General features: G+C 39.7%; 2 protein-coding genes, 3 long non-coding RNA genes and 1 pseudogene across 11 annotated transcripts; 4 read left to right on the forward strand and 2 right to left on the reverse strand.

The window, feature by feature from the left end:
- Positions 1-92,926: 92,926 nt before the first annotated feature.
- Positions 92,927-93,375, reverse strand: LOC128931790 (putative uncharacterized protein ERCC6L2-AS1). Its single transcript, XM_054254216.2, is given in 2 exon segments — positions 92,927-93,280; positions 93,283-93,375. Coding segments are annotated over 2 exon segments (423 nt in total). The 5' UTR covers positions 93,352-93,375.
- ERCC6L2 (ERCC excision repair 6 like 2) lies at positions 93,024-237,391 on the forward strand. 7 transcript variants are annotated; one of them, XM_008993723.5, is made up of 19 exons: positions 93,024-93,481; positions 97,799-98,223; positions 114,607-114,726; positions 126,601-126,794; positions 137,628-137,789; positions 138,189-138,396; positions 145,597-145,737; positions 146,722-146,835; positions 147,704-147,823; positions 152,724-152,795; positions 153,673-153,818; positions 163,487-163,582; positions 178,776-178,875; positions 190,878-191,030; positions 194,787-194,867; positions 196,163-197,321; positions 201,173-201,327; positions 227,971-228,152; positions 232,229-237,391. In XM_008993723.5, exons 1-19 carry the CDS (start codon positions 93,436-93,438, stop codon positions 232,314-232,316), a joined length of 3,762 nt encoding a protein of 1,253 aa, XP_008991971.4. In that variant the 5' UTR covers positions 93,024-93,435; the 3' UTR covers positions 232,317-237,391. The 7 variants fall into 7 exon arrangements, with proteins under 7 accessions (XP_008991971.4, XP_008991964.4, XP_078204552.1 ...); XM_008993716.5 differs by having other exon boundaries at positions 235,090-237,391; XM_078348426.1 differs by having other exon boundaries at positions 137,628-137,774; positions 235,090-237,391.
- Positions 138,933-140,998, forward strand: LOC103792166 (Parkinson disease protein 7 homolog pseudogene; annotated as a pseudogene).
- A 7,663-nt stretch (positions 237,392-245,054) lies between the features above and the next one.
- On the reverse strand, positions 245,055-255,257 carry LOC144579167 (uncharacterized). Its single transcript, XR_013526106.1, has 3 exons — positions 255,016-255,257; positions 248,859-249,061; positions 245,055-247,669 (listed from the first exon to the last, which is right to left on the reverse strand). It is a non-coding gene; the product is annotated as an uncharacterized LOC144579167 (long non-coding RNA).
- On the forward strand, positions 248,659-261,475 carry LOC144579168 (uncharacterized). The gene is made up of 3 exons (XR_013526110.1): positions 248,659-248,700; positions 259,804-259,987; positions 261,341-261,475. It is a non-coding gene; the product is annotated as an uncharacterized LOC144579168 (long non-coding RNA).
- LOC144579171 (uncharacterized) lies at positions 255,323-256,822 on the forward strand. The gene is made up of 3 exons (XR_013526112.1): positions 255,323-255,418; positions 256,439-256,537; positions 256,693-256,822. It is a non-coding gene; the product is annotated as an uncharacterized LOC144579171 (long non-coding RNA).
- Positions 261,476-264,491: the final 3,016 nt, after the last annotated feature.

A 264,491-nucleotide genomic window follows, 5' to 3' on the forward strand; every position in this document is an offset into this window, starting at 1 on the left:
GGAAAATATTTAGTATGTGGCCTTGGTGCAGTGTTTTCTGCCTAATATTTCCAAACTGTCATTTCTGTAGAATTCAGCAAGAAGTGGAGAGGAGAGAAAATAAGGGGGGAAAGGGCAAAACAAAGCCAACTCCTTGGCTGAACAACAAAAAGGTCTGCAGTTTCCTGCGCTAGCAGTTCCTGGCGGGAACAACATGTCTTGAATTATTCACATTGTCTTGACTTTCTGGGTTATAACAGTAAAGTTTGTCAATAATGATGGGAAGGTCGCTGAACACATCTGTCCTGGCCGTGTGGCCTAAGTGACACTACTGGCCTCTTTATGCTCTTGAAAATATGTTATTATCAGATGCACTTAGTGTGAATCAGGATAGATCAATTGCCCTGCTATTTCTTTGCAATGTCTTTGTAGTAGAAGGCTAAATTAATAAATAACAATAATAATCATTCAAGGGCCTCTTCCCGGGGCTTCCTCAAGACTCATCAGTTTGGGAGCGCTGAGGGGCTCACCCACTCCTCGTTCCCTGAGTAAGGAGCTGTTGGTGGCCCTCCCTGTTAATGCCTTCCCTACCAACTGCAGGACATATGAGAAGGAGCCTCTCTAAATGCATGCAGGTGGCTTCTTGCCTCGGGTAACGAGCCTCATTGTCCCTTTGTGTCCTCACATTCAGTTAGTCTCTGGCAAAGCAATAAGTGACACTATAGAAAAGGCAGGAGGGCAAATAGGGATCCCTAAACAAAGAAGGTAGTTTGGGAAGAAGAAAAAAAAAGGAAGAAAGAAAATCCCTTGAAACATCTTAAAAGCAGCTAACCCTGAGCATGGCCATATGAAAGAGACATTCTCTTTTATTTCACCATGTCGACTTGAATTTACTCCTGTTTTTTTTTTTTTTTTTTCCTTTAAGAGATTTTGTGGCACAGACAAAGTTTCTCCAGAAGTCAAGACAATGGGCATTTTAAATGATCCATTGAAAGGGATCTTTTAATTTAAGCTGACATTTCAGACTATATTTTAATAATACAGCCTGTATAACGAAAGGAAAAAGAGTAATAGTCAAACAGTGCTTGGGGCAGAATGGCACCTTTCTCAAAGGCACTCACAGTGACTTATAAGCATTGTTAATTCACAAGGCAAGCACCTCATCACCTGAACAAGCAGGCAGTGATGACTCCAATGACTGCCGCCCTTTTCAGATGAGCAACCAAGGAAGCAAGTGACCCTTCAGAGCTTCTGGCGTCTTGGCCTGAGTGTACAGAAATGTTCCAGGCCAGGCTAGGCCGATCCCGCTCAGTCTTGGCCCCCAAGCTGAAGGGGCCACAGCATCACTGTTCAGACCTCATGTCTTAGCCCTTTTCCGCTGGCCAGTGCCTCAGAGAGGCTACCGTGCCTGGTAGGAGAAGGTGGCGGCTTTAACTACTGTGGTCAGTTCAAATCTAGGCTGGAACTCTTCTGTCTGAATCACCTTTTGTTTTCCAACTCCACCATATTTATCGTCAAATCTAGCTTTGTGACGTCAGCTTACTTGATTAACTTCTTGAAACTGTGGTTTCCTGATTTATTAAATTGGATCGATGACACTCACATTTCAGGATGGTTGCAAGAACTTGGAAAACAATAAGTAGAGCACATAGCACTATGTCTCCCATTTAGGAGATGTTCAAAACACATTGGATGTACATATTTTTATTTTTTTAATAAGTGGGAGTGTGCTCTCCTACTTTGCAAACATCAGACAAGATTGCTTTTAATGTACCTTTTAAGCTGATTTTACTCAACAGGGGAAAAATGTCATTCTCGCCCCTCCTCTCCTCTACCACCCACACACGTGCACACACACATGCACACACTCATGCACACCCCAAATCTTCCCAGGGAGAGCTTGGTTACAATTTTTGCAATTTGTGTCAAGTCTAGACTTTAAAAAATGTTCTATACAGGGCTGGGTGTGGTGGCTCACACCTGTAATCCCAGCACTTTAAGAGGCTGAGGTGGGTGGATCACGAGGTTAAGAGATCAACATGACCATCCTGATCAACATGGTGAAACCCCGTCTCTACTAAAAAGACAAAAAATTAGCTGGGCATGGTGGCACATGCCTGTAATCCCAACTACTCAGGAGGCTGAGGCAGGAGAATTGCCTGAACCCAGGAGACAGAGGCTGCGGTGAACCGAGATCGCGCCATTGCACTCCAGCCTGGGTAACAAGAGCGAAACTCCATCTCAAAAAAAAAAAAAAAAAAAAATGTTCTATACAACAATGAGCAAATTTTACTAGTTACATGGTTACGACTTCATAAAGGTAGCTGGTGCACCCAGGTTCATTTTCTAAAAAGAAAGGTTTCACACCAGATTTCCCCCAGAAATTGGCAGATAGTCTTACAATGAGCTAGTGTTGGGAATGTAGGCTTCAGAATCAGACCAGCCTGTGTTTGCCTCCTGTGTTTTACTCTGTTCTCATTTGTAAAATTGGAGACGATAGATGATAGGAATGCCTGTCTCTCAGCTTCATGAAAGAATGGATATAATAAGAATGGATATAATGCAGGCGAGATGCTTGTTTGCACAGCTGCTGGACACTGCTCTGGATGTGGTAACTGCAGTAGCTCAGAATTATCACGCAGAGAATAAGAACATTTTGCAAATTCAGTGCAAACCTAAGTTTTCCTTTAATCCTGAGCTACAGAACTTGTAGCAACTATTTTTGAGTGTACACCATCTTCAGGATCCTGAAGCTTAAACATCTAATTAGTTAGAGAGAAAACACAGAAACACACAGAACCTCCTTTAAGAGTGAACATTGTATTCCTGGGTGGATGATTGTTAAAACATTTTAGAACAGCTCCTGGAATTTAGGTTTTGGGACTTCATCTTGTGTATGTGTTTTTTTTAAACCTTTGAAGAGTTTTGTAGGGACTGAAAATATTTGAGGATAAATGTCTAAATGCAAGGCTTTTGGCTGAGACAGAAAAATTGTCATTCAGGATCCAGGTTTGACTTGGACAGGGAGTGACTTCAAAAAACAAGAAGACAGACATTATGGAAATTGTATTTACTCAAGGCTGAAGAGAAGGTTTCTGTATAGCCTAAAAGTGATGTTGCTCAACTTAAGAAGGGAAACGCTGAGAGGACGTGCTGGGCAGTGTTTCCCAAAGTGTGTTCACAGGACACAAGTCCCAGGAGACGCTTGGTGACTGAGGATTCTGTGGTCAGCTGAGTTTGGGAAGCCGTACGTGAACTTTTCACTTCTTGAGATGGACAGTGCTCATGCACATGGACAGGCACTCAGAAGTTTGGAAGTGAAAAAGTCTCTCGTGGCAGACCCCTTTGGTATCTTCCGAATAGCTGTTACTCCTTTTTTGCCACCAGAATTATGATTTTGTTCAAGAAACACAGGGCTGGCCACAGCGGCTCACACCTGTAATCCTAGCACTCATCCGCCTCCCCCACCCTTCCTCGTGCGTGTCCTTGGACAGGATTTCTCTGTCTTTTTGAGCCTCAGTGTTTACATCTCTAAGGAGCAGGTAGTAAAACTGGCTTCTTGGATTTTTAGGATAACTGAGCAAAAGCTAGGGGAATGAGTCTCTGCTCACGGTTCTTGCATCCCTGTTCTCCCACCCTCCGCTCATACACATGGGTCAGGAAATCTTCCGAAAAGAAAACCGGGAGTCATTTCGTTGCTGTTCCTTTCTGGAGTGGGACAGAGTTGCTGTGACGGCGAAGAGGATCTGTTTGCAGGAAACCCGGAGACACAATCTCGACCTCATGGGACTGCTGGGGGCGCAGCTAATAAATGAAACTCCGCTTAGCTGTTGAAGGAGAGCGCTGAAGGAGGGGCCTCCCCTGTTCGGGGTCGGCCGTGTGGAGTCTGGGGCTGCCGGAACCCGGGGGTGCTATCGAGTTATGTGGCTGCATAATGAGGTTTTCACACAGGCCTCGTAACCAGCGACCTGGAACCAGCTGAACCGGTGCCCTCCCACCCTGTCCACCCGCAACCCCGCAGGGGTGGCGCAGCTGCACTTCCTCCAGGCCCGTGCGGTGACTGTGCCCCCACTCCTGCTGGGTGCCCCAGCTTCCAGGTCCCTGGTGGACCCCAACAAGGAAGGGTGGGGGAGGAGGATGAGGGCAAGGCAAGCTTTAAATACGTATGTATAATAGTAGTTGAAGCCCAAGAAGACGTCCAGTCAGTGCTGCTGTCCTTTAAACCTTAGGAGGGCAGAGACTCAGTTCAGTGGCAGGCCGGGCAGGTGGGTGGCAGCTGCCGGACCCAACTGGGGCTTGGAGCGCAGGGTCTTGGGCGCAGATGCTGAACTCCGAGGACTGGCCGGGAAGGAAGAGGGGTTGTGGGTCAACCCCTTTTTCCAGACGTGAAATCAAGGCACAGTTGCTGCGTTCGCTGGGGAGTGGGCCTGGGAGCCCACTGTCCTGCCTCTCTTCCTTCACCTTCCCACCAGCCTTTCCCAAACCGTGCTCCACAAAACACACGCTTCTTGGGAGCCAGGGTGAGAGAGGTTCTGCAAAAACGGACTCTGATCGGCCGAGCACAGCGGCTCACGCCACCGCGTTACCCCAGGTATGCTGTTCCCTCTCCCAGTCTCACTCAAAGACAAAGGCAGCAGGCTCGGAGGCAGCTCTCCCTGTGTTTCCCTCTGTAATTTACCAGCACTTTGGGAGGCTGAGGCAGGCGAATCACCTGAGGTCAGGAGTTCAAGAACAGTCTGGCCAACATGGTGATAACTCATCTCTGCTAAAAATACAAAAATTAGCCAGGCGTGGTTGCGAGCACCTGTAATTCCAGCTACTCAGGAGGCTGAGGGGGGAGAATCGCTTGAACCTGGGAGGTGGAGATCTCAGTGACCTGAGATCACGCCTTTGCACTCCAGCCTGGGTGACAGTGTGAGACTCTGTCTAAAAAAAAGAAAAAAGACTCTGATCAAGTAGCTGAAACTGGGAAGGAAAGGTCGCCTCCCACAGGCTGCCTATCTTCCCCGGTCTCAAGGTCTGGGGACCTGTGCTGGAGGTAAGGGGAAGCGCAGAGGCGCGAGCTAAGCTCTGGGCTCCTGAGTGTCAGGGCCACTTGGGACAGCACTGGCCTCTGTTCTCGGTGCCCCACCTTCCCATCACAGGAGGGCAGCCACCGCTCCAACACTCCAGGTATCCTGTTTCCTCACCCAATCTCATCAGCAGGCCCGAGGCAGCTCTCCCTGCGTTTCTCTGTATTTCCCCAAACTCCCAAAACCCTTCTCCCCTCAAGTCTCATTGGCCAGAGGCTGAGTCACATGCTCACCCTGTACTGATGACTGACAAAGGGGGCGAAAGTGCCTATGATTGCCATAGAAATAGCATGATTCATCCACCAGGGCTGGGCCAGGTCTCCTTCCCTCCCTCCCTCCTTCCCTCCTTTCCTTCCTTCCTTTTTTTTTTTTCTTCTTTTTTTTTTTTTTAAATTTTTGTGAGATCATGTCTTGCTCTGTCCCCCGGAGTGCAGTGGCACAATCTCTGTCACTGCAACCTCTGCCTCCCGGATTCAAACTATTCTCCTGCCTCAGCATCTCCAGTAGCTGGGATTACAGATGCCCACCACCCCACACAGCTAATTTTTCTATTTTTAGTAGAGATGGGGTTTCACCATATTGGCCAGGCTGGTCTCAAACTCCTCACCTCAGGTGATCCACCCACCTCAGGCTCCCAAAGTGCTGGTATTTTCATACTCACTCCTTTTAACCCAGCAACAAGCAAGCCTTTTATTCCCCTTTCCTCCCACCTTGTCCCTAGGCATCAGAAAGCACACAGGCTCTCCTTCCAGGCTTTCAACTGGTTCCAGAACCCTAAGTAACACCACTGTTTTTAAGACACCTTGCAGCAGCCAAAGTTTAGCCTTCCCAGTGTGGGCTTTCCTTAGCTCTCAGTGTGGTTGATTCAAACTCTGTCATCTGACCCCAAAGCCGCGCCCTTGACTGTCTCAGGAGGCTTCTGCCCTGGGGACAGGCCCGTTTGGCTGGGAAATTCTCCCAGAGCTTGTACTAGATTTGTGTGTAGCTTTTAGAGTTATGGAAGGGCCAGGAGATTTATAAAAGTTTTCTTTTATTTTTTTAAATTGTATTTTAGGTTTTGGGGTACATGTGAAGAATATGCAAGATTGTTGCATAGGTACACACGTGGCAGTGTGATTTGCTGCCTTCCTCCCCTTCACCTATATCTGGCATTTCTCCCCATGCTATCTCTCCCCAACTCCCCACCCCGCGCTGTCCCTCCCCTATTGCCTCCAACAGACCCCAGTGTGTGATGCTCCCCTCCCTGTGTGACCATCATTCTCAGCAAACTAACACAAGAACAGAAAATGAAATACTGCATGTTCTCACTCATAGGTGGGTGTTGAACAACGAGAACACATATAAAGGTTTTCAAATTAATATGCTCAAGAATATGACAAGGTGGGTTGTACAAGGACTGCAAGACTGCAGATTTCAATAGAGAGGGTAGGTGAGGAAGGGAATGAGAGAAACCAACCATGGAATATCCACAATGTAGTCAGGCCAAGGTCTTAGGCCCAGTAGAATCTGACTCCCTTGGAATGAGGTGTTTCTGTGAAGGCATCTTTGGGCGAGGTGGCTTCCCACACTGTGACACAGCAACCTTGTGCAGCCTCCAGCCTGGCGGTCTCGGGCAGTAAACAGATGACCTCATTGTCTGAGGCCATCCATCTGGGCTTCTCAAGAACTCGGGGATAATTTTAAAAGGTGTCTGGGCAAAGACGAGAGTGAGAGAGGACTCCCTTTAGGGTTCCTGTGTTGACAGCCCTTTATGACCTCCAAGAGGGGAACTGGCTTCTGCAGAAATTGCATTTTTAATATTTAAGTAAGAATCGGCATGCTTAGGGGAGCCTAACTGAAAGTCAACAAAAGGTTGTGTATCTTGTTCTAATCCCTTCACTTATTCCACCAAATGGTTGTCAGATGTTCAGCCACACTGAGAGCTAAGGAAAGCCCACACTGGGAAGGCTAAACTTCGGCTGCTGCAAGGTGTCTTAAAAACAGTGGTGTTTCTTAGGGTTCTGGAACCAGTTGAAAGCCTGGAAGGAGAGCCTGTGTGCTTTCTGATGCCTAGGGACAAGGTGGGAGGAAAGGGGAATAAAAGGCTTGCTTGTTGCTGAGTTAAAAGGAGTGAGTATGAAAATCCAGATTGCCTTAAGCACAGCTCTGAGTTCCACAGGCTTTGTTCTGCATTGTAGGAGCACTGGTATCTTGCGGAATGAGCCTTGGAACTTCTGCTACACCAGTACTACCTTCTTTTTTTTTTTTTTTTTTTTTTTTTAAGACAGAGTCTCACTCTGTCGCCAGGCACCAGGCTAGAGTGCAGTGGCATGATCTCGGCTCACTCCAACCTCTGCCTCCTGGGTTCAAGCAATTCTCCTGCCTCAGCCTCCCCAATAGCTGAAACTACAGGCGCACACCACCACGCCCAGCTAATTTTTGTATTTTTAGTAGAGACGGGGTTTTACCATGTTGGCCGGGATGGTCTCAATCTCTTGACCTCATGATCCGCCTGCCTCGGCCTCCCAAAGTGCTGGGATTACACGCATGAGCCACTGCGCCCGGCCAGTACTACCTTCTAATAAGAAATGAAGGAAGGATCTTGATTCCTGACATTCGTCAAACTGCTGTTTGCAAATAGTTTCCATGTATTTCCCGGCTCTGATCACTTGGTAGTGGTTTCATGGACCATGTGTTGAGAAGGCTTCTGAGGCCTTAATGTGGTTTGAGAGGAGGAGAGTGTGACAATCAATCGGTGACCCAGCTATGGGTCTCAATAGGGGAAAGAGGCAGGACGTAGGCCAGGTATGTGCCGCCCCCTATGGAACAGAACTGCAATGACCTGTAGGGGTTTAGAGTGACGTTGCTTGTGACTTCTGTAGGCCTTACACTGTGGAGCTTAAATTTACATATGCTATTTCAGAGGGGCGGAAAAAGGTATCGTCTCTTTATTTTCTAAAGGTATCTAATCTTCCCTGCAAACCTCACCTTGCTGGGTAGCAGGAAAGGATTGCTTTCAGGAAGAGGAGGGAGGTGGTTGAAACTCCTTTAATTTACCGGTTTTGGGGGTTAGGTTCCTTCTTGTTGAAGCAGTCTCTGGGGAGGGGGTGGAGTGGGCAATGCAGCCTTTTGTGTTTTCTGTTCTTCAGCTAGCTGTTCCCAAGAGGGCACCTAGGTCTATGGAAATGGGGAAGGGGTAGTGGTGACCTTGTGGCCTAGGGGAGAAGCCTCAGGCTGGCAGTGGCCCTGGGATCCTGGTTGCTGCCATCTGCTTTAGGCAGTGTCATCTGGCCCCTGAGGTCCTCTGCTCCTGGGCCTGGGTTCTGCCAGGTAACCTGGGGTTTGTTCTCCTGGTTTGTGACTGTTCTCCTCCTTGACTGGTCTCATGTCATCTCTCCCTGACACCTCAGGCCCTTCTGAACCTCAGCAGTGTCTTCCTTCGGGCCCCTGGCCAGGATGCCTGGCATGCCAACTCCAAGAGAAGGTCACCGGCAATTAGGATTTTGGTGCTTCAAGTAACAATACAAAAAAAAAAAAAACAAAAAAAACCCTGATTTCAATTCACACTGTGTGAAGCAATGGGAAGACGTATTATCTTTTTTTTTTTTAATTTTTTATTGCATTTTAGGTTTGGGGGTACATGTGCAGAACATGCAAGACAGTTGCATAGGTACACACATGGCAGTGTGTTTTGCTTCCTTTCTCCCCTTCACCCACATTTGGCATTTCTCCCCAGGCTATCCCTCCCCAGCTCCCCCCCCCACCGGCCCTCCCCTTTTCCCCCCAATAGACCCCAGTGTGTAGTACTCCCCTCCCTGTGTCCATGTGTTCTCATTTTTCATCACCCGCCTATAAGTGAGAATATGCGGTATTTCATTTTCTGTTCTTGTGTCAGTTTGCTGAGAATGATGTTCTCCAGATTCATCCATTTCCCTACAAACGACACGAACTCATCATTTCTGATTGCTGCATAATATTCCATGGTGTATATGTGCCACATTTTCCCAATCCAGTCTATCGTGGATGGGCATTTGGGTTGGTTCCAGGTCTTTGCTATTGTAAACAGTGCTGCAATGAACATTCGTGTGCATGTGTCCTTATAGTAGAACGATTTATAGTCCTTTGGATATATACCCAGTAATGGGATTGCGGGGTCAAATGGAATTTCTATTTCTAAAGCCTTGAGGAATCGCCACACTGTCTTCCACAATGGTTGAACTAATTTACACTCCCACCAACAGTGTAAAAGTGTTTCTTTTTCTCCACATCCTCTCCAGCATCTGTTGTCTCTAGATTTTATAATGATCGCCATTCTAACTGGCATGAGATGGTATCTCAATGTGGTTTTGATTTGCATCTCTCTGATGACCAGTGAAGATGAGCATTTTTTCATATGATTGTTGGCCTCATATATGTCTTCTTTTGTAAAGTGTCTGTTCATATTCTTTGCCCATTTTTGAATGGGCTTGTTTGTTTTTTTCCTGTAAATCTGTTTGAGTTCTTAGTAAATTCTGGATATCAGCCCTTTGTCAGATGGGTAATCTGCAAAAATGTTTTCCCATTCTGTTGGTTGCTGATTCACTCTATTGACTGTTTCTTTTGCCATGCAGAAGCTGTGGAGTTTGATTAGGTCCCATTTGTCTATTTTGGCTTTTGTTGCCAATGCTTTTGGTGTTTTGTTCATGAAGTCCTTGCCTACTCCTATGTCCTGGATGGTTTTGCCTAGATTTTCTTCTAAGGTTTTTATGGTGCCAGGTCTTATGTTTAAGTCTTTAATCCATCTGGAGTTAATTTTAGTGTAAGGTGTCGGGAAGGGGTCCAGTTTCTGCTTTCTGCACATGGCTAGCCAGTTTTCCCAACACCATTTATTAAACAGGGAATCCTTTCCCCATTGCTTGTTTTTGTTAGGTTTATCGAAGATTGTATGGTTGTAGATATGTTGTGTTGCCTCCGATGCCTCTGTTCTGTTCCATTGGTCTATATCTCTGTTTTGGTACCAGTACCACGCTGTTTTGATTACTGTAGCCTTGTAGTAAAAGACGTATTATCTTATATCATGTGAAGTCTAGAGGCAGGCTGGCCTTCAGGAACACTGTGGTCACCAAGAATAGGGTTTTTCTTCCCCTCTGCTTTCTTATCCTGAAGCTGCTCTGCCCCCTAAACCCTGCCACAACATGATTGTCAGTGAAAACCGACATGGTTTACCTTCCTGTTAACAGCCCTCAGAAGAGAACAAAAACCTGTCCTCACACAAAGATGGTTAAGCTCCACGCCTTCATGGTGATCAGCTTTCTTCTGTTGTCTGGATGGAGGTCTGACATTGCATGTTTTACTTCCTTAGGGTGCGGAGGAGTGGTCTTCTCTGCATGGTGGAAGAGCCCTGCACATAGTCTGTTAGGCTTGCCCTCAGTGTTGGAGCCATGAGTCCACTGCTTTATCATCTCCCCTATGTTATTACGCCTCATCTGTAAACTGAGGATGACAGAGTATCTAATTCACAACATTGTTACCAGGCTAAGCTGAGATAATTGTGTAACATTATTTTGTATAGCTTCTGACACATAAAAGTGATCAATAAATGTTACCATGTTTTTTCAGCTCTCCTAGGAAATGTTCACTTTTTTCTTTTGGCAAAAATCAACATCAACATTCTGAAACTATTTTCAGAAAGATGATGTTAGGACAGGAAGTTTTGTCTGCTTAGTTCATTGCCAGCACCTAGAAGTTAAGAGCTGGCACCAAATTCATGCTTAACTTAATGTAAGGCATCTTCTAGAGTAGAACCAGTCTTTACATTGTAGAGAATGCTTCAGGTAAAAGCGCTGAGTCCCATGGATATATCACTTATGGAGCGTCGTGGGTGATGACACCCAATCAGAACTCTACTGCCCTCCAGCCTCTCTGCCACACCCCTCAACCCTCTAGTGGACGTTCCATGCCTTTAGATCCCGCCTCCTCTCCTTGCTCTTGGCAAAGAATGGCTGAAGCCCTGGGGAGGGAGAGTCAAATTGGCTATAACACACTTAAAAGATGTAAAGTGAAGATGGATTTAAGATCTTTGTGGTGTTGGTGACACCAGGGAATCCTCCTGACAAGGGCCTAGATTTTTAGATCACAAAGTACTCATGAACAGAATATTGTTTATATAATTCCTGGACAATTGATTCTCATAGAGAACCAAAAGGAGTAAAAACATAATCATAGGACCAAGCCAAGACAGTGTATGGCTTTCAGTGTGCATGGAATAAATACAGCATCCCTGCCTGAGATTCCAGAGCCAGAGCCTCCTTCAGTGGGTAGAGTTCTGCCAAGCTCCAACTGCTGCCATGATTTAGCTGGAGCCAAAAATGACTCAGAAAAAGACTTTTTGTAGAGAGATAGGTGGACAGTTATGCTCTGGCTGGTGTGCCCACTTTGCCTCTGCTGCTGAACAAAAGGTCCTCATGCAAGGTTAATGCGTAATGAGCCACAGTTCAGTTGGAAATACATTTTCAATGGTTTGCATCTCTCTGTAGAACAAAGGGGAAGCCCAATTCAGGTCAGCACTTTATAGCATCCTTATTTGCTGAGAAAGATCATTTTTTTCATTGACTGCCGGCACAGTCTCCCTGCTCATGGAAAGAAGTATCTTTGATCCCCTTGGCGCAGGTGGTGAGGTCGAGTTCCATTACCCCTGATGCAGGGCTCTGTGGGCATCTCTGCTTAGAGATTTGCTGCATATTATCATATGCAGTGCATGCAAATAGACCTCCGTTTCTCTCTGGCCCCTCCTCTCCTTTTTCCTCTAGTCCTGTGGAAGTATTTGAAAACCTATACCTTTCAGAACGAGGAAGCATATACATTATTAACAATAATATCTTTTATTTGACTTGATTTTATTTGACTTGATTTCTTTATACTTAACTTGTACAACTTGAGATTTTGATATACACATACGTTGTGGAAAATCATTACAATCGAGCTAATTAACATATCTGTCACCTCACATTGTTACCACTTTTCTTCTTTTTTTTTCTGGTGAGAACACAAGATCTACCCTCTTAGCAGATTTCAAGTGTACAACACTGTATTGTGACTAGATTCACATTGCTGTACATTAGATCTTCAGAAGTTACTTACCTTGCGTAACTGAAACTTCGTAACCTTTGACCAACATCTCCCATTGCTCCCTCCTCCAGCCACTGGCGACCACCATTCCACTCTGTCTCCATGAGCTCCACTTTTCTGGATTTCACAAATAAGTGACTTCCTGCAGAATTTGTCTTTCCATGTCTGGCTTATTTCACTTAGCACTGTGTCCTCTGATTCATCCATATTGTCACAAATGTCAGGATTTCCTTCTTTTTAAAGGCTGAATAATATTCTGTTGTGCAGATATCACATTTTCTTTATACATTCATCCAAACTGACGGGCACATAGGTTGATTTTACATCTTGGCTATGGTGAATAATGCAGCAATGAACAAGCGAATGCAGGTATTTCTTTGAAATACTGATTTCATTTCCTTTGGATAAATAACAAGAAGTAGGATTGCTGAATTAAAAGGTGGCCTTATTTTTAACTTTGTGGGAAAACTCTGTACCTTTCACCACAATGGCTGTACCCTTTGCATTCCCATCAACAGTGTATGAGGGTTTCCTTTACTCCACATCCTCACCAGCACTTGTTATCTTTTGCCTTTTTAATAATCCAACAGGTGTGAGGTGGATATCTTACTGTGATTGTGATTTGCAAGAGGGAGAATACTTTTGATTATGAAACATTCTGATTTAGTGCTGCGCAATATGGTAGTCACTAGCCATATTGTAACTATTTGAATTTGAATTAATTAAAATGAAAAAGAAAATAGCCAGATCCTCAGTTTCAGCAGCCACATTTCAAGTGCTCAGTAGCCACATGTGCTACCATATTGGAGAGTGCAGATTATAGAACATTCCCATCAGCACAGAAAGTTCCATAGAACAGCACTGCTCCAGATCCTTGCTATTTATTTATTTATATTTATCGATTTACTTTCGAGATGGGGTTTCTCTGTCACACAGGCTAGAATGCATTAGCATGATCATGGCAGTAGCCTCGAACTCTTAGCCTCAAGCAATCCTTTCTCCTCATCCTCCCAAGTGGCTGGAACTACACGTGCATGCCACCATGCCTGGCTAACTTATTTTTTTGTAGAGATGGAGTCTCACTTTGTTTCCCAGGATGGTCTTGAACTCCTGACCTCAAGCAATCCTCCAACCTCAGCCTCCCAAGTAGCTGAAACTACAGGTTCATGCCACCATTCTCAGCTTTCAGATTTTTTTTTGTAGAGATGGGGTCTCACTATATGCTTCCCAGGCTGGTCTTGAACTCCTGGCCTCAAGCAATTCTCCTGCCTCAACCTCCCAAAGTGCTGGGATTATAGTCATGAGTGGCCACACCTGCCTACATTCTTGCTACTTATAGTTTGGTCTATGGTCCAACAGCATCAGCTTCATGTTTTAATTTGAAGTTATTAAAATGAATGTCAATACAAGGTTCCTTCCTTATTTTATTTACCGTCAAAAAAAGCAAGACCTAGGCTAGGCGTGGTGGCTCACGTCTGTAATCCAAGCACTTTGGAGGCCAAGGTGGGCAGATCACCTGAGGTCAGTTCAAGACCAGCCTGACCAACATGGTGAAACCCCATCTTTAAAAAAAAAAAAAAAAAAAAAAGCAAGACCTTAACTTTATATTTTGAGTGCATAGAATTAAAATAAAAATTTCATATCAGAGTTGGAAATATTTATTTTTAATTCCTTTTTGGTAAATACATTATGCCATATTCATAAAAATGGAATACCTGTAGTCATTAAAATGATATTGTAGAAGGTTGTTTATGGCACGGTAGGATTCCACAATGTATTGATTTCTATTTTTATTGTTTAATTTATTTACAGTGTTATCCTGCCTGACCCAATGTATTGCTCAGGAGGAAAACCCCACATTACAAGAGCAAAGACAGTATTATTACACACACACAAGCACAGACTCCCAGGAAAAGAAGGGATGTTTATTCAGATGTTAACCAAGGTTAATCCTGCAGACTGTTAGCTATGGATAATGGTGATTGCCTCTCCTGTGTCCATCCCCCTACTTTCTTTTACAGTAACTTGCCGCTTTGGGCTCAGTATCTCTCCAAGCCTTGTGTGTGTCTCAGGAGCAGCTGAGTGCCTTCGCCGCTCTTTCTGATTGCTCAGAAAGGAATCCCACCCTCTTGTAAGTGTTGGTTAAGGAGTGGGTGTGTTACCCCGTTCTGACCAATAGAATTTGAGGAGGAGAAGTCTATTAGAAATCTCTTACAAGAAAATGTCTCACTTGTAAAAGAGATGAAGAAGTCTCTTTTTTTTCCTCTCAATGTGGCTATGTCTTGATGTAACACCTTGAACTACTGTTGTCACCATTCTACCACAGGCTGGTGATAAAACCACACTGAAGATGGCAGATCAGAGAGATGAAATAGATCTGGATTTTTAATGATATCAGTGAAAAGCTGAAAAAATTAGCCCTGAAACCAACCCACCTGGCCCTGGGCTCCTTGTTACATAGTAGTCTGTGTTGCTTAAGCCAGGGTTTCTTTCTTCTGGAGCTGAAGCAGACAAACAGATATGGTGCATAATTTTAATTTCTTCATTTGGCTCATTTGAGTTTTCTAAGTCCTTTGTATGAGAACATATTCCTTTTGTAATATTAAATAAAACCCTAAGCTTATTTCTTTAATACAAGGGGAAAATAAGCAAAATATGATAACCTTTTGTCTTCCCACCAGTGAGGTACCCCTTTCCATTAAGTAAAAAGTTAGCTGAATTATTTTCATTTTATTGCTACCAAAAATGGAAAAAAACAAACAAATGTCTTTTAGTTTATAAGACTCACATATGAACGCTTAGTGAGTTTGACCCGCCCAGTGCTTAAGCTACCACAGAGGACCAAGGTGGGGCTATGGGGTTATTTATGGCAATCTTGTTCCATGATACTCTCATAAGATCTAGGTCCACATAAAGCACAGACATGCAGAAGCCACCTTGTTAGGGACACTTCGATTCGGAGATGACACACAGAGGATGTGGCAGGCAGAGTGCTACTCTCACATGTATTTACAAAGTTAAGTTTCTTAGAAGATTGTGTAACCTCATCAGCTCCAGTTCATGCCCTTCCATTCATTTTTGAACTCACTGTGATCTGGAGTCTTCGGAGGGCTATGGATGATCTTATTACCAAGTTCAATGGTACTCTTCAACAACTGTCTCACTTGTGTCTGGGGCATTCTTGTTTCCTTACTGTCTTTTGAAACTCTTTTCTCCCTTGACTTCTGATGATCCTGGTTTCCCCCTTCCTTTCTTTGTGCTCCTAAATCTTCAGGCTTCTGTCATTCTGCTCACCTTTTACAGGTTGAAACAGCCAAGAATTTTTTTTCTGTATTCTCTTTTCAGCAACCCAAATCCTCTTATTTGTGGGATTGGGTCTCACACTGTCACCCAGGCCAGAGTGCAGTTGCACAATCATAGCTCACTGCAGCCTCCCTCTCTTGGGATCAAATGATCCTCCTGCTTCGGCCTCCCAAAGCACTGGGGTTACAGGCATGAGCCACTATGGCCCCAGATCGTTTTGATTGGTACTATTCAATAGAAATTTCTGCAGTGATGAAAATGTTCTGTATCTGTTTTGTCCAGCAAGGTAACCACTAGCCTCACTTATGTAAGTAGGACTTGAAATGTGGGTAGTGCAACTGATTGTCTAACCAAGAACATCATTTCCTCTACTTTTAGGATATGTTAGGAAAAAATAATATTAGGGCGTCTGTTTTGTTGAGGCTTCAAGTCTCTGCTGGATGAGTCTGCAAAGAGCTAGGTAGTAAGATATAAGGCTCATCGAGTATTCTAGCTAATATTGTACGTTCCACATTGTAATAAATTTACACTCTTTCCCCTTGAAACTTACATATAATGAGATGTCCTATATCTAAGCCCCGCCAATGTGTTACTCATCTTGAACTTGTTGAGAAGGATAGCAAAATACCTCCCCTGCTGCCACTCTTTCACTCTATCCCTTGCCTTTATTTGAGCTAAACTTCCTCTCCTAAGGCTGGTTTATATGCAGAATTTCACTGCTGGTTTCCTTATTGCCTGTTAAATATCTGGCCATCCTTTGGTCATTCAACTTTAACTCCAGCGATTGCTTCTTCTCTGCTTTTTTCATCCATTTCTGGTGAGTTACTCCAGCTCAGATCGAACAGGAATGTTTTGCAGTGTGGAGATGGGGAAGACCAACCACCAAGAACTTTAAGGATCAGCTCTGGACTGTAGTGTGAAAAACACCAGAAAAAATAGTGGTGGAGTCAGCATTACTAAATTTCAGTGATTATAACTTTCGAAGCTCACTAAAAAAAAAAAAAGGAAAAAAGTGTTATGCAAATGTACCTCTCTCTTTTCTTTATTTCCTTTTCCCAGTGAAAACATTGTAAATTGCTCAAAGTCTTCTGGTGACTTGTCATATTTGGCACGAGTTTAATTGGTTTTGGCAATTGTATTTTAGTGACTCATGAGAGAATACTTTTCGATTTTTTACTAGCAGATGTAGCAGTGCCTGTGCTAAAAGCAATGACAACAATGTCATAAGGTTATAAAATTGCAGGAATTTGCTGCTGGTGATCCAATAAAAACAAACTAGTATGAAGAGAGAGCCATGAGAAGATAAGATGTAACATATACAGTGTTATAAATGTTTAGTCATAAAAGATCTGATCCTCAGTCATTTATTTAAACAACATATGTTGAAATTGGGAATCTGTACATGACATCCTAGGAACCACTGCATCTTGAATTCAGTGTGTTTCTAATCATATTTCATTTGCACCTTTGCTCTCATTTCTTTTTTGAGGACATGACTCTAACAGCACTAGAACATTCAGATGATGTCCCACTTATACTTTGTTTTCTTTAAGAAACGTCTTTTTGAAAACTGTGTTATATTTCAGAGTCTTTCAAATGGTTATCATTTCCCCTAGCATCATCTGATTGGATGGCCATTACAACTACAGGAGGCACTTTCATTTGAAACATGAAATATTTATGCAGCCAATGTTTGAGTGCCCATGTGTCTGCCATGGACTCTGCCAGATTGGAGAAACAGCTCTGGACAAGTCCCTGGCCTCCAGGAGTTTAACATCCAGAGGGAGAAGAAGCAAGAAGACACTTCTGCTGCTTATGAATAGCTGTGGTAGGAGAACTGCACACCATGGCAACATCATAAAGGCAAAGTTCGTTCATGTGGGATATTTTCCAGCCTCCTTTCTAGCCCAGACCAAAGCAGCATTCTGCTTTGCCTCTGACTCAGTCCTCTGGGGAGATTCTGTCTTTGCCAGTATTGCTGGAGGATTGTTGTGTTTTCTAATGAAGAGGATGGGGAGAGACAGATTGAAAAGGTGTAGAGAAAGGGGGAACAATCATTTTTTCCCCCTGGGAAAAAATTATGGAAAGAAAATCCTCACAGTGGGCAAAATAGAAAAAAAAAAAAACTTAAAAAGAAGCTGAGGCTGGATGGAGTGGCTCACACCCATAATCCCAACACTTGGGGAGGAGCACTTGAGACCAGGAGTCTGAGACCAGTCTGGGCAACATAGCATTACCCTGTGTCTACAAGAAATACAAAGAAAGAAATCAGCCAGGTGTAATGGCTAGCCTGTAGCCCTACCTACCTGGGAGATGGAAGTGGAGGATGGCTTGTGCCCAGGAGTTTGAGATTGCAGTGAGCTGTGATCGCACCACTGTGCTCCAGCCTGGACAACAGAGAGAGACCTTGCCTCGCAAAAAGAAAACAGAAAAAAAAGAAGAAGAAGTTGTTGAGGGGGCTAAGTCATAACACATAAAAACAGATGAACAGACTGCAGAGGCCAGTGTACCTCCAATCAAAAGGCACAGCCCTGACCAGTTCCCCCCAACTGGGTCAAGGCCCAGGCTCTCAATCCCAGAGACAGAAGAGGGTATGCCCCTATTCATCCAGGCTCTTGCTAGTTTGTGGCCCATGCAGGCAGTCACAGCCAACCATGGCACATTTGCAGTAGTTTGGAGCATCAATGTGCTCCATCGCCAGGTACAGGCACTGGCACAATGCTCCCGGGTGTGCTGTAAGAGGCCCAGCCCAGCTCCCGTTCAACAAGAGCGGAGCATATGTGTGCAGAGGACCAGACACATGCACACATGCATGTGCGCACACACACACACACTCACACACCTCCCAGGAAGCACAAAACTTAATTCAAATTTAGGAGAAAAATACCCTCTAAATTTGCAAGAGTATAGTACTACTCAAAATTACATCACAATGAATAAAACCAAACAACAAACTCTCAAAATGAAAGACCCAAATTAAGATTAGCTATGATTAAGATTAGATTTCCCTAAGATTAATGAGTGGTCACTTGTTTTATCCATGTTTTCAAGGTATAAAAACCTTGAAATGAGTGCAGTATCTGAATAGGTATTTTTCCAGAGAAATATACAAATGGCCAAGCATGTGACAGCATTGTCAGCATCATTCGCCGCTGGGAAAATGCAAATTGAAATCATAGGAAGACCCCACTTTATATCCACAAAGATGTCTGAAATCAAAAGTCAAATAATAACGTGTGCTGGTGAGGATGTGGAGAAATCGGAATCCTCACGCACTGCCACTGGGAATGTAGAATGCTGTAGCCACTTTGAAAAACAGCTTGGCAGTTCCTCAAAAATTTAAATACAGTGTTATCATTTAACACTGCAAATTCATTCTTTGTTATTATGTACCTAAGAGAAGTGAAAGCACATGTTTTCACAAAAGCTTTTGCATGAATGTTCATAGCGCTACTGTTATGATCAAAGTGTAGAAATAGCCCAAGTGTGCATGAGCTGATGATTGGATAAGCAAGAGTGGCATATGTACACAATAAAATATTATTCAGCAACAAGGTAATGAAATACCGATACATGGCATAACATGAAAGAAACTTAAAAATCATTTGCTAAGGGAATGAAGACTATCACAAAAGACCACATATTATATAACTCTATGTGAAATGTACAGACTAACTGGCAACTCTATAGAGACAGAAAGTAGATTAGTGGCTGCCTGCACTAGGTATGAGGAGGAGGGTGGCTGGGAGGGAGGATAACTAGAGGATCTGAGGTTTCGTTATGGAATGATAAAACTGTTCTAAAATTGTGGTGATGGGTGCCCATCTCTGGGAATATATGAAAATCCATTGAATTTACACATTATATAAGTTAATTATATCATATGTGAATTATATATTGATAAAGCTATTATATCTTTTTTTTCTTTTTTCTTTGAGACGGAGTTTCGCTCTTGTTACCCAGGCTGGAGTGCAATGGCGCGATCTCGGCTCACCGCAACCTCCGCCTTCTGGGTTCAGGCAATTCTCCTGCCTCAGCCTCCTGAGTAGCTGGGATTACAGGCACGCGCCACCATGCCCAGCTAATTTTTTGTATTTTTAGTAGAGACGGGGTTTCACCATGTTGACCAAGATGGTCTCGATCTCTTGACCTCGTGATCCACCCGCCTCGGCCTCCCAAAGTGCCGGGATTACAGGCTTGAGCTACCGCGCCCAGCCACAATTATATCTTTTTAATGTTTTACTTAGATGGATATTCAGTTCAGTGAATATTTTTAAGTGACATTATTTTTTTTTAAATGACTAGTGTCCTCCTAGGAAACTGTACCCACTGACATTTCCCCATCAAATGAGGATGCCTGTTCCCCAGACTGATGTTCCGCTGGCAGGTGCTGACACGGGATACTGGCATTTTATGACTGGTGCCTGTTCTGAGTAGTGGGTGTGTATGTTACACTAGTGTCAAAATATTTTTAATTTCTCTCCCACCTGCCAGCCACATCCTGGCCTACCTTGGGTATCATCAAATTTTTCATATTTTTGTAAAATTAACTAATTAGAAGTGAGTTGATAGAATTCCTTTGCTGATGAGTGAGATTTAGTATGATTTCTTTTTTTCACCATTGAAACTTCCTTTTCATCAAAGTAGTAAACATCTGGCTTGAACACTTAATTAGATCATAAAAATTTAAAATGAAGGACAGTTTCTAGCCCCATCTCAGTCCCTGTCTCAGTTCCCCAGAGGCATCCATGCTACTCTTGTAATATTTTCTGATTTTAGTTTATGTGATTCACATCTTCAACTTTACTCAATACCTCTAAATGATATGTATAAACCCCTGTTTTTTTGTTTATCCCTTTAAGAAGATATCTCTTGACTTCCTGCCACTGTAAGTAAGGATTTAGCTCACTCCTCTCCTATCTTCCACATACTCATCACTGCTTTACCTTCATCGGTTGCTTTCCTTTATTTCTTTTTCTGTCAATTGCTAACAAAAGGACACTAGGGCACATTTTCCCTTTTTACTTCCCATGCTGTGTTTTGCATTGTACCTGACAGGTTCAACTTTGTCAAGGCGGACGTTACTTCTGCTCCGAAATGGCAAATTCATCTGAATTTGCTGTGTTAATGCTTTGATTCCAGAGACCCCAAACTCAAAGTGTTTATGTGACTATGACCATGTAGACAGCACTCACGGCAGATCCAAGAAATGTGCTCGTTTCTATTTCCTTTCCTTGTTCCTCCTGGAGCTTCTAATTGCTTGTTTTTCTGGAATTGTTGGCTCTACTGCATCTTTAAGTTTTTTCCATTTTCCGAAGAATACTATCAAATGTATGGAATCTCCTTTTACAAGATATTTCCTTCCTGGACACCTAGCTCTCTGAGATTGATCGTTTCCTGGATTTGCTGCACAGCTGCATCCAGGAACTTCCCTTTGTCATTCTCCTGGGTTCAACTCACTGTTTCAGATCCTGCTATTGCTCATCCTTAAGTATGCCTGAGAAAGGTTGTATGAGAGCTACACCTGGTCTGAAAATATGTTATTTTTTTCCCACTTTATTTATAATTAGGCTGCATATTTTCAGATGCTGATATCAGAATGTTTTAATTGCAAGTATTAAAACTTGGTTTTAAAAAAGGAGGGATAAATGGTTTCTGGCTGAAATAACCAAGAAGTCCAAAATTTTACTGACTTCAGGTACTGCTTGATCCAGAGGTTCAGAGTTATATGGGCCTTGGTTCCTTTTATTTATTTTTAGTTTTTAGATATTTTCTCCCTCTCTCTGCATGGTGGTCAGAGAACATGATTTGCATTAAAAAATAATTTTTGATATTTAATGAGGCCTATGCACCAAATATATACTTAATTTTATAAATGTTTCTCAGATTTGGGAAAAATGTATTCTTATAACAAAGAAGTCATTTTTTTCAGATTCTATAAACACTTACTTTTCTACTACATTTTAAAAACTGAACTTGGATTATTTGTCTTAGCATTTATCTGGTATGGCTTTGCCCTGTATTTGCTCTGTCCTCTTAGCCCACTGGTGGACTCCAGTTGCTGCAATAAAGCCACTTTAAATTCAAACCATCATCTGAAGTATTTATGTGTAAAATCTTTCTATTCCTCTATCTGGAAGAGTCTGGTGCATGGATGCTTAAAAATAGTTTTTAAAAGGATGAATGAATGAAATGGGAAAGCACATATAATCAAAGCAGTTCAATCTATGTTGCTTCATATGTATCTCCATTTATTTCTGCAATTTTCCATTTGTTTTCTTAAAATTCCCATTAGTTATTCAAGGTCAGTATCTAATTTTCAGTGGAGAATTTTTAGGAGCAGAAATATATTATTGGCTGCACTTTCTGCCTACTCTTTTAATGTACCCAAGGTCTGACTATTAATTTACGAATACAGTACACCTATGGAATAATATTTCCTATTCTGTGATTGAATTCAAGGATCTTGAGGAGTGTTAGTTTTCTCAAACTCCCAGAGAAAAAAATCCTAAAAGCAGTTGCCTATGGGAGTGCAGTTGTGCTCACAAGCAGCCCGGAGCAGCCTCAGTGGGTGTGGGGCCTTTCCTCCTTGGACCACGTGTGGGTACAGAGCATGGGGGGCAGGGAGATGGCAAAGGTAAAGTGGGCTTTGTGGCCTGCCTCTCTTAGGAATGTCGCCAAAGGATCTGGCTTTGTGGAAAATTGTCTTGCCTGATTAATGGGGCAAATCTAGCTTTGCCTGGAGTTTCTCTTTTCCCTAAAATTAAATTTCTATTCAGACTTATATCAGCGATTTTGTTCTTTTTAAGGACACAGTCCCCTTCAATCTCTCCCCAACCCTAGTCACTTAAGGCATAATTTGAATCTGTCATGCCATGCTGATATACAGAAGGTTTGGTCTGGCCGTTAATACTGGCAAAGGAATTGAGTTTTCCCCGATAGGATGAACATTCTGTATTTAATGAAAGCAAGATTCTAAAAATTGGCTTCTATTCTACAACTTGTAGGTCTTGTAAAATTATACATGACTTAGGGATCACTTAGATGCTATACAGGGGTGAGTTATTCTCTCCCAGGAAATCTACTTCCGTGATGACAGTTGAGGTCCAGGTCCAACGGCTTCATATAAACTTTCCTTTAGAGAAACTGGAAGTGGGTACTGCCTTCAACGGACACCCGCATGTTCAGCGTGACTGAGAATACTCTTGATGGTGTGACTTAATCACAAAGACTTGATCAGGTGTCAATCATTTTTAAATGGCATGTTTCTTAATGAATTCTCTCCATGGCTCACTGCATGGGAGGTGCTACCTAGTAGACAGCTCATTTTGCATTATTCTGAGGTGAGAAGAACATTGCTATGGACCTCATACTTAAGTGTACCTTCAAGATGAACACTTCCACACTGGAATGTGAAATTAATCAAAGCAGCTGGGCCAGCATGAGGAGTGTCACTGATGTTTTCCAGGTTTCTTTTCCTTCTTAACCTGAAAAAAATTTGGAAGCTTCTTTACCTTCTAAATTGTAGGCAATAGAAAAGGTTAGAATAAATTAGAAAACTTAGTTTTTAAAAAAAATTCCACTTTTAGATCACACCTGTAGTCCAAGCTACTTGGAAGGCTGAGGGTGGAGGGTCACTTGAGCCCAGAAGTACAAGGCCAGCCGGCACAACTTAGCAAGACCCCTTCTCTAAAAAATAAAGAACAGATGCCAAATTCCACTTTTAGTAATTTAATTGACTAATAAACTTACTTTAAAAAGGTCAAGCTATAAAAGGATTTTACATGCCTATTTACAAAGAGCTGTTGAGATATACTGTAGACTATATTGGATATATTTAGCATCTGACAGAATTGGATGTTTTGTTCCTGTGTATCCTTGTATGCAGCTGTTAAAAAGAATGAAATTGGTCTATTGGTGCTAACGCAGGAAGTTCTTCAAGACATCTTATATGAAAATGAGCCAAATGAGGCACTATAGGTATTGATTGTATGATCTGCTCTATTAAAAAATTGAAAATATGTACGTATATGTGTGCATGCATGTAATATATATTGTGGTATATAAGAAAAATGTTTCCTGAAAGAGCTCTAAAAAACTGCTAATAATCAGAGTGACAATGGCCAGCTGAGTATGAGGAAGTAGAATATTAATTTTCATTCTACAACTTTCTGTACCTCTTAAATTTTTTGTCATACAAGGGAGTACATTTTGTAAACTATGTTATCAAAGTTATCTAGGTAGTGGGAGTATGAGACATTAGCATGTTTTTTATAGCTTCATGCATGAAGAAACACTAGCAAATGTTATTTTTGCAAGATGCAGTTATGGAATATAGTCCTAACAAAAACAAGGGGGTTAAATTTCAAAATTTAATTGTTTCTTTGAAATAATTTGTAAATTGTAAATTGCAAGCTCTTCTAGTCTAACAGAAATGACACTCACGCAAGGAATCTTTCCGTTTGATATGGGAAATAGGCTGGCTCTGCAATCCAGTGGAGTTTGGGTATAGAAAGTTGTTTCAAAGTGTGATAAACTAGAATTCGGGCTTGACAAAGGCTAATAGAATTTTCAAAAAATGTTAATGCATAATGATTTCAAGAGAAAACACATAAAATAAATGTGTATAAACTATAGACGAAATTTATTTCCAAATGTTTTTCTTTGATTGTACATATATTTTTCAGAAATTTTTGTTAAGTTTAAAGATTTACTCAGAGATATCATGCTTTGCCTTATTTGTCAAGAAATACCACCTGAAGAGACATTTAAAGATGCTGAATTACAAATGCACACTGGATGTTTTCCTTTCATAAAGTAGTTGTTCAAGTCATTCTACATTTCCTGCCCTCTACCTGATCATTTCAACTCAATGGTTAAAATTACTTGGACATTGAAGCAATACACAGTGACATTTTGTTCTCCCGTAACCTCAGGCAGCACTGCACATAACGCAAAGCATATATGCTCCACTTAGACTTGCTGATTAACTGATTGCTTATAGAGAGTAGGCTAGAAGCTCATTCTGGTGTATATCGCTTCCATAAAACTTAATGATCATCTCAAACTGATTCTCGTCTGCATTCAACAGGGCTAGGCAGTAATTCTCACTCAATTTGAGGTTTTTAGCTGATTAAAAACTAGACTTTTCTGTCTTCTTGAAGATGAATTTCAAAGACAAGTGTCTGCAGTTGCTTTGTAAGAAGGAAGCCAGTCAGATTTGCATTTGTGACTTAGAACTTTTGTGCCTGATGGTGTGTGTTGGACAGGGACGATGGGCTTGCATGAGGCCAAGGGTTCTGTAAGTTTTCCAAGAATTCTAGGAGATTTGAAAGCATTTTCTTCTTAGCAAATGATGCCTCCGAGGGGTGCCAAGTCTCATCATATTTATTCAGACTACTTGATGTGAGTCACTTTGGGAGACAACTTCCAGGAAGAATATTTTAACAATTTTTTTTGTGAAAGTTGACTTTTGCCACAATTGCATTTCAGTTAAATACACCCAAATATTTGCTGAGGAAATACCCGGTCAGGTCATAGTTGAGAGTCTATGTATTTAACACTGACTCCATTATTTGTCATATTACTGAAGTTCTCTCCATTACGTCAGAATGGCGACTCATTAACTTTTATGAATTTTCTGAAAAAGGTTTTCCTCTCTCTGGGTTCTTATGAGTCTCTTTGGAAACTTGCTCCTGAATTTTAACCCTCTCTTCAATACTAGCTTAGTTTTAACACCAGTTCAGACCTGTTTGAAGTGTGTTTTCGGCTTTAACCCTCATTGCCTATTTTGGTTGTGATAAACTTAATACTTCTGTTTGAACCAGCTCTTGCCCCAGTCCTGTTTCCATCTGCTGTGAGATGTTGTCGATCAACATTCAAAGTGAGAATTTGTTTGGCGTGATTGTGCTTGTTAAAAGCCCTAAAAGTTGGTGTGTTTATTGTCTTTTGACTTTGGAGACTCCAGGCTCAAGTACCTCCCATGACCTTTCATTCCTGTGTATCCTTGTATGTAAACAGCTTTGCAGCACCACAACTCCAGCTCTCTGTGTCTTTGGCAGCAGGGCAGTGAGCAGTGGTTTCCAGAGGAAAGTCTCTGTCTGAATACATTTTTCTCCACATCTCCGTGTCCTTAAACGGTTGCTGTTAGCACCAGACATGTAATTTCTACTCCACATGATCTTATTTTTAGACAAGCACCTTCAAAAGAGCAAGCGGGAAGATAGACAAGCATCTTCAAAAGAGCAAGCTAGAAGATCATTTGCATTCATCTTTCCATCATCTTTCATTTCTTGTTTTCACCAAGTATAAAAACTTCTATTTTCTCATGTTTTGGGGGGTATGTCTCTATGTTTAGCCTCCTTTCAGAGGAAAGATATTTCTACCTTATTCAGATGGCTTTTGACTTAGATCTTTCTATCTTCCCAAATCCCAACATCCTCATCCTGAATCCTTAGGAAAGGTGCACAAGTTGGTTTCTACCTCCAAATAGCGAAAAGTTCCCTTGATTTCTACCCATTGCCTGCCTGCCCTCCAGCTCCCAGCCCGACAGCTGCCAGGCAGACCGTGTCTGAGCAGAGACCTGGCAGGGACCCCAGGAGGGGAAAGAGCTTGTGCTTGGGGTTAGGGCAAGACCCAGAGGACATCTACCTTTCTGAGCAACATAGCCCCTTCAGTAGGATGCCTTTGCAGTCTGAACGTAGCTTCCTTTAAATGGGAACTAGTTAAAACCTTTGCCTTGGGTCATTCTGGCCATTTGCCCAGAAACAAATGTGGATTAAGGGAAGAAGTCCATAATGAAGCAAATAATACTTCAGTATGATCCTATTTACACAATTTACGCATTTGTTTTCCCAGTGTTGGATTGTTCATTAATCATGTCTAACCATGAACAGATGAGGATTGTACATGTTCCCACAGGACTACAAGGTCTTCCCCAGTAAATGTTCATGGGACTTAAAATCTCAGGAAGAAAAACGGAAATACACAAGTGGCAAAGTTAAGACAGTTTACACCAAGGGGTCAACACTGGCCGACAGGATTGGGGAAGGCATTTTGTATGTGAGGATGGGATAGCTGAAGGGTGGTGAGAGTTTGTGAATACAGAAGGGCATCCTAGGTTTTAAGAGCCAAGGTGTCGTTTGGTGGACAAGACCTTGGGGACAGGAAGAGCAAAGCCTGGCCTGAGTGGTTTGTGTGAGGGAACACTGGAAAATCATGTCTAACTCCAAAATTGTCAGATTGCCATCATATTGATCATGGTTTCTATTCTCTCCTTTTAATTCTCTTGCATTTAATATTGAGATGGGATAATTTTTGTCTGACTGCATTTCCCAAACCGCCCCACTTCCAACCACATAAATCAAGGCAAGATTAGATTTTGAATTTACTTGTCTGTATGTTCTGCCATTAGAATCTTCTAGATTAACTCTTTAACATAAGCGTTAAGCCCAGGGATTGTCCACAGCCATGCCACAGATCATCAGGTACATGAAAGACTATTCTAGACCCTGAGCCTGCCCAAAGCCAAGTCCAGTAGCAGACACTATGTAAATGACAAGTGAATATCTAGAATAATCAAGTTAGGGTTGCCTTGATGTCATTGTCATGTATCATGTTCCTAATTTCTACAGCTGGGTCATTTATGTTTTTATGATCAAACACTGCACTAAACCAATGTGTTGATTATTATAATTTTTCAGGTATCTTTACTTTTCAGATAATTGGAACATTTAACCAGCAATAATATGAGGCACCATTCGCTTTCTTGACCTCTGAGCTTATTAAGCTATTCTCAACTATCAGCCTCTTTTAAAAATATTGGTAGCCTCTAGCAATTAGAAGGAGGTGAAGGTCTAGGTCCTTTCTCTCCCACTACCTCACCAGGACTTGCATTTAAATGAAAGCAAGTCTCAGACCAAATCCTGCCTCATCCCACAAACATTTATTGGTAGATAAGTACAAAAACAGTCATGTAACCTCTTCCTCTCGTTCTCTTGTCTTTCAGGCACTTCAAAAACACCTCACAGGAAATACTTACATTGTTGTGCTCACATCGAAATTTTAACATCAGAACAGATGACAGAGACGACATAGGCTGCTCTCCATTAGGTGGGGACCATTGGATAGAATTCTATGCATAGAGAGAAATTCTATTACTCCAAACGTGGACAGCTGCTGAGTTTGCCAGATCAAGGGAGGAGGTGCCAGTGCAAGTCTCTTCAGCCAACCACACGCTTAGCATCACTCAGTTCTCCATAGAAAATTTCCTTCTAAGGACTCCTGTGATAACAAATAAACCCTCTAGGGCAGATGGAGAAGGACTATTTAAAACCTTTGCCTTGGGTCATTCTGGAGCCTACATGTAAGATGAGGGTCAGTGAGTGAAATACTCAAACTCACACAGTTTTTCCTCTGCTCTCATGTAAAAAAAAATGCACACAGAAGACTTTGGTGACCAAATGTAGGGGGTTTCCCCAGACACCAAGCAGTGGACACAAGCTGGGTGTCTAAGTCAATTCAATTGTGAGTTAATTCTGAGTGTTGACTTTTGCCACAAATGCATTTCAATTAAATATACCCAAGTATTTGCTGAGGAAATACCCAGTCAGGTCATACTTGAGAGTCTATGCATTTCACACTTTGTGAGACCGAGGCGCAGGGGATTGCTTGAGGCCGGGAGTGTGAGACCAGCTAGCCAACATGGAGAAACTTCACCTCTACTAAAAAATACAAAACTTAGCCAGGTGTGATGGCACGCACCTGTAATTCCAACTAGTCAGGAAGCTGAGGCAGGAGAATCACTTGAACCTGGAAGGCAGAGGTTGCAGTGAGCCGAGATTGTGCCACTGCACTCCAGCTTGGATGAAAGAGTAAAACTCTGTCTCAAAAAAAAAAAAAAAAAGGAAAAAAATTTTGAGGCTGTCTATCTGGAGCTTGTCTCAGATACCACAGCTTAAGGGCTCAGTCCCCTAAACTGATCCCCACTTCAGATGACAGTCACAAGTCGGGACCCTGGAACGTCTGCCCAACTGGTTTCAAATTGGGGTTCCCATGATTTCCTCTTTGGGTTTGAATAATCTGCTAGAATGGCTCACAGAATTCAGGGAAACTTAAGTTTACTGGTTTATTATCAAGGGTCTTACAAAGGAAATAGGTGAAGAGATGCCTAGGGTCGGGTATGGGGTGGGGGCAGGGAGCTTCCATGCCCTCCCCAAGGTGCGCCACCCCCTAGGAATCTCCATGTGTTCAGCTGTCCAGAAGCTCTCTAAACCCGGTCCTTTCGGGCATTTATGGAGGCTTCATTCTGTAGGGAGGATTGATTACATCATTGGCCATTGGTGGTCAACAACCTTCCCACACTCTCTGGTCCCTGGAGATGGGAGTAATGGGCTTAGAGCCCCAAACCTCTAAGGCTGCCTTGGTCTTTCCTGCCCTGAAGCTACCTAGAGGCTGCCAGCCACCAGTCAACTCATAAGCAAAAAAGACACTATCACTTTGGAGATTCTAAGGATTTTAGGAGTTGTATGTCAGGAAATGCGGTCAAAGACCAAATATATATTTGATAAAATCACAGCATCGTTAACCAACAAATGCTGACTAATCACCCTGAGGCACTGATGAAAGCAGGGTAGTTATCACCCAGTTTGCTTATATTTTAGGTCTTTCTCCCTTTAATCTTCAAAAGCTGTCCTAAGCCACCCTGCGTAAAAACCAAGCCAGTTCCACAGTATGCTGCTGCTCTCCTGCAGCTTCCCTGCAGGTCCCCCAGCAGCTCCCAGCTCCTCTATCATTCTGATGACAGCACCATTATCGGATTTCTCCTAAAAAGAAACGTTAAAGCCACCACGATAGAATCCAAATTCAAATGACTGATTTCCCAGAGACCCCGAGGCAGCTCCTTGGATCCACACATGGTAGATTCTGTGATGCAACATCTCAAGAATGAAAAATGTGTTCCCAAGATGACAGAAGTTCTGCTGGGGCAGGCCTCACTCGTCAGGCATCTCCAGAATTGCCCAGGCTGAAGACAGCAACTTCACCTCAGATTACACCCCCAGGTTGTGAGCTTCTGGAGCAGTCACATTGAAAGACAGACCAATACTCGGTGCCCTTGTCGCAACACCTCTGAAGGTCCATCGCAGCTCCAGAGCTCCCACCTTCTTCCCTGCCCAATCCTGCTTCTTTCCCATTGCTCACAGGTGTTGATCCCAACAGTACTCCCCAGCAAACCTCCTAGGCACTAACCCCCATCTCCAGGTCTGCACTCGAGGCACGGCACCAAGCTGGTGTGGACCCTCTGGACTCTGCACCGCCTCTTCTGGGGATGCTTGCATTCTGCTTCAGGACCCTGATGTCTGGGTTTTGATTACATCCTCAGTTGTTCAAAAGATCTTCAAGAACCATGCCTTATATTTAGCTTTCATTTGTATTGAAGTGGTACATGCCCCTAGTTGAAAGAATCAAATAATTCTGCAAAGCTGATGGGACAGATACTGCTGGTTGAGCACTGGCATCAGTTCTCACCTTCTTTAACATCAGGGCTCCGGTGTCTTAGCTGAGCACACGGCTAACAGCTAGACTCAATGCTTCCCAGCCTCCCTTGCAGCTGGGGCTCGTGTGCCTACATCCCAACCAACGGATATGTGGTCCCTCTGGGGTATGTTCCTATCAATTATGCACATGTGCTCTCCTCACCCAGTCCTTCTTCCTTCTGGCTGGGAAGACAAAAACTAGAATGGCTGCCTCAGTCCCACACATGGAAGCTACCTTTCGAAGATCATAAAGATGACCTTACAACCTGGATTGCTTCACTTGAGACCGTATCAAACCAGAAAAACTTATACCTATCTCATTTAAGCTTCTGTATTTTGGTGTCTTTTTGCTAAAGCAGCTTAGCCTGTGATTTCATCCATATTGCTTGTTTAAACAAACATACAAATAGTCCCCACCATCCTCTTTTCTTTTCTTCCAGAAACACTACTATATGTTTAAATAATATAATTCTATTTGATATTTCACGTTTAGGCATTACCTATTGAGTTTCCAATTTGGAAGATGAATATTTCACTCTCTCCTTCTCTCCCACCTTCACCTCAGCCTCTCCTCTCCCACGCACACTCAGCTCCCATTCCTCCATCTTCCAAAAATACTTACGTTGTAATTTTGGATACATCAATAGATATTTAGTATTTATACAATTACGACACTGCCAGTGGTATATAAAACAGTGTATGATGGATGCTTTTACTTTCTTGAATAACATTTTGTTTTCCCTTTGAGCTTTGATTCTTTACATTTGCTGAGCATCGCATTGGCTTACCATTATTTCAACCCTAAACAGTGTCCCTGTTGTGTGATCTTCTCTCAGTATGTTCAGACACACCAGGAATATCATTAGTTTCATCTGTTTGAAGAACTCTTCCTAGGGCTTTCTGACAATGATTCTGTCTGGATTGGCTGCTCACTAAGCCTGGTGTGTGTGTCCCATCTGCCATCTGTAACTGGACATCAGTCTTAGTTCTGTGTCTTCTGATTACCATGCAAGTCTTGCTGCCTTCAACAGCTGCAAAGGCTGCTGTGGCTACATGACAGAGCATGTTTCCTTAGTCTAAATGGAGAGGACTCTACCTGGAAGTATTCTCCTGGTGAAGGCCTTGTCCTGAGAGCATTAGCAACCTTCTGCACAACCAAGGACTGGAAGTCTCCAAGCTGGATGAATTTCTTCATGTTTGGATTTAAAACTTCAAACTCTTCCTGGTAGGCAGAAAAATGTACACCAATTAACAGCCTTTTCAAAAAGATGAATTCAACATATTACTGTTTAATTGCTTCAATTCAATATTCTCTTGGCTACATCGTTGCACATGGACACTAGCCAATCCTCTATTTAACAGAATCCCCAAATACCTTGGGTATGGTACTGATGCATAATCTTTTGGTCCTTGTCGAAGTCCAGGTTTAGGTATAACTTATCAAGAACACCTAGAATCTAAACAGTCAAGTTTAGAGCTTAAACAGAGCCCCTTCCTTTACTGCCAGCATAGCCAGAGCACCCCCCCAGCTGCCAGAGGGCTCTGGGAAGACAACTTTCTTTGGCATATTTTATTACAGGCTAAACAACACCCCTAAACAGCAACAGAAACCCTCTGAGGTTTCCCAGTGCCTTCAGGTGGCCCTGGGAAGGCACTGGAAGGTTCTGGATGAAATTACAGGCTAAGCTGCTTTAGCAGAAAGTCACACAAAATACAGAAGATTAAACTATGCAGAGAGTCTGGGGGAAAAGTTAAAGAGAGGAAACTGGTCAACAATTATCAGGCTTATCTTCTCTTCAATTATCTTTTCTAAATTCCAGTACGATTTTTGTTGCCTGAGCAATCAGTGTGGTCTGATGAAGAGCTTATCAGCTGAGAGTAGCAGAAGAAAGAAGTGAAGATAATTATTTCCCACCTGGAACTGAATAAAGTGAAGCTAAACCACTAAATGCAGCTCCCTAAACACACACACACACACACACACACACACACAGAGCAATACACAAGCTCAAAGCTTGACAATTTCAGTCTGGCTATAGATATTCCCAAATTTCATGGGAGGAAATTGTTATGAGTTGAATTCCAGTTGGCTTCAAAGGCATTTCTAAATGGAAATGCCTTTGAAATGTGTGCTCTTATTCGTGCAGTCATCACCACATGTTTCTGAACATCTTCTACAGAGCCTAGGCAGGCGCTGCTGGCTGCATGCACAGGTGACTAATGACAAAGCAAGGTGGGATACATTAAATAGCCAACGGGATGGGAGAGGAGGAGATGGGACTTTATCCACATTCCTTTTTTTCTTTTTTTTGAAATGGAATTTCACTCTTGTTGCCCAGGCTGTAGTGCAATGGCCTGATTTAGGCTCACTGCAAATTTTGCCTTCTGGGCTCAAGCGATTCTTCTGCCTCAGCCTCCCGAGTAGTTGGGATTACAGGCACACACCCCCACACCTGGTTAATTTTGTATTTTTTAGTAGAGACAGGGTTTCTCCATGTTGGTCAGGCTGATCTCAAACTCCCGACCTCAGATTATCTGCTCTCCTTGGCCTCCCAAAGTGCTGGGATTACAGGTGTGAGCCACTGTGGCCGGCCTTTATCTATATTTCAAAGAAAAGATACAATGCCAAGGAGGGGCAAGCAGTCCGTGCAAGGGGAGCAGCATGAACATGGAAAGCAGGGGTAGAGATGAGGCTGGCAGGAATCTGGCATACTCAGAGAGCAACGAGTTTGCGTAAGCGCAGTGGATTCAGATATAGGAGTAATAACGGCCACTGTGAGGGGGTACATGGACTCTAAATTTTGGTGGAGCTTCAATGCCAATTAAAGGATTTGCACATCATGAAGGCATTGGGAAACCTCGGAGGCTTTCTGCTTAGGGGTGTGGTATGGTTGTGGAGGGAAGGAAATGTGATATATGCAAGACTGCTTTGGCATGAGTCATCTGATCGTGATGTATGACAGATCAGAATGGAGAGAGAGTGAGAGTCTTCTGATTGCTGCGGAGGCAGCGTGAGGAGCTGAGAGTCTGCGCTAAGGCTACCCATGACCGCCTGCAAGCTGTGTAAGCTACACCATCCCTATCTTGTCTCAGTTCATCTTCACCGTGCCCTGTGAAGTCTGTATCCAGCTCCATCTACAGATCAAGAACCTAAGACCAGGCAACGTCCAAGGCCATACAACTGGTAAATGCACAGGTGGGACTGGAACTCATTTTGTTTCTGACTTCGAAGTCCATGTTCTTTCTACCATGACACATCAGACTCTTGTTTTAAAAAATGGTTAGTAATAGCAGTGACAGACGACACGGGAGGGTCCCTATTTAGAACTGAGTTATCTATCCTCACAGCCTCAGAGTCCTTACATTGTGCCACGATAGCATGAGTAAGTCCACATCCTGTTACTTCCCACTTGGGACTTAGGGAGTAAAAGCCATTCGGTGCTGTAAAGAGTCTCCCGAGTGCTAAGTCTTGTGATCGCGGTGAGATGGAAAGTGAGTAGCCAAACATGTTTCAGGTTTGTGGGAAATTGCAAAGGACAAGACAGAAATCATAAAGACGCAATTGAATTACACCGTGTCGTGACCCCTGGGATAACAGCTGTTTTCCAGGTCTACAATCGTTCTCATTAGGAAATTAAAAACTCGAAACTCCCCATCCATGGCCTTGCGCTGCTGGGCCACGTGGTGACAGGAAGCCCTGTGTTTGTACAGGTGGGGGAGCAAGCAGGCTTGCAAAGTGGGTGGCTGGAAGCTCTGCCCGGAGCACAGGTGGGGTAACCGAGTAAAAGCAGACCCCGGCAGAGGCCTGTGTGTTCCAGTGCTGTCAACTCCCCTCTGCAGAGGGTGGTGTGGAAGGCGGCCCTCCTCACACCACTGGGTCAGCTCGGGGCCAGATTCAGGGAATGGTCGCTGGGCTTTCTCTCCACCAAGGGATGCAGAAGGATTTGGTCCCGTAAGAGGTCAGTTCCTCCTTCTGAGCAAGTCCCAAAAGATTATCTACAACATGATACCTCTGCACGCAGCTAAAAGAAATCCAAACTAAACGACATGCCTTTTGAGAACACAGGGAGGAATGTCATCTATTTCAAAAAAGACGTGTTTAAAAGCAAAGGGAAAAAGCATCACGAGACCCAGGAAAGGGACTCCCTCCAGTTCCAGGTTTGGGGAGGTAGCAGCCAGGATAGGGGCACCTTGCCAATGGAGGCAACAACCGAGTTGTTGGCATTCTAGTTTCCAGGTTGCCTGGTGAGTCCATGGGAGTTGATATAATTATTAAAAAGCAAACAAATCTCCATAGAAACCATAGAGGGAGTGCGTGGACCAACAGGGAGAATATGTCAAGAACCAAAGATTATTATTAATCCGTTTCTGTTCACCAGGTGCAAAAAGAGAGACTGGAGGGAGATGTATGCCAGGACCCTTGCACTACCTCTTAGCTTGCTGGAGGGCCTCAGTGCAGCCCATGGACCCGGCCTCCATTGTCTGCTGCCTTCTTGGCTGTGGAGCCACGGATGCCCATGTGTAGAACACACAGACCCAGAGAGAAAGACTGTGAAATGAACAATGCTAGAAAAAAATCACTTGAAATGAACATGGAGAATGGTAACAAATATCTGACCCCATCAAATATGTAGATTTCAATGATCATTTCTTCTTATTAAAGGACATATAATATCTAAGAGAAGGTCAGAAAACTGAAATTTGGGAGCCTGATCTACAACGAAACAGCTTTGTCATCTCAAGAAATTAATTTTCTCCCCCGGAGGCAGAATCATCCAGGTATACCATTTACAGTTTCTTTTCCCTTCCTTTCTTCCCTTTATCTTCCACTTCCCTCCCATCCACCATCTTTTTCTCCTTTTCTTTCCTCTCCTCTCTGTTCCATTTTGTTTTGCTTTACTTTCTTTTCTAACCTGACCCATCATTTCCACTCTGAAAGAACAGAAAATGTTTAGAGTTTAAGCTAGATGACCTCAGAGACACCTTTGGCACTAACACTGGGGCCGTGGGACCTGCAGTCAGGACACCAGGCAGCTGCTGCCCACTCCAGCTGCAACTGTCAGTTTAGAGCAATCTGGGGCGTTATTGGGATATTTTCCGTGCCTTATCTTGTTTCTCTCTTTTTCCTTTTTTCTTTCCTTCTCTTTTCTGTATCTTCGAAGAGAGAAACAGGCATGAGCCTCCATGCATGACTTGTTTCTCTCTTTGAAGTTAAAAAAAATTCTCAACTTTTCCACACCTTGAAGTGCTCAAAACACAGAACTAGAGCCATAGGAAACCAGATGAAGAGAAAGAGGAAAAAAAAAAAGGCAAAGAGATTAAGATGAATGTGAATTCATGATAGTCTGAGAAAAGCCAGTTGACCACAATTAAAATAAAACAATGTATCTTTAAATGCGTCCTCTGAACCTCTCTCACAGCCAAATTCATAGGATTAAAATGTGCTTCTGGTGAGATGTCACCATTCACGGTATGGCTGGGAGGTAAAAATTCACTCAATGAAAACATACTGAGGAACAACTATGTGCTTGTGTTTCCCCCCCAGAACAAAGAAATAAACAAATCAGAGCATGTCCCTGCCTTCAAGGACCTTACATTGGGAAAAGCAGAACTAACTGCATATGAATAACTATAGAACATCAAGCCAGGCAGACAGGTCGGACTTAACAAAGAGATGGCCCTGGGGGCTGAGTGGCACAGACGTGAAGGAGTGGTCAGAGGAGTTTCCTCTTTTGTCGAGACATTGGGTTTTCTGTTCGTTTGTTTTTGTTTTCTGTTTTGTTTTTGAGACAGGGTCTTGCTCTGTCGCCCAGGCTGGAGTGCTGTGACCCAGTCATGGTTCACTGTCGACTCAACCTCCTGGACTCAAGTGATCCTCCCAATTCAGCCTCAATTAATGCAGCTGGGATGACAGGACTGTGCCACCACACTCCACTACTTAAAAAAAAATTTTTTTTTTTAGAGTTGGGGTCTCACTATGTTGCTCAGGCTGGTCTTGAACTCCTTGGCTCAAGAGATCCTTCCTTGGCTTCTCAAAGTCTGGGATTACAGGCATGATCTGTGGCTCCCAGCTGCTGGGAAGACCTGAACCTTGAGTGAATGAGAGAAGCAGCCAGGTGTACATCCCCTGAATGAGCTTCCTTGGCAGAGGGAAGGGGCCGCTGCTGCCTGACCCCTGCGGCAGCTGAAATGTGCCTGGCCTGACTGAGGATCAGTGGAGATCCATGTGGCTGGAGTCGCTGTATGATTTGCAAGGCCCAGTGCAAAATGAAAATGCAGGGTCCCATGTTCAAAAAGTATTTAAACCTTCAGAAAGGCAACAGAAGAACACTGAACCGAGTGTGAGGCCCCTCCAAGTTGAGGCCCTGGGTGACCACGCGTGCCCCTGGTGGCTCTAATGGAAGCAAGGCAGATGATGAGGTTCGTCTGAGGACTTCAGGCTTGATTGGATGGCTTGATCAGCCATTGCAGGGACCTTCGATTTTCTTCCAAGTGCAACAGGAAGCCATTGGCAGGTTCTGAGTGGGAAGTGGGTGGCACAACATGCTTCTAGGAGAATCTCTGACTCTGGTGTGGAGGTGAGGTGGGGAGATTAAGGTCACAGAAGGGACGCCAGCGAGGAGCTTCAGCAGGAGGCTGGAGAATCGCCAACAACTACAAGAGACAAAGAAGGACGCAGTGGGTGCAGTGGCTCATGTCTGTAATCCCAGAACTTTGGGAGGCCGAGGCAGGCTGATTACCTGAGGTCAGGAGTTCAAGACCAGCCTGGCCAACATGGCGAAACCCTATCTCTACTAAAAATATAGAGGTGTGTGGTAGCACAGACCTGTAATCTCAATTACTTGGGAGGCTGAGGCAGGAGAATTTCTTGAACCCAGGAGGTGGAGGTTGCAGTGAGCTGAGAAGGCAAAGAGCCTTCACTCTAGCCTGGGTGACAGAGCAAAACTCCATCTCAAAAAACTTTTTCAAAAGGGAAAGAAGGACACCTACTCCCACCATAACTGGATGCAACGCTGCCCTCACCACCCCCAGCATTTGGAGCTTTCTGTGTATTCTTTGGCTCCGGCCATGAGCGAAGCTGCTCTTGGGCTGGAGTAGATATGGGTCCCCTGCTGAAATGTGTGTGGTAGAAAGAAAAGCCAGGGCTACAGGCACCCTTTCCCTTCCAGAACGCATGTACCTCTGCTGCTGTGATGCCTCTGAGGACAGGAAACAGAAAGAACAGAAAAGCATCCTGCAGAAAAATCCTCTCCTGTAGGGCCCTTACTTGGATTCCATTTCACTTTCTGTAAAGGAAAAGGAGATTTCTGAGGGCTTAAAGGATGTCTGTCAATGCCTCCCTCAGGTGTCACAAGAGGGGAGGTTCGCTAGTTGAGCTGAGCCGAGAGGAAGGGCCAGGCTTGAGAAGTGACCTAGTGCATGGCCTCTGTAGGGTGCAACTGCATGCCCCTCCACCATGGAGGGACTCAGGAGACGCCGGCTTCTGAACAGTGCTGTGAGGACAGACTTGGGTGGCACTATGGGAAGGAGATCGAGAATGCTCCTGCCTGAAAAAGGAGGCAAAAGTGACTAAAGAAACATAAAAGGAAGAGGAAAGAACAATGAATGAATGAAAATGACTTGATATATCAATACAACAGAATTGTTCAACGCTAGAAAGAATTACAGATGAACAATACCCACAACATGGAGAATCTGAACTAATGTATGCTGAGTGAGGAAGTCAGACAGAAGGAGTGCTGCTGCGTGACTCCACTCACGCAACACTTCAGAAGATGCAAGCCGGGCCTTGTAACAGGAGGCAGATGAGTCGGTGGTTGCCAGGGATGGGGAGAGGAAGGAGGAGCGAGGAGAGACGATGTGAAGAGAGAGGGTGGGACTTTTGGGGGTGCTAGATATTTTCATTGCCTTCTTTGTGCTGAGGGTTTCATGCATATAATTCATACATTGAAATTTATCAAATCATACAGCTTAAATATGTGTACTTCATTGCATTAATTGTATTTTGATGAAACCATACTTTAAAAAAAAAAAAAAGTAGTAGGACCAGACCAGCATTAGCCAGCCATTTATGAAGCACAGACGCACTTCAACACGGATTTGTGTCGGTTCACAGCGACATCCTGCTTACTACCTACATCTGTGCAGGAAGGAAGAGGTCAAGCAGTGTGCCTAAGGTCACCCGTTTAGAAACAGAGGAACTTGACTTCAAAGCCAAGCTCATGTTTTTTCCATTTTGCCAAAACCATGATAGTGGCTTTTCTTTTTAATGGCCACATATGACTCCCCCCTCATTCACTTCTCCCCTTCAGTCTGTCTGGGCTTACAACGGCTTCAGCCAACAAGCACGAGGAAAGTGACTATGTAACTTCCACTGCTAGGTCAGAGAACGCTACACCGCTCCTACCTCTTCCCGTCTCTTGGGACGCTTGCTCTTGAAATACTTGCTCTTAGAACATTTCCTCTTAGAACCTATCAGCCGTGCTATGAGAAGCCCAACCCATGTGGAGAGGCCATGTACTTTTAAGTGCTTTGGTCAACAGTCCTGGTAAGCCGGGCTTGGAGCAGCGTAGCTAGGCATAGGAGAGAAGACAACATCTCGAAAGTCGATCCTCCAGCCTGAGTTTTTCCTGCCTTCCCAGCTGAGGCCCCAGACACCACGGAGCAGAGACAAGCCATCTCTACTGTGTCTTTTCCAAATTCTCAGTCCACAGAATCTGTACGCACACTGTAAAGGCTATTGTTTTATGCCATTAAATATGGGGCAGTGGGTTATGCTAGACAACTAGAGTGATAATTTTGTCTTGGTTGGCTTGTTTGTTTGTTTGTTTTTTTGAGACGGAGTTTCGCTCTTGTTACCCAGGCTGGAGTGCAATGGCGTGATCTTGGCTCATGGCAACCTCCGCCTCCTGGGTTCAGGCAATTCTCCTGCCTCAGCCTCCTGAGTAGCTGGGATTACAGGCATGCGCCACTGTGCCCAGCTAGTTTTTTGTATTTTTAGTAGAGACAGGGTTTCACCATGTTGACCAGGATGGTCTCGATCTCTTGATCCACCCGCATTGGCCTCCCAAGGTGCTGGCATTACAGGCTTGAGCCACTGCGCCTGGCCCTTGATGGTATAAATGGATCTAAGCAATCTAGCCCTGGTTTGGGACTATATTAACTAAAAAATAAGAAATTAATCCTTCATCTGTAGCCCAGTTTTATAGAAATGTCATGTAGTCTTTTACATGCTGTCATTCAAATAAGACATTCTTGGGCCAAACAACAAATACATCTTCCTATGTATGTAAGTTTAAATAAAGTCTTTCTGACTTACATAATATCATTAAAGTTTCCTTTTGACATGATAATCTCATGCTCTAATCTGTAAAATCATTTGAAATTACATGGCAAGTGACATTTATAAAGCAACAGCTAGCTGGTGGAAGCAACATTAAATCAGAGCGTTTCAATAACTTTGATTTTTGTCAAAAGTGGTATGTTTTAGGCTGTATTTCTTAAACCAGAGGGCTTCGTTGAGTTTGTGTTTATTCAGATACCCAAACCATGTCCAGATTACATTTGAACATTTCTTTGAGGGCTATGTGTCCCATTTAATTGCTTTTGACAAGCGTGATGCCCTCAAAACCTAAATAATGTGCTTTCCCTGCAAACCCCCTCGGCTAAAAACTCATTGTACTGCAAAGAAAATGGTTGCATCATCTAAATTCAGTTATCTGTAGCATTTTGTAAAAGGCCACGAACATAAGAACGCACCTTTGTTCTTGATCTCAGGGTATCTGAAACAAGACTTGTACATGAAGCCATGAGGGTGCTGCCCAGGAGCTGGGGTCCAGCTGCCTGCCCAGGTCTTGATCTCCAGGCTCTCAGCTCACCAAGGTGGGACACAGCAACTTGTCACTTCTTGGGGGAAAATAATTCTTGAGGAATAATTTCAAGGAGTAAACTGGTGATTTTTTTGGATAGAGTTTGGGAAAATATCTGGGGCAGAACTGGAAGAAGGGGGAATATGTAAGAGCTAAAAGGAGGCAACAGGCAGGAGCTGAGAATGAAGAAGGAGAGGAGAGTGACCTCAGAGCAGTGGAGGGTTGTGAAAAAAACACCAAGAACTCCAAAAACCCACTGTCTTCACAGATCCCAACAGAAAAGGCTGCATGACTCTCTTGGTATCCCTTGTGCCTCGAGGGCCTTTGGCCCTAACAAAACCCATGGTCATGCTGCTGTGTCGGACCCATGAGCTGCAAATTCCTTTAGTGAGTGTGTGCAGAGGACTGTGTCAGAAACTTGGGTGCTGCAGTGATCCATCGTCTGGGAAGATTAAGTGGCGCTGGTGGCTTCCATGCTGCCATCTGACTGTGGTCATCTTGAAAGTCAGCTCTTCACTTGTTTTTATCAGTGAGGCTAGCATTGCTTGTGTTCTTAGATTAAAAATAAAACAGGAAAAACCCACTCCACCACTGCAAAGCTTAGGGCCTGAATGTTGGTTTTATGAGCTTGTTAGAAATGAATCATCAAGCTATTTGAAGCCAGAGACTCCAGGGAATCTAAACATTTGATAATGCTTGTTTTCGCTTAATTTAGTGAAGCAAAGCCAAAGGGTCTACCTGCTGCTGTGCATGAGGTAGGCAGGTTTTTATAAAAACAGAAGGTTTGTCCTCAAGATTCCCAACACCTGTGTAATCAGGCTCTGTCTACATCTATTGAAAGCTCATCCTCCTGTGAGAAGCACAGATGCAATTCCAGCTACATTCGCCTGGGTTGGGGGTTGTTACTGCACCTCGTAAAGGTGTGTGTCCCTCAGAGTAAGCATGAGGTGAGGGTGGAGTGGGAGGTGTTACTAAGGAAGTGTGCCCAGGAAGACTGGTCATGAGTGAGGGAAGTGGGATGGTGAGAGGGAGACTCTCAGGCTGTGACCTATGGGGTGGCACAAGACTGATTCTGCAGGAACCTCGAGAAGGTAAGGCACCTATCATGAGCTTTCCTATTCTCCAGACCTGAAGCCCCTAAGAAATATGACCAATATTTTCTCCTGTGGAAATATAATTTAAGTAGGGATCAAGATTTGGAAAATGATGTGTGAGCTGATTGTTTTGCCACCTGCCACACAGGTGTTCAAACATGGCAGAACGCGAGCGAGCTTCTCCACTCCTGGTAGGGATCAGTTGAGTTCTGAATGCTGAGTTCCTCCCACATTGCTGCTCCTCAGGGAGGGAGCCTCATGGCCCTGGAGTTCTCCATTCAACTAGGCTGACAAAGCGGGCATGTCTTAACTATCCAAGAAAACCATGCTCTTTACATATTTAGCTATTATGACTGCTTTCCACCACAGTGATCCTCCCCTCTATGGTACAAAGAAATCAGAAAAAAAATAAATTGGATCCAATCTATAATGAATGGCTAAGTTTTCATTAATTCAGTTACCTATGCCACACATATCTACCATGTGCCTCTGTGTTCCAGGCATGATGCTCAGGTTTTGGAGACAGAGCAACAAAATATATAATTTACAAATGAGTAGACATTCTTGAAGCAAAGGCTGGGAGGGAGGGAGGAGGCGTGAGCCTCCGTCATGGTGAAAACTGTGCTAATGACCACGCATTTTCACTGCTCATATCTTGAGGGGGCTCTATGCTTCTTAAAATGTTATCAGTGCCCTAATTTTCTTCCACCGCATCCTAGGAGAACCAAAGGCCACAAGATGAAAACATATTCGGACACACCTTCTCCAACTCCAAATCACAATTTTCACATCAAGCTCTCCTCAAGGGTGCTTCTCGAGGGCTATTGCCCACTTTTCTTGGCCTTTTTCTTTTTCTTTTTTTTTTTTTTTTTTGAGATGGAGTTTCGTTCTTGTTACCCAGGCTGGAATGCAATGGTATGATCTCGGCTCACGGCAACCTCTGCCTCCTGGGCTCAGGCAATTCTCCTGCCTCAGCCTCCTGAGTAGCTGGGATTACAGGCATGTGCCACCATGCCCAGCTAATTTTTTGTATTTTTAGTAGAGACGGGGTTTCACCATGTTGACCAGGATGGTCTTGATCTCTTGACCTCGTGCAAAGTGCTGGGATTACAGGCTTGAGCTACCGCACCCGGCCTTCTTGGCCTTTTTCTAAATTCTTTTATCTTTTGGGAACATGACACTCACACAAAATAATAAAGGGTTGGGTTATCTTCTTAAATCAGCAATATTTTAGCAATATTTACCTCCTAACTTCAGTTACTGTGTGCAAGCTTTTATTATTGGCATGGCATTTTAAAGGTTCCTAATTGGTCACATATTGGGGTTCAGTTTTTGATGTGCAGTATTTTGTAATCCTAAGAGTACAGTCCATAAAAGGAGAGAGAAATGCTCTAAGAATAGTGCCCCAGTTCATAATCTCCACTTGGGTTCCGCACTGTAGAACTGTAAATTCTTTCAGCCAGCCTGTCTGGGATTTGAATTGTCTGACTGAGGTAATGTTGATTCCTTTTTTTGGTGGATTTAAATTTTCTGGTTTAGACTAACACCCACCAGATCTCCAAGCTGGTGGCACAACCTAGCCATGTTTCATCACCACACCAAGTTCAGGATGTGCTCCCATGGCCTGCAGGCTTTAATCTGGAACTCGTTCTTCCCTGGCGAGGCACGGGCACATCGGTGTGCTCAGATATTTTCAGAGCACTGTCCCCTAAGGGCCCTACATGGAGGAGCGGACTCGGCCCCTTGGATGGTGTTGGGGAAGGATCACAAACAGGCATCAAGCAAAAGTGCAATGAAAAGAATGAGCAACAGTCCAGGCTCATCACACCCAGACACAGAATGTAGTGCTAGTTCCACGGTCTAAGAAAAATCACCAACCATTCCATGAGACTCTATCAATAAGTTACACTCTTTAAAAAAAACTCAAAGCTGAAGTATTTTATGTCACCACTTAAGAATTTGTAACCTCAAATTGAAATAGTTAGATTTGTGTCTCTCTTCCACAATTTATGGACTCTATGACTCTGAGCAAGTCATTTAATCTCTGTTACGTAAAGTGTAAATAATATGCAAAGTGAGAATAATTATAACAATGTTATGGATATAATTTTGTTCTCCAAAAGACATGCTGAGTCCGAAGGCTTAGGACCTGTGAATGGAACTGTGTTTAGAAACCCAGCTACACACCTAATTAAGTTAAGGTGAGATCACGAAGCTATGATTATGACTGTGACTACATTTGTCTTTAAATGATGCTAGCATATTATTAAGACAGGGATACCATTGCCCACTATGATGAATTTATTTGGTGGTGGGAGAGGGAGAATTACATATAATCATTTCATTTGAAACATTTTAAAAATGTCCATATTCTTCCACTAGGTAGATGCAAGATGCCTTACATCCCTGGGCTGAATGGGTACAAAGAAGTTGGACATGGTCCCTGGGGAATCTTTTTTTTTTGAGACGGAGTCTCACTCTGTCACCAGGCTGGAGTGCAATGGCGCGATCTCGGCTCACTGCAGCCTCCGCCTCCAGAGTTCAAGTGATTTTCCTGCCTCAGCCTCCCGAGTAGCTGGGACTACAGGTGTCTGCCAACATGCCCTGCTAAATTTTGTGTTTTTAGTAGAGACAGGGTTTCACCATATTGGCCAGGATGGTCTTGATCTCTTGACCCTTGGCCTCCCAAAGTGCTGGGATAACAGGCGTGAGCCACGGTGCCCGGCCGTCCCTGGGGAATCTTCCAAAAATTAATAGGCTTATTACAAGGGGAACAAGATATGCATTAATTAGCCAAGGCACAAGCTGTACAAGCACTACATTCCACAGATGTGGTATAGAGAAAATGCTCCTGAAGTCCAGTCATTAGCTATGGTAGATTATGGAGGCTAGTTGGAGGACTGGTTGGGTATTGAAGGGTGGAATGGGTTTGAATATGAAGGAATGGGAGCAAGAGCAATGCAGCCAGAGGGAATTTCATGAGCAGAGGTGTGAAAGCTGATGCAGTGTGGCGTGAAGCAAAGCAGCCAGCATTTTGCTTTGACTAAACTGCGGATGTGTAAGGGGAGGGACAGAGAACAAGGTTCTGGTAGCAGTGGGGGCTGGGTGCTCCAACACACTAGAACTATTGGCTGAGGTGCTGGACCTTGCTGAGCTGTGGCGGGAAACCACTCAGGGCTTTGAAGAAATGCATATGAGATGATTGGAGTTTCAAGAAAAGGAACCTTGAAACCCTGCTTAAGAAGAATCCGGTTTTTGGCTGAATAAGTGCAGTGGCTCACACCTGTAATCCCAGCATTTTGAGAGGCTGAGGTGGAAGAATGCTTGAGGCCAGGAGTTTGAGATTAGTCTGGCAACATAGTGAGACCCCATCTCTCAAAAAAAAAATTAGCTGGGCATGATGGAACACGCCTTTAGCCCCAGCAACTTAGAAGCCTGAGTCAGGAGGATGCTTGATCCCAGTAGATTGAGGCTGTAGTGAGCTGTGATTGCATCACTGCACTCCAGCCTCGGCAACAGAGTGAGAGCCTGTCTAAAAAAAAAGATCATGCCAGTAATCCCAGCACTTTGGGGGGCTGACGTGGACAGTCAGTAGATCAAGACATCCTGGCCAACATGGTGAAACCCCATCTCTACTAAAAATACAAAAATTAGCTGGGTGTGGTGGTACGTGCCTGTAATCCCAGCTACTTGGGAGGCTGAGGCAGGAGAATGGCTTGAATCCAGGAGGCAGAGATTGCAGTGAGCCGAGATCATGTCTCTGCACTCCAGCCTGCTGACAGAGCCAGACTTCATCTCAAAAAAAAAGAAAAAGAAAAAGAATCAGAGAAGGCAGGCTGATGCTATGGCAGTCCTCTGGGGGAAAGGCCGTGGGTACCTGGACCAGTGCTGCCCAGCAATGCCAGGGTTGAGGTGGAAGTGGGGAGAGCCTGGGGCAGGCCTGTCATTTGTCAGCCTCAGACGTTGATTCTTGTCACTAGTTGTGCCTCTACATTTACCTAAAGGAGAATCCCAGGGCTGTGTGGGTAAGACCAAGAAGGAGCTATGGTCGGCAGAGCCTATGCTCTCTTAGAAGGCAAATTCATGGCCACGTTTGCCTTGTGGAGCCAACTTTTGGCTGGGTCGCCCTTCGGGCCGCTCCGTCTTCCCACTGCATGCCACACTCTCCTTGCAAGGGGCTCTGGTCAGTACATGGACGCACATTTTTAGCATTAGAAATAATAGCACTTTCCCGATGCCATTTCGTGTCCCTCACTTGGCACTTTGCACATCTGCCAATTGCCCTGCCTCTTGGCCCAGATCTGGAACAGGTGGCAAAGTGCTCCTGAAGAGCCATCTGTGACTGTCCTCAGAGCACACTTGCCCTTCCTGTGTGTTATGTTATGTAAATCCAATCAGTTACTCAGTGTTCCCGACTCCCCTGCTTGACTGAATTCCTGAACAATGGCTTTTCCACGTCAGTGTCCTTTCTACCGTCTTTCACAAAGCTGAGAGTTATCTGAAAACGGAGTGGAAATGTACTATTGTCTCAAAGTCTTAGACTAATAGTACTAACACAAAAAGGAGGCTGGATCATGCAGGTACTGCAGCACAAGGGCTCTAGGAAGAACAGGGATTTAACAGGTTGAAGTTCACATTCACATCATCTGGCTGATGCTGAAGTTGTGACTTTTTTTGCACAATTTGCTTGTCAGTTGAAAATCTAGTTGCTAGTACAAAGAGCCTATCTGGTTGGTGGATTGAAGAGGTATCTCTGTGATTCACCCTAGTAGAGCCATGCTTGACAGCAAGAAGCAAAATCTTACACCAGGTCTAGCCACCTGCCTAAGGTAAAAGATGATGGTTATTGCAGTCTCCCATGCAGGGTGCTCCATCCACTGGCACTGCTGGATCACTATGGCCCACTCCCCCACTCAGACTCACCACTGTGTCTCCTGTTGCCAATGCCCTGAGCAACAGTTATGTCACTGAAGCCATCACAGACACGGTCACTGCTGCTGACATGTGGGAACTTCTGCACTGGGTAGTCTCCTACCAAAGATGCTATGGCCAAAACCCAGGGCCCCTTATGCCCCTGCTGCTAAAGGTGATGCTACTATCCTCAGTGGCTGCAGAAGCTGCCAACCAGGTATCCCTGCCACGATGCCAGGGCCATCTATTGAAATGGTCACACCCCTGGGGCCAAGCTGCTGATACCCGGTGGCCTCAATGGTCCATGAAGGCTTTAGTGGAACCATTTTTTATGTTATACCCTCTGTCATTGTAGCACAGGATTGCTACCACTCAGGCATGGCCCATGAGGTCTGAGCTGTAGGAAAATCAGTGAGACAGACAGTGGGCTCGGGCTTGTCAGAGAAGTGGAACCCAGCTTCCAGCCTTCCTCCACCCCACGTCAGCCTGAGCTACTTGCTGGATGGAGAGCACCCACCAGCCCTACTGCCTCATCTCCCAATCCCAGCAACCCTCTGTCTGGGACATTCTGAACAATAAGAGACAGGAGATGGGCGGTGGGAAGAAACCAGAAGGTCAGTTCTTATACTTCTCCATTCCCTATTCCTTCTTCTTCATGGAGAGACTCTCCCAAAGGCTCCGTGGCTCCTGTCCAGGAGGGATCTGTGTGTCTGCTTGGGAAGGTGTAGTTACCTCGGCAAATCTCTGCCTTCCATTTGATTGCATTTTCCTTAACTCAATTCCTTTCCCCTTCACTTTACTCCTGCTGCCTGTGATTACACCTGCCAAGAAAGTGCTATTTTAGGTCACTCTGGCTAAAATGCTCCCTCTATGACCCTGACCCAATGACCATTCTTTCCATCCTTGGGTTAAGAGTTTTCTTAGAAGCGCCCTGAGTCTTCATAAAATTGGGCCCTCCGCACTCTCTCAAGCTGCTGGGTTTCGCTGAGTTCTGTGTACCCAGCTCCGGCTGTGGGTAGGAACCCTGTAAATCAGAGTCCAATCAGGAAAGCAGAAGCCAGGCCAGGGAGTCCCTGTGGAGTCTTGTTGATAACAAGGATTCAATAGAATAAAATGGCCAGTGAGGAAGATGCTAGGAGAGCTGAAGGGGCAAAGAAGACAGAAGACAGTGAGAAAAGCAAAGATATTAGCAACACTAGGAAGCCGCTATCACCCTAAAGGTGGGAAGGATGCAGGACGGAGGTGATGCTACCAGACTTAGCGGAGCGGGAACCACAGCCAGCATGGGAGCCCCGCAGCTGGGCTGCAGAGAGGATGCGAGAGGAATATTCTGGCTGTTCTCTTCTTCCTACCCTCCCGCCTCTAACCAGTGTCCCTCTCATGCCAAACCTAAAGGAAACTATATGGAACAAGAGCTTTTGGGAAATGAAGTTAATGAGGATCGGCCTCCAGTGAAACAGGAAAGGCAGAATAGAGTGAGGAATGGAATGGAAAGCGAGGAGGCCAACACGTAGCCCGGAATCCAATGTTCCCGAAACTGAGCGGCCTCCAAACAACCGGACGCTCAGAGGCGCTGGGCTGAAGGCACTTGTTCATCATGAGTTTTCTATGATGATTGCCTAATGTCTTAGGTTTTCAAGAGTTTTCTTTTAAACTGAGTTTTATGATTGGGATTGGAGGTGGGTATGCTATTTTCCTAGATCTATGTATACCCAGCCTGTGCATGGGGTTGACACATAGCATTAGAATGTAGAAGGCAGAAAGAAAATGTTGACATGAGCATAATGCTGGAAAAAAAAGTTTCCAGGGGAGGGATAGCATTAGGAGAAATACCTAATGTAGATGACGGATTGATGGGTGCAGCAAACCACCATGGCACATGTATACTATGTAGCAAACTTGCACGTTCTGCACATGTATCCCAGAACTTAAAGTATAATAAATAATAATAATTTTCCATTTGGCAAAGCAGGTAGTAATTTTTGTGACTCAGAATAAAAGAATGCTGATTATATGTATTTATGATTAAATATTAAATTGATCATATTAAAAGAAACTAATTCAGGTAAAGGATGTACTCATTGTAATTATGCATAATATTAAGAAGGGTTGGACGGGCACAGTGGCTCACACTTGTATTCCCAGCACTTTGGGAGGCCAAGGCAGGCAGATTACTTGAGGTCAGGAGTTCAAGACTAGCCTGGCCAACATGGTGAAACCCCGTCTCTACTAAAAATGCAACAATACACCATGGGCAAGGTGGCATGCACCTGTAATCCCAGCTACTCAGGAGGCTAAGACAGGGGAATGAACGTGGGAGGTGGATGTTGCAGTGAGCTGAGATCGCACCACTGTACTCCAGCCTGGCGACAGAGTGAGACTCCATCTCAAAAAAAAAAAAAAAAAAAAGAAAAGAAAGGGGTTAATCCATGTATAATTAATTAATGTAAATTTAAAAATCAAATATAAGCGGGGCTCTCAAATGAGATTTTACTTTTCAAATCTTAGGCTTGATCTTACTAATTTTGATGAAAGATCAGATATGACTCTTACATAAAATATTATCTTTGTTTTGTCAAGTAATATTTTATTAGATTTTCCACTCAAGCACCTCAAATATTTTGACTAATTACAAGTTAAAATGTGTTATTTCAAATTGAATTATCTAGATTTTTAAATGGATAGGTTTCACTAAATAATTGCTAAATATGCAGTCAACTCCATGCTAGGTAGATGCAGAGATATGTGCTTTACGGGCTTTCATGGGTCTGTGGCTGTGTCGCTAAAGAATAGGAATGCTTCCTGGCAGGCAACATAAAAAGGAAAAGATGACATATGGTCTTCATCTTGATATGAGGAAGAGCTCTAATTCATTGGAAGAGATACACTTTCCTGGAACTGTACCTCAAAGTACAGTTTGTCAAAAAGATCCAGATACAAAGGGTATTCGAGCAACATTGCAGATAATCTGTTTAAAAGCAACAGAAAAAATCAGAAACACATTTACATGGGTTATTCTTAGAAAGTGTATACTCTCCCACTCTGCCTGAGCAATGCAAAATACGGCCGAGAAATGACACAAGAATCTCTGCAAGATTATGTTGTCTTGTAAAGAGTTTTTAAAGTTCTAAATCAGTATAGAGGTAGGGCTTTGAAAACCTTAAGTACAAACTTAAGCATGTCTCATAGTATATGTTACTGTAAACACAAATGATCTTGAGCAGGTTTAGGCAGGAGCTGCTGGTTCCTGTTCCCCTCAATGCCTAGTTATCAGAGAGTGAGGCATGTATGTGCCTGGGTGGAAAGATTCCTATGTGTTAGGTGTTGTGTGCGAATTGTCAGGTTGACATTTTGCCAGAAAATTTAAACAACTTGAGTTAATTTTCCTTTTTCCTGGATGGAGGACGATCCAGCTTCCTCACAGAAATGGGCTTGCAAACATTCATTCATTCATTCACCCATTCAAACAATTGGTATTACTGACCAAAACTGATATGACGGGCACTGAGAAAACACTGAAGCAGAAGAGAGTCTCACATCCTTTACATTCAAGGGAAGGGAAGTTTATGAAAAAAATATATATTTTAGCTAACCCATGCATCTTGAATATCTTTACGTTCACCATTCAGAGCTCAATGTATAGTAACAGTCAACAGGCCACTACTTTCTCCAATAAAAACTCATTTGCGACTTTCAGTATGCTAATTCAAGAAGCCCCAGGTGCTGGTTAAGGCATGCCTGAGTGTGGCCCTTCAGATAGAATGCTACCTCACCATCTTGGGTTGCCGATTCTTGGTCAGAGTCATTGATAGAGCCTGTCTCTGCAGAAGTATTTTGTAGCCAGTTGCCGACGTCATAATTGTCCACATTTGGAGGAAGGAGGAGAGTGAGGGCACATCAAAGGCAGAACCCACTTCTTTTACTTTTGGGTGAAACCCACATACCTGTCAGAGTTCCCTAGCCAAATCAATTTTGATTTCTCAGGCCTTAGAATTTCTAGAAAAATAAAACAGTTGGCTATACTCCAATAAAGAAAAATGTTTACTATTTTCTTATCACCCTGGAGACATGTACTTTTCTTACCTCACTCCTCCAGTAATCCTAAAAGATAAAAGGTTGAAATGATAACAGATTTCAAAGGAAAAACTTTAACCTTACCTCCTGCCCAGATGGCAACTGCAGGGTACCTAGATGATTTTTATAAAATCGTGTGTAACATAACATTAAATAACAATTTGAAAGGTAGTAACTATTTTCATTAGTTAAGACACCAAACTGCAGAACTATCATCCTGAAACATGTCGGGGCAGACACTCCGGGCAAACAACCTCTTAAATCACTAATGGGGGCAGTGGTTCTGCTAAGGTTCTACGAGTAAGTCATCTACATGGAAAAACTAGGTTTCTTTAGGAATCAGAGGAGGAGGACTCAGAGAAGAAAACACTTGCCCAAATTCACGTATAATCACAAAGTAATGTTGGTCATTGGCAGAGAAGTGCGAAGAGACTTTTACTGTCATCTCTCATCAAGAGATCAGATTTGGGAATTATTTATAATGAGCCCATATACTGGGCTGAAAAATCATCAATTCCTACTTAAAATACCCTTCACATTGAGGTTGCTAAGTCTCACGAATCATGTGTGTAGAATAAATACAAAGGTTAATGAAACTGAAATAAAGTGAGGCATCATCAAGTTTATTAGGTGGAGCAGAGAATTCATGAGCCTTGATTCAGTTATTTCATGGGAGCAACTTCCTTGCTAGGCCTATTAATGGACAGTTTAATAGACAGTTTAAAGCAAGCTATGACTACCCCATGCCTGGCAACCCTGTCTCTTGATATAATGGACATTGCTGGAACAAGTAGTTTGGCAAAGTAAGAAAGTCAGCATCTTAACAAAAATTCTCAAAACAAACAGAAATGTATTTACTTTTGAAAACAAGCTGGTCTTAAAAAACAGAAATAAATTAAATCTCAGAGGGAGACAGCCATATAGCTTGCCAATGAATAAAGATTTGGGGACACAGTGGTGCAGGACAGGAAACCAGTATGATATTGTAAGTGTTTCGTTGCTGGGGTCTGGTAGCTCTTTCCTCTACCACTCCTCAGTACAAGACAAATGGTTACTAGTAATAATTTAGAAAATGGCACTAAGTGAAGATCCTTATGCCTCTGGAGCTGTCTCCCTCTTCCTACGGTCCTGGATCTTAAATAATGATCCACTATAATGGAAGAACTGCTTGAAAATGGACTCACAAGTCATGCATCACATTGTCACAAGACCTACTCTCCATCTCCCTTGGCCATGCATGAATCAGTGTCCCTACTGCAGATAAAATTCTTCTCAACAATTTGCACGTCTCTTCAGTGACTATGTTGTATGAGGCTCAACCAGCCTTCATTTAATGATGACCGCTTTTCTGCAGACCTCTTCTATACTCAGTTTTTTCTTGCTGAGAAGGTTCTTGAAACATTCCTTGATATTTACTCATCTCATGCTCTCGTCTAACCTGTATGATCTTAGAAAATTCCAGAATACGAACATTCAGTCAAAGCCTGCATGGTTGGCTATGCCACTTGTAGATGCAGTGTGGATCAGAATAATAAAAATCAGACTCCAGGCATCTGTGGTATAAAATAGGAGAGTGTCCTAAATTTCATTTCCGTTAACCTTAAATCTATCTAGTAATGCTTACATGTCAATGTCATGGTTTTTAATAGTGTAATCTGGTAGTTATCATGAGAAACAATATTTGTTAGATAAGTGTTATTAGGAAAAAGCATTCAATGAAAAAGCATAAATTATTGTTGTTAGTACAGAGGCTTTAGCATTCAGATGGAAAATGCAAATAATTCCAATGAACAGGTCAATTTTATTTGTTTGCTTGTTCTCTAGAAGTAGACTTCAATTCCAACTCACTATTATTTTTCTTGAAAACAGATATCATATAGTAAAAAATAGAGCTTTTAGGAATTCAAATTTTTAATGTCCAGAGTGACTGTATTAGTTTACTATGGCTGCCGTAACAAAGTGCCACAGATTTGGTGGCTTCGATTTTTGAAATGTGTTTCCTCATCGTTCTGGAGGCTAGAAGTCTGAGATCCAGGTGTCAGCAGGGCGGATTCCTCCTGAGGCCCCCTCCTAGGCTTGTAGACGGCGTCCTCTCTCCACATCTTCACATAATCTTCCCTCTGTGAGTCTGTGTCCTCACATCCACTTCTAATAGGGTTACCAGTCAGATTGGATTAGAACCTAAATGTCCTCATTTTAATTACCTTTTAAAAGACCGTATCTCCAAATACAGACACATTCTAAAGTACTGGGAGTTAGGACTTCAACATAAGAATCTGGGGGAGGACACAATGTAGCTTATGAGAGTGAGCAATTGAAAATACTTGTCCTGGCTGGGTGTGGTGACTCATGCCTGTAATCCCAGCACTTTGGGATGCTGAGGCAGATGGATCACGTGAGGTCAGGAGTTTGAGACCATCCTGACCAACATGGTGAAATCCGGTCTTTACTAAAAATACAAAAATTAGCAGGGGGTGGTGGCAGGAACCTGTCATCCCAACTACTCCAGAGGCTGAGGCAGGAGAATAGCTTGAACCCAGGAGGTAGAGGTTGCAGTGAGCTGAGATTGCGTCATTGCACTCCAGCCTGAGCAACAAGCATGAGCTCCATATCAAAAACAAACAAACAAACAAAAACTTGTCCTTCAAATTCTAGGCAAAGTTATCTCTTGAATATTCTAAAGTATTGGACTCTGAGACACTGAAACAGATGCAAAACTCTTGACCTCTTTGAGGAAAATGTGGGTCATCCTCACTGCCTATTGGACATCTCTATTCCAGGCCTAATTCCCATGTTTAAAATGGAATTCATTTCCTGCCACCCTTAACCTATTCTCCCCTGATCCATCTTTCCATTTTAGCAAGTTTCATACTTTCACCCAGTGTCTTTGCGAAAACCCTTGGCATCGTCTTTGATTCCTTTCCTCCTTTCACACCCCATCTTCTATCCCTCAGCAAATCCTGTCCAGCTACTTTCACAGCATGGTCTGAACCCTCTCCTGTGTCACTATCTCTACCCTACAGCCCTTGCCTGGATTCCTGCAATACTCTCATTGGTCTCCCAGGTCCACTCCTGACCCCTTTATATTTTCTTTGCAGGAGCCAAAGTGATCCTTTTAAGATGTAAGTCAGATCATGTCACATCTAAGAAAGTAACATCCAAATTAAATTCTGTACAGTCTACAAGGCTGCATATCATCTGGCCCCAGCTAAGTCATTGGTCTCTGTTTCTGTCAGTCATCCTCACCCACGATTCCACGCTCTGAATAGTTTCCAGTCTTCTTCCACTGTAGAAACTTCTCGTTGTTGTCCATTTCCTTAGCACCAAGCATTTTGACAAAAACATCATGGTGAGTCTCTGGGTAAAGCTTGTGGGTTCATGTATTATTTCAAAGTGACCTCTTTCACCATCATTAGGGGCTTTTTATGTGCCACACTCTGTGAAGAAACCAAAGTGGCAAATGTTAGGGGTAGGAGGGGTCCAGAGGAGGAGGTCATTTTAAGTGGGAGTCTTTACCTATGCCCCAAAATGTATGCTCCATGGCCTCACAAACAGCTGGTCCCCAGTGCTGACATCCGATTCATGAACAACACTAACTAGGCTTTCTGTTAGGAATTTTAAAAAATTTTATTCCTCTTGTTTTCTAGATTGATGGGTCATTGCTAGTCGTTGTCATTTTTATGATGATGATGATACACTAAACGTCTTTCTCTTAGGAATGCCACTTTCTATGAAAGAATACAATTATATCTATTTTTTATATTAGGATTTTTACATTAAGTTAATGTGAGATGGTTGACTTTCTAAAATATAAGGGCAAAGAAATTGTAGCAGATGCCATTGGTGCTCCACCCATACTCCTAGGTTCTGTCACTGCCGTGCTGGCCTGCACTTGATGGCTGACGGAAGCTGCATCTCTTTGCTGAGGATGAGCAAGGCCACTCCTCCCACTCACTGGAGGCAGAGGTGCCAGGGGAATCAGCTGTAGCCCTAACCCTAGCCCCAACCCTAACCCCCACCCCAGGAGCCTTTACGATAACAGATTGCAGTTGGTGTATGAATACCTCAGCTCCCTCTATCCTCAGGCAGGTGAAATTTGCAATTGCAACGTGTCCTGTAACATTTCTCAGAGTTTCTTCACAGAAGTAATCCTTAGCTTACTTCTAGGGGTAGCAGGCTTAAAAATGTCCCCTAACTGGAGGCTTTCCCTTCTTTGTCTTACTCCTCCCCTCCTCTGCTGAGTTTCTCATACTAGCATCATGCTAGTAAACGGGTGCTCAAAATACAGAGGAAAACAACAAGTGGAATAAAAACAGCCCCTGTGTGAAGCATCTGCTGGTCTCCGTGGTGTCTATGCTCCCACCACGGCCTGTTTCAAGCCCTCAAAGGGACATCCCTGAACCTGGGAAGGACAGCAGTCTCAGCTCTTCCCAGCCAGGACCAACTCCCCGCAGCGTGCCTCCTAAATCAAGTCCTTATTTCAGGGTGTGCTGTAAGGGGAACACAAACTGAGACAGAAATGAAAGGTCAGCGAAACTAGGTGATTTTCTTAGGTATGAACACCTGGTCAGTGGCTGAAGGAATGCCTATTGTCACCTGATAAATTATATGGTAAACTGTGATGTTAGCACACTAGTTGCTGAGGCTTTTACTCTTCTGTCAAATAGTCATGCATTAAATACAGATACTTTATACAGAAGAAATTATACTTTTCTAAAAGTAAAAGGAATTATACTTTTATTATGTTAAAAACTGAAGTAGGTAATGAAATCCTGTGTCGCAACATTACATTGCCACGTGCTATCAAATGGCTTGCTTTCCTTCTGTTCGCTATTCTTTGCTTCCAGTTTCACTGGCCCTGTTCTCATGTTTGCTTAATGTGAGATTAACTTTGCACAGTAAGATTAAGAACCATAACATAGATACTGTATTTTTCAGTAGAACAGAAATAATCAGTCTTAGGCTTTTCCTTTAAAAACATGTTGCTAAAATATATTTAGAACCTCATAACTTTTGAGAATACTGCCTTGAAGATGCTTGTTTTTGAAAAGTTTTTCCACTGCCAAGAAATTCCAAGCAGCTCAACTCCTTCGCTTTTGCTTTGCAACATGGGCTCCATATTGCCAAGCACATGATGCCTAATCTGCAGGGATTACCCTCCAGTGTGCAAAATGAAAGAATTTCAATTAATAGGAATGTTCTGTCTTGAACGCCTACAAAAATGGGTCAGTGTGCCAAGTATGACATGAGAGAAGTATGATTCTAAGAGAAACTTGGCCGATTGATTCATACACAATTCTTCCCCAACTTTTTTTTTTAAGACAAGATCTCATTCTGTCATCCCCACTGGAGAGCAGTGGCACATGCATAGCTCACCGCAGCCTCAGACTCCTGAGTAGCTGGGACTACAGACGTGCAGCACCACACCCAGCCACTTTTTTTTTTTTTAAAGAGATGGGGGTCTCACCCAAGCTAGTTATTCCTAACCACGTTTTCTTCTTCAGAATCTCTTCCCACTCATCTGGTGGAAACAAACAAGAGTTTTAGAGAGAAATCATTTCCTTTAACATATGAACCCCACGTACAGACGTTAACTTCTTTTTTTACTGTATGGCTCTCTCAATATCCTCTTCTATTTAAATTCCTCTTGAAGTTATTTTTTATTTAGTAGATTGTAATGTCCTGGATCTGAGAAGTTCAGGTCTATAAAGCATTTCATGACTATTTTTTTTTCTTACTGTGTCAACCGATTCAAGACTATTAATGCTCTCACCTACATATGATTTGTGGCACAGAAGGAGATATTGGGTCTAATTAGGCAAATTAACAGTGCATAAATTGTAAACTAGGTTATTGGTGGGCTGTTTAGGTCTGGGAAGAGATAATGCTCATTTAGTTCATTCAAAGAGCCATTTATCAAATGCCTACTTTTGTAAGAGGAACTGGGCATGCTAAGAGTATTCTCATGGAATATGGAGGAGTTAACACCTTACCTGCTGTTTTGTTTTGTCTTTTTTAACTTGGTCAAGGTTTTGCTTGTATCACTCTGGTAACGTCTTCAATACCCTGTCTTGAATTTATTGATTTGTGTATTTACCTTCCCCCTTCATTAGATTTTAAGCACTTCTAAGAAAGGGATTTGTTCTTTCTTATTCATAGACCATGCACCCAAGCACCTCACAAGTAGATCTTGAGAAATATTGTTAAACTGAACTGAATTGAGAGGTGAACACCTATGTTTTTTGTCTGCACTCGAGCTAGCAGCAAAACACGGGACTCTTGACTTCACATTCCCAGATGCCTTTCCCTCTATTTGTAACTTGTACAGAATTTGTGACATAAATGCCTTTTGTGTCTGAAGAGTTTATTACTAATGGGACCGATTGTGTGTTTAATATGGCAACATGTACAAATGCCTATTTGGATAACAGTTTTTAAAGTGTTGAATTTTATTCTGACTCAGCAGATTGATTTTCACCGGCTCCTCTAAATGTGGCCCAAAACTGTGGGTGGCAAAAATGCAGCCTGTGGACCACCTGTGCTCTCTAGGCTGCATTTGAAACAGGAAGAGTTCTTGAATTCCAGATGTCATCCAGGCCTCCAGCACAGTTTGCCTAAGAAGAGCCAGTGATGGGGCTGGTGCCTGAAAATGCATTGTCCACCCTTTCCCCCCGTCACAGTCCTTAGTCTTCAACCCAATTCTCAAGTTTTTGGTCTGCTTTTAATTGAGTACTTAGGAATTCACAAGAAATCTTTGCACACACTTTTCTATTTCCCACTGTTTTCTCCAACTTTATTCCATATGTCAGCGTTCTCCCTTGTGCCATCCTCTCTTCATTCCAATCTCCTCCTCTTCCATGGGTAGAATTCCAGAAAACCCTGATGCCCTGGCTGGGCCATATTGGCTTTGCTTTTGCTGAAGTCTTGCATCAAAGACATATAACTCTGTGATGTAAATTAAAGTCAAGTGTACAAATGTGATTGTATTATAAAATGGATACAACAAGCACAAGATTAAGACCAGCCAAACTTGCGGATGATAAATATGTGGATCTGTGTTGTCAGTTCCTCCCTCGTCCCATGGCGTGCAAGCCTCCCCCATCCTGGAGCTCTTTCCCATGGAGCCTGGGCACGACTGCAGCATCCTCTTCAGCACTGAACTGCAGGTGTCTATTACCTTCTAGCAGAGTTGGCCACAATTTGGAAGCTTGCTTGAAAATCCTCTTTTGCATTCCTTTGCCTCTTGGGAGACAAGAGCTATTTTCTAAAGGAGAGGTTTCTTCCAGTGTGGTTTCTAGGCCAGCAGCATAAGCATTACCTGTAAACTTGTTAAAAATGTAAATTATCTGGCTCCAGCCCAGACCTAGAGAGTTAGAAACTCTGGGGAGAGGATCCAGCAATCTCTCTCTCTCTCTCTCTCTCTCTCTCTCTCTCTCTCTCTCTCTCTCTCTCCCCCTCTCTCTCTCTCCTCCTCCCTCTCTGTGTGTGTTCATTGTGGTAAAATATACATAATATAAAATTTACCCTTTGAACCACTTGTAAGTGTACAATTCAGTAGTTTTACATATATTCATGTTGCGCAAGCATCACTGCTACTAATTTCCAGAACTTTTTTTAACCATCCCAAACAGAAATTCTATACCCATTAAGCAATAGCTTCCCATTCTCCCAACCCCATCCCTAGTTCCTAGTAAACTTTATTCTATTTTCTGTCTTTGTGAATTTGTCTCTTCTAGCTACCTCATGTAAGTGGAATCATAAAATATTTGTTTTTTTGTAACTGGTTTATTTCACTTAGTATAATGTTCTTCAGGCTCATCTAGGTTGAAGTATGTATCTAAATTCACTCTTTTCGAGGCTGAATAATATTCCATTGTATATATATACCATATTGTGTTCAGTCACTGATCAGTTTATGGCCATTGGAGTTGTTTCAACCTTTTAGCTATCATACATGATGCTGCTATAAGCATTGTACAAGTATCTCATTGAGTTCCTGCTTTCAATTCTTTTGAGTATAAACTGAGAATGGGAATTGTTGGATCATAAGATAATTCTCTGTTAGCTTCTTGAGGAGCTGCTGATCTGCTTTCCACAGAAGCACCACCATTTCACATTCCTACCAGCAAAACACAAGTGTTCTGCATCCTTGCCAACATTTACTGTTTTCTCCTCTTTTTTTTTTTTGAGATGGAGTTTTGCTCTTGTTGCCCAGGCTGGAGTGCAATGGCATGATCTTGGCTCACCGCAACCTCTGCTTTTCAGGTTCAAGTGATTCTCCTGCCTCAGCCTCCTGAGCAGCTGAGATTACAGGCATTTGCCACCATGCCTGGTCAGGCTGGTCTCGAACTCCTGACCTCAGGTAATCTGCCTGCCTCGGCCTCCCAAAGTGCTGGGATTACAGTCATGAGCCACTGCGCCTGGTGGTTTCTACTTTTTTGATAGCAGCCATCCTAATGGATGTGAAGAGACATCCCATTGTGGTTTTGATTTGTATTTTCCTGATGATATTGAGCCTTTTTTTCCATATATTTCTTGGTCATTTGTATGTTCTTTGAAGAAATACCTGTTAAAGTCGATCTTTTTTTTTTTTGAGATGGAGTCTCACTCTGTCGCCCAGGCTGGAGGGCACTGGTGCAATCTCTGCTCACTGTAATCTCTGCCTCCCTGGTTCAAGCAATTTTCCTGACTCAGCCTCATGAGTAGCTGGTACCACAGACAGGCCCACACCACCACACCCGGCTAATTTTGCATTTTTAGTAGAGATGGGGTTTCACTATATTGGCCAGGCTGGTCTTGAATGCCTGAGCCCAAGTGAGCTGCCCACCTCAGCTTCCCAAACCACTGGGAATACAGGCACGAGCCACTGTGCCCAGCCAAGTCATCCCATTTTTGAATTGGATTGTTTGTCTTTTTCTGTTGAGTTGTAGGAGTTCTTCATATATTCTGGATATTAATCTCTTATCAGGTATATGATCTGCAAGTATTTTTCCCATTCTGTGGATTATTTTTTTCACTGTCTTTATAGTGACTTTTGATAGGCAAAAGTTTTTAATTTTGAAGAAGTCCAACTTATCTATTTTTTGTTGTTGTTGCCTATGCTTCTGGTTATATCCAAGGAATTATTGCCAAGTCTAAGGTCATGAAGTTTTCCTCCACATCCTATCTAAGAGTTTTACAGTTTATGCTCTTACATTTAGGCTCTTGATTCATCTTGAGTTAATTTTTATATATGATATAAGGTTAAAAGTCTAACTTCATTATCTTGCATATGGATATCTAGTTTTCTCACCACCATTTGTTGAATAGACTATCCTTTCTCCATTGAATTATTTGGGTACCTTTGTCTTAGTCTGTGCTTTAATTCGCATCCAGATAATTCTGATGCTGTCTTGCATGTGTTTTAACCTTTATCTTATACTTACCCAGTGTAAGATTGAGAGGGTCATAATCAAACGGTTTTCCCAATGCACAGAAGGCGTTTTATCTTGAAATTATGACCAGTCTTACTTTAATATTCTAATGGGAACCCTGGACTCTGACAGTACTCATATCAAAAAGAAAAATAGTCAACTTAATCCATCCTTGATCTAACCAATAAGTGATCCCCTGAGTTTCTCTCATGGACTTGTGAGAATTAACCTCAAAAGAACACTGATGAAACTCAGCTCACTAGACTGTAGAAAGTTTTTTAACAGACACTCTTAAAAAGCTTTATATATACTATTTGAAATTTTTTTTAACCAAACTTGAATTTAACCTTGTGTATGGTAAGCAAAGTTCACCTCAAGTTGTGAACTTTGAGTTAACAAAAATAAAATTTAAAAGCTCAGCTCAATTTTGTATTAAAGCCTGATTTGAACCATGCTAAATTGGATAATTAGCTTTCATGTATTAATTTTTAAAAGATTCTAACACACTGTAAACAAATCTACTTGTATAGTTAAAAGCTGGCTTGTGTATAGCCAAGCTCAATTAGCTACATCTAAGCATGGGCGTCCACATGCATGCCAAGCTTTGTAGCAGTACCCAGAAATTTATCTTCCACATAGTTCTGGGAGAGAAAGAGTTACATTAAAGCTGTCAAACATTTCAAAATTCAGTGGCACAGACTGATTTCTACTCATTATTTAGATACTCAGGTTTATTTAACTGACAAATTGGACTTTATGTCTTAGTTAGCTATATCTTTCAATGGTCAGTCATCATCCAACCTTGAAATAAATGTTATTGATTAAAGCAGTAAAGGTTAACACATTTAAACCACATGCCATAGATCTGAAAAATCAGGTCAATATGTCTAAAGGGAAGAATTATTAGAGGATTTATGAAATCTGGCCCAAACAAATTAATTCATCAGTTTAGCCAAAGGTCTGTCAGTGAATTCAAGAACCTTTCAGAAAGGGAAACATATGTTGCAATTTGTTTCTGTTTATTACTGAATGTGGTAGATTGTTCTTTCTGAAAAAGGATACAGTTTACACAAACATATTTGAAAGTTAATTTGAAATTGCTCAATGTCTTTGAGACTCAGAGGGAAATCCTTAGGGGATTTGGACAATTACTGTACTCCCCACCCTTTCTTGGTGATGGAAGGGAATTTGAACCTCATTGGAACTGCAAAATGTTCCAGCAAACCATGATGCCAACTGTCCAGGAACAAATTACTGTCTAGATAATAATGCCAAGTCTCTGCCTACCTGCATTGGATTTATTGAAATCATATACTTAATGAAAGATGTAAAGGTACTTCCAAGCATGTACATACACAAATACCATATATATTCATATATTTCTGCCTTACACATTTACTTAGAATCTAACTTTTAAGTAAGAAGAAACTCCACTATATTTTGAACTAGTAAGGCAAGTAATACACACATTTAATAGACAGGAAAACTGAAGCTCAGAATCATTGCATGAATTTGTTCAAGATTGCAGAGCTAGCAAGTGGCAGGACTTAAAATTGAACTAGTGTCATTTGACACAGATGTTGTTTCTCCTGTTGCAATACATAGCTAGCCATTCCCAGCTGTGTTTTCATAATATCAGGGGCACATCAGGGGTCACTGACCTTTGCTACTCAATCTGTAATGGTGAATCAGCATCATTAGCGTTTCTTCAGAGCTTGTTAAAATGCAGAACCTCAGGCCCTATCACAGACCTAATGAGTTAAAATATACATTTGGACAAGATCCTGAGGTGCATGCTATTTTTTTTGGGCATCTCTGTTTTAGAATTCACTTTGGGTAACCTGTGCTAGAATTTATTGAAATGCTGAAAAAGACCAGCTGCAACTCTTAAGATTTTACTTCAACTTCCAAAAAATAATTCTCTATAGTTCAAAGATGCAGTGATTGATTTTTGTAGGTTTTGTTACAGCTTTATTAAAGATAGAAGATCCACTAATTATTATGGGTTTGAAACTAATTTTTAAATTTTTATTTAGAGATTAGTTAAATACTATAAAGAAGAAATTTGAGCAATTTACTGCTGAAAACAGTCTTCAAGTCAAGAACCAAGTTTTGAAAAAGACTTTGCTAACTTAAGTTCAAAACTCATAGTACCCTCCATTCCTTTCAACTTATGTTTGATGTACACTGTATGTTCTTGGTGATGTTTGTAATCTTTATCATAATTAACTATGGGGAATATGTATGTTTTAGATTGTTCAGTGAATCCGGATCTTGGCTGAATGGAGTGACCAGCACTAGTCATGAGTACTGCACCTGGAAACAACTTCAATGCAAATTAAGCCAATTCTACTGCTGACTTTTAACTTCTTAAAACTAAAATCATCCCTAGGCAAATGTACTTTTATCAGCACAAAGATGTCAGAGGCATTTGAACCAGAGCAACTCCATCTTGAATAGCTGGGTAAAATGAGGCTGATACCTACTGGGCTGCATTCCCAGGAGGTTGGGCATTCTAAGTCACAGGGTGAGACAGGAGGTCAGTACAAGACACAGGTCATAAAGACCTTGCTGATAAGCAGGTTGCAGTAAAGAAGCTGGGCAAAACCCACCAAAACTAAGATGGTGAGGAGAGCGACCTCTGGTTGTCTTCACTGTTACACTCCCACTGATGGTGGTGGTGGCAGCAGGGAGTCGTGGCTGGGGCTGCATATTCCATGGAGCCTGTGGGAGCCCCATTCCTTCTGAGTTGGCATGAGAGCTTCCTGGGTGCTACTGCAGCCACTCAAACCCTGGCTGCAGACCCAGGACTCTTGCTGTACAGACCAAGCAGGAGCCCTGACTTACCTACTGCAGCTGAGGATCCAAGCCTCTCTGTGCTCTTGGCAGAGAACTGGGAGATGGCAGGATCTGCCCTCCCGGGTGCAGCTGCAGCTCCCCCAACTTGCAGCTGTAGACCTGGGCCTCTGGCTCCATGGAGCAGGTAGAAGCCATGGGCAAGCAGGAATCCCGCCCTTCTGAGTGGGTGAGGCGGGAGGTCGCTTGGGTGCAGCAGCTGAAGCAGCATGCCTGGATGCAGGACCAGGACATCTCTGCAGTCTGCATCCTCGGGGGAACTGGGAAGGCCCACACACCCCCGCCACATGCCCCTCCACCACCACTCTGAGGGTGTCTGCTTCCAGTGCCTGGCCTCTCTCCTCTCCCAGTGCCTGCTCTGATCTCAGAGGCAGATTGAGGCTGAACCCCAGGGCCATGAATGGCAGCAGGAGGCAGACAAATTCCTGGGCGGAAGTGGGTGGTCCCCAATAAGGACCCTCCTTCAGGCTGGGGCCAGTAGGCTGGGGGCCCACCTGCCTGCACCAAGGACCTGAGTGGGCACTTGTGGTGCCCCTTCCAGGCTGCCCATGGCCACCCACAGACCAATTAGCATGCACTTCCTCCTCTGAAGGCAATAAAAGCCTGTGGCTCTGCCAGAGACGAGCAGAGGATGGAGAGACGACCGATGACCAGTTGCAGAGAAGAGCTACCCTCCCTGCTGACAAGACAACCTGCTGGCATAGAGCAGCTACCCTCTTTGCTGACAGCTTCAGACACTGCAGTGATGTGCTAATGACCTGTCTACTCAGAGGAGCTACCCTCTCCAGGGCCTCCTCTCTGCTAAGAGTTGAACACTCACCAGACTACCTACTGGCAGAGAGGAGCTACCCACTGTGGGCTTCCTTTGAGCTGCTGCAACACTCAATAAAGCTCCTTCTCAAATTGTTCATCTTCCACTTGTCTGCCTACCTCATTCTTCCTGGATAGGGGACAAGAACTCAGGCAAAGGCCCCATTGGCCATGGAGATTTCCAGCCAGAAAAGCCACACCCCAAAGATCCAGTCACACCACCAGCACTGTGATGGTTTATAAATGCCACAGCAACATCAGAAAGGTACCTTGTATGGTCTAAAAAAGGGGAGGCATGAATTATCCACCCCTTGTTTAGCATATTATCAAGGAATAACCATAAAAATGGCCCTTGGGGCTGCTCTGTCCATGGAGCTGCCATTCTTTTTTTTTTTGAGACGGAGTTTCGCTCTTGTTACCCAGGCTGGAGTGCAATGGCGCAATCTCGGCTCACTGCAACCTCCACCTCCTGGGTTCAGGTAATTCTCCTGCCTCAGCCTCCTGAGTAGCTGGGATTACAGGCATGTGCCACCGTGCCCAGCTAATTTTTTGTATTTTTAGTAGAGACGGGGTTTCACCATGTTGACCAGGATGGTCTCGATCTCTTGACCTTGTGATCCACCCGCCTCGGCCTTCCAAAGTGCTGGGATTACAGGCTTGAGCCACCGCGCCCGGCCCGGAGCTGCCATTCTTTTATTTCTTTACTTTCTTAATAAACTTGTTTTCACTTTACTCTATGGATTCACCTGGAATTCTTTCTTGCCCAAAATCCAAGAACTCTCTCTTGGGGTCTGGATCAGGACCCTTTTCCGGTAACAAAGGTAGAAGACAGCTTCTATTATCTAAAGGCCTTTTTCAAGCTGTGGCTTCAGAATAACCAGCTCTCTAAGTAAGGAGTTGATGACAGTCACTCAATATTAAAATTTGGTTGTTGGATGGGGGGGTCTTTGTGAACTGCAAATTCTGACTGGCTTTCAGAAGAAAAACTGTAGCCATGACAAAAAGTATTCAATTTCTATCTCTGATATTTTCTGTCTAATAAAACTCTATAGAATTAAAACCTGAAATTGTGTCTGTGATGTACTTAAGTGGAGCAGAGCCTCTGCTGGAGACCAGACTGCACTCATCATGAGACCTAGGCACACTCAGACCTGCCAAGAGACCTGGCTGGGCTCCGAAGGTCTTTGCACATGAGAATCCAGGAGCGTTGGTGGGTCTGGCTTTCAACAACAAATTACAAGGCATACTAAAAGGCAAGCATTACACTCAGAAGAGACAGAATAAGCATCCAAACTAATTCACGTATGGCAGAAATGTTAGAATTATCAGACTGGAAATTCAAAACAACTATGATAAGTATGTTAAGGGCTCCAATGAAAAAAGTCAGTAACATGCAAGAATTGATGTGTAATGTAAGCAGAAAGATAGGAATTCTAGGAAAGGATAAAACATACGACAAATCAGAAACACCGTAACAGAAATGAATGCTTTTGATGGGCTCATTACTCATGAGCTCATCATCCTAGATAGGTGAAGGAAGAATCTCTGGGCTTGAGTATTTGTCAGTGGAAACTTCCAAAATTGAGAAGTCATAGGGGAAAGAAAAAAAACAGAACAACTAAGAACTGTGTGTAACATTAGCATAATGGAGACAAGAAAGAAAGGAATGGAAGAAATAGTGGTGGTAATAATGACTGAGAGTTTCCCTAAATTAATGTCAGATACCAAAGCAGAGATCCAGAAAGCTCGGAGAACACCAAGCAGGATTACCACCAAAAAACCACACCTAGGCACATCATATTCAAACTGCAGAAAATGAAAGACAAAGAAAAACATTTGAAAGAAGCCAGAGGAGGAAAAACACCTTATCTATGGAGGAACAAGGATAAGAATTATGTTATAGTCTCCAGAAACGATACGAGCAAGAAGAGAGTAGAGTGAAATATTTGATGTGTTGAGAGGAAATAACCACCAACCTAGAACTGTCTACTCTGCAAAATTATCCTTCAAACGTGAAGAAGAAATACAGACTTTCTCAGACAGATAAAAATTGAGGGGATTTGTTGCCAACAGACTTGCCTGGCAAGAAACAGTAAAGGAAGTTTTTTAGACCATGCTACAGGTCGGAAACTGGGATCTATATAAAGAAGAATATTGGAGAAGAAGTAAGTGAAGGCAAATTTTATACATTTCTTTTTCTTATTCTTAGTTGATCTAACATAAAACAGTTTCTTCAAAATAATGGTAGCAACAATGCATTTGATTATGCATGCTTCCATATACATTTATGAATACAAATGTGTATGTGTGTGCTTATGGATAAGTGAAATGAATGACAACAATGATACAAGGGCCAGGAGGGAAGAAGAGTATATTTTTGGTTGTAAAGTACTTGCACTACCTATGAAGGGATATAGTCTTATTTGACAGTTACCATAGATTAGCTGCAAATGTATATTGCAACAACAACAAAAAGTATCTTAAGAAAAGAGAGAAAATGGAATGACCTGAAATTATCAATTAAAACCTCCAAAGGCAGAAAAGAAATAGAATTCAAAAATAAAAACAAAAAACAGGCAATGAATAGAAAACAGAGTAAATATGGTAGATATTAATCCAACTATATCAATAATTACTTTAAATGTCAATGGTTAAATATACCAACTCGAAGACAGATTGTCAGGGTACATCAAAAAGCAAGACCCCAAAACAAGAAACCCACATTAAATATAAAGACACATATATTAAAAGTAAATGGATGGAGAAAAATATACCATGCCAACACTAATAGAAAGAAAGCACGAATAATGATATTACCTTCAGAAAGAGAAGAGTTTAGAGTACAAGAGTTAGAGATTGTGGAGGGGCATTTCATAATGAAAGGGGTCAATTTGGGTGATAACAATGTGTCAATATAGGTTTATCGATTATAACAAATGTAGTACTCTGTAGGGGGATGTTGATAGTGGAGGAGGCTGTATGTTTGTGGAGCCAGGGAGTTGATAGAAATTCTGTACTTTCTGAGGAATTTTGCTGTGAATGTATAATTTTTCTATAAAGTCTACTTTTCTAAAGAGCACATGCCCATGAAATGACATATTTTGTAGCAACAAAGAAACAGAATGGAAATGGAAGCATCTGCATATCATGGAAATGGAAGCATCTGCATATCATGGAAATGGAAGCATCTGCATATCATGGAGTACTGTATAGCAATGAAAATGAATGAACCACAGCTACATGTAACAACTGAGTGTATAGAAGACACAAGAGAGTACTTATTGTATTGTTCCATTCACATACAGTTTAAGAACAGGTGAAATGACTTCCTGGTGACATAAGTCAGGATCATGATTACTTTTAGGTGGAAGGAGGTTAGGGCTAGGAGATAGCATGATAGAATCTTCTGGGATGCTTAAAATGTTCAATATTTTGCTCTGGATGGTGGGCTGGTGGACTCATATCTAAAACTTCCCAAGCCATATACACTTAAGTTTTGTGTATAGTCTTTCCCTCAGCTTGTCTTTCACCCATCTCTAATTTTAAAATGAAATCAACAGCCACATCACAACATAGAATTCACTTGAAAACTGTGCTTTATTTTTTAAACTGAAATTCCAATTGTCCATAAGCAGCTATGCCATGAAATACAAATGGAGGGTTTCAAACTGTTTACTGGCCAGAGTGTCAAGCTATTTAGCATGCCCTTGAGGAAAGAGGTATGTTCCTGCAGAGAATCAGAGAAGCAAGAGCCTGAAGGTACACCACGGAGGCACGACCAGAAGTGACAAGAGGAAGAGGCAGAGATCAGAGAGGATGGTTTGGTCCAGGGAAAGTTGTCAGAAATTGCTTTCACTTCACAATTTAAAAAGATCTGGGTCTCAACTTCTAGCAAATCAAGATGGAGAATTTTTAAAACCATATATAGGTACTTTAAAGAAATCTTTTGGCTGGGCATGGTGGCTCACACCTGTAATCCCAACACTTTGGGAGGCTGAGGCAGGCGGATCACGAGGTCAAGAGATGGAGACCATTGTGGCCAACATGGTGAAACCATGTCTTACTAAAAATACAAAAAAATTAGCTAGGTGTGGTGGTGCCTGTGGTCCCAGCTACTTGGGAGGCTGAGGCAGGAGCATTGCTTAAACCCGGGAGGCAGACGTTGCAGTGAGCCGAGGTTGCGCCACTGCACTCCAGCTTGGCGCCTGGTGATGGAGTGAGACTCTGTCTCAAAAAAAAGAAAGAAAGAAAGAAAGAAAGAGAGAGAGAGAGAGAGAGAAAGAAAGAAAGAAAGAAATCTTCAAGTTTTACTTGAGTTATTGGCCTAATTTCCTCTGTTCTCTGGGCTGCTGCAGTAGTGAGGATCTGCAAACAAAAGGGCATTATTCATGGAAAGAAGGAGAAAATAAACGGTGCTCATTTATATGTGCACTATTTTTTTTTTCCTCTCTGACTTACACATTCTTGGGTTTCTCCAACTGTCTGAGTCTCTGGGAAAGGGTGTGTCTGCCCGTTAATCAAGGAATACCTATTTCTCCCCTTCCTGCACTACTAATCAAGAGAAGCAAAGTCTTCCACTTCTGAAAAGTCCACTTTAGATGTTCCTTGAATTACTCAGTTGACATGTTCACTGCTGATAGCAATCTCGCTATGACTAACCAGCTTCTACTTTTGACATCTTCTAGAAGAAGAAATTAGTTGTTGTGTAGAATTTTCCCTCCAGATGGTCTTCAGCTAGAGCATAACAATTAGCCAAGTCTATAAGGGGAAACTTTCTTTCAAGGAGATCAGAATGTTGATGTATTATGCAGAGTGTTTGCTGCCTCCGAGTTCTACCTCTCACAATGTCAGAAGATGATGACTTTCTGTGGCAATAAGGATTTTTACCAGGTCTTTATTTGGTGCCCAAGAATAAGACTTTTTTTGTGTTTCGGATTTTCAAGAAAATAAGAACACTCCTTATAAGAAGCTGTTACCCAGCATCAGATCTCTGAATGCAGCTGACTGAAAAGTGGGCTTTTGCATGCAAGGTGGAAATCCATATTCAGTTGAAGGTAAATAGAAAGTTAAACTCCTCCCTGTTAGGCTGCCAAGCATGTCAGGTCTTCTCTTCCTAACTGCCCAGAGGCACTTTGCATATCACCCACCGTGGCTTTTGAAGCCCGCTGGGATCATCTTGGTGTTTGAGAGGGGGTTGGCAGTTCCAGGAGCTCTAGTCTATAACACTGACAGATATTTCTTCTGCTCTACGTTTTATCTTCCTGTTTAACAGGTAGACCAATTTGCTACTAAGTTCGTTTCTCCAGCCTGGGCTATAAAAAAGCAGCATCCTTTGGGAAGCATTTCGCACTTACTGCAATATTCCAGCGATGCCAAGACGAAATCTCAGTGAGCTCCATGCTTACTCAGGTAAATTCAACTAAGTCATGTGCTATATTAGCTAAATGGAAAAATATTTATTCAACCATTTTGCTTACAAAGATTGTTAGATTTTATACTAAGTCAGAATTTCATCTGCCTCCTTTATGACATTTGTATAAGACTGGATGCCTACAACATTGAATATAATTTATAATATACTGATCTCTATGAGCTTAAAGTGGTGTAGTGCTGTAAGTTATTATTTACCCTGAGAAGATGCAGGATAGTTAGAAACACAGGTAATGGGTATTGTAAGGCCAATAATTGCCTATGTCTCAAGAATAATTACCATGATTTGCCTGGTGTTTTATTTAGAAACAGGCTAATGGCATTCTTTATAAAGAGCATTATTGTATGCTTAAGTTTAGCTCTGTATCTTTAATAAAGATAATTCCTTAAGATCCTTTTTAAAAAACTCTAAAAGGACCTGTCTTTTACTACAAAAACTTTAATAGTTTTTATTTTTTCCAATGCTTTATTATGAACATTTTTGAATGTATAGAAAATTCAGAAGAAAAATACAATGAACCCTCATATCACATAGACACCTACCATTGAGATTCAACAATTGTTAACATTCTGCCAGATAAGCTGCGTGTGGGTGTGGGTGTGGGTGTGTGCACTTGTGTGTGTATGTTTTTTGCTGAACCTATTTCAAAATAAACAACAAACTTCAGGATATTCTACCCTAAATATTTCAGAGTCACTTCCTAAAAATATGGCATTCCACTACTATATTCACAATACTATTAACACATCCAAGAAAATTAGCAATTATATAACATTATCTTATACCCAGATCATGTACACATTTTCTCATTTGTTCCTCAATTTAAGCAATGTGTTGAATGGCTGTTTTTTTTTTTCATTCAGGTTTATATATTGTATTTTCTTTCTGTATCTCTTTTAATCTCTTTTAACACAGCAGTGTTCTCAGTAGCACCTTCATGCCCCAACATAGCTTATATTCTTTGGCATTGAATTTTTAAAGCATCCAGGACCATTGTTTTGTATCACGTCCCAAATATGTTCATTTGTTCATAGTGTCCTATAGCTTGTTCATCTCCTGTGTATTTCTTGTAAACTGGAAGGTGAGCCCTTTAATTGTACCTTAAATATTTGGTCCTAGTTGTAGACACTTATGTTGGCTTTTCTCTCATTGCATGTAAATAACACTTGACCTTATTCAATAAACTAAAGTGGTTCTGATTTTATAAAATGTAAGTGCCACTAAGTGAGATCTCTCTCCTGTACTTTATGCCTTCCTGGTAAATGCATAGCACATATTTATCAGCTGAATCACACCATTCATATTCAATCTCTCTGCATTCTTGTAAGTCATCCAAAATTTTTCATTTAGAACGTGGTGTACTACACTCAAAATCATTCTTTTCCTGCCAGTATGCTGTCTTTTTTTCCTTAGGATTATCTCTTTGGACATTTTTGATTAAATATATTCTTTTGTACTGATAGGCAGTTAAAGTCTGTAACTTTAAACAGTTGGTTATCTGCTTCTAGGGTAATAAGGTATTTTAGAAAAACTTAGAAATTCATGCAATTTATAAAAGTAACTAAATTCTTTAGTGTACCAACTAAGTGTGAGGGTAATCTGTATGCTAATTTTAGAATGTGCAATGAGTAACATGAAGTAGAAATAGTCTCTAAACAAATGTGAAATTTTTAATTAATCCAAGCTATAAATACCTGAAGAAGTTATGTTTGAGGATTTCATAGTGATTGTAAATTAAACTAATTACAAATGGATTACCATTGAAGTGGGTCCTTTAAATTCTTAAGATAAAATGAAAGCTGAAGTTTTACTTGTAACTGATTTGATTATTTATGTACAATATTTGCTTTAGGGAAACATTTTGGTGTTTTCAAACTTCACCTTTCAGCTGGATCCAGTGATACGTCTGACAAAAGGACAGGCAATTTGGAAAGTGAATGTGAAAATATCTGGGAAATAGCAGTCCAGACTGAAGGAAAGCAAATACAACAAACCTAAAGACAAACCCTTAAGCAATACTTATTTAAAAAAACCAGACTAGGAAAAAAAAGTCTGAAAACACTAGACCACCTACATCCTCACTTGCTACAATTTGAATAGTCCTAAAAATATTCCTGTGAATATTACATTTAATATATTCAAGAATAGTCTTTAAAAACATACTTGTGATAAATTGGGTACATTTAGCAAATTCTTTTTAGACAAATTGATACTTTGTTAATTTGGCTTAGAGAGGTCTGGTTTTCAATCAATTGATTTCTGACTAATTTACGTATAGCTATGCCTGCTACAGAATAGACATTTAGTTAACGTTTATTGAAAGAATGATAGGAAAAAGCTTGCATGTGAAAGAAAATGTCAGGAATTATATGGTATCTGAGAGCAGCAGGTTAACTGGAACCTAATTTGGGTTTGTGGCTTATCTGACTTTCTGATATTTGATCCCATCCAAAAACCATCTGCAGGATTTTTAACTGCAAAGCCCCGCAAGACCTATCTCTGGCCCAGTTTATCTCCTGGTGCCTTCCTTTCATCTTCAAAGCAAGCCCCAGGAACTCAGCTTGCTTTCCTCTCCAGCAACTCAGCCATCCTTTCTACCCCTTCAGATTTTGTTTCATGCCACTGCATAATCTCCCTCATTTTGCATTTTCTTCTTCATCTGAAGTTAAGCATACAAACCTAAAAGAAAATAAGGATCTTATTCCTGATCTCTGAAAAGAAATAGGATAATGAAGGAGCCAATCTGGTAGAAGTTAGTAAAGTTATAGAACCCTTCTGTTATTGTCAGGTGATCTGTTCCTTGTCCCTTTTAAGACGGTAAATGGATCTAGGAAGATCAGACTTTGTGTGTGACTTTTTCTCTCCCCTCTAAATTACATGAATTAGTTTTATCTCCTGAGGATTTGCCAAAAGGCAAAGTAGTTATCGTTACTGGTTAAACACATTGATATTTATTTATTTTAACAAACATGAAAGCAGTTGTTAAACAGGACGACAACAGCCAGCAAAACTGGGTCCCAGCTTGTGATGACTCCAGAAAATTGTCAGAGTCCCACCGTGGGGCCACTCCTCCCCATATCCTTCCTGAATAGTCATCAGTGTTCTAGGTCTGGTATGCATTCCCAGAAAGGCAGAAAAGAGAGTGCAGACTGTAGTGTCCCTGATAAGGTCATATGTAGATCTCCTAATATCAATTTGGCTTGAATGCAAGGACTACTTTTCTGTTCCAAGGGCAGGATGGAGGTATATTCCTTGGATGTGGAATGGCAGATATCTGAAATATACCTTGCAAACCATTACATTTCACTCCGCACTTGTTCCTGAAGGTGGAGTTCACTAAACCACTTTCTTTCTCACCCCATTTTGAGATAGAATCAAGGTAGAATAATAGATGTTTCCTAAATTCAAATGGGCAGTTTGCAGTTTCTAGGACATCACCCATGGATGACACCCTTTTAATTGACCCCTGGCCTTCCCTTTCCCCCTAGGAATGACGAACCTAGTTCATGTCCTTACTGATTGCCTGTGGCCCAATCACCATACCGAGCACAACATGTAAATATCATGAAGACAGTGTTCAAGGGCAAGGCTTCAGTGTATGAAGGGCAGCAGAGGTGATGCGGGGAGGAAAAGTGGAAGAGCAAGGCTGAGCCATTCCCCAGAGGGATCCTGTTACCAGGAACATTGCCAAGGCAGGGGCTTTTGCAGCTGTGTAAAGAACAGATTAGGAGCAAGATAGAAGCCCGTTGTAAAAACTGGGGCCCAAGATCAGCACTGGACAACATCAGGCATCTTTGCTGCTAGAGTACTTAAATGTTGAGTCACGGCAGCTTAATTCCTCCTATTAGTACCTAGTTTATTCTAGAAACTGGGGTGAGGCTCAGTCCCTTACTGGCAGCCAGAATTTTAGTGGCAGAGAGAGACAAACTCCAGGAAATCTGCAAAAGTTAGGCAAGAAGGATACGGGGAAACAGAGGTCAGTTTCCAGAGAATTAAACAACTGACATCAAAGACTTAAGGGCTATTCCTGGTAAAGGAATCTTTACATGTGGGAACTGGGCAGGGAGAAAAAGATAGTTCAGCTGCATTCACATTCACCCCAAAGTGACAAGAGAAGGCAGGATAACTAAGCTGAACTTTCTTCATTCTGTTGCTTGCTAAATTTTAGAACTAAGTTTAAAGAACAATGAGACTAAGTCCGTAGATCATGACAACCTGGCTACTTCAAGTTAGCACTCCATGATCTTGAATGTTTGCTGCCATTCTGAGATTGCCAGACCAGCCTTCTTCCCAGCCCTGGCACCCAGGGCTCTGGCTCAGCTTTTTAATGCCTACTTCCCTGCACTGACCTGATGCAGCAACTTGTCCGGTGTCAGCCTAGCTCAAAACTGGGTCTTCACACCTACAGTGCAAAAAAGGTGTTGATCTTGCAAATCCAAAGGGCTGCAGTGTATTAGAGTGGAAAGAGGAACAGAAACATAATGAAGTTTCCAGAGAACAACAAGAAACCAAGAACACGCAGAGCTTAATTTTAGGCTCCAGGGATTTTCCCAGGCTTATTTTCACGATTTCTTAGGGCTCCAATTTTCTAAGTCCTTTATTCTTCAGTCAAATGGAAGTACAAGGACATGTGAGAATTCTAGATGAGTCCCTGAAGTCACTGCTAGTAATCAAATGGCTCTGGCAGCTCAGATCAGCAGGCATTTTGGGAGCATCAGCAATGACCTCTGTGTCCTTGGGATGTCACTCTCCTGCTACAAAATCTTCAGTGGATCTCTACTGCCTTGGAATAATTGGACTCTCTAGCCTCGCCTTTAAAATCTTCCAGGAACCCTTTCTCTCACTAATCCCCTTCAGGCAGCAAATACTTCAGCAAAACTTAATCACTGGTTTTTCACACTTGCCATGAATTTTTTTCCATTTTCAGACTTTTCTCAGTTCACTTTGTATAGAATAATGTTTTATCTAACTTACACATCTAAATATGACTATTCTTCAATGCCAGCTAAAAGCTTATCTCTTCAAGAATGCAGAAGAGATAAGCTTTTAGCTGGCATTGAAGAATAGTCATATTTAAATGTGATTACACTAATCTCCGATTGCACCTACATTTATTTGACTTACATTACTTCACATATTTTTACTATAAAGTAAGTCTTCTATCATCTTCCCCAGTTACACTGCACATTCATCAAATACAGATATTATATCTTATCAGTATTTTCAATTGACCTCAGTGGCAGGGAGTTGAACTAATCATATTCCTCAGTTTATATCACCCAATCATAAGAGTTGAAGTAAAACAGTTAATTTAGATATTTATTCCTTTTTCATCTCATTCCCTGTTACCATTCCCTATCCCATTCCCCTCTCTTTCCATAGACAACCTAGCTAATGAGTTTGAAGTCTAACATATGTGTATACATACTCTTGCAAAATGTAGTAATATAGTTCACTATCTTATTAGACTTTGTTCTACTTCTTACTGTTTTTACTCAGTGCTGGTTTTTTTGTTTGTTTGTTTTTGTTTTTGAGACAGGGTTTCACTCTTGTTGACCCCCAGGCTGGAGTGCAATGGTGCAATCTTGGTTCACTGCAACCTCTGCCTCCCGGGTTTAAGCGATTCTCCTGCCTAAGCCTCCCAAGTAGCTGGGATTATAGGCGCCTGCCACCATGCCTGGCTAAATTTTGTACTTTTAGAAGAGACAGTGTTTGGCCATGTTGGCCAGGCTGGTCTCAAACTCCTGACCTCAGGTCATCCACCCACTTTGGACTCCCAAAGTGCTGTGTTTTTAAGATCTATTCATACTGCTCTGTTGACACTTGGTTTGTTACTTCAAGCTGTCAAAGTGTACTCAATATTATGCAGTCTGCACATTTTACTCACCCCTTCCTCTAGGAATGAACACCAAGATTTCCCCTAATCACTGGAAGCCACAAACAGCACTTCAATGACTATGTAATACATGACTCCTGTGGGTGAAAACTTCTGTAGAATATATACACCCAGGTGAGGACTGGCTGGGTATATGTTTTCTTATCTCATGGATATCTAGTTGTAATTTTTGAATTTGTTTAAATTACTCAACTGATTTTTAATACATATGAACATTCTCCATATATCCTTTAGCCATTTAGGTTTCCACTTCTGCGATTGCCTATATATATTCTTTGTCTACTCTTCAATTAGTTCTCCTGACTCTTTATTACTGATTGATTTGCATATGTTTTCTGTTACATCATAAATTCTAGTTAGCACATTGGTTTCAGTTTGGCTGCGGGGTCCTTCACTGAACAATTCTGATTAAGTCAAATTAACAACTCCTTACCTTTTGCTTTTGCTTTTGCTTTTGGTATCTTGCTTAGGAATTCTTTCCCATGCCAGGGTCATAAAGGTAACCTATACTTTCTTCTGTAGCTTTATAGTTTTGCCATTCATATTTACATATTTAGTGTGTATACACATAAATACATATATGTTTTCACACACACATATACACACAGCCCATATATGCATATGTATATATATATGTATATGGCATGAGATATAAATCTGTTTTTTCTCAATACAGTAAACTAATTTTCCCATTACCATAGAGTAAATAGGTTTTCCTTTCCCCAGGGATTTGTGGTGCTATGTTTATTGTATCTAGGACTTCCTTCTGAGGTCTCTGTTCTCTTCCATTTCTTCATTCAAATTTTTACACTAGTACCATACTGTTGTTTGTGTTTTTTAAAAATTGCTATAACTTTGTTTTAATCTTAAGTTTTGGTAGAGCAAATTCCTGCCCTTTAGTCTCCTTTTTCAAAGTTGATTTAACTATTTGTGGATCTTCATTCTTCTATATACATTTTTAAATAAGCAAAGTCCTCCAAACATCTTGCTACAATTTCAATTAGCGTGCTGTAGACTTAGGCATTATTTGTCAGGGGGTGCATGGATACTTTTAGAATGTTAGATGATCTTATCTGTGAAGATAAACTATTTCTCCGTTTATTTAGAACTTCACATCTTATAATAGGTTTTAAAACTTTCTCCATGGAGGTCTTTTACATTCTTTCAAAAGTTTCCTGACATATCATAGTTGTATTTGCTGCTGTGTGTAGCAGCTTATTTCCTAATTACGTTTTCTACATGACCATTGCTGGTACAGAGAAATGTTTCCGACTTTTAAAAACTGATCTTGTATCCAGCAACTTTGGTGAACTTCCTGATTTGCTTCACCTTCTTGACCTGTTATAATCCCTATGTATAATACTGCTCTTTGCCTTTAGAAGATATTTTTGGCTTGAACTCTTTTGATAGATTTAAGATTAAGATTGGTACTCTGTTTTTTTTTTTATTGCTGTTTATGCTTCTTTTACATATGTTTTTAGTGCTTGTAATTTATACCTTTCTATATCTTTTTATTTTAAAGTGTAAGAATGTCTTATTCTCGTACTTAGTGCTGTGTTTTGTAATCCAATATGAGTGCCATTTACTATAATTACTGTTATATCAGGAGTTATTTTTTCATTTTATGTTTACTTTTACTATGTGGCTTTTTCTTCCTTTTCCTAGTTCATCTTGTGTTCTTCCAGATAAACAAAAGTGATTTCTGCTATTTTGAGATTTATATTCTAATTTATTCTTCTAGCAAGTTATCTCTACGTTGTCCTTTTGTGACTGGGGCTTATTTCACTTAATATAATGTCTTAAAGTTTCATCCATGTTGTACTATGTATAAGAATTTCATTCTTTTTAATGACTGAATAATATTTCATAGTATGTATATACCATATTTTGTTTCTGCATCTGTCTGTCAATGGACACATGAGTTGCTTCCACTTTTGGCTCTAGTGATAATGTTACTATTATTCACAATAGCAACAACAATCTCTATGTGTGTCTTTCTGCCAGTAACACACTATTTTGATTAGGATAGCTTTGAAATAAGAAAATGTATGACCTTCAACTTTGTTCTTTACAAGATTGAGTTGGCTATATGCAGTCTCTTGAGATTCTGTATGAATTTTAGAATGGATTTTTTATTTCTACAAAAAAGCATTGGCATATCGATAGGGATTGCACTGAATCTGTAGAATGCTTTGGATAGCATTGATATCTTAACAATATCAACTCTTCCAATTTATGAACACAGCTTTTCCCCATTTATTTGTGTCTTCTTTAATGTTTTTCAGTAATATTTTGTAGTTTTTGGTACACAGGTCTTTCACCTCCTTGGTTGTATTAAATCCTAAGCGGTTTTTTTGTTGTTGTTAGCTGGGGAAGATACTATTGGAAGTTGAAATATTTTCTTAATTTCCTTTTTGAATTTTTCATTGTTAATGTATAAAAATGCAATAATTTTTGCATGTCAATTTTATGGTTTTGCAACTTTCCCAAATTGGTTTATCAGCTTTAACAGATTTGTTTGTGTAGAACCTTTAGGGTTTCCTACATGCAGAATGATGTAAGCTGTGAACAGAGACAATTTTACTCCTTTTTCAATTGCGATGCCTTTAATTTTTTTTCTTACCTAACTGCATTGACTATGAATTCTAGCACTATGTTGAATGAAGTGGCAAAACAAGCATCCTTGCCCTTATTCCTTATCTTAGAGGAAACGCTTTCACCATTGAGTATGATGTTTGAGCTGTGGGTTGTTCATATATGGCTTTTATTATGTTGTGGTAATTTCCTTCTAGTCTTAGTTTGTTGAGTTTATTTTTCCTTTAATCATGAAAGGCTATTGAAATTATGTCAAATGCTTTATCTGTATTAATTGAGATGATTGTGTGTTTTTATTTCCTTTACTTGTTAATGTAGTGTATTACATTGGTTTATTTTTGTGTATCGAGCCATCCTTGTATTCCAGTAATAAATTCCACTTGGTCACGGTGTGTAATCCTTTTAATATGCTCTTTAATTTGGCTTGCTGGTACTTTGTTGAGTATTTTGCATCAGTAATTGTAAGGGATATTAGTTTTCTTTTCTGGTAGCATCTTTCTCTGGCTTTGATATCAGGTAATGGTGGACTTACAGACTGATAATAACTGCTCATCCTTCTTCAATTTTTTGGAAGAGTTTGAGAAGGATGAGCATTAATCTTTCTTTGAAGGCTTGGTAGAATTCATCAGGGAAGACACCTGCTCCAAGGCTTTTCTTTGGTAGAAAGTTTTTGATTATTAATTCAATTGCCTTACTCATTAAAAAGGTCTACTCAGATTTTCTATTTCTTTATGATTCAGTTTTGGTGGGTTTTGTGTTTCCAGGAATTTGTCAATTTCATCTAGATTATCTAATTTGTTGGTGTACGATTGTTCATGATGTCATAATTCTTTTTATTTCCATAAAATCAGCAAAGCTTTTTATTTCAATCACTTGAGTCTTCTTTTTTTTTAAGTCAGTCTAGCTAAAAGTTTGTCAATTTTCTTTAGCTTTAAAAAGAACAAACTCTCAGTTTTGTTGATTTTCTCTATTTTTCTCCTCTCTGTTCTAATCTTTGTTACTTTTTTTCCTTTTGCTAGAGTTGGGTTTAATTTTTACTTGTTTTTCTAGTTCCATAAGGTAGAAAGTAAGAGCACTGATTTGAGACCTTTCTTATTTTTCAATGTAAGCATTTACAGCTATAACTTTCCCTCTCCACACTACATTCACTACATCTGGTAAGGTTTATTACATTGTGTTTTCATTTTCAATTGTCTCAAGATATTTTCTAATTTCCCTTGTGATTTCTTCTTTAACCCTCCAGTTGTTTGAGAGTGTGCTGTTTACTTTCCACATATTTGTGAATTTTTCTTTATTCTTCTGCTGTTGATTTCTAGTTTCATTCCATTTTGATTGTGAAAGATAGACAGTGTGATTACAATATTTTAAAAAATTTATTCAGGCTTGTTTTGTAACCTAACTAATGGTCTGCCCTGGAGAATGTTTCCTCTGCACTTGATAAAAATATATATTCTGCTGTCATTGGGCATAGCATTCAGTATATGTCTGCTAGTCTAATTTGTCTACAGTGTTGTATGTGTCCTCCTTTTATTTATTGATTTTCTGTCTACTCATAATATTCACTATTGAGAGTGTGGTATTAACGTCTCCTACTATTATTGTAGCCAAGGGTTTTTTTCAATAGGGTGTTTGTGTGGCAATCTTTGTGAGGTTTTATATGGCCAAGATTATTTCTATTGCACTTTTCATATTTAAATGCCAATCTGGACAAGTGCAAGATTCTAGCTTCAAATATTTTTTTCTCTAATACTAAAAAACGCAACCTAGTTGCCTTTTGCAGAAGTTTTTGAAGTGTCTAAAATGAATATGTTACCTCTTCATTTGTAAATGATCTGTTTCTTTCTTTCATAAATTTGTTTTATATAAATTTATATATAAATTTTTTATAAATTTCTGGAAGCTTTTATAAATTTGTCTTTCATAGTCTTAAATTTTACTATATAATGTGTCTAAGTGTGATGATGATTCCAACAACAGCTGTATTATTTAACTATGTAAGAATTTACATAATCTCCATGTTTTAGCCAAAATTTTTTGACATATTGATGACTTTGGGTTTTATGAGAATAGGAACTATGTTTTTCTGTTTCATAGCTGTATCTTTAGTGCCTGGTGCTGTTAGCATATGGTAGATCTACTAAATAAATATTAGTTGAATGAATGAATGACTGAATAGTCACCCAGGTGACTGGCAGCTTTTCTAGGATTCTCTAAAATGTATTATTTCTTTTATAGTTTGTCTCAATAACTAGGGAATTTTTACTGCAGACAAATAAGAAAAAGACATTTAATATAATTTAACACTAAACTGAGTTAGTTTCAATAAATCATCTATAGGTTATAAGAAATATTTTTAAAAATACATAGTTAGGAAAAGAACCATGTAAATTCCCATTGGCTTATACACGCATGCCTGAACTCTGAAAGATACTAGTCTTGGGCAAAAATGCATCAGTATGCATTTATACAGTGTGAGTCACTGTATAGTATCACACTGTACTTGGTTTACAGCCCTTTCTTCTCCACTAAACTTTGACCAACTTGAAGGAACCACGTTTTTGAAGAAATAATATGATGACAAAAAATTTGTACTTTACTCCTTTAGACTAGTGATGTATACCACTATATAATAATTAAAATACTTAAAAGCAGAAAGAAGTGGTAATTTTACCTTTTTTCTTTCAAGAATATCCTCTTTTACCAATGCATGCTAAGTTAAAACGCAAACAAAAATGGAAGACAGAATGGGGACTTTCTTTGATTAATTCGTCTTTATTATGGTCTTAGCCTTATTTTCCTTAGTGGAATTATTATTTTCTAATATTTGACCATGTATGAACTTCCACCATCATCTGCTTTTCTTACTATCATCTAAAAATACAGTGTGAATGTCCACCATTAACAGGCATGTAAATTTTCATGGTGCCACAGACTTAGAAACTGACATAATCTTTCTTTAAGAAAAGTAGGCCAGGCACTGTGGGTCACGCCTGTAATCCAGCACTTTGGGAGGCCAAGGCAGGTGGATCACAAGGTCAGGAGTTCCAGGCCAGCCTAGCCAACATAGTGAAACCCCATCTCTACTTAAAATACAAAAATGTAGCCAAGCATGGTGGTAGGGGCCTGTTATCTGAGCTACTTGGGAGACTGAGGCAGGAGAATAGCTTGAACCTGGGAGGCAGAGGTTGCAGCGAGTCGAGATTGTGCCATTCCACTACTGGCTGGCAACAGAGCAAGGAGGTGAGACTCTGTCAAAAAAGAAAGAAGGAAAGAAAGAGAGAGAGAAAGAAAGTAAGAAAGGAAGGAGGGAGGGAGGGAAGGAAGGGAGGAAGGAAAGAAGGAAGGAAGGAAGGAAGGAAGGAAGGAAGGAAGGAAGGAAGGAAGGAAGGAAGGAAATAAAAAGCTTGCTAGAAAAAGAAGAGAGCCTCTCCTGACTGTGAATATTAAAAGCCCAAGGACAATTCACAGCCATATGAGGCGTTATTGTGACAACACTAGTAAATGCAAAAAACAAAAACAAAAAAAAAACCCTTAAGAAAATGTTTTTGACAGTGAAATTATTGCAGGCTTTTAGATATTGAGAACCTATTTGTGAAACTGAACTATATAAATAATTAATAGTAAGAAAAATAAAGCCCATGTTTTTCTACAGAAATTGAATGAATTATAGAAATTTGAGAAGGTGTTAACCGTCTTGAAAATATGAATTCTTTGGTTTTGCATTTCCACTGTGCAAAAGTGGTGTGGGATATTTCAACCAGTCTGTCAAATAATCTATGCATAAATTGGAGAGAGCAGTTCCCCTGAAAGAGTTGCTTTGTATTTAAAAAAATAGTATCCAGTTTAAAAATAAACTCACTTACCTTTTACATGCTTTTTATATTTCCCTGTCTTAATTAATTCCTCAAGTTAATTTCTTTTTAACCAAACACTGTCAATCCCCAGATCATGCCATCGCATTCCAATTTAGGGCAATGTGATAAAAAATGATCCTTATTAACGAAGTATAGTAGTATATTTGCATTCAGAATCAACCATCCAAGTCTGCGTATCTTGTAATGGCCATATAATTCTCTTTACCCTTGTTTCATGGTACGTAAGCTGTCAATTCCTTTGGGAACATTTTTGAAAAGTAAAACTTTGGCAATCATCGTTACAAAGTATATAGACATAGTTTAAAATTTAAACTTAAAAATTTTAAACTATGTCTATATAGCTTCTCTTTTGAAAAAGTTTGCCTTGCTTGAAGAATTTAACTAATCAAAATTCAATTCAAAGAAGGTTGCTAAAGGAGATGATGCATTATAAAATAACTGAGGGAAAAATTATCTTCAGCAAAAATCACATAGAATTTTAGACTTGAAATGGCCCCTATAGGTCATGTAATCTGAAGACCACTAAGGGAGTCCATGGAAAGAATAGAAAACAATTTTCACCCTATAATTTTACATAGGATTCAACTATGTAATGTTTCCATGCAGATTTACACAATATTGTAAATCTACACCTTGATGTCCTTCAAATGTAATTCACATTACTTTAACTAGAATCTTTATAGAGTGAAGGAGATAGACTCTATTGTTAATATGTAATTGATTTTTGGAGATTATTTCTTGGAAAAATACATTTTGATGGAAAAAACTCTTTCTGTGGAACTTATATCAGACAGCTCCCTATGCTACAACATTTCTGGATATGTTTAAGGGAAGAATAATAAGGATTAAGTCCAAGTATTATTTGTCAATATTTTACCTGAAATCTTATTCAATTTGTAATATAACTTTCAAGAATTAGTTTTAGCATTTTAAATTTCATTATAATTAAGTCTGTACTTGTTGTATTTATTAAAGCAATATTAATCTATTGATTTACATTTAATTTTAGATAACCTATCTTTTTTGTTTGTTTGTTTGTTTGTTTGTTATGAGACGGAGTCTTGCCCTGTCACCCAGGTTGAAGTGGCATGATCTCAGCTCACTGCAACCTCCGCCTCCCGTGTTTAAGCAATTATCTGCCTCAGCCTCGGAAGTAGTTGGGATCACAGGCACCCGCCACCACATCCAGCTAATTTTTGCATTTTTAGTAGATATGGGATTTCACCATATTGGTCAGGCTGGTCTTGAACTCCTGACCTTGTGATGCACCCTCCTCAGCTTCCCAAACTGCTGGCGTTACAGGTGTGAGCCACCACACCCAGCCAACCTACCTTTGTTTATTTAAGGCTAGCAAATCTGAGTGGCATGTTCTTTTATGGATATGCTAGTGTTTTATGCTTTTTTTATAATGAGTTAATCATGTATGATATACATCTCATAAATGTTTTATGTTTATATTTTTTGCATTTGTCATTAAATTGTTACATTAAATAAAAACAAAGGAATGCTTAGAATATAACCATATGTGCATCATTAACATGCAAATGTTCACATATAAACAGTAAAAAATACAATCTTATTCATTCAAAGAGTAAGAATAGAAGCATGTCTAGGAGGGCAGCTGCTTTGTAAGCAGTCCTACGAGTGGTATAATTCTTCCACTTCTTTCATCGTTCTGGTACTTTACCATTCATTTGGTATTTGACAGCTGTGCTGGGATGACTGGAAAATTTGAATGTGTAAAAATGACTTGTTAGACTGGTTTTTTAAACTTTTTCTAATTTTAAAGTTTTCTAATCCTTTTGCATTTTACATTTTGTTTTTAATTTACTGGGAATTTAACATTGTGTATAGTGTTAGAAGTTCAACCCTATTTCCCTCCTCTGTGGATAAAAAAATTTCACCATCATTTAGTCCTCTTTTCCTTTTGATATTTTATCAAAATTGCCTTGATCACTCTTGGCACTTTACACTCTCACATGAATTTTACGATCTTCTTGTCAAGGTTCGGGGGAAAAACACTTGCCAGTAATTTGGCAAGGAATTGCGATCTGAATAATTGTGGAAAATCTTAACATCTTTATTATTTTTTTAATATCATGAACATGGTATATCTCTCCTTTTATGTAGGTTTTATTATTGTCTCTATAAACAACTTGCACACATTTTTAGATAATTATTAGCTATTCTTATATTTTTATTGCTATTGTAAAATACATTTAAAAATAATATATTCTAACTTGTCTAGCTAGTGTATAGAAATATAATTGATTTTTATAAGTTACACTTGTATCCTCAAACCATCTTGAATTATCTTATTCTAAAAATTTATTTGCACATTCTCTTGCTTTTTATTGAATAATCATATTGTTTGTGAATTGGCAGTTTTAAGTCTTCTGTCTCAATATGCATAATTTATATATAGTATATTTTATTATTGAAATGCTTAAGATCAATGTTGAATAGAAGTAGTGATAACAGATATCATTGTGTTCATGGTTTTAAAAAGACAGTGTCTACATGCTCATGTATGTTCATTGTGGCACTGTTTACAATAGCAAAGACCTGGAACCAACCCAAATGCCCATTAATGGTAGACTGGACAATGAAAATGTGCTACATATACACCATGGAATACTATGCAGCCATAAAAAAGGATGAGTTCATGTCCTTTGTAGGGACATGGATGAAGCTGGAAACCATCATTCTCAGCAAACTGACACAAGAACAGAAAACCAAACACCACATGTTCTCACTCATAGGTGAGTGTTGAACAATGAGAGCACCTAAGTAGGTGTTGATTTTTATAAATTATACTTGTATCCTCAAACCATGTTGAATTCTCTTATTCTAAAAATTTATTTGCACATTATCTTGCTTTTTATTGAATAATCATATTGTTTGTGAATAGTGCCCAATAGGGAGGGGAACATCACACACTGGGGTCTGTTGGGATTGGGGGGCTAGCAGAGGGACAGCAGAGGGTGGGGAGGTTGGGGAGGGATAACATTGGGAGAAATGCCTGATGTAGGTGACAGAGGGGATGGAGACAGCAAACCACCATGGCATGTGTGTACCTATGCAACAATCCTGCAAGATCTGCACATGTACCCCAGAACCTAAAGTACAAATAAGAAAAAAAGACAGTGTCTAACATTTCATCATTAACTATGATGATTGCTGCAGGTTTGAAATAGATACTCTTTATTAAGTTAAGGAATTTTCTTTCAATTACTTTTTTGCTAATATTTGGTTGAAGTTTAGAAAATTTTTCTGTCTGTTGAGACGACATAATTTTTCTTTGTTAGTGTGGTAATTTCACTATTAGATTTTCCAGTTTTAAACTATGTTTGCATTCCTGAAATAAACCCAACTTGGTCATGATGCATTATTATTGTTATTATTATTGCTAGTATTATTCAAAATTAGATTCAGTTGTCCAGTATTTTGTTTAGAATTTTTGCATATAACCGTAAGTAAAATTTACTTATAATTTTATTTGTCATGGTATCCTTATTAGATTTTGCTATCAAGATTTAACCAAGTTTATAAAATAAGCTGGGGAGTATTCCTTTTCTTGTATTCTCTGGAAGAGTTTATGTGCTATTTGATTTATCTATTCCCTTTGACATTTGGCAGAACTTTCATGTAGTCACTTATATCTGGTCTTTTCTTGGAGAGACATTATCAACTACTGATTCAAGTTTCTCCAGCAGTTACAGATTTCTTCAGTGCTTCTCTTCCTTTTTGATATACATATACCTAGTCTCATTCTGTTGCCCAGGCTGGAGTGCAGTGGCATGATCTCGGCTCACTGCAACCTCTGACTCCCAGGTTCAAGCGATTCTCCTGCCTCAGCCTCCTGAGTAGCTGGGACTACAGGCACATGTCACCACACCCAGCCAATGTTTTGTATTTTCAGTAGAGATGGAGTTTCACCGTATTAGCCAGGATAGTCTCCATCTCCTGACCTCATGATCATCCCGCTTTGGCTTCCCAAAGTGCTGGGATTACAGGTGTGAGCCACCACGACCAGCCCCCTTTTAATATATTTTTAAGGCAATATACAGTTAAACATTTTGGCGTGGGGCAATATACAGTTAAACACTTTGGCATGAAATCGTTTTTAGAATACTCCTATAATTTTCCTAATTTTTGAATTCTCTTTAGCATTGCTCTATTTTTCATTTCTAATGTTCATTTGAGTCTTTTCTCTATTTTTCTATATTTCACAGTGCTTTGCCTACTTCATTAATTGTTTCAAAGAATCAACTTTTGGCTTTGTTGTGTTTCTTCTTACCCTTAACTTCTGTTTTTAATTTATTCCTTTTATTCTAGTTTCCTTAGGATTAGTTTGTTGTTCTTTTTAAAAGTTAAGTTGGAAGCACAGATCATAAATTTTCAGCTTTTCTTCTTTTTCAATGTAAGTATTTTTTACACTTTAGCAATTTCCTACAAACTTTGATATGTAGTAGTATTATTCATTTCTAATGGATGTTGAAACAGCAGGACTCAGGGGATGAAATATGAATATAAGTTCATTTATTTGAACAATATTCATTCAAACCCACATTGAGAGCTATTTTTTCTTCATATTCTTGAAAGGAAACTAGGAAAAGTCTCATGATTCTTTTAGTCTTCCTTGATAATAGAAAAACCCTGTGGTCACTTCTAGCCACTAAAAAGAGACAAACAAAAAGTCAGTTTGGTAATAAATAAGTCCAAGGTGATAAAAAAAATATTAAGACTTCAACACTCATTCAACCTTAAAGACTAGCTCACAATTGGTACAGACAAGTGGTTTGGAGGGGAAAATGTGGAGGTGATTGCTTCTTTCATATGATTTATGCCTCACCTTCCTCTCCTACTTTCTAAGTTGCTTCTGACTTCTTTAGGGTTGATTTGGGAAAAGAGATAAAATAAGGAACAGGGGCCAGGTGCAGCGGCTCACTCCTGTAATCCCAGCACTTTGGGAGGCTGAGGCAAGTAGATTACTTGAGGTCAGGAGTTCAAGACCAGCCTGGACAACATGGTGAAACCGGTCTCCACTAAAAATACAAAAATTAGCCAGACGTGGTGGCGTGTGCCTGTAGTCCTAGCTGCTCAGGAGGCAGAGGCAGGAGAATTGCTTGAACCGGGAAGCAGAGGTTGCAGTGGGCTAAGATTGTGCCACTGCACTTCAGCCTGGGCGACAGAGCAAACTCTGTCTAAAAAAAAAGGCGGCGCGGGGTGGGGGGGTGACAGGAAAGGTCTTACTTAACCAGCATGAGATTACATAGGTTCTCCATGGGTGTCCTTCTCTCTTGGGAGCTTCTCTGTGTTCTTCAAAGTCACTACTTTACCCTTAGGCGTCCAGCTGTTCAGATCCCCTCCTGGGGTCATCTTGAAACTTCCACTGGCTTTCACTTACCTGTGACCTACATTTGCTCCAGAGGAAATGTGCATCCTTTCCTAACAGTAAACTCTGGGAGTAAGGTGGCCCCAAATATGTGAATCTTTCCTGTTAAACTACAGAGCAGTTAGCCATCCATAGTACTTCTCCTTCAGATTTCTAAAGTTTGAGTCAAATAGTTGACAATATCCCACAAATTCTAGGGAATGCGTATCAAAATTTCCAGATCATGAACCCTCTGAAACCCTTTTGTTTATCTGGAGGAAAGACTTAGTACTGTAATTGCTCTGTCAAAAACATCTTCTCTCCCTCTAATCTCCCATTCCCAATCTTTTTATATTTTAGATGTAGGTGAGGAATTAGGATAATAAAATCGGTGTTGATGACTTCCTTTGGAAATCTTACATGGAATATTATCTTACAGCAAAATATGGGCTTTGTCATTTTAGGACTTCAGCTGAAACAATCTAAACACATTCCATTTTTCAGCTCTGTTGCATATTTACTTTCTAATCTTCATCATGATTTTTTCTCTGGCTCATAAGTTTTCTAGAAATGTGTTTCTAAGGGCCAGGCACAGTGGCTTATGTCTGTAATCCCAGCACTTTGGGAGGCTGAGGCAGGCAGATCACCTGAGGTTGGGAATTCAAGACCAGCCTGACCAACATGGAGAAACTCTGTCTCTACTAAAAATACAAAATTAGCTAGATGTGGTAGTGCATGCCTGTAGTCCCAGCTATTCGGGAGGCTGAGGCAGGAGAATCACTTGAACCCGGGAGGTAGAGGTTACAATGAGCTGAGATTGTGCCGTTGCACTCCAGCCTGGGCAACAAGAGTGAAACTTCATCTCAAAAAAAAGGAATACATGTTTCTACATTTCTGACTATATCTTCTTTAAAAGAATTCTTACATACCAATTTCTACCTTAATTAATGTGATCACAGAACATAATTTGTATAAAGCATATTTCTGGAAAGCTGTTGAGACTTGCTTTGTGACATAATTCATCATTAGTTTTTGTAAATGTTCCCCATGTGTTTGCAAAAATGTTAATTCTGATGATAGGATGGTGTACGCTATATATGTCTATTAGATCAAGATTGTTAATTGTGTGGTTCAAATCTACTTTCTTTTTAATCTGATAATTACTAGTGAAATGTATTAAACATTCTTACCATGTTTGTGGACTTACCAGTTTCCTCTTGAAATTCTTATACCTTTTATATATATTTTAAGACAGTTAGTAGATGATCCTAGGTGGGGAATATTTTTACCTCCTTGGTTTAAAAAAATGCAATTTATCATTTTACATAATTTATTTGTCCCTAAAGCTTCTTGCATTAAAGCTTGTTTTGTTTGATACGAATATTTTGAGCTATCTTTTGCTTGTTTTTGCCCCCTAGACTCCGTTTCTTTCTACCTTTGTCTTGTATTTTCTACTTAACTTTTCTGTCTTGCATTTGTGGTTCTTTATTCAGATCTTTCAGTTTGTAAATTCTCTAGTAGGGTATGTTGAACTTTCTCTTTAAGTTAACATCGAGCTTTCCATTTTAATAATTAAAACTTTTATTTTCAGAAGTTCTGGTTCTTTTGAAAAAAAATCTGTTTTTACAGTGTCTTCTGCTTCCTTTCTTAAGTTTTCAGTTCAGTTTTTAAAAATATCAACATGTATTTTAACCACACTTTAAAAAACCCCTTCTATCAATTACTTCTATTCGCTGAAATTACTAAAACTCTATTTCTGTTGTATGCTTTCTCTGCTGGCCCTTGTTCATGATGGCTTGTTTCTGCATATGTTTTGCAGCTTTAGGGTTGTGAATTGTTAGCTGGGACTTTATCTACAGAAATTCTGAGGAGTACTTGTTTTAACGTTTCCCTCCAGAAAGGATGTGCCTACTTCTTTCTAGCAACCTAGATGCAATTAATCAGGCACTACATTATGCTATTATCCTGGCTTGGGGTTCCCTAGGTCGTGCAGATTGTAGACATTCAAATCCTAAATTTGTTTGAGGGCATAACTGTGGTTTCAAAATTTCAGAGGAAATAACAAAACCCCTTCAAAAATCTCACGCAAAGACAGACAAATCCCTCTCCATCCTCCTCCTTTTCTGCTGTCCAGATTTTTTTCTTATAGCTCACCATTTCACTAAGGAGGTTACATTTCAAGCTTTCTGATTTCAAATGAGAGTCTCAGTTTCAATGTGGGACCTTGTGGGAACTTGAGACCATGTCTTCTGCTCTCACAAGACTGTTAAAATTCAGACCTTTGTGTAACTGAGTCAAACAAATGTGTCCAGGAAAGGAGTGGTATAAGTGTCATCTTAATAAGCTAGTTTTCAACTTCTTCCTTATTTTTGGTCTACGAGTATTTCACATACTTTTTTGAAAGCTCAGCTATGCATTTTGAGACTTTATTTTTTAAATTTTTATAGATTCAGGGGGTACAGTACAGGTTTGTCACATGGGTATATTGTATAATGGTGAGGTTTGGGCTTCTAGTCCACCCATCATCCGAAGAGTAGACATTGTACCCAATAGAGGTAACTTTTTAACCCTCACCACTCTCCCATCCTACCCACTTTTGGAGTCCTCTGTGTCTATTATTTCCTTCTGCACGTCCATATGTACCTATTGTTTAGCTCCCTCTTCTAAGTGAGAACACATGGTATTTAATTTTCTGTTTCTGAGTCATTTCACTTAAGATAATGGCCTCCAGCTCCAACCATGTTGCTGCAAAAGACATGATTTTATTCCTTCTTTTATGGATGCAATGTATTCCCTGGTGTTAACATACCACATTTTCTTTATCCAGTCATCTCTTGATAGACACTTAGATTGATTCCACTTGATAGACATTGTTATTGTGAACTTTACTGTTATAACATACAAGTGTGGGTGTCTTTTTGATATAACAATTTCTTTTCCTTTGGGTAGATACTCAGTAGTGGGATTCCTGCATCAAATGGTAATTCTATTTTTAGTTTTTGAGAAATCTTCATACTGTTTTCCATAGAGGTTGTGCTAATTTACATTCTCATCAACAGTGTATAAGCATTCCTTTTTTCATTTGAGAGTTTTTATAAATGTTTTTCAACCAGTAGTTCTTGGTGTTTTGTTGCAGAATTTTTATACTTATCTCACATGAGGTATTAAATATTCCATGAAATACAATCTTAAATTCTAATTTTTCAAATTTAAAAGTCTCTCCTGTGCAGTGGTATTTTATAGTTCTGTCACACTGGAATGAGAGTCAGGAATTGTGTTCCAGTCCTAACTTTTTTATTTGGGTAAATAGTCTAACATTTCTCAAGCTATTTCATTACCTTTAAATTAGAACACTTAGATCAAGTGATCATAAGACTTTAAGTTCTATTATTTATTGAGTTTATGAAGCAAAACTGGTGTTGGTGATTATTCAAGGTGTAATAATAATAATATTCATTACATGGGACAATGACATATTTCTAACACTGACTCTATGTATCTTTCACTATACCTTGCTCAAGGCTCTAAGTTTTCTTTCTTTGGCTGAGCTTTTTTTCTTGTGTTTTGCTTTTTAAATTGTGATAAGAAAGAACACATAATATAAAATGTAACTTCTTCAGCCATTTTTAAGTATACTGTTCAATAATGTTAACTATGCTTACATTGTTGTGAGACATTGAGTTTTAAACTTTAAGATTTAGGTTATTCATGGCAAGAAATGACAGATCTATTTTATGTCCTTTCTCTTGCCTTCACTCATCTTTTCTTCCTTCTTTTTTTTTTTTTTCCATTGGCTGGAACAATGTATGAAGGGAGAAATGCTGCAACCTAAAATCATCTAACTAAAACTCAGACTTAATTTCTTGTGTTGTCTTAGTGTTTCATATCTTTTTTTCCCCCTGGGGCCTTTTTGCTAGATTAACTCACAATTCTGGAAATGTGTCAACCACATACAGGTATATATTTGACTTTTGCAGTGTGAACATAAAAAGAGACGACTTTTTGGCAAAATATTGGTGGGTTTAATCATCCTTCCATGAGCCTCTTTTGAAATGGCTGGGTTATCTGTGTTATTTTTTCTCTTTTGTAGTTTTAATTGGCTTCATTTTGCTAGATCCTCACATGAATCAATTCATTCATGTGATTTATTCAACATGAGAAATATTAACTCCAGGAATTCCTGCATATTTTACAGGATATTCAATTTGAGTTTGCAGTTACAGGACTTAGAGTCTTAGATGTTCACAGTATCAGCACCTAGACCATGATGTCAATGCAAAAACACAAGCTACTATTATTAGGTGGGGGAAGGAATACTTGAGGATGCCTAATTTTATGAGGCAACTAGTTCATTAGGACATACTTTCATGTCATGATTATTTCTGCTCCAGTATACATTTTAAGTACAGCAGTGAGGTTAAAAATGAACACTCAGAAAATCAGGTATCCCCTTCTTTTGTTAGTCACAAAGGTATTCCTTCAACCAGATGATACCTTCCATTTAAATCAAAATTTAGTTCTGAATTTGCTTATCACTTTTAGTTTGCGGTCAGCTCTGTCAAGAGGTTACATCTTAACTCAATGGACTCCTGAAAAATAAGACAAAATTACACAACTAGTCATTTCAGAGGGGGAAAAAAATTAAACTGTTTTCCCGGTAGTTGTAGGGTAAAAAAAAAATAAGCTTGATTAAAATTTCTATCTGCCATTTTGATTTTAGAAACAATGTGAAAAGAGATAGAATCCATCAATACCAAGAAGCAGATTTTTCTAGATTTTAAGATTTCCAATATCAGGGTGTATGTTAGACTCAAGATATGGTAGAATCAATCAATTACAATTATAATTAGTAGTGTTTTTTCTTTTCTTAGCTGTATAAAATATGTATTAATACCTGTAGTGTTTTAAGTTAAAATCTAGTTCAAATTTCTAATTTAAGTAATAATGTACTACCAACTATTAGCCACTTTTTTTTTTTTGAGACGGAGTCTTGCTCTGTCACCAGGCTGGAGTGCAGTGGTGCAGTCTCAGCTCACTGCAACCTCTGCCTCCAGGATTGAAGCGATTCTCCTACCTCAGCCTCCCAAGTAGCTGGGACTACAGGTGTGTGCTACCGTGTTCAGCTAATTTTTGTATTTTTAGTAGAGATGGGGTTTCACTGTGTTGGCCAGGATGGTCTCCATCTCCTGACCTCGTGATCCGCCTGCCTCAGCCTACCAAATGCTGGGATTACAGGCGAGAGCCACTGTGCCCGGCCTATTAGCCAAAATATTAAACTGACATAATGGCCATGTAAATGCAACTTTCAAGTGGATACATTCCATAGATAATAATAGCAATAGCAACACATATATGCCTTACTATGACCAGCCACTGTTTTAGGAGTTTTACTTAATTATTTTCTTTTTTACAGTTACCCTTTTTAGGTAGTTGACCATATTAGGCACACTGTTATGGTGATAGGTGAGGACAATAAAATACAGAGAAGTGATCTGGCCAACATCTCACACATAGATGGCTGAGTTAGATGTTTCACTTCGGCTTAAAGTTATTACCTACTGGTAAGCAAACAAGTGATATTATAAAGCATTTTATAAAACAGCATACTACTAATTTTTAGAATCTGCCAAAGAATTGACATCTATTTGCAGAACAAGCAGCCATGTTGTTTTCTTAAAATAGGCAAACTAATGATCCCCCAAAGATATTTATCTCCTAATCTCTGGAACTCCTGAATATATTCGTTTACATGGCAAAAAGGATTCTGCTAATGTGATTAAGGGCAGAGACCTGGAAATGCGAAGATGATCCTGGATTACTCAGGCGAGCCCTCAGAATATTTCCCACCTGCATCAGCGGTAGACTTGAGGATGGAAGGGTCAGAGAGATGGCACATCACTGGCTTTGAAGATGGAGGAAGGGACCAAAGCCAAGGAAAGTTGACAGAAGCTGGTAAGGGCAAGGAAAACATTGTCCTGTGGAGTCTCCGGAAAGGAATGCAGCCCGGGTGACACCCAGGTAGTACTTCCGACCTACAGAACTGCAAGATAATAAATGTGTCTGTAAGATGATACATTGTGCTGCTTCAAGCCACACTTTGTGGTCGTTGGTTACTGTGGCAATAGAGAACGCATACAGGCCCCGTCAGGTATTTCACTAAATCCATGATATAGGTAGTTTACAAAAGCATTTTAACATGTACGAGAGCCACTTATGGATCTGTCCATCTGTGCTGCGCGGGAGTGTCAAAGGCCGCGTATTTCACTTCACAGGTGGGCGGCGCTGCCCTGAATATGCTCCCAAGGCACACGGTGCATAGTTTCGTGCTCTCCCGCGTTCAACGAACCGCTGGAAACGTCAGATGGTACACAGGAAAACACTTTACACTTTAACAGTATTTTTACGTTTATTTGCAGCAAATGCTGTTGGCTTTGAATTTAAAGTATTTATGATACACTATAAAGTGTAAGATCCAAGAAAACGCGCTAATTTCACTTGGCCCCCGTGGTTGGCCCGTGGGCAGCTCCTCAAGTTCCTGGGGTGTGGCACCACCACGGAAGAACCAAGCTGCACTGAGAGAGGTCAGAAGCCGCGACCTAGGGGACGCCCTCAGCCAGGCCTCCAGCGCCTCGGCTGCCCTTTACAGCCACAGCACCCCCAAGCTCCCCAATTCTTTCCTGCGTTGCTCAGCGCCCGGCCAATCCAGCGACCTCAAACCTCGCGACACTAGCAACTCCCGCGGACCTTCCTGCTACAGGCCTCCTAGGGGAGAGACGTAGGGAAGATTGCTCCGCCCACGGAAAGGAAGATTTCTTTCTCGCGAGAACCCAATCACAATTCGGGAGCCCGTTCTCGCGGGATTTTCCAAGACCGGGTTGGATGTTGCAGGGGTTAGCAGAGGGAGGCCAGAGCCTGAGAAGGAGGTTTGGGGGCCGCCGTTCCCGCCTCCTGTCCTCCACCGACGGCGGTGGAGCGCGAAAGGACTAGGTGAACGCCGCCTTGCCAGCCTCACACAGCGTTCCCTGGCTCTGCTGACGCTCCGGACGTCGCCCTCCTCTTCTCCTTGGGTCCCCTCAGTCGCCACCTTTGCTGGGCTCGCCCTCCCCCCCATCGCCTGGCTTTGGGTTGCTGGAGAGCGATGCTCGGAGGGCGGCCGGAAGTGGCGTTGGCCGCCATTGGCCCGCCGGCCGGGCACCTCTCAGTCCTCCGCAGTCTTCCGGGTGTTACGTGCAGCCGGGCTCGGCCCCTCCCCTTGGCCGGATGGATCCCTCGGCGCCGCAGCCCCGCGCGGAAATCGCCCTCAAAGGTACCAGCTGCGCGCTCGCCCCTTCCCAGACGCTTGTGTACTGCGTCGTGTTGGACCAGTTCTTGGCGGTGCCCTTCGTGTTAAGGTTTTGCCCTGTAGCTCCTCTTCAGTGACAGCTGCAGATTGTGAATCCTTCCAGGATTGGTACCAAGTCTGCGATTCAGTGTTGAGAACCTGAACTCGGGAGTCAGCCTCTGGGATCTAGTGTTGACTCTGACAGTACTTGCTGAGCAACTTTGGGCAGGTTCCTCATCTATAAAATTGGGTTCATTACTAGGTTCTTGTGATTATTAAATGACGTGGGGAATAGGCAAAGCACTTTTGAGACCCCGCGTCTGGCCCGTATTAAGCACTCAGGAAACGTTAAATATTTTCATTCTTGTAAGTCCCAGTTGTTAGTGAATGGCAGAAGTTTGTTGTAAGTACATAAATAAATGAAAGTTGAGATATTTTGTTGAGTTTTATTGCATATTAAGTCTGGACATTATGCCTTAAATGGGTCACCAAGAGGGGTTTTAAAGAAGGTGCGGTTATCTGCCACAAGTCATCTGGGATGCCTTCTGGCACCCAAATGAAGGGCTTCCATTAATAATAGTGCTGTATAACAAAAGCTACCACGTATTGAGTGATTTTTTTTCTGAGTCCAGCAATATGCTGATGTTTACTTGCTTTCCTTTGAGGAAGATACCGATCTCATTAAATAGATGAGGAATTCAGACCTAAAGCTCGGAGAGGGCAAGTAACAAGCCTGAATTCTGAGGTCTAGGAATTGATGACGCTGTAATTCAGGGACCACACATATAAATACCTATACGAGCCTGGCAAGTAAAAATAAATAAATGAAGCTGCTAGTGGATGTTATGGTCACTGGGACGCTCATTCCTTCTGTTAAATCTAATCTCTCTGGTATTTAGGAAAATTGTATTGGTGGAAGGAGCAGAAAGCTCCAGGGGAGGGAACATGCTTGAGGAATAGCAAGGAAGCCATTGGAGTGAGAGGGAGAGCGAGATCCTATCACCAGAATGAGTTGAATTGGTAATTATTTTAAACCAAAACAAATGATTTGGAGACTCATCAAATTATAGGAGACTTAACCCCATTTCCCTGTTAAATCGAATAGGAAATCCTCCCAACTTAAACAATTGTTCTGGAGTTTGGATACTGAGAGATTTCATTCCTGACTCAAACTTAACTGAATTTATTTCATTCTAGAAATTATCCAGACTCAGAAACCAAAGATATTCCAATAAGTTGTGTGATTCTCTTAAGGCTTTTTTTTTTGGCACATGCTATACACTTAACCTGAGATACAGTTCTTAGACTCTCTTCCCTTTTAAATTAACATTTCTCAGTACTCCCTTCTCATAACACTCTTCTCTTCCAATGCACTTTTTACAGTTATGTATATGTTTATGTACCTTTTAGTTTTCTCTCTCGCAAAATATCAAGGATCTGTGAGATCAATAACTTGTAATAGGCCAGGTGCAGTGGCTCACACCTGTAATCCCAATACTTTGGGAAGTTGAGGTGGGAGGATAGTTGGAGGCCAGCCTGGGCAACATAAGCGAGACCCTGTGTCTACTAAAAATAAAAAATGTAGCCAGGCATGGTGGTGTACACCTGTAGTCCCAGCTACTGAGGAGGCTGTGACGGGAGGATTGCTGAGCTCAGGAGTTGGAGTTTACAGTGAGCTATGATTGTGCCACTGTACTCCAGCCTGGGCGACGGATTCTTGTCTTGAAAAAAAAGAATGTGGGCCGGGCGCAGTGGCTCACGCCTGTAATCCCAGCACTTTGGGAGGTCGAGGCGGGTGGATCACGAAGTCAAGATATCGAGACCATCCTGGTCAACATGGTGAAACCCCGTCTCTACTAAAAATACAAAAAATTAGCTGGGCGTGGTGGCGGATGCCTGTAATCCCAGCTACTCGGGAGGCTGAGGCAGGAGAATTGCCTGAACCCAGGAAGCGGAGGTTGCGGTGAGCCAAGATTGCGCCATTGCACTCCAGCCTGGGTAACAACAGCGAAACTGCGTCTCAAGAAAAAAAAAAAAAAAGAATGTGGAATACATTCATCACATCTTTATTGAATGTCTGCTGTGTGGCTCTGTGTTGATCCTGGGGATAAAATTTATAACAGTACAGAATTTCTTGGAATGGAAATTACTCTCTGGTGGAAGAAAAAGACAAAAACAAGTGGACATGATAATTAAATGTTATGATAAGTGCTACAGAGTCAATAAAATTATGAGATAGAGAATAATGGGGTACCCTACTCTAAATAGGTGGACTGGGAACAGAGAGACGGACTAGTTAGGAACAATTTAGGGAAAGTTGGTGGTGGCATGCTTTAAGGCAGAGGTCAGTGAACTACTGCCTGTAGGCTAAATCTGGTCTGACAATTCTTTTTGTGAATAAAGTTTTATTGGAATACATATGTGCCCATTTGTTCGTGTATTGTCTGGTTGCTTGTGCGTTACAAGGGCAAGAGAATGTATGGCCTACAAAATCTAAAGTAACAAATAGCTAATAACTGACTCTACAGAAAACGCTCGCCAGCCTTTGCTTTAGAGAGATGGTGGCATGGAGGAAAGTCATTTATTTTTGAAGCAGAACCATGACATTCTGATGGATTGGATGTAAGGAGTAATATTGCATGAGGATTAAGGGCTGACTAATGGTTTTCTACCTTGAAAAGTTGGTTAGATGATGATGCCAATTAATGAGATGCAGGAAGACTATTACCATCATTTTTTATATTGGTTTTCTTCATTTTATACCCATTGTGTGGTGTAATATAATTTGTGCTTAAATCACATATGTTGAATAATAGATAAAAAATAAGTCTTATAAAGCAATACAGCATTTGCTGGGTAGAAACAGATAATGTGAAACAGAAGTAGCAAGAATTGCTGTAAAGGTTGCTTTAGATTTTAAAGTACAAATACTACTGTTGTGAAAATAGGGCCCATTGACCTACTGTTTTACTTGTGTAGTGGATCAAGGCTTTAGTTTCACATCAAAACACTCTTTTAGAATGGTCTAACAGTTGTCAAACAATTTGGTTCCACAGATTAGAGTGTCAGAGAAGGTTTTTCCCTGTGTACTCATTATTGTTATGGTAAAATAATCTCATCAAAGTTAGTGACTTTACTTTTGAGGAACAACTGATGGATGAGGCATATAGTGAGCTATTCTTGCTTAAGATAGTATAAACATGTCATATGGTAATCATGAATGTTATAAAAATCTAACTCGAGGTCATCAGGAAGACCCTAGGAAACTGCCAGTGGTCATCTGATCTCAGTGAGAAATGTATAAGAAAAATAATTCCTGGTGTTCTTATATTTGTAGCCATAGAATTATTTTTGGATTCTTGCCATAAGAAATTCCATTTGGAAAATTGTTTTTCCTTAGTTTTCTTTATTTGATACTTTGTAATTGTACCAGTAGTATACTCAATAGACTCCCTCCTCATGCATAATGCTATATTTTCTGAGAAAATAAAATAGATAGCTGTACAGTTAAGCACATAATAAGTTCAGGAGATAGGTCATGCTCTTTAAAGTATAATAGGATCTTGGCAGAAAGAGATCTTAGAATTAATCTCTAAAAATTATTACTCAAAACTCAGAAGAGAAAAAGCTGTGACCTCACTGTAGTTGAATTGGAGGTTCCTATGGTTAGCTGTATACAAGCAGTGGTCAAAGGTTTAGAAGCAGCAATATTGACAGTGAAAAGAAACAGCTGTTTCTAGAGAAAGGTGATGGAATAACTGTAAAGAGCAGACAGATGAACCACAAAGCATTGCTGTCCAGAGGATTTTACTTTACTCGTTGCCAAGTCCTATTCACGATTACTCTACCGTATCATGAAATGTGTGTGTGTGTGTGTATTAATGACAGCAAGAATATTTGAGTTGGTAGTTCTCAACCCTGGCTATGCATCAGAATTATCTTTTGAATTCAACAGTAGCAACCAAACAAAACAATAAAACCAGATGCCCATGATGCATATCCACTGAATAAGGATCACCAGAGGTGGTGTCTAAGAATGTATATTTTTAAACACCAGGGTAGATGATGACACACAGCCAGAGTAAGAACCACTGGAAATAAATTATGTACCCTTTATTCTGTTTATTGTAGGAGAATATCTGAAAATATATTTTAGAAAAACATATGTTATAATTTATCTCATTGCAGGTTTTTTGGAAAAGGGATTTATGTGAGGTATATATTTTGTCTCATAGCTGTGGATAAATGAAGTGTCTTTATAAGCTAGCTTTGGAAACTTTATTTTCTCTTTTATTATTGCAGACATATGGCATCCAGGAGAAAGATGTCTGGCCCCTTCTCCAGATAATGGAAAACTTTGTGAAGCAAGCATAAAATCTATCACAGTGGATGAAAATGGCAAACCATTTGCAGTCATCTTATATTCAGATTTTCAAGAAAGGAAAATACCTCTTAAACAGCTACAGGAAGTAAAATTTGTTAAAGATTGCCCCAGGAATCTTATATTTGATGATGAAGATTTGGAAAAACCTTATTTTCCAAACCGAAAATTTCCGTCGTCTCCTATTGCTTTTAAATTATCTGATGATGGAGACTCTATTCCTTATACCATCAATAGGTATTTGAGAGATTACCAAAGAGAAGGAGCCCAGTTTCTTTATGGACACTACATCCATGGAAGAGGGTGCATTCTTGGTGATGACATGGGGCTTGGAAAAACAGTACAGGTATTTATTTTAATTACATCACAACTAAAATTCAGTAAAGTCACTTTACTGTGTACATGAGAGGATACTATACGTACATCTCTATTTGTTCTGTTAACTGTTATGGTAGCTATTTTGTGTGTTTGTGTGTATGTTTGTGTTTGTCTCACCAACCAGATAGTGAAGTCCTCAAAGTTGAGAACAGTTACTCAGTTATTTTATCATCAGTACTTTAGTACCTATGAAATATTTTATTTAAAAATAATGTTTATACAACTTGATTTGATTTTTACCTTTGGAAAGGCTGGTACTAAGATACAATATATTTGAAGTCATTTAACTTTCGTAATACTTTATGGAAGGAAAGTATTCTAATGTTTGGTACACCACATAGCGTGGTTAAATTGATTTCCTACAGGCCTTTTGTGCATATTGTTTGAAGTTTATCATGTTAGACGTTTCGTAATCTGAATCCCTGGGTCACTAGGAGTTCTGCTTGTGAACTTTAGAGAGACTTACAAATTCCCCAACATGTGTACTAGAATCTGTGCATTTAAGTACTTTTCTAAAGAGGGGATCTGTTTTATCTGTTTCTGTATAACAAATTATGCCAACATTTAGCAGCTTAAAACAATACTCATGTATTGTCTGACAGTTTCTGCGGGTTGGGAATCCAGCTGTCCCCTAGCTGGGTTATAGCTTTACCTCTTGCAAGGCTGCAGTCATCTCAAGTTGACTGGGGAAGATTGATTTCCTAGCCCACTTGGTTGTTGGCAGGATTGAGTTCCTTGTGGGTTCTTCGCCTCTGTTTCTTGTGAGCTGTTGGCTGGAGGCCTCCTTTACTTTCTTGCCCCAGGGCCTCTTCATGGGGCATCTCACACAAGTTAGCTTGCTTCATCAAGGAAAGCAAGTAAGAGGTCAAGAGACTGCACTAGTGAAACGGAAGTCATGGTCTTTGGTGATATAATAACAGAAGAGATATCCCCTTACTTTTGTCATATTCTCTTCATTAGAAGCAAGTTGCTAGGTCCAGCCAGAACTCAAGGGAAGGAGATTAAACAAGACTGGGAATATTAAGAAGTGGGTATTATTGGGAGCCTGTCAGAATCTGCCTACTAGAGGGTCTTTAGCTTTCCTTAGATTTTCAAAGAGGTTTGTGATCAAAAGAGTTTTGAATCTAGACATTATACTAAACAATTTAGATTTTCAGGTGTGTGTGCCTAGTTTGTAATTAAGGTGTTATTCTGCTTCCTTTCTTATAATTGAGTTTAAGCTATTTTCTTCTTCATATTACCTCTATTAGTTATTGGAACTCAAAGGTAAGTGAAAAACTAATTTAATATTTATAAATAGTCAAATTTCAGCCACCAATAACAGAATGAGGAAAAAGAAAAGAAAAAAATAGCCAAATAATGCTACTGTGTGTAAAGGTCTGGTGTGAAAAGCTAGGCTAACATAAAGTCTTTCAATAATCATAATACCGTTAACCACGCTCTATGTTCCTTCAAGCTTAGGCAGTGCTGATAGTTTTTAGATCTGTACATTGGACATGCGGACATGCTAAATAATTGGTTGTGGAATAAGTGAATTTGCTTTCTTCCTATATTCCACAAACAATTATTTAGCATGTCTGGTGTGCAAGTGGAGGATAGATAGCAAGAATATAGAAAGCAGCCTTCAAGAAACCGCCATTGAAACTGACCCAATGGTCCCATAGACAGTTTGGTTTTTTGTTTGTTTTTAGATAAACATAGAAATTGACCCCTTCTGGTCCTAAAGCTTGAAACTTCTGTTTATCTGAGTTCCTTCCTCACTAAAGGACCCCCAGGCCTCTTAAAAAGTATCAAAGAATGAAACTCACCAAACCATAGAGTCCAGTCAGTGAGACACTAGGCCTCATTCATCAGATTACTTCCTTAGCCCTCTTATGTTCCTGTTTTCCCATATATTGTTACATTTCTTCACTGCTATATAAACTCCTAATTTTAGTCAGTCAGGGAGATGGATTTGAGACTGATTCTTGGCTACAGTGCCACATTAAAGCCTTTTTCCTTGGCAATACTTGTCTCAGTGATTGACCTTCTGTATGGTGAGTAGCAGGTCTTAGACTGAAACCCTAGTATTTCAGTTGTACCATCTGTGACCAAGATTACAAATGAGTACTAGAGGAAAATTAATTAATTTAAAGCCCTGCTATAACTATTTTCACATACACTTTTCCTGTTTTTGCCTATGGTAGAGTTTTTCTTAACACCATTCTTTGATGTTCAACTTTAAAATAAGAAACATGAGGGTGCTACAAAAGTGAACTGCTTGGGAACCATTACCCTGCAACTTAAATATAATTCAAATCAAATTCTTGTGCACATTTTATTCTCATATTTGAAGGCTTTCATCTCTGAAGCCCGTGTTACAAAGAAATGTACTTTATTTTACAGTTCATAGTGAAATATTTAAGATAGAGCTTCTATAGATAGATAGAGCTTCTGTAGATATAATGACTAAGCCAGTTGAAGAAATGTGAATGATTAATGTGTTAACTAGAATTTCAAAATGTAGTAAAATTAATTGATAATAAAAACAGACCATTGACATTTACTGTTTGAGCCATAGTTTTATCTTCTTTTTTTTCTCTTTTTCCTGATTTCATCCCTTAAGTTTCCCCCTTTTTATATTCTAATTTGGCCATGATCTGAAATTGAACTCTTCTTTTAAGCTAAGTTTCCTTCCCTCTTTTCAAATTTAAAAGTAGGTGAATTTAATATTTTACATTCTATGGGAAATGGGGATTGAAAAATGTCCGTTTGTTTTAGTGACATAAAATAAATCATTGATATGCTGAACAACAACCATTTTGCTGGAGCTTTCAGGCACAAACCATAATGGAGTAGTTGAAGACATGGACACAGAAAGTATATTTACCTCTTTAAGAAACGTGGCTTTGAAAGGGAATAAAAGTGACCTAGTAGTAGCTGAAGAGAGAGATGAGAATTTGAGGGAGTTTCTTTATTGTTTTGTATTGTCTGGGGATAGGAAAGACTTGAGTATTTTTTAAGTGAATTGGAAGGACAGATCTGGTTAAGAGGGCACAGTTGAATATGCAACGTACATAATTATATGCTCTCATACACACATATACTTCTGTAAATTCACACGCAAACATACATCAGCAAAAAATGGTGTCACATAATAACTACTATCTTATAAGCAGATTTTTTTGTCAAAGATTATAAACTAATTATTCCCAAACATCTTCTGAAATTTTTCTAAAATATAGAAGACTTAAAAGAATTGTACAATGAAAAGCCATGTTCTCACCACTTGGATTCTGTTAATATTTCATTATACGTGGTTTATCATATCCATCTGTCTTTTGTTGCATTTTAAATTACCAGACATTAATATATTTTATCTTACACACAAGCATTCAAGAAAAGATCATCACAACCAAGATGATGAACATACCGATCACTCCCAGATTTCCTCATGTCCATTTGTGCCCATGATATGTTCAACACCATGCAGTTCATCACCTACTATTTTTACTTTTAGTGGGACTAAAAAAGATGCTTGGGAGGAAATTTGAGTACAAAATCCAAGATTTTTATGACTGTTTCCCAATATATCACAGAATTCTCACATCTAAATGCAACAGGTAATTTGAAAATGAATCCCTTCTGTACATTTACATGATAATTATCTAGTGTAAAGACAATTAACAGTTTCAGCTGGAGTATACAGGTTTGGGAACCTGACCTTTGGTAATCAGACAAGTGAATGATGGCAAAAGAGGTGAGTGGGTGCTTACCATGGAGTAGTTATTCTCTAAAGTGGATGTTTGGGTCAGCAGCATTTGTGTCATCTGGGAACTTGTTAGAATTGTAAATTACTGGGTCTCACTGCAGACATAATGAATTAGTAACTCTGGGGCAGTAGGAGAGGACAGCAATCTGTGTTTTAACAAATGCTCCAGGTAATTCCGAGGCCCACTATAGTTTGAGAGCCTTTGCTCAGACGGTATGTTTTTTAGAGGGGATAGAAAACTTGGATTAATCTGGTGAGTTCAGTGAACATTGGTTAAGACATATTTAGTTGATATGAATCTTTTTTTTTTCTTTTTTTGTTTTTTTTGAGATGGGGTCTCACTCTGTCATCCAGGTTGGAGTGCAGTAGCACGATCTCGGCTCACTGCAACCTCCGCCTCCCAGGCTCAAGCCATCCTTCCACTTAGCCTCCTAAATAGCTGGGACCATAGTCACTCATCACCATACCCAGCTAATTATTTTGTATTTTTGGTAGAGATGGGGTTTTGCCATGTTGCCCAGGCTGGCCTTGAACTGCAGAGCTCAAGTTATCTGCCCGCCTTGACCTTTTAAAGTGCTGCGATTACAAGCAGAAGCTACTGTGCCTGGCTTCTATGTGAATATTTATACATAGGATGATGACCATTTCATTGTTTAAAAAAAATTTGGAAATGGAAGTGATATTGGAGAAAATTTTGTTCAACTGTTTAACTTAATAAAACAGGCACAGGAGTACTAAATGACTTCCCAATCTAGGGTCAGGCATAGAAGTAATCATTTTCATTTCTATTCTAGAACTCTTTATTTTTTTCCCCTTCTATCATTTGCTGCCTTCATCTTTTGACTTAATAATGCAGTTAATTAAAAGCCTTTTACTCAACTTCTAACCATTTACTCAGTTGGTTGACATTTAATAAGTACCCACTCAGAGCCAGGGACTGTGATTGGCACTGAAGAGCTTAATATAAATGCATATGATACCTACTCTGATGGTTAATACTAGTGTCAACTTGATTGGATTGAAGGATACAAAGTATTGATCCTGGGTGTGTCTGTGAGGGTGATGCCAAAAGAGATTAATATTTAAGTCAGTGGGCTGGGAAAGGCAGACCCATACTTAATCTGGTGGGCACAATCTTATCAGCTGCCACTGTGGCTAGAATGTAAGCAGGCAGAAAAATATGAAAAGAGAGACTGGCCTAGCCTCCCAGCCTACATCTTTCTCCCATGCTGGATGCTTCCTGCCCTTGAATATTGGACTCCCAAGTTCTTCAATTTTGGGACTTGGATTGGCTCTCCTTGCTCTTCAGCCTGCAGATGGCCTATTGTGGCACTTTGTGATCGTGTGAGTTAGTAAACTCCCCTTTATATATATATATATGTATATAGTAATAAAAAGTAATAAAGAGAATATAGAGTAATAAAGAGAAGAATATATATATATATATTCCATTAGTTATGTCCCTCTAGAGAACCCGGACTAATACACCTAACCTTTCAGAGTTCACAAAAGGGTAATAAAAAGAAATGTAGCCAAGAGCCATCATCTAGTTTGATAAGTGGGTTGGAGGGGAGAAACAAGCCTGCCTGAGGGTATCAAAGAAGACTCTACAGGGAAGTTGGTGTTTTTGTACTTTGCTTTTGGAAATCTACCAAATTTTGAGTTTTGAATTGAGTTTTAATTTAATTTTTTACTGAAGGCATACATCTAATATAGTATTTGAAAGGTTTATCATGAAAGAGAAGGACTCAAACTCATTAAATCAAAATAATTTAGATTTTAATCATAATGTAGTAATTAGCTTTCACAGACATCAAAGTCTTAAGGACTACTATTAAGCAGGTGCAGTAATATGTCTTACCATATTTATTTTCTCATCTGCTCTGTGAAGAAGATATTAGTACTTTTTGAGTAGGAGAGAATTTTGCAAAGCGTAAAGACATTTTTTGAATTTTTGTTTCTATATTATTAGATATTACATTATTGAAAATGTCATTACTAAAGGCTGTTGTATTAAAAAGATAAGTTCAGTAAACCTTGGTCTTGAAAGAAATGATGGGATTGCTGATAGTTAAAGCTTTCTGAGGTTATTTTCAGTACCTTTTTGGTTAATACGATCTTCAATAGATTCAAGGCTACACTAAAATATGAAGGTTCTTTGGATCTCAAGTCATGTTATTCACTCAGGAATATAGTAATAAAGAGAAGAATAATATTGTCTTTATTTTCATTCATGGAGAAAATGCTGTAATATCCAACGTGAAGGTTAATTAACCTCCAGGTCCCAGATCCCTAAGCCCTTTAAAGCAGAGACCAAAATGTACTATTATTTCAGAGATAAAATTGTGTTTCTTGTTATGGCATGTAGTTCTGATTTTAGGAGAGAACTCTGTAAAAGATAAGTGAGCTAGACCCCATTTCAAAACAGCACTTTGTGTGTGTGGTTTTTTTTTTTTTTTAAAGCAAGAAAAAATCATCGTACTTTTGGAAGTGTGCTTCTGAGCCACTCTCTCTGTACTTTTTATCTCCCAGGGAATTGAAAAGTAGGTACACATTTTTCTCTTTTTGTCCTATAAAAAATAGACAGTTTTTGCGATGCCTTCTTCTGTTCTGGTCTAAGGGAAGGTTTGCTGCCCTTTTTTCCAGCCTCAGATTTACTCTGTATGTCATGAGCTGACTGTGTGAGGAAAGATGGCCTGTAAAACTGTTGGCCTGACAGAGTTTAGAAAGGAATGCATGTAAAAACAGAAAGCTTTCCCAGAGTGGTATTTCATTTCTGAAATGCAATTTTTGGCCTTTCCCTATTCTAGAGGTGGCTGATTTAAATATTTGTTTTTGTTCTTTTCATCTGTAAGCAATTTTAGAACTATTCCACAATAAAACATGTTCTGCTTTTTTTCTTTGGAGATAAGTTTTGTAAATCTTCATTGTAAATTTGTCATTGGTCTTCTGTGAATTAACATTTTGATAGACCTCTACTGGACCACTATAGTGTGATAAAATGGCTAGATCTCCACCCAAAATACGGATTTCCTTTGCTTTCTCAGAGTTTGGGCCGACTGACAGAGACTACGTTTCCCAGATCTCCTTGTATGTCAGTGGGCTTGTGATCAGGTTCCACCAACAGAAATAAGGGTAGAAGTGATGAGTGCCATTTATAGTCCTGGTCCATAAAATCCACCTATGCTGTTCTTCACATTCTCCCTTCCCTGTCTAACTTTTGTATATTGACACATTAATGCTAGCATTACCGTAATACCTATTAGTATATTTTAATTAATATATAGCTAAGAGTTTGTTAGTGGTTTTAGCTAGCTTCTCCAGTTAGTAGTGTGTATTATCAACTGAAGTTTATTATTATTTCACATTTATTTTTTGGGGTAGGTGGGTGGATGAGTAGTGTTAGAGGTAGTGTAGATTATTTAAATGAGATACAAAAAATTTTAAAAATCATTAGTGGATTTAGTGAATTAAGTAAAGCTAATCTATAATTAGAATTTACACATTTAGCCACCACCTATAAACATCTTCCAAAGCTCTGAGATTCTTAAATAAATAAAAGATACATTTCACATATCTTTGTTTTAGAGATTTTGACAAATGAAGTTACAATTAAGATTGTATATCATCTTGGATAGATGAACAAATTGAATTATGGATTTACACAATTAGGAATATAATTTTTCTGTAATGAAACAATCTGTAGGTGAGTTAAGAGCAAATCAGTGGATTAGATCTTACATTACTTCACTTAAATTGTTATGGTATCTAAAAGGTATTTCTTTTGCCTTTTAGTAGCCTCTGAGGACCAGTTCCCTGAAATTAAAAAAGAGTATATCTATCAATATATGTGTTTGTGTGTATGCACATCTGTGTATCTTTAATCCTTTAATTAAGGTACACTTATAACAGTAAAATGCACAGCTCTCAAGTATACTGCTTAAGGAACTTTGGCAAATGTGTATATCTGTGTAACTAATGTGCTAATCAAAATATAGGACAATTCCCTTATCCTAAAAAGTTTTTTTATGCCCCTTTCCAGTCAATATGCCAATTACGTGTACTTTTAATTATAAACTTTCTGTGATCAGTGTTGTTATATTCCAAGAGGTAGTCAGAACCCAAAATGTTATGCATATTTGCACCATCAAGGAATTCAGTAAATTCTAATCTTAGACTATATATTTTTGAATACAAAATGTAAATTAAAAAATATTTATAAAATGAAAATTGTGAACATACATCAAAGATCTTTTACTTAGGTGATATCAAAAATATTTAAATTGTCCAGTGCTTAAATTCAGTCATTTGTGGATTATCCTTTCTCTTTCCTTTAATTTATACTGTACTCCAGCCAGTTTGTTCACATTAATCTCTCACTGGATTCTTCAGTAACTGTTTATTTCTGGAAAAAAACAAAAAACTGGAGGCATCATGTTTCCTGACTTCAAACTATACTACAAGGCTATAATAATCAAAACAGTAAAGTACTGGTACCAAAACGGATACATAGACTAGTGGAAAAGAACAGAGGCCTCAGAAATAATGCCACACACCTACAACCATCTAATCTTTGACAAATCTGACAAAAAACAAGCAATGGGGAATGGATTTCCTATTCAATAAATGGTGCTAGGAAAACTGGCTAGCCATATTCATAAAGCTGAAACTGTATCCCTTCATTACACCTTATACAAAAATTACCTCACGATGGATTAAAGATTTAAATGTAAGACCTAAAACCATAAAAACCCTAGAAGAAAACCTAGGCAATACCCCTCAGGACATAGGCATGGGCAAAGACTTCATGACTAAAACATCAATGGCAACAGGATCTAGTTAAACTAAAGAGCTTCTGCACAGGAAAAGAAACTTATCAGAGTGAACAATCAACCTACAGAATGGGTGAAAATTTTTGCCATTTACCCATCTGACAAAGGGCTAATATCCATAATCTACAAAGAATATAAACAAATTTATAAGAAAAAAACAATCCCATCAAAAAGTGGGTAAAGGATAGGAACAGACACTTCTCAAAAGAAGACATTTATGCAGCCAGCAAACATGAAAAAAAGCTCATCATCACTAGTTATTAAAGAAATGCAAATCAAAACCACATTGAAATACCATCTCATGCCAGTTAGAATAGTGATCATTAAAAAGTCAGGAGACAACAGATGCTGGAAAGGATGAGGAGAAATAGGAACGCTTTTACACTGTTGGTGGGAGTGTAAATTAGTTCAACCATTGTGGAAGACAGTGTGGCAATCCTCAAAGATCTAGAACTAGAAATACTGTTTGACCCAGCAATCCCATTACTGGGCATATACCCAAAGAATTATAAATTGTTCTGTTATAAAGACACATGCACACATGTTTATTGCAGCATTGTTCACAATAGCAAAGACTTGGAGCCAACCCAAATGCCCATCAATGATAGACTGGATAAAGAAATTGTGGCACATATGTACCAGGGAATACCATGCAGCCATAAAAAAGGATGCGTTCATGTCCTTTGTAGGGACATGGATGAAGCTGGAAACCATCATTCTGAGCAAACTAACACAAGAACAGAAAACCAGACACCGCATTTTCTCACTCATAAGTGGGAGTTGAACAATGAGAACACATGGACACAGGGAGGGGAATGTCAACACACCAGGGTTTGCCAGGGCATGGGGAACTAGGGGAATGATAGCGTTAGGAGAAATACCTAATGTAGATGATGGGGTGTTGGATGCAGCCAACCACCATGGCCTGTGTATACCTATGTAACAGACCTGCATGTTCTGCACATGTATCCCAGAACTAAAAGTACAATAAAAAAATAGCTACTGCTTATTGAGTCATTGATGTTTACGGACTTGGCATATGTACTTTTAAACTTTTTTCAAGAATAAAAATAATTTTGATTACACCATAATATACACAAATACATTTTTATAAAAATGCAAGCTCTAATTTTTTTTTTTTTTTTTTGAGACAGTCTTACTCTGTCGCCCAGGCTGGAGTGCGGTGGCATGATCTCGGCTCACTGCAACCCCTGTCTCCCAGGTTTAAGCGCGATTGTCCTGCCTCAGCCTTTCGAGTAGCTGGGACTACAGGCTTATGCCGCAACATCCAGCTTAGTTTTTTATTTTTAGTAGAGATGAGGGTTCACCATGTTGGCCGGGCTGATCTCGAGCTCCTGATCTCAGGTGATCTGCCCACTTCAACCTCCCAAAGTGCTGAGATTACAGGCCAGAGCCACCAGCCCCAGCTGGAAGTTTTTAAATTGCAGTTAAGTCCATACAACATTAATTAATTATTTAAAATGATTAATTTTAAAATTAATTATTTAAATGTTAATTGAGTGCATTTAACACATTCAGAATGTTGTACAAGACCTACCTCTTTCTAGTTTCTGGGTTGTTTCTACCTTTTAGTTATTATGAATAATGCTTCTGTAAACATTTGGGTACAAACATTTCTCTTGTACGTAATTCCTAGAAGTGGAATTACTGGGTTTTATGGTAATTCAGTGTTTCTTTTTTTCCAAGGAACTGCAGTACTATTTTCCACAACGGCTAAAGCATTTTACATTCCTACCAACAATTGTCCAGGTTTCCTAGGCCTCTGCATCATTGCCAACTTTTGTTAGTTTTTGTTTTCTTCACTATAGCTATCTTACTATGTGTGAATTGGTATTTTATTACAGTTTTGATTTGCATTTCTATAATGGCCAGTGATGTTGAACACCTCTTCATGTGTGTGGTTTTTTTTTTTTTTTTTGATTTTTTCTATAGCTTTAGAGAAAGAAATATATATGTAAGTCTTTTGCCTGTTTTTACAATTTCATTGTCTTTATTGAGTTGTAAGAATTCTTTATGTATTTAGGATACTAATCCCTTATCAGATATATGATTTACAAAGACTTTCTCCCATTCTGTAGTTGTCTTTTTATTTTCTTGTTATTTTACTTTGATGCACAAAAGTTTTATGAAGTCCAGTCTATTTTGTATTTTGTTGAACAAGTTATAATTTTAATGTATGTGTAAATAAATTTTAAAAATAGGACCATTATTTCCATATGTTATTCTGCTCCTTGTTTTTTTTTTCACTTAAACATGGGTCTTGGAGATCTTTTTATGTTGATACATAAGGATTGTCCTCATTCCTTAATTAGTAAATTACTGCATACTATAGATCATATGTTCTGTAACTTACTTTATCATTCCTCCAGTGACCTAAGGAAAAGGACTTTTTGGGTTGTTGTATATTTTAGGCTATGACAAATAGTGAGTATCTGTAGGATAGAATCTGAAGAGTATTTCTCTGTAAGGATCGAATTCCTGAAAGTCAAATTTCTGGGTGAAGAGTATGAATTTTTCTTCTTTTTTTTTTAAGAAAAGGTATCATCCTGTTACCCAGTGGCAATCTTGGCTCACTGCAACCTCTGCCTTGTGTTTTAAGTGATTCTCAGGCCTCAGCCTCCCAACTAGCTGAGATTATAAGTATGTACTATCATACCTGGCTAATTTTTGTATTTTTAATGGAAGTGGGATTTCACCATGTTGGCCAGGCTGTTCTCAAACTCCTGACCTCAAGTGATCCATCAGCCTAGGCCTCTCGAAGTGCTGGGATTACAGGCATGAACCACCACATGAACCATAGCCAGATATGTCTATTTCTTTTAATCTGCCAGTTTTACCTTCATATATTTTGATGCTCTGTTATTAAGGTTACAAACCTTTATGGTTGTTACATCTTCTTGATGAATTGACCATTTCATTATTATGTAATGTTCCTTGTAGACAGCTCTTTTATTCATTCTAACAGTCTCTGATATTTAATTGGAATATTTAGTTCATTTACATTTAACATAATTCTTGTTATGTTTGGATTTGGATATCACACATTATTATTTTATTTCTGTTCATTCAGCAACAGTCCGTTTTGAACAGTTTGAACAGCTTGTTTTCTGTTCTTTCCTGCCTTCTTTTGGGTTGATACAGTATTTTTTAAGAATTTTATTTTAATTTTTCTATTGAGTTTTTATACTTCTTTGCTTCATATTTTTAGTCATTGTTCTATTGATGAAATACTCATTGTCAGCTTTTTGCAGTGTACCTAATAATGTACTGCTTCATGTAAAATGTAAGTTTCTTGTAATAAGTCATGCTATTCTCATTTTAAGGAATGTAGGAATGCTAAGTGTATTGCCTAAAATATCTAGCTGATAACTACCTAATACTTAAATTTCAAAGGTTATACCAAACTTACATTTATAGAATGTACCCAGTTTAGTTTTGGAATATATTTATATCCTTTTTAAAACTTCTGTGTTCTCTGTGCTAACATTTTGTTTAAGAGTTTTGCTTCTATGTAAGTAAGAGAACTTGGCTTGTAAATTTTCTGTTTTATAATGTTCTTGTCAGGTTTTCTTAAGTTATGTTGAACTCATGAAATGAGTTAAGAATATTTTCCCCTTTTTCTAAATCCTGAAGGGGTATGTTACAGATTGGTATTATATTTTTCTCAAGCATTAGGTAGAATTTATTGGTGAAACTATATGGCCCCTAATTTTCTTTGTAGAAGGTTTATAATTACATACTTAGGTTTCTTTCATGGTTTATGGGTATGTAAATTTCCTTTTTGTCAGTTTTGATAAATTCTATTTCTACATTTCATGTAAATTTTCACATTTATTGGCAAAGCATTATTATGGGTTATACATATTTTTCGTTTGCCTTTTCTCTTCTCTTTTTTCTTTATCAATTTTGCCAGGCATTTATTTTAAAAATTATTTCAAAGGATGATTATTTGGCCTCATTGATCATTTTCTTTTCATTTATTTATTATATGTTTATTATACTTTAAGTTTAGGAGTACATGTGCAGAATGTGCAGGTTTGTCATATAGGTATACACGTGCCATGGTGGTTTGCTGCATCCATCACCCCATCATCTACATTAGGTATTTCTAATTTTTATTGTATGCTTTAGTAATTTCTGCTTTTTTGTGTTAAATTTTCTGTATTTTCATAAGTTTTTGAGATACATTCTTTGATATCTGATTGATAGTCCCTCATCTTTCCTAATACACATGCTCCTTGACTTACAGTGGGATTGTGTCCCCATAAACTCATCGTAAGTTGAAAATATTGTAAGTTGAAAATGCATTTAATACATTAACCTATTGAACATTATAGCTTACCCCATCCTACCGTAAACATGCTCAGAACACTTATCATTAGCCTTTAGTTGGGCGAAATCATCAAACACAATGCCTATTTCATACTAAAGTGTTGAATCTCATATAGTTTATTGAATATTGTACTGAAAGTAAAAAACAATGTATGCGTACTTGTTTTATTGTTTCTTCTGATTGCATATTACTTTTACACCATTGTAAATTGAAAAATTGCAAGTTGAACTGTCATAAGCTGGGAACTGTCTGCAATACTCATTTAAGTCCCTAAGGTACAAGCTTTTGCTGTATTCTACAAATTCAACATATATTGTTATTATTTTATTCAAATATTTTCTGATTTATATTGTGAGCTCTTTGAATTCTGTTCCTTACTGTCCAAACATTTGAAGATTTTCTGCTTCTATTTTTGTTATTTCTAGTTTATTGTATTGTAATCAAGGAAAATATTCTGTATGGTTTCCGTATATTGAAATGCATTGAGGCTTCTGTGGCCAGGCATATGTCAACTTTTTTTTTTGAGATGGAGTTTCACTCTTGTTGCCTAAGCTGGAGTGTGATATCAGCTCACTTCAACCTCCACTCTCGGGTTCAAGCAATTCTCTTACCTCAGCCGGGATTATGGGCTGGGATTATAGGCACACGCCACCATGCCTGCTAATTTTTTTGTATTTTTACTAGAAACAAGGTTTCACCATGTTAGCCAGGTTGGTCTCAAACTTCTGGTCTCAGGTGATCCGCCTGCCTCAGCCTCCCAGAGTGCTGGGATTACAGGTGTGAGCCACCATGCCCAGCACATATGTCAACTTTGGTAAATATTTCACATGTCCTTAAAATGAAACTGTGCTTTGCAGTAGTGTGCAGTGTTTTAGCAATGTTCATTAGGTCAAGTTTGACAATCATGTTATTGAAATCTGTATCTTTACTAATTATTTTGTTTGTTCTTGATGAGTTATTTTTAAATCTGCCATTGTGCTTGTAGACTTGTCTAATAAATTTCAGTAAATTTTTCTTTCGTTCTTGATACATTTAGACTTCTTAAAATTTCCAAGTGAACTAATTTTATTATCAATATTAAGTTAAAGTGTGCCTCAATTTCATGATATTTGCCTCAGCATCTATATCTGATATGAATATAGCTGTATGAATTTTCTTTGATTTTTGTTTATGTGGTCTATCATTTTCATTTTTGAATTAGAACTGTATCCCTTTTCTTTTTTAGGTGTTTTTCTTGTAAATAGCAAGGAAATAATTTTATTTGTCTGACAATCTTTATCTTTTGCTTAGACTATTTAGTCCATTTCCATATAAAGTGCTTTCTAGTATATTTGGCTTTAAACTTAGTATTTTACTATTTGTTTTTTATTTATTCCATGTTCTGTTTTTCCTACTTTTTTTGTGTCCTTTTGGATAGATTCATATTACTTTATTATCTCCTTTTATTAGGTACACCTTTTTTATTCTTTTATTAGTGGTTACCCTTAGAGGTTACGACAGATATCATTGATTTATCATAATCTAACATAAATTGGTACTTTAATTTTCTCCTGACAGCATAGTGACCTCAGAATATTATAACTACACTTGTGTTCTTTCTGACTCACACGTTTGTTGCCATAGCTTTTAATTCTTCTGTTACTTGATTTCAATGAAACTTTTTTGTTGTTTGATAATGTCAATTAATACATATATTTTGTATATATTTATCATTTTTGTTGCTCTTAATTTTTCCCTATGTCACTGATGTTCTGTTTAGTATCATTTTCCTTGTGCCTGAAAACATTCCGTACTTACTTTCTTTAGTGTGGCTTTTTCGGTGATGAATTGGCTCAGTTTTTGGTAGTCTGAGAATCTTTACCGTTCATTCTTGAATATCGTCAGTACGTATAAAAATCTAGGTTGCTTTTATTAGCACTTTGAAAATATTCTATTGTATAATATTTCCCGTTGTTTTTGCTGCAAGGTCAGCTGCTTGTCTATTTGTTTGTGTTTTTATTTTTTTATTTTGAAACAGGGTCTTGCCATGTTGCCCAGGCTAGAGTGCAGTGTGGTGCAATCACGACTCGCTGCAGCCTCATTGCCCTGGGCTCAAGCAGTTCTTCTATTTTAGCTTTCCAAGTAGGTGGGAATATAGGCATGAGCCACCCTGTACCCAGCTAATTTTTGTAGTTTTTGTAGAGATGGGATTTTGCCATGTTGCCCAGGCTGGTCTTGAATTCCTGGGCTCAAATGATCTACCCACCTCGGCTTCCCAAAGTGCTGAGATTACACGTGTGAACTACCATGGCCAGACCAGTTGTTACTTTTTTGTAGATAATCTGTTTTTTCTTCTGACTGCTTTTAACAAACATTTTTCTGTCTCAGGTTGTTTCAGTGTACCTGCTTGTGTTTTTTTGTTTGTTTGTTTTTGGTTTTCATTTTGTTTTGGTTTTGGTTCTTAGAAGAAGATCTTGAGTCTGTGGCTTGATTTTTAAAGTCAGTTAAGTTTTCAGCTTTTATTTCTTCAGATGCTTCTCCTGTATCATTTATTTCCTTCTATCATTTGGGATTCAGATTATAGGTATCCACACCCTTATTAAGTATACTTTTTTTCTATAGTTTTTCTGATTCTCTCAGTTTTTTGAATTACAAAGTTTTATTCTTATATACTTTATTTTGTAAGGTAATGATCAGTTATTTTCTCCCATTTGGATACTTCATATACGTTTCTTCTCAATCTTTAAAACAACCCTGCCAGTATTATTTTTTGCCATTTTTACAGATACTATTCAGGGAGGTTAACTACCTTGCCCAAGTTCACATAGCAGCCAAGCAATCAGAGCTAACATTTGAATCAGTCTTACCAGTTCAGTATTTCTTGCCCTTTATTATAGGAGGTTACGATTCCTTTTTTTCTGTTTTTCTCACTTAAATTTTGGAGACTAGCTGTTACTCAAAATGTTGTATATATTAATGAATTCGTCTATCTTAACATTTTGCCATTTCACCTATATTTATTAGATAATAGAAGTGTACAAATTTATGGGCCAAGTATTATCTTTAAGGAGTTTATGTTCTACATGGAAACAGGAATGCATACAGTTTATTCTAATAGAGGATATGAAGAGATAGTTTCCATGGTTAGAAACAAATAAGAAGATAGTGTCTCAAGTGATGGAATTAAGAAAGAATCCATTGGGTAGGTAGAAGTTATCATGGAAAAGATGGCAATGTGAGGAATTTTGTTTGTTTACAAGGGTAAAAAACGTTGTTACAAATAAAGATAATCAGTACTAACATTTCATGTTATATTTTCCCCCCAACAAATCTCTTTGTACATATTTCATCACTTATTGGATAGTCATGTAAGCAGTGAAATTTTGTATGTCGTGATACATTATACACAGTGATTGAAAAAGTCTTTTTTCTCAGGTTATTTCATTTCTGGCTGCAGTTTTGCAAAAAAAGGGAACTCGTGAGGATATTGAAAATAACATGCCAGAGTTTTTACTAAGAAGTATGAACAAGGAACCTTCTTCTACAGCAAAAAAGGTAAAATCTCTAGAAATAGTCTACTCATGATGCTGGTATTACAAAAACATATAGAAATATTTAAATATATACATTAAAATTTATTAGCATAAATTTTAAAGCATAAGAATTTAAAGATGTTATTAAAATATTTGTTTTATAGGCCTAGTTTGAAAGATTATCAATTTTATCCTTAAGTTAAATTTGATTGACTCTTATAATGGCAAAATAGAATTTCAGCATGATTTTGCTTTGGGGTTTTAAGGTTGCTTGGCTGGATTTATATGATTTCCTTAGGTCGATTTGTTAAACTTCTATGAATGTATATGTAAAGTTAATTGAAGCCTTCATTATATTGTTTTTTATTTACGTGAGAAGGAAAAGGAGGTAGTTATAGATATTGGTAACAAAAGTACGTACATCATCAATGTATTTCAAGTTGCCTAGCTGACTAATTGCATCCAAAAAATATGAAATATATTCTACCAATACAGGAAAGTTAGAATCAAAGAGACTAGGTCTGTACTTATTTTTGCCTCTGCCCATGTGACTGTGCTATTCATATCCATACTTTTCTCCTTCATAAATGTATGTTCATAAATATGTTATATGTAATCAAGGACTTGAGAATCCACACATTTTGGTATCCAAGAGAGGATGTTGTACATTGCTATTTATCTTACAAAAAAGATATCTAATAGAGGAATGAAATATTTAAAAAAGTATATTATACTTACATTTCTTTTAAAAAATATCCTCAGCATTCAGGAAACCAGATAGGAATAAAAATGAAGTGATTTTATGAAATTTTTATTATATTTGGTAATGCATTACTTACCACAGGTTTTAAAACAATTCTTTTATACAAGTCTTACGTACAAGATGGCTGAGAAGTCCACATTTACTCTTGTCTGTCATAAGGACCATTTCAATGCAAACTTTTCAGAAGTACTGACTTAAGATACTGTATTTGCTGCCATTTTAAATTTTCTTAATTTTTTAATATCATAAATGCATCCTGAGTATCAGATTCAATGTGATCCTGAATAATGGCTCCTAATGTATTTTAAGTATTCAAGAGCTCAAGTACCATTTTTAGCTCTGGATTCAGTTGTTCCCTGGTCCTAAACGTCACTACAGAGCCTGTGTATCTCTTATATGCCACTGTGACAGCAGACAGGAGAGAGAAAGAGGGGAAAGTAATATTTTAAAGTACAGGGCAAGAATGGGCCAGGCACAGTGGTTCATACCTGTAATCCCAGCACTTTGGGAGGCCAAGGAAGATGGATCGCTTGAGCCCAGGAGTTAAAGACCAGCTTGGGCAACATGTCAAAACCTCTTCCTACTAAAAATACAAAAAGTTAGTCAGGTGTAGTGGTGTGTGCCAGTAGTCCCAGGTACTTCAGAGGCTGAGGTGGGAGGATCACCTGAGCCCGGGGAGGTTGAGGCTGCAATGAGCCATGTTTGCACCACTGTACTCTAGCCAGGGCAATAAAGTGAGACCTCTGTCTCAAAATAAATAAATAAATAAAATAAAGAACAAGAATGAAAGAAAAGAAAGTTAACAAAGATACTCATTTGATGATGTGGTAAAATATGCTAATAATGGTTACCTTAATTGATACTAATTCCTCTTCTTTCTTTCCTTCTTTTCTCTTTATATATATGTGTATATTATATGTATGTGTATGTGTATGTATGTATGTATGCCTATGAGATGTATCATCACACACACACACACACACACACACACACACACGAGTTGTCTCTTGGTATCTATGGGGGATTGGTTCCAGGATCTCTCTTGGATACCAAAATGTGTGGATTCTCAAGTCCTTGATATAAAATAGTGTGTTTGCATATAACCTATTCATATCTTCCATATACTTTAAATCATCTGTTGTTTACTTAGTGCAATGTAAAGTCTGCATAATTAGCTTTTATATTGTATTGTTTAGGAAATAATGACAAGGTCTGTGTACATGTTTAATGCAGATGGAATTTTTTTAGCATTTCAATTTGTAGTTAGTTGAATCCAATAATGTGAAACCTACAGATATGGAGGGACAGCTGTACATTCCTTGCTATAATGTACATTGATATTTATATTCTTCAGGTGATTTCTTTATTTATTTTCAGACTTTTTATATTGTAATAAATTAGCTTAAAGCTGTAAGTATTCCTTTGGGCCAGGCATGGTTGCTCATGCCTGTAATCCCAGCACTTTGGGAGGCTGAAGCAGGAGGATCACTTGAACTCAGGAGTTTGAGATCAGCCTGAGTACCATGAGGAGACCCTATCTTTACAGAAAATAAAAAATACAACAATTAGCCTGGTGTAATAGTGTGTGCCTGTGGTTCCAGCAACTGCGGAGGCTGAGGTGAGAGAATCACATGAGCCCGGGAGTTCTAGGCTGCACTGAGCTATGATCATACCACTGTACTCCAGCCTGGGCAACGGAGAAGACCCTGTCTCAAAAAAAAAGTTCCTTTCAGTTCATTTTTGGCTGTGTTCTATAGTTTTTAATATGTAGTCTTTTCATTAGGCTTTTCTAAATTATCTGTGGCCCCAATATTTATTTTTCTTTTACTGAAGTACTATTTAAAATAGAAGTTTTAGAATTTTCTAGTGAATAGCTATTGTTGGGGCACAGGATGATGGGAGGGCTGAGCCCTTTTTGATGATTTCTAGTATTTTTGCGTCAGATAACAGCCTTGATGGTTTTTTCTTTGTGCTTAAATTCATGGTCAAGTTTTTTATGCTTTGATGTTCTGCATTGTGTAGTCTCTCTTGTTTTAAAATGTTGCTTACATTGTGCATGCTTTCTAATCACGGTCACATGTTCTATGTATTTCTGTTTAATCATGTTTGTTTAATTGCATTGTTAAATTGTTTAATACTGTTATTATTTTCTTTTTTTCTGTTTGAGTAGTTGGATCTGGAAAGAAATATATTCAGTTTTCTCATTATGACTTTCAGTTTATTTTTCTTTGTGTTCATATCAACTTTTGCTTAACATCTTCAGTTAATTCTTCAGAGGTTGGGCATGGTTGTTTGTGCCTGTAGTCCCAACTACTCAGGAGGAGGAGGTAGGAGGACCTCTCGACCCCAGGAGGTTGAGGCTGCAGTGAGCCGTGATTGTGCCACTGCACTCCAGCTTGGGTGACAGAGTGTGACTCTGTCTCAGAAAAAATATGTAGGGAGGGTAAATTTTATGTGCTTGTATATTGCTCTCATACTTGATTATCTATTCAAAATTTTCTTTTATAATGACCAAACTAATTGTATTATCTTCTGTCACTCCATATTGCAGGTGATAGTTCAGTGTCATCCCAACTTTTTTCCTTGGAAAGGATTTTTTTAATTGTTTGGAAGTATTAAGAACTTTTTTAATCGATGAAATTCAAAAATTTCTGTGAGCTCTATCACTTACCATAGAATTCCTCCAAATAAGTTTTGCTTTTGAAAAATATATGCAGTACTTTACGTAGGGAAAGTTTCGTACTGATGCTAGAATCAGCTTCTTTGAAGCAAATGACTGGTGTAACTTTTCCTTCTTAAAATTACTTGGCCATTATTTTTCTTGACTCAGTCTTTCCAGTTACCTTAGTTGCTTTGTTGAGTTTTATTTTGCTTGTTGTTGTTTTTAGGTTCCTTCTAAGAAAAGTAAATTTTTTAGTAGGGGACGACAGAGGGAGTTTTTGCTTTAGAGATGTAGGCTGGAATGCTCAGTTCTTCAAGTGCGCCAGTTCTCATCTGCTCCTGCACTGTTAGGACCGCTGGTACTAGCCTTCCAGGCATTCGAGCACTATTATGGATTTATTATGTTTGTTCTTTTGTTTCATTGGCATCCACACAAACATGTATTGAGTTAGTCATTTGAACTGGAATTCAGAGGTTTTTGTTTTTGTTTTTTTTGAGATGGAGTCTCACTCTGTCACCAGGCTGGAGTGCATGATCTTGGCTCACTGCAACCTCCGCCTCCTGGGTTCAAGTGATTTTTCCTGCCTCAGCCTCCGAAGTACCTGGGACTGCAGGTGTGCACTACCATGTCCAGCTAATTTTGTATTTTTAGTAGAGATGGGGTTTCACCATGTTGGCCAGGATGTCTCGATCTGACCTCGTGATCCGCCCGCCTCGGCCTCCCGAAGTGCTGGGTTACAGGCGTGAGCCACCATACCTGGCCCAGAGTTTTTAATGGAATCACTAGTAACATTCTACAGTATTTTCCAGAAGTAAATACAAAGATGATAACTTTGAAATCTTCAAAAGATAAATTTATATTGGTTCTTTTAAAACAATGTACGTTTTAAAAAGACGTTTATGAAATACAGAAGAAATAAATACTTTTATATTTATTTGCTAATGCCAAAATTACAATCAAATTCTGAAAAGTTAATGTTGAAACTTTTTGAAAAAAGTCCTTTAATGAACTGAGTATAACAAATTAAGGAGTGGTGAGTTTAAGGCATGTGTGTGATACGATACATCTCATATATATTTAAAAACTTTTCAAGTGTGAATAAATCATCTAAGAATGCATGAATGTTTTTTGCCAAGAATAAATTCTTTTTCTTTTTTCTTTTTTTTTTTAAATTGCATTTTAGGTTTTGGGGTACATGTGTTGCATAGGTACACACATGGCAGTGTGATTTGCTGCCTTCCTCCCCATCACCTGTATCTGGCATTTCTCCCCATGCTGTCTCTCCCCAACTCCCCACCCCCCGCTGTCCCTCTCCTATTTCCCCCCGACAAACCCCAAGGAATAAATTCTTAAAGGAAGATACACAAGCTCTACATTTTAAACATTGATTTTTGGAATAGTTCTTTAGATTTAGGCTGTTAAGTTTTGATTGGAATTCAGTTTTTATGCATCAGTAAATTTATTATAAAATGTTACTATCTTGCATGATAAAACTTTAGAGATTCTAAGTAAAATTCGTAATTAATATGGAAGAGGAAAAGATTTGTAGCAATCACAATACCGGTATCAGTAGAAATTTCAGTGACAATTGAACAAAAATATTTTATAATTATTTTATTTACTATACACTATTTTTTTAATTTTTCATATGTACCAAGAGGATTATGCACATGATGCCACTGTGGGCATCCTTTTTTAAAAAATTTATTTATTTTACTTAAGGTGCATACTATATCTGGCATTTCTCCCTGTGTTACCTCTCCCCACCCTCCCTTCCCTCCCCACCCCAAGCTGTCTCTCCCCTAACCCCGCAACTGTCCCTAGTGCGTGATGCTCCTCTCCCTGAGGCCACGTGTTCTCGTTGTTCAACACCACCTATGAGTGAGAATATACGGTGTTTGCCATCCTTATACCTTTAAACCTTTGTATTTGGACAACTTTTGCAATCATAACTGTAGGATAAATTCTTAGTACTGGAGTTGTATAGTAGGTAGAACTGGATTTAGAGGATTACATTTTGATAGCTGGAGTTAAATTACTCCATATCCCAACAGTGGTATATAAGAATATCTGTTTTTACCTTTTCATTTGCACTAGGTGTTAGCAAACATAAATCTGTGACTTCCTGAGAGGTTTAACATTTTTATCTTGCTTTGATTTATATTTCTTTAATTTTGGGTGTAGCTGTAGCTATTCAATTGCTTAAAAGCTATTTTTAAATCTAATTCTTGTTTTTAATCATAGTCCTTGATTAATAGTTATTAATGATATATTCTGGAATTTAATTTTTTGTTCATTATATGTTTTGAAAATATTTCTTCCTCACATAGAGTCAGCTTTGAATTAAGTATTGATTTTTAAATTTTTTAGGTAGTTACATGTATTGGTTTTTATAGTTTCTGGGTTTTATATTTGCCTAGAAAAGCCTTTTGTACTCTAAAATTATAAATAAATTCACTCATGATTCTTTTATAATATGTGTGATTTTATTTTAAACCTTTGTATGTTTGTTTCAGCTAGAATTTGTTGTAGGTGTCTAGTGATCCAATTTTATTTTTCTCAGATGGTTAGCCAGTTATCTTAATGTCATTTGTTGAGTAAACCCGCTTTTCCAGTGATTTGAAGGGCCACTTTGGTGTAAAATTGAAGTCTATTTCTAGACATATTATTCTGTCCTAATTATTTATTTTTTCATTTCTCTTCCAGTGCTAAACAGTTTTAGTTATATTAGCTTTATAATTTATTATTCCATAGTTTCTCAAGTTATCTCAATTTAGGAAAAATTTATTTTTTCAAATTTCTCCTAAACACCTATTGATATATTAGTTAATATTTTGTTGAATTTATAGTTAACTTTTCTTGTCATTTACAGTCTTAATAGTCCTTGTTTACTTCTCTTTTTTAATTGCAAGGTTTGATATTTATTGATATGGTTTATAACTTTGTGTTTTGATAGAATATCAAGTTTGGTATTATTATGTCGTTTTTATAAAAAGCATTTGGAAGGGCTCCTGACTACAGTGGATTCTAAACTGAAATTTCTATATATTAAATAATCAGAGCATACCAAAGGAAAAATTGTCAGCTATATACACAGTAGGGTAGGGTATAAATTAACATGTTGGGTATTTTTGAGAGAGGTAAGAGTGCAGAGATAAATACAATAATTTTTTTTTTTTTAGAACTTTGAGTTTTCTAGCAGATTTCAATTTTACGTTTTGTAATTTTTCTGTAAAGGTACAGTTTATTTTTCATTTTGATACCACACTTCTTCTCTTGTGAAACTTTTGTTTCGCCTCTACTGATCTGTCACTGTTCTCTGAACATACATTATTATTCCTAACTTAGCATTGACATGAATGGTTTTATTTATTCATTTATCTATTGAACACCTTCTGTTTTCCAAGTACTATGTGAAGTTCTGAAGTTACATTGGTAAATAAGAAAGTTATACATCCAAGGACATAGACTTTTTGATTGAAGGTGCTAATGTGGTATGTCATCATAGTTAAGAGTTTTAGAATTAGACAGACCTGAGTTCAAATACTTAACTTTGCTACTTAATAGCAGTATGACCTTGAGTGTGTTGTTTAATATCTCTGTACCTCAGTTTTCCTCATCTGTTTGTTTCTGTGTAAAGTCCCTGAGTTAATTTCTATAAACTACTTCTAAAGCCCTTGGCACACAGTAAGTGCTCAGTAATGGTTATGTTAGTTATTATTAATGCTATTACTACTTCTTCCACAAAAATTATCACACATTAATCTTTGAGTATCTCATTGCGGTCCACAGCACATCATTTTTCTTTTTTTTTTTCTTTTTAAGAATGGAGTTGATATTTACTGAAATTGACATATTTTTTTGTGGGGACAATGTTTGGGGGCAAAAAGCTCAGTTTTGAATGTTAAATTTAAAATCTGTTTAGACATTCAAGTGAAGATGTCAGGCAGCTGGAGAGAGGAATCTGATGCAGAGGCGAAAGGTGTAAGCTGCAGATGTAAATTTGGAAATTATCACTAAAGAGAAGATACTGAAAACTTTCAAACAAGAGGTTAACAGTTTACTACTGATCTCTGTAAATGACTTTTTTTTTTTTTTGGAAAGAAAGAAAAAAGGAGTGAAAGGAATAAAGAGGAAGAAAAAGAGGGAGAGAGAATGGGAATGTAGCTTTATTCTAAAGATGGGTATTAATAATGGCCAATCAATATTTTGTGTATTTAAGGTGGAGAATGTATATTTTGTGTATTTAAAGTGGAGAGCTCTATAAGTATTTATTGAGTTTACTTGTTCCAGATCTGAGTTCAAGTCCTGGATATCCTTATTAATTTTCTGTCTCGTTGAGTCTAAATCTCTTTATGGGTCTTATGTATCTGGGTGTTAGGATCGTTAGCTCTTATTGTTGCATTGATCTGTTTACCACTATATCTTTGTTGCTTTGAAATCTATTGTATCAGATGCAAGAATTGCAACTCCTGCTTCTTATTTATTTATTTATTTATTTTTGCTCTCCATTTGGTTGGTAAATCTTTCTCCATCCCTTTGTTTTGAGTCTTTGTGTATCTTTGGACGCGAAATGCGTCTGGATGTAGCATACCGTTAGGTTTTGGCTATATCTTTTGATTGGGGGATTTAGTCAACTTAAATTTAGGGTTACTGCCATTTGATGTTAACTGGCTATTTTATCCATTCATTGATGTAAATTCTTCTTTATGTTGATGCTCTTTACTGTTTGGTATATTTTTAGAAAGACTAATACTGGTTGTTCCTTTCGATGTATAATGCTTCTTTCAGAAGCTCTTGTAAAACAGGCCTGGTGGTAATAAAATCTCTGAGTACTTGCTTGTTCATAAAAGATTTTATTTTTCCTTCAATTGTGAAGCTTAGTTTGGCAGGATATGAAATTCTGGGTTGAAAACTTTCAAGTTCTCTTCTTTAAGGATGTTGAATATCTTTAAGGATGTTGAATATCGGCCCCCACTCTTCTGGCTTGTAGGGTTTCTGCTGAGAGATCTGCTGTAAGTCTAATAGGCTTCCCTTTGTGGGTAACCTGACCTTTCTCTCTGGCTGCCCTTAGTATTTTCTCCTTCGTTTCAACCCTGGTGAATCTAACGATTATGTGCCTTGGGGTTGCTCTTCTTGAGGAATATCTTTGTGGTGTTTCTCTGTATTACCTGGGGTTGAATATTGTCCTGCTTTGCTAGATTGGGAAACTCTTCCTGAATAATATCCTGAAGAGTATTTTCCAGCTTGGATTCATTCTCTCCGTCACATTCAGGTACACCTATCAAACGTAAATTAGGTCTTTTCACATAGTCCCATATTTCTTGGAGACTTTGCTCATTCCTTTTTATCCTTTTTTCTCTATTCTTGTCTTCTCGTTTTATTTCATTAAGTAGGTCTTCGACCTGATATCCTTTCTTCTGCTTGATCAATTCAGCTATTCAAACTCGTGCATATTTCGCTAAGTTCTCGTGTTGTGTTCTTCAACTCTGTTAGTTCATTTATATTCCTCTCTATATTGTCTATTCTTGTTAGCATTTTGTCAAACCTTTTTTCAAAGTTCTTAGTTTCTTTACGTTGGGTTAGAACAAGTTCTTTTAACTCCCAGAAGTTTCTTATCATCCACCTTCTGAAGCCTACTTCTGTTAATGGCACACTGTCCTTTTCCATCAGGGCTTGTTCCATTGCTGATGAGGAACTGTAATCCCCTGTAGAGGGAGAGGGGTTCTGATTTTGGGTATTCTCAGCCTTTTTAGGCTGGTTTCTTCCCTTTGTTATAAATGTCTCCATCTGTCTTCTTTACGATTACCGCCTTTCTAGTTGGGTTTCTGAGTGGACGTCCAGGATCCAGGATGGCTGATCGCTAACAGCTCGGTATTGTAGCTCCCAGTGAAAGCACAGAGAACAAGAGGACGCCACACTTTCAGACGAATTTTTGTTGCTCAAGGCCCAGAAGATTCCCAGTGGAGGAGCCCCATGGGTCGCCAGTGCAACTCTTGTGGCCGGCGCTGCGGTTTTGCTGGTGCCTTGGCGCAGCAGCTCTTGGTGCAGAGTAAACGAGAGGAGATTCCTGGGCAGAAGAGCACCATCAGTCTTAACGCCGCTGTTTTGGCCAGCGCAGCGGGTTGCTCAGATTTTAGCGCTGGGAATCAATAAACTGGACGTCCAGAGCACATCATTTTTCTATGCCACAGTGCATGAGGAATCAAATTTGATAGAATACCCCTTAATCATTGAGCTAGATTCATTGAAAAATACAAATAATTTAATATTCTCTAGTTGTACTATTTAACCTAGCTTTTGTTCTTTTTAATAATATTTAAGCAAGTGAATTTTAATTTTATTTGTGTTAATTTTAGATCCAGTTATAAAATTCATTTTAGCTTTGGAATAAGAATTATCACCCTCCCCCCATGTCTATAGCAATACCACCCTGAATACAACACATCTTGTGTGATCTTGGAAGCTAGACAGGGTCAGACCTGGTTAGTACCTGAATTAGAGGAGTAGCTCCCAGAGCTGCTTTGTGTGTAGTGACTTAGCAGTTGGTCACTGCTTTCCATTTTTTTGTTTTGGCATCATTTGCTGAAAAAAAGACTTATTAAATGCAGTGTTGTTTATTAGATGGTAGGAAATGCTAAGTTCTTATGTACTTCCCCTGGACTCAACATAATAACATAACCCAGTTCTCTGACATCTTTCACTACTAAAATGCATTTTTGAACCATTATTTCACCTTTCATAATTTTCAAGACCAATAATGTTTGTAAGAAATATCAAAAATTATGTTGCCACCTTAATTTTTAAACATCTTCTGGAATCGTAGGGCAGATGTCGGGACTATGGATTCACTGGCACCTTTGATGAATGGTGTCTCAAGTGGAAAAGTATAAGAGTGCTCAGATGGAATTGCACCTAGCATTTTCATCTTGTAGTAACAAATCAAAGGGAGACACTGTAAGGACTTAGTACCGGAGGCCTAATTTTATATTTGAAAGTTGAAGAAAAATGGAAATTATAGGATAAACTTTAGCCCAAAGGACAGAAATACTTGAGATGAGTCAAGTATGATAAGGAAGTGCTTACATATGCTTGATCATGGGTTATAAAAAAGGAACTCTCACATTCTGCTTGTTGATCTTCTTTCCCTTTCCAAAATGCAGTCACAAATTTGACTTTTTAGAGCTGACAAATGGCCTAGGTGAAATGTTTCACAGAAAACAGAGCAAAATTTAGAGCAGTGTTGTATTATTTCTTTGTTAAATTGAATTTTTTTGGCATGTTTAATTGGTTCATCTCTAGCCAGTAGATCAAGTATAAAACTTTAGAAATGTACTGGTAACCCTATCAAACATAACAGGTTAGGAATAGTGGTAACAGGGAGAAATAAAAACATTACAAAGTTAAAATGGTTGATGACAGCAGGATTCTGGGTTAGTACAGTAAAGGTACATGAATATGGGGAATAACCAAAGATATGTTGGTAATCCTCAGATGGACTGATTTCATAGAAGGCATTATTCGTGCAGAAGTCCCATTTACCTGAGTTCAAGAGAGAACAGGAGGAGAGTTAAGTATTGATAACTCTTGAGGATCTTTGTTATAGGGAGAGTAATGAGGTAATAGCTAGAGAGAGATTTTGGGTTAAGGAGAAGAGTTTTTTTTTTTTAATTTTTGTTTTTTGGATTTTTGTTAACCGTGGGAAATATTCTAACATGTTTGCCCATAGATGATGTGGTTCATTAAAATGGAAAAGTTAATCAGGTAGGGAGATTGGGGGCAGTTTCTGCAGCATTGACTTTAGGTTGGCAAGAAGAAATGGGAGCCACTGTATAAATTCAGGGGTTGTCTTTGGAGAAGAATATGAACAGTGTATCCATGGTAACAGGTGGGAGGGTATTCATATGGAAATGAATATAGATAGGTTATTGATACAATACTGAGAGAAGTTCATTTAGTTTTCTTCTGATTGCTTCAGTTTTCCAGTGAATTTTCCAGTTCTTTAACTTAGAGTATCTGAGGGAGGGGAGAGGAAATGGAAAATGCAAAAGCAAAGAGAGCTCCAGGAGACCATATATTTCAAGAAGAACACATGGCCTGCTTGTGTATGTACATTACCTACTTGGCCCTTGAATTTGTTATTGGAATCCCTATTTTATTTTATGTCTTTTGGAAAGTTACTTCTCTCTTATTTCTCAGTGCCTTTTTGGTAGGGGGAAATTAAAAAATACCTGTTTCTTTGAGTCAGGTTAGTTGTCTATTTTGTCCGGATAAAAAGCTAATTAAACAACAAAGTATTTTTTGAGAATTTCCTGTGTCCATATATAGCTAATCACTCTGTTGTATTTATTGTTACTAATTAGAGTGTCAAAATTAAAGAAGAGGACTATTGGTATTGATATTCTGGATTTCACTTTGGGATTCTTTTTCAGTTTTTAAAAAACATCAAACATTTTTTCTTCTTCTTTTAGATATTCTTAATAGTTGCTCCTCTTTCTGTCCTCTACAACTGGAAGGATGAGTTGGACACCTGGGGATATTTCAGAGTCACTGTTTTACATGGAAACAGAAAAGATAATGAACTAATTCGTGTAAAGCAGAGGAAATGTGAAATTGCTCTAACAACTTATGAAACATTGCGCTTATGCCTGGATGAACTTAACAGGTAATGAGAATAATAGGAATGATTGTATTAATTTTCTGCTTCCATCCCTTTATATTATTATTTATTGTTACTTTTTGAGACATAGTCTTGCTCTCTCTAGGCTGGAGTGCAGTGGCGAGATCTTTGTTCACTGCAGCCTCCACCTCCCAGGTTCAGGCAATTCTCATGCCTCAGCCTCCCGAGTAGCTGGGACTACAGGCGCACATCATGACGCCTGGCTAACTTTTTGAGTTTTTAGTAGAGATCGAGTTTCACCATTTTGCCCAGGCTGGTGTCAAACTCCTGAGCTTAGGCAGTCCGCCCACCTTAGCCTCCCAAAGTGCTAGGATTACAGGTGTGAGCCACCATGCCCAGCCTATACTGTGGTTTTTAAAAAAGCTCTCATTATTCCTTTGCTTGAGTTAATTTCCTTTTAGAATTATTGAAATACGTAGTTCATAATAGCTTATTCTTTGAGAAGGAAAAACCTGCACTAGGTATTCTAGAATTTCTTACTCTATTTCTTACACTGAATACAGGATACCTCTTCAAACAATGATTGTTAAAGAATAAGACTTGTCCTAAATCTCATGTACAGCCTTTTATGCAGATGGTGCCTCTGAACTAGGTCAGTGATTTTCATGAATTATTTCAATTATGAGAGTCTGTTTTGAATGTAGAATGGCAAAAAATACACACACACACATGCACAGAACCACTGTAGCGTAGAGTGTAAGAGAGAAGTGGCCAAGAGGCAACAGCAGGGAATAGATTATAGAGAGTATTGGAAGATACTTTGAGGATTTTGATCTTTATCCTGAGAGCAGCAGAGTGCCCCTTACAGTGTTGTCACCAGATTACCGACAGGATAAAAAATGATCAGATTTGTACTTTGTTAAGTACCCTAGCTGCTGTGTTTGCAGATAAAGGAGAGCCAAGCTGAATGGAGAAAGACCAGTTAAGAGGCTTGTTGTGTGCTGAATTGTGTCACTTCACCTCAACTCCCCTTCCACAATTTGTATGTTTAGATCTCAGCCCCAGTACCTCAGAACCTAACTGTGTTTAGAGACAGGTCTCTTTGATTAAGTTTTAAAGAGGTGATTGAAACCGAGGGTGATTACGTGGGGCCTGGGTCCAGTATGACTGGTATCCTTATATGAAGAGAAAGGGACACCAAGGACACACCATACATTACAAAGGAAAGGATTTGTGAGGACACAGCAAGAAGGCAGTCATCTTGCAAGCCGAGGGGAGAGGCCTCAGGAGAAACCAAATTTGCCAACACCTTGCTCTTGAAATTCTAGCTTCCAGGATTGTGAGGAAATAAAATTTGGTTGTTTTAAGCCATCCAATCTGTGCTATTTTATTTTGGTAGCCCTAGGAAACCAATGCCAGGCTTTTATAGTAGTCTGGTCAAGGCACCATGGTAGTGAGGTCTGAACTCTTCATAGTTGTTCCAGCAGCAGGCTGGGCCTTGGTAAAATCATTAACTTTGATCTGCTTGTATCCTAATTTCTCTCTACAGGGATATAATTTATACCTTTTAGGTGAAGATTAAAATGTGGCATTAGAAACAGTTATCTAATAAGTCTTTAAAATGTTCAGATGTTATAGTTATATTCAATTTGAACTATTGCTAATGAAGGAATTAATGATATTCCCCCAAAGTCAACTGAAGCTTAGAAAACCAGGTTATTTTTTAAGGTGATACTTTCACATCAGCATTAAAATGATGTGGCATAGGATAAAAATGAAGAACACCAGTTGATAGTTGTCTCATATTTTATAAGCACAAAATAAAGAGTAAAAAAAGTTACCCATTAGCTATGTGGCTTTGGGTAAATTGGCTCATCTGGAAAATGACAGAGGATAAATTAAATCTGTCTTTGTGAAAACCAGCTCCTCAAGCCCAGCTGGAAAGTTTTATTAAAATCAACTTTAGTGAGATTTTATTCATATACAATAATTACACCATTTTAAGTATACAGTTTGATGAATCTCAGGGATTGGTGTACTTTTTCTGTAAAGGGCCAGATAATGAATATCTTAGGCTTTTGGGCCACATACAGCCTTGGCTGCATATTCTTCTTTTTTATGACACTTTAAAATGTAAAAACTACTCTTAGCTTGCTTACCATACAAAAATGGCCATGCGCTGGATTTGGCCATGAGCAGTAGTAATACTGAATCCTAGTTTTGACAGATGAGTGTAACCACTATCCCAAACAAGGTACAAACTATTTTTATCATCTCAGAGCTTTTACTTCTTTACAGTAGCCTTTCCCCAGCCTTCACCTTGGGCAACTACTGATTTTGATTGCTGTCACTAGAGACGAGTTTAAGCTGTTATGGAGCATGTTCTGTGTGTGGCATATTTTGTTTAGCATGTTTTTTGAGATTTATTCACATTGTGGAGTATATCAGTGATTGTTCTTTCTTAATGTTGCATTGTATTTCATTTTGTCAGTATGCACATTTTGTTACCCATCCATCTGAGGATAGATTTGGGGGTTTTTTCAGTTTTTGATTATTATAGACACAACTTCAAGGGATATTTGTGTGTAAGCCTCTTTTGGACGTATGTTTTCATTTCTCTTGGAGTAGAATTTCTGGATCGTATGGTTAACTATAGGTTTAGCTTTAGAAGAAATTGCCAAACCATTTTCCACAGTGGTTTTACTCTAGCTAGCATTGTGTGAGAGTTCAGTGCTTCATATTCTCAGCAATATTTGGTATTGTCAGTCTTTTTGCTTAGCTGTTTTAGTAGGTGTATAGTAGATCCAAGATCCAAGGTGGCTGATCGCTAACAGCTGAGGATTGTAGCTCCCAGTGAAAGTGCAGAGAACGAGAGGACTCCACACTTTCAGACGAATTTTCGTCGCTCACAGACCAGAAGATTCCCAGTGGAGGAGCCCCTTGGGTTGCCAGTGCGACTCTTGTGGCCGGTGCAGCGCTTTTGCCAGCGCCTCGGTGTGTCAGCTCTTTGTGCAGAGTAAACGGGAGGAGATTCCTGGGCAGAAGAGCACCATCAGTCTTAACGCCACTGTTTTGGCTGGCGCAGTGGGTTGCTCAGATTCCAGTGCTGGGAATCAGTAAACTGGACATCCACTCAGAAACCCAACAGAAAGGCTGTAATCGTAAAGACGACAGATGGAGACATTTATAACAGAGGAAAGAAACCAGCCTAAAAAGGCTGAGAATACCCAAAATCAGAACCCCTCTCTCTCTACAGGGTATTACAGTTTCTCATCAGCAATGGAACAAGCCCTGATGGAAAAGGACAGTGTGCCATTAACAGAAGTAGGCTTCAGAAGGTGGATGTCTTAATAAGAAACTTCTGGGAGTTAAAAGAACTTGTTCTAACCCAACGTAAAGAAACTAAGAACTTTGAAAAAAGGTTTGACAAAATGCTAACAAGAATAGACAATATAGAGAGGAATATAAATGAACTAACAGAGTTGAAGAACACAACACGAGAACTTAGCGAAATATGCACGAGTTTGAATAGCTGAATTGATCAAGCAGAAGAAAGGATATCAGGTCGAAGACCTACTTAATGAAATAAAACGAGAAGACAAGAATAGAGAAAAAAGGATAAAAAGGAATGAGCAAAGTCTCCAAGAAATATGGGACTATGTGAAAAGACCTAATTTACGTTTGATAGGTGTACCTGAATGCGACGGAGAGAATGAATCCAAGCTGGAAAATACTCTTCAGGATGTTATTCAGGAAGAGTTTCCCAATCTAGCAAAGCAGGACAATATTCAACCCCAGGTAATACAGAGAAACACCACAAAGATATTCCTCAAGAAGAGCAACCCCAAGGCACATAATCATTAGATTCACCAGGGTTGAAACGAAGGAGAAAATACTAAGGGCAGCCAGAGAGAAAGGTCAGGTTATCCACAAAGGGAAGCCTATTAGACTTACAGCAGATCTCTCAGCAGAAACCCTACAAGCCAGAAGAGTGGGGGCCGATATTCAACATCCTTAAAGATATTCAACATCCTTAAAGAAGAGAACTTGAAAGTTTTCAACCCAGAATTTCATATCCTGCCAAACTAAGCTTCACAATTGAAGGAAAAATAAAATCTTTTATGAACAAGCAAGTACTCAGAGATTTTATTACCACCAGGCCTGTTTTACAAGAGCTTCTGAAAGAAGCATTATACATCGAAAGGAACAACCAGTATTAGTCTTTCTAAAAATATACCAAACAGTAAAGAGCATCAACATAAAGAAGAATTTACATCAATGAATGGATAAAATAGCCAGTTAACATCAAATGGCAGTAACCCTAAATTTAAGTTGACTAAATCCCCCAATCAAAAGATATAGCCAAAACCTAACGGTATGCTACATCCAGACGCATTTCGCGTCCAAAGATACACAAAGACTCAAAACAAAGGGATGGAGAAAGATTTACCAACCAAATGGAGAGCAAAAATAAATAAATAAATAAATAAGAAGCAGGAGTTGCAATTCTTGCATCTGATACAATAGATTTCAAAGCAACAAAGATATAGTGGTAAACAGATCAATGCAACAATAAGAGCTAACGATCCTAACACCCAGATACATAAGACCCATAAAGAGATTTAGACTCAACGAGACAGAAAATTAATAAGGATATCCAGGACTTGAACTCAGATCTGGAACAAGTAAACTCAATAAATACTTATAGAGCTCTCCACTTTAAATACACAAAATATACATTCTCCACCTTAAATACACAAAATATTGATTGGCCATTATTAATACCCATCTTTAGAATAAAGCTACATTCCCATTCTCTCTCCCTCTTTTTCTTCCTCTCCTTCACTCCTTTTTTTTTTCTTTCCAAAAAAAAAAAAAAAGTAGGTGTGTAGTAGTATCTTGTAATTTGCATTTTTGTGATCCATGCACTTGGAAAAAATGTTTTTTCTGCAGTTATTGGGTGTAGTGTTCTATAAATGTCAGTAAGATTAGATTGGTTAAGGTCTTGTTCACATGTTTTCTGTCTTTGTTGATTTTCTTTTAGGTTGACTTATAGTATCTGAGAGAGGAGAGTTGAAATTTTCAGTTATAATTGTAGATATATTTATTTCTTCTTTCACCTCTGTCAGCATTTAATTTAGTATTTTGAAGTTCTTTTATGAGGTGTACATGCATTTATGGTTGTTATTTTTCCTGATGAATTGATCCTTGTATCTTTTTTAAAAAGTACCTATTTATTTCTAATAATATCTCTTATCTTGGTGTTTTCTGTGATCTTAGCATAGCCATATTGTGGTACATTTCAGTAGTTTACTCCTTTTTATTGCTGAATGGTACTGTTATATGGCTATCCCATATTTGATCCATTTTGATGGATATTTAAATCATTTCCAGTTTTTGGCTATATGAATAATACTGCTGTCTTATGCTGAGTCTTATGCTTACTGAATGTGAATAGCTTTTCATGTTTTTATTTCAGTACATTTGTTCTTAATATTTGGAGTGAGTCTCTTATAGTTCAGTCTTGCCTTTTCATCCATTCAGATAATTTTCGCCTTTTATTTGGGATATGTAGACCATTCACTTTGATTACAATTATTGGTAAAGTTGGATTTGGAGCTACCATTTTTGTAAGGTCTGGGATTTAATTTTATAAAGCAAACTTATAAGCTAATAAATTAGCCTGTTACCATTTCATGGATCCTGAGAGAAGACAGATTGATCTGAGGCATGGAGAGGTTACATAATTTTTCTAGGCCTCCACAACTAAGAGGATGTGAGGTTTGAACAATTGATCATCTACTGCCAGACCTCAGGTTTTGTTTTGTTTTGTTTTGTTTTGTTTTGTTTTGAGACAGAGTCTTGCTCTGTTGCCTGGGCTGGAGTGCAGTGGTGCTATCACCACTCAGTGCAGCCTCAGTCTCTCACCTCAGTCTTCCAGGCAATGGGACTACAGACATGCACCACCATGCCTGGAAAATGTTTTTATTTTTTGTAGAGACAGAGTCTCCCTGTGTTGCCCAGGTTGATCTCAAACTTCTGGACTCAAGTGATTTTCCCACCTTAGCCTCCCAAAGTGCTGGGATTACAGGTGGGAGCCACCATGCCTGGCCAGACCTTAGGTTTTTAACCAATGTACTGTAACACCCTGAAAGATGTTTTGCTGTTAAATAAATGTAATAAATTCATGTATTGTAGCATCAGGCATGTTTTAATTATTTCTTACCTATCTCCTTCAACTCTTTGATGTAGGAGATTTTTATTTTTAATTTCTGTATCTCAGTGGCTTATTAAACTTTTAGCATATAAGAGTTGCCAAATAAATGTTTGTTAGGTTGCCGTTTTTTTTGTGATTCCTATAAATATTAAACAAGAATTCTGAAGTAGAATTATGTAACTATAAATCATATATTTAGAAGATTAGAAGAATCAAAATGTTATGATTTTTGTTATATTTATTTAGTTGTATTTATTAGTTCAAATGCCTTTATTTTGTGTTTGGCAAATACTTAAAATAATTAATATTTTTCCTGAGCAAATATTAAGTTGTTTTTGTGAGGATAGTGCTCTGGGCACTTAACATGGATAGTCCACAGAGGGGATAAACATGCTATGTAAGATAAGGAGCTATAGCTTTTTTCTTATTGCTGTTATGTTTTTTACTTTATTTCAGTTTTTGTCAGAGTTACGTATGTATGTGATTTAAAGAGCCAAATATTCTAAAAGGCTTTTAGTGAAAAACTGCAGTTCACTGCCCCCCAATTGACTTTACCTCAATGCTTGCTGATCTTTGTATTCTTTACCTCCTTACTGCTATAGAGCATGTTTATTCTGTGACTTTTAAATTTCTTTAGTTTTCAGCATCATCTGTGGATTTCTTCTTAAGGAAAATTAGGATTTTGCTGTGTTTTGCCCTTCTCTTGCCCGATGTCAGATGACCTGGCCCATCTACTTTGTGCAGTGGGAGGATTCTTAGACTATTGAACGTTTACATGACTCTAATTTGCAGAGACATCGGGGGCCACCCATTCTTAACTTTTCATGAACTAAATCATATGAATTAGATTGCTTCTTGTCTTTTTTTACTCTTGACATAGGATACTGCAGTCTCTACTTTTGTAAGTCATCTTGTCCATGTTCTTTTCAGCTTCTAGAATTTTTGCTCTTTTTTCCTCTCTTTGTTCTTGAGGCTTCTAGGTTTTTTCAGCTTTATATTAAGAAAATGATGAAACCTATAGAAAACTTAAAATAATGGTACATGAACATCCATCCATATTCTTACCTTCTAGATTCAGTAGGGTGTGTGTGTGTGTGTGTGTATTTTTTCAAATGTTGGCAAAATATAAATTAATGTATGTAAACGTGTGTCTGTGTCTGTGTCTTCGTGTATAGGGAAGGTAATGAATCATTTCAGGAAGTTGCATAAAATACATCTCTAAGGTTTTTAGCATGGATTTCCTAAAACTAGTGATATTTGTTGTCATACTACAATATCATTGTCACACACAAGAAAATTAATAACAATTAAAATTTTCTCAGTTATTCTCAAAACATTTTTAATATCTAATATGTATAAAGCAGGATTCAGTAAAGGTTCAGGTGATGAATTTGGCTAAGTCTGTTTAGTTTCTTCCTGTATACATCATTTTTCCAACTTTTATTTTTTAGTTATGTGACTTTTTGAGGGGACCAGGCCAGTTAGATGTCTTTTAGGATATCTCATATATTAGATTTGTCTGATTACTTTCTCAAAATATGTTCATCTGTCATCTATATTTTAATAAGGTGGTTTTGGACCAAAGGCTTAAATAAATTCAGATTAAACATTTTTGGCAAGAATGCTTCATAAATGATGTTGTGGACTTCATATTGCATCACTTCAGGAAGTATTAATGTCAGGTTCTTCAACTGTCAGTGATGCCAAGTTTGTCCCACAGGTTAAGGAGGTTACCATCATCAGTTCTCTCCATTGTAAAGGTATGTTTCTCCCTTTATAATGAGCAAATAATCTGTGGAGTGATACTTTGCCACTATTTAAATATTCTGATATCCCTCAGTCCTTTTACTTAGTAGAATTAGCATACACAAATTATTCTTGTCTGAATCAGTTACTTTATTAGGTTTGGCAAAATAATATTTTTCTGGTTTTATTATTTCTTTTTTACATATTAATGGTATTCTCCTGTAAAGGAAAGCTTTCTCCATTAATTAGGAATTAACTACAATTTTGACTTTTAAAAAGCATGGTGAATGCTTGATTCTTTTGCTTTAATGACCAATTTTTGGAGTAGGAAGTTAGCATAATGGTCATCCACCGTGGTGGCAAAGTTTCTCACCCTCTTATCCTCCTTTCTTTCTTTCCCTTTTTTTTTTTGTGTGTGTGTGTGTGTGTGACTATCACTATGGATTCGGACATTATTTAATTATAGTTGACATAAAAATGTACTCTTGTAAGTTAGAATGATTTTTGGTAAATTTTACAAGTTGTGCAGTTATTACTACAATCTAGGTGTAGAACATTTCCATCACCTCAGAAAGTTATTTGTCTGTAGTCAGTCCCTGCTCCCATCTCCAGCCCCTAGCAACCACTGATATGCTTTCTCTCTCTATAGATTTGCCTTAACTGAACATTTTATATAAATGGAGCCATTCAGTATAAAGCCTTTGGTGTCTGGCTTCTTTCACTTAACATAATACTTTTGAAGTTCATCCATATTGTGGTACATTTCAGTAGTTTGTTCCTTTTTATTGCTGAATGGTACTGTTATATGGCTGTCCTGTGTTTTGCCCTTTCACCAGTTGATGGAACATTTGAATTGTTGCCAGTTTATTACTATACAACTATGATGCTGTGAACATTCACATACAAGTCTTTGCACCTATGTTTTCATTTTTCTTGGATAGATATGTAGGAATGGAATTGTGAGGTCTTACACTCAGTATATTTAACTTTTTAAGAAACTGCCAGCTGTTTTAGAACAGTTGCTTTGTTTTCCCAAAAGCAGTGTCTGAGGATTCTAGTTTCTCCACATCCTTATTAACACTTGATATTGTTAATCGTTTTTATCATAGCCATTCTAGTTTTAATTTGCAGTTCTCTAATAAGATGTTGAGAATATTTTTATGTACTTATTTGCCATCTGTATATCTTCAAGTAGACATTTCGTGAAATGTCTTATTAGAATCTTTTGCTTATGTTTTAATTGGGTTTTAAAAATTTTGTTGACTTGTAATAATTCTTTGTTGTTGTTGTTATTGTTTTGAGACAGAGTCTCACTACATCACCAGGTGCCAGGCTGGAGTGCAGTGGTGCGACCTCGGCTCACTGCAACCTCCGCTTCCTGGGTTCAAGCAATTCTCCTGCCTCAGCCTCCCAAGTAGCTGTGACTATAGGCATGCACCACCACACCCAGCTAATTTTTTTGTATTTCTAGTAGAGACGGGGTTTCACCATGTTGGCCAGGATGATCTCAATCTCTTGACCTCATGATCCGCCCGCCTTGGCCTCCCAAAGTGCTGAGATAACAGGCTTGAGCCACCGTGCCCGGCCTGTTGTTGTTTTTTTTGTTTTGTTTTTTGAAACGGAGTCTGTCTCTGTCACCAGCCTGGAGTGCAGTGGCATGATCTTGGCTCACTGCAACCTCTGACTCCCTGGTTCAAGTGATCCACCTGCCTCAGCCTCCCGAGTAGCTAGGATTACAGGCATGCGCCACCATGCCCAGCTAATTTTGTATTTTTGATAGAGACAGTGTTTCACCATGTTGGCCAGGGTGGTCTTGATCTCCTGACCTCGTGATCTGCCCACCTTGGCTTCCCAAAGTTCTGGATGACAGGTGTGAGCTACTGTGCCCAGCTCAGTTGTAATAATTCTTTATATATTCTGTATACAGTTATTTATCAGATTATGATTTGCAAATATTTCTGTCCAGTCCGTAGCATGTCTTTTTATTTTTTTTAATGGTATCATTGGAAGAGCAAAAGTTTTGAACTTTGATGAAGTCCAACTTATCACATTATTTTTAATTGAGTATAAATTTTGTGTCATATCTAAGAAATATGTGCTTAATCCAGAGTCAACAATTGTTTTTTTCCTGTGTTTTAAAAGTTTTAGTTTATATTTAGGTCTATGATCTGTTTTTAGTTAATTTTCATGTGTGATGTGAAGTAAGGGGTCTAAGTTCATTTTTCATAGAACTCCTGGATTTTTGTTTATTCAATATTTTATATTCAATTGTAGTTATATTCTTAATGATGCTCAAATATTCCAATTAGCCTGGCGTCTCTGTTCTTTGGACATATTCGCATTTGTATTTGGATACATCTGTGCTTTCCCGCTGTTCAGTGTTTCCCCCAACACGTGCCTGAAATCAACTATTTCTCCGTTTTTCCATGAGGCTCTAGTTCCTTTTGGTGAAGAGACCACTATGGGTGCTCATTGCTACTGGGATAACAGTCAATTCTAAAGTTTCTTAGTGGACAGGGCCATGTAATACAGCTTTTAAAAATCATGAGTTTATATTGATAGTTTTTGTTCTGATTTAATGTTGCAAGTTTTATTTCCTTTGTATTTGTTTTTCTGGTTTAATTCCAATAAGGTAATTTTAAAAAATCCTTTATTGTCATTTCAGTGATGTTTAAATGAAATTTTTCTTTTTACCATCTTTAAAGAATGTCTCTACCCTTTTATCTTCTCTATGTGTTTTATTTTTATGGACTGTACAAGACTGTGACCATTTAACTGACTAGGCAAGAATCCAATGGAATCATCAAAGAGTAAAAAGGAAAAAAACTTTGATAGAGAAAGCTACTCTCTAAAAGTTCTATGGACTGAGAAAGGAAGTTTTCTCAACCTTAACCTTCTTTTTTCTTACTTTATAGTGTGGAATGGTCAGCTGTCATTGTGGATGAAGCTCATAGAATCAAGAATCCAAAAGCCAGAGTAACAGAAGTTATGAAAGCTTTGAAATGTAATGTCCGCATTGGCCTCACTGGAACCATTCTTCAGAACAACATGAAGGAACTGTGGTGTGTTATGGACTGGTGAGGGAAAACACTTTTAAAAAAATTATTTTATAGTGCTTCAGCTGAATCCTATCTTGTTTGCTAATTATTAGTGTCCAAACAAACAAAACAATCGTTTGTCTATTTTTAGGTGTGTTTGACCCCAAATGTATATAGAGTAGAGAGGCCTATGAAACCTATCTTTTTATTTATTACTCTTGGTCACTGAAGTAAATATACATGCTGACTGCCAAGCTCATACTCATATTATAGTTATAACCTGAAACTGTCATAAAGAAAGAACATTCTGTTTTCTTGGCTTTTGTTTTTGTTGCCATTAATAATCAAGTAATGTAGTATATCTCTTAGAAGCAAGAAGTCAGTGTTTTTCTTTTTGGGTAATAAAGCCCTCACATTTTTCTTATTGTCTTCATAAAGGGCTGTGCCAGGTCTTTTAGGGAGCAACTCCTACTTCAAGAAGCAGTTTTCTGACCCAGTAGAACATGGTCAGAGACACACAGCAACCAAGAGAGAACTAGCCACTGGCCGAAAGGCCATGCAAAGACTTGCCAAAAAGATGTCTGGTTGGTTTCTCAGGCGCACCAAGACTCTTATCAAGGATCAGTTGCCTAAGAAGGAAGACCGGGTAAGAACTGCATTTGTGTATATTATTAATTTCTGGTCATATTTTATTTTATTTTTTTCTTTTTAAGAAAAAGTCTGTCTCCTGTGGTATTTTATGAACATAGTTTTTGCCTTTTACTCTTTATGGAAAAAAATTGTTACATGCAGAGTTTCAGAAACCATTGGTTAAGCTCAGTCGTTTTCCTTACTGACTTTACTGACCTGTTAGCTAACAGGTTTATTATTAGGATATATTAAACTCATTTCTGATCAAAAAAAAATTTTTTTTGAGACAGAGTCTGGCTCTGTTGCCCAGGCTGGAGTGCAGTGGTGTGATCTCAGCTCACTGCAATTTCTGCCTCCCAAGTTCAAGCAATTCTCCTGCCTCAGTCTCTCGAGTAGCTGGGATTACAGACGGGAGCCACCACAATGCCTGGCTAATTTTTTTTTGTATTTTTAGTAGAGACAGGGTTTCACTACGTTGTCCAGTCTGGTCTTGAACTCCTGACCTCAGGTGATCCACCTACCTCACCCTCTCAAAGTAGTGGGATTACAGCCATGAACTACCATGCCTGGCCTCATCAAAACTTTTGGTAGAATTTTTCCCAATAAAGAAGGAAGAACTTTTCTCTGCAATGTGCTTTCTGTTCACACTTTGTCCTTTCCATACTGTCTATTGTCCACCACACAGGGTATTCTTTGGTACCTTAATTCTAGCTGTAGGACCAGTGTGATTAATAGCTTTGTAAAAAATAGATAGGTCTGTTTCTTGTAGAATGCTATTTGCAGTTAGATAGCTAACCTAACTTTTAGAATTTGTAGGAAAACTGTGTTGTTAAATTGTTTAAGAAAATATGAGGAGTGGACTTTAAGAATATATATATTTTAAATATAGTGGTCTTCTTTTATAGTTTTTAATCTTGTGTTTCTTCTAGCTTGGGCAATGGAATAAAGGTTCTACAAATTACTATGGAGCTAAACCTAATTAACGTCCCAAATAAGGGTAGTCCTATGAAATGCCCTCTAATTTTAGTATATCCTCTTGATTGTTACTTTAAAAAGATAGATTTGAAAGGAAAATATATTATTAAATTGAGATACTTCATGGACTCTCATGTATGTGATTTGGGTATCTGTCTAGTAGGAACACACAAAAGGAGAGAATTGTGTATAGAGGTTTAGAACTTGTGCTCTGAAATCAAATACTGTGAGTGTAAATCCTAGCTCCTCTGCATAGAGTTTTGTGACTTGGAGCAATTTGTGAGGCTCTCGAACCTGGGTTTCTTCTCTGTTAAATGGGAGTGATGTTAATAGTGCCTGCCTTACTTTGTTGCTCTGAAATGCATGGCACATAAGAAATATTGAATAATTGATTCTATGTTTAATAATAATGAATAATTCAAGATACCTTCGTACTTCATTGACGACTATCTTCTATATTCTCTTTTCTTCTTTCTTTTTTTGGAGACAGAGTCTTGCTCTGTTGCCAGGCGCCAGACTGAAGTGCAGTGGTGCGATCTCAGCTCACTGCAACCTCCGCCTCCCAAATTCAAGCAGTTCTCCTGCCTCAGCCTCCTGGGTAGCTGGGACTGCAGGCGTGAGCCACCACGCCCAGCTAATTTTTTTGTACTTTTAGTAGAGTCGGGGTTTCACCATGTTGGCCAGGATGGTCTCAATCTCTTGACCTCGTGATCTGACCGCCTTGGCCTCTCAGAATGCTGGGATTACAGGCTTGAGCTGCCACACTAGGCCTATATTCTTTTTTTTTCTTATATGTACTTTTATATTTAATGGTGGAGTCAAGCTGTACTAAGTATTTTATAAAAACATTTTTTAAAAATCTAGCATTGGAAGGGGGCAGGCTGCATGTGTGCTGCTATGCATCCTTCTTCAGTCTGGTTTGGGTCTTCAAAAAATAAAAGATAAAAATAGCTTCCAAAAGAGCTTTCGCATCCTGGCTAACGGAGCAGAGGAAACGGAGATAGTCATCCCTGTAGACGTCTTGAGACAAGCTGAGATTTAAGTCACCATTGCAGATCTGGCTGGAAAATACCCAGTACAGTGTAGCTGTGATGTTGTTATTTGTCCTGATCAGTCTTGAAGATGCAAAAGAGAGGGACCAAATGACAAGGTGTTTGTGACGGGTGGTAATCTGGGTGCACAGATTTTATTTGGGTCTGCTGCCTTGGGAGAGACACTGAAGGAACAAGAAAACGAGAAGGGTCTCATAGCTACTATCTATGCAGGTTCTGCTGGTCTGTTGGCTCCTGAGATAGGTTTTGGAAGTAAAGTTACAATATACCTACTTGCTAAAGACAAAATGATGAATGGAAGTCATTACAGTTACTCTGAGAATTGTGTGGAAAAGGACAGCCTGATTTTTACAAGTCTAGGACTGGCTTCGCATTTGCTCTTGGGATTGTTGAGGCCTAAGAGGCAAGGAGGCAGTAGCTGAAGTGAAGGCTTCACTTGTTCTTGAAGACCAGAGCAGAAAAATGTGATGATCAGTTAGAGAAATAGGCCATTTGGCATCCATTCTCACTGTGTTTGCATTAACAGAAAAATGGTAGGTTAGTACGCTAAAAAGCCATCGCCATTCCTGCTTTTGTGAAGTAACATCTACACAGAGATTTCTCAACCTACAAATTGTGTCTACAATTTTTTTTTTTTGAGACGGAGTCTTGCTCTCACCCAGGCTAGAGTGTAGTGGCCTGATCTTGGCTCACTGCAACCTCTGCCTTCCTGGTTCAAGCTGTTCTGCCTCAGCCTCCCGAGTAGCTGGGACTATAGGCGCATGCCACCACATCCAGCTAATTTTTGTATTTTTAGTAGAGGTGGGGTTTTACTATATTGGCCAGGCCCGTCTCAAATTCCTGACGTCAGGTGATCTGCCCACCTCAGCCTCCCAAAGTGCTGGGATTACAGGCATGAGCCATTGCGTCTGGCCTGTGTCTATATTTCTGAGCCTTGTTTACAGAATAAACAGGACATTTAGGAAAAAAAAGCATTGTTTTATCTAGACATTACTGTATTTGCTTGTATGCACCTTTGCCTATTTATTGGCAATAATATTCTGTTGTGATAAAAGCATATAAATATTTACAAATATTTACATTTTACAAATATAAAAAATGTCAGTGCTTTGTCCCTGAAGTCAGGAAGTGTCTTGCCAGTAAAGGACTACCTTTTAAAGTTCTTCTGATACTGGACAGTCCTTGTGACCATCCAGAACCCTGTGAGTTCAACACCAAAGGTGTCAAAGTGGTCCACGTGCCCCTAAACATGTCTAATTCAGCTTCTAGATCAGAGGGTCTCAGGGACCTTTAAGGCTCATTAAACATGGTCCTCTATGGAAAGGATTGTAAGTGCGGTGGAGGAGAACACTGATAGAATACCACGAATATCTGGAAGGATTACACCATATGAAGATACCATCATCATTCTAGAAAAAGCCATGAAAGCCATCAATCCTGGAATAGTAAAATCCTGCTGGAGAAGACTATATCCACATGTGCATGACTTCAAAGGATTTACGACAGAGCCAGTCTGTGAAATCATGAGAGATTGTGGATATGGCAAAAAAGGTGAAGGGTGAAGGATTTCAAGATATGGATCTTAGAGAAATTCAAGAGTGAATTTAAAGAAATTCAGGACACCACACCACAGGAATTAATTGAAGACGACTTGATGGAAATAAGTGCTTTCAAGATGGCCGACCACTAACAGCTCAGGAGTGTAGCTCCCAGTGAAAGCTCAGAGAACGAGACAACGCCACATCTTTAGACGAATTTTTGTCACTCACCGATTAGCCGATTCCCAGTGGAGGAGCCCCACGGGTCGCCAGCGCAACTCTTGTGGCTGCCGCAGCGGTTTTGCCGGCGTCTCGGCGTAGCAGCTCTTCATGCAGAGCCAACGGGACTGCTTCCCCTACTGACCGGAGTTTGGAGCTCCGGGAAGTCAGAGCCGCTTGTTGTGGACTCAAGAGGGAAGCCAGACCAGAGATTTCCGGGCAGAAGAGCACCATCAGTCTTATCGCTGCTATTTAGGCTGCCACAGTGGGTTGCTCGGATCCCAGCTCTGGGAATCAATAAGTCGGAGGTCGACTCAGAAACCTAATTAGAAAGGCAGTTCATCTACAATGAAGGGAAAAAAACAGCCTAAGAAGGCCGAGTATACTCAAAATCAGAACCCATCAGCAACGGAACAAGCCCTGATGGAAAAGGACTCATCAGCAACCGAACAAGCCCTGATGGAAAAGGACTCATCAGTAACGGAACAAGCCCTGATGGAAAAGGACTGTGTTCCATTATCTGAAGTAGGCTTTAAAAGGTGGATGATAAGAAACTTCTGGGAGTTAAAGGAACTTGTTCTAACCCAATGTAAAGAAACTAAGAACTTGGAAAAAAGGTTAGATGAAATGTTGAAAAGAATAGACAATATAGAGAGGAATACAAATGAACTTATGAAGTTGAAAAATACAACACGAGAACTTAGTGAAATATGTACAAGCTTAAACAGCCGAATGGATCAAGCAGAAGAAAGGGTATCAGAGGTCGAAGACCAACTTAATGAAACAAAACAACAAGACAAGAATAGAGAAAAAAGGATAAAAAGGAATGAGCAAAGTATCCAAGCAATATGGGACTATGTGAAAAGACCTAATATACGCTTGATTGGTGTACCTGAATGTGATGGAGAGAATGAATTCAAGCTGGAAAATACTCTCCAGACATTATCCAGGAAAATTTTCCTAATTTAGCAAAGCAGGACACTATTCAACCCCAGGCAATACAGAGAACACCACAAAGATATTCCTCAAGAAGAACAACCCCAAGGCACATAATCGTTAGCTTCACCAAGATCGAAACGAAGGAGAAAATATTAAGGGCAGCCAAAGAGAAAGATCAAGTTACCCATAAAGGTAAGCCTATTAGGCTTACAGCAGATCTCTCAACGGAAATCCTACAAGCTAGAAGAGAGTGGGGGCCAATATTCAATATACTTAATCAACAGAACTTTCAGCCCAGAATTTCATATCCTGCCAATTTAAGCTTTACATTTGAAGGAAAAATAAAATCTTTTAGGAACAAGCAAGTACTCAGAGATTTTATTACCACCAGGCCTGCTTTACAAGAACTTCTAAAAGAAGCATTATACACAGAAAGAAACAACCAGTATGACCCTTTCTAAAAATACACCAAAAAGTAAAGAGCATTAACATAAAGAAGAATTTTTATCAACGAAAGGACAAAATAGCCAGTTAATATCAAATGGCAGCAACCCTAAATTTAAATCGACCAAATCTCCCAATCAAAAGATACAGACAAAATCTAACGGTATATCCAAAGATATACATAGACTCAAAATAAAGGGTTGGAAAAAAAAAACGTACCAACCAAATGGAGAGCAAAAATAAATAAAAAGCAGGAGTTGCAATTTTCACATTTGACAAAATAGATTTCAAAGCTACAAGGATACAAGGGTAAAAAGATTAATGTAATAATAATAGATCTTAACACCCAGATACATAAGACCCATAATGAGATTTAGATTCAACGAGACAGAAAATTGATAACGATATCCGGGACTGGAACTAAGATCCAGAACAAATAAACTCAATAGAGCTCTCCATTTTAAACACACAAAATATACATTATCCACAAAATCTAACGATATATCTAAAGATATACAAAGACTCAAAACAAGGGGATGGAAAAAAACTCACCAACCAAATGGAGAGCAAAAATAAATAAATAAAAAGCAGGAGTTGCAATTCTCACACTTAATAAAATAGATTTCAAAGCTACAAGGATGCAAGGGTAAAAGGATTAATGTAACAATAAGAGATCTTAACACCCAGATACATAAGACACATAATGAGATTTAGATTCAACGAGACAACAAATTGATAACGATATCCAGGACTTGAACTCAGAGCCAGAACAAATAAACACAATAGAGGTCTCCATTTTAAACACATAAAATATGCATTAACCACTTTAAAAAAAAAAAAAAAAAGGGAAATAAGTGCTTTCAAAACAGGGCCAGACGATGAGGAACAAGACAGAAAAAGCAGTAGAAGACACATTGACATTAAATAATCTGGCAAGGAGATCTGATTATTCGAGATTGCTTTTGACTTCTTTTATGACATGGACCCTTCTATGATATGGGCACTGAAACTAAAGCAACTGGTGGAAGAAGGACTGGCACCATATAGGAACATTTTTTAGAGAAATGAAAAGCAAAAAAGTCAGACAGAAATCACAACATGTTTCTGTAAAGTTAGACCAAGTGTGTCTGCTTCTCTTGCCTCCACTGACTTCCTTTCACTTCCTTTGCCTCTTCATTTTTGCTACCCATGAGACAAGACCAACCACTCCTCTTTCTTGTCCTCCTCAGCCTAGTCAATATGAAGCCCTTTATGATGACCTACTTCCACTTTGTGAACAGTAAAGATATTTTTGCTTTCTTAATCCCGGCACTTTGGGAAGCCGAGGCAGGTTGATCACGAGGTCAAGAGATTGAGACCATCCTGGTCAACATGGTGAAACCCCGTCTCTACTAAAAATACAAAAAATTAGCTGGGCATGGTGGCGCGTGCCTGTAATTCTAGCTACTCGGGAGGCTGAGGCAGGAGAATTGCCTGAACCCAGGAGGCGTAGGTTGTGGTGAGCCAAGATCGCGCCATTGCACTCCAGCCTGGGTAACGAGTGAAACTCCGTCTCAAAAAAATAATAATAATAACATTTTATTTTTTCTAGTTTTATTATAAGAATATAGAATATAATAGTTATACAAAATATGTGTTCATCAACTGTTTACACCATTGTTAAGGCTTCTGGTCAACAGTAGGCTATAAGTAGTTATGTTTTTGGGGAATCAGAAGTTATACATGGACTTTTGACGGTGTGGGGAGTTGGCATCTTAGCACCTTCCATGTTCAAGGGTCAGTTATGTAAGGAAATCATCATTTGTTTCTTCATATTATTATTTCTTTTAATTAAAATTCTCTGAGGTTTATTTGAAAATGAAATTATACTTTATATTATCTAGGGTGGGGTAAAGAATATAAGAGAATTGGGAGAAATCATGTAAATAGAGGGAAAAATAGTTTATAGTAACATTCACTATTATAATCTATGAAATCAGATGTAGATTGTGATTTTTATTATTTCTATATACAAAATACTAATAACTACCTTGTATTTTATCTTGGCAGATGGTGTATTGTTCTTTAACAGATTTCCAGAAAGCTGTCTATCAGACAGTGCTAGAAACAGAGGATGTGACTCTGATACTTCAATCTTCTGAGCCTTGTACCTGTAGCAGTGGCCGAAAAAGGAGAAATTGTTGTTATAAGGTAAGCATGTCAGTATATCTTTATAATCTAGCTTTTGATTACATAGTACTCTTTTCTAGTGTAAAAAAAAGTAGCTTTTCCTCAGACAGTTATTTAAAGCTATGTCTGAAAAAAAGAATAGTTTTCAAAAATATTTTATAATATCAAATAGTAATTACATATAAAAATAAATATTCAAACAGATGTTCAAAGAGTTAATTTGAGAAAGTAAGCTTAATTTTTATATCCTCTATTTTAGCTTTTTTTGGGAAGTAACCTACTTTCATCTTCAAATTTCATTTCATTTTCAAGAAGTTTCTCATTTTCCACTAATAGTAAATGAACATACTCTTGTATAGCAGGCTTAAAATACTATTCTGATGTTAGATACAGTATCTATATAATAGAAACTGTGTATAAAAGAAAGTGGTTTTGTTTTTTAAGAATCAACATTTATTTGTACTTTTTTTAACCTTCTGTTTGTATTTCCTGCTCATGTTTCACCTCTGTTTTATTCAATTATCTGTCACATATCAGAGTACGTAGAGGAACCCTAAGTGAATATTTATCTAGATTGATATTTATTCAATCTCATTTATTTTGCTGTTTTTAACTACTTCCCTTTTTTTAATAGCCCAGTTTCCTAGGAGCCTTGGAGCGTAAATGAGAAGAAGGGGTCCACATAGCACTGTTACTGCACTGTAGATTCATTACCAGGCACCTCCTAACAGCAGCATTTCCATCACTGTGTGTCATGAGGATAAATACTTTCTGTAATGAGGATTTTCCCCTCTCTTTTATGGAAAATACCATTGTGTTATGATTTACCAAAAGGTGTGATTCCACATTAGTGATTTGTGGATATTTTATATAATAGTTGACTATGGAATTTATTATGCCAGAGTTATCAGATAATAAATATTATTGTAAGTGATATGTTTTATGATGTAAGCAGGTGCATAGCTATGTTAGTCGTTTTTATTTTTTATATTTTTCTGGTTACAGACTAATTCTCATGGTGAAACAGTGAAAACCTTGTATCTCAGTTACCTTACAGTCCTTCAGAAGGTAGCTAACCATGTCGCGCTACTGCAAGCTGTTAGTACCTCCAAACAACAGGTTTGGTTGGCATTTTACATTTCTTTGTGATGCTACTGGTGTAAATATTTTATAAAGTTTTAAAATAAAGTTATTAAAGTATTTTTGGATGAAATTTAAGAGGAAACTGACTTGCTCATTTTTATTTTGTAGATATCAAGGAGTAGATGCACTTAAGTTTTTAATCAAAGTGAACAAATTTAAGCTTAATTTTAAATAATTATTTTTTATGCCTTTAATAATGTTCATGTCTTTATTTTTCAAAACATTCTTTGGTATAATTACTAAATAACATATTTGATGAGTCACTTCTATTGCTCTAATAATGTGTGTAATGGTATTTAATCTACTGGGTAAAATGAGCATTTATAATAACTTATATTAAGTATTGAGGCTGTTTACCAAACTGGCTAAAATCAGTAATTTCAAAGTTTAGGTTTAAATTCAATCATTTACTTTGGTTGTGTTCTTTTACTCTAGAGCACACATAAATGAAAAGTTATTTTTGTAATGATTTTATATTTTCTTTCTATGTTTTAGTTGATGCCACTTAAATGTAATTTTGAAATCTCATAAGAATTTGATATTGTTCTTTGATAGTACTCTTTACTCTTTTTGGGAGTATTTAGCACCTTGTTTTGGAAATCTTAAAAAACTTTTAAAAAGTAATGATCAAGTTAATAACCCACATCATTAATATTCATCAACACCATATATGTTTAACATATTATTTTAAGAGTTTCTGAATTCTTAGTCCGACTTAGGGAAGCAAAAATCTTTAAAGTAATACATTCTTTCTAAAAATAATATTTTTCCAAGATTATTTCAACTTTTTCAGGGTTAAATGTGTTAAGTGAAAATATCTTTTCTTCCGTCTTTTCCCATCAAGGAAACACTTATCAAAAGGATATGTGATCAAGTATTTTCCAGATTTCCAGATTTTGTGCAGAAAACCAAAGATGCAGCCTTTGAAACACTTTCTGACCCTAAATACAGTGGAAAAATGAAGGTAAGTGCTTCTCTTTCAGGTTGCATACAAACAGACATGATATACAAAATATTTATTCAGTGGTATGACAGAAACACCAACTAATCAGTACAGGTGTTCAATCATTCAGACGAGATGGTGGCCATCAACAGTTGGTGCAGTTGTATCAGCATTTATTAGGTCACTATGAACCCTGAATACAGATGTGTGCTTTTGGTAGGTCCTCGGTAGTAGTTGCTTCAAATATACTTCAAATGTGTGCTGTTATCATATAGATAATAGCTTGTCTTCAAATGTTTAAGGAAATGACCTACCAGAAATATAAATGTTAATGCAAAACAGGGGGTAAAGGCATTATCTTGTAATTAGAGAAAGGAATTTCTTGAAGAGTTCAAGATGGGCAAGGTCTGTATGTTTAGAATTTTCTGCCTGTTGTTTTTACCTGCAGACCTAGATTGTAAAATTTGAAAGAGACATTTGTCATACACGGGAAAATTGACCTGTAGCTGCCTTGCTGTTGGTAATGTGTTACCAAGTGAGGGGTGTGAAAAGTAAGGCTAAGTTCTCCAACCGTGACACAGGCCTTGGGCATTGCCTGTGGCAGCAACATAAAATGCTGACAGCTTCCTGCCTCCTTGCAGCAGAGTTAGTTTGTTTAACCCCTTAATAACTATCAAGAATCTTTTATTTGTGGATTCACAGATTTTTACAGAACAATTCTCAACTTTGTTACAATTTTTAAAAGGTAAGTTATTTCTTTTGACAAAAGGAATTAAAAGGAAGTAATTCAAAGTAGTTTTTGTTTTTGGGGGGGTGGGGGTTTGTTGTTTTTTTGAAGACAGAGTCCACTCTGTCACCAGGCTGGAGTGCAGTAGCTCAATCTTGGCTCACTGCAACCTCCACCTCCTGGTTCAAGTGATTCAAACAATTCTTCTATCTTAGCCTCCCGAGTAGCCAGGACTACAGGTGCGTGCCACTATGCGCAGCTAATTTTTGTATTTTTAATGGAGATGAGGTTTCACTATGTTGGTCAGAATGGTACTTGTAGCAGTTAATCTAGATAAGCTCATCATTGTTTAGTTTGCTTGGGACCTCTAAAATCAATGAAATAAAATAGAAGGTAGGAATATACATATAATAAAGACTTGCATTAAAAGGTTATGTTTCTTTAAAATAGATGTTTTTATTAATGAGGATATTATGTGATTTATCACAACAAATTCAAATTTAATGATATTTTCTAAGGTAGCAAATATATTTTTGTCATCCATTTCATTGACTTTAAATTATTTTTAAATTAAAATATGCATTATTTTAATTTAAAAATAATTAAAATATATTAACCAAGGTTAGAACTGAGCAGTTATTGTCTCACAGTTTAAGCCAATAGAATATTTCCAGAAATTATAGCCTCCTCTGAAAACTGCATATCTATTGCTACTTATTTAAATTTTATTCCCTGTGACTCTTCACTAAAAAATTATCAGTGTTGAAATTAAAGTTTTATAACTGCATTTTATATTTTTATATTTTTTACATATTCATTAAAGATATAATTGTAAAATATACTTTTAAAGTTAATCTTCCTAGGATTAATAGTGTCTGATTAAGAGAATGATTAGATTTAATTTAATTTTAATTTTTAGAAGGGAAAAGGCAAACATAAATGGTTGCTGGAGGCTGAGTAGTATCTTTACATGTGAATGACGCAGGTAATTTATTTGCTTCGTGAGAGAACGCCAACCACACAGAGATGGCTAGTAATAAGTTAGGGATATATTTTAGGACTATATTAAATCATTTGATTAACAGCATCATCTGGTCATATATTGATTTGGTGATGCAGAACTTACAGGCTTATCATAGAATCATTGCCTATGGGTGTAAGAATTCCAAGAATTGAGTTGCATGTACTTTTTGAATTCAGGTGATAAAAGATCTTTGTTTGGCTTGTCTTGTCATAGGTCAGCCTGCAGGTGCAAGGACTCTGTGAACAGAATGCCTGCTATAATCTTTATAGCCTCAGAGCTACAGTCATGACCCCAGCTCTTTCTCTTGAGTGTCAGGGTTGTGACCTCAAGTGTCATTCAAGGGGATAGTCACAAGTTGCTGTCATTCACCTGATAAAAATCCTCACTTTTCTTTCTCTTGAGAAGTGCCGCAGAGCCACTTACTGTGGAGGGTGGGAAAAAAGACTAGAGCAGCTTGGTGCTGCTGAAGTCACACAAGGGTCGTATTCATCTTTCTAGGCCTGATTGACCAGCTGAGAACAGTTAAGATCCAAGATTCCTTGCTGTTAACCCCAAATATGTGATTCCTTTATAGATGGATTATCTTGTTCTGTGGAGGACAACTGAGTGATGAAACATTGGATCTATATTGTTAAGACTCCAACATATATTGATTACATTGTCATTTTGGAAATTTCTGGGATCTTAATTTATAGGCATTTATTTAGTTAGTTTCTTTAAACTAGCCTAATTAAGACCCTAGTTTAAAAAATTTACTTTTCCTCTAACTTGTTTTTGTTTTTACTATAAAATATTTGAAAATACTTAAAATTGCAATAGTTATGATACCACCCCAAACAATAAGAATGGATTTCTATACAATATATCTTTGGTTTAAAATGTTAATATCTTAAGAAGAATGAAAAACAGACCACAGACTGGGATAAAATATTAGCAAAACAATAAAGGACTGGTTTACAAAATATACAAAGAACTCTTGAAGCTCAACAATAGGAAAGTAAGCAATCAGATTTAAAAATGGGCAAAAGATCTGAACAGATACTTCCCCAAAGAAGATAATAGAAATGGCAGAGCAAATGAAAAGTTGTTTAACATTACATGTCATAAAAGAATTGCAAATTAAAACAGCAGTGAGAGACCACTAGATACCTATTAAAATGGCCAAAATCCAGAACACTGACAAGCCCAAATGCTGATGAGGATGTGGAGTAATAAGAACGCCCATCTGCTGCTGGTGGGAATGCAAAATGGTACAGTCACTTTGGAAGACAGTTTAGTGATTTCTCATGAAGTTCTTAACTAAAAAATATTACCTTAAATTCTTACCATATGATCCAGCAATTGTGCTCCTTTGTATTTACCCAAATGAGTTAAAGTGAATTAAATTTTAATGAGTTTTAATGAGTTAAAAACTTAAATTCCACACAAGAACCTCACATGAGTTTATTCATAGTTGCCAAAGCTTAGAAGCAACTAAGATGCCCTTCAGTGGGTAAATGGATAAACGAGCTGTGGTACAGCCATACTGTGGAGTGCTATTTATCAGTAAAAAGAAATGAGCTATCAAGCTACCAAAAGACATGGAAGAACCTTAAATGCATATTGGTGAGTGAAAGAAACCAGTCTAAAAAGGCTGCATACGGTATAATTCCAACTATGTAATACTCTCAAAAGGCAAAACTATGGAGACAGTAAAAAGTTGAGTGGTTGCTAAGGGTTCTGGGGAAGGGAAGGATGAGTTGGTGAAGCATAGGGAATTTTTAGGGCAATGAAATGATTCTGTATTATGCTGTAATGGTAGATAGATGTCATTATGTTTGTGAAAACCCATAGAACTATATAACGCAGTGACTAAACCCTAATGTAAATTGTGGACTTTAGCTAATAATAATGTGTCACTATTTATTCATCAGTTGTTACAAATATACCACACCAATACTAATAATACTTGATGTTATATTTTCTAATATTATTAATACAGATGTTAAGAGAAAGTATGGGGGAGGTTGGAAGTAAGGAAAGAGGAGTTTTCTGCATTTTCTACTCAGTTCTGTGAAACAGAGAAAAATAATGTCTATCAATTTAAAAAGTTAGTCTTATATGAAATTCAAATTTATATACTTCATATAGAATCAGTTATTTAAAAATAAAGCTTTTTACATGCAAATAAAACTTCATAGGTTCTTCAAATATTAAAGTAATATTTACTTGATCTATAACATTTTTATTTACCATTTGATTGGTTATCTGAGCAGAATATTTTTTTGACTCCATAGTTTATTTTTGGAGGGACTGGGGGCGGTAGGGGTCAAACTTAGCACAATAGTGTCTCTTGATCAACTATTAAGTAAGTGTTCTATTAGGGTTTTTTTTTAATTTAAAAGCTTAAATATTAATAAAATGTTTTAGTGTTTGTTTCATTTTTCAGAAAAATTTTAAACTTTGTGTAGAAAGTATTTTTTTCCCCTCCGTGGATTGCTTTTCCACAGTGTTCCGGAGCTGTCATTGCCAGATGTGGAAATAAAAATAACAGTGTGACTGTTATACACAAGGCTTTGGCCTGTTTGCTTCCTCCCTAAAAGCACTGTGTGTGGGGGCAGATTACTGGCATTTTGAGGTCAAAATCAAATCTGGAAGTTGGAGCTTACTGTAAATAGAGAAACAATGGGGAGAAAATGAGAAGAGGTGTATATCTGACTGATTATTCTAAGAAAATAAATATCAAGACTTTTAGAACCTAGATGTAATTGAACACATTTCATTACATCCATCTAGGGACAATTTAAATACTTCCTAAAAGGAATGCTGCTCTATAATTTAGTTTCTTAACATATTGTAGGTATAAAGAAAGTGTATTTTGGAAATTAAATTAATCCATTTAAATGCATCCCATAATCGAAAATGTTTCCTTTTTATTAAAACCAGATGAGATGAAATAAAAGTCTTTGGGAACTTTACCTCCTTATTGACAATATCATGATGAATAACATTTGATGTAATAGCTAATACTTTATTTCTCTAACTTGGAAAAAATGAAAGGAATTAGAAAAGATGATTGAGGTTAATATTGTATGAAAATAATTTTAAAGAAATTCTCAAGTGATGTTTATATGTATAAAGTGTACTTTTAGTTGGAACTGGTTCACTGATTTTCTGTGGTTCATTTTCAGGTCCTTCAGCAGCTTTTAAATCATTGCAGGAAAAACAGAGATAAAGTTCTTCTCTTTTCTTTTTCCACCAAGGTGAGTTTCAGCTAAAGTATTTCCTTGATTGACCAGCGCTAACTTTTGAGGCATAAAGAGTAAAGCGTGTGCCTACATGACACCTTACAACCACATTTTCTCTTATCTACATAGTAGGAAATAGTGAGGTAAGCAACTTAGTTTTTGAACAGATGCTAAAATTTCATTTGTTTTAGGATTACTGTCAGTTATCAAACTCAAAGATTTTTATTTTCTGTTGATGTTCTTAATAATTACAATGTTCATGGCCGGGCGCGGTGGCTCACACCTATAATCCCAGCACTTTGGGAGGCCGAGGTGGGTGGATCACAAGGTCAAGAGATCGAGACCATCCTGGTCAACAAGGTGAAACCCCGTCTCTACTAAAAATACAAAAATTAGCTGGGCATGGTGGTGCGCGCCTGTAGTCCCAGCTACTCAGGAGGCTGAGGCAGGAGAATTGCTTGAACCCAGAAGGCGGAGGTTGCGGTGAGCCGAGATCGTGCCATTGCACTCCAGTCTGGGTAACAACAGTGAAATTCTGTCTCAAAAAAAATAATAATAATAATTACAATGTTCTTTAAGACATTTAAGGTATTTTAGAACTTAGAAAATAGCACACATATATTTACATAAATGATTTGACCAGTAGTACTGTTTTTTAAAAACGAAAAGATTGATTTTTGTAACAAGTTCTGATTGTTAAAGCCATAATGTTGCAGGATAGCAGGAGTAAAATACATGGGTCAGAAGTGAGAAAAATATTTATTGCTCTTGGAATTACAAGAAAGAAATTATGAACACCAATAATTAATACTTAGCAAGTCTCAACTTTGTGATGGTCTGAAACTGACTTAACCAAGATTCATGTTTGCCCGTCTTCATACCTCTCCTCTAGTTGCTTGACGTGCTACAGCAGTACTGTATGGCGTCTGGGCTTGATTACCGACGACTTGATGGAAGTACAAAATCAGAGGAAAGACTCAAGATTGTGAAAGAGTTCAACAGTACACAAGATGTTAACATTTGCCTTGTCTCTACAATGTAAGAAAAGTACATTTAATAGCTTGATTTTTATCTAATTGTTTTTGAGATTTAGGGTAATTTTTAAAACTATTACTGGATTAATTTTTAATGGCTATACTTATATTGTTTTGTTTTATTTGGCTTTAAGGAGAAGCAGCAAAAATTTGACTGAAATTTCAATATTTTAAGTTTTAGCTGGCTTTTCTCTCATTTCCTTTATTATTACTGAATTCCCTTAGAAGTCTGGGTTTATAAAGGTAACAATAAAAAAAATGGATATTTCTTTTCTTCCTACAAATTTTCTACAGTATATTTTGATCCATGTCTTCTGGTCAGAATAATCAGACTTCTTATTAATCGGATAACTGAGAATCATTATAGCAGCAGTTTTCCCACTGTGTCAGGAAGCCCTTGAGAGCCTGCTAATGATAGGGGGCCTCTACCTTGTCTCAACTGGAGTAGCTCTGCAGTTAGAGATTTTATGAAAGATAAATTGGTTCTAATCCTTATGTATGAATATCCCTATGAGACCTTTTAGAGAATATACATACTTCTGAAAAGATTTAAATCAATATAAACCCCTAAGTAAGATTAATCCCATTTAAGGAAGATAACTTTTGACTCCCTGTTTAATAAGAATTTTATAGATTCATTCCGACTGTCTTTCAGAATTTCAAGGGACTTTAAAAATAAGTAGATGTAAAATGCACAAAGTAAAATTAAATCAGAATAGAAATTAACTTAAAATGAGGAATAAAGGCCGGGCATGGTGGCTCACACCTGTAATCCCAGAACTTTGGGAGGCGGAGGCAGGCAGATCATGAGGTCAGGAAATCAAGACCATCCTGGCCAATATGGTAAAACCCCATCTCTACTAAAAACACAAAACTTAGCTGGGTGTGATGGTTTGCGCCTGTAGTCCCAACTACTCAGGAGGCTGAGGCAGGAGAATGACTTAAACCCAAGAGGCAGGGTTTCAGTGAGCCGGGATCATGCCACTGCACTCCAGCCTGGAGACAGAGCGAGACTCCGTCTTAAAACAAAAAAGAGAAAAAGAGTAATAAAATATGTTTATGAATGAACTAACGCTGTTGAGCACTTATTCTTGAATTCCTACCGGTAAGGTAAATGGGGAAAAGCTTTGGATTCCCATTTTCCCGTAAATGAATGCAAGAAGTAATGTTTCACGAGTCCTATGTATAGAGCATTAAATGACATAGAATACTGTGTTCAGTTAAATTTTGTAAAACACATTAGTATTCTAACTTTAAAATGTTTCCCAATGATAGATGCACTAAACAGTGGTTCCAATAATAGACTCTGTAATGACAAGCAGTAGTCTCTCACTTCTGTTCTCTCCACTTCCGCTTCATTTGATGAGATCCTCCTTAAAACTCCTTGTTACCCCTTCACCTCTGTTTATCAGAAATTGCTCTTTAACCTGTCCATCGAATTTTTAATTTTAGTCATACTTTTAAAAATGTTCTTTTCAGATGGCATTCTTGCTCTATTAACTCCTGTACTTTGGGGTGCTGATCCTTCTATTTGTTGTTTCCTCTGGCTCTTGCTTGTGGGTGATAGTTTCTTCATGTTTGGTCATTTTTCTCTTCTGAGCTTATCTTCAATGAGATTTTTTCCTCTGGAAATCCTTTGGAGACCAGTTGGTAGGAGTTTTCCGCCTGTCTGGTTTTGCTTTGGCTTCTGCTGGGCATCTTGACAAGACAAGGGAAAAAGTTTTAGATTCCTATTTTTCTGTGGCAATTTGAGTAATATATTGCATAAGTCATTACATAAGGAACCTTACGTAATATAATAAATACATTCTTCAGCTGTGTTTTACAAAAGACATGTAAGTTCAGTTTTTATTTTGTTTCTATCATTTTGCAAAGGTTTATTTATTTTTATTTTTTTGAGACAGAGTTTCACTCTTGTTGCCCAGGCTGGAGTACAATGGCGCGATCTTGTCTCGCCACAATCCCCGCCTCCCGGGTTCAAGTGATTCTCGTGCCTCTGCCTCCTGAGGAGCTGGGATTATAAGCATGTGCCATCACAACTAGCTAATTTGTATTTTTAGTAGAGATGGGGTTTCTCCATGTTGGTCAGGCTGGTCTCGATTTCCTGTTCTCATGATCCGCCCACCTCAGCCTCCCCAAGTGCTGGAATCACAGGCATGAGCAACCGTGCCTGGCTTGCAAAGGTTTATATTTACTCTCTGTTGTAACAGAAGTGTTTTGACATTGGCTTAGCCATTATCTTGCCAGAATATGAACTCTTCCTTATCTTTTAGTTTATCAACTTTATATAACTTCTGTTAAGAAGGAGGACTTAGCCTACTTTCACTACTCTCTCCCCCTTTTTCTTGCAATGCTTGCTCTTTTAAAATTATTGTCTGTAAACTACTTTTGTAACTTTAAATCTTTGCACTTCTGCACTGGATCCATTGGATTTTTTCTTAGATCTTTTTCCTGGAATCCATGTCTTCTTTCTTGGTTTGCTCTCATGTTTTACTGGAAAATGATTCAAGTTTTGATGTTCTGTCCATTAACTTTCTACATGCCTTCTAAGTCTTTGTAATATGTGGTATTAGCATTACCCCCCCCCACACACACCCTTTCTTCTACTTTTGTCACCTGTCCATATTATCTGTTAACTATTTAACTTTTACTTTGTCAAGGGTATTAATGTTTTCAATAAGTCCTGCACCAATAACCAGTTACTGTACATAGGTTGGCTCTAAAATTTGGAGGCAAAAAACCAGATTTACTATGTTTTTATGAACTAAACATCTTTAATCCAGGGGCAAGTAGTGCTAAGATAATTTCTCTGAATGTTCCTGACCTTTTGGTCAATTCAGGATGAGTCTTAACATCAGCCTCATATGACTTCTCTTTCCTAAGACTTCATTCATGTTTTATGTTTGCACTGTTCAGTTCACTTCAAATCTCAATCATGACTTTTTTAGTCTTTTCCCCCTCAGTCTGTTTTTACCCTTTGTAATAATCCTCAGTGTTACCAATTGTCATTTGCACATTCTCTTCTGTTGAGTCCTCTGTATCTTGAACCTTACTCCTGAAACCTTTATTCCTTGGTTTCAGCCTGGCCTAGTTGTTTTCTAGGCCTGATAAAGGACTGCCATCTTGGAAGTTTTCTTTCCACTGCTGTTCTGCATTGGATCTTTTTCCTGGGTTCCATGTTGTTTTTATTCTTGACTTGCCCCCTTCTTTTCCTGGGAAATATCCTCGTGTAAATTTTTAAGCCAGAATATATGGGAAGTAAATTTTCTTCATCTTTAAATATAGAAAGTGTCTTTTATTGCCCTCTCACTTAATTGATACTTTGTCCGACTGTACAATCTAAATTGAAAATTATTTCCCCTTATATCTTTGAAGGACTTGCAGCATTGTTTTCTGATAGATAGTGTGGCTAAATAGATGTCCAGGGCCAACCTGATTTTCATTCCTTTTGGGAACTCATAAGAGTTTTTCTTCATCTACAGTGTTCCAAAATTTCGTAATGATATTTGAGTCTTAGTGTAGATCTTTGTTCATTTTTTTGTGCTGGGCATAGTAGGCTTGTATGTTCTTTTTCAACTCTGGAAATTGCATTTTTATTATTTCTTTAACAATGGCATTTTTTCTTCCTTTTTCTCTGGTCCCTCCCTCTTGCTAGGTCATCAGACTTTCAAACGATACTGGTTCTTTAAATGTCTGAACTTTTCTCTCATCTTTTACATTTTGTCTTTTTGCTTTATGTTCTGAAAAATGTCATTTTTTGATCTTATTTTGTTTGAAACAATCCCTTTTTTTTTTTTTTGAGATGGAGTCTGACTCTCTTGCCCAGGCTGTAGTGCAGTGACGTGATCCTGGCTCACTGCAACCCCCTGTCTCCTGAGTTCAAGTGATTCTCCTGCCTCAGCCTCCTGAGCAGCTGGGACTATAGGCACGTACCACCATGCCCAGCTAATTTTTGTATTTTTAGTAGAGATGAGGTTTCACCATGTTGGCCAGGCTGGTCTCAATTTCCTGACCTCATGATCCGCCCTCCTAGGCCTCCCAAAGTGCTAGGATTACAGGTGTGAGCCACCACACCCAGCCATCACATTTTTAATCTAAATTTAGTTTTTCTTGCTTTCTGAGCTCTTTTGTTTTTGGAGTTACTTTTTGTTCTGGAACATTAATGTTTTAAACTCTAGCTTTTTGTAGTCATTTCATTCAGTTTATTTAAAGAAGGATCATCTGGCATTTTTTCTGGGGTTTTTCGATTTTGGAAAATCAATGAATTTATTAATGAGTTTGAGGAAAATGGGAGATTTTAAGATATGAAGCCACCCTATCCATAAACATGGTGTCCTTCTATTTAGGTTTTCTTAGAAGCATTGTTCAAATAAATACTTTATTTGACCTTTTCTAATACATAATAATAAAACTTATTTCATCAAAGGCATTTTTGTAGAACATTAAGATATAGTTAAGGTGTACTTTCTGATACACTTATTTGATACAGGAATAGAATGTGGCAGACCTGAGGAATAAACTGCCTGTATACTCATTAGGTATCTCAAATACCAGTCCTCAGCTTGAAAAGAGAAATATCCAATTTTTTTCCTTTTTTTTTTTGCTTAACAAGTACCCCTTTGCTGTTAGCCATGTAAGAATAGAATGACAGGTTTTAAAGTTTAGGTTTCTGAGTTGTATTATCATCAAATGGAGAATCATCTCATCTGCAGAGAGAGAGAGTGTAGGGTTTCTTTCCTTCTTCTTTAAAGGGAGCTTTGCTTCTTCCGCAAGGCCTGAAGTTATAACTTCAGAATCTCTTCTTCAGCTGGTACAGATCTTATCCGGGGCTTATATATGGCCCCTGAGATGGTATCATAAATGGGTCATGCCTGACTTCGCCATCAAGAAGCTAACTGGAATAGATAATTAGTTTTATTCAACACATAAACCTTTAACTTCTTTTCTGCTTTTCTCCTGTCTAAATTCCACCCAATCCCCTAACTTACTCATTTTTTAAAATCCTTTCTAATACTTTCTATTCCACACTCCTTTCTTTGAGTTCAAGTCTCTGTGACGTTTTCATGCTATGTCTAATAAGCAGTTTTCCAAAGGAGAAAATTCAATTTCTACTGAGCACTGAACTTTAAATCAGGACATTTGGGTTTGAATCCAGACACTGGCTACCTAGGAGATTATGAACAATTATGAACAAATTAATTTTTCTGATTGTTAGTTTCCTCGCCTAAAAAATCAGGGTAATATTTTGCTTATAGAAATCTTGAGAACAGGCTGGGTGTGGTGGCTCACACCTGGAATCCCAGCACTTTGGGAAGCCGAGGTGGGTGAATCAACTGAGGTCAGGAGTTCGAGGACCAGCCTGGTCCACATGGTGGAACCCCATCTCTACTAAAAATACAGAATTAGCCAGATGCGGTGGTGCAAGCCTGTAGTCCCAGCTACTCAGGAGGCTGAGACAGGAGAATCGTTTGAACCTGTGAGATGGAGGCTGCAGTGAGCCAAGATGGCACTACTGCACTCCAGCCTGGGCAAGACAGAGCAAGACTCTGTCTCAAAAAAAAGAAGAAGAAGTCGTCTTGAGAACAAAAGAACTAGTATATATGAAAATATGTTGCATAGTTCCTGATATGTAGTAGATGCTCAATAAAGGTTAATTTCTTTCCATTTTTGATAGAAATTACAGGAGAAAAGATTCTCATTTTTCTTTCTCTAGATGATTAGCATCCAGTGTAAAGCATTAACTAAGTGTGAGTTGTTTTGTTAATCAGTGTAGGTAGCTGATGAGGGTAAATGGCAATGCAAAGCCTCAGAGAAAAGCCTGAAAGACAGCGTTAGGAAAACACTTGAGGAAGAGAAAGAAAATCAGTGTGTCCTTGGATTTTAGTTTTGCCTTTTCTTTTAAAAGGCAAACGTCTCCTTGTCCTTCAAGCGTCACTAACAAAGCCTGAACCAAATCTTTCTTCTCTGTGCCGCCTCCTACCCTAATTTGCCATTCTGTACTGAACTATCTATCCTTTTACATGTTTCTGAACAACTCTTCCTATACCCCTCTACTTTCCGAGTGATAAACTTTAAGGGACCTGTTTCTGCCAGGGCCTGTCACAGAGTGCATACTTACCCTCTCTCTGTTAAACTGAGCTTCGTTAAAATAACTCACAAGTTCTCGTATGTAGTCACACACCCAAGCTGTTGCCTCCATGTATACTAAGCACCAGCCACATAAGTTCTCTAGTCATTTTGGTACCTATGCTATTCTTTCTGCCTAAAATGCCCTTTACCAACCTGCTTTTCCTTTTCTTTTAAATAAAATCTTATCTCTAAAGAACCAGTTACAACATCACCATCCTTCTATGGGATTTTTTGATCTATCTATTTCTTAAATGCCTATGGATCTTCACACATAAACTCCAATAAAGCATTTATTATATTTTATTGCTCCTCAAAGGCAAAAAATCTCTTATTTTTCTTGCTGTGCATTAAGGGTCAATGAAGATATTAATAGCCGAATAAAAAGGTGTGAGATTGACACAAAATAAAGCAGAAGAGGCAGATCGTAACAACAGGCATATAATATGATTCTCATTATTTATTTAAAAAGAGTGGTTTAGAATCTCTTTCTCTTGGGGTACATAACGAAAGAAACATCCTCATCTTTCTGGGAAAGTTAACGGTGTTTTGGAACAATATCATGAGAGACAGAAAATGATGTTTCTCCAGATCATTTGAAAGCTTCTGACTCCTGGTGCTGGACTACCTAGAGGCACTTATATCATCTGGAAAATTTTACTTTTACAGTATAGTACCCCAAATCCTTAACTTAATCCTTACAAGTGAATAATTATGAAAGCATTGTGGTTCAAATTATACGGTTTGCTTAGAAAGTTGTTTGTAGTCTACTAGTGTATGATTCTGAAAGTCAAAATCAAGAATGAAGTTGTGCCCAGCATTCGTGCTACCGAGTCTTTCGGCCAAAAGTTTTGTCTTTATTTAACTTCACCTGTGGTTAAGGCATACAGTGAAGAGAAGTCACTAAAGATATATTTTTGGGGGAAGTTTTTATTATTAATATAAAAAAAAGTGTGTATTGTGCTTTTCTAGGTGGCGTGTTCTGTATATGTCATTTAGATCCTGTTGGTTGCTCACGTTCTTTTATATCCTTGCCGATTTTTCTCTCTAGGAGTTCTGTCAGTTATCAAATGTGGGATGTTGAAATCCTCAACTATAATTATGCATTTATCTGTTTCTCTTTTCAGCTTAATTTGACTTCATGTATCTTTTAGCTCTGTTATTTTGGTGTGTTCACCTGGCAGATTGGTCTTTTTGTCATCATGCATTGTCCCTCTTTTCTCTAGTAATTTTCTTTGTTCTGACATATGTTTTGCCTAATATTAATATAGCCAGTTTTTTTAAATAATTGCCTGGTATATCTTTTGTCATCCTTTCACTCTCAACCTAGCTATGTCATCCCATTTTTTTTTTTTTTTTTTTTTGTGGAGAGCGTATTATTTCTTCCATCTACCCTGCCAATCTTAAAATTTTAAATGGTATATTTAGGCCATTATATTGAAGGTAATTATTGATATTTTTAATTTAATTTCTATCTTTTTAGCTCCTAATTCTGGTTCCACTTTTTCTTTTATTTAGACATTTTTTTAGGATTCTGTATTTGTTTATGCATAGTGTTTTTTAGTATATTGTTTTGTGTAGATTCCTGGTTGTTGCTCTGGGTATTACATTGTACATAGTAACTTCTCAGTCTACTGGTATACACGTTTACCAGTTTGAACAAAGTATAGAAACTTTATATTTAAGCTCTTTTTCTACTCCACTTTCAAAATATAATTATCTGAGGTATTTCCTCTACATCCCCTAAGCACTATATCAGATGGTGTTGCAGTTTTCCTTTAACCATGAAATGTGATTTATAAAACTCATGAGAAATAAAATAGTATTTATATTCACTCCTATTTTAACCTATTCTGATTTTCCTCTTTTCTTTTTGTAGTTCCATGCCTTATTCTGCCTTTTTTTTTTTCTTTTATGAAGTTTCTAGTCACCATTCTTCTAGGTTAAGTCAGTTGGTAACAGATGCTCTTAGTTTTCTTTAGTCTGAGAATGTCTTAATTTCCCTTTCCTTTCTGAAGCATATTTTCACTGAGTATAGAATTTTGGGTTGGCAGTTCCTTTCTTTCAGTGCTTTAAAGGTGTGCCACTTTCTTCTGACCTCTATGGTTTCTGATTTTTCTCTCTCTGTTGTTCGGATTTGGTAAATGATTACTGATTCTCATCCTGCTTACTGATTCTGTCTTCTGTCTTCTCCACTGTACTGCTGAGCCCATTTGGCAGGTTTTGTATTTCAGCTATTTTTCAGTTCCAGGATTTTCATTTTGCTCTTTATATCGTTTCTTTTTTTTTTTTTTTTTTGAGACTCAGTTTTTTGTTTGTTTCAAGCATGTTTGTAATTGCTTGTTGGAACATCTTTAAGATGGCTGTGTTAAAATTCTTGTCAGATAATTCCAACATCTGATTCATCTCAGTCTTTTCTTATTCAAGCTGTAATTTTCCTGGTTCTTGGTATTAGTGATTTTTTATTGTATTATTGTTTCTTGTACATTTTGAGTATTGTGTTATAAGACTCTGCATCTGATTTAAATCTTCCATTTTAGTACCCCTCTTCTGATACCATGCCAGGCAAGTAGGGGTGGAAAACTAGGTTTCCGTATTTGGCCTCTGCTGATAGCCTGAGAGGGAAGTGCTTTACTACTACTCCCTCTGGGTATCCCCTGACACCATGGAGAGAGACCCTATTATCATTGGGCAGAAAATGAAAGCTCTAGCTCCTCACTTAGTCTTCTCTGATACCCCCCAGCAGGAATCAGTGGTAGTGTCTCTTTGTAGCCAGGCAAGGGTAGGAGTTTAGCATCCTCAGTCAGCCTTTGCTGACTAAGGTAGGGATGGGGCCACAGATTGTTCCTTGGTGTTTGGCAGGAGTAGGGTGGTTATTATCTCACATTTTTCTGTCTTTCGAGGCTATACCTTTCCTAGTTCTTCGGCTAAAAGGAAAAGACTCTTTTGGGGGAATTTTTTTTTTTTTTTTGTCTGTGACTTTTGTCATTTCCAGCAGCTTGGGATATGTTAAGAACCCAGCCTGTGGTATCTTAAGCAAATAGCAAGCCAGGGAACTCATTGTCATGCCATTCCTTAGGTCTTGTAGTCCCTAGTCTACCTATCTTCTCTGTGCCTTTCAGAGTTTTATGTTTATTTTCTATGTAATATTCAGAATTTTAGCTGCACTTCATAGAATAAGATATACATCTGTTCATGGGTTGAGTTTTTAAATGTATTTATTACTTTATTTAGCTAGAATGTACTAACAGTTTTTAAAAATTATGTTAGTAAAATCTTGCTGTAGTAGTATTTTAGTGTCAAAAAAAGTAAAAACGAGCACAACCTATTGACATGGGCTTTAATGTTTCTTAGGGATTTTCTAGAGTGGTAAAAGTAAAATTGTGCCTCAGATCTTTTATTTGTGGCATTTCGTATTTTAATCACCCCTTACTTTGATGAAATTAATGCAATACTAGCTATAGAAAGAAACCTGACACAGCTGAGTTGTAGCACAACAATTAGTTTTTGCTGTTCTAATGTACTTTTTTTTCCTCTTTCCTCCAGGGCTGGTGGACTAGGCCTCAATTTTATTGGTGCCAATGTTGTTGTATTATTTGATCCCACTTGGAATCCAGCCAATGATCTTCAAGCCATAGACAGGTATAATACTGACAACCTTTAAAGTGATCTGCAAATACTTTTAATCTAAAAATCCTCTTGAACTTTTAAGGTTGCTTATATTATGACTATGATTAGAAGAAATGGGAAAACTTGTAAAAACGTACATTTAAGATAATCCTGACCTTCTCAATCTAAATAGCAGGCCAAAAGTAGCCATTTACTTTTCATCCGTCTCAGAATCCCATTAATATGACAGAAATGACTTAGGAAGAAAGAATAAATTCCTAATACTGTGGGAAAATAGAATAGTTCTGTACTAGTAGATCAGAAGTTTTGAGAAACTCCTGGAAGATAAAAAGCAAGTAGAAACTATGATCAGGGTATCAGCAGATACTACAATCCTAAGTCTGCAGGAAAGAATAGAGAAATTTCAAGCGTGGGGTTGCAGCTATAGTATGTGGGTGTAGACAGAACGCATCCTTCTGGGAAATTTGTACAATTTGACTCTATACAAATTCCCCTCCCACACCGTACTTTATGGAGGGGTTGGCCATAACAGGTACTATTTGATTAAAGCTGAAAGAATAATTTTACAAATTTTATAAATAAATGGGGAATTAGACTGTAGAAAGGTTCCTAGAATGGGTGTTGGAACCAGATTATAAAGCTACAGCCAAGCCTGAAGGACTTCAGATCTCCCCAGGACATGAAAAGAGGAAATAGACCTGTTACCTGCATGGAAACACAGACCAGCTTTCTACGATTCACTTAGTCATCATTTTAATTATGAATGGGAAATGAAGCGTTATGAAACATTTTAATAAAATTAGCCTAGCAAGAAAGCAAAAGGGAAACAGACATGGAAGGGAATAAAATAAAAATAGGAATCAAGGGAAAAAGTACATTAAATCAAATTAGTTCTTAGAAATTAAAACTATTGCCAACATAAAGTAACTCAGTAGAAGGTCTGAAAAAAATGGAGAGGGCTAAAAGCAGTAATTGATATGGAAGATAAAAGGAATGAATATTTTTAAACATAAAAAGTCAAGAAAGAAATAGATGTGAAATGTGAGTAAAGAGAAGTTGAGGAAAAATCCCAGAAATCATCATCTGTCTATTCCAGAAATAATGAACATAGAGACTGGAGGACAGGGGAGATAATTGAGACAGGATTGGAGAGAATTTTTATAAATTTTGAAGGGACACTTAGTATGAGGTAGGAATAGTGACTGAGAGGGAGAGAAAACATACATGTTAGTGATATTTCTAAGTTTCAAAGATAAACAGAAGGGCTGAAAGGTTTCAGAGTGAGAAACAGGGAGAGAATGATTTGTAAAAACAGCAACAAAAAGGAAAAGACACATTATCAACAAAGAAATGAGAATCAGACTCAATTCAGCAGATCAGACTTTGAAGAACATACATTTCATCAGCATTATAAGATTCTAGATTACAACAGAGTTGTCAAAGTGAAAAAATTTATATGGCTATAAGTGAAAGAAAATTATTTTATAATCTGTGGCTAAAATTTTAAGTCTAAAAAATTACTGAGCCGGGCGCGGTGGCTCACACCTGTAATCCCAACACTTTGGGAGGCCGAGGCGGGTGGATCACGAGGTCAAGAGATCGAGACCATCCTGGTCAACACGGTGAAACCCCGTCTCCTCTGAAAATACAAAAAATTAGCTGGGCATGGTGGCGTGTGCCTGTAATCCCAGCTACTCAGGAGGCTGAGGCAGGAGAATTGTGTGAACCCAGGAGGCGGAGGTTGTGGTGAGCCGAGATCGTGCCATTACACACCAGCCTGGGTAACAAGAGCGAAACTCCACCTCAAAAAAAAAAAAAAAAATTACTGATAGTATGACTGAGAGGTTTCATGCAGTTATAAAGAAAGAATTCCCTAAAATATGAAAGGATGGTATGAAAAAATTAGTAACAATCAAGAGCTAAAATGTCATGTAATTTTGATAAAATGTCAGAATCAGGGTAAAGAAGGGGTAAAATTGTGTTAGAATTTTTTTCCCCCCAGGAAAGGACCAGGATATCCTGGTCAGTTCTCAAATTGTGTGCCAAAAAATGTTTTTAAATACTAACAAAAAATTTAGGGGCAACAACTAAAAGAGTGAGTTATAATAATTACATGGTACAATTTTCAAAACACAGATGCTCACACTTCACCCTGCAGGCATTCTGATTAAATAGATGTAGAATGGGACTCAACATTTTACATTTTAAAAAACAACTAGGTTGTGGATCAGAGGATGCTATCAACAAAGTAGAAAGGCAGCCCACAGAACGGGAGAAAATATTTGCAAATCACATATCTGATAAAGTATTAATGAAAAAATACTCATCATCACTGGTCATTAGAGAAATGCAAATCAAAACTATATTGAGATACCATCACGCCAGTCAGAATGGCGATCATTAAAAAATCTGGAGACAACAGATGCTGGAGAGGATGTGGAGAAATAGGAGCACTTTTACACTGTTGGTGAGAGTGTAAATTAGTTCAACCATTGTGGAAGACAGTGTGGTGATTCCTCAAGGACCTAGACAGAAATTCTATTTGACCCAGCAATCTCATTACCTGGTATATATCCAAAGGATTATAAATTGTTCTACTATAAGGACACCTGAACACGAATGTTCATTGCAGCACTGTTTACAATAGCAAAGACCTGGAACCAATCCATCCACGATAGACTGGACAGGGAAAATGTGGCACATACACACTATGGAATACTATGCAACCATAAAAAATGATGAGTTCATGTCCTTTGGGACATGGATGAACCTGGAAACCATCATTCTCAGCAAACTGACACAGGAATGGAGAATCAAGCACCGCATGTTCTCCCTCATAGGCGGGTGTTGAACAGTGGGAACACATGGACATAGGGAGGGGAGCATCACACACTGAGGTCTGTGAGGTGGGGGACTGGGGAAGGGACATTGAGAGGTAGGGAGTTAGAAAGGGATAACACTGAGGTCTGTGAGGTGGGGAACTGGGGGAGGGACAGTGAGGGGTAGGGAGTTGGAGAGGGATAACATGGGGAGAAATGGCAAATATAGGTGATGGGGATGGAGGCAGCAAACCACATTGCCATGTATGCACCTATGCAACTATCCTGCATGGTCTTTACATGTACCCCAGAACCTAAAATGCAATAAAATATATATATATATACATATAGTATATATAAAGAACTCCTAAAACTCAACAACAACAAAAAATGCAACCCAGGTCAACAGTGTACAAAGGACTTGAATAGGATGTTTCTCCAAAGAAGGTATACAGATGTACAAGTGGTTATTAAGCACATGAAAAGATGCTCAGCATCACTGTTCATTAGGGAAATGCATATCAAAACTATAATGAGATACAACTTCATGCACATTAGAATGACTACTGTAGAATAAAAGCAACAACAGACAAGTCCTAGTTGAGGATATGGAGAAATTAGAACCCTTGTGCATTGTTGATAGAAATGTCAAGTGGAAAACAGCATTGATGGTTCCTCATAAAATTAAACATAAAATTATCATATGATCTAGCAATTACCCTTCCACTCTTGGTATATACCAAAAGAATTGAAAACAGAGACTTGAAGACATACTTGTATACTCATATTCATAGCACCTGTATTCACAATATTAAACTATAACAACCTAAGTTTCTGTTGATGGATGAATAAATAAAATATGGTATATACATAACATGGAATACTGTTCAGCCTTAAAAGGAAGTGAAATTCTGATAAATGCTACAACATAGACAACCCTTAAAGACATTATGCTATATGAAATAAGCCAAGGCCAGGCGTGGTGGCTCATGCCTGTAATCCCAGCACTTTGAGAGGCCAAGGTGGATGGATCATGAGGTCAGGAGATCGAGACCATCCTGGTTAACGTGGTGAAACCCCATCTCTACTAAAAAATATAAAAAATTAGCCAGGCATGGTGGCATGTGCCTGTAGTCCCAGCTACTCGAGAGGGTGAGGCAGGAGAATCACTTGAACCCAGGAGGTGGAGGTTGCAGTGAGCTGAGATTGCACCACTGCACTCCAGCCTGGGCGACAGAGCAAGACTCCATCTCAAAAAAAATTTTAAAAACCCAAATACGAAAGGACAAATATTGTATAATTCTACTTAAATGAAATATCTGGAATAGTCAAATCCATAGAGATAGAAAATAGAATGGTGCTTATTAGAGGATAAGGTTAGGAAGGAATAGGGAATTACTGTGTAATGGGTATGAAGTTTCAGTTTGGGATAATAAAAAAGTTGTAGCAATGGTTAGTGGTGATGGTTGGAAAACTATGAATTTACTTAATGCCATTGGACTGTACTCTTAAAAATAGCTAAAATGGTAAATCATAAGATGTTCTACCACAATGACTTTTAAAAACCACCCAAGGTGATTATGATACAATTGGTTCTGAACTCCACTTTGAGAATCACTGGATATCAAGTGTAAAACTTCCAAAAGAAATGAGTACCAAGAAAACGTAATTATTTTAGTACATTATAGGAAATACATAATTGTGTTGGGGAAGATAGAGGAAACTCAGAAAGCATGACAAATGAAGTGTTAGAAGTAAATTCAAACATAAGTATGCATATGTTAAAAGTGTTTTGTTTTGTTTTGTTTCTTGAGACAAAGTCTCTCTCTGTCGCCCAGGCTGGAGTGCAGTGCCATGATCTTGGCTCACTGCAACCTCTACCCCCCAGGTTCAAGCGATTCTCATGCCTCAGCTTCCTGAGTAGCTAGGATTACAGGTGCCCGCCACCATAATTTTTGTATTTCAGTAGAGATGAGATTTCACTATGTTGGCCAGGCTGGTCTCAAACTCCTGACCTCAGGTGATGCGCCTGCCTCGGTCTCCAAAGTGCTGGGATTGCAGGCGTGAGCCACCACACCTGGCAAAAACGGTTTTTAGAAAGAAGGAAGAAAGAAAAACCAGGGAGATGGTAACAAAAATTAAGAATGGATGGCAATGTTAATATCAAATTATTAACAGAATTCAGGACAAAAGGCATTAAGCAAGACAAAGAGGGCTACAATCCACCAGGAAGTCGTAAAAGTCCCTATATAAGAAAGCCAAAACACTTAGACATGATGAGAAACTCCATCTATTAAAAAATAAATTAGGCTAAATAAGTATGTAAATTATTTGAATAAAAGTTATCTATCATAATTTAATAACTATGTGTACAGACACACCTGATTTTGTTGTGCTTCACAGATAATTGCCTTAATTACAAATTGAAGGTTTGTAGAGATCCTGAGTCATGCAAGTCTTCCTGCACCATTGTTTCAGCACCATATGCTCACTTGTGTCTGTGTGCCACATTTTGGTAATTCTCACATTATTTCAGATTTTTTTATTATCACGTCTGAGATGGTGATCTGTGATCACTGATCTTTGAAGTTACTATTGTACTTGTTTTGGGGCACCATGAACCATGCCCCTATAAGACAATGAACTTAATTGGTAAATGTTGTGTGCGTTCTCTCTGCTCCCCTTATTTGTCATTCCCCTGTCTCATTCCCTCTCCTCAGGCTTCCCTCTTCCCTGAGACACAGTATTTAAATTACACCAATTAATAACCCTACAATAGCCTTTAACTGATCAAGTGAAAGGAAGTTGCATGTGTCTTACTTTACATCAAAAGCTAAAAATGATTAAGCTTAGTGAGAAGGGCATGTTGAAAGCCAAGACAGGGCAAAAGCTAGTCTTCTTGTACCTAACAGTTAGCCAAGTTGTGAATGCAAAGGAAAAGTTCTTGAAGGAAATTTAAAGTTGTGAATGCAAAGGAAAAGTTCTTGAAGGAAATTTAAAGTGCTACTCTGGTGAACACATGAATGACAAGAGCACCAAACAGCTTTATTGCCGATACAAAGAAAGTTTTAGTGGTCTGGATCAGAGATCAAGCCAGCCACAGCATTCCATTAAGCCACAGCCTAATCCAGAGCAAGTCTCTAACACTCTTCAGTTCTTTGAAGGCTGAGAGATGCAAGGAAGTAACAGAAGAAAAGTTTGAAGCTGCAGGGATTGGTTCATGATGTTTAAGGAAAGCAGCCACCTCCTTAACATGAAAGTGCAAGGTGAAGGAGCAAGTGCTGATCTAGAAGCTGTAGCAAGTTACCCAGAAGATCTGGCTAAGATCGTTGTTGAAGGTACCTACATTAAACAGCAGACTTTCAATGTGAACAAAACAGCCTTATATTGGAAGAAGATGTCATTGAGGACTGTAGTCACTAAAGAGGAGAAGTCAATAAGTGGCTTGAAAAGATAGGCTGACTCTCTTGTTAGAGACTAATACAGCTGATGACTAAGTTGAAGCCAGTACTTTACCATTCTGAAAATCTTAGGGCTTTTAAAAGTTAGGCTAAATCTACTCTGCCTATGCTTTATAAATGGAAAAACAAAGCCTGGATGACACCATATCTCTTTACTGGATGGTTTACTGAATATTTTAATCCCACGAGACTTACTGCTCAGAAAAAAAGATTTCTTTCCAAATATTACTGCTTATTGACAATGCCCCTAGTCACCCAAATGTTCTGATGGAGATATACGAGATTAATGTTGTTTATGCAGTAGCACAGCATCCATTCTACAACCCCTGGATCAAGTTGTACTTTTGACTTTCAACTCTTACTGTTTAAGAAATATATTTTGTAAGGCCATAGCTGTCATATATAGTGATTTCTCTGATTGATCTGGGCAAAGTCTGTTGAAAACCTTCTGGAAAGGATTCACCCTTCTAGGTGACATTTAAGAACATTTGTGATTCATGAGAAGAAGTCAAAATACTAAACAGGCGTTTGGAAGAGGTTGAATTCCAATCCTCATGGATGACTTTGAGGAGTTTGACTTTAGAAGAGGAAGTAATTACCAGTGTGGTGGAAATAGCAAGAGAACTAGAATTAGAAACAAAGCCTGAAGATGTGACTAAATTGTTGCAATCTCATGATAAAACTTTAATGGCGTCGGGCACAGTGGCTCACACTTTGGGAGGTCAAGGCAGGTGGATCACTTGAGGTCAGCAGTTTGAGACCAGCCTGGCCAACATGGTCAAGCCCCGTCCCTTGGCAGGAGAACCACTTGAACCCAAGAGGTGGAGGTTGCAGTGAGCAGAGATCATTCCACTGCACTCCAGCCTGAGGGACAGAGCAAGACTCTGTCTCAGAAAAAAACAAAACCAAAAACCAAAATTTTAATGGGTGAGGAGTTGTTTCTTATGAATGAACAAAGAAAGTGGAATCTTGAGAATGGACTCTATTCCTGGTGAAGATGCTGTGAACATTGTTGAAATAACAACAAAAGATTTAAAATATTACGTAAACTTAGTTGATAAAGCAGTGGCCGGGTTTGAGAAGATTGAATCCAGATTTGAAGGAAGGTCTACAGTGGGTAAAATACTATCAAACAGCATCACATGCTACAGAGGAAACTTTCATGAAAGGAAGAATCAATTGATGTGACAGACTTCATTGTTGTATTATTTTAAGAAATTGTCACATCTACCCCAGCTCTCAGCAACCACCACTCTAATCAGTCAGCACCCATCAACATAGAGATGAGACCCTCCACCAGCACAAAAACTTTACAAATTGCCAAAGCCTTAGATGCTTTTTAGCATTTTTAAAGTAACATCTCTAATTATTTTTAATTTTGTGTACATTTTTAAAAGGTGTAATGCTATTCACACTTAATAGACCAGAGAATGATGTAAACATAACATTTATATGCACTAGAAAACAAAATGTATGTGACTTGCTTTCTTGCAATGTTCTCCTTATTAGTGTGGTCTAGAACCAAACCTGCAGTATCTTCAATGTATGTCTGTGACTGTAAAACAACAGAGAGTAACCGGTGTTTTCAGTGACCATAAATGTTAATAGAAGATCACAAAAGGTTGATTCTATGACTTCAAAACACCCCCAAAATTCTGGAAAATAACAAACATGTAGCTAATGAATTCTAGCCATATAGAAATTTTGAAACATATTTTTAAATAGCTCTTATATTAGGAAATCAAAGAGTGATGTCAGCAAGATTGTGTTCTATGAAACTCCAGATACTTGTTACCACATAGAAACATTAGAAAAACAACTAGAAACAGACTAAAATAATTTTATTGTAGCTCTTTTAAACCTATCAGATATCTACGGCAACTAAGCAAAATCTGTCAAGAAGCCACATTCAAAACCATAGGAAATTGTGTAGTGTTTTATTCACTCTTATTCTACCCCTTACCTAATGCAGTGCGGCTGGGAAGAAATGGCCAGTTCCCTCTCTCACTGTGAAAGGAGTAGTGGAGAACTCTTTTGCAACCTTCTAATTTGTCTGGAAGCTGCCTAAAGGACTCATTTCTGTCTTGCCTGACTCAGCACTAAGATGATGAATGGTGGCATAGTTGGATTAGACTGGTAGAAGCTGTGAAAGGCAGTGGCATTATTTATGCCGTTTGAAAGTTGTAGTGCAGCTGTACATCTTTGGACATCTTGAGTAAGAGTATATGGGTAGAGGAATATAACAGAATATCTAGGGCCTTAAAAAGAAGTTGAAGTAAGATGTTTTGGAAAATTAAGACATGTAAAAGCTGTTGTGTATGCAGGAGAAATCTGGAAACACACACAGACACATACCTAGGCAGGATGTATACCCAGAAATGACCTGAAAAGACTTTTAACTTTTTTACCTTATGCTGTTCCCAGGGCTCAAGACACACCCTGCTAATTAGTGAAGGTCTTCCATACCAATTTGCAAAGACTGGGGTAGTTGACTGTCTTTTAAAATGGTAGTTTTCAACAAAAGACCACAAGACATTAAAAAAACAAACAAACATGAAAATATAGCTCTTCAGAGTAACAAAATAAATATCCAGAAACTGTCCCTGAAGCAAAACAGGCATTGAACTTACTAGACAAAAGACTTTAAAACGAGTATCTTAAATACTCCAAGAGTAAAACACAGGGAAACAACTAGTGAGAAAAGGATATATGAGCAAGATGAGAATATCAAAAAAGAGATAGAAATTTAAAAAAATGAGAGAACTAAACAAATTTTGGACTTGAAAAATTCACTAGAGGGATTCAACGGCAGACCAAAATAGGAAGAAAGAAAATGCAAACTTGAAGATAGGTTATTTGAGATTATGGAGTCTGAGGAGCAAAAACAAAAGAAAGTGAACCTATGGGGCACTATCAAATGGACCTATATGTACATTATGGAGGCTCAGAAGAAAAGGACAAAAGGGTAGAAGAAGGAATGGTCAGAAGTCTCCAACTTTGAGGGAAAATGCAGATACACAAGTACAAGAAGGTCAGCTGAGTCTAGATGGTATAAACCCAAAGAGATCCACACTGCAGCACATTATAATCAAACCGTCCACAGTCAAAGAGAGCATCTTGAAAGCAGCAAGAGAAAAGCAACATGTCATGTACAAGGAATTTCCAATAAGATTATCAGTGGATTTATCAGCAGAAACCTTGCAATCCAGAAGGCAGTGGGATGATATATTTACTGCATTGGGGGGAAGAAAAACTGTCAACTGTGGCTCACGCCTGTAATCCCAGCACTTTGGGAGGCCGAGGCGGGTGGATCACGAGGTCAAGAGATCCAGACCATCCTGGTCAACATAGTGAAACCCTGTCTCTACTAAAAATACAAAAAATTAGCTAGGCATGGTGGAGGCTGAGGCAGGAGAATTGCCTGAACCCAGGAGGCGAAGGTTGTGGTGAGCCGAGATCGCGCCATTGCACTCCTGCCTGGGTAATGAGAGCGAAACTCCACCTCAAAAAAAAAGAAAAAGAAAAAAAAAACTGTCAACTGAGCAACAAAGAAAAAGCGTTTACCGAGAATTTTATATTGGGCAAAACTTCCCTCAAAAATGAGGAATAAGTTAGATATTTGCAGACAGACCAAACCTTGAGGGAATTCATTACCAGCAGATCTACGCTGTAAGAAAACCTGAAGGGAGACCTTCAAGATGAAATGGAAGGACACTAGACAGTAACTCAAAGTCATACAAAAAGATAAAAATCTCCATTTAAGGTAAATACATGGACAAATATAAATACCAGTATTATTGTAATTTTGGCTTGTAACTCTGCTTTTTTATTTTCTGTAGGATTTAAAAGACACATGCATAAAATAATTATAAATCTGTGTCAATGAGTATATGTTATATAAAGATGTAATTTGTGACATTGGTATCAATGTAAGATAGATTGATTTAAGGTTGTTAAAACTTTAGGGTATTATATGTAATCCCTATGGTAACCACAACAAAAATATCTAAAGTATATGTAAAAGGAGATGAGAAAGGAACAAAAATATGTCACTAAAAACAAATTCAACACAAAGGAAGGCAGTAATGGAGAAATTTAGGATAGATGATATGTAAGGCCACGAAACACATTTTTAATAAATTTTAAAAGATTGAAATCATTCTTTCTTCTAATCACTATGCAATGAAACTAGAAATCAACAGCAGATGAAAAATTGAAAAATTCACAAATATGTGTAAGTTAAACAACACACATTTAATTAAAGGATTGAAGAAGAATTCACAAGGGAAGTTAGAAAATAGCTTGAAACAAATGAAAACACACACCAAAACTTACAGGATACAGCAATAGTTATGCTAAGAGGGAAATTTATAGCTATAAATGCTTACACTGAAAAAGAAGGAAGGTCTAAATGCACAATTAACTTTCCACCTTAAGAAAGTAGGAAAAGGGGCTGGGTGCGGTGGCTCACGCCTGTAATCCCAACACTTTGGGAGGCCGAGGTGGGTGGATCACAAGGTCAAGAGATCCAGACCATCCTGGTCAACATGGGGAAACCCTGTCTCTACTAAAAATACAAAAAATTAGCTGGGCATAGTGGCGCATGCCTATAATCCCAGCTACTCAGGAGGCAGGAGAATTGCCTGAACCCTGGAGGTGGAGGTTGCGGTGAGCCAAGATCACACCATTGCACTCCAGCCTGGGTAACAAGAGCGAAGCTCCGTCTCAAAAAAAAAAAAGAAAGAAACTAGGAAAAGGAAAACCCTCCCAGAGCTAGCCAGAGGATGGAAATAACAAATGTTAGAACAGAGATAAGTAAAACAAATAATAGAAAAACAAGAGGAAATCAATGAAACCAAGAGTTGGTTCTTCGAAAAGATCCAGAAAATGGTGGATAAATCTTTAGCTAGATTGACTAAGAGAAGAGAAAGAAGATTCAAAAAATTTAACATCAAAAATGAAAGGGGACGTTGCTACTGATTTTACAGGAATAAGAAGGAGTATAAGAGAGTACTATGAACATTTGTATACCAACAAATTGAATAGTCTAGGTGAAATGGACAAATTCCTAGATGTATACAACCTAGAGTGAATGAATCATGAAGACAGAAAACGTGAATATACCTCTAACTGTGTAAGGAGATTGAATCAGTAATAGAAAACCTGCCAACAAAGAAAAGCTCAGGACTGTGTGGCTTTACTGATGAATTCTACCAAACATTTAAAGAATTTACACCAGTCCTTCTCAAATGCTTCCAAAAAACTGAAGAGGAGGAAACACATTCCAATTAATTCTATAAAGCCAGCATCACCCCAATACCAAAATCAAAAACTTACAAGAAAGAAAACCACAGACCAATAATCCTTTTGAATGTTAATGCAGAAATACTCAGTAAAATGCCAGCAAACTAAATTCAGCAGTGTATTGAAAGGAGGGTACACCAAGTAAGATTTATTCCTGGAATGCAAGAATTGTTCAACATCCTTCAAAAATCAATGTAATACGCCACATTAACAAATGAAGGAATAAAGATGTAATCATTTCACTGATGCGGGAAAAGCGTTTGACAAAATTCAACATCTTTTTATGACGAAAACTCAGCACATTAAAAGGAAACAAGCTGGGCACCGTGCCTTATGCTTATAATCCCAGCACTTTGGGAGCCAGGCGTGGGCGGATCACTTGAGGTCAGGAGTTCAAGGCTGGCCTGGCCAACATGGCAAAACTCTATCTCTACAAAAAATTCAAAAATTAGCCAGGCATGGTGATGCGCACCTGTACTCCCAGCTGCTTGGGTGGCTGAGGCACAATAATGCCAGGGATGCTGAGGTTTGTGGTGAGCTGAGATCATGCCACTGTACTCCAGCCTGGGCAACAGAGTGACTCCAACCCAAAAGAAAAAACAAGAAAGAAAGAAACTACTTCAACATAAGATCATTTATGAAAAACCCAGAGCTAACATTGTGCTCAGTGGTGTCATGATTGAACTGTTTTTCCTCTAATATCAGCTACAAAGGATGGATACCTGTTTTTGCCAGAAAAGGACAAAGATGATTTCATGTTGTACCTAGAGTCATCAAATTCAAGACAGAAAATAGAATGGTAGTTGCTAGTAGCTGGGGGCTGGGGAATGAGGAGTTATTGTTTAATGAGTAGAGAGTTTCAGTTTGGAAAGAGTCCGTAACTATATAGATGTTATAGTTGCATAATAGTGTAGATATACCTAATATGACCTAACTGTACACTTTAAAATGGTTAAAATGGTTAAATATTTTAGGTATATTTTGCCACAATAAGAGGAAATCAAGATAAAAACTTGCTATTTAGAAATAATGAAATTACTCTGAATCAATATTTAAATTCTGATGCTAATTCCAATTTTTAAATTCATTTAAGAAAGACTGAAAGTAGGCCGGGTGCAGTGGCTCAAGCCTATAATCCCAGCACTTTGGGAGGCCGAGGCGTGTGGATCACGAGGTCGGCAGATCGAGACCATCCTGGTCAACATGGTGAAACCCTGTCTCTACCCCGTCTCTGATCTCCGTCTCAGGAGGCTGAGGCAGGAGAATTGCCTGAACCCAGGGGGCAGAGGTTGCAGTGAGCCAAGATCACGCTATTGCACTCCAGCCTGGGTAACAAGAGTGAAACTCCGTCTCAAAAAAAAAAAAAAAAAAAAGAAAGACTGAAAGTAAAAAAAAATGGTATAATTTAGAAAACTGGCACAAAGTAAATAGAATTATACATGTTATTACATTATTAAGATAAAAACAATATAAATTTTAACTCATTCATTGAAAACAGTAGACATTTTTGAAAAGTCTAATCTGAGGGAAAAAGGCAAATACATAGAAATGCTTAAGAAGCAGAAAGCCCATCTAACCAATAACTTTATTTGTAATACTTAATATTTTGTGTACCATTTTGTTCAAATACATTTGGAAGAATAAGGACAAAGGAATAACGGCTACACTTACTGTTTATGGTAAGGTAGGAACTCTGATTTTTGGTGCTTTCCATGGATTATCTCATTTGATAGTCAGAATATCCTTATGTGATAGGTACTATTGTGCCCATTTTACACATGTGAAAGCTGAGGCACAGTGTACTTAAACAACTTGCTCAAGGTCACAGCCAGTAAGTGGCAGGGTCAGGATCTGAATCCATGTTGTCTAACTGCAAAGCTTACACTTTTAATCAGCCTCTCCTCACAGACAGATGTCAAGGAAATTGGTCAAAATGAAAACCACAAAAATATCTCCTCCCTTTTTTTGGTCTTAGGACATTTGCTATATTTTGTACTTTTTTATTAGGTCATTGAGCCATACTATCTTATTTATCCCAGTATTCCTCAAAGCACAATGTACTGTGCTTTGGTATTCACTGAAAGTTAATTCACAATAAAACTGAACGAATAGTGTTCCTCTTCCTCTCCCTCTCTTTCCACTGACTCTGACAGCAGTAACTAAGAACAGAAATGAAGCTAATGACCTACCTATTGTATAACAGTTCCTCAACACTTGTCTGCACATGGTGAAAGATTCATCACTTACAAATCTTTGCTTTATGGACCAAGAAATGATGAAGCATAGGTGCACAGTAGCACTCATCTAAAATTTTTGTCTGTAAAGATTAAAGGATATGTATGCTTATCCTAATGGAATCTCTGTCATTCTCCAAACAACTGGCTTGAGCATACATCCAAAGGACATTTTCTTAGATCCATTTCTGATTTTCTTTAGAACCCAAACGTATTATAGGAGAGAAAGGGATACTGAGCCCCTCCTCTGCCTCCGGGTTGCAGAATGGAAGTGAGAATGCAGTACCTTAACCATGGCGGTGCTGTGTCACAGGAGCCTCCATTTCCTGCTGGAGGTGTGAGTAAGATTTTGCAGGATCCAAGATGTCCTCTAATAAAAGTCCTTTGTGAGGAGAAATGGGTAAAGGAGGCAGAGAGAAAATCAAATACAACATATGGGTGACCTTACAAGTTTGAAGATAAATTTCCCCCACATTATAACATTTTCAAGCTTGTAGGCAGTATGGCCTTGCCTCAGTTCCCCTCAGCAACTGTAACAGGCATTTGGTGCTCAAACAGAGAATACTATAAAGCCTCCCATATGAGAGAAGCTGTGGGGAATGGACCCACAGTTAAACCACTGTGATGAATCAGGTTAGAATTTTAATTAGCACTATGGTCTGTATGGAAACACCTTGGATGCCAGTCAACTGAGTGATTCAGTCAGATTTGCTGAATTGAAATCTCTATGGATAGGACTGTAAACCAGCATTTCCATAGACTTTACAGTTGATTATTTTTTGCTAGGTGATTTTTTTTTTTTTTTTTTTTTTACTTTTCAACAGTTTTAGTAAAGTATAATCGACATGCAATAAGCTGTACATATTTCAAGTGTACAGTTGATAAGTTTTGGCTTATGTACCTTTGAAATCATCACCACAACTGACATAATAAATATACTCATTACCCCTGAATTTTCCTTCAGCCCCTTTGTGACCCACCCCTCTCATTCTTCCCCATCCCTTTATCTCCAAGTAACCACTAGTCTGCTTTCCGGCACTATGGATTAGTTAGCATTTTGGGGAGTTTTATATAAATGAAATCTTTGGGGAATAATCTATAAGCTAAAAGCTGCCATAAAAGAAAAACCTGAATTTAGGAAAAGTTGGAAGGTGATGTTTATAACAGAAATGAAGTTGATATTTGTACGTTTTCTAGCATATTTTTCTCTTTAATTTTTTATATGAATTTGAATTTTTTAATTACTAAATAACCTAGCATATTTAAACATAAAATGTTTCTCTTTAATTAAAATTTTGATTATTTTCCATTTTTATGTCCCAAAGCTACCTCTTGAACCCAAAGTTGTTTCACTTGATTTTTGTTTGTATTTTAAATCTTTTTACAGAGCATATAGGATTGGACAATGTAGAGATGTGAAAGTGCTTAGGCTGATCTCCTTGGGAACTGTGGAGGAAATCATGTATTTACGACAGGTATACAAGCAGGTATGTTTCCCTTCTTCTGTTTCAGAGGTCAACATTTGTCTGTTTTCAAAAATTAAGAATAAATTTGTGTAAAATCAAAGTTTTAAATTTTACTATATCATATGGACTTTAATAAGATTATAAAAATACCCTTGAATACACTTCTATGAAACAGATTATTAGATACATTGAATTTTTGAGCTGAAAGTTTTCTAGAGCAGTACCTCTTAAACTTTAGTGTACATGTGAATTACCTAGGGATCTTGTTAAAATACTGATTCTTATTTAGTAGGTCTGAGGTAGAGCCCATGATTTGGAATTTTTAACTAGCTCCCAAGAGTCCAAGTAAAACTAATCAGCAGCTCACAATTTGAGTAGCAAGGTCACAGCTCCCCAGACTACAGGCCAGGATGGAATGGTTTACTACAAATGGGCTACAGGTGCACTGAAACGTTGGTCCCACAGCTTCCTGGAGAGCAAGAGTAGCTAAGCCAGTGTATTAGTTCATTCTCATGCTGCCATAAAGAACTGCCCCTCCCCAAAAAAAGAACTGCCCACCCCCAAAAAAAGAACTGCCCAAGACTGGGTAATTTATAAAGGAAAGAGGTTTGACTCACAGTTCCACATGGGTGGGAAGGCCTCCAGAAACTTATGGTGGAAGGGGAAGTAAACATGCCCTTCTATACATGATGGCAGGAAGAATAAGTACTGAGCAAAATGGGAAAGGCCACTTATAAAGCCGTTGAGATCTCGTGAGAACTCACTATCATGAGAACAGCAGCATGGGTATAATTGCCCCCATGATTCAATTACCTCCCACCGGGTCTCTCCCACAACACATGGGGATTATGGGAACTGTAATTCAAGATGAGATTTGGTTAGGGACACAGCAAAACCGTATCAGCTAGCTTCCAGCCTTGAGTACCTCTTCTTTTTACACCAGGTAGATATTCATATGTTACCATTTTCTGTATGTGCCCTGACATGAAGATTAGGGAGCACTACCTTAGAGATATATACTGTACATGATGAAACTGGGACCCCAGAGATGCCCCAGTAAATCAAATTATAGGAATAGAACGTAAGTGTGCTAACTACTTTGCTGGTACTTTTAGTGTTCGTCTAAAATTGCATTAATATGCTTGGCATATCAATTACTAGTTTTATGCCTCTAAACAAACAATATTCATTTAGTTTACAACTGGATACTTGAGACAGTCTGGAATAAGTTTCAAGTGTAATTATAAATGTTGAATTTGAATTGCTTCCTATATGTTCAGTTGGCATCTATAGCAAACATCTGCCACATGTGTTGGTAGTTAACCTAAGAATGATCCAATCTTAAATTTATGCTATTTTCTTCATTCTAAAAATAGAATTGTACACAGCAGTTTTTGTTTAGTCTTAAAGCTTTTAGCTTTATAATATACTGTGCATCTTTTTTTTTGGTATGGCACAGCTACTTGAAAATTATTTTTTTCTGACCTATTTAATTAACCTTGGGAACAAGTGGGATGTTATTCATATTAGGAGCTGTTCTTTTGAGTGCGGTCTTAGATGTCTTACAAGTAAGAGTCTTCCCTCAATCATGTAGTAATTTTTTTCAGTCCATTACTATATACATTTTCTTTTTACCTATTCATCTGACTCCGAAATAAAATATCTTGTTGTAAAACAGATACTGTACAGTAGTATAGAATAAAACAGGCTTCAGAAGATGAGGTAATTTAAGAACTTTATATGACACAAATAAAGAAGATGGCAATCATATAAGGAAAAGGCATTAAATATGGTTTAAAGATAGTTTGGAATTTAAACCAAGGGTACAAATGGCACACACCTTCTATCCTCCCAGGCTGGCCTTCAATCTTTTGGGGGGAAAATCCAAAAATGATGTTCTTAAAAGAAAACAAACTGTTAGAAAGCAAGAAAATTGTAAGGAGTCCTAAAAGACAAAAGGAAGTTGAGATCAGATTGAAGGAAGAAGCCAAGCTAAACTCAGTCAGAAGAAGACTTCTGAAAAGGTAGGTGCAGCCTCTGGATGTTCCAAGCTTAGAGTCAGCAGATACTAAAAAAGACAGGAACCTTGGGGTAACGGCAGAGCCCTCTTTGTATCACTGATGGTATAACATGACACTTTAGCCCTTACAGTCTTACCTTATTTGGACCAAATTATAGCCAGCAGAGGTGTCTGCTGTCAAGTGAGAATAATAAGTAGAAGTACCAGAAGCAAAGAAGCAAGACAGAGCTCCAAATTTTTCTAATCCTCAGAAGAAAGTTCTTCCTATTGCCCAGAAGATTAATTACTTGCACCCTCCACCTTATTTCAAATAAGCATGGCAGTAGAAAGAGATAAGTATGTGAAATATTTAAAGGCAGATGAATAGCCTAGCCAAAATAATTACCCAACATTTTAGGAAAATAAACACTTTGAAAAAGGCACCATAGTAGGCTGAATACTGGCCCTCAAAAATATAAATTTTGAATCCCTGAAAATTATAAATCATACTTTATATGGAAAAAGGGTCTTTGCAGATGTAATTACATTGCAGGTCTTGAGATTTGGGGATTATCTTGGATTATCCACAAGTGTCTTTACATGAAAGAGCCAGAGGATGATTTGACACAGACAGAAGAAGAGAAGACAGTGTAACCACAGAGGCATTGATTGGAGTGATGTGCCAGGAGCTAAGGAATGCTGGCAGCCACCACAAACTGGAAGAGGCAAGAAATACGTTCTTTCCTAGAGCCTCCAGAAGGAATGGGATTCTGCCAACACCTTGATTTCAGTTCAGTGGTACTGATTTCAGATTTTTGGCTGCCAGAACTCAAAGGCTCAAATGAACCTCCCACCTCAGCATCCTGAGTAGCTGGAACTATAGGTGCATACCACCACACCCAGCTAATTTTTTACTTTTACTTTTGTAGAGACAGTTTCACTATGTCACCCAGGCTGGTTGAAACTGAGTTGTTAATTCAGAACTCTTCCACAAGACAGATTCTAGCCCAGATGACACAGTGGTCAATTCTATCAAACACTTAATACTTTTGAAAACAGAGAAGGAGGGAACACTTCCAGCTTACTTCACCAAGGTGGGAGAATCCTGATACCAAAACTTGACAAAGACATTACAAGAAGAGAAAATGACAGATGAAAATCTCTCATGAACATAAATATGAAAATCTTCAACCAAGCATCTGTTTTGAGTCAATTGCACCCTTTCCCCTCAAAAGATAGGTTGAAGTCCTAACCTCTGGTACGTGTGAATGTGATTTTTTTTTAAAATATATATTTTATTGCATTTTAGGTTTTGGGGTACATGTGAAGAACATGCAAGATTGTTGCATAGGTACATACATGGCAATGTGGTTTGCTGCCTTCCTCTCAATCACCTATATCTGGCATAATGTGATCTTATTTGTAAGTAGGGTCTTTGCAGATGAGTTTAAGATGAGATCACATTGGATGAGAGTGGGCCCTAATCCATTGACTTATATCCTTATAAGAAGGGGGAAATCTGGATACAGGTGGACACAGAGGTAGAATGCCATGTGACAATGGAGGCAGAGATTGGAGTGATGCTGCCCCAAGCCAAAGAATGCTACAGATTGCCAGCAACTGCCAGAAACCACCAGAAGCTAGAAAGAGGCAACAAAGGATTATTCCCTAGAATCTTCAGACACAGCATGGCCCTATGGACACCTTGATTTCAGATTTAGCCTCTGCAACTATGAGAAAATATATTTCTATTGTTTTAAGACATCCAATTTATAGTACTTTGTTATAGCAGAATTGGGAAACTAGCCTCTAAGGGAAATACAGAGAATTGTAAATTTGACTGTATTTTTTTTTTTGAGACTCTCACTCTTTTGCCCAGGCTGGAGTGCAGTGGCGTGATCTTGGCTCACTGCAACCTCTGCCTCCCAGGTTCAAGTGATTTTCCTGCCTCAACCTCCTGAGTAGCTGGGAGTACAGGTGCATGCCAGTATGTCCTGCTAATATTTGTGTTTTTAGTAGAGACGGGGTTTCCCCACGTTGGCCAGCATGATTTTGATCTCTTGACCTCGTGATCTGCCTGTCTTGGCCTCCCAAAGTGCTGGGATTACAGGCATGAGCCACCATGCCCGGCCACATTTGACTGTATTTTTGTATTAAACTTCTGTATGACAAAGGAACTGCAAACCAAAATCAAAGATAGACTAGGAGCAAATGTTTGCAATATATATGATGAAAGAGCAGCATCTGCAAAATATTAAGAACTTCCACTCTATTAGTCTGTTTTCATAAGCTAGTAAAGACATACCAGAGGCTGGGTAGTTTATAAAGAAGAGGTTTAATGGACTCACAGTTCTGCATGGCTGGGGAGGCCTCCCAACAATGGCAGAAGGCAAAAGACATGGTGGACGCAGGCAATGAGAGAATGAAAATCAAATGAAAGGGGTTTTCCCCTTATAAAACCATCATATCTCATAAGACTTATACACTACCACAAGAACAATATGGGGGGAACCACCTGCATGATTCAGTTATATCCCATTGGGTGCCTCCCACAACACATGGGAATTATGAGAGCTGCAATTCAAGATGAGATTTGGGTGGGAACGTAGCCAAACCATATCACCCACAAACCAATAAAAAGAATAATAGGCATTTCAGTGAAGAAAAAAATGCAAGTGGTTAGTACATATGTGAAAAGATCTTTTTAACCACGCTTATAATCTAGAGATAGAAAATACTGGTTTTTCAAAAACCAGTATTTACTGGTTGATCAGAAAGATCAACAAAATACACCACTAGCCAGATTAATTAAAAAAAAAGAATAATCAAATAGATGCAATAAAAAACAATAAAGGGGATATCACCGCAGATTCCACAGAAATACAAACCATCATCAGAGATTATTACAAACATCTCTATGCACATAAACTAGGAAACCTGGAAGAAATGCATAAATTCCTGGACACTTGTGTCCTCCCAAGCCTAAACCAGGAAGAAGCTGAAACCCTGAATAGACCAATAACAAGGTCTGAATTTGAGGCAGCAGTTAAGAACCTACCATCCAAAAAAAGCCAAAGTAGCTGGAACCATTCCTTCTGAAGCTATTCCAAACAATCCAGAAAGAGGGAATCCTTCCCAAATCATTTTATGAGACCAACGTCATCCTGATACCAACACCCAGCAGAGATTCAACAAGAAAAGAAAACTTCAGGCCAATATCCATTATGAACATAGATGCAAAAATCTTCAATAAAATACTGGCAAACCGATTGCAACAGCACAACAAAAAGCTTATCCACCATGATCAAGTAGCCTTCATCCCTGGGATGCAAGGCTGGTTCAACATACGCAAGTCTATAAACGTAATTCACCACGTAAACAGAACCAAAGACAAAAACCACACGATTATCTCAATTGATGCAGAGAAGGCCTTTGACAAAATTCAACAGCCCTTTATGCTAAAAACCCTCAATAAACTAGAAATGTATCTGAAAATAATAAAACCTATTTACGACAAACCAATAGCCAATATCATACTGAATGGGCAAAAACTAGAAGCATTCCCTTTGAAATCTGGCACTAGACAAGGATGCCCTTTCACCACTCCTATTCAATATAGTATTGGAAGTTCTAGCCAGAGCAATCAGGCAAGAAAAAGAAATAAAGGGTATTCAAATAGGAAAGAAGGAAGTCAAATTGTCTCTATTTGCAGGTGCCATGATTGTATATCTAGAAGACCCTATCATCTCAGCCCACAATCTCCTGAAACTGATAAGCAACTTCAGCAAAGTCTCAGGATACAAAATCAATGTGCAAAAATCATAGGCATTCCTATACACCAATAACAGACTTAAGGAGAGCCACATCAAGAATGAACTGCCATTCACAATTGCTACAAAGAGAATAAAATACCTGGGAATACAACTAACAAAGGATATAAATGACCTCTTCAAGGAGAACTACAAACCACTGCTCAACGAAATAAGAGAGGAAATAAACAGATGGAGAAACATTCCATGTTCATAATTAGCATTCCAAAATATGAATCAATATTTTGAAAATGGCCATACTGCCCAAAGTAATTTACAGATTCAACGCTATCCCCATCAAGCTACCAATGACCTTCTTCACAGAACTGGAAAAACCCACCTTGAACTTCATATGGAACCAAATGAGAGCCCACGTAGTCAAGTCAATTCTAAGCAAAAAAAAAAAAAAAAAAAGCAAAGCAGGAGGCATAACACTACCGGACTTCAAAGTATACTACAAGGCTACAGTAATCAAAACAGCATGATACTGGTGCCAAAACAGAGATATAGACCAATGGAACAGAACGGAGGCCTCAGAGGCAACACCACACATCTACAACCATCCGATCTTTGACAAACCTGACGAAAACAAGCAATGGGGAAAGGAGTCCCTCTTTAATAAATGGTGTTGGGAAAACTGGCTAGCCATGTGCAGAAAGCAGAAACTGGACCCCTTCCTGACACCTTACACTAAAATTAACTCCAGATGGATTAAAGACTTAAATATAAGACGTAACACCATAAAAACCCTAGAAGAAAACCTAGGCAAAACCATTCAGGACCTAGGCATAGGCAAGGACTTCATGACTAAAACACCAAAAGCATTGGCAACAAAAGCCAAAATAGACATATGGGACCTAATCAAACTCCACAGCTTCTGCATGGCAAAAGAAACAGTGTTAGAGTGAATCGGCAACCAACAGAATGGGAAAAAATGTTTGCAGTTTATCCATCTGACAAAGGGCCGATATCCAGAATCTACAAAGAGCTAAAACAGATTTACAAGAAAAAAACAAACAAGCTCATTCAAAAGTGGGCAAAGGACATGAACAGACACTTGACAAAAGAAGACATACATGAGGCCAACAAACCTATGAAAAAATGCTCATCATCATTGGTGTTAGAGAAAGGCAAATCAAAACTACATTGAGATACCACCTCACGCCAGTTAGAATGGTGATCATTAAAAAATCTGGAGACAACAGATGCTGGAGAGGATGTGGAGAAATAGGAACACTTTTACATGTTGGTGGGAGTGTAAATTAGTTCAACCATTGTGGAAGACAGTGTAGCAATTCCTCAAGGACCTAGACAGAAATTCCATTTGACCCAGCAATCCCATTACCTGGTATATATCCAAAGGATTATAAATCGTTCTACTATAAGGACACATGCACACAAATGTTCATTGCAGCACTGTTTACAATAGCAAAGACCTGGAACCAACCCAAATGCCCATCGACGATAGACTGGACAGGGAAAATGTGGCACATATACATGATAGAATACTATGCAGCCATAAAAAACGATGAGTTTGTGTCCTTTGGAGGGACATGGATGAACCTGGAAACCATCATTCTCAGCAAAATGATACAAGAACAGAAAATCAAACACTGCATGTTCTCACTCATAGGTGGGTGTTGAACAATGAGAACACATGGACACAGGGAGGGGAGCATCACACACTGGGGTCTGTAGGGGGGACCTAGGGGAGGGACAGTGGGGTGGGGGAGTTGGGGAGAGAGAGCATGGGGAGAAATGCCAGATATAGGTGATGGGGAGGGAGGCAGCAAATCACACTGCCATGTGTGTACCTATGCAACAATCTTGCAAGTTCTTTACATGTACCGCCAAAACCTAAAATGCAATAAAAATAAAAGAAAATACTCTGCAAAATGCTTTTTTAAAAATTATATTTTGAGGTGTTTTTTGCAGGGTTGGGGCATTGGAGAGATGCTCATATACTATTGTTGATAAACAACTAGTATAGGTATTGTAGAGGCCCCATACTTAACTTGACAGAAATCCTGTCACATATGCCCAGTGAAGGGTTTTTATTTAGCATTGCTTGCATTTGTTTAAAAACAAAGGCAACAACCTAAATATCCAACAGTGACAGAATGATAAATTCTGATACCTATATTACTTTGTGACAGTAAAATTAAATTGCAGTCAGATCAAATGTTCTGATGTGGCAAGATGTCAGGCATTTTTAAATGAGTCCAAAAAGCAATTTGCAGAACAATATATACAGTGTTTTAATGTGCTTATACATAAAACTATTTCTGTGTGATAGACTGTCCCTGATTTATGACATGATTCAACTTCATATTTTTTCAGGTTTATGATGGTGCTAAAGTGATAACCTATTTGTGTATGAAGTATGCTCCTCTATTTACAATGGGGCCACATCCAGATAAGCCTATCCTAACTTAAGACCTAATGGTATTTTCAACTTACAATGGGTTTATTTAGAGAGAGCCCCATCATAAATTAATGAGCATCTGTATGTATAAATAACTTTAACTTCATTGAAAAATGTCTAGAAGGATACATCTAAACATTAGACCACTGGTTAGACTAGTAAGGAGTGACCTGTATTGTTCCTTCATCAAGGGCTTTTATTTTCATATCTTTTGTTGCATTTGTTGTAATAACGCATTCAAGATATTTTATACATTTAAAAAATATGAACATCACTTATACAACAGCTGTGCTTCTTCAGGTTTGGAACATTTAAGCAATCTAAAGTTTGGCATTCAGAAATTCATCTCTCGGGTCAGGTGTGTGTGTGTGTGTGTGTGTGTGTATAAACTTTATAAGTATTTGCAGAAGAATGACAAGAACAGCACAAAGAACCCCCAATTAGCTTCACTCAGATTCCCTATTTGCTGACATTTTACACACTTGCTTTCTCTTTCTCTCAGCCATCATCTTTATTCTTTTTCTGAGCCATTTAAGACTTCTCACAGTATGTATTTCCCCAAAGAAGCAACACTCTCCTACCAACACTCTAAATTTTCCAGTGTGTATTTCCCCAATAGAAGTATACTCTCCTACTTAATATATACATTAAAAAGTTTTATGCATTCTAAACACTCGGTTGTATATACTGTTCTGCAACTGGCTTTCCCCGCCCCCCACATTCCTCTCCAAAATGCAGTTATTCACATCAAGAAATTAACATTGACAAAACATGGTGCTATAATCCACAGGACCCATTCAATGTCCCCACCTCTCCTAGCAATGTCTCTTTTTCCTTTCTGGTCCAGGATTTAATGAAGGATCATGGCTCCATTTGCTTGTGTCTCCAGTTTTCTTCATCCTGGAGTAATTACCCAGGCGTTCTTTGTCTTTCATGACCTTGACAATTTTAAAGAATAAGGCCTTTCTTTGTGTAGGATGTCCTTCAGTCTAGGTCCATTTGATGTTTCCTCATGTCCGGACTCAGGCCAAGCAGTATTGGCCCAAATGTTACAGGCATGATACTGTGCTCTTTTCGTTGCATCAGTCAGAAAGCACAGGAGAGTGACCTGCTTTACTATTCCTCACGTTAACCTTGATCACAGGTCAAGTTTGTGTCGGCTGAGTTTCTCCACTGCAAATTTACAATTTTTTTCTTTGTAATTGATAAGTAGTTTATGGGAAGATCCTCTAAGACTGCCGGTTCCTCATTCCATTGCTCATCAAATCTGCATGCATCAGCCTTAGCGTTCATTTGTGATTCCTGTCTGAATCAGCTACCACTATAATGGTTGTCAGGTGGTGATTTTTCTATTTCCATTATCCTTCTTGATTATTCTTTGGCACTCTGCCATTAATGCGCTTTCCCTTGTATTTATTTAATCTGTGTGGTCTCACGGCTTCCTATGTTAGTAACAGATCACAACCCGGTGAATATCACTATTTACTTTGATGTTCGTATTATCTCATACTTGACTGGTGGGAACCCATTAGTGTGGTTTCTGTGTCATTTCTGCTTGCTCTGATCATTCTTTTTGCACTTCTTTACTGTGGTAGGCTGAATAATAGTCTTCCAAAGATACTGACTTCCTAATCCCCAAGCCACCTAGGTTATCCAGGTGGGCCAATGTAATCACAAGGATTTTTTAAATAAGGGTCAGATGCGCACACTCCTTCATCTCTGCTTTCTCTGACCCTACTACCTAATAACCCATGGTAAAGAAGCAAAGGGTCAAAGAAAAATACGAAGATGCCACACCACTGGGCTTGAGGATGGAAGAACAGTCATGAACTTGTTAACATAAATGTTCTTTGTTTATTTTGTCTGTTGTTAGGATGAGATCCAGGCATTTTTCTTTTTTGTATGGATTTTTCTTAAGCTACAAACTAAGTTACATTTTCTAATTACTAATTTTTCCCCTACCCTCTTGAATTCTAACATGATTCTTCTAATAGCCTACAGATGGAAACACCTGATTTCCACTTTTACTGGAGCCACTTTGGAAAACAAATAAGTACAAAATAAAGTGCTTTTTATAAATTTTGTGATAAAACTTTGCTAGGAAGCTTATAAAGACTCAGATTCAGGCTACACATGACCTTGGTGATTATAGTTAGAGTTCCTGCAGTCTGACAATTTGAGTGTTTATAAGTTAGTTTCGATAGCAAGGGTAAAACAGGTATCTGGGCTATTTCTTGTATCAATTGTTACTGTAATTCTGTGCTCCCAGGATTACAGCCTATGTTTCTGGAACATTGGCATCAAACTGATCAAGTTGGTATGTTGATCTGTAAGTTCTTTAAAACTTCTTTTATATTTCCCAATGTGAAGGTCCCAAGGGTTTTAAGACGGGCATTTTGAAAGTGAGAGGTTAGTTAATAGTAAATAGTAATTAGTAAATTTTAGATTCAGCCAAACCAAGGTACACATTCTAGGAGTGAGACATCTTAGCTGGCAGCTATGAGCAAGTTCCTTAATTTCTCTAAATATAAGTTACTTTATTTTTAAAATAGAAAAATTTTAGTTCTTTTATTTCTAAAATTGAGATGATACAAGGTTGTAAGGATAAAATGAGAGTATGGAAATAAAATGCTATTTATGTAATACATGTTCAATAATGGCAGCTGTTAGAGTAACTTACTACAGTGCAAATGAACTCTGATGATAATCTCAATAGTTAAGCTTTTCTCTCTGTTTTTGAGACGGAGTCTTGCTCTGTCAACCAGGCTGGAGTGCAGTGGCACCATCTCAGCTCACTTGCAGACTCTACCTCCCAGGTTCAAGCGATTCTCCTGCCTCAGCCTCTCAAGTAGCTGGAATTACGGGTGCCCACCACCTGGCCCAGCTAATTTTTGTATTTTTAGTAGAGAAGGGGTTTCACCATGTTGGCCAGGTTGGTCTCTATCTCCTGACATTAGGTGATCTGCCTGCCTCTACCTCCACCTCCCAAAGTGCTGGGATTATAGGGGTGACCCATTATACCCAGTCCTTAAGCATCATTTCTCCTTAAGCATGTAATTCCCCCGTGAATAGACTGAAGTTATTTTCCATTCTATGCATTCTTTGTTTCTTTCAAGAAATTTTAAAGTACACGTGGGGTTAATCAGATTGTATTTTAATTTTACATATTTTGATTACATTTTGTAAACTATCCAGCAAATAGAGAGTGCATATTAATGTTAATACTGAAATGGTGTTTTTAAATGTTCCATGTCAATGTTCTTTCTATATTCAAAATTATTTCAAAGATGCATTGTTTCTTAAGGCAGTGATAGCATTTTTGCTGTTACAATGCAATGTAGTCAACCCATAGATAGTTTGACACCAAGGTGGTTATCATATCATTACATTAGATTGTAATTTAACTTTAGTGATACAGTAATTACTTCTGCCAGTTTTAGTAGTTCTTGTTGTAATAAGAGTTTAAAAAGGAGAAAAGTATATTCAAATGTATGCTTTTATTATTAAACATTTATGTCAGGTGGATATTCCATAGAGATGTAATCTTGACTCAGTTGTTAGAAAATAGATAAAATAGGAAATTTAAGATCTCTGCTTCAATAAGACTGGCCGGATTATGATTATTTCACCATAATGGCAACATCTGCCAGGGAAATTAAAACAAAATTTCCTCCCTAAGGAGATTCTGCCTGCTCCAGCTAAAGCTGTGTATATACAGGGAATGCCAGGAAATTCTGACATATTATTGGAGCAAAGGCTTCAAAAATATCTTGTGTTTTTTCTGTTTTAGCAACTTCACTGTGTGGTGGTTGGAAGTGAAAATGCCAAACGATATTTTGAAGCAGTTCAAGGATCAAAAGAGCATCAAGGAGAGCTTTTTGGGATCCATAACCTCTTCAAACTAAGGTCCCAAGGGTCTTGTCTTACAAAGGACATCCTGGAGGTGTGAACTTCTTCTCTGACCTTTTCAATAACATTTTAAATATAGTTTTTCTCCCTCAGGAAACTTGAAATACAATTGCTGTTGCCTTTTCAGAGAAATTTCTGGTTTTCTTTATCAAAAATGCCTTGGAATTTCTACTTTTAGAGAGTAAGAAATGAATTATTCTATCTCTAAACTAAGATTTTCCTTAGAGTAATTATAAATAAAGTACACACACAAACACATATACTAGGTAGTATGTACTGCAAGGGCATTTTAAGATGGGTAGAGAGAAGTTTATTGTTTTGAAAACAGCTGTTGAAGTCAAGAACTAAAAAAAGAGGTTTTCCTAAATAAACAAAACATAAAATGTGTTTTGATTAAAAGTTACCAAATACTCCCTGAGATGTACTCTCATGTTTCATGGAGATTTTTGTTTTCTGTTCCCAATAAAAATTCCACACCAATATTTTAAACTCTCCCCGTTGTGTTCATCCTCAGCATACAGATGTTTCTTATTCTGGAAACAAAATATATCCTTTTTAAAAAAGATCTTTAAGTTCATTTGTATGCCAGCATACTAAGGATATTAACCTTTTTTCTAATTGATATTCACATAGGTATCATAAAATCCTGGAATATCATCTTTTTCAACCTCCTCATCGTATAGATGAAGAAACTGTGTCTTAGAGAACTTCAGGATATTTTCCTTGACTTCCAGGACTTTGTAGTAAAATCTTAATGTACTTCATTTATTCAGTTAGTACCATAAAGACAGTTCAAGGAACAATTGGTTCATGTCCTTGAGGAACTTAAACCAACTTGACGGGAGGTAGAAGAGAACGTTTACATAATAACCATGTAATGTCAGGAATCAAATGCTAAACAAGTTCAGCAGTAAACCATGGATGGATGGGGGAGGAGAAGGTGTATATTATTTGAATCCTATAAATATTATTGCTATTATACAATTTCTGATGTATACTGCTGAGTTCCTATTTTATAGTAACTACATTTGATTCTGAATTGGGTGGCCCATTTGGAGTCCTACATTTTGTATTTTTCCCTCTTGCTTTTAAATATGCTGTTTCTTTCATGAATTTGTTCTTTTCAGTTCCTCTTTTCATATCAATAGCTTTGTTTGCCCTCTGGCTCCCACACCCAGCTGCCATCTCCATCTAAAGTACTACTTGACATGCCTATATTCGTGTTAAAATCATTGCCTATAAAAGTATTAGCATTACATTATCCTGTTTTCTATCATATATGACATAGTTATCTGTTTTGTCAGAATAATCACCTATTCCTTTGTTAAACAAGTGTTCTATAAGATATATCAGGATGACAAGTTATTAAGTAGAGAAAGTTCTCTTATTCATTGTGCCACTGTACACCAGCCTGGGTAACAGAGCAAGACTCAGTCTCACACACACACAAAAATGTCCTCTTATTCACTGGTTATTCTAAGAATATCTTGTTTCACCTTCAGAAGTGTTTATTTATGACAGGACCATCTGTGTCTTACATTTTCTTTTTTAAAAATGTCTAAGTTCTTCAGTATACCAGAACACTAAGGATATTAACCTATTTTCTAATTGATATTAATAAAGGGTGACAAGGCCATCCATGTCCTGCATTTGTCTTGCTAGGCATATCATTGGCACTTGATTATTAAGTTAAATTTTGAATTAAAATTGCTCATTTGTCATCAATCAGAAGGTAAAATTATTCAGGATTGGTTAGATTCATGCTGCTTTGGGCCAAAAGGTGAGTCTGATTCTAAACATTATTATTCCAAGCCCCATATAATGGGAGCACATATCATAAAGTAAAAGAAGTATTTCACTTCATATGAGACATTTTTAATTTTTAAAGGTTGTGTAAAATCTCTTTTAAAATGTTTTAAGATGTAAAAATTTGAATTTTTATACTTTTAATCTTATGATTTCTGGGCAATTTTGTTCTATTTTGCATTGACTTTCCATTATCCGTATTATAGTTTCTCTTCAAAGATAGATATTGAGAGTTCATTTTACAAGTATTTATTGAGCATCTGTGAAATGTCAGGTACTGTTCATAGAGCTGTGCTTACATGAAAGAACAAAACAGACAAAACAATCCTGTCTTCCAGAAGTCTACATTCTATGTGGGAAGACAAATGATAAACAGAATAAATAAGTGAAATACAGAGTATATTATGATAGGTTCTAATGAACTGTCAAGGAAGGAGCATTTTTAGATGGGTTATCCAAGGAAGCCCTCACTCTGAAGGCTGCATATGAATATTCAAAGAGGTGAGGGAGGAAGGTGTGTTTTTGACAGGGGAAACAAGTACAGAGGTCCTAAGGGAGGAGCATGCCCCATGTGATATCACAATTTCAAGGAGGCCACAGTGGTTGCAGTAGAGTACACAAGAGAGCAAGAGATGGGGCAAGAGAGATGACAAGAGAGCCAGGCCCTGCAGGAACTTTGACTTTTACTTGAGTGAGACAAAAAGCAATTAGAGAGTTCTGAACAGAAAGTTGACATGGTCTGATTTATATTAGCTTGACTTACTATTGAAAACTAGACAATAGAAGTACAAGGACAGAAGCAAGAAGCCAGTTATGAGGATACTGCAGTAATCCAGCTGAGAGATGATGGTGGCTTGAGCCAGCATGAAAGTGGTGGGTGGCGTTGAGGAGTGGCTGGATGCTGTATATATTATCCAGGTGGCACTGACAGCATTTGCTGGTGGGTCACATACAGGGTATGAGAAAAAGAGGAGTTAAGGATAGCTCCAACATGTTTGGCTGAGCAGCTTAAAACTGGAGTAGCCATTTATCTATTATAAAAGAGTTTCAACAGCTTTAAGATTTCTAATACTGCCACTTTCACCTGTTGTAGCCATTTAGCTTTTGTTATGGAGATAAATGGTAGCCTGGGAATGAGGCTTCCCATCCCGTTGCTGTAATAGCCTCGAGGAATGGGGAATAAAGGAATGGTAGTAATTCAGAAACTGTTTATCATTCCCTAGAGTTGCATAGAGGAGATTCTCCCTCATTGCCCTAGATACCAGGTGGCTGGAACCATGCCATTAGTATGTCTGTGTATTCCTGAGTTGGGCATTTGTAACTCTGGTGATGATAGTATTATTTCTCCTTGCTCTGTCAACAAATACAGCCTTTAAAAAATTGATTTCCTTTTCAGGAGAATTTAATATTCTAGAATCTAGACCATTAGAACTTCTGCTAAATGATACACCAGAAGCTTTAAAGTGCAAATACCTTCCCAAAAGATGTAGCAAACCTGGTATATAACTAAAATATTGTTTTTAATTTCATATTAGATGGACCTTTTCATTTTGATACGTACTACACTTAAGGGGTATTTTGAAATGAATATGAACAAGAAATACAGTAACAATATAGGCTAGGACATCAAGTTTCCAATTTAACATTGTGGTGTTTGAAATGTTAATATGTTCTTACCATAATTGTTATATGGGAATGGTTGTTATGGATATTATATTGGGTAAATATATAACAGTTCTTTATTCTCCCTCTCCCCATTAGTACTTTTAATGAAGTTGGCTGGAAAGTATTAGTTGTCTGTGTCTGATAAAGTAAACTTTAAGAATTAAGAGTATTTTAAACTGTTACATAAACCTTTATATATGATTAGCAAGTTGGAAAATAACGTTAAGAATGCTGTAGCGTGCATTGCTGCTGTTTGTCTGGTTGTGCTGCCCCCTGTGTTGCATAGCTATTTGCATTCTTTCTTACTGACATTATGTAGAGAGAAGGCCAAGTGGAAGCAGGGATCATGACAGCCACGACGTGGTTGAAAGAGGGACCTCCGGCACACAAACTAGAAATGGTAAGTTAATATTTGAATCTGAAGCCTGCAACACCTAGAAAACATGTACTGTGACAGTTTTGTTTCTTTTCCTTTTTCCTTCACCTTTCAACCTGTAAGAAAAAAAAAAATGAGTCAAGGACACAAAGTCAGAGAACTATGCATAAAATTAGTAATTTAGGCTGATTTAACATTCATATCATAAGAACAAATTGAGGAGCAGTTCAGGCATTTACAGCTAAGCTGAATTTTAACTATACCACACTGAAAATACAGTACCACCTAGGTAAGTAACCCATCGCCAATAAACAATTTTTGACTAAATGGTAAGTTAAATGGAAAAATCACCATCAATGTGTATTTAAAATAATTAAACCCAAATATCAAAATTGGTCTCAAATTCAAAGTGGATATTTTATTTGATTTGATTCCTCAATTTTGTGATCTTTATAGTAGTTTGCCATCTCATGTACCACAAAATCTTTATTGTCATTATAAGGCCATCTTAAAGGTAAAAAATATGTGCCGAAGGTTTTTTTGTTAATGTTGCTGGTTTTTTCTTGTTTACTTGTAGAGTATTAACTATCAATTTATACCAGCCCAATGACTTTAAATTTGGGGTGAAATTTTTATAAATTTAGAGAAATACACAAATATCAAATATTGGCAAAAGTATTACCAGATGATACTTTCCCACAATCTTTTACTAGTAGTGCCTCAGTTTTAGAAAACTATAAGATATATTTAACTCTGATTATTGTGGGAAAATTACATATTGAATTTAAATTTGTAGCAAATTTTATTTCACGATTCTTTATTTCTTGTGATCAAGATCCTGTTGGCCTTTTAAATCAATTGGAACAATTTTCCAATTATCAATTCTTTACCTTGTTAACTCCTGTAATCTGTCTTATTCTTAAAGCATGATTGGAAGTATATGCTAGACTACAGTAAACTCCAGTAATTCTTAAGCAGCAAGTTGTGTGCTTTTCACTTTTGAGGCCAGAATTATGTGTCCTTGTATCTTAGAAGCCAAACACTTCTCTTTGTTTTTCTTCAAAATACTTTGATTATATATGGTACTCTAGTTTAAACTTTTATGTATTTTGGAACAATATTCAGCATGGAAAGAGAAAAGACTGTACTAGACTATGATATTAAATGCTTTACATTTATTTATTAAATGTTCTACTTTTAGAAAATACTAAGTGATATACTTGTACCTAAATTACCTGCCGAAAGTTGATTGCCTTTCAGTTGATTCTTTATTATTATCTTGAGGTTTTCTGCTGTTTTTATCACTGCTTCTTCTATAGCCTACAGAGTCTGACTCTCAGGAATGCAGACGTCCAGAACAAGCTACAGAGCCACTGGCAAAGGAAGCGTGTGATTTCTGCAGCGACTTCAGTGATGAAGAATCAGTGGGAGCTGCAGGAGTACAGACTGCCAAAAACAAAGCACCTGATCCAAGTAAAGCTTCCACCTCTCCAGGACAGCTTACTTTACTCCAGTGTGGTTTCTCGAAATTGTTTGAGGCAAAATGTAAAGCAGTTGAGGACAGTGATGGAAATACTGCTTCTGATGAGGAAAGTTCTGATGAGCAGCCCATATGCCTTTCAACAGAAGCCACAGTTGCTGATTGTGAGAAAAATCAGGACTCTCTTGGTACTTCAAAACATCAGAAAATAGATAACATCCTAAATCCAAAAGAAAAGTATATTTTTTATAAAAATGAGAAGATTTTAAAACAGAATATTTCTTCTAAGTCTGATGAGAAAAAATTTAAAAATACAGATAAACGTTGCATTTTACAGAATGTCTCAGAATCAGAAGATAGTGATGTCATCTATCCTACACAATATACAACTGAGAGATTCCCTGACAATAGTATAAGATTTAAGCCACCCTTGGAGGGATCTGAGGATTCTGAAACAGAACACTCTGTAAAAAGAAGAAATGATGATGATGGTCGAAAGACTGATGACAGAAGAGATGGAATAATTTCAAAAAAGTTAAGTCCTGAGAACACAACCCTGAGATCTATTGTGAAAAGAAAAGTCACTAGTGATATCAGTGATGAATCTGATGACATTGAGATTTCTTCCAAGTCAAGAGTAAGAAAGAGAGTTACTAGTTCATTGAGGTTTAAGAGAAGAAAGGAAACCAGGAAAGAACTTCACAGTTTTCCTAAAACAATGAACAAAACAAACCAAGTATATGCAACAGATGAGGATCATAACTCTCAATTTATTGGTGATTATTCATCCTCAGATGAGAGTTTATCTGTCAGCCACTTCAGTTTCTCTAAACAGAGCCACAGATCAAGAACTATAAAAAATAGAACCAGTTTTTCTTCAAAATTGCCTAGCCAAAATAAGAAAAATAGCACTTTGATGCCAAGAAAACCAATGAAATGTTCAAATGAGAAAGCTGTCAATAAAGAGCAGTCCTGTGAATCAATGGATAAATTTTTAGGTAACCAAAGACATATTATGAAAACTTTTAAAATTATGTTTTATTAAATAGTTCTGTGAGAAACTTTGAATCAAGATGCTGGACTGAGACATAAATAAGGAAGGGCTGGGTAGCGGGATAAATGGGAGACCACATATAGGTCAAGATAGAGAATGCTGCCATCTACCCAAGGACCCCCTCCATGTGCCTGTCCAAATCACAGCTCCTCTGCCCTCATGAATGCCAATTATTCTAGCTTCTATAGTAATTACTTATTTGCATTTATATGGTTATATCACCAAATGTTCATATGTAGGTGAATTAGTTCGTTTTCACGCTGCTGATGAAGACATACTTGAGACTGGGAAGGAAAAAGCTTGTAATAGATTCACAGTTCCACATGGCTGGGGAGGCCTCACAATCATGGCAGAAGGCAAGGAGCAAGTCATGTCTTACATGGATGGTGGCAGGCAAAGAGAGAAAGCTTGTGCAGGGGAACTCCTCTTTATAAAACCATCAGATCTCGTGAGACTTACTATCATGAGAACAACATGGGAAAGATTCAGTTACCTCCCACCAGGTTCCTCCCATGACCCATGGGGAATTGTGGGAACTACAATTCAAGATGAGTTTTGGGTGGAGACACAACCAAACCATATCACTAGGAATTATGGTTTAGTCTCATTCGTTTTTTAAAATGTTTTATAGTAACTTCTAATCTACAGGAATCCTGATCCCTTTCATTGCCTTACAATGTAACTGTGGAAGTACCTGGATGAACTAGAAATTTCCCTCAGGTTTCATTTTGCTAATTGTATCCTCTCCATCCATGTTTAAAACATGCTCCTCTGTCCTCTTACCTGCGAAAGAGCAGTTGGTTCCTGAGACTAGATCGACATTTAGAGTTTGCTTTTGCCTATACTCTCCCTTTTCTTCCATTTTTAAAATGGATACACTACACTGTCCAAGACACAGACTTTGTATCATATACTCTCCCCACTTACACTTCAGTTACTCTTGGTCTGTAGGTAACTGCACATTTCATGCACCCCATCAGTCCTTAGTGTCAGTGGTCCTTGCATCACTCTGATTGTCCGAATCTTACTGTCTAGTAGATTCCTGAAGAAGTGTTTATGAGAATAATATTCCCTGAGATTCTTACAATAACAGTTTGGTGCCCTTATACTTAAAAGTTAAGTTTTGCTGGATGTAAAATACTTGGCTCACATTGTCTTTTCTTGATTGTCTTGAAATATGTAGCTTCGTTTTCTTCTGGCATAAAGTGTGGTATTATATGTTCTTTTTTTTTTTTTTTTTTCCTCCTTAGATTACCAGGGGATTTTTTTTTTCTTTTCATTGTCCAGTAATTTTACTAGATTGTGTGTTGATGTTGGTTACCCTGGGTCTGTATTCTCATATACACAGTGTTGCTTCCACTCAAATTTTCTTTTGGGAAAGACTTTCTTGTGCTAATGTTTTTGGTTACTTGTTCTGTTCCTTTGCTTTGGCTTGCTTCCTCGGGGACTCCTCTTACTCAGATGTTCAGTCGTCTTTGCCTGTCTTCAGTTGTCACATTCTCTCAAATCTTTTATCTCTTCATTTCATTTTGCTTTTTTAAAATGTTCTATTTTTCTTAAGGCTTATCTGTTGTGTTTATTCCCTCTTATGTTTCTTCTAGTTTGGTCTTCATTTTTTAAATTAAAAAAAAATTCTAAGTCTTTCCTAAGTCCTTGTCACTCATTTCTGAGTTCCTCTAATTCTTATTTACATTTTGTTGATTCATGTCTTTTTCTGTTTTACGAGCACATCTTTCTTGCACATTTTCATTGGAGGGATATTATTCTGCCTGTTCTCTTTTTTTCTCACAATAATTTTTATGAGATTTCACCCTGCTATTTTTCTTCTGGTCATTTTTATATGAAATTATTTTCCCTGAATTTTACAAATGAAGCAGAGTTCAGGAAATCTTTGTTCACTTTACAGAGATCCATGTTATTTCTGTGTAGAGTGCCACACTATGGTGGGCTTTCCTCTCTCTCTCTGCCTTGCATTGCTGTAGATCTTTTCTTTCCTTCATCCTTGTTCTTCCTATCCTTGATTCACTCCCAGCCGTTTTTCCTCTTTGTTGGGCCCTGACCTGGGTGAGGGCCCTGGTGGGTCAGTTTGGGGAGCTTTAGAGGTTTGGCTTGCTCCAGCCCCTCCAGGTCTTCTTACTGTGTACCCCCTGCACCCTCTCAGCATTGGAGAGCAGGAAACCTTCACCGATTCAGCTGCTGGTCTCCAGCTGGTCCCTTGTGCTTCCAGTGAATACCTATTGGCTATTCTGGGGTCTCCTGTTCTCAGGTCGGTCAGGAGCCCTGTTGCTTCCTTATTCCTTCACACAGTTGCTGAAACCATGCAGAGTTCATAGCTACTGGTAGATTTTGCCCACCTGCTTATACTTTAGGGGTCATGAGGATATCTTGTTATCTAATTTTGTTGTAAATGTCCATGGGCTTTTGGTTTTGTTGTGTAGTTGCTGTCTGTTTTTGTGTACAGATTCAGAGGGTCTCCTGCTTCTGCTGTTACCACCCTCTGCCCAGAATCTGTGTGGTGATTTTAAGAGTTAGCATTACCTTCACAAGTGTCTGGCTTATTCCCCAAAAACTATATGAAAGAAGCTGAGATATAATCTAGGATATTTTGCTATAGAAATCTTAGTTGCTTTGTTTGATTTATATATAAATCAGGCTTTCTTTGTGGCTATTAGTATTCTTATTTAAAAGTTAGTTATGATATATATTTTGGTATCATTGTAAATAAGTATTGAATTAGCCCTTTGGTTTGTGTGCTACAGTTAGATTTTAGGTTTAGGAATTATTGTATAAACTATTTTAAATAATCAGCTCAGGGTTTTTGCTTTTTGTTTTTTACTGTGAAAAGTGTCAGTAGTTTGGAACTAATGCTATTTTGAATAATGGATAAAATGTGTCATCAAAATTAAACATCCGAGGAAATTTTCTGCCATGAAGGTTTTGAAACTATGTGCCATGTGTATTATGTGGCCTCTTGAAATTTAAGGAGAATGTTCAACTAGTTACTATCTCTTCATATTATTTAACAATGTCTTATGTTTGCATGATTAGCAATTTCTGGTTGAAGAGGTTCAGTACTGAAACAACACAAGTGTTGAAGGTCATACCTCAGGTTCATTGCCAGAGCTGTTGGAGGGAGCTTTTACAGGCTTCGATTCTAGCCTTCTCTTTTATGATCACAATTCAAAAATGAATTATGGGTACCTAGAAGCAAAGCAATAAAAATTGTAGCCATTTTTTAAACCTCTTTTAGATAAAAGCTTTGAGTTAATTTTTCTCATTTCCTAAAAAGCTCTCATCTTGACATTCTCTGGGCATATGTACAAAAAAGACAAAATACAAACAATAAAACTGAGCAAAGCCAATCAAACGAAACTCCCTGGTCATAAACCCCATGCTCCCTTTCCATTGCTGTAATCAAGTACATGTTTAAAGGGACAGATAAGGTTAGCTTCATTCTTTAAATGAGTGAGCAACTTTTTTTTAAAATTAACAATGAAAACAAATTCATAGAGGACCCTCCTCAACCATCACTTTTCTCTTACTAAAACCTCCATTTCAAGTTTAAATCTAAAGATTGTTACCTACTATCTAGTTCTCATCTCACATTGATGAGAAGGAAAAGTCATTTCCAAGGTAACCTAGACCAACATATTTGAACTCTTTCTCTTTCCCATTTTTTCCCTAAAGAATATTGTGATGTTGATGTTTCTCTTGAGTATTAAAAATAATGTGTTTTTATGGAACCATATTGCTTTATAATGATATATCACTTAATAAACCTCAATTACCTCCTAGATGGTGTTCAGGAAGTGGCTTATATTCACTCAAACCAGAATGTGATTGGATCGAGCAAAGCCGAAAATCACATGAGCCGATGGGCGGCACATGATGTATTTGAGTTGAAGCAGTTTTCCCAGCTGCCTGCTAACATAGCTGTTTGCAGTTCTAAGGTAAGAAGAATATAAGGTAGTATCATCTTAGTTACCTCGTTTTTTACAGAATTTACTCAATAGCATCTTCTCTAAATACTCCCTCCAAAGTAGCTACTAAAGCTGTAAGTGACATGCAAGTAAGTGTAAAAATCAAAACACCATTTGGGAACTGTAGTCATTGAAGATGTTTTAGATTAAACAACAAATTTATACCCAAATGCCTAATAATGTTGAGTTGCTTAATAGTTTCCCTCAATAAAAATTGGACAGTACCCCCAAAATGAAAAGGAATCTGAGGGAATCATAGTTCAATCAGAACCAAAACCATTTCTGCTCATATGTAAAAAGGAAAGTGTGTGATTAGATTGCTCCACAATTTTTCACCAAAATAACACACACAGAAAACTCATTTCATGTAGAATTTATATTTTTAGCAAAAGGATTTTTATACTGTTGAAAGTCATAAATACTTCCTGTGGGCTCTTCTCACTTAAAATTGCTGTTATGATATTTTTGTTTATACATAGTCACTTTCATCAAAGGTTTTTAAAAAATTTTTCTTCTGTTTGACTTATTATTCTTTATCATTTTTTAAGAGCTAAGTGCCTCAAGAGCAATTTTACTATCATTTTATGGGTGAGAGTTCAAAATGCATGTTGTATATAATACCAATATTTTATGTCAACTTAGTGCTATTATACTTTTAATAATGAAGGTGGGGGTAGAATTCCTCTGAACTATCAAGGGAATTAATTTATTTGTACCTCACTTGTTTGACAAAGGAATTAAATTACCTTAACAATAAAACCAGAGTACAAAATGAAATTCAGGACCAGAGAAAATATAAATCAAACTGGAAGTTTAAGACTGGGAGAAAGTTAGACTGCAACTGCTTAGGACATAATACATTCTACCCAGATACTGTATTAAAATGGCTAATTTGATTGAGTTTTCTGGTAGAAAAAACAAAGGAGGTAAGCCATCTATGTAGTGATTTCTCAACTCATGCGTGTGGAAATGTGTGTGGACAGTTTGGGTGGTCACAGTGACTGAGTGCCTAACTGGCATTCATGTCTGGAAGCCAGGGATTCCACATGGCTATCCTGGAGAGGGGACTAGGTTGAGGGGCTAGTAGAGAGGCACTCCTACATGCAAAGAATTGTTCTGCCCAAAATGCCATAACACCCTGCTGAGAAAGGCTGAGTAAAATCTTTATCCTTAAGGAAAAAAAAAAATAGCATGGGTTCTAGGAGGAGCAAAGCTTTTCCTAGCACTTAATTTGAAGGAAATTTGTCTCTTGAGGGTTTTTTGGGACCACAGAACGATATACTGAACAGTCAGATGTCATATAATAATATCCTTAGAATAAATGTAATAACAGACTTTAAAAGGCTATAATTTCCAGCATTTTTCAATGTCATCCATAGGCCGAATGCCAAACTACAACTCGTGAAAGCATTCTTTCATGACCCAACTATGCTGCTTTTTGTACTTGTCTTCTCATTTGATCCAGGAATGTACCATTTCTCAACCAACACTTTAAACAGCATTTTACAGTTTGACTACTGTGTATGTGCCATCTGAAAAAGGCAGGCAGAATTATGTTAGGTTTTCCAGAAACTTGCTTTGTTAGGATAAAGAGTATGGGCCGGGAATGGTGGCTCACGTCTATAATCCCAGCACTTTGGGAGGCTGAGGCAGGTGGATCACAAGGTCAAGAGATCGAGACCATCCTGGTCAACATGGTGAAACCCCGTCTCTACTAAAAATACAAAAAATTAGCCGGGCATGGTGGTGCGTGCCTGTAGTCCCAGCTACTCAGGAGGCTGAGGCAGGAGAATTGCCTGAACCTAGGAGGTGGAGGCTGCAGTGAGCCGAGATCACGCCATTGCACTCCAGCCTGGGTAACAAGAGCGAAACTCCGTCTCAAAAAAAAAAAAAAAAACCAGAATCTTCTAAACAGATAGCTAATTTTTCATTAGGATTCTTTTTCAAACTGTGCCCTTTTTAAAAACCTTCTCCATACAAACAAATTTTAATGTGAAAGGTCAGATAATTTGGCAAATCCCTGTAGTGAACATTAATGAAATAATTGGACACTGGTCATTAGTTTGTCTAAATATTTATCAGAGAAGAAATTTACAAGCATATAATTTCTGCAAAAATTGACCTGAGAAGCAGCCTTCTTCTTAAGGAAAGTTGTACAAATGAAAATGCCAGAAACACAGTTTGCCTGTGAGCTTTTTCAGTCCAAATATTTTTGAGGTGGACAACACAATCTCATTAGAAACCTTGCTTCTTCATAGTGATTTTTCAGAGGGAGGGGCATCTCTTGCTAGGAAACAAATTGGAATACCTACTCCCTGAGGGTTATAATATACCCTTCGAGGCCATATATATCCCTCATCACACATACACCAACTTAGTAAACCCTTTTCAGAGAAGAAAGAAATTAGCTGTTTAATAACTAAATTGTGGTGAAGTTTTAAAGCCACTAAATGGGAGGTCCATTCCCATGGCACCAATGCTAGCAGGCCAAACACAGTCTACAGATAACGCTCATTTCACTGGCTGACTTAAGTCAGTAATTGATACAGCAAAATTTCATTCTAACATTTCAAAGCTGTCTCATAGAATTTCTGAGAAAAAGTGTTCCCAATCACTGATTTCATCCTATCGTGTCAATATTACTTCAGCACCTTGAATGATGAAATCATTGAAACACACCGTCATCTTTGGCTAGAGATACTTATGTCACTCACTGAGAGGTTTGCACTGGGTGTGGCACTGGGTGGCAATAGTGAAGTTGCAGTTTTGAAAAAAAAAGTTACTAGAAGAAAAGAGAATAAACAAAGGGAAAGGGAAATGAAGCAAGAACAAAAGAGACTCAATCATAGTGTTAGAAAATACCTGCAAACTTCTTGATCCTGAAGTCTCTAAAAAACCCCAGACCTCCCACCGACAGTACAGTATCTTTCATCTGGGGCTTAATCTAGAATCTTTTTGGTTACTGAGAATTCTTCTGAGTGCTTCATGTCTGTCATCAAAGTTTTATTAAAGAACTTTACTTGTGTTTGAAAAGATTGTGTGTGCATACCTGTGTGTCAGTTGCAGACATGTTATCTCAGTAAGAAAATAAATCCTATTTGTTTTGTGAAATCAGTACACAAATAACAGTTGTCACAATATACCAGTATTTCAGTTTCTAAGGAATACCATAGTTGAGTCTGAATTAGAACCTTTAACTAGATTGCAAAGGAATATACTGAATGGAAAATTGTAAAAGAGAAGTAATAAACTCCATAATCCTAGATAAGATTCTATGGTCTTTCAGAGTTTTTCAGTCTTTTTGATGTCTGGTAATTATTGATAACCAAAATGACAAAAACTGTGAATCTACTTTTCAAGTTCAATTATATATCTTAAAAAGGAGTAAGATACGTTACTGTTTTCAGTGTTTCCTTTGGCTTCTTATAGTTTATACTTTTATAAATTAGCTTTTGTTTATGTTCTGTATTTTATAGATGTCCTTTCTCTCCTAACATAAATTTCAAATTATACCATTGTTATTTGATAATACAAATTATGTAATGTGCAAAGTAAGAACACATTTTGCCTAAAATTATATTTTGATATTTTAGAACCATTTCTGAAAACAGCTCATTTTACAAGATGAGATGTCTGATAACAGGAGAGAAAACCTGTGTGACTTAGGTTTAAACTCAGGCCAAAAAGAAGCATTTTAGCATTTGAAGGAACTGATAATACCTTTATTAGAGTTCATCTGTTCTTTTAATATCTGGATGTATGTCACGGAGCTGAACTGTACCTGCTTGTGATGCGGTACCTCCTTTTCTCAGTCAACTGCACGTTTTCAACTTAAGTTTACTTAAAATTTTCTGAAAAGAAATGTACAAAGACAGCCTTCAATTAAGGATTAATCACTATGGCAACTGAGATGTGGTGACTGAAGGGGGAGGATGTATTCTCCCCTCAGTTTCCTGCCAGCTGTCATAGTCAACCTCTGCTGCCTGAATCCAAGCCAAAATATAGACTGTGATCAACTCTAAGAAACTATATCTGTATTTTTATAAATTGGTACAAGTATCAGACTATAAAAGAAGACTTAATCCCTCGAATTGGATGACAGACACTTGGCACTCTTGCCAGTGTTTGACAGAGAAATAACGGGTTGCTTTGTAGTAAAACCTGGATTAATAGTAAGCCCCTCTTTATGTTATTGCAGTGTGGTGTAAATGAGAGAACTAAGCACGCTGTCAGCCTGGGGTGGGAGGTGGCGTGTGGGAGTGTCTTTTATATAACCAGTGCAGGTTTAAGCACTGTTCAGAATACTGTATATACAAAATATTGTGTTAGTAAGAACTTCTCTTTCTTGTATTTGTATTAGATTGGCATTCTGTAGATTACTTAAAGAAAGGATTTCTGTGAGCTATGGTGGTTTTGATTGCAGTATGTTTATACAGCTTTTGGAGTCCACAAGGAGGGATGGACTGTTTACAGTGAGCAGACTTTGGGGAGATAGAGCATTCCATTATCGTGTTTTTCAGGATAATGAATGGCATGATGATTTAAAGCAATTGTTCACAAATGGCTGGTTTACAAAGTAGTCCGGTAAGCAAGGTTTATGGTTTCAGCATGTAACTCTTACTGGGTGGGATTTTTCATGGTCTTACCATTTTTCTTCCTGTAGCTAAACATTAATTTTATGGCATTTGTATCAGAAAGTTATTCTTCCAAGTAATTTTATTAGAGATCAAGATTTTAAAATGTGTGTGTGTGTGTGTGTGTGTGTGTGAATGAAATTATGTGACTAGTATTGACATGAAAAAGGCTTCTGTGTTTCTCTGCCTAGAACTAGGATTGGTTGTAGATAGCATTCTGACTCAGAAGATAGTATGTCATTTGAGTGGAAAATACCTGCTAGTCAGAGGAAAGAGAATCCACTTTTTAAACTGAAAACATAGAGACCGGCTAGCTGGAGGCTACGAGAAGCTTTGGCACCTTTCTGCACAGTCATGATGCCAGGATTCATAGACTAGTGTAACTGATGAGCTGTTGTGTGCAAAACACGTTCAACACCTTGCAAAAAAGGCATTGAAATTACTCAAAAATATAAATCTTTATAATTGTAATTATGATTATTGCTTACCAATGGGGTGATGAGTAAAACTCTTGAGTTTCTACAATAATCTCTTACTATTTTTGTTGTGAATATTACTGATAATAGAATATTTTAGACCACCTTAAAAAGATATTTAGTCCAGTCCTTTAACTTTAGGTGAAGTACCTGCTTTAAACTGTGTCTGATTTCTAATGAAAAGTACTATAGAGAAAAATGTTTTTGAAAGGAATTATAAGGTAATTTTAAAATGGACTGGGAATGACAAAAATAATCTTTGCTTGTTAGGAAATAGTTTGCTTCCAACTCTTCTTGTCGCTGGTCACTGTTCCAATTACATAGAAGGTAGATAGAAGCCTTCTTTTTTTTTTTTTTTTTTTTTTTAAGCATGAATTATATGGTACTTTATTATTATTATACTTTAAGTTCTGGGGTACATGTGCAGAATGTGCAGGTTTGTTACATAGGTACACACGTGCCATGATGGTTTGCTGCATCCATCACCCCGTCATCTACATTAGGTATTTCTTTTTTTTTTTTAATTTTTTATTTGATTATAGGTTTTGGGGTACATGAGCAGAGCATACGAGACAGTTGCGTAGGTACACACATGGCAGTGTGCTTTGCTTTTCTTCTCCCCTTCACCCACATTTGGCATTTCTCCCCAGGCTATCCCTCCCCACCTCCCCCTCCCACTGGCCCTCCCCTTTTCCCCCCAATAGACCCCAGTGTTTAGTACTCCCCTTTCTGTGTCCATGTGTTCTCATTTTTCATCACCCACCTATGAGTGAGAATATGCGGTGTTTCATTTTCTGTTCTTGTGTCAGTTTGCTGAGGATGATGTTTTCCAGATTCATCCATGTCCCTACAAACGACACGAACTCATCATTTCTGATTGCTGCATAATATTCCATGGTGTATATGTGCCACATTTTTCCAATCCAGTCTATTATCAATGGGCATTTGGGTTGATTCCAGGTCTTTGCTATTGTAAACAGTGCTGCAATGAACATTCGTGTACATGTGTCCTTATAGTAGAACGATTTATAGTCTTTTGGATATATACCCAGTAATGGGATTGCTGGGTCAAATGGAATTTCTATTTCTAAGGCCTTGAGGAATCGCCACACTGTCTTCCACAATGGTTGAACTAGTTTACACTCCCACCAACAGTGTAAAAGTGTTCCTTTTTCTCCACATCCTCTCCAGCATCTGTTGTCTCCAGATTTTTTAATGATCGCCATTCTAAGTGGCGTGAGATGGTATCTCAATGTGGTTTTGATTTGCATCTCTCAGATGACCAGTGACGATGAGCATTTTTTCATATGATTGTTGGCCTCATATATGTCTTCTTTCGTAAAGTATCTGTTCATATCCTTTGCCCACTTTTGAATGGGCTTGTTTGTTTTTTTCCTGTAAATCTGCTTGAGTTCTTTGTAAATTCTGGATATCAGCCCTTTGTCAGATGGGTAGACTGCGAAAATTTTTTCCCATTCTGTTGGTTGCCGATCCACTCTAGTGACTGTTTCTTTTGCCGTGCAGAAGCTGTGGAGTTTCATTAGGTCCCATTTGTCTATTTTGGCTTTTGTTGCCAATGCTTTTGGTGTTTTGTTCATGAAGTCCTTGCCTACTCCTATGTCCTGGATAGTTTTGCCTAGATTTCCTTCTAGGGTTTTTATGGTGCCAGGTCTTATGTTTAAGTCTTTAATCCATCTGGAGTTAATTTTAGTGTAAGGTGTCAGGAAGGGGTCCAGTTTCTGCTTTCTGCACATGGCTAGCCAGTTTTCCCAACACCATTTGTTAAACATGGAATCCTTGCCCCATTGCTTGTTTTTGTCAGGTTTATCAAAGATTGTATAGTTGTATGTATGTTGTGTTGCTTCCGGTGCCTCTGTTTTGTTCCATTGGTCTATATCTCTGTTTTGGTACCAGTACCATGCTGTTTTGATTACTGTAGCCTTGTAGTATAGTTTGAAATCTGGTAGTGTGATGCCCCCCGCTGTGTTCTTTTTGCTTAGAATTGACTTGGCTATGCGGGCTCTCTTTTGGTTCCATATGAAGTTCATGGTGGTTTTTTCCAGTTCTGTGAAGAAAGTCAATGGTAGCTTGATGGGGATAGCGTTGATTCTGTAAATTACTTTGGGCAGTATAGCCATTTTCACGATATTAATTCTTCCTAACCATGAACATGGAATGTTTCTCCATCTGTTTGTGTCCTCTCTGATTTCGTTGAGCAGTGGTTTGTAGTTCTCCTTGAAGAGGTCCCTTACGTTCCTTGTGAGTTGTATTCCAAGGTATTTTATTCTTTTTGTAGCAATTGTGAATGGCAGTTCGCTCTTGATTTGGCTTTCTTTAAGTCTGTTATTGGTGTAGACGAATGCTTGTGATTTTTGCACATTGATTTTATATCCTGAGACTTTGCTGAAGTTGTTTATCAGTTTCAGGAGTTTTTGGGCTGAGGCAATGGGGTCTTCTAGGTATACTATCATGTCGTCTGCAAATAGAGACAATTTGGCTTCCACCTTTCCTATTTGAATACCCTTTATTTCTTTTTCTTGCCTGATTGCTCTGGCTAGAACTTCCAGTACTATATTGAATAGGAGTGGTGAGAAGCCTTCTTAGAACAGTTTCTCTGTTGAGAATAGTCGCAAGATCTAAGTAGTATTTCTTCAAATGATGCCTTCTAGGTAATAACATAAAAATTTAGGGATAGAGGCCTCATTGGACTCTGACTGACTACCTTGTGAATTAAAGAATGTTAACCTCTGAACAGCCCTTTTCAAATTATATTTCATCCCTTTCCGAAAACCATGGTATCCGTTGGACATGGCACCTAATGGAAACACCTATTGCCTTGTCATCTGAAAATCCTGCCTCTACCCTAGGAATTCTGAATTCTTATAGGTGAATAAAGCTAAATTATGGGTTAAAGGAATTATAGTATTTTAGAATTTGAAGAATTCTTGAAGACTGTTTAACCCAAACATCTCATTTTTTTAAATTTTAAAAATAAGAGGCTAAGTAACTCCCCACAGGCCCCAGGGCTCAACAATAGCAGGAGGCTTTCATCCCTGTGGTCTTTTACCCTTTCATCTCTTCTTGTGCTTTTCCCTCAGTTCCTTTGGTATCTACTTTGTTCTTGAGATTTCAGTTTTACTTTTCTAATATGACAAGTCAGTCTTTTAATTTTCCAAGGTAATCTGTCTGTAAAGAATTACTTCCACTTTAGCAGTTACACAAAAACCTCACATGGATTGAATGCATCCTTCCTTTAAGATATATGTATACACATATATGTACACATATATATGTGTAGTTTTTACTTTTCTTAGGCTTTTCTCTACCTGGAATAACCTTCAGCCTTATATTTCTGATCCCCCAAATCTCCACATCTCTCTCCCATTCAAGATCTACCTCAAATGTGTCCTCTCTTCCACAAAGTCTGCCCTTGTTCTTCCCTCAGCTGGAAATAACCCTTCTTACACTCTTTCTGCTTCAGCCAGTAGTACTTTGTATGTCCTGCTGTTATTCTAAAGTATGACTTTCAATTTTTGTTATAGTTATATACATATGTCTCTTCTAATAAACTCTGAACTTCAAAATAGTAAGATATGTCTGATTCACCTTTGATAACCTAAAATAATCTTACATATAATGAGTACTTTATAAATAAATACTTTTGGGATAAAGTCAGGTTTTCAGTTTTTGTCAGGGTACAATGAACCCTACCTCTGTGTTCTGAGAATTTTAAAGATTATTTTTTCCATGAACAACTTTCATAGTTTTCCTGGAAATTATCTGGAGATGACATGGTTTATTGTTCATAAAGAATTGTTTTATGAACAATAAACCAGGGGAAAGATCTTTCTCTGAATGAGAAGTGTTTTCAGGTTTGCTTGGCAATCATGATGTTGGATGGATTTATTTATCCTGCACTTCCAATCATATCAACTACTATGTGATCTTCCACTCCAATTAAACCTAATTCAAGTTCCCTTTTCTCCACAAAGCCTCAGTCTTCAGGAATCACTCAGTTCCAGGCTCCTTTAGGGCCCATTCTCTATGCCAGTCATCACCGTAGATGTGGTATACCTGTCCACCTATCACTATTGTTACTTACCTTATGTAGATTTGTTCTTTCCTCACATATGTTACAAGCCACTTAAGAATCAGGACCATGGGACACTCTCATTTACTCCTATAAACTCTACCACTTAGCCCCGGGCAGCACAGAGCAGGAGTTCAGAAAACGTGACCAGTAATTCCTGTGTAGAAGTACTGCATGTAAGGCCAGTGCCTACAACCATTTCACAAGTTAAGACTCCTCAACTCTTTGCATCACAAGTTAATGTTAAAGAGGGTATACTGGATGGCAGCAAATGTAAAGTTATGAGTCATGTTTGTGCAGCATAAATGCTGGTATTCTTCATCATCATTATTTGTCATCTGTTGGCCATATTTGCTGGTATAGGAAACCCACTCAAGAAGAGAGGACATGAAGAATGGTGTCAGAAAGATATTCCTGGAACCCATGTGTCCACATCTAGCAGTAATACATCTAGAGAGTCATTGTGTGGCTTCCAGAGTCACTTTGTGTCTTCCTTCCAAAGCTCTGTCAAGTGTCTTATTGTGTCCTTTTCGTAGCTTATAAGACCTATCTCAGTTTGGCCCTAGTGTGCTTTTCTAGTCTCATTCCAAGACACATATTGAAGATTATTGACATGAAGTATGTACCAACAACATAGTAAAAAGCTGTGAGAGCAGATTCTGTTTATATTCTATTATGTGCTAAACGCTGGGGATACAAAGATGAACAGATAGGCTCTTTTTAGCCTTCAGTTTGTGAACTATTCCCAAACATGCTTAGGCCTTCTGTGTCTTTGCTTCTATGGTTCCTTGTTTAAAATTTATTGTCCCCTGCATCTGCTGATTGAACCCCTTATATCATCTGTGACAGCTGTCCCCCAACTCTTTTCCAAAGCAGTGTAAACTTTTCCTCATTTTTGCATGTGTGTTTCCCTGCTATAGCAGTTGTCTTACTGTATTATGCAATTCTATATGCATATGTACAAGATGCTTTTGAGTACAGGAAATAGAATAACCATCAAAAATTGGGGTATACAGTAGGTCACTGAACTAATGACATAACAGCAGGTCTGGAAGGAGGCATTTTCAGATGCGGGCTCTTTCATTTTCTGCCCCACTATCTTTAGTGAATTAACTTTTAGTTCTTAGGTCTTTTCCCTCATGTTGCCAGATAACTACTGCAACTCAAAACTCGTTCCCTCACACAGATGTATGCTAAAGACAGGGAGGTGTGATTGTCTTCATATCTCTCTCTCCTTTTTTTTTGAGATGGAGTCTTGCTGTCACCCAGGCCAGAGTGCAATGATGCGATCTTGGCTCACTGCAACCTCCGCCTTCCAAGTCAAGTGATTCTCCTGCCTCAGCCTCCTGCATAACTGGGACAACAGGCACACACCACCACAGCCAGCTAATTTTTGTATTTTTAGTAGAGACAGGGTTTTGCTATGTTGGCCAGGCTGGTCTTGACCTACTGACCTCATGTGATCCACCCACCTCAGCCTCCCCAAGTGCTGGGATCACAGGCATGAGCCACCATGCCCAGCCTTATTATTGCATGTATCAGTCCATTTTCATGCTGCTGATAAAGACATACCAGAGAGTGGGTAGTTTATAAAGAAAGAAAAAAAGATTTAATGGACTCACAGTTTCACATGGCTGGTGAGGCCTCACAGTCATGGCGGATGGTAAAAGTCACAGCTTACATGGCAGCAGGCAAAAGGAAAATTGAGAGCCAAGAGAAAGGGGCAACCCCTTATAAAACCATCACACTTCATGAGACTTCCTACCACAAGAACAATATGAGAGAAACCACCCCTATGATTCAGTTATCTCCCAGTAGGTTCTTCTCACAACACGTGGGAATTATGGAGTCACAATTCAACATGAAATTTGGGTGGGGACACAGCCAAACCATATCATTCCATCCCTGGCCCCTTCCAAATCTCATGTCCTCACATTTCAAAATCAATCATGCCTTCCCAACAGTCCCCCAAAGCCTTAACTCATTTCAGCATTAACTCAAATTTCCACAGTCCAAAGTCTCATCTGAGGCAAGACAAGTCCCTTCTGCCTCTGAGCCAAAAGCAAGTTAGTTACTTTATAGATACAGTGGAGATACAGGTATTGGATAAATACACCCATTCCAAATGGGAGAAAATTAGCCAAAATGAAGGGGCTAAAGGCCCCATGCAAGTCCCAAATCCAGCAGGGCAGTCAAATCTTAAAGCTCCAAAATGATCTCCTTTGACTTGATGTCTCACATCCAGGTCACGCTGACACAAGAGATGGGTATCCATGGTCTTGAGAAGCTCTGCCCCTGTGGCTTTACAGGGTACAACAGCCTCCCTCTGAGACTGCTTCCGTGGGCTGGCATTGAGTGTCTGTGGTTTTTCCAGGTGCACAATGTACACTGTCAGTGTGGATCTACCATTCTGGGGCCTGAAGGATGGTGACCCTCTTCTCACAGCTCCACTAGGCAGTGCCCTATTGGGGACTGTGTGTAGGGGCTCTGATTCCACATTTCCCTTCTGCACTGCCCTAGCAAAGGTTCTCCAAGAGGGCCCCACCCCTGCAGCAAACTTCTGCCTGGACATCCAAGTGTTTCCATACATCATCTAAAATCCAGGTGGAGGTTCCTAAACCTCAGTTCTTGACTTCTATGCACCCATAGGCTCAACACCATGTGGAAGCTGCTCAAGGCTTGGGGCTTGCATCCTCTGAAGCCATGGCCCAAGCTGTACCTTGCTCCCTTTAGCCATGGCTAGAGCAGCTAGGACACAGGGCACCAAGTCTCTAGGCTGCACACAGCAGGGGGTCCCTGGGCTCCACCCATGAAACCATTATTTCCTCCTGGGCCTCAAGGCCTGTGATGGGAGGGGCTGCTGGAAAGGTCTCTGACATGCCCTGGAGACATTTTCCTTCTCAGAGAGATTCCATAGATGAAAATGTGAATAATTACTCTAATTTGTGAGTATGAGCATAACTCTTGTGTGGTGAGTTGTCATTAGATAAGACAAATATGTCTGAACTGGAATTTGTGATACTTAGCAAATTATCTGATGAAGCTAATACCCCTTTAATATAACTCCTCTCATAGCTTTTATGGCAAGATTGTTGGTAAGTTGATGTTTAATTTTAGAGATGTCAGTCATCTTGTTATTAATCACATTACTTAGTATCAGAGTCAAATTTCATTTAATCTAATAAACGCATCTCACGACTATTTAGCATTACCTGCTTCAAAATGGATTGGAAAGCCGTATCCCACTATATCATTTGCTGTGTAAGGCTATTTTGTTGCAGGTGAAATAACTGAATGCCTTAGCAACAAGAACTTTTTATCTTGTTCAAAAACATTTTTTGGATATCCTCCAGAAATTAAATTTTCTTAGTTGTTGAGTGGGGAAAAAAAAACCCTGTTTTTCCTCTGCTGTCACCCCACAACAATCAACACAGAAGACTTTTGTGACCAACTGTGTGTGGGTTTTTCCTTTACACCAGCAAGCAGTCAGTTCTGTAGCAGATAGCAGCTGGGTATCCTATACCCTCTGCCTGGATATAGTATCAGAACCCACAGGTTGAGCACTCAGTCCCACAAGACTCCCTGCAGCTTTTGATGTCAGTCACAAGCCCCAGTTTGTTTTACCTGTGCTTCTAACCAACGAGCTATAAATCAGGGATTCCACAACCCCCTCCTGGGGCTTGATTAATTTGCCAGAGCAGCTCACAGAACTCAAGGAAGTAGTTATGTAGGGTTACCACTTTATTACAAAGGACAGACATGAAGAGCTGCATAGGGTGAGGTGTGGGGGAAGAGTTGCAGAGCTTCTACACTCAGTCCTGGGTGCTTTGCCCTCTGGGAATGTCCACATTTTCACCTCTCCAGACGCTCTCAGAATCCAGAACTTTGGGGTTTTTATGGTGGCTTCAGTATGATTGATTGAACCACTGGCCATTGGTGATCAACTTAACCATTAGCCCCTGTCGCTTCTCTGGAGGTTGGGGGTAGGGCTGACAGTCCCAACTCTCTAACCCTGCCTTGGTCTTTCAGGTGACCAGCACCATCCTGAAGTTCCCTAGGGGGCTGCCAGCCACCAGCAAACTCATTAGCATAGAAAAGCAAATCACTTTATGTCAAGGATTTTAGGAGTTGCATGCCAGGAAAGTTGGACAAAGATCACTGTTTCACAATGTCACAGTCATATTTGTGTAAGTTTATATTCATCCAACAAGCATTTATTGAGAGCCTGTGGGATTTGACTTAGGACTTAGTACAATAAAAATACATGGTTGCTCTCTGGATTAGAGAAGTGTGATCTAGTTAAATAGATAAAACCTAAACAATCAAAATAATTTCAAACAGTACAGGCAGCCCTGCCTATTCAGAGATCCCCTAGATTCTATTACATTTCTTTGGTGGGCGAAATTAGAATCTTTGGCTTGTGTGCAGCATTATTGGATGCTTGGTTTGGTACGATGTTTGAGATGACATAAAATCTTAAAATACATTCCATTTTATAATAAAGCTGCCCAGTAAGAAATCAAAATAATAATGAAAGAAGAAAGTATGCAAGAGAAGTCTTGTTTTGGAGCCAGAAATGTGGCAGTGTGTTTGGCAGCTAGTGAGAAGACAGGACTGACCAGGCAGACTTACATTGGACAGCAGATAGCAGTAAGGCACTTAAGGGGTTAAGAAAAAGTCATGAAGGGCCTTTCATTTAGGGCAATAATCAATCAATGTAAAACTGACCTGAATGGACTGAGATGTTAGACTTTATACTCTGAAAGGTTAATTTTCAAGATATTCCAAATATCTAACCATTCCACAGTGATGAAGGCCAGGAGCCAGGCTGGAGGAGGTTGATGTAATGATTATTCTAGACAGAAAGTCTTCTATTTTCACTTAACAGATGGGGGGCCATTTTATGTGTGTGGACATAAAGCTGGGTGAAGCCCACACCCACTGCCAGTTGTCATGCTCAAATTTGCCAACATGGAGTTATCAAGTATATTTTGAATGAAGACATTCCAGTTTATTGGAGACTGGCAGTTCTCGAAGTGTAGTCCATGGACCCTAAGATAGCCAAGACTCAGGGATCCACCTTTTCACTTGTTGACATTTACACTGATGATTCCAAAGTAGTGTTGGGGAGCCTGCTGGCAGATTAGCATGAACAAGCAGCGGCCCTTAATTGTAGTGATGAGACGGGATAGTTCCCTTGACCTCCTTCGCGGGCATGAACTGGAGTGGCTGGTTTCACTCAGCCTGCCGCTGGCCAGTCCTTGTAGGAGGGGGTGTAAAAGCGAGCAAGCAGGTGTGGAAACAGGTGCAAACACACGCTGCAGCCATCTAGTCGCTCCTCTCTGGCGGGAGCAGGCTCTGTGTGGGCCCCGCAGCAGCGTCCAAGCATGTTACCACCAGTGCTTTTTAAGCCCTGCCATCCAGGGATGGCCAACTGCCAACCAGCTCAGTGGAGAGTCAGGGTGGCATCCCCTGCCCTCTTGGCACCTGGGTTCTTGTCCGGTATCCAGGAAGAGTCAGGTCATATGAACTGTTTGAAAGGTGATGCATGCGAAAGACTCTATTGAGTGGTGGACAGCTCTCAGCAGAAAGGAAGGCTGGAAAGGGGATGGGATCTTTACCTGAAGCCTGGCTGCCTCCGGCAGGACCCCTCTCCAGAGCTGCACTGTCTGTGCATCTATTCATCATCTCTGACGCTCAGTTGTTTCTCTGCTTGCTGCTCAGCTGCTTGTGTTGCTCTGCCAGCTAAGTCTTTTATGGGCACAGGATAGGGCGAGGGCAAGCCAAAAAGGCAACATTTGGGCAGAAAAACTGGGTCGGCTGTTTGCACTTTGGGCCATGGATCCAGGCTTAGGATGGGGTTTAGCTGGAAGCCCAGCCCTTCTGTATCACTAATAGTTAATGGATTCTTTACCACCACATTCTTCCAGGAAAAGACAACTAATTTCTGTTATGGCTGTCTTCGAGGAAGCAGCAAAATTGATTTTAGCAAATGTCAACCCTTTAGTGCGCATCTTTTTGATACTCTGTGTGATGAAATGGGAAGTATGCATAAAGCACTTGTATAATTGAGTTCCAGATTGAACCAGCTGCTTTTTTGTGGAACACCATTGGTACTTGAAAGAATGACTGATAAATAAACTGGTTATTCATACTTGGGTATTTGACACTTCATCAAAAAAAGGAACCTAGTGAGCATGTCACTTCAAGATAAACAATGGACAGTACTTGTTGCCGGTGACAAAATTTAAGCTTTCAAGTGAAAGTTAAAATACTGAAAAGCTTATATCTACCACCATAACATTGATACCTTTCCAATACTTAAAGATTTTTCCGAGAAGAACAAAAGTGATGTTCTAATATAGTATAGTTAAATGTGTCCATGTTTTGAAGATCCGCTAACTCTATTAATCAATATTTTCTAAATGACCAGTGATGATATTAAAAATCACACGTGGATTTACCCAAAGTTCAAGATACACCAATGAATTTTAGCAATATAAAAATTTTACTGAAAGCTTTCAGATTTTTCATGAAATTCACCTTGAGTTTTGGTAGAGTATAAAAAAAAATCCGTAATTGTCTGAAAAGACTGTTAAAATATTTTTCCCTTTTCTAACTACACATCTGTATGAGACCAGTTTTCTTCATAGGTCTCAACCAAACAATGTTTCACAACAGATTGAATGGAGAATGGAGACTTCAGCAGTCTTTTATTAAGCCAAATATTATGGACATTTGTAAAAATTTTAAATATAGCCACCTTTCTCACTAACTTTTTGGTCTTTTGCTTTGGAAAATAGTTACTTTTGTTTTAAAAAGTTATGTTAACATGTAGTGGGTTTTTGTTATTTTAATTAGTTAATAAAGACTTTAAGTTTTCAGTAGATATAACCCACACAAAAATTCTTTGGGATTCTCAATAATTTTCAAAGTATAAAGGGGTTCTAAGACCAAAAAGCTTCAGAACTGCTGTCTTAGACCCATATGAAAAGAGTTGCCTGATCATTAAATTCACTTCTAGCAGGACACGATTCCATTTGGCCTTTCTCTGTGTGAAAATGTTACTTCCTCTCGCGCATAACCAAAGAAAGCATATCAGAACAGAAGAGAGTAAAGACGATGTGATTATACGGATTCACTCTAATTTATTAGAAAAGCTAAATCACATATTTTAATATGTTATTATTATAATAAATAATTACATCGTATCTTTCAACTACTTGTAATGTCTCAGGGTCATATGTGGCACGTGCTTAAAACATTCTTCTTCAGACATTGGAGAGCCATTTGGTGGCCTTCTAATCAAATCAGCCTAAGTGGCCCAGCTGGAGGCCAGCGTAGAGGGACATGAGGAGCCTAAGCTAGCCACTGGAAAACACAGGCAGCAGTGGGTGCCTGCCAGGAAAGGCTTTCTTTGGTTAATTTTTTTTTCACCAGCACCATTCTTCTGTGATCTTTGTTGCCAGTGATATAACAGACCTCATTTCATATGAGGTCTTGAGGTAGTCTTTATAGAAAATATAGTAATACAAATAAAACTTAGTACATACTAATTTGTATTCTTAATTTGTATTTAGAATTAAGATTTAGAATTAAGGCTACAAGATGTCATGTACAAGATTTAGAATTAAGGCTACAAGATGTCTTAATTTAGAATTAAATCTAAATTAAGATTTAGAATTAAGGCTACAGGATGTCATGGACCTATCCATTACTGCTTACTGGAGATCCTATAAAGACTAGTCGAATTGTGAATTTTAAATATCAAAGAGACTGGTAGGAGTCCCAGATCCAAATCTCCTATCTCTTAGATCCCAGTCTCCAAATCTTTCATTATCCCCAAGATGATCTTCAGAAAGGCAAAGAATCTCCCCAAATTAAAAGCGTAAGTGGCCAACTAAGGCCTGGACCCCAGGGCTGTGATGCTGAGTTCAGTGTTCAGGCTATCTGGAAAGGCCTCTATCTTGCTCTAGCCTTTGTCTGTAGGAGGAATTACAGACAATTCCCTTTGTCTGTAAAGGGAATTTACTCCCAGGCTGCTCTCCCATGGAGGATTGAGGATATTAGCGAAATTTTCCATTGCACATTTGCAGGTTTTGGTAAAGGTAATTGCAATGGTCTCGCTTGGCCTTTTCCCACAGAGCCAGCAGGTCAGCAGACCCCAAGGAGCTAGAGTTCATGTGTTTCTATCTGTAGCACATGTTCCCTTTAGCACATGACATTCTCCTGCTCCCCTAATGCTGCCACTTTGCATCATTTTAGATAGATAGGTTTCTTGGACAATGAGTCACTCCTGTAAGTGATGCTGAGTTTCTACAAGCAGCTTCTATCATGGGTTTATTTGAAGAGATAATTCCATTATCATTCTTAAAAAAATAGGCTCTGAACAGCCAATATAAAGTTGTCCTTGTGGCACACTCAGCAAAGCATTATTGACAAAAGAGTTTAGCTGGGTTTTATAATAAGTATTACTCCTTCCAGGAAGAAAGCAGACCCATGGTTAAAAACTTTCATCTCCCTCTCTCCCCAGAAAATGTTTTAAATTTGAAACTAAATGCTTGGGGTTTTTTTGTTTTTTGTTTTTTTTTCAGATTTGAACATCATTTTTAAACAGAGGCAGAAGATTTGACTCTCATATATATTTGTGGTGGGTCCTCTGACCAGCTGGCTTTTCTGCAGATAGTGAGTTAAGACAGTAGAGGGATAGCTCATAGTTGCCTTAGGTTCTTGTTGAGTATTGGAAAACTGCATTTACAATAACATTTTCTATCTCCAGGCACAAACCTTGAATGATTTTGAGGATTTTCATACCTAAGCAAAAATCCCCAAATTTTTTGTTGTTTTGTCTGCTTTATGGCAGAGTTGGCATGATCAGGTGGATGCGAGGGCTTGTGGCCATACGGTGTACCCATGTTTGATGACTTTAGAGTGTCTTGTGAAGCTCTGTGCTATTCTCAGGAACAGGGTGTACCCCAAAGAGCTATCCTGGGATGGGCAGATCTTTTTTGATCTTAGAATCAGAACTTTTAATTAAGCCTTCTGCTCTAGCTTCTCAGTGGCTCAGAGCCATCAGGACCTTCCAGTGGCTTTGAAAATCTCCTTTCTGTTTCTAGTTTTCTCACTGACTCACCAGGCCTAATCATCTGGTTATGGAAGCGTTGGTGTAGCTCTTCAGCATGCACTGCTCTTTGTTCTGTGTGCTCTGTGAGGTATATTCTGGAGAAGCCAGCCCAGCAGATAGATTCATTCCACACTTGCTTAATAAAAGATTTCACTGCTTTCTCATAGCCTCCTGTGGACAGGGTACGTGTCCTGTCAGGCTGTTCTGCTTCCTTGTGCACCATCTTCCCAAGCTTTCTCTGCATCTTGGAGGGTGCAGATGAACAGGGGAGAAGGAATCAGATTATCTGCACTAGCTATAGCCATGTCTCCAGGAACTCACCCAAAGAGATTTAGAAAGATGCAGAGATTACTTGTTAATATTTCTCCTGCCAAAATGGGAGCTAGAGGCTGTTCTTGATTGCATTTAAAACTCACTCTCATGGATTGTGATTTTTGTTGCCTCCTTTGTTACAGGTGTGCGGGTATGGGAATGATTTCTCCCTGTCAACTCTTCTCACCTCTTTGCTCTTCCTACGTAGGTACCCTCTACTGTTCTTTAGTAACTTACCTCCAAAATTATTTTTTACTTCAAGATTATTAATAGAGGGTTCCTTTTTTCTTAAGCATTCTCTGAACAATTTGAATACAGCCTCCTACTGTATAGATTTCATATGTAACTGAGTAAATAGAAAAATGCTAATTTAATCATGTGCCTGTGAGGTACGGAGGAGTCTTCCTTATGTTTTTAAGTATACTAACATCAGAGATTGCAAAGTTGTTAAGAGTTGATTTTGTTTTCACTTACTCTTTCATATCAAAAATCTATAACTTTTTTCAGTTGAGCCTTTCAATAAATATCATTTCAATGAAAATAATGCAACTTGGTTTAGATCTAATGCCTTGAAATACACAAATTGGATCAAAAGAAAAAGAATATTATCAAAGTTCATTTGAATGTTTCATACTATCAGTCTAAATAAAGACAAGGAACTTTTCTGCTATTACCCAATATAAACCTAAAACTTTAAGCAGTAAGTTATAGAGAATTATGGATAGTTAGTAGATCTAGGATGAACTCATTCTGGCTACTCTGGAAGAAATTTTTCTCTACAAAAGTGCTTTTTTTATTATAATCCTAACATACAGGCCTTCCTCGTTTTAGTGTACTTCATTTTATTACACTTTGTAGATAATGCCTTTTTTACAAATTGAAGTTTTGTGGCAGCCCTGCTTCACACAAGGCATCATTTTTCCAAAAGCATGTGCTCACTTCGTGTCTGAGTCACGTTTTAGTAAGTCTCACAGTATTTTGAAGTTTCTCATTGTTGTTACTATCTGTTGTGGTGATCCGCAGATCACATGCATGATCTTTGACGTTCCTGTTGTAATTATGTTGGGCACAATTGCGCTCATACAAGATGGCAAACTTAATAAATGTGTGTGTTCTGACTGCTCCACCAACCAGCCATTTCCCCTCTCTCCCTCTCCTTAGACCTCCCATTCCCTGAAATGCAACAGTATTAAAGTTAGGCCAGTTATTAATCCTACAGTGACCTTTAATCGTTCAAGTTGAAGAGTCTTACATCAGTGATGAAGCTTCATTAGAAAGGCATGTCAAAAGTCAAAATAGGCCAAAAGCCTAACAGCCAAGTTGTGAGGGGAAAGGAATCTACTTGAAGGAAATTAAAAGTGTTACTTCAGTGACCACACAAACAATAAAAAAGTGAAACAGCCTGATTTCTGACATGGAGAAAGTTGTAGTGTCCAGATCAAAGATCCAACCAGCTGTAATATTCCCTTAGGCCGCAGCCTAATGCAGAGCAAGGCCCTGTGAAACCTGAGAGAGGTGAGAAAGCTGTAGAAGAAAAATGTGAAGCCATCAGAGGCTAGTTCATGACATTTAAACAAAGAAGCTGTCTCCATGGCATAAAAGTGCAAAGGTGAAGCAACAGTAAGTGCTGATGGAGAACCTGCAGCAAGTTATACAGAAGATCTAGCTAAGATCGATGATGACAGTGGCTACACTAAACAATAGATTTTCAATGTAGACAAAACAGCCTTCTGTTCGAAGATATCATCTAGGACTTTAATAGCTAGAGAGGAGAAGTTAATGCCTGGCTTCAAAGGACAGGCTGACTTTCTTGTTAGGGAATAGTGCAGCTGGGACTTTAAGTAGAAGCCAGTGATAATTTACCATTTGGGAAATCCTAGGGCCCTTGAGGATTATGTCATGTCTATTCCACCTATGCTCTATAAATGGCTCAACAAAGCCTGGATGACAGCCCATCTGTTTACAGCATGGCTTACTGAATATTTCATGCCCACTATTGAGACCTGCTACTCAGAAAAGAAGATTCCTTTTGAAATATTGCTGTTTATTGACAGTGCATCTAGTCACCCAAGAGACAGATGGAGATGTACAAGGAAATGAATGTTGTTTTCATGCCTATTAACACAGCATTTATTCTGCAACCCATGGATCAAGGAGAAATTTTGGCTTTCAAGTCTTATTTAAGAAATACAGAGCCTGGCATGGTCGCACATGCTTATAGTTCTAGCTACTCAGTAGGCTGACCTGGGAGAATCACTTGAAACCAGGAAAGGCCAACCTGGTCCACTTGGTGAGACCCCATCTCTATATACTCAGTAGGCTGACCTGGGAGAATCACTTGAAACCAGGAAAGGCCAACCTGGTCCACTTGGTGAGACCCCATCTCTATAAATTAAATTTGAAAGGAAAGAAAATAAGTTTCATAAGACTATAGCTGGAATAAATAATGATTTCTCTGATGGACCTGGGCAAAGTCCATTGTTAACCTTCTGGAAAGGGTTCACTATTTTAGATGCCATTTAAAATATCTTTGATTCATGGGAGCATGTCAAAATATCTAATTCATGGGAACATTCCAAAATATTGGAAGAAGTTGATTCTAGCCCTCATGGATGACTTCAGGAGATTCAAGACTTTAGTAGGGGAACTAACTGCAGATGTGGTAGAAATAGTAATTAGGAACGGAGCCTGCAGATGTGACTGAACTGCAATCTCATGATCAAACTTGAACAGGTAAGGAACTACTTTTTATGGATGAGCAAAGAAAGTAGTTTCTAAGATCGACTCTATCCTAGTGAAAATGCAGTGAACATTTTTGAAATAGCAACAAAGAATTTAGAATGTTACATAAACTTAGTTGATAAAGCAGTGGCATAATATATTGCACACCTAATAGACTACAGTATAGTGTAAGCATAACTTTTATACGTACTAAGAAAAACTCTTGGTGGTGGTCCAGAACCAATTCTGCAGTATATCGGAGGTATGCCTGTGTTATCTTTTAAGTTCCTAATCCATATCCTTTTACTGAAGTTTTCATTACTTGTATCTTCATTACTATTGCCACTTTATCGTGTTGCCATAGTGCCATGACTTCACAGCTTTGTTCAGTACAAGTTTCAGTTCAATTCACATTATCTAGAATATTTTCATCTTAGCCTTGTACTTTGTTTTATAATAAATTATAATTGCCACTGAAATAGCACCTGCACTACAGCATTATTTGTCTTGTATTAGCTATTGTGAAGGATTGACTGCTATTTTAGTGAAACCAACTTTTCTAATAAGACCACCAAAATGTTTATAAAGTAGATACTGTTTTTCAATAAACAAGATTATTTGAAAACTATACCAATGGTGCTGCTGTTTAAAACAGCACTTTTTCAGTTCTTCTGGCCACATACACCTTTAAGAACATGATTAAAGTCATGGGCTCTTTTTTTTAAAAAATGTGTTCCTGCTCAAATGTGTATACCCTTGCAAATACAGCCTCAGGGGATTCATAGATATCCCTTTCTGAAGTCCCTGAAACCCATCTACAAAACCATGGAGGATCAGTGTTCCCAGGATAAGACCCTCACTCTCCCTGCCAGTGGAAAACAATTAATGCCCCCCTCAAAGCTGTCTGTGAACTCATTTCTGAAACCTATGAATATTACCTTACCCAGCAAAAAGGAAAAGGAATTAAAATTGTAGATGCAGTTAAGATTGAATTAGCTGACCTTGAGATCGGTCAACTGGATGTATACAATTAGGGATGTTCATTAACTCACTTTGATCCTGCATTATCTCTATGGGCCCAGTCTAATCACATTAGTTATTAAAAGCAGAGCACCTTTCCTGGCTGTGGTGAGGGGGTGATGTGACTATGAAGAAGGGTTGCTAGATTTTGATGGGGACCACAAGGCAAGGATTGTGAGCAGCCTCAGGAGCTGGAAAAGCAAGGAAATTCATTATCCCAGAGCCTCCATAAAGGGATACAGCCCTGCCAGCATCTTGACTTTACCTTTGTGAGACCCATGTTAGGCTTCTGACCTACAGGCGTATAAGATAATGAATTTATATTGTTGTAAGCCACTAATTTTGTGATACTCTGTTAAGGCAGCAATTGGAAACTAATCCAGGACACTTTTCCCAACCCATACATAGTTTATACATGTAACCTTTAGGGGTTTCATTCAAAATAAGCCTAAGTGGCACATTGGGTCCTAAAATCTATTTTTTAATATAACTAGGCTAAATACAAAATCTAGACAGCCTTGTTTCAGTAAAATGTTCAAGTCCCCTGCTAAAATAGAAATACGAAACTAGATAGATTTTTAAAAATAAAAGATAGCTGTTGAGCCCATGTTAAATAAGAATGATTTTCCCTTTATTATTGCCTAAAAGAACCAGATGTTAAAATGTGGAATGTTTGGCAAAAATTAAAGATCCCCATGTCTGATAGCTATGGTTGCAAAAGCTGAATTTTCCTAAAGAAGTTATAAAACCGATTTAAGAAAAATGTTATCTGTATAAATGTGAGCTTTGTAATTCTACCAGGGTCATAAAGACCCAGAGTAAACATATAAATAATTGAAAACTGCCATCACTTGGCATGATTTCTCTGTGGATTTAGAAATTGCAGTATATGAGGATGGAGTTTTCTTGGTTGGCCCAGTTCCTTCTCTTTCTGCTTACTCCCTTTACCTTCATGTAAAGCAATACCATCTCTTCTTATAGCAATGAATGATTATTTCTTGGGGTATAATCTAGGATGATGAATCTTTTTATTAGGAACTTTTAGTGTTCATTTTGTTTTGTGATATAAAATAAATGGATCAAATCTCTTTCAAACTTTAACCATCAACATTTTTCTTTTTATTTATGTTTTGAGATACAATTAAAAAAAATTTTTTTTAAGGACAGTATTTTTAACATTACTGATATAAAGCCCTAGTTTAACCTCACCACCTGGCCAGATGTTTGTGTTTGTCCATCTGACCACGGTAGCTTTTGAAGATGTCAGTTTTCCTTAGAAATGGTTTGCTACTAAAGAACATGCAGTTGTTTTTGTCAGTTTCAATAAAATGAACTGGAATTTAAGTTACAGACGTAAATGTCTTATACAAAAAAGAAAAAAGATACATGTATCATATTTTTTAAAATGGCTTGTCACTCACTTTTAAATCCCTTAAGGGTAGGGGAATCTTTGTATAAAAATATCTTTGTATCTCAAATGCATAGCATGATGGCAGGAACCTAACAGGTACTTAGTAAATATTTGTTGAATTAAAAGCCATTTCTTGCCCACATTCATTGAATGTATCACCACTTCAATCCCATTGAACTTATATTTAAAAAAAAAAAAAAGGCCAGGTACAGTGGCTCAGTCCGTAATCTCAACACTTTGGGAGGTTGAGGCAGGAGAATCACTTTTGAGCCCAGGGTCTTGCTGTGTTACCTGTGCCAATCTGGGCAACATAATAAGACCCCATCTCTATAAAACGATAGAAAAATTAGCTTGGCCTGTGGGCTTGTGCCTGTAGTCCCCACTACTCAGGAGGCTAAGGTGGAATGATCACTTAAGCCCAGGAGTTTGAGACTGCAATGAGCTATGATTGCACCATTGCACTGTGCAAAAGAGCAAGACCTTGTGTGTGTGTGTGTGTGTGTGTGTGTGTGTGTGTGTCAAGAATCTAATGAATTCGGGTAGTCTTTGTATGCCTGAGAATTCCTTACATGATAGTTTAACTGGGTATAGAATTCTAGGTTCACAGGTTTTTTCTTCTCTGCATGTTGAAAATACCCCATTTTCTTCTGGTGGATATGATTATGATGTTAATGAGAAGCCTGATGTTAGCTTGTCTTTTTTTTTCTTCTTCTTCTTCTTTCCTGAGACAGGATCTGGCTCTGCCACCCAGGGTGGAGTGTGGTGGCATGATCTTGGCTCACTGCAACTTCTGCTTCCTGGGCTCAAGCCATCCTCCCACCTCAGCCTCTGGAGTAGCTGGGACTACAAGGCCACACCACCACACCAAGCTAGTTTTTGAATTTTTTTTTAGAGGAAAGGTTTTGCTACATTGCCTAGCTGATCTTGAACTCCTGGACTCAAAGCAATCTGCCTGCCTCAGCCTCCCAAACTGCTGGAATTACAGATGTGAGCCACTATGCCTGGCCTAGTTTGGCATTTCTTTGTAGGATGCCTTATCCTCCTCTGGTAATTTATAAGGTATGACCTTTATCTGTGATATGACAAAATATCAGATTTATTTTTATTTTTCCTACTAGGGATTTTTTTCTTTTTCAGTTTGAGGATTCCTTTCTTTTATAGGTCTCTGCCATCATCTCTTTGGCATTATCTCTTCCATTTTCTCCATTCTCTCCTTTTAGCATTTTAGAAACTTTGGTGTGTCTTCTGTCTCTTAACTTTCCTAATTTTTTTAATCTCTGCACTTCATTCTGAGTAATTTTTTCTTCCAATTTATCAACTGCAGTGAGCTATGATCATGCCATTGCGCTCCAGCTTGAGTGACAGAGTAAGACTCTGTCATTTGTTTATTCATTCATAAATAACCTCTTTCAGATTGCTTTATTATAGATAATTCCTCAGATTTCATTTCTTATACTTGTTACATGTGCTCACTTTTATGATGGTAGGTTTTATATGTTATTTATAATTTTTATCCAAACTTCTTCTGTTTTCATTGGAATCAAAAGCATTCTCTGGATTATGGTAGTCTTCCTATGGTGTTTTTTATTCAACCCTCATTGAGATCTATGGTTTTCACTAGTTCTGGACACATTTTTTATGTTGATTTTCAGCTTAGAGTTTTCATACTATCAGATGGTACGAAATCAGATTCCACACATGGCACCAGCTGGGGGTTCCTGTTTGTCACCGGTGATTCTATCTAGAGTAAGAAAGTGGCCTGCTTCTAGCCTGTGTCCCAGGTTTGGCTTTCCTGGCTTTAATTTGCATATCAGACTCCTTCTCATTCCTGTTGTGTTTCATGTTTCTTTGTTGTTTAGTGCAGGGAGTTAAACCATTTCCATCTCCCCTCTACACATGGGTGCTGTAGACTGTAACTTAAGGCCCTACCCCTAGGGCTGCTGAACTTCAGCTCCCACTCACCACTGTGGGACTTCCTCATTTGAGGAACCTAGACATTCTGTTTTCTTACTTTAGAGCTCCAATGTAATTTTGTTGTTGTTATTGTTAAATTGTATCCAGTATTTCTCTTTTTGGAATAGAATGAGGACTTTCTACGTATTTATACCATATCGTCTTGTGAGGAAAACTGGGACTATTTTTTTTTTCTTGGCTCACTGTCGATAAACTTTATGTTAGGCAGGCAATCCATAGTCTCTGTAAAAAGAGTGTGATTCCATCTATAATTCAACCAACTGTAATTAGCATCTCAAAATCACTAAATAGTCTAACAACCCAGTAGAGGTTGAAATGTAAGATTTATGGTTTCTTATTTATTTATTATTTACATGTATCTATTATATGAAATTAGATGACTGAAAGGCTGCTTATTAATTTTGCAATTTCTAAATTAGAACATTTTGCAATTACTAAATTAGAAAATTTTCTCACTCTCACACACAAGCCTGTGTGAGCAGCCTAAGAACAGAGCACAGACAGAAGAGAAGCCCCAGGACACATGTTTATGCTATTGTGTATATAATCATTAATTTTTATCCTTTGGTATAGTAGATATCAACCTATGTATCAGTATTCCCACAGTCTTGACAATGAAAATATCATATTATTGCCATTACTTTTATAGCTTAAAGAAAGGTATAAAAAAATAACTTTTGCCTGTGTCATCTTTTTAAAGATCTAGGTTAACATCTTCTGACGACGATTTCAGTTTGAGAATACGATTTACTTCATTATAAAGAGTATTGGAAAAAAGTAAGACATTCTGATTATTTGACCACAATAACTATCTTTTCAGACATAGCTTTTGGTTCCTTTCTTTTTTTCAGACATATAAAGAAAAAGTGGATGCAGATACATTGCCACACACAAAGAAATGCCAGCAACCGAGTGAAGGCAGCATTTCACTTCCTCTTTATATTTCACACCCTGTAAGCCAGAAGAAGAAAAAAGTCTACCATACAAACCAGACCACCTTCATAATTGGAGAAACACCAAAAGGAATCCGCAGGTATATTGTCTCTGACAACACTAGACTTGAAGAATAATTCTCAAAAGAAATGTAGCTCCTTAGTAAAATATACAAATATTTGAGTTCTAACCATACCCGAGATCAGAATAATTCAGTAAAATCTGAATTTCAAAAATAAATTGCAAATGTTTTAGATGTTGTTAGAAAGCCAATGCCTGAAATGATTACCCAAAAAAGGGAAATCATGTTATACAAAGAAATGAAATACTTAAGCACATTTTATTCATTCAGTCGTTGAACATTTTTTGAGTACCTAATATATGCTTAGGCATTGTGCTGAGTCTTGACGATACTGTGTAAAAATGACCGAGAGCCTCCAGTACAGAAGAATGGGGTTGGCATCAAACCATAACATTTTAAAAAGTAAACCTACAAATAATTACAAAATGGCATGTTAGAAGAAAAAAATGGACAAGCTGCCCTGAAAGAGAATAATGGGATGTGAAGGGGACGTAGAACCACCTTTCTTTTGGGAAGTCAGGGAAGACTCCCTACACAGGTAGCATTTAAGTTAACAGCTGAAGGATAACCGTGCAAAGAACCAGAGTAGGAGCATCTCCAAGGAGGGAAGAGGTTTGGTGTGGTCGAGGAGCTGAGAGGATTGTGGCCTTAGTGCAGAATAAACCAACCAGAAAGTAGCCCAAGATGGAGGGTAGAGATGCAAGTGGGGCTGGAGCTTATAAACCCTTGGAGGCTACAGAAAGAGTCTGGATTTTGTTCAAGGGCAGTGGAAAACTGTAATGGCACTATCTATGTATCTTTTTAAAAGATGGTTCCAGCTTCCCTGTGGAAGAGGGCAGAATGAATAAGGGGAGACGAGAAGGAACTTGGTGAGGGGGGTTTGCACCTGAGTGGTTGCCTTGAGGATAGAGTCAAGTGGATGAATTCAGTTTGGTGATGGACTGGTTTGGGAAAGAGAGAGATCAAGATTACTTCTTTCTGTGTTGAGCAACAGAGTGGTAGTACTGAATGAGGAAAACCCAAGAGAAGCAAGTTGAGAGGAAAAATATCAAGAGTTCCCTTTTGCTTATATTAAATGTGACATTCTTTGGAAAGGTCAAATAGGCAATGTATGTATGTGCTACTCTGGATTTGGGGATTAAAGGTTTAAATTTGGGAGTCATCAGCATGGAGTTTATAAATGGTCTTCAGAACCGTGAGACTGTGTGAGCAGCCTAGGAACAGAACACAGAGAGGAGGAGGCAAGCCCCAGGATAGACTGGAGGCAGTGTAAGAGGCAGTGTTGGGTTCTGAAGTCCAGGAGTAGTGAGAGGGTTTTAAAAGGAGGGAGTTCTTAACTTTATCAAGTGCTGCAGAGAACCAGAAGCAGATGAAGTGGGAAACTGCCCACTGGAGGTGATAGCAGAGCACTCAGCAAGTACCTTGGCAGGAGCAACCTGGGAAGCAGTTGGCAGGCTGTGCAGGAGGCAGCCGGCACTGTAAGTTTGGATGGAAGCAGTGGGCAGACCCTGAGAGGAAGTGGCTGGCGCTGCAAGTTTGGGTGTAAAAAGTAGCAGTAGCTGGAGGGCATTGTGGGGTGGTACAGTTGAGGAGATAACAGAACCTGTTGTGTGTTGAGGGAAAAGACTAATAATAGGATAAAAAGAGATCATGCCAGGGAATGAAAACAGAAAGAGGGAAGGCCTGGAAGCAGTGGAAGGCAGTGCCCAGACCATAGGCACGGCCTGGCCTTTGAGAAGCATTGAAAGAGAAGGAACAAACATAGGCACAGATGTGATGTCTTAGTGAATTGAGAACTGAAGCCATCAGTTTAGAGGGAGAAAGATTTAGGGCGAGAGAAGTTAGGAAACCATTTATAAAGTAGGAAAGCAAGCTTAATGGGACTCGAATTCTGGGTGGTGTTAAAGTTCCCATTTGATAATAATTTCAAGAAAATCATCTGTCCAGTATTCACATTTTATTCAGCAAGCTTCAGTTGCTCTGTTGCCGACACAAGTAGAGAGATGGCTGGGTCTGGCCAGGGGTTAGAATGGTGGGAGAGAGAAGCAAGGAAGCTGAAGAATGTAAAGGAGTGATTATAAAGTGAAGTTAGACCTAAGCTGGACAAGGGAGGCTGGTGGATAGTGCAAAAGCACAAGAGTCAGTGAATTTGAGGATTTGAGGTCACCAGCATATCCCGGCATTGCTGTTGTGTGTGTGAGCCGGAGCCTGAGATGACTAAGTTAGGGGCATAGAGGTTGAGTTGTTGATGGTAATGACAATGGCAGTTTATAACCTTGGGAGTAGGGGCTAATGTTGAATTGGGATGAGTTTGGAAGTGAGCTAAAGAGAGTGGTGGGCCAGGTATTGGGTAGGACATCCACGTGGATGTTGATGTTATCAAGAATGATGGCAGGAGATGGGGTGGGAAGAAAGATTAATCCAGGATCTTGAGAGTTTAGCTGCTAGCAGGAAGCAATGAAGGGAGCACTTAAGATTGAGGAAAGAACAGTTTAGCTGGATGGCATAAACATTAAAGAGGGGAAGGAGTTTTCTCAGTAGAGAATGGTCTGGAAGCAGCAGTGTCTAGAAGCACTAACTCTGAGATTGGAGAGCTGTGAGATGGAACAGCCTTGCCTTGCAAGGGCTACATGGGAAGAGGCAGTATCATCAGAGCACAGGACCATTCAGCATAGAAGCAGAAGACTTGGAGGACTGTTGGTTCCAGTGGCACTGAGGGAAGCCTTGGTAGGGTGGAGGATTGGATTAGATCAAGATATACAGTAGGAGGGGATGAGAAGCCAGTGGTAATGAATGATAGAGGTTAACAGGGATGGGAGGCCTGGTCGGACTGGTCCTGCTGGCTTTTGGGGGCAGTGGGAAATGTCTCTGGCTCTGTGCGTTCAAAATACTTTCTGCAGGTGCTTGGCAACTCTCAGGCAGCTGGTTCCTCTGCTGCCCGGGAAGGGCTGGTCCCCTAGCTCCCTGAGGCGATCATCTGAGGCTGGCATGGTCAGTTGGAGTATGGGTCTCAGCTGTCCTCCTTCATCTTCTTTGCTCATCAGTGCCTTCTTGAGAGGTGGTTTTGAAACTGCCTCTTCAACATCATGGTCAAGAAGTTTGGAAGGGCACTCCTTTGTTGACTTGTACTGTCTGAAAGAAGTATCTAGCTTCCCTATCCATGCATTTGTAACCTTACAAAGATTAGGGAATTTTGCAGGTGCTAAGTCTTTGTGCCCACTGAGTCAAAAGACTTCTAAGAAATGGAAAGAGTTCTTCCCTGTGTTTCTCAATGAGTCATCCTTCAACACTGATGAGTTTCATCATGTCACAACCTATACCAGAGAGGGGTGAGGCATGACTGAATCCTTCCTCAATGAAACGTCACATTGTAACGTATGAGGTCATTTCGGAAAAGGCTGTGATGAGCTTAAACTTACTTATGAAGGCACATGCAGTGACCCCAAGGTTCTGGTTGGCACCAAGTTGCAAAGAGTAATCGTGTTATCTTGATGTCAAGGCCCTTGCTAGCTACTCATGCTGCGGCTTCTTTGAAGTCGCACGCCGGGTTGAGTTTGATGGAGGCTGTGGTGCCTCCTGGCCTGACGCCTGAGAGTAGGGCGCTGAATCTTTTGCTTATCTGCTGCATCAGGTTACAGTTGGGTTTGCACACAGCATGATAGATGAGCAAGAAAGCATCCTTCACAACCTTGCACTTGATGGTAACATTACTCATGTTTTTCTAGTCAGGCATGCACCATGGCGCTATTTTGCCTTTCTCTTGAACAATTGGTCTGTCTGGCCTGATGAAGTCTTTCAGCTCCGGCACCAGATCAAACGTTGCAGTCAGCACTGTGAAAGTGACTGATACAGCGCCTGCTGTGGTTGGGAGTTTGCTTTTGGAATGGACACGATGCCATACAGCATTCTGCATATGCATCTTGAGCCATGGGCAGAGCAACGACAGACTCATCAGCTTTATTGAGTTCCAGTGGCATGTTCAGGTGTTTCAATCACTGTGTGCCTCACTGGCTTTGGTTACCAGTTAGGGATGTAGAATTAAAACTGTCTGACCATGTACATTTAACCACCCTGTTTTCCATTAACCGTCCTAGTCAATCGGAATCAAGACTGTACCCCCTTCTGCTGCAGTTACATGATCATCTGAGGCGTTCATTCCCACCTCTCCTTCCGGAAGCTTAGTCAGACAGAAGATGAATTGAGCTGTGTTCCACCCTGCTTCCTCCAGAAAGAGAGAGGAATTTGAATTATATCCATGATACATAACTGCTTTTAATACACTTGCTGAAAGATACGTATCTTTGGTTTCTTTTTTCTCCCCTTTCCCTAAGTGGGTTATGGAATTCTACTTTAGGTTACTCATTTTTCTTCACAGAGTGGCTGCCTTACACCCCCTGGTTGTACCCTGTAGTTTCTTACACTCTTAGAGAAAATTCTGAAGGCCCAGAATTAGGAAAGCTAGTTAGAAGGCAAAAATAAAACGAATGATAATTATAGCTTATCCTGTAAGCAACAACCATGTGGCATATTGTACTTGCAGACTACTCAGATAAAATGAGGTTAGAAGCACCTCTACACCCAGAGGTGACGGGTCATGGAAGAGGTCATGGTTTCAGCACAGCAGAGGCGAAGTTACTTTGGCAGCTGCTGAGACACCACAGTCTTGGATAAATAAATGACATCAGCTTGTAATCTTGCCAATCACTTAATCTTTACAAGCACAAATATTTATTAGAATGTCCATGAAAATGGATTTGGAGATGATTAATAAACAGAATAATATCTCATTACTTCATGTGAAGTGAAAACTGGAACCTCTTAAGAACATGCTTGTTACTTTTCAGCAAGAACATTGGCAGTTTCCAGGACAGAAATTCAGTGTCTTGTGTGTCTGTTATTAAATATTCTGTTAATATTTATAAGATGAGAGTGGCTGCTGGTCCAGCATGTATGCTATCCGGATTTGGGGAAGTTAACAAGACAGCGTAGTGAGGACTAGACGCCATGGGCCCATCTGAGGCCACAAAGGAAAGTTGTGAGCATGCTTTATGGTCTGCCACTAACAGCAAAGGAAACACAAACTATATAACCTGGTCTACGTGTCAAAGATAAAAGTGGCTTTGAAGCTTCTACTTATATACATTAAAAGTAAATTACTGTTTTATGCTAAAGATTCTCTGTTGTGCATAGGATAAAATTCAAACTTCTGAACTTGGCATACAGACCCCCTGTGATTTTTAGCATCTTCCTTGCAGTTTCTCCTGTGCCTCCATGAACCGGGTTATCTTGGACCTGAGCCTGTACATGGGCCCCCTCCCGCTGTGAGACTTCCTCACTCATCATTACCTGACAGACTTGTCAGGAAGAGATGCCTTTTTTACCCACCTTGCCTACCACCCAAGTTTCGCTAATCCAGGTTTCCTTTCTGTGAGTGCCAGTAGAGCCCCATATTTACCTCCTGGTAAATTTACATTATGGGTTTATCACTCTATTCTAGTTTGATTTTCATGCATTTGTCTCCACCAAGTAAACTGTAGACTCCTCAAAGATAGGAAACGGAGTCTTATTTGCTGTTATATAGTTCATGCTATAATGCCTAGCACATAACAGGCTCTAAACATTTGTTGAGTGAATAAATGAATGTTTTAAGGAACTGTGGTATAAAATATAATTTCTGAAACTTTAGGACTTTTAATCATGGGCTGCTACACTCACTATCTATGACTTTTGTTCAAAGGAGTATTTATAAACATTGAGTTTTCCTGTCTCATGGCCTAAACTCATCATCAGCAAAGCAATACCCACTGTCTTAGTCTGCTTGGATTGCGATAACACAATACTATAGACTGGGTGGCTTAAACAACAGAAATTTTTTCCACAGTTCTGGCGGCTGGATGGCTAACAGTAAGAAGTTACCTGATTCAGTTTCTGGTGAGAGCCCTCTTCCTGGGTTACAAGTGGCCACCATCTCCCTCTATCCTCACATGGCAAAGAGGAAGAGGAAGAGGGAGAAGAGAACAAAACTCTGTGGGTTCTCTGGCATCTCTTCTAAGGACACTAATCCTGTTGGATCAGGGCCCCACCCTTATGACCTCATTTAACCTTAATTACCTCCTGAAGGCACAACTCCAAATACTGTTATGTTGTTGGTTAGGGGGGCTTCACACGATTTGGTGGGGGGTGCAGTTTAGTCCATAGCACCCTCATTTAGGGAAAGGAGCAGGGCTCATTGCCCAGGTCCCTAAATCTTTCTGCCTCTATCTTACCAAGGTTCTTGAAGTTCCATTTCCTCATACATGCATACAACAGCTTTTATTAGCATCTTACTCTAAGAATACAACACACTTCTAATAGCATCTCACTTCTTAACTTAGGTATCTATATCATCTGGGGAAAAATAATCTAGGTTGATCAGTTTAGAACTTTCCTTTGGGCTCATCAAAAAGTCTTGTGCAATTTCTATATTGTGTTCATAGAATAAGGGGAAAAGGAGAGGGAAGGGAAAAAAACAAGCATCTTTCTTAATTTTTCAGAATTTGCTCTTTTCGTTAAGATTCTTCTTTGACAATTTTATTTCATAAGACTTGAATACAGTATAGATTTTCAAGTACAGATTCTATAAATTATGATCCTCATGTCAGTCATAAATTGGATCACTGGAGGAGTAGCATGCTGGGCCTCCCTCCATAATTCCCAGGAAATACCTAATATAATAGCATAAATCAAAATAACTTACAAAGCTGGTGATTTCATGAGCTAAATTACTTTTCTCAGTAGCATAAGGGAAGAGGCCTCATTCTACTAGGATAAAATGTATTTTCATTATGGAATTCAGCAGACGTATGCTAAAGGAACTTACCTTCCTTGGCCTCTACATTTCCTGTTACTGATTATGAGTTCTTTCAACATAAAATGTAATGAAAATAACTACTAGTTTTGTTCATTTAATCTTTAGAAAACAATTTGAAGAAATGGCCTCTCACTTTAACTCGTCTTCTGTAAATGAATTTGCTAAACATATAACCAATGCCACATCAGAAGAACGACAGAAAATGCTAAGAGATTTTTATGCTTCTCAATATCCAGAGGTAAAAGAATTTTTTGTGGATTCTGCATCAGAATTCAACAATTCTGCCTTTGAGAAAGGAGAGCGCATCAGAAAGAAATCTGAAAAAAGAAAACCTCTAAGGCTGTCAGATTCTGAAACCTTGTCTTTTAAAGATTCTACCAACAAAATTTCTCAAATTGGCTGCCCAAAAACATACAAAGGAAAGCCAATTAAGTTTCAAAATCATAGTTCTTATAGAGAAGAAATGTTTTCTAATGATGCAGAAACTAAGAAATCACCTGTTAGTTCTACTCAAAAGATTGACAGTGGGAAAAACAGCCAAGCATCTGAAGGTACTGTGACATCCCGTTCTCTGAACAGTGAGTCAGAAGCACATGAGAGAAGGTTTGAAAATACCATGAAAGACCAACAGGACCTCACGAGAACAGGCGTTTCAAGAAAAGAACCCCTTCTCAAATTGGAAAACGAAAAGATAGAAAATCCTGTGCTGGAAAAGACTTCTGTGATAAGCTTACTTGGTGATACCTCTATTCTTGATGACCTTTTTAAAAGTCATGGGAACAGTCCCACACAACTGCCAAAGAAAGTTCTTTCAGAGCCCATGGAAAAAGCAAAACAGAGACCAAAAGATTTCTGGGACATCTTGAATGAGCAGAATGATGAGAGTCTTAGTAAATTCACAGACCTGGCGGTAATAGAGACTCTGTGTGAAAAAGCACCTCTGGCAGCACCGTCCAAAAGGAGAGAAGAGCCGGCAGCTTCTCTTTGGAAATCAAATGAGAAATTTTTATGGAAGAAGTTTAACTCAAGTGATACAGATGAAAACACAGCCAGTACACAGAGTACTATATAAGCATATAGATGAATTATCTTGAACACAGTTATTGACATATATTTTTATTAAATTCTTGCTTTAGGATTTTTTAAAGTCTAAAGTATTATGGATTTGTTTTTCTTGATATTTGATTTGATCTTTCAAGAATATAATTGTATTTATAGTATAAATCTCTGTTATGAAATGGAAAAGATTCTAGGTTTGTTAGATTCTGGGACATCTTTCTTATTGTATTACATAAACGATGTGACACTTGCCCTGGTGAGCATTGTTTTCCAGTATGAAAGATGAAGGGTCTGAATCAAATCAGCATGAGTGCCCTTCCAGTTTAATAAAGCTTTGCTCTGCTCTCCCTGTGACTCACTGGCTAAATCATGTCCACCCCTCAAATCCAGCATACACTGATGTGTTTTTTTAACCAGCACTTGGGAAAGTTATTAGGTATTTTCTTTTTCCCTGGGTATCATATCCTATTATTATTTTAGAAAAAAGTCGTAACTAGTACTAAATATATGATATATATTGTATATATGGTATTAAAATAGTAATTTTACAACCATTCAGAATTTAAAGGTTAATGTTAAACATTTTACTGTATGAGCTGTGATTACTACCATTAGCCACAGACACCAGTGCCTCAACTTTCTATATACCTATTCTGATTTAATCAATATAAATAAGGGTTTATATAGTACTTTTGTAGCTCTTAAGTATGAAGAAATGAGTATACTTTTTATTTTGTTAGAAACTGTTATGTTTTGAATTTAATTTATATGGTTTATAAGAAAATGAATGTGCTCACTGTTGAGTGCATGTATTTAGAAGCTTTCACTCAGCCCCTGTATTCTGTGCTAGGAGCTTGATATACAGGTCAGGCCTGTACATCAGGTTATCAGTGGTTGAACCATTCCTGCAGGTGAATGAAAGGAAATCATGTCAGTGAAAAATCACGGTGGAAAGCCCCTGGTATCATGCGTGCACGCTGTAGGCAGGACCTGAGCCGCCTCTGCTGCGGGTTCAGATGCACCGCTGCAGCTCTCCTTCAGTTATCTCACAGGGCTGCGAGTGAAGGATGCATCCCTCTGGAAAATGGCCTGAGCCAGGAACTGGCTGTGCTACAGAGCACTGCTGCCGAATTGAGGAGAGAGGGCTTCCGTGTACCCAGGATGTGGAGTCATTACTCAGAAGTGGAAAAAACAAAAAAGTCTTCCCAAGGAACTGATTGGCCAAGTATGCTTTTCTTTAAAGCAATGTTTTGCCCTAGAGAACTGTAAAATACATTTTATATCATGACTCAGTACATGTGTTCATACATATATATATATATATGATTGAAATAAAATGTTTATGAAATATTTACTCACAGGCATGTGACATATTTTGACATTTTTCTCTTCTAGGAATGTGTTTGGTAGGGTGATGAGTATGTGTGTGTTAAAGCTCTCACAGCCCACTGAATTGAATTTCATGACCCATGATTAGGAACCACAGTGTGAAAATACTGTTTTAAATTATGTAGAGTTTATTTGTGCAGCTGAGTCATGTCCAGACTTATCAGATGTTTTGCCATTGAGGGGCCTTCTACACGACAAATGCATGATACAATCTGTGATAGACTTGATTGTAGATGCTTTCAGCCTACAGTATGATCAGCTGAGGAATACTGATGAGTAGATACAACTTCATTTCAATTTACATACTAGACAATGTAGTCCAGACATTAATACCTTGTAAATAGTGATATTCATGTAAATATTAGCACTATACTCTTCACATATGAAGAAGTACAGTTTTGTTTTGTTCTGTTTCGTTTGAGATGGAGTCTTACTCTGTCACAGGCTGGAGTACAGTAGCATGATCTCGGCTCACTGCAGCCTCCACCTCCCAGGTTCAAAAGACTCTCATGCCTCAGCCTCCTGAGTAGCTAGGATTACAGGTGTGTACCACCACACCTGGCTTTTTTTTTTTTTTTTTTAAATAGAGATGGGGTTTGGCCATTTTGGTCAGGCTGGTTTCGAACTCCTGGCCTCAAGTGATCCGCCTGCCTCGGCCTCTCAAAGTGCTGGGATTGCAGGTGTGAGCCACTGTACCCGGCCAAGAAATGCTATTAAAGAAACTTTTAACAGTAGTAGTAAAAAATGGGAGCAAAACTGCATAACTGGAGTTTAAAGGTTTCCAACAGTTGTCAGTGAAATATTTATTGCTATTATCATGTAGAGAAGTGTGCCAGGTGGAATGCAGAGTCCAGTATGAAAAGGAGCCCATCTGTTTCAGAAGGAAACTGGACTCCCTGCAACGGAGTGATAGATTTGGTTCAACCATTGATGACCTGAGAACAGACACTAGGAATGTTTGACAAGATTCTTCCTACCCCTACTCCACTGGTGATGTGTCACCAAGTTCTGCCAATGAAATGAGTGGCCTCAAGCAAACCCCTTACCTCCTGTAGTTTCCCCTTTAAATTGGTGATGGATTGAATCAGTGGTAGTCAGCCGTTTTTTTTAAAGCAACTGAACTGTATCTTAATCAGAAACTTAACTAGTAAAACAGTTAAAATGGAAGTCTTGATTCAAGCAACACCACTGTGGCTCCATGGAGCACTAGTTTGAAAACCACAGGGGTGAGATCATTGCTAAGAAAACCTTCCAACTTCGAGTTTCCATGACTACTTGCCACAATCTTTTTTGACTTCTTTTTAAAGCAATGATACCATTTTCTGGCTGAGCACTCACCACACAGCTATTAATATTGGAAACTGAGGCAAGATACCAAGAGATTTTTGCACTTGAATTCCTCAGTTTCCTTAAAACCCTGAAAACACCTCTTCAAGGAAATAGCATCTGTAAGTGGTACAGCTGCCCCTAAGTATTCAAGGCAAAGAAGCCTTAGTTTGCAGAGATGATGATAAACATTTCATTCGTCCACAGAAAATGAGACAGCCACAGGAAATACAGGGTTATTTTCTAATTAAAGTTTAATGCCTGCAGTTTTTAAATTCTGAAGTTATCCCTCCTTAATGATATCAAAATAAGCCTCTTTTGTGAACTGATGGTAGATCATAGCTTTTAGTCTTTTTCATTGTCCTTACATAAAAGTTGGTAATCAGCTGTCAGTCCCAGATTTATTTGAGACTTACTGGTCTATAAAATCCAGAAGAATGGGGATCACTGCCTGCCTTAAAGATTTTTTTTTTAATTTTTTTTTTTTAACACATGGAGAGTTTTTATGTCACAAATCCGGCTTAACAGTGGATCTAGACCTCACCAAGTATGTCACTGAACCTTGTTCCTGGTTCCATCTTCCACCAGTTTGCAAAGCATCCTCTGCCTAGTGCTTCTGGGAGGCCTTACTGGGATGGTTCATAAGCCACTTTCCTCTGGGTGAAAGCCGCTGTACACTGTGGCATGTACGGCTGGCTCCACTTGGTGTTTGTTGCAGGAGGGAAGAACATCTCACTTTTGCTTGGCTAAAGGGCCACGCTAGTTTGCCTCATAGGGTCTTGCATCGTTTCACTACGAAAACAGTGCATCTGGTATTTTTACTCTCTGCCCCTAAGAAGAGAGACAGATCACCCTTCCTTCCTAAGTTCAAGGCTGTGTGGTTGCCAGCCCCAAGAGTAACAAATCAGAACCCCCAGTGGAGGCTTTTGAGCATGCAGATATCCAGGGTCCTCGCCAAGAAACTCTAAATCAGGGTGTCTAGAGATCAGAACAGGCACCCTTTTTGTTTTTGCAGTTTCACAGTAATTCTAATGTGTCAGTGCTTATCTGAGGTTTGTAACTGAGCAGGACTCACCTGCCTGACCTGTCCCCCAGGGACACACTATTTCCAGAGACGTGCTTCAGTTGCCCCACCACGACTTCCAGCAACCCCCATCCCTACATACAGCTGAGCTCATGATGAAGCCCAATGTGTGCTTTTTGTTGTTGTTGTTGTTGTTATATTCACACATATTCATACATCTATATTCACAGTGGCATTATTCACAACAGCTAAAACATGAAGGCATGTCTGTCGATGAATAAGCAAAATATCATACAACACACAGGATTATTACTCGGCCTTGAAAGGAAATTCTGACACATGCTACAACATGGATGAACCTTGAGGGCAGTATGCAAAGTGAAATAAACCAGACATAGAAGGACAAATATTATATGATTCCACTTACATGGAGTACCTAGATTAGATTCATAGAGAGAAAGTAGAATGGTGGTTGTCAGGTGCTGGAGGGAGGGGAGAACGGGGAGTTATTAATGGATGTAGAGTTTGCTTTATAGGATGAAAAGTGGCCTGAAGATGGATGGTAGTGATGGTTGCACAGCAATATGAATTTAGTAACACTGAAGTGTACACTTAAAAGTCATTAAGATGCTAAATTTTATATGTATTTTACCACAATTTTAAAGATGGAAAAAATTTGACCAAAAGTAACACCTCTTCAAAATGTGTTACCTGGCAAATTTTGACATACGTGAGATCGACAATTGACTTTATATTAGTTTTACTTATAAATTTGAAATTATCCATTTTATTTGGTTTTTACATTGTCATTCCATGTAAGACATTATTTTGAAAAAACATTTTCCATATTAAAAAAGGATTGGAAAAAAATTCACACATAGCATTGTTTTTTTTTAATGAGACAGGGTCTCAGTCTTGTCACCCAAGCTGGAGTGCAATGGTGCCATCATAGCTCACCATAGCCTCCACCTCCCTGTCTCAAGGGATCCTCCCACCTCAGCCTCCCAAGTAGCTGGGACCACAGATGTACACCACCATGCCCAGCTAATTTTTGTATTTTTTGTAGAGACAGGGTTTCGCCATGTTGCCCAGGCTGGTCTTGAACTTCTAGGCTCAAGCAATCTGTCCACCTTTGCCTGCATTGCTTTTCTGTTATACTTCATATATTTTATTTGCTTTGCTACAGGTTATATTTATTGCTGAAGTGTCTGCTAAGACCAATCTTAATTGTATCAATATGGTTTGTACCTTTCTGTCATGGACAGACATAATACCCATCTGGCATTCTTGGTTTTTAGTTCTATGTCTTGTAGATAAAAATCAAGAATGCCTCTTTCTACAGATACCTGTTTCATTAGCTAAAGGCCTCTCAGTCTCAAAAGAAATAACTCACTTTATATTGTTTCAGTTTATCTGGTAGGGGGAAAATGCATGCAGCTCTGAATTTCTAATACGTCTCTAAGGAAGCTCCAGTGAGTTGTATTGTCAGACTAAAATGTCAATTATTGACCTCCATACATTTTTTAACTTAGGATTTTCTTATTTTGTAAAGTGAGGCATGTTTCTGAACTGAAAAACCTCAAAAGAAGCCTCGTAATAGCTAATTCATATTTTTTCTTCTTTCCTACAACTATTATAAAAGCATTAATAGGAACAAAAATTATTTTTCAAAACGTAAATGCCAGAATGCACCACATGGGAACCCCCCAGCCACCTCTGCTCGCCCCCAGCGTTGTGCTCCAGTGTTCTGCTTTCTCTTCCTCTGTTCACTACTCACTGCCCTCTCTTCCCACTGCCGGTACCTAAGTGGCCTTCCTTCACCTATGCCTGGCAAAGCCCCAGGTTCTTTCCATGTCACCCAACTCCTCAATCCATGTCACCCCTGACTCTTCAATCCACACGTCCCTCTCTCAGCCTCATGCTCACCAAGCCCAGTGGAGCCTCAATGCCCTGCCCAGCGTTCCCTCCTCAGGCAGCGCTCCCCCTGTCCCAAGACCCTATCACACCTTCACCCTGTTGGGACCTCCTAACTCCCCCAGCTCCCACTACTCCACGTGGGGGGTGTATCAGTCCGTTCTCACGCTGCTCTGAGGAAATACCCAAGAAATAACTTGGGTTAAGTTACAAAGAATTTTAATTGGTTCACAGCTGGGGAGGCCTCAGGAAACTTGCAATCATGGAGGCAGTTCACGTGAAGAGGGAAGAACAGCACCTTCCTCACAGCTTGGCGGGAGAGAATGAGCGCCCAGGGAAGTGGGGGGAAGCCCCTTAAGCCATCAGATCTCGTGAGAACTCACTGGCAGGAGACCAAGGTACCTCCACCTGGTGCCGCCCATGACACGTGGGAATTATTACAAGGTGAGATTTGGGTGAGGACACAGAGCCAAACCATATCAGGGGAATATGCCTTCAGCAGGTGGAGAAGATGGGAGGAGTTGTGAAATACACACCTGAGACGCTCCAGAGGCCAAATCACTGGGCAGTCGTCCCAAGGATGGCAGTTAATTCACTGACATGCCAGCAAAGGGCAAACCCGCGGGGCCCAGTCAGCCCCGCGGGGCCCAGGTAGGGGTGCCGCTTATCTAAAATGCCCTCAAAGACCCCTTAGGGCACGGCCATGTGCTGGGGCGTGTTGGGGTGAACAAGTAGGTCTCAGGACGCTCAGAATGACCCCTAGGTGGGCGCTAAGGGACAAGACCCGCTGAGAAACGCAGCTGCAGATGATGGATGCTCTCCCAACGGCAGGAACAAGGAAGGCTTCTGCAGCTCAAAAGGAGAAACATGTTTTGCACTGGAATCATCAGAAATGGCCACTTACAAACGGGTTGGGAGTGGCCAGCCATAAGAGAATGGGAGGGCTGAACACCCCTCCTCTAGTGTCCCTTGGCGTTTAAAGCCCCAGAGGAACAGGAACGTGGGCCATTTGGTGCGGAGGTTCGTGGTTTGGGTTGGCCAAGCATAAAGTGCTTCTGACACTTCACCCACACTCCGGACGCGCGGGACAGGGAGCGGGGAGAGGGCGGAGGCAGCGCGCACCGTCGGGCTGTTGAACCAAAAGTCCTGCGTGTCGGGGGCCGGCAGCGCCGCGCTGAGGTCTTCCGCGGCGAGCCCAGCCCCTATGCCTGCGCCAGGCACAGGGAGGCCGCTCGGCGCGCCCCTTACTCTCAGGCGTCCCTCGACGAGGTCGACCTGCGACCGGGCAGAGGCGGCTTCGCCCGAAGTCCGCGCGTTTCCGAAGGGCCCCCGCGGCGGAACCCGTAACTCCAGTTGGGAGCCGCCCCGAACAATCCGTTTCTCGGAATCAGGCTGCTTTTTTCTATGAGGAAAAGAGGAAGCAAGCGAATTAACGGACGGCCTTGCCAGCTGGAAACGGGAAAGCGCGGTCCAGCTGGAGGGCGCGTGTTCTCCAGGAGCGGCACACCTTCGGGAAAGCCCAGTCCCTCCGGGGCACGCAACGCGGGGCGGGCCTGGGGGCTGCTCCCCGCGGGGAGGGGACGGAGGGTGGCACAGTCCTCTGCGGGGTCCGCCCCTTGATCCTCCAGACCCCTGCGGCCTGCGGGACATAGGGCGGGGAATCCTCGGATAGCGATAGGCGGGAAGGGGATCCCGGGTGGCGATGGGCTGGGTGGAAGTGGAATGCGGTTAGCGGGGACGATGGGGGGTGGGGGGTCCCCAACTGGAGCGATGGGCAGAGTGCCACCTGTGCCCTCGCCCCAGCGCGAAGACGAGGCTGGTGGGCGGGCGGCGTGGGCGAGGCCTCTGCAGGCCTCTGCAGGCCTCTGCAGGCCGCCGGGGACCCAGGCACCTGGAGCCGGGAGGGTCCGCTCCTTTCCCCGCCCTGGACGGCGGCCCGCGGGAAAGCAGCCTCCACCGGATCCCGCGCACGTGGCGCCGAGGTCGTGGGAAGCCAAGAGCGGAAGCACCGGCAGGGTGGGCAGGACTGCGACTCGGACGGAGGACGGGGCGCGGAGGAGCCAGGCTCGCTCCTCCAGGCGAATCCCTGCGGCCCTGCGCCCCCGGCCTTTTGCCCCCAGCCACCCTCCACGCCCACCCCGCAGATCGGCCCTGCAGCTGCCTTCCCTGGCTCCACCTCCCTCCTGCCTCCAAAGCCGGTGTCCCCGGCCAAGTGACTGCTTCCCACCTGATACCAAGTCTTAGAGAAAACTTCTCCAAAATATTCTCTGGATCCCTCTGCCAAGGGCCCTGTCCCGCCTCTCCAGCTCCCACTTGGATGCCTGCAGACCTCTCCCTGTGTTCCGAGGTTCTGGCCTCCTCCCGAATCCATTTTCCACACAGCTTCCCAGGAGCCCGTTAAAACACACGGGGACCGCGGTGGGTGCAAGCCTCCTGTGTCTGGCTTAGTAGGCTAAGGGGGGTTGGCTAGGGAATGACCGATGCAGAGGGCTTCGGCTGGCAGGTGTTAAGCCCTTACTGTGTGTCATTTGTTTCCTGCTTCCAGTGGATTTTCTCTTTTAACCTGCCCAACAACACTTCTGGGCCGGTATTCCTATTCTCTGTTTTATAGAGGAAGCAGCTGAGGCACAGAGGGGCACTCCGCTTGTGAGCAACGGAGTAATCCAGAGCCAGTCAGTCCCACACCGAGTTTCTTCACCCTGGCAGGGGCTTCCGCGGGAACCACCACCCTTCCTAACTGGGGTGGAAGGACCCGCAGCGCCAGCTGGGTCCGGGCCGGGTGGCAGCGAGTGTCTGTTAAAAACGACGCTGAGTCAGGCAGTGGGGCTCAGTTTCAGTGTGATCTGGAATGCCTCAGCGGCCCCCTTAGTCATCCACCTGCTTTTAGAGGATGGGTGGTCTGAGTTTCTGGAGATGCACAAGACGCTGCAGTCTCCACACTTGGCTCTTTAGCCCCAACGCCCCCCACAGCCTCCTCTGCTTTCCTGGAGACACCGCAGGCTCCTGCCCCCTGGCCGGCTTGTGTCACTCTGCCCTCTCCCTCCCCTACAGACACAGGCCCCTTAGCCTGCTCTCCCACCCCTCACACCTGCCAACTGCAGCCTCTTCAGGCCACTTCCTTTGCATGTGAATGAGTCCAGGTCTGGGCTGCCTACATCCTGGGAGGCCCGTGGGATTTCCATCATTAATTAGTGGTCTCCTTTCCATGACCCAGAAATGACACTACAAGGGTCCCTGGCCCCTATTTCCTGCCTGGAAATCAGCAGCATCCCACTCCACCACTCATGGCCTAGATAACATGGACCAAGACCCCAGAGACAACGGGATTCTGGAACAGGGAAGGGATTTATGATTAGCATAGGCTCTAAATTCCTGCTTTTATTTCTGGAAATTGCCTATTATGTAATATGCTTTTTTTCCTTCCTGGAACACAGATCCTATCAGTGGTTTTATTACTTTTTTTTTATGTAATGTTTAATTCATCTGTCTCTGTAAATCTGTAACATGAAATTGACAGGGTCCCAAAGAGCAGAGTTTCCCTCCTAGCTCCTCTGCTGTTCAACCCAGGGGCAAGCACTGTCATCCCTCACTGCTACCAGCTTCTGGTCCGTCTTTCTGTTTGCATGTGTGTAGACATGCTTCATTCTTTCAACTGTGTTTTTCATGTTTTCTGTATTAACACCAAAAAAAATTATACAAAGAAATCAGTGCTATTTCCGAACAGGGCCAGGAGTGTCTCAACACTGAGCTCTTCCCATGTGTGAAGCACCCTTCTCTTCTTCAATTGCTTCATCAATCACATGGGCTGGGGCAATGAGAAAGATGTATTTGCCTCAAATAGAGACTTAAGGGTTTTCCCAATCTCCCTCTGGGTACAGAACAAGAAATACGGATGATCTGAAATACATAGGGCTTGGATAAGACTTGAAACAATCATGATGTTAGGAATTGCTGGGTTCTGGAACCGAGGACTGCAGTAACCACAGGCTCAGCAACTTGGGATGTCCTTCCAATGAAAGGGGACCCAGGAGTGTAACTCAGTGAAGGTCATTTCTCCTCCTTCGGATGGATTTTTCTCTTTTTCTGGTGAGGGATGTCAGTATCAGAATTTGTCTGCTGGAGTTGGTTTAAATGTCAGATGTCCTTAGTAACTTTGCATCTATTTTTCTTAAAAGCGAATTGCTTCCCAGAGGTGAACCAAAATGACCCCCTGTAAAAGTTGCTACTAATGATTGCTCCAGAAACCAAAGTGATCCCACTCCCATGGGTGGCCATAGTCTCATTTCTTCACAAACAGAGGGAGAACAGCTTGCGCTGCGTAACCCCAAAGCTTTTCTTTAACTAGTCAGAAGTTCCTTTCTCTACCCTTTAGCAGATGCACTCATGACCAGGGAAGATGAGAAGGTAAAGAGCAGGGTGAAGGGAAGTCGGGGACATAGAGTCTTTAAAGTCTGAATAATAAATCCCAGTGTATTCAAGAAAGAACCCAATGTGCTTTCCTAGATGGGACATGGTGGCCCATGGCATCCACGGCAAACCACTCCCTTCTTGAATAGTTGGCTCCCAGACTGGAAGGCTGTGCTTCTGGCTGTCCTTGGGTCTCTCCAGCGGTCTCTTTCTGGTTTCCTTGGTGGGCTCCTCCTCCTCACCTGTCCTTTGGATTTCCTCGGAAGCTATCCTCAGTCCAGGGTTAGTCTCATGCACCACCCCTCTACTCACTCTCATGCTTTTAATGAATTCATTGGTGGGTGATCACAAACCTTCCCCACAGCCCAACCACCCTTCTGAGTTTCAGCTGCACACCCTGTTTGCTTAGGTGTGACTGCTTCCCATTGAGTTATCCTTGGGTACCTCACACTCATGGCATCCAAAGCAGAATTCCTCATCTTCAGCTCTGCACTCATCCTGTGTTTGAGACGCCTGACCCCTTTAAGGGCATTATATCGGTCATTGACCTGGTAACCCAAATCTCAGCACCATCTTTTTTTACTTGGTGCAATGCTTCCATTTCTCTCAGTCACTGTATTCACTCAGTAGCCGAGACTTCCAGAGCTGACCTCAGAAATATTTCCTTAACTCTGCTGCCTTCTTTCCACTTTCCTGCCAGTGTCCTAGTGCCTGAACCATTGCAATAGCTTCAAGTCTTTCACTTCATAGGTCTTCAAGAGAAAGCTGTCCTATGTAGTAGGACTGTTTTGTCGCAAATGACACAGGCTTGCTTTCACAAAAAGCAAAATCACGGATGTCAGGCTGGATTCGGGTGTGGCATGGCGTCAAAGCTCAAGGGACACCACCCACACCTAGTGTCTCCAGCTTACCACTCAGGTCTGCTCTCCTCTCTCTCTGGTGGGCTTCGTTCTCGACTGCATCGTGGGAGCGCTGTAGCAGCAGAAGCTCCAGCTCACCTGGTGCTTCCAACATCAAGTTCTCCAGGAAGGAAGCAGCGCTGGGGAGAGCAGCGCTCTGAAACACATGGCCTGACGTGGTGGGCTGGTGGAACTGAGGCTATGACTTGACATAGCAGGAAGGGACACTGAGCTACAGAACACATCCAAAGCCCACCACATATCAGACCCACGGATTCCCCTGCATACAATTCTGCAAGGCAAATTTTGCCAGTTGAAATTTTGTCAAGATGATTGGATTCTTCTGTTGAAATGCAGTATTAATCACTATTGAATTTTTCATTTTGTACACATTGATATTTCCACCAGCAGTCTTCAGTAAGAATAGAATTTTAGAACTGACCATTTGAATGTACTCCTCAACTTGCAAGCAACTGCACTTGGTGTTAAGACCATGCCTCTGAGATCACAGTTGGAAAGAAGGAGGACTTGTGTTTGGAGTCCAGTCAGGGAAACACACCTCACTCTTCAGATTGATGGGGAGAATCTCCTGTTGTTGGTCGATATTGGAGGATTGAGTGGCAGGCCAGAATTCAGATATGGTGACTGATAGAAGCAGCGAAGGACCCTACAGAGCAAAGAGAAGTCATCAGCGCTCTGAGAACAAGAGGTCCTGGAAGCTGGAGAAGGGGCCCTGGGGAGTGGAACTGGATCTCTACACTTGCCTGGCCTTGGGGCCTCCCAGAGAGCTGGACTCAAATCTCCGAAATGGACCAGCAGTCCCTGGGCGGGATGTGGGCAGGCAGGTCCTGGGAGTGGATGAGGCAAACTAGAAAACTGGGCATGACTGTGGCACGTTGGGGTCCCGTGGGTTACTGGGACTCTGCTGATGGGAACAGCCTCCTGTCCTGCAACCTGCCGCTGTCCCACAGAAGGCACACGGCCAGGTCGCCAGGGTGAGGAGCCAAGGAGGTGGATTCAGAGCTAAGCAGCTAAGGGGGAGGACAGCATGGGAGAGCACAGTCCCTGGGCCAGCCAGTCCCCAGTGCCAACGCCCACGGGCCAGGCAGCCTCCACAGCATCTGCTCCACACCCCATGTGGATCAGGGGCGTGTTGCTGTGTTGTTTCTGCACATACCCCGCTGCATACACAGCTCACACTCCCTACATCACACCCAAACACACCCCATACACACTACACCACACACACCATGCCACGCCACACACATACTACACACACACTACACACACCACACACATACCACACCACACACACACTACACACAACACGCCACACACATAGCACAACACACACACTACATACACCACAGACACCACACACCAGACCACACATACCACACACACATGCCACACACACTGTCCCGACCCGCGGGACGAGCAACAGAGACCCTAGGGAGGGAGTGGGGATTAAAAGAGAGAGACAGGAGACACGGAGAATGGAGACAAGTCAAGGATCTGATCAAGTCTCGTTTATTAGCTACAAGGCGGTTGCTTGGTTGCTTATAAACAAGTAAGGGCGGGAAGTTCTGAGGGCTGAGGTCAGAGAGTAACCATGGAGATGAGGCTGCAGGCTAGCCTCTTAACTAGGAGGAATGTGAAACATAAACAATAAGGGAAGCCCACAAGATGGAGGTTTAGGTAAGAGGAACAAAAGCTTAAGCAACATAGTTATAAGACAGCTACTGCTCCCCACAGGTCCCCCTTTTTTATTTAATTTTTGTGTGGCCGATTGCCTGTGGGGACCATGCCTGTCTTAGGTCAAGAGATACACCTGCAGTGATGCTTTTTACCCTTACCTGTCATAGGGTGAGCGGGATTCATATCCTGGTCCCCTGTCTTAGGCGGGAGCATCTTACTGCTAGGCTCTCAGGTTGCCCGTCATTGGCTAACTGGTCCAGCTCATCAGGCGATGTCAGAAACGCTTGGTGGTGCTTATCAAGCTTCCACCGTAGCCTTGATCCAACTCCATTTCCAGCTTATGATAAAGGACCTGTAGGGGCTGCATTTTTATGGAGTCAATCTGTTGTTTGACAAAAGCCATGACCTTGTTGAATATAAGAGGTTCAACAGTGAGGAGTAGAAGGAAAATGACAAAAGGGCCGAGGAGGGGGAGGATATAGGGGAGGAACCCATTCAACCCTCCCCACAATGGATTATCAAAGAGTGCTTTTCTTCTTTTTGCCAGGTCTTCTTGCAGGGCTTTTATCTTATTCTCTGACAACATCAGAACGGTTAGCATAAAAGCAGCATTTTTTATCTAATGTGAAGCACAGTCCGCCTTTCTGGGCGGTGAGCAGATCTAGGCCTCGTCGGTTTTGCAGGGCTACTTCGGCTAGGGAGTCAAGTTGATCTTACATCATATTGTGATCCAAATCCGCTGTCAGTCTTAGGTATGAGAGTAATTATCAGGGATATCAATATTAAGGTCCACATGTATCTGAAAGGTTGAAAGAGGGGGAACAGGGAATAATTCTCAGGGCTTAACGCATTCCCTGGGAGGGGTTATTATCCTCACATCCTGATGTTCCTTTACTGTCTACTTGTTTCACTAATCTCTCTGGTAGCCATCTGGCTGAATCTGCTTCTTTTGCATATACACAGGCTGATCCTCTACCCCAAATCAATACGGGGTCGGGTCCGTGCCAGGAGCCAGTCATAGGATCTTTCCACATCACTGATGCAAATTTTGTTTGAGTTTCTGATTGCCAATGGCGTTCTGCAGCGGAGTGTCCATTTTTGTCTAAAGTTAAAAAATTGAGTATAAATAGTGAATGTGCCATGAGGTTTCCGGGGGACCCCTTAATGGGGTACCATTCCCCCTTTTTTATTTTTTCAAAGGTAATTTTTAAAGTGAGATGGGTTCTCTCACTATCCCTTGGCCTTGAGGATTATAGGGGATGCCAGTTATATGTTGTATGTTTAATTGAGAGCAGAACCAGGCAAAGGCTGTGCTGGTATACCCGGGTCCATTATCGGTTTTAATTTTTTGTGGACAGCCAAGGGTGGCAAAAGCAGATAGTAAGTGCCCGATGACGTGTTTAGTGGAGTCTCCAGTTTGGAGTGTGGCAAACACATATCCACTGTAGGTATCAATGCATACATGAACATATTTGAGATTGCCAAATTCTGAAACATGAGTTACATCCATCTGCCAGAGTGCATTAGGGACTAGGCCCCTAGGGTTAACTCCCAAATGGGGTATGGGTAAGTGAGTGGCACATTGTGTGCATTCCTTAACTATTTGTCTAGCTTGTTCCCTGGTAATATGATGTAATAATCTAAGGGAGTCAGCATTAAGGTGGTGTAGGTTGTGTGCATCTTGAGCTTGAGATAGTGGGTCTTTAACTTTTGCAGCATAGGTATGAAAAACGCGGGTGGCTAAGTTGGCTTGTTGATTGCCTTGTGACAGTGGTCCAGGCAACCCTGAGTGGGCCCGTAGGTGTCCAATAAAAAAAGGATGAGTTCTGCTGTTGATGAACTGTTGTAATTGTTTGAATAATTTTGCAGCTGAAGAGGTATGTTTGATGATGGGAGCTGTCTCTAAATTAGGTATGGATTGAGCAATGTATGCACTATCAGTGTAAATGTTTAAGGGTTGATTAGGGAAAGCAGAGAATACTGCTATAACTGCTTGCAGCTCAGTAAGCTGAGCCGAGGATGATTAAGTTTGAAACTGCACGGTATGGCCTTGACTAACATAGGCAGCTATACATGTGGATGAACCATCGGTGAACACTACGAGTCCATTGGAAATGGGCTCAGATTTTGTGATTTTTGGAAAGATAAATTCATGTCTATTGGCAAAAGTAATCAACTTATGAGGGGGATAGTGGGTGTCTAATTGTCCTGAAAAGGAAGCCAATGCTATAAGCCAAGGCTCAGTAGTTTGCATGAGCCACTGAACTTGTTCTTTACTGTATGGCTGGATAATTAAGGAAGATTCATAACCAAAATATTCCTGCCCATTGTTTGGCCTTGGATAATTAGATTTGCTACCATAAGGTAATATGGTTCAAGGACTCTTTTTGGCGTGTTAGGGAGGTGTACCCACATGAGTGGAGCGGTTTGCCAAAATACAGCGGTAGGGGATAATGAGGTTTGACAAATAATAAATCGGAGCGGCTTGCTATAATCTACAAAAGTGATGGTCTGATGATTGATGGCATGTTCCACAGTTCGAATAGCATGTATTCCCTGAGAGGTTAACTCGCGAGGTGATGTGGGGTTTGGGTCTTCATTTAGAATATCATATAGCGGTTTGAGATCTGCCTTGCATAGTTTCAAATGAGGTAGTAGCCAATTAATATCTCCTAATAACTTCTGAAAGTCATTGAGTGTCTTCAGTTTATCTAACCTGAGTTGTACCTTTTGCGTAGTAATTTGGCTTCCTTTTAGTTGGAAGCCTAAGTACGTATAGGGGTCTGTGAGTTGCACCTTTTCAGGAGCTATTAGCAGACCATGTTGAGTAAGAGATATTTGTAAGGCTTTAAAACAAGACAAAACATCTTGTCCAACTTTTTCTGCTAAAAGAATATCATCCGTATAACGGATAATATAGATCTCTCTCCAGGTGTCTCTAATAGGTTGAATAGCTAAGGCAACAAAAGACTGGCATAAGGTTGGACTATTAGCCATGCCTTGAGGTAGCACTTTCCATGATATCTTTTCATAGGTTCCTTAAAATTGGTAGAGGGCACACTGAAAGCAAAACGTTTTTGATCATCTGGATGTAATGGAATAGTAAAGAAACAGTCCTTTAAATCAATAACAATTTTATAGTAGTTTAGGGGTATGGCGACAGGAGAAGGGAGCCCAGGTTGTAGGGCCCCCATGAGGACCATGGATTTGTTGACTTCTCTAAGATCCTGTAGCAATCGCCATTTTCCTGACCTTTTTCTAACAAGGAAGATTGGTGTATTCCAAGGAGAATTACTAGGTTCTATATGCCCCACCCGCAACTGTTCCTGTACCAGTTGTTGTGCGGCAGCTAATTTTTCTGAAGAGAGGGGCCATTGGTCAAGCCATACGGGGTTGTCTGATAACCAAGTAATTTTGTCTGCGTGGGCTACAGGACAGACCGCGGCCCCTACTGAAAATGTCCTACTCCTTTCTTGTCTGTTTTTGGTTTAGATTCTATAGGGTTTAAAATTCCAGTTTGGGTTTTTCCTAACCCAGTGCCGGGCACATACCCGTGTTTAAGCATCTGGGCAGTAATGATCTCATTAGGACTACCTATGACCATACCTATCTGAGCCAGCAAATCCCTTCCCCAAAGGTTGAAGGGTAGGCCTGCAACAATATAAGGTTGGATTTGGCCTTGATTTCCCTTTTTATCTTCCCATTTTAACATTTTTGTACTTTTCTCGGGTATTTTGCTCTGACCAATACTGGTGAGATGAGTAATAGTAGCACTTATTGGCCATGTGGCAGGCCACTGGGTTTTGTTAATTATTGTCACATCTGCTCCAGTATCTACTAGTCTGGTAAATTTCTTTGCATCTAGCCATAATGTCCTCATGGGCTTGTCAGGAGATATCACTTCTGCCCAATAGACGTCAGAGGAACCGAAGCCTAAGTTACCTCTGTCCTTGTTTATAACTCTATTATGGGTTTTATGGAGAGGTAAGAGTAAGAGCTGTGCAAATCTTTGTCCAGGGGAGACAGTACTTATAACTTTAGGGGAGGTTACCATGACTTTGATTTCTCCTGTGTAATCATTATCTATTACTCTGGGGAGGACTTGTAGACCTTGTAGGGTAAGGCCACTTCGTCCTAGAATAAGTCCAAAAGAACCCTCAGGCAGGGGCCCGAAGATGCCTGTGGGCAATGCTTGAACCCCCATTTTGGTGTTAATACTGTGTGGAAGGTGGAACAGAGGTCCAATCCTGCACTTCCTGTTGTGGCTCGGCAGAGGTTTGAAACGGATTGTTGGTTGGAGGAACAAAACCAACTGCCCCATAGATTTGTTTTTGCTTGGGGGCCTGGGGCGGGCCCCTTCATTCCGTTTCCCTGATGTGGAGAAAGTGGTTGCCCTTGGGCATCCCTTTTGGATTTACATGCATTGGCCCAATGCTTCCCTCTCTTGCATCGTGGACATAAGCCAGGGACTTTTGTATTAAGGGAGGGTTTTTTATCAGCATTACAATCTTTAGCATACTGACCAGCGGCGCCACATTAAAAGCACCTATTTTTTGACTTATTAGATAAGAACTGTTTCACAGTATAGCCCTGTAGGGCTGCAGCCATAGCTAATCCCTGTTGATAGGCAGAGCCTATGTCTGAGCACAGGCGTATATACCCTGAGAGATCTGTTTTCCTTTTTTAAGGGCGGATAGCCGCTTGGCAGGCAGCATTAGCATTTTCAAATGCTAGTTGTTTAACAAAATCTGTGCCTGCATCTGCATTCCCAAAAATTCTGCCTGCCGCTGTAATGAGGCGATGTACAAATTCTGAAAAATGTTCATCTGGCCCTTGTTTTATGCTGGTAAGGGAGGCACGAACATCCCCCTTTGTAGGCAGCTTTCGCCAGGCCTTTGTACCCACAGTTTGAATTTGGGCGTACAGACCCGCATCATACTGCAATTGTGCGTCGCTGGTAGCGTAATTGCCTTCACCAGCTAGCATGTCAAAATTCCAATTATTATTAGCCTGTGCGTTGTGGCGGGCAGTTTCCTTACAACATTCATAAAACTCAGATTTCCACAACAAATAATCACCCCCTGAAAGGGTGGCTCGGGCCAAGGTCTGCCAATCTCCTGGGGTAAGCCAATTTTCGGCCACTGATTCTAAAATCGCAGTGGTGTATGGAGCAGTAGCGCCGTATTGTGCCACCGCAGTTTTTAGTTCTTTGATTATTTTAAAATTGAAACCTGCATGATGCCTCCAAGCTTTCCCCTGCTGGTCGGTGGTTTCTGTCACCGGGTACGCGCTTGGATCCTCTAAATCTAATAAGGTGTTAAGCTGAGGAGGTTGTCTTAACACCGCTCCCCTATGGGGAGGTGTGACATTTTGGGTAACTTGAGCTTTAGCCTCATTCTTTATTTTACCTATTTTTATTTTTTTCAAGCTGTTCTATGAGCTCTTGATGCTCAGTTTCAAGCCTAACCTGTTCTTTTAGGTACTTGATTTTTTCTTGTAACCTTTTTCGGGGATCAATAACGGGACATGCCATTGGGGGTGCTGAGGGCCCCGCCTTGTAAGGCAGAAGTCGCCACCTATGGGGGAACCAATCTGAGTTTTTATAATGGTCCACCTCTTCTTCTAAGTCATCCCAATCTATTCCCTCCTCAATGCCTTCGTCTTCAGAATTATTTGCTCTTTCAATTAGCCAGGGGGTCTTTTCCTTTTTGGTGTGTCTAGATCCTGAGTTGGGGGCCCCCTGGGCAGACACCCTCTTTGGCCCTCTTTTTGTTTTTGCTGAAGGCACATTTTTAGTCTCAGCCTGGCATTGTGACTCTCCGGGCGTCCCCTTCTTTGAGTCACTATCAGAGGACATTAAATCCTCCTCATTAGCTTGTGGCGACTGCGCCTCATCAGTTACAGACAATTGCTTAGAGTCACCTGGGCTCTTAGAACTGTTGAGGGTGCTTTTATCGAGTTCTCCCTTTAAGAGAGACTCTCCCTGAGTAATTACATTGGCAATGAGGGGGACACGGCATCTCTGAGTTAAAATTTCATCTATCAGGTTCCAATAAGAAAAGGCTGTGACTGGGACCTTCTCAGGTCCGAAAGCACTGTAATAATCTTTTAAAGCATCTCCTACCCTTTTCCACCATTTTTGGTCTATGGTTCCTTCCTGGGGAAACCAAGGGCAGACATCCTGAATATAGTCAAAATATTTACACAATCATTTTATTTTCACCTTTACTCCCCGCGCCTTTAAAGCCTTACTTAAACTCTCTATGAACAACTGATGCTGGCTGATTTCCTGTCCCATATTCACTGTCCGCTTACCGGAGCGCGAGTCCGTGGCAGGTTCCCACGACGCTCTTTCCTCCGGGTTTCTTAATCCTTCTGTGCCGGCTGACCTCCACGGCGTCCCTCACTGTGTCCCTCGTACTCGAGCCCCACGTTGGGCACTGGTTTGTCCTGACCCGCTGGACGAGCAACGCAGACCCTAGGGAAGGAGTGGGGATTAAAAGAGAGAGACAGGAGACACGGAGAATAGAGACAAGTCAAGGATCTGATCAAGTCTCGTTTATTAGCTACAAGGCGGTTGCTTATAAACAAGTAAGGGCGGGAAGTTCTGAGGGCTGAGGTCAGAGAGTAACCATGGAGACGAGGCTGCAGGCTAGCCTCTGACTAGGAGGAATGAGAAACTTAAACAATAAGGGAAGCCCATAAGATGGAGGTTTAGGTAAGAGGAACAAAAGCTTAAGCAACATAGTTACAAGATGGCTACTGCTCCCCACAACACACCACACTATACACACCACACACACTCCCCACACACACCCACACAACACACACACTACACAACAAACACACCACACGCACACACACCACACAACACCCCCACACCATGCTACATATGACACATATACACCACACATTGCACTACACACACCACACCACACTACACACACACCCCACACACAAACACAGCACACTACACACACCCCACACCACACCCCCTCCTCCAACACCCCCGTCCCACCCCCTCCCGTCTCCGGATGTGTGGTGTGTGCTCTAGTCCCCGCACAGCAGGTGGGAGTTGGGTGACCCACGGGACAGGCTGGCTGGGGAACCGGGAAAGCTGCTGTGGATGCTAGAGGAGTGGGCGGGGACAGTCCAGGCCCCGCGGGCTGCAGGAAGGGACAGGGCAGGGACAGGGCAGGACCGTGACGAGGACAGAAGAGCCTTGCCTGGGCAGCCAGGGGCCGAAGGAGAGGCGTGTGCCCTGCTCAGTCACTGTCCCAAGTCCTGCCCTGGGAGGAGGCGGTCGGCTGGAAGGCTGAGGCCGAACCCAAGGCGCCCGCGTTGCCGGCTGCAGCCCCTGCACTGGCCGGGTGCTCCAGAGGAAGCCCAGGGCACACCTCCAGGCCGCCCTGCTGCCAACTCCCAATCCCTAGTGCCCCCTGCCCCCCAGTGCCCCACAATCCCAGCACCCTGCACCCCCAGTGCCCCCGTCCCCCATTGCCCCCACCCCAGCACCCCCATCCCTCACCAACCCCCACCCCCAGCACCCCCCCTCCCAGCGCCCCACATCCCTCAGTGCCCCCCACCCCCAGTGCCCCACACCCCCCAGCGTCCCACATTCCCCAGCGCCCCACACCCCCCAGCGCTACTGCGCTGCGCCTTCTCCCGGGGTGCAGAGGCCTCGGCTGTTCCCTCAGAGTTTCCCTGGCTTCCCTCCAAGGCCTCCGCCCTTTCTCAGGATTCTTCGCAGGTTCATCTTCATCCATGGCCTTGCCGGGACCCTCCGAGCCACTCCTGGGCCTTCTTTCTACTCGTACTCCTCCAGGCTGGCTCCCAGGTGCGCCTGTCCAGGGTTCAGGCCTGGGATGACATTCCCAGTCCTCATCCAGAGCCCAGTATCTGCATGGAGCCGGCAGAGCAGGGGGCACCATGTGGTTCTGTCTGGGAGCCTGTTTCTGAATCTGACTCTGCCCTGGATTCTCCACTTTCTAGGAGCACGTGGCATTGGCTGCCAGTTCCATCATCTGGGCTCTTCCACCCAACCCACCCATCCCTGGGAACAGATGTGACAGTGGACCTGAAGGCACCCTGCAAACTGTAACACCTACACTTGCCAAACGACTCTTCCTGAAGGGTCACACTGAGCCTGTTTCCAGAGTTTCCTATTTTCAAAAAAAAAAAAAGCCCTGACTGTGCATTAAAAATGCCAAAACGTATTTTCCACCTCTCCCTCCCTTCAGTTGACTTCAGTGCAGCATTTTCCCAAGCTGTGTTTCTTGGAGCCGAGAGCCCTGGAGATGTGAGTAGGTGCTCCATGAGAAAAGTCAAGTCCAGGAATATTCCTGCTTTTGGTTGGAGTGTGCTCTCTCCTGTGAAACGTCCTGAGAGTTGTCACCTTTTTAAACTGGTTTTCCACTGACTGAGCCACAGGTCCTGTTTTCCTCCATGGCACACTGAAATTCCGGGGGACAACTAGGGTCCCATGCAACAGAGGCAGGAACCCTGCTCTAGGCAAGTCGAATTACTTGCCATTCTGTCTCAGTGAGGTTGTCCTCGAGTTCTCGCCACCAGGATCCCCTAGTAAGGGAGTCCCATCCTTTCCGAAGCCTAGCTGTTCCCCTTATGTAGAATGGTTCCAGTAAACCACCTTTCTGAGTCAGGTTGTCCAGAGGACGTTCTGTTTCTTGCAGCTAAAAGACTGACACAGACCAGCAGGCAAAAGTCAGTGAAGGGAAAATTTCCCACATTCACCTTAGCATGGGAATGGTTAAGTATACATCATATACATTTGTGTGATACATTCATACATACTGCACAGCAACAAGAATAAACTGTCTTCAACCTTTGGTGATAATGTGGGTGAATTTCACAAATACAATTTGAACACAATAAGCTAGACACAATTTGAATTTATTTATAAGAAGGAAAAAGCCAGCAAAACTAACCTGTGTTGTTAGAAGTTAGAACGGGCATTGCGGGTGAAATGGGGGGACTATAAGAAGGCTCCCAGCTACACTCACCATTCTGTTCTTGGTCTGCGTGCTGGTTTCCTGGATGTGTCCAGCTTGTGAACATTCATGAGCTCTACGCTTAGGATAGATATGATTTTCTGAATGTATGTGGTACTCCAACAAAAAGTTTGGGAGGGGGTATCAGAAGATACTGTTTTCCCACTGAGGGATTCCTTTGGCAAAACCCTCCGAAGGAAGCATGTTGATTTCAGGAGCAATAGAAATGGAACGATACACCAAGTTGTCTTAGCTCACTACAAGTCTCTTTGGTTCTCATGCTTATCTAAACACTGCATGTACAATCTTTACATTGCCACACATGTCAAAGAGTCATTCTGTATTGATTGTGTGGTTTTTTTTTAATTTTACTGATTTTATGCTGCTTCAACAGTGGGGCCTTGTGGACTTCAGAAGGAACTGCCCCTCCCAGGGTTACCTGAGTCCTGCAGATAGCAAATGACTTGCTGCTGGGCGTGCCTTGGCTCTGCAAGCTGACCAGTCCACAGCCCGGACACGAGCCACCTCCTCTATCTGGCTTTCACACTTCCAGGAGGCAGCCTTCCTCTGCCCCAATCCCAGGATGACTCGGGGCTGACAGTACAGCACCTGTATTCAAGCCCTCTGACCCTAAACCTGCTGGGCCTCCATTCCTTCCCCAGAAACCACAGGGAGGGCTTGGCCCGGGCTTTCCCCTCCCAGGCGCCTCCCAACTGGCCTGGTGCTTGCTGCACCCCCTGCTTCCAGGGATCTGTGAGTATAAAGGCATCTTCCTTCAGGACAGTCATCTCAGTGTCCCCGTGTGTTCCCAACCCTGATTAAAACTAGTCCCAGACACATTTTAAAGCACTGCATTTGTGTCATGATTTCCAAAGCACCTGCTGTGTTTCATGCACTGTTTTCGGGGTTGGGATAGGGCAGTGTCCGTGAAAACAAGGTCCTGTGCTGAAGGAGCACACTGTCTAGTGGAGAGAGATCATTCAGCAAAGAGAAATATTTCCAGATAGAGTGAAGTGGACCCGGGTGGGTTGTTTTATTTGGTGGTTTTTGGGGGCTGTTTTTTAAGGAACAGTGGTCGGGGAAGCTCTCCCTAAGGAGTTGGCGCTTAAGCCACCGTCTGAATTGTGCCTTGTACACCAAGGGCACCCAGAGGTCTTTGCTAAGGGCCTCAAGGCATCCAAAATAGGGAAAACAATATATTTGCTTCTGGTGCTCAGCCAGAACCAACTCCATCCCTTTCCCAGCAAGCAAAGGAGGGCTTGCATCCAAGAGAAAATAATTTCCTGGTGTCAGCAAAGTCCACAGCCCGCTCCAATCAAGTTGTTCTCCAAATTCTATAAAGCCAAAGCGCCCACGCACCAGGATTCAGGGGCTGCGGTGGCAGCAGGCCAGCGCCCTGAGGGCAGCGACAGCTTGCCTGTGTGTTTACATACTGTTTGCAAATAACGAGCCAGTGGGCAGATCCCTGAGCCCTCGTCACTTCCTGCCATCCCTGGGGACCACTACCTAGTTCAGCTTAGCAGCAACACAAGCTTGACTGGGCACTGCAGGCCTGACCCCACCACCACAGGCCTGGTTGGGGAGCGCTCCTGCTTTCTGGGGACATCCCAGAAGGGGCAGGGTGGCTGTCCTGAGTCCATGTGAACAGCGCACAGAGATTCCCACCCCTTCTTTAAAAAACTGAGATCCCGCTGACTTTGGAAAACATTGCAGTCAAGAAAAGTAGAACAATTTAAATCACAAGCCCCCAGCCTGTGGGTGGCACTTCATGAGTCACTGGCACAGCATGGGTCAGTCTCTAAGCCCTGCAGGAAGCCGGGCTTCCAGGTCGTGGCAGGGTATCCCCAGCCCCGCCACCTGACACACTAGAACTTTCCACGCTCTCCCTGAGCCCCAAGGCCAGCACCCCACACACGTCCCTTCATCAAGGAAAGGCCAGGGACCCCGGATCAGAAAAGCCACTCCTATACCTTTCCCCGGCCACCCCCAGGAAAGAGCAGCTCCATTCATGTGGGGCACCTGCCGCTGGGCCAGGGGAGTCTGCTCCACACATGGAAGCTGCCCTCAGTGACTTCCTGTGTATTCTCTTCCGCAGCCTCCTTGCGCCTCATCGTCTGTGCCTGTGACAGATCCTCAGCATTTCCAAGGCCCCCGGCATGAGTTGGCTGGAGGGCCACAGCTGGTTCATTTACCTTTGCCTTGATCCAGAGTTTGCCTCCCACCACACACCTCCCTGGTGCACCTGCTGGGTTGGTCATTCAGACGCAGCCTCTGCTTTGGTAGGTGTTCTCCGGAGCCCTTCCATCTGTCGGGAATGTCACAGTCCAAAGCCACAAAAACTCGAAGCCAACCCTCATAACTGGGGCAACTGAAAACCAGTCGATGCCTCACCAGGAGCCGGGAGCTGGCAAAGCTGAAATGGGGTTGTGTGGGTCCAGAACGCCACACTGGTCATCAGCCATGCCCTTGTCCTCTAAGACCCTGCCTAGCATTTTGTGGTCTGTGAAAGGTCCGTTCCCTTGTATGTAGGTCAAATCTCAAATTCTCAAGGCTCCCAGCTGGCTTAAAAATGTCAACAATGGGGCCGGGCGCGGTGGCTCAAGCCTGTAATCCCAGCACTTTGGGAGGCTGAGGCGGGTGGATCACAAGGTCAAGAGATCAAGACCATTCTGGTCAACATGGTGAAACCCCGTCTCTACTAAAAATAGAAAAAATTAGCTGGGCATGGTGGCGCGTGCCTGTAATCCCAGCTACTCAGGAGGCTGAGGCAGGAGAATTGCCTGAACCCAGGAGGTGGAGGTTGCGGTGAGCCGAGATCGCGCCATTGCACTCCAGCCTGGGTAACAAGAGCGAAACTCCATCTCAAAAAAAAATAAATGTCAACAATGACTCTATTTATCAGGCATTTTCTATTTCCCCATTAGAGCAGGAAGCCCTGCAGAGGCACGGCCCGGACCTGTTTAGTCTCAGATCCAGGCCTGCAGGGTCATGTACTGGTGATTTGGCAGCCTGTACCAGGGGCATCTCCTTGGAGCAATCAAAACTTTCATGGAAGATACTTAAATTCTATAAATGTAATGTATTTGCTTAGCTACCAAATTATAATATTCATTTGTTTGCATAAACCTGCCAATCACCAGTCAAAAATATGAACCACAAGAAACTTTCCATTAGGATTTAGTTTCCAGTTTGAATCTGACATATTATACCTGAGAGGATTGCAGGAAATGCAGGAAACCATAAATAATTCTGTTTTGTTTGTTTGTTTGTTTGAGACGGAGTTTTGTTCTTGTTGCCCAGGCTGGGGTGCAATGACACAATCTCGACTCACTGCAATCTCCACCTCCTGGGTTCAAGCGATTCTCCTGCTTGAACCCAGGAGAATCAGCCTCCCCAGTAGCTGGGATTACAGGATCCTGCCACCATGGCTGGCTAATATTTTGTATTTTTAGTAGAGACAGGGTTTCACCATGTTGGCCAGGCTGGTCTCTAACTCCTGACTTCAGGTGATCTACCCACCTCAGCCTCCCAAAGTGCTGGGATTACAGACATGAGCCACTGAGTCCGGCCATAAATGATTCTTAAATTCTACATTGAGACTGTGTATAATAAAGGTTTTTTGCTGTTTACAGGACAAAAAGTAAAACCCAAAATCACCAGCCCCAGGATGCTGGGATCTGGGTGCCCCCGGAAGAAGAGCTGGGTCTTGGAAGAACACTGTCCCTTCTGTTTCTGTCATGAAATAAAAGGAGATGCCCCTTTCTGTCTGCAGGTGTCATTTGCCAGATTTTTTAGAAACAACTTATTTAAGGGGTTCTGCACTCAGTTCAAACCCAGACACCCAGTCAGAATCTGGGTTGCGCCTGGTCAAAGGCAGTGTTGATTTCACTGCAGAATGGAGGGAAGCAAAGCGGGTCTCAGAAGGCCAGCAGGACCATCACCTGCCTGGTGCAGGGATGTCAACTGCAGAAGAAGGGCCCATTGTCTGCACCAGGATTTATGTGAGAGAGCAACCAAGGTGTTCTGGGTGACTGCCAGTTGAGCCCCGTTGTTCTCCAGTCACTGAGAAACCCATCAGCAACCTGGCCTGGGAAGACCCTGTGATTCTCCCAGGCTGAAAGAAACCATGTCCATCTTATCAGACGAGAAGATGGCTCTGTGCTGCCATCTCAGTGCTGCAAGCACTCAGGGCAGGGACAGGAGGGGGTCCGGATGACGGTCCTTAAAGGGCTCACCTTGGGCCTCTTGTCTGATGCCACCTGCACCTGTGCAGGCTTGAAGGACACCTGTATTGCTCTGATTTGCAAATGTGGATGTCAGAGGAAACTGTAAGTGTAGGTGGAAGACATCAATGCATTGTAAGTGGCTGGAGGACCTTCCAGGCATCCCTTGAGAAGAGCCAGGGGGCCTGCTTGCCTAAGCTTCCCTCTCAATGGCCATCAAAGTGCTTGGACTCTTGCTTTTACAGCTTCTTAAATTTACAAAGGAGGCTGGTGTAGGATGATCTGTGACAGTGATGCTTAGACATTCAAGGAAGGCTTCCTGAGAGAAGCAGTCTTTGACAAGCAAGAGTATTATGAGCAAAAGGGCAACAAGTGAGATGTGGAGGCATGGGGGTGCTTGTGGGGAATGGTGACAGCAGCTGCCATCACACTGGCTGCAGCGGGGAGGCGTGGCTGGGGCTGCACACTCCATGAAGCTGGTGGGAGCCCTTCCCCTACTGAGTTTGGGTGGAAGTACCTCGGGGGCCACTACAGCTACCCAACCTGTGGCTACAGACAGGGGCTCCGCCCTGCAGTTTGGGCTACAGCCACCCAAACGGCAGCTGTGGATCTGAGACTGCCTGTGCTCTTGGAGGGAGCCAGGAGCAGACAGGATCTGTCCTCCTGGGTGAAGCTGCAGCCACCTGACTCATGGCTACAGACCTCAGCCTCCCACTCCACAGAGCAGACACCAGCCAGGGACAAGAGGGAGTCCTGCTGCTCCTTCTGAGATGGCGAGGGGAGAGCTCCCTTACAGCTGCCACTGCACTCCCAGGCACAGGACTTGGGCATTCCTCCAGCCTCAGGGTCCTGGCAAGGACTCCCCCATCTCCCTCACCTTCCCCACCACACCCCATCCCTGCAGGCTCAGGGGTGTCTGATCCCACTGCCTGGCCTCTCTCCTCTCCCAGTATCTGCTTCAACCTATAAGCGGGGTTGGTGCTGAGCCCAGGGCCATGAATGGCAGTGGGAGACAGACAGATTCCTGGGCGGAAAGGGGTGGGTCTCAGTCAGTCCCCTCCTTCAGGCCAAGGAGGGTCTGAAGGCTAGGGACTGGGCTGCCAGTCCCACTGACCAGAGTAGAGACTCATGGTGCCTCTTCTGAGCCCACCCACGGCTGCTGATGGGCCAATTGTCAGGCACTTCCTCCCCTCTGAGGGCCATAAAAGCCCAAGGCTCAGCCAGGGTAGAGAATGAGCAGAGAAAGAAGATAGCAGGGAGAGGATGAGATTACCAGCTGAAGGGAGGAGCTACCCTCTCCACTGATAGCTTCAGAGATCTACAGAGAGGGTGGGGCAAGCTGCCAGGTAGAGAGTAGCTACCCTCTCCAGGGCCTCTTCTCTGCCGAGAGCTGAATATTTGACAGAATGCCTGCCTAAACAGGGGAGCTATTCACTGTGGGTCTCCTCTGAGCTGTTCTAACACTTAAGAAACTCCTTTTCATCATCTTCACCCTTCACCTGTCTGCGTACCTCAGTTACCTCATTCTTCCTGGATGTAGGAACATTGCACAAGACAGGCAGCAGGTTAAGTTTGCTCTGGAAAGATCACTGTGGCCAGAGGTTAGGAGGTGGGTTGAGGAGGTTGGGAAGTGGAGCAGCAAACAAGTGAGGAACCTGGGAGAAGCTGAGCCAGGGCAGTGAGTCTGGAAACATCTGTGATGTGCAGTGAAGGACTCCTTTTCCTTCTAATCCTTTTTAGACTGAAACGTTTGGAAAATAAATGACCAGACAAATAGAATTTTAAAAGACATACAAAATACAAGTCCCTTTTTTTCCAAAAATGTTTATTTTAATTGGGGTAAGATAACATACATTTACCATCCCAAACATCTTTAAGTGCACATTCCAGTTCTATGCACATTCACACTGCTGTGCTGCTGGTCTCCAGAAAACTTTCATTTGGCAAAACCAAAATTACCCATTTAATAGCAGCCCCCCATTTCCCACCCCCAGCCCCCAGCAACCACCCTTCTACTTTCTGTCGCTATGAATCTGACAGCTCTAGGTATCTACTATAATTGGAATGACACAGCATTTGTCCTGTTGTGTCTGGCTTCTTACACTTAGCATAATGTCCTCAAGGTTCATCCATGTCATAACATGTTTTGGAAATTCCTTCCTTTTTAAGGCTTGTGAGATATGGCAAGGTTTCTCTTCAAACGGCCTGCTCAACCTTTTATTCTTTAATTCCCAGTACTCCCCACCCCTTCCTTCTCCTTTTCTTCTTTCTGACTTCACTTCATTCCCAGGCATGCCACAGCACCAGTGATGTTATCAGCACCTGCTCACATTCTTTCCTTACTTAAGACTTGCTCTCTAGTTCTCTGCAGACAACCCCTTCCTTCTTCCCCACTCTCCTATCACATGTCCATTGTATCTAAGAAAGATTCAATGTTTAGCCAATCAGGTCTAGTTTAGATTGTGCAGCTTGATCCCAGCCAATGGGGAAAGGACACAGGGGCAGGAGTCGCGTTAGGAATAAAAACTTGGACTCTTTTCTGTTCTGTGTGTTCTCGTGG

This window comes from Callithrix jacchus, chromosome 1 (assembly GCF_049354715.1).
Source record: "Callithrix jacchus isolate 240 chromosome 1, calJac240_pri, whole genome shotgun sequence".
In the NCBI taxonomy this organism is placed as follows: domain Eukaryota; kingdom Metazoa; phylum Chordata; class Mammalia; order Primates; family Cebidae; genus Callithrix; species Callithrix jacchus.

What these genes read in the sequence shown, in the direction of transcription:
- ERCC6L2 (XM_008993716.5), top strand. Translation starts at nt 93,436, where the DNA reads ATGGATCCCTCGGCGCCGCAGCCCCGCGCGGAAATCGCCCTCAAAG. An exon ending in TTAGTACCTCCAAACAACAG is followed by an intron (nt 146,836 to 147,703) that starts GTTTGGTTGGCA and finishes TTTCCCATCAAG; the next exon opens with GAAACACTTATCAAAAGGAT. An exon ending in CGGCACACAAACTAGAAATG is followed by an intron (nt 194,868 to 196,162) that starts GTAAGTTAATAT and finishes CTTCTTCTATAG; the next exon opens with CCTACAGAGTCTGACTCTCA.